Source organism: Kogia breviceps, chromosome 7, assembly GCF_026419965.1.
Source record: "Kogia breviceps isolate mKogBre1 chromosome 7, mKogBre1 haplotype 1, whole genome shotgun sequence".
NCBI lineage: Eukaryota > Metazoa > Chordata > Mammalia > Artiodactyla > Physeteridae > Kogia > Kogia breviceps.
In genome coordinates this window covers 8,237,575-8,486,319 of record NC_081316.1, presented here as the reverse complement: position 1 = coordinate 8,486,319, position 248,745 = coordinate 8,237,575, and the positions used below count along the sequence as shown (strand labels likewise).

Here is a 248,745-nt window from a genome sequence, read left to right as displayed (position 1 = left end):
TCTGTTTAAGTCTTTCCCCCTCCTTGGGCTGGGTTGGCCTTTGACAAGTGCATGGACAGATGCCTAAGCAGGGCCACTCTGGATAGGCTGGCCTCTTACTCTCTGGGTAGGTGACATGGGTTCTCTTTTTCCCCATGCCAGTGCCTTCTGGTGGTCTTTGGAGTAACCTGCACTTTTAAAGCTTCTCTGGCAGTCAGGAAGAAGAAGCCATGTCCCTCCATCCTGAAAGGCCCAATAACGTCTTGGCCCCATGGCCTGCCTTGGTTTGCTTTGTGGATGTTGCCTAGTCCTGTTGGGAGCTGAACTTTTCACTTGAATGGATGCTGGAAATCACTCTTTAGAGCTTCATTCCGTGACATTTGTAAAAAGGAGAAGTCCTATTTTAGGAAGAAATAAATGGAGAAGAGAGATGGCTCTGGAGGTACTGCAGAATAGTGAATGCGTCATAATAACTGGACCTGAGCAACTCAGCTTTTTCTTCCCAAACTCACCAGACCAGCACGTCCTAACGTGTTCACAGGAACATCAGTCCTGTAAGATGCTTAATAAACAACTGGGCTATATAATCAAATAAATTGGGAAAATACTTCCTCTTGGAGATTCTTATTGGGTCTTTGCAATTTAAAGGCTCTGAGAAGTCCTGCACTAAGGAAACAGTGTAACTTTGCTTAACAGCATTTCCTGGGTTTACTTGATTGCCAAACTGTCCTCTCACTTAAAATTTCTTTGATCTTTTCTCATTTTATTACCTAATGCCTACGAACAACACGCTTTGGGAAACGCTGCCAAGGTACTTACGAAAGGATATGATATTTTGCCTGTTGTATATTGTATGCCTACCTAATGTGCAAGACACTTTACGTGGATTATTTCTAACCACCAAAACAACTCTGCAAGTAGTATTATGCCTATTTCACAGATGAGAAAAGTGAGGCTGAGAGTGGATAAATAACCTTCCCAAGGCCGTTCAGCTAAATAATAACTTAACCAAGATTCTCACTTAGGCCGTTCTGACTCCAGACTCCACATTTCCTATTTTACCATGTGTCTTCCTATTTGGGATAGAGACTTACCTACATCTCTCTTTGCCAAAGAGTAGGTGAGTTGCTCTTCTTCAGAGACTCTTGTCTCAGAATTCATTCATTCTTTTTAAAGCCTTGCCTGATTTATCTCTTAGCCTAGCAGTACCCTATATCTCCTTCCTCCTGGCTCGTGGGAATTCCCATTAGAAAGCAGAACCTGAATCTAAGTAGCCATGGGCAGGAATCCCAGTTTTGCCATTTACTATTTATGTGACTTTAGGCAATTTACTTAACCCCTCTCTACCTCAATATTCTTACCTATAAAATTTTAAGTATGTACAAAACATCTGGCCCAGAATGCTTAGTAAATTGCAGCTGTTATTTTTACTGTTAATGATTAGTCTTAATGTTAGTCTTCACAGTGGAAAAAAAAAAACCCTCATCTTTAGGGGGGCTTCCCTGGTGGCACAGTGGATAAGAATCCACCTGCCATTGCAGGGGACATGGGTTCGAGCCCTGGTCCGGGAAGATCCCACATGCCGTGGAGCAACTAAGCCCGTGCTCCACAACTATTGAGCGTGCGCTCTAGAGCCCGCGAGCCACAACTACTGAAGCCCACGTGCCTAGAGCCTGTGCTCCGCAACAAGAGAAGCCACCGCAATGAGAAACCTGTGCACCGCAACAAAGACCCAATGCAGCCAAAAATAAATAAGTAAATCAATGAAAATTTTTTAAAAAAGAAAATTTTAGGGATCCCTGTTTTAAATCCCCGAACTATCCTCGTATGATAAGATACAGATATTTTTGTGTTGAAGATGAAAAAACAGAAATCTGTTAAGCCAGCGGCTTTTTCAGTGTATAGCTAGCAAATAGCAGAACTAGGACTTAGATTCCAAGTTCACAGAAATTTAAGACACTTCGATGTGTCAAATAGCTAAATGTACCTGAGAAGACAGAGAAATTCAGATTTAAAATTTGGGGAGCTATTTCCAATTGAAATCCAATCAGCAATGAGGATAAAATTTCTCTGAAATTTAAGTTTGGTAAAATGAAAAATGAGAAACTTTAATTTTAAAAGTTAGATCTAAAATTAGATCGGAAGCAGGGCCCACGTGTATTACCCACTACCATATCTTGTTTGTTTGTTTACTTTTTCTTGTTATTCACAATTACTCAGGCCAAATCATTTTCCCTTAAAACAACCTTTTTGTAGATTGACTTTGGTCCCCATAACAGATGAACATGAAATCTCCACGTTAATATTGTCATACTCTCAGCTGGTTTTGCTCTGTGACCTTTTTGGTTTTGCCTAGGCTGCTGAGGCGAGGATGCTCCAGGATGAATGGAGCCGTCTTTAGGCAAAGTTAGTCACAAAGCTCAGGTTCGAGCATTTCAGTGTAGAATGAGTCTGTTCCCATCAGCCCACTGACGTTTATCATAGGAAATGTAGTCTTCATGCAGATCGGAATTGGAATGAGTTTTTCTTCTCTGTTAGATGAACAGCGACAACACAATGTACTTGGAAAAACAAGTTTGTGCTTATGCTAATTGAGGAAGTAGTATTAAAGTGTTTGTGGCTCTGAGACTTATAACCCCTGTACCTTCGTGGAGTCAAAAGTCCCCAAGTGGCTATTGGAAAATGCTTCTTGTTTTTTAATTCTCACTCTCAATAAGTTAGGAGCACATATTGCTGTTTCTGGTGCCTACTTCTCTGTGTTATCTCCCTATCCACCAGTGAAATTCTTAGCCCAAAGTTGCTGACCCACTACTACCTCTAGTTTCATTCACCCACCCAGATGCTGGGATGGCAGAAGTAGTGTTATTTTAAATTAAAATTAAAATTTAATGAATTCCTCTGTCTTTCATTTAGAGCACTAATTTTCAGTAAACTCAGTCTTTTGCAATTTCGATCTCACCAGTTCTCTGCAGGCAAAGAGAGGAACGTGAGCGGTATGTTGTGTCCATTTTACAGACGGGAACAACAGAGGACTGTACCCCAAAGCTGGGAACAACCTCTCTCCCATCTCATCAACATCATAGTGTGGAAGAGGTTTGGCTTATTCATGCAACAGTGTAAAACACAAATGCTCAACCTCTGTTTAGCCCTGGGGGAGTAATAAAGCTTTCATCAATAGACATCTATAGACATAATGCTTTGAGTCCAAAGTTTTTGAGTTCTGCGAGCCTTAAAAACATTTATTATTTGAATAGTCTTCTTAGCATTGCCACCCATGGGGAAATACTATCCCATTTTAGAGATGAAGCTAAAAGGAAAGTACATTGGCTGGACGTAAAAGGAGAGAATAAAGTCTAGGCCTTCTGCTTTTCCACTCCCACCACTTTGGGGTATGGTTCTCTGTGTGTCTAGCTCGGATGCACACAGATGTTGAGTTTAACACTAATGGGTATCAGGTTCATCCAGAGATCATGACCTCAGTATATAAATTATTCAGCAATTAGGTTGATGTGACTATTTATAGGTCATAAATCAGTTATAAACTCAGAAATATGAGAACAGGTCCCTAAATAGGCAATTGTTACCTATAAAGGGCTTAATTTTAAATATGCAAGGTGGAAGCCAAGAAAATTACATATCTGATACCCTATGTGTTGGGCTTTGGGAGAAGTGGTTAGGATAGGTGCATTAACTATAATAAGGGATGAGGGGTAAGTCCTGCTATGACAAAATGGATTTCTATCTTGAGCAAGCTCCAAAGAGTTGGTAATGGCTGACGCACTGTGTTGAGAAGGATCCTGAGGCCAAGTTCAGACCTTTGGAAACCCACAGGCTACAGATTTGCCATCCCTGACTTGGGTATTTCATACTCTATCCATCAGTGACAGATGTTTCCTCAAAATGAGCGCACTGGGTCACATTTATTCACCAAAATTGTCCTGCTGAATCTTATACTCCGATGCATCTCCTACAACCAATCAAGGAAAAAGAAACCAAATTGCCTCCTTTCAAAGACCCTTAGAGAGATGATAAGCCATTTGCAAGATTGAGATAATGAAGAAGAAATAAGGACACTCTAAGGTCCAGCTGTGACAAATCAGGCTGCTGGCTGGACTTGGGGGTAACTCCTTGTTGCCGTCATTCAGAGGGGCAGATTTCTCTGCCATGTCTGGGTTCTGAGACTCAGACTGCCTCCTTTCTTGTCTTCTTCAGTAGTATATCTTTCTCTATTCAGGATCCAAGTCGATCCAAGTGCATCCTTCCATCGTATTTCAGTGTGAAGGAATGCCAGGCCAGATACATTGGAGGTCATTCCTAAACTCTAAGTTGCTCCAGTCTCCTAGCCGTGGATAAAGCCTTAAATGAGTCCCCTTCCTTCAGTGGACAGGGCTTTCAAGGATCTGACCCCTGGGATTGTGATTCCTGTGGCTGCTTCTTCTCTCGTTCCTCTCTATAGGCCCACATCAAACAAACAATCACTCCTAGACCTTACTCTGGTTTCTGAAAAATCAGGTCATGTCCTGTTTGGATGCCAGGCACACCCCTGTGGCTTTCTGTTCAGAACCGCACTATCTTTACAGCTCCTTTGGTTCAGCACCTTGCCTGCCAACTCCAGGTACTCTGCTTTGTCTCAGGCTTAATTCTGCAGACGTTCCCACAGGCCAACCCTCCCTGCTGGTCCTGGGGCTCAGTGATAGCACCCCTTAGCTATTTTGATCCAACTCCCCTTCTGTGCAAAATTTCCCTTTTTTTTCTAAGAGAATTCTTGAGATCTCTGTAACTTCTTTCCTATTGTCCCAAGGGGCATCATCCTAAAGAGATAATAATTTACATTTATTGACAGCTTATGTGTTGGAACTCATCCAAACCTTTACCGGTGTTATTTCATTTAATCCTAATAACAATTCTATTCTTATCCCCATTTAACAGATGAGAAGACTGAGGAACTTGAAGTTAATTGTCCAGAATCATATAGCAAGTGGTAAATGGTGATATGACTTTGGCCATCTGAGCCAACTGATCATTTTGCAAAACTGCCATGTGATAATTCAAAATCACATTTGGACAGCAATGGCAGTTGCTATCTCCTCTGGGAAATCTCCACTGCTTTCTTTCAAATTCATGATAACCTTTTTCTTTACACCCCTAATGATAAAACACATGTTTATGACAGAATTCTCAGACCTTTAAAAACACCCAATGGTTACATAGGTGTGTTCGTTTTGTGAAAATTCCTGATGTGATTTGTACGCTTTTCTGTATGAATGTTATACTTTAATTAAACAGTTTATATAAAAGATACCCTCAGACACCTCCCTGCACCCCCATTTTAGGACTGCAATGCAATTTGCCAGTGCTTTTGGGGAAGGTGAATTTTGCAGCAGCACATAGTCAGATTTCAATATTCAGGATGAACGTACATTGTGCTAGCTGGGCATGCTATACCTGACCCCATGTGTTTTATGTGATACAGAGGTTGTAGAAAACTTATTAGAACATTATTTCAATAAGGGGAGGAGAACCTTACGTCATTGCAACAAACTTGTGCCCTAGCTGATTTAACTTGGAAGATGAAAGGTTGCACACTACGATTTAATGCTGCTTTCACTTGTTTGGAATTTGGGTTGTAACATATTTATAACAGGGTTTCACTTGTATAGATGTATTAATTTGTTCTTCACATTTCCAGGTTTCAGTGTTCACAGAAGAGAAATAACAATAAAATGTATGTATTTGTGCAGTGTGATGCAGTTTACCAAAGACCAAAAATAATATTTATCCAGCACATGTAACTTATTTAACCTCTGTGACAACTCTATGAAGTCATATGATTATTTCTGTATTTTGCACACAAGGAAACTGTGGCTTACAATAGTGCATCAACTACCCAAGGTCAGCCCAGGACTGTATGATTTCAATGTTCCTAATTCCTCAAGAATAAGCCCTGCTACTTCTCATGAACAGCTTGGACCTTCACAACAACCCAGTGGATTAAGTATTATTGTTTTACCCATTTTGGACAAGGAAACAGGCCCAGAGAGATAAAGTGATTAGCTAGACATTTGCAGAGCCCAGACCCAAGCTCAGGTTTTCACACTCCAAATCTGAGAATGCCTTCCACTAGATAACGTCCTTGCTCAAGGCCCACAACACTATTTATTTATGTTGATAATAGATAAACTAAAGGCACAAATAACAAGATGATAAAGTTCTTTCCACATCCCCAGTCTTGGAGGATCTCCCTGTGATACTTTTAGCAGCTCAGCAGCTTTAGGGCAGACATTTCTACAGCTCTCATTGAAACCATTTTAGTTTTTACCGACAGATTCAGCCTAGGCCCCCTGATCCACCTCCGTTACTTTTTGGAAAAGGAATTGGGATCTGCAGAGTCACACATGTGCAAATACACACCTGCATCTATCCGGTGTTTAGTGGTTATCAACCCTGACCACCTGAAATCCCCATCCCTTCCCTTCCCATCCCCCACCTGGTGCAATTTTTTTTTTTTTTTTTTGCGGTATGCGGGCCTCTCACTGTTGTGGCCTCTCCCGTTGCGGAGCACAGGCTCCGGACGCGCAGGCCTAGCGGCCATGGCTCACGGGCTTAGTTGCTCCGCGGCACGTGGGATCTTCCCGGACCAGGGCACGAAGCCGTGTCTCCTGCATCAGCAGGCGGATTCTCAACCACTGCGCCACCAGGGAAGCCCACACCTGGTGCAATTTTACCCTCCTCCTCCCTGCCCCACACACACCTAAGGGACTTGTGGCAATGTCTGGAGATAGTTTTGGTTGTCACAACTGTGGGGGGAGGGTGCTACTGGCATCTAGTGGGTAGAGACCAGGGACACTGCTAAATATCCTACAAAGCCCCCACGACAAAAACTTATCTGGCCCCAAATGTCAATAGCGGGACCTTGAAGAGCCCTGGTCTAGTCAATGCTACTAAACACATACACCTGAAGTTGCTTAGGATTAAATTGACCTTGGTGATTATGACAAAGTAGGGAAATTGAAAAGTACTCTCGAGGGACTTCCCTGGTGGTCCGGTGGTTAAGAATCCGCCTTCCAATGCAGGTAGACGTGGGTTTGATCTCTGGTTGGTGAGCTAAGGTCCCACATGACGCGGGGCAGCTAAGCCCGCGAGCCGCAATTAGGGAGCCTGTGTGCCGCAACTACAGAGCCCACACGCTCTGGAGCTGCCGTGCAGCCACTGCTGGGCCCGCGCACCACAACGAGAGAGAGAAGCCCTCGCGCTGAAACGAGCAGCCCGAGTGCCACAAATAAGACCAAACGCAGCCCAAAATAAAATAAATAAATGAAAAAGAAAGTACTCTCGAGAGGGTTGACTGCTTATCCACCAGTATTTATTTAGTTACCAGTTATATCTGACCCATTTCCAATGATGATTTCAGCTTACCACAAAAGCACACACAAGACAGTTAAAGAGATTTTTAACATATCAGAAACCACTGAGACAGAGGGGAGAAAGAACATACATTCAACTTCTGCTAGTCACTGGGGATTTTCTGTCATAATTCTTTAAAAATCACACTGATATGTCTCCTCTCCTTATTTATTTTGTTGGTACAAGCCAGGTTTTCATTTATTCCAGCCCAATAAGAATTGGAAAAAAAAAACTCCAATAGTTACCTCCCTGCCTCAGTGAAGAGGCAGGACCCTCAGGTTTTCAGACAGTGTTCAAATCTTCTTTAGAGTGACCTTTTAAGAGACAATGGGGTTAGTTTTCAGTCTGGAGTAGAAAAAAGGACGGTGAAGGACAGGTGGCGGGTGGGGGGGGGACTGGATGGGAAAGCTGTTCCAGTAGTTGTTTGGGGGGCGGGGTCATTATGTTGTTTGAAATAGTGTCAAATTCCAGAATATCAGAGACAATCATATACAAATACAGGTACCAAAACCTTAATATCTAGGGTTTGGCATGTACTATGTTACTACAAAACTATAAAGTAAGAAAATGCAGAAGAAACTTCTTTATTCTCTAATACTACAATATATAATGCCTCTGTTATATTTCTCCTATATTTACAGTATCTCTGCATTAGACTGATAGTCCTTATAGGGAGATAGCCGTTTCGTTATTTTGAATGACATTTTTTACATTCTCTAATAGAATCCCTATATTAATTAAATATTTTCTGTCCAACAAGTTATTTAGATTCCTACCTCCTAACCTACACACACACACACACACACACACACACACACACACACACACACACACAGTAAACATAAAAAATAGAAACCATAAAAATACAAGAAGAAAATTGTAGGTATTTTTCTAATCTTGGACTTTGGATGACCTCTTGAAGCATGGAACACAAGGCAGGAATATATAGGAAAACACTGACAGAGTTGACTGCTTATAGAAAAATTAAAAACTATACTCCAATATTTAATAAAATTCAAAATTTGAGATTTACAACTTTGCTCAACAGGGTTTTGATGACTACTAAATGGTTTTTGGAGGGTAACTAGGTGGTAGGAGAACAAAGTCTAAGTCATTGTGCACCTGCTATTATTATTACATCATTCATGTCTGAAAGTTGAACAGTTTACTTCAAAGGAGATTCCGATGGTGAACTTTGAATTCTCAGCTTATTTCTGGGATCTTCACTAACTTATACTGTTATCTTTTTTCTTTAGCATTTATGCCAGTTAGCCTTTTCAAAAATCCTACAGAGCATTATATTTATTTTATGTATGAGAAACACCGGGGTTCACAAGGCCTAGATGTTTGTCTAAGGCCACACAGCTAGTGAGTGTCTAGTGAGTGCCCCATGTCAGGCACACTATGAGCTTGAGAAAGACCCACAGAAATATATCACAACCTTGAGTCGCCCCGAGACTCCTTGGACGCCATATGCCACATCTGCACTGACAAGGTATTGGGACTCCACGTGTTCACCTTCTCTAGTTACGTTAACTCAGAAAATGAATTTGAAGGCGCAGGAAAAGATATGTTATGTGGTTCCGTGTGCCAGACACTGTGCTAAGCACTTTCCGTGAATTTTTTCATTCAATTTTCTCAACAGCCCTACAAAGTAGGTATTAATAGCTGCATTTTACAAGATAGGAAAACTAAGGCTCTGAAAGGTTAGGTAATTTGCCTAAAGTGCCTTAGTTGAGAAGGAGTGGTACTTCTTGGGTGTGGAATCCACGGCTTCTTGGTTCCGTGGCTCTTCACCATCTTAGTGTGAGGAAGAGTATGTGAATGCAAATGTGGTCCAACAATGAATCACAAGCTAGAGAATTCTTTTTCATAGAGTTTGATAGTTATATGAGTATTAGACAATTATTTGGTTAAACTATTTTAATTAAGTGTAAATATCTAAAACATGAGTTTGCATGACACTGATTTCTGACTGCTATTCAAACATCTTAGTAACCAAGCACCTTCTCGTACAAGAAGTTCAGGGGCTTTCAGCGTCAAAAGCTGGGTTGATAAACTACAGCCCATGGGCCCAGTCCTGCCTACCCCTGGTTTTTTGAGGCCCATGAGCTAAGAATGTTTTAACATTTCTTTTAATGGGTGAAAAAAGAGGAATATTTTCTGACACATGAAAAGTACATAGAATTCAAATGTCAGGCCCCATAAATAAAGGCTTTATTAGAACACAGCCAGGCTCATTTGTTTATATATTTTCTATGGCTGCTTCTGTGTTACTACTGCATAGAGTTGAGAAGTTGTGAGACTGTATGGTCTGCAAAGTCTAGATATTTCCTGTCCAGGTTTCTACAGAAAAAAGTTTGCTGACTCCTGTTCTATAGCATTTACATATTCAGGCACAATTTGAGTTTCTGAATTTTTTCTATGAAATTTTGAAACATTTTAAAGTTTCTTTTCTTTCTCTCTTTTTTTTTTTCCCCCCCAGCAAGAACACTAAAGTAGTCTTGCTCTGAAGAGCAAGATGGGATGATTTGAAATGACACCATTAGATTATGGTCCAGTGCCTAGTGGGTCCTGCTTGGAAGGCCTCTGCCTTCACTCATCTTTTAGATACACTAGAGTTATCTCTAGATTGTAAAGCTGCGTCTTACTACCTGAGCAGTCCTTCCTTTATTCATACTGTGTTATGGGTTTAGTTTCACAACATTATGAGTTCATCCATCCAGGCTTCTTCTTCTTCTTTTTTTTCAACCAGGCTTCTTGAATCATTTACAGGGATTTTCATTTTCGATCTCAAACTCTTACACACTTTCTCTGCTGTGAATTTTTTTAAAATGTAAAGCTCAGGGTACTAAATGGCCTACACATATAAAATAAAGCCAGTACTTTTATTAATTTTTTAGCTTTAAGAAATCAGAATTTTAAAAAATTGCTTTCTCTTGAGAAACGAAACTTAATTTTGCAGGTCACAGAAGTAAGAAAATGCCTGCATGTCTAAGGATCTCAAAGCACCTCTGGTGGAAATACATAACAAGGTAAAGAACGTCTATTTATTTTTAAATACTGTTTATTTCTTGGAGGAATTAGTATTTAATGGAAAAGATGTGACTAGTAACAAATAGAGCCCAAGGCTATTTCTGGTTCTGTCATTGACTCACTTTGACTTTGAGCAGATCATCTCACCACTGTTGCTCTTTATCTGCAAAAACTGGACTTCATGTCTATGGGAGTTGCATGGCTAATCAATGCCTGGAAAATGCGTAGTGGCAGATGCTACAAAAGTGCTGAGCCTTAAAAACAAAACCACCCCCACCCCCCATTTGTATTCAGTTGAGGTTCGGGCTTATTGTTATTTAACATTCGGAGGCCAACAGTACGTTAAGTCCAGCGTGCTGCACAGAACAGATAATATCACTGTCCAGCAGGGATTTTTTTTTTTTTTTAAATCTAAGATTTTGGACTTTTTTTTCTTTATTGTGGTTGGGGGTTGTTTTAGAATCTAGTAGTATTTCCATACAAAAACATTCAGCTCTAAGTTGAAAACTATCGATTTGAAAATCTAAATAACCCCCCTGCAGGGGGGAAAATAAATAAATAAATAAAAAGCCCTCCCCGCCCCGCCAAGAAATCTCTCAAAACAAGAATTCTTCTGATGTTTTTTTCCTCCCTGCAGTTCTCCATGTTACAGTCCTTGGAGGTAGAATAGGCATAAAATACTTTCACTAATAAAATATGACAAACCGCCGGATTATACGTGGCTGATTCCCAGCGATTGCCCTGCTACACAAAGCAGAAAAGTAAATGCCATCATCCCCCTTAGAACAAAAGAACTTAGGAATAAAAAACATGGAGAGGGGGGAGAAAGCAGCAATAAATAAAGGTGAGCGAAGGATCCCGTCCCCCACCCCTCCCCGAAGCGAGTGTGGGACTAAGTACGGCTAATAAAGTGGTTCAAGGGTAGTTATTTGGAAAGGGGGCGGGGTGGCGAGGGGAGGGAGCGGGCGAGCGGCGGCCGGGGATTGCATGTTGCATTCGACTTGAGGTTGCATCTTTCTCCTGTTGCCTGGACCACGCTCTCCCATTGCAGTGCTTCCCCATCGCTTCTCTCCGTCCCTGCCCTCGCGGCTTTATTTCCCCCCTTCCAACTGCTGTTGCACTGGAGGGAGTTGGGGCCGCTCCGGAGCCCCTGTGCAGCTCCTGCTACGGGAGGGGGAGTTGGGCTCGGGCCGCTGAGTTGGGGGGGCCGCAGCGGGCTCCGGCCTCGCCTCGGCTGCAGCTACACGGGTGCCGAGCTGCAGCGCTGCACGGGCCCATCATTGCGGCGGCCCCGGAGTTTGGCCGCCGCCGCTCCTTGTTCAGCCCCATCACCGCCGCCGCCGCTGCACTGGAGTTTGGCTGCTGCTGCCCTACTTCACTCTAGTTTAGTTTCACTCACTTTACATCCGGGTTTTTTCCCTAGGCAATGGGGACCGCAGCACACCCCGTTCCTTAGGCAAAGTGAAATAAATTCGCCGCACCGACACGTCAAGTAGTCCGCCCGCCCGAGCGCCGCCGCGGGCCCCCACCGCCCCTCCCGCCGCCGCCCCGTCGCCCCTGGGGGGGACCGTGCGCCCCGGAAGCCATGGGAGGAGGTGCGGGGGCCCGGGCCGGCCGCCGTACAACTCCGCCCGGCGGCCCCCTCCCTCCCCGCCGTGCCCCTCTACCCCGGCGCCTCCTCTCCCCCCGCCCTCGTCCCCGCTTTCCCAGCCCCAGTCCCCCTCGCCCGGCTCTCGGGAGCGGCGGGGGCGCGCACGGCGGCGGCGGGCCGGCGGGGCCGCGCGGCGGGCTCCCGCGCGGGCGAGTGTGTCTGGGCCTGGGCGGAGGGATCCCCGGGCTGAGGCGGCGGAGGTGCTGCGGCCCGGGGCCGGGTGGTGAATGGGCTGGTGGTGCTCGCTGCTGCTGCTGAGAGGAGGAGGAGGAGGATGAAGAGTTGGGCTTGTTTGTCTCCCACAGTTTCTCTCCTGCTGCTCTGATTTTCCCCCCACATTCCGGCCCGGGGCCTGTGTGTCTCTCCTGGAGGAGGAGGAGGATCCAGTTCCTCCCCCCACCCCCTCCTCCCCACCCCCCCTTGCCTGGGGAAGAGGAGGAAAGAAACAGCCCAGAGAGAGAGGGAGAGAGAGAGAGAGTGAGTGAGAGAGAGAGGGGGAGAAGAGGAGAGGAGGAGGAGGAGGAGGAGGAGGGAGAAGGGAACAACCTACCATCTTAACACACTAATATCTAAAAAGTGCGAGAGGCCCAGAGCAGCAGCAGAAGCAGCAGCAGCAGCCCCAGCTTCTTCCCTCCCTCCCCATGAAGAAGAGTTCCCTCCTCCTCCTCCTCCTGCTTCTCCTGCTGAGTTCCTGCCTCCAGCTGCCAGGGGGGACAGCCAGCCAGCAGCAGGAGGGTGCAGTATCCCAGCTTTTCCATTCTCTCTTCTCCTCACTCTCCTCTCTTTTTTTTTTCTGGAGTAGCTCTATTTCCCCTCCCTCCCCCCTTCCCCTTCCCCCTCCCCCTTCCCTCCTTCTCTCTCTGTCTCTCTCTCTCTCTGTCTCTCTCTCTCTCTCTCTCTGTCTCTCTCTCTGTCTTGTCTCTGGTGTTTGTCTCTGGGAGGTACAGGGGCTGCTTGCTTGGAGTTTGTTTTGGGGGGGAGGGAGGGGGAGGGGAGGGGTGTGTGGGAGGGAGGAGGGAAAGGGGGGTGTTCTCGGCAGGACCCCCTCAGTCAACTTGAGATTTGAGCAGTAACTTCCCCTTCGGGGCGCCCCCCTGCGTGCCCTTCCTATTCCTCCCCCCATAAAAAAAAGACAATGGAAAAACCTCGTCTCCCCCTTCCTCCCCTCTGCCCTCCACCCCTCCCCAGGATAAATTGGAAGTAAGTTTATGAGCAGCCTCGGGAGCCTGGGCGCTGAGTGCTGGGCCGGAGCGGGTGACAGAGGCGGCGCACCGGGGGTGGCGGGGAGGGGGCGTCACATTGTCCCGGCGGGGGGCCGGGGAGGGGGCCGCCGGCGGGGGCGGGGGGCGCGGAGCCTCGTCCGCCCCCTTGGGCTCTCCCTCCGCCCAGAGGTGGTCGCCGGGGCTCTTTCACTACCCCCTCCCCCCAGGATGATGTCGGGGGGAAGTTTTTATTATGGTTATTTATTTAATTTTTTTTTTTTTTTTTGAAAACCATCTTGTTTGGTGACTGAGGGATCTGGTTTAAAAAAAAAAAAAGCTGCGGCTGCTGACGCTGCCGGGCCCGAGTGTGTGTGTGTGTGTGTGTGTGTGTGTATGTATGTATGTGTGTGTTGGTGCATTTGTCTTGGGTGGCCGGAGCAGCGTTGGGGAAATTCCGCTTATTCTTCTTCTTCTGCAACTTGTTATTCCGGAGAGTGTGCCAGCACCCCTCACCCCGGGGCCGGTCCTCCCGCACTCGCCCCCGCATCCCGCGGCCGCGGGGCGCCCCCGGGACCCTGCGCCGGCCGGGGCCGCCAGGCCGCTCCAAGAGGGGCCGCAGCAGCCCCTCCCCCGCCCGCGCCCCCGCCGGGGGGAGGGGCGCGCGGAGTGGGACTCTTTCCGTTTGGTCCAGCCCCGTCGTGCACGCAGTTCCCAACACTTCTCGTCATCCTCTCTTTGGTCTCTTTATTCTGCTGAGCGGTGCTGTTAGGATTTCTTTTTTTCCCCTGACCACGTTCGCGATGGTGGGTAGCAGCAAGGTGGCCCTGGCAGGGGAGGGGTTGATGTCGAGATTGGGCACCGGGGGAAGAATGTCTCCTTTCAACTTTGTGACTTGCACCCCCGGAGAAGGCCACACGCCGGTTGTGGGGTGCAGATGTGCTGAGAGTGATTTCTGAGTAGTTGAGTTGTTGAGATGAGGGGTACGGCTGCTAATGGTAGGCAGGTTTTGTTTTTATTGGTGAATCTGGTGTCATCATATTCCGGTCATATGTTGAAATAGTCTTTGTTTAGGTCTTGAAGTAGAGGATCTTACTTTTCACGTCCACATTGTGTTGTTTTTAAATGATGTCTCTGCAAGTATGGCTTTCTAGAATTTCAAATGTGAGTTAAGGTCCGGGCTATGCGGGCCTCAGCACTGGCCTTGACAGTGAACTTTGTGACTGTGTTTTGGATTTCAAAGATTTGCCCCATAACTGGGGTGCGAGCTGTGCATTTTTGTTAATAGTAGGTGTCAGGAATGTAGATGCATGAGGTGGGGACGTTAGAGAAGGAGGAACATTTATATATTAATAATTGATAGCTGAATATTACAAACAGATTAATTTGGGCTGATGAAATTTTTTTTTTTTTAAGCAGGTATGCACTCTAGGAAACCTTTTCATAGGCACATTTTTTAGGGGTTCTTTAGGGCACAGAGCCTGAATATCTCCTTTTAGAGAGGTTACTCACCAACATCTGTAGCTTCATTGAGGGCCTGATAAGGGGACTGAAACTGGGGCTATGACATCTAAGTGTACTTTTCAGTGTTTATGTTGTTTGTTTACATCTGGTGTTCACTCACGTTTGGGCAGTGGAAATAAATAGGTCAGATTTTCTTTCGGTTTTTGAAGACTAGCCCTCTCCCCCCCCCCCCCTTTTTTTAAGTTTCACAATTTACTTGGTTTCACAGCATTGTAGGAAACTGTTACTACATTTTTACTGGAAATACTATTATTCATTTTGATTTTGGTAAGTTCTTTTCTATTCTTTTTTTCTGTCTCTGTATATGGAATCTATATCATGGGCTCACAACTGGCTTATTAAGGGTCATTTAAAATGTCTGAAGAATGCATTTTAAAATCTCAGGACACATCTTTTGATGGCAAAGAGGAAATTTTTGTGTGCAGTTATGCTCATGTTTATGAAAAAAATTTCTGCACTTAAAAACTTTTGTAGATATACAACTATCCTTAAATGAAGAGCATAGTAATAGTGCAGAAAATTAGCAAAACACAAACTTCTGGCTAACATGTTAAAAATATTTCAGGTGTTTTTCTCTGTCATACTTTTGCTTGTCTCAACGTAATAGTATTTGCAATGACTGGCATTGCTTGGATGGTCTTAATAGTCTTTTGCTTGAGTGCTTCTGAAGGCTTTTTAACAGAGTTTTTAGCTAATTTTGCAAGCTTTATTTAAACATGTTGCACTTTCAATTCAGGTGGGTCTTTATGGAACTGGAAAAGTAATAAATTAAGACTCCTGCCTATGCCAGATTTTATTTTTAAGAGGTATAAGTGATGGATGGGGCCCTATTTCTTTTAGCTGTGAAGGGTCCATCCTTTTTCCCATTCAGTCATCTGGAAAGAGCTGCCTCAGAAATACTCTTCTTCTGCTTACATGAAGAACTCTAAATGCTATCCAGCAGGAGGTGCTGCAGCAAGATAAAGGAAATCTGTGAATTTTGAAGGTCTTGCTACTTATTACAGCTCTACTTAGCATCAACTAAGCAACAGGATAAACACCTTAAAGTTCCAGAAAGATTTTAAGTCCATTGAAAAGTTCCATTTGCCATTTGAAACAAATTTTTGACTGCTTTTTACCTGCTTATAATATTACACAAAGTAGATTGCTTATTGTGGATAGCTTACGGATGCTGCCCTGAGGTACAGAGTGCTGTTAGAATTATTTTAGTTTGAAGAGGGATTATTCTCATATTGGTGAGTGGGGTGTTGAACACATTTTTAAACATTATGTGCAATGGATGACTATAAACAAAAGTAGTTGGTATGACTTGGGACTTTAGGCTTTATGGTCATCCCTATAATGTTAATACAAGTGGGATACAGAGTACTTGAACTATTAGAAAGGGAGATATTGTATGGAAAAATTTTTAGACTGTGTTTTTTTCCTCCAATTTATGGACAGTGATCCTAATAGATAAATTCTTAGGCACTCAGCGTTATAAATACATATGGTTGATGTATTTGAGTTGGCCTCCAAAGACTGAGATTCTTGAGCTAGAAGTAAAGTTCTGTCTGTGGGTATGGGTCATTGCTGATATGTCCCTTAGTAACACTTAACAATAACTGCATAAAGATGAAAGTATTTTTGTAGCATTTATAGCACATGTCCTTTGAAAGTCTGTTAGTGTTAGGTGAATTGATTTATCACTGGAAATATCACGCTACTGTGGTGGCTTGTAAAGTTTTATGTCAAAGTTTAAAAACTTGGGAATGTGTAGAAAATTTGATGAATCTGCTTTGAATTTTGTTTGTTTTTTAGGAATAATACTGTACTTTTTTCTCAATAAGATCAAATGAGATAATACATGTGAAAGTTCTTTGTAAATTGTCAGAAACTGTGCAGATGTTAAGTTGTTGAGATAGGTGGCTAATTAATACATGGACAGAAGCTTCTGTCTTTAAAATACTAACTTTCTCCATATCATTTGGGAAATGAGTGCATTAAAAGTGCACCCAGAACACTTTATGAATTTTTTTTTTTAAATACTGCTGTGGTTACCAAAAAGCTCTTTGTTACAGTTTTGAAGCTTTGTTTAAAAAATGCTGCCTAGGCAGTTTCCCTTAATTCAAAAAAAAGATCATTTTTCCTTTTGTAGATCCTGTGAAATGTGTATCCCCTGTTAAAGTTTTTGTTCATTTCACCATTGATGTGATAATAGTTGATTTTAGTGATTATTTAAGTTCCCGGATTCTTCTGTAGACTCTTATTAACACACAGAGTAACAGATGTCACAGTTAATATTTTGATTGTTTTGACTGATCCTGCTAACTTTCTGAAAAATTCTTACTAACTAAACCTTTCAAACTTGTTTCAAAGTGAAAAAGACATATTTGTATGCATTAGTATTAGGTACGTGTGTGTATCATTTTTGTTTTTCTAATTTAGAGGGATGCGTGAGGAAATGACTACTCAAATTTAGAGGAGTGCACTGAAATATTTTTTGTGTAAGAATAACCCAGAAGTTTAAAACTCAGAACCTTGAGTTCTGGCCTTCTTAATAGACTCTGCTCACCTATTTGGACTAAGGTAAAATGACACATAGATAATTGGGAGTCCCTATGTTTATGAGCATATCAAAAGATAGAGTACCCTAAATTTTAAAATTGACTGCTCTTTATGAAATAACATCCATTAGAAATGAAATGTAGAAACTTGCTTCTGTGAAGGGTGAGAAAAACATTTAACTGTTTAGATAAAAATGAAACCTCTCAGGGTAATATTAACGTTTTCATCCTGCAGATAATGAATACTAAAGCTTTTTTTGAGGAAATACTGACATTAAGATTATATTAATGTGCTTTTAAATTTTGTATACTTAGTATTTTATTGCCAAAGTCTTTTGTATTTAATTAGTATTCAAAGGGAGAAAAGGAAGGGATTAAAGTTTTAGGTCTCTAACCTTTGACAGAATTCCTTTATATCTATATTCAGAGCTGATTTCTTGAAACATGTTTGAATTTTCGTATTAATTTGTCATGGGACATATTAATGATTTATGTTGAGTTCTCAGAACTTTTGTACATGGGCTTAGTAGGCCCTAAGTATTCTTTAGGAGCATAGCAGTGTGTTTTGATCACTTTAACTTTACCAGGTGTGTATTTTTGCTGCTTTGAGGTGTTTTGTTTTGTTTTGTTTTATTTTTAAAGAGGTAATACATTAACACTGCATTAAAAGTATTGTAGATAATTATTTCTGAAATAGCATATGTTTCCTTCTTTGTATATTTGTGTGTATATGTGGCCATACTGTTTTGTAGGCTTTCATATCATCTTATTTGTGTATTGAATTTCTGAACAGTTATCTTTGTGAGAATGCTGAAATAGACCTTTAAGAATAACTTTTATATTGCTTGTCTATCAATTGAGTCTTAAACTGGGATGGTGGTGAACTCTTCCCTTTTAGAGATAATATGTGAGTTTCAGTCATCCTTTGGGCTTTTCTAAGGCAACTTTCTTACACTGGACACTTGTTTGGCAGTTTGAATGCCTCTCCGCTTCTCTCCCTCCAATACACTGCAAACTGTACACCCCCCACCCCCTTGCTAAATAAAAAATAGTGAGCGGGTCTCGGCTGAAGGAAACTATTCTTTCTTATATTTTGGAATCATCTATGGAAATGTTTTTCTGCTTTTTAAAGTAGACAAAAAAGTGAACCGGTAATTTGGAAATAGGAAAGGGATGGGGCCTAACAGGTTGATGATCTAGGCTTTATTTTGACTCTGTTTGTGGGCCTAGGGGAGAAAAATAACTTAAACACAGAAGCCAGAAAGATGGGGTTTGTTTTATTGTTTTGGCTGCATTGAGAATACAAACTGTCAGTACTTGAGGAGAAGGAGCAGCAGAAAGGAATTGATTTTTTTCTGCTGCAGATCCAAGTATTGTTAACCATGTGCATCTCTAAAGCGGCATACTTACGTATTAAACAGTAGTTGATTCTTTTACTCAATTAACAGTCAGAACCCTAAACTCTTTTAAAAAATTTTAAATAAGTACCAAAAACTTCAGAGTTAATGACAATAATTTCCTGATAAAAGTGGGTGATAGTAACCATGGCAACTGCTATCTCTGGCCTTATGGACAGTATGTTGTATTGATGAAGCTTCAGATCCTATAGTAGCCTGTCACTTTTATGGTGAAATGTAGTAGCTTGTGTTGCAGGTGATTTTTAGATGGATTATGTTAAATTTGCGTGCCAGTTTATCTTTCCTTGTTAAGAATTTCTTGGACTGTATTCCACAGCATGTTTGTGAAGGTGCTGTTGCCTGAAAATAACCCACCACCTGTGTTAGGCCTCCTGATGCAGATTGCACTTAGTTCTTTCCCAGCCTACTCCTTCAGTCTTGCAGAAAATAGGGGTGTGTGTAGAAACTATATACATAAATTACAGCTCAAAGTTGTCTACTTGGGTTTGAACATGCTATTGATAGCTTAAAACATTTTTTTTTGTTTTTTTTTTTGGAAGACCTCAGTGGATGAGAGAAATGGAATCCCCCCCCCCCCCAGTGTTCTTTTCACACGTGTGTGTGAAATGAAGGGTGAGGAGTGGAGGGGGTAAATATTGAGTAAGGACTTGACAAAAGAGGAACTTAAGTATTATTCGTATTTTTGTTGTTGTGTGTGTGTGATGGTGGTATGTGTATAACTATAAGAATACATTTCCTAATGGGCAGTATTAAAGTACGGGAAATGTTTTCTTATGAGAATTTCCTTCAAGAAAAATTATTTATAAAAACATAACTTGAAAGACTGTTAAGAGAAAAGCTGGTAAAACAATTAAAACTTTTTTGGGGGGTGGGGAATAGAAAGCTTTGAAACTGATCAGACTTTAAAAAATTGTTTTAAAAATTGTATCTTTAAATATAATTTAAAAATAGTAACACATCTTTTTGCTTTTTAAGGATTTCTTTTATATGCTTATCCTGTATAAGGTTTTTCTAATGTGAAAATGTTGATCTAAATGTTAATTGATACTTTTTCCAGTATATGCTAAAGAATCTGTGCTAGGGCAGAGAACAACCAAATTTTATCTGGATTTGACTAGGCCCTGATAGGAAGATCTAGTCAGATTGTGCTAGATAGTTCAGTTTCTTGAAACTTGACTGTTATAAGGGGAAGTGGTTTACTTACTACAAGTCCCAAGATGCATTGCATTTTTGGCCTAACTCCAGAATAGAGCATTGCATGCTGGGACCTGTAGTTGATTTAAACAGCACAGGGAACCCTTCTCTCCTGTCTACTCCATTTTATACACAGCTTCCCAAGCCTCTAAGAACTTTCTGCTAAGTAAAGTTTGATTGTGAATATCATGGTTATTATGCTGCTGATATTCTAAAGTGAGTCTTCAGAAACACCCTAGTGTATTAGTTTACCTTAGATGAGTTTGCTGTTTTTTAAAATCAGTTACTGTAAGATTTTTACATGTAAAATAGCATACGTATGTGTATATAGTCAAAACTTGACTTCGCAATTGTAAATTTTTTTTCTCTGTGATGATATAGGTCCCTATAATTACAGCATTAACTGATTGCTAGTGTGGGCATTAGAATTAGACGACTATTATTGGGGGGCCGGATATGTGTGCTGTTCTCTTTTCTTTGAATGGGGACAATTATTCAGTAAAGTTGGACGGAAGGGGTTTTTTGGTGCCAGTATTTAAGCTCAGAGTTTTTTATTCTTCTGTAATGATTGTCAACATCTTGAATCTCAGTATTCTTAAAATGGAAGACAGAGTCCTGAAAATAAATGTGATTTTAGTGTAAATTTAATACTCAAAGGTATAGGCTGGAAGGTAGAGAAAAAGGGAAGGTTTCTTTAATAATTTGTTTATATTTTCATTTGTAAACTTAAATTTCTGTCCGTCTGAGGGTTCTAATACTTTCACTTTATTAACTACTGTCAGTGTTGCTGCAGGGATTAAATGTTAAAATCTGTGAAAGTGCTTAGCACAGTTCCTGGCCCATAATAAAGCCTCAGTAAATGTTTATAGAGTTAGCAATAGTAGTAGTAGTAGTGGTTATTGTTATTTTAAAAAATATTATGCTTTACAGTTTTTCCTCTCTTTTTACTTTATTACTTGATCAGAAACCCAGGCTGTTCTAACAAGGCCTTGAGATTTTTGGCCTATGGTAATGATGTGGCAATTCCCTAGAATTTTTTGCTGTACTTAAAATGTCTTTGCATCTCAGTTTCTCCCTCAGTGATAGATACCCGAAGTCAGACAACCAGCCAGTAGCAGAATTTTCACCAGGATTCAGCTCTGCCTATTCAGTACTCTTTGCCACTGTGCCATGGCCTTTGGTTGACTTTGGAACATTCAAAAGATAATGAAAATTTCTTTGTTAATAATGTTTGCACTGTTAGAACATCCAAACTAGTTGATTAATGAAAATAAGATGCTGCAAAAATGTTACTCGTGTCACAGTGTATGTAACCTTGGAAAAATTCTGTTGTGTTTAGAAGCATGAACCAGTCTGTCACCACAGTTCACAGTGTTACAGGATTGATGTATTGGAGGCCAGTGAACAGCCCCAGAAAGAAAATGTAGTTTCAGGTCTGTGGGTTGTACTTAAAATGTTAGGTTCAAAGAAATCATAAGTCTTTATATTATTTTTCTCGTTAAGGACACTAACTTCTTTTAGGCTCTTGAGATTGTTCAAGGATATTTTTATCTGCATGGCTTTTAGCTTTGCGAGATGGGAAAGGGACACCTGGGAATACTGAAAAATGTAAGCATAAGTTGTGGTTTGTGTGCCTTAGTTTGAGTGTATGTAGAATCAGGGAAGTGTCTTTCTTATCTGCTTTGCCAGTCTCTATTCTAGCGGAGTTCCTCAAATGTTATTGCTGAGGGCTGCTGTGTTTGTTTAAGAAAACTCTGCCTTTAGTAGTAATTATTTAAGTACTTGTTTATACAACAACGCATTCCACTATAACAATACTAACCTTTTTTTCCTCACAAATGTGAACTGAAACTTGTTAATGTTTGTATACTAGACATGAGCTAGATTCTTTAGCTGTGTCATAAATTTATGGTATCTGGTCTGATGTTCTTCCACATTATGAATGGTTTTATTTATTTTATGTTAACTCATCTTTTCAAGATGTAATATTAAAATGAAATTAATCAGTGGTTACAAAGTTGTTAAATTCAAAGGGCTGAATGTAAGGGAGAAAATGGTCTCTGGTATTAATTGGCCAGTACAGGAAGTTTGGATGAATTCTGTTCTACATTTTATAGTGTGCACACTTGTGTGATTCCTGAAATACTGTAGTTAGAAATAAGGAGAGGAAACAAGGAGAGTAAAAGTGGGCATCCATGTGTAATTATCTGTAGAGTTCTCTGACACACCTAAATTATTGAGCACAGTTTTCTGTCTTTTTTTAAATGAAATGTCTGAGACCAGTGTAAATGAAATGGTTATGATGGTGTCAGAGGACCTGGCTTTAAGACCAGTCCTGTCACTAGCTGTGCATTTGAGAAATTCATTCTAGCTGGGCTTTAGTTTTCCCAGTACTGTAGTAAAATGGGGATAATGGTAAAAGCCTGCTTTACTATGCTGCTAAAAGGATTAGATGAGGTGATACTCATGAATGTACTTTATAGACTAAAGAAGTATCAATACATATAAATTGAGTTTTTAATCACTAATAGATGGCTGGATTTTAAGATATTTGTCTATATTGTGTTAACAATGTTAATATTCTTAAAAATTTAAATATATGAGTTAGAATCATAATTGGTGATCTAGATCCCCCTACCCTCCCACCATGGCCAACAGACAAGTTCTTTTTTGTTTTTTTTTTTAAGTTTATTTATTTATTTTAAAAATTTTATTTATTGATTTATTTATTTTTGGCTGTGTTGGGTCTTCGTTTCTGTGCGAGGGCTTTCTCTAGTTGGGGTGAGCGGGGGCCACTCTTCATCGCAGTGCGTGGGCCTCTCACTGTGTGGCCTCTCTTGTGCAGCACAGGCTCCAGATGCGCAGGCTCAGTAGTTGTGGCACGTGGGCTCAGTACTTGTGGCTCACAGGCTCTAGAGCACAGGATCAGTAGTTGTGGCGCACGGGCTTAGTTGCTCTCCGACATGTGGGACCTTCCCCGACCAGGGCTCGAACCCGTGTCCTCTGCATTGGCAGGCAGATTCTCAACCACTGCGCCACCAGGGAAGCCCAACAGACAAGTTCTTAACATGTGTTTACAGTGTAGTTCTTGACAACATGCGCTGATGCCTTTGTGTGTATATATCATATATATAAAAATATCACAAATGTACTGGTGTGTTACAATAATGAAAAGTTTCAATTATGGGTTTTTATGTTGAAAAATATTTTTATGTGTTAATATACAAACATACACAAATATACATATTTGTTCTTAGAGAAATGGCATAGGTGTAAGACTTTAAATATTCGGCAAGTTGTGAACAGTTTTTGTATTTTAAAGTTATCTGTTATAATATTATTAATAATAATTAACATTTGCTGAGTGTTTATTATGTTTAGTACTAAGCCTTTTTACATAAAGGATATCATTTAATTTTAATCTTTACAGCAATATTCTGAGGATTTACTGTTATTATTCTACACCCATTTGACAGATGAGGAAATGAAGGCTTCCCTGGGATAACATAGGTAGTAAATCACACAATCTTACCTCAAGCCCAGGTTTGATTCCAGAGCCCCTCCTCTTACATGTCTATAATGCTGTACTAAACTGTGCAATTCCCATAGAAACCTAGCAAGTGAATTACTAAAGTTTTTCAATCTACTGAAATGGCCGCAGCTATGACATATCATTTTAAGACTGTTTCATCTGATTTTGGTTGGGTTAGGTTGAATGTTTTGGAAGTAGTAAGCACTGGAATGGATTGGAAATGAAGGCATTTGGGATAGTGTATGTCCTGTCCATCATTGTATGCCCATTGTCAAGCGCAGTGCCTACTGTGGAGTGGGGTCCAATACCTATTTCTTAAAGGTTGGAATTTGGGCACAGGAGCATGATAGGTTATTTTATACATTTTTTTAGTAGGTGCAGATAGATTACATTGGCTATTTCAATTAGTCCTTATTTAACTATCAACATTTTAGAGCGTTTGATGGTAAGTGTCCTTTCTTTTAATATTTAATGTTATTTTAATACTTTAAAAATATTAAAAGGCAGAGCATCGGAGTTATAAAAGTAATACTTGCAGTATAGATATGTGTAAAGTAGCAGACTAAAGTTATCCCATTCTCACCTACTTAAAATTTTTCCTGTGCATTTAACTATATATAATGTATATGAATTTTCAAAATAAGTAGAATTATACCATAATACTCTCTTGAAGTTTACTTTTTTCAGGTGGCTATTTAAAAAACTTGCTTGTTTTTGAACATAAGGCTCAGGTGGGAAATGGGAGTGAGGTTGGAAGGAGAGAAGTGGGTAAGATTTGTACATTAAGTTTATAAACCTAGTGCTCTAGACTGATTATTGCCTATGGGGCAAAAAGCATTTTAAGTTCTTTTTACTTGCACCTAATGCCTTAGAAATGGCCATTGTTATTTTAAAAATTTTAAAGTCTCAACTGATGTAAAATGACAACATTGTTTTCTGTGCTGCACAAGTAATTTAGAAAGTATCATTTCAGAATTAAATTCTGCTAGTTTATTCTGGTAGTTATTTATAAAGAGATCAGTTGTGGTTTCAGATAACTTTTTTTTTTGAACTGGTAGTTTCTCTTCCTGGTTGTTAGGAGGGATTCATTCAACATTTTTACAGTAAAGTAGAGTTTTAAAACCAAGAAAATGCTTGTGCTGTTTTAATTAATAGCGGCTCAAACCAGTACTGCTTAATGGGCATCCAGATATCCTGCCCAGGAATTAGTTCTTCATATGAGTAGTGTTGGTGGAACTCACCTTCATCCCTATCCCTATTTACTCAGCCACCTTCAAATGCTATACTGGTAACCCAGCATTTTTCTTCTTGCGGTACGCCGGCCTCTCACTGTCGCGGCTTCTCCCATTGCGGAGCACAGGCTCCGGACGCGCGGGCTCAGCGGCCATGGCTCACGGGCCCAGCCGCTCCGCGGCATGTGGGACCCTCCCGGACGGGGTGACGAACCCGCGCCCCTGTATCGGCAGGCGGACTCTCAACCACTGCGCCACCAGGGAAGCCCCAACCCGGCATTTTTTAAAGCAGTTAAAAAAAAGGAAAAAAAAAAAGTAAATTATTGGAAGTGCCGATAATTTATTGAGTGCCAATAATTCATTTTTCTGGTGTTACATATATTATAAAAAAAGCATACTCAAGACCTTATAATCTGCATTAAATATCTTTTGATTCTGGCTTTGAGAGTTTTGACTTGTTGATAAGGTTATTCATAATTCACCTTTGTAATTTTTAAATTAAAAATGTTTATTTCATAGGTAATAAGTTTTTCATTATAGAAGTTTAAAAAAAATTCTTTCTAATTTTAGGATGCGCTCCTATCTAAGGTGATTTATACTTCTTTAGACCCGTATTTAGTGAAGTGCTAAAGCGTGGCCTTAAAATTCTAAGAATTGGATCTGGTAGGGTGTAGCAGTTAACTAGTTTTAACAAGCCATGTTAAGGTTATTTCTTGTTGGTAGCATTCATGTGTGCTTTTCATTTTGTGTGGCTCAGACCATGCCCTAGACAGTATTTTATTATTTCTCATGATAATTTTATAAGTGTACAAATGGCTCAGTTCATGTCATGGACGGTAAAACTGAGGCAGAGACAAGAATTTGAGTAAGTTAATAGCAGAGCCTACTTTTCTGACCTTCTTATTCTGGTTTTGGTCTTCTTAACCTGTAGTATCCAAACTTTTAAATATTATGGACCCCAGTAAATGTATACTTAGATATAATTTACTGAACCTAGTATTTTGTGTATGTTATAAAACATACAGGAAATTAGAAATTTTTAAAAGGATGAGATTTAAAAATGTAATTTGTGTATCTTCCCACGGTCCTCTTCTTTCCCCCGGTGGGCACACCCAATTGGAGACCAGCAGTCGAGATACACTATTCTTCTGCAGAAGAGGTAGCCATGGGGACACCTGGAGGACCGTTGGTGCAAGGTGTGGGGCTTTTAAGTTGGAGTGATCTTTTACAGCTTTTTAATTTTAAAGAAACAGCCTTTCTTTCTGTGAAGGCTGAATGGTTGAGAGTAAAGGCCTTGAGAGAGGTTAGCTTAAAAGACAAAAATATAGGCCTTATTTGTTTTCTTCAGAGTTGTCCAAAGGGAAAAGGCTGGCCTACCCTGACAGCTCCTGCTCCCACTATGGAGATGGCAGTGGCTTTTTCTGTTGTTGTCAGGCAGTTTATAGAACGCAGGATAGCTTGGTAAGCGTCTTCTCTGTGCCTGATATGACGTAACATTGTGGAGTATGCAGCATGCATGTTAAATACAAGTGGTTGTATTTGGCTTGTTGCTGCAGCATTTTTGAGGCTGTCTTAAAAAGCAATTATCACTCGATAGAGTTGGATATGTGCAAATTATTGAAATCATCATTTCATGAAGACCAAACTTTGTAACTTGAATTATCCTGTTTAGTATTTGTTTACCCCCCACCCCCACCCCAGAGCAGAATTCTTTTTCTGAAAAGAACAGATGCTGTTAGCTTATCAGGACCTGATACTAAAAAGCCCACAAAAATCTTTGTGCTGCTTATTTTCTTTATTTAATCTATATGCAAAGCATATTGTAATTATTGCTGTTAGAGGGTTTTAAGGTGATGGTTCCTCCCCACCCTTTTTGTGCTCAGGGGAGATAGATCAGGAATGCCAAATTGACAACTTGGTATAAAGAAATAATGACCACTGAAATAAAACAGGAGTTCAAATAAAAAGCAAACCAGATACAAATGTAGAATGAAAATATCTTTTAGTAAAATGTTAGCATGCTGTACTTGGAACAGATGCCACATTAATTCAAAAAAGAGCCCAGAAAATGTGGCAACTTTACGATGTCAATGGAGGGAGCTGCAGTAGTTCCTGTTCTCATTGTGTCAGGTTCTTAGTACCTCCAGGTCCAGTCCTGTTTTTCTGTCTATTTATTTTCTGTACATATTACATGTTAATATACAGATAGTAAATCCATGCTTAATATTTTTGTTATTAGTTAAATACATTGTCATATTAATAGATATTAGTATAAAAGCCCAATAACTTGTAATCCAGCAGTAATGATTCTTGTTTTAAATATGCATATCAACATTTGTAGAATCTGAGGCAAAAATGGGCTTTTCTACGCACCCTTCAAGGCACATTTATGATAATAAGGTAGTCTAAGAATTGAGACTTTCAAAGAGGCTTACTGCTTTTTGAATGTAGAATTTGGACAAGTTACAAAATTATGAGAATTTTGCATTTTTTTCTCATTTAAATTTGTAGTTATCATTGGACATTTGTTACGATTTTTAAGTAGCTTAGATTCATTCATTCCTTTTACTGTGTTTTTTATGGTGTTTGGGAAAAAGAAGAAAGGGTGATGGAAGGGTACTATGCACACTTGGGTACTTCCAGAGTGACATTCATTTTATAGAAGATTGCCCAGGGACGTCTCTGAATTGCCTGTAACTTGCAGTGCATGGTTAGTGTGTCTGGGTGTGGAGGGAGATGGGCTGGGGGCTCTTAACCTGATTTACAGTGTGCCACTTCCTGAGCAGTGCAGTGATCTAATCACTAGGGGCATATCTTCTGTTCCTGTAAAGAAGTCTGGTGCGCATGCTTAGAAAAGCACTACTAGTTTTCTCTCAGTCAAAGCATGAAGGCTTACAATTTACTCATTTTGTGAAAAGATTAAAAGTTTTGTTTTCATGCCATTCGAGACAAGGGAAGTTTTTAGCATGGCAGTAGAGCACAGTGGTTAAGAGTATGGGCCAGTCTGCATAGGCTCAAATCCTGTCTTTGCTCTGCGCAATCTGGATTTGTATTATAGCTCTGTGACAGTGGCCAAATCACTTCACCTGCTGTGTCTCTGCTTCAGTTTCTTCATCTGTAAAGTATGAATATGTAATAGTACCCTTTTTTTGAGGTTGTTACAAGGAATAAATAAGTGCCTGACACGTAGTAAGCACTAAATAAATGGTAGCTATTGTTAGCTATTATTACTTAACCTTAATTCTAGATTCTTCTTCTCTTCTCAAGGCTTGAGACAAATGTTACATAGTGGGGAAAGAGCCTGAGCTTGGAGGTCTGACCTGTGGTTTGGAATCTTAGTGCAACCACTTAAAGTTGAGTGTGTGACCCTGGACTAATTATTTAAGCTCTTTTCAAAAAAGATTTCTCCTGTACATGCTGTATGACAAGCACTGTGCTGTTCACTTGGACTTCATTTTCTTTACTGATGACATAGGGATGCTAATACTAACCTCTTTGGGTTGATATGAAGATAAAATGGGGAAGTCTTAGGATACTTTATAAGCAATAGCTGCCATTATCATTGCTATTGTTACAGTCCCTCTAAAAGTTTATGGGAAAAGACTAAATATGGAACAACTTAGGTAGAGAGGAGAGTTTTCTTCCTGAAACATCATTAGAAAAGGTATGGATGGGAAAAGTGATTTAATGAGTTGTTTGTGAAAACTGCTGAGAGAAATATAGAATACATGGGAGGGTGTCAGTTATTACAGAGACTTTAAAAAGTATTTTCAGGGCACTTTATTAAAACTCTTAGTGATAAAAGATTTTTTTGCACCAAGATACTGGTGTTTACAGTAGGCCACTTAGCACCAAGGTGGTAGTAGATAAGGCATTATAACTCACAAGTTCAAAATACTAATCAGCTGGTCAGTCCATTGGGTCTGTGGCTCAGGACAAATTGCTTGTGTTTGTTTAACCCTTGAGAACATATGCTTGGTGTAAGAACTAATGGAAACAAATGTAGAACCCCAGAGATATAAAAGTGGCATACAAATGCTTTATAGTAATGATAGACACAGTTTATTTGCCTTCTGATTTTGAGCATTTTTTCCTTTGTGAAATTTCCTCTCATCTGGTGCCTAGTCTTTTCTTACAGTAATTGTTATTTTCTTTCTATATTTAATCATCATATGTTACCTATATTGAGCCTAGAAACTGGGCCTGAGAGCAAGCAGGTTGATTGTGAGAAAAGCCACACTTTAAGTCTCTGCCTTACAGTGATCTCAGAATTAAGATATTTTTGGTAAAGAATTTGAGTTTTTAATATATTTTGAGGTTTTCTAAATGTATTTTTGAGTTTTCAATGTATTCATTAGTATGTAGGTATCTGTAAGTGTATCTATAGGTATGTATGTATCTATCTGGTAAGTGAAACCAGTCATTGAGGGAAGGGGAATGATCATTAAGTATGAAATATAATTAATCTTATTCATTTACTGTCAATTTATTTTTTTTTATTTATATTTTTTTTATTTTTTATTTTTTGTGGTACGCGGGCCTCTCACTGTTGTGGCCTCTCCCGTAGCGGAGCACAGGCTCCGGACGCGCAGGCTCAGCGGCCATGGCTCACGGGCCCAGCCACTCCACGGCATGTGGGATCTTCCCGGATCAGGGCACGAATCCGTGTCCCCTGCATCAGCAAGCGGACTCTCAACCACTGCGCCACCAGGGAAGCCCCATTTACTGTCAGTTTAGATCTGAAACTTTTTTGGTCTTTGGTCTGTATAGTTTTTTTCCTGAGATTCAACAAGTGTGTTTGAATATAGTAGATGTTACCACTAGTGAGCATTTGAGTTAAAAATAGAATAATAGGTTCCATTAACCTTTTGTTCTCATTTACCCAGCTGCACCATTTGATAAAGGCCTAGTAGGTAGATAGAAGTATTTAGTATATTTTATTTTATTATTTTATTTTATATTTTTAAATAAATTTATTTATTTATTTTTGGCTGTTGGATTCGTTGCTGCGGGCTTTCTCTAGTTGCAGCGAGCAGGGGCTACTCTTCATTATGGTGCGTGAGCTTCTCATTGCAGTGGCTTCTCTTGTTGCAGAGCACGAGCTCTAAGTGCACAGGCTTCAGTAGTTGTGGTACACAGGCTTCAGTAGTTGTGGCGCATGGGCTTAGTTGCTCCACGGCATGTGGGATCTTCCCGGACCAGGGCTTGAACCCGTGTCCTCTGTATTGGCAGGCGGATTCTTAACCACTGTGCCACTAGGGAAGTCCTACTATATTTTATTTTGTCTGTGTTCCTCAAACATTGTTTCTGCTTTCTGAGCAGAAATTCCAACAAGTTTGTTTTGATAAAGTGCTGTACTTTAGCTCAACAGATATTTTTAAAAATAAAGCAATTTTAATTTTTCAATTAATTAAAAAATTATAATACTATGAGTAAGTAAAGCTTTGTAGTTTTAGAATTAGCATAGCATGTGTACTGTGCTTTCTTTATTTCATCTGGCATGCAGGGCCTATAAAAGTTGTTTCTCTTGGGTGAATGGAATTGTAAAAAGTTTAGAAGTGTATTTCATTTTAACAAATATAGGAGTTAGCAGTGGACCCTACAGCCTCTTTGGGGTTGATTTAAAGAATTACACAATTTTGAAAATCATTTTGTCCCTGCCTGATTTGTAAAAGGTGGGCTACTTATGACAGGGCTGAACTCCTGTTACACTTGTGCAGGAACCTGTCCAGTTCATGATGCGTTAGCTACTTTGTAGAGAGATGCTGCCGTCGACCCTCCATTGCTTTTCCTCTCCCCTCTTCTTTACAGTCTTTTATGTCTGTATTGTGCCTGTGCTGTTCCCTGTCTGCCGTTCACCACTCCCTCCAAAGCAACCACCTTCTTACTCTATTTCTCTTCAAAACAAAACGTCATAGTAATTATTAGTTTTTAAACAGAGAGAGAGCTGTTATCAATACATTAAGGCTTAACAGTTTGTGGACCTCTCCATTTTGGGCCCTCAGCCAGGATTGGATAATAGCTTAAAATCACTTCCAAAGTAACTTAGTATTTGTGAAACATTTCATGTCTGGACTAAGGGAGAGAATAGAAAAAGACCTTTTTACCTCGAAAGTTGCTGTATTTTCTGGTAGGGGGTGAGATGGGATCATAGAGGGGGAGGGGGAAGCCTTGTTACTTAACTAACATAAAGGAAATAGGAAGCATTAATTTGTTAGATTGCCCTTTTTAGTCCTATGGGCCTAATTGGAGAAAGAAAATGGAAATGTTGGTGTTGCTCATTCTGAAAGTATTTTGATTTATTAGTAGAGAAAGGGCTAGTAGAATTTCTTTCTTTAGTTTGTAAAATACAAAATATGGTTATGATACCTTGTTATTAGACATTGATTGCTTTCATTTCATTGTTGGTATTTGCACAATAGCAGACCTATTGTGCAAATAGCAACACATTTCAGATTTTTTTGTTGTGATTTTGAACTGTTAACTGAATTGTTTTGGTAAGAAAAGTAAAAATTGGAAATCAGTTGTAGTTACATGTAATGGCTATGTTGGTTTTAAATTTGGTGGCTTCTAAGATCTGTACCAGGCATTTAATCCATTATTCAGTTACACATAGAGAAAAACATTTGAGACAAGAGCTTTAACTTTATAGGATTTAAAAAAAATTCTTTTTATGGAAATTTAAAAACATACACAGAAGTAGAGTGAATAATATTAATAAACCCCATGTACCTGTAACCAAACTTCAACAATTATCAGTATTTTGCCAAACTTTATGGCATGTGAAACGTAACAAGGAAAGTAATTTTATGTTTTTAGAACACATATTACGAGTAGATATGTTGGTATACTCAAAGGAAAAGTATGTGTGCCAGAATGTTAACTCTTCATACACTGTAAATTTAATATTGGTAATCATCTTTTAGGATAATGTTGCTTTCATTTGTTTTTTGACTTATTGAAGATATCTGAGCCACCATCAACTTGATGGGGAACCATGTCTGCTGGAAAGATTTTAGTTTTCTTCTCTATCTTTAGAAACTCAAGATTATTAGTTTTGAATTTACTATTCTTATGAGTTGCATTTAATTTTATGTGCACTTGCCTTTCTGCAATGTTTGTGTGGACCACTGGTAATGATCATTTCTAGAGTATGTCAGGCAATATTTAAGTCAACTTAAAGTTGGAAATCACTAAACCCTGTTCTTTACTTTGTCCTGCATATTCTGTTTCTCTTTTACCCAAATGTATATATTGATTTACTAGGGAATACATATTATAACTTGTGAAAGTTTGTTGAGGAGGGAATTTTGACTGTCTGCTATGTCTGGACCTGGTAACAGTTTTTAGGATGTTAGAACTTAAGTTATTGTTTGTTTCTCTTTGGAGGAGTAGTAAGTTGTGCGTGTGTCTCCAGTTGTGGGTCCTGTTCATTAGTAGTTACTACAAGGTGATGGTAGCCTTATTTCTAAATTTCCTTGCTTTTATTAGTTTAAATTAGACCCGTAGGGGTAATTATTCCACGCTGATACATGAGGAAGCGTACATAGTCATTGGTGGTTGTGCATCTAAACCCCTGTACAGTGCATTGGAAAGATATCTTTTAACATTATGATGCTGTTTGGAATACTTGGTGAAAGGAGTGTACTTATTTAACAGGACTCTTAATAAGCTCCCTCTATACCAAAGATATCTTTTAAAAAATTATACTTACGAAGACTTTGTAGTATTCCCCAGTAGAGTTCATCTAGAGCAGCAAAACCTTTCTAAAATAAAACTTATTCCTTTAACCGGTATTCATTTAAGTGGGTTTCTCTGTACTTGGTTTCCATGGAAATAGCGAATAGCTAACGTTATTTATAAGGTAGAAGTAAAATAGGGTGCCTAATGGGACCCCATGCTGCTCTGATGAAGAGACTTAGGAAAAAAGTCCATGCTCATGGGATTTTTTTTTTTAAACAAGGTTAATGGAAGCCCTGATTTCAGTCTTCTGTAACAGAACATATTTTTGGTTTTAAAGGCTAGCATTAATATCAAGCAAACTTCTTTTCTGGTTTGTATTGCTTTCACTTTCAAGTTTTAGGACCAGTTACTTATCAGCATGATTGAGGCTTTATGCTTCAGACTCATGTTTCTCTGTGGTTTTTGTTTCAAAAGTTAAAATCCCCAGCATATTGTAGCTGTTTCAATTTCTCACTGACATTTCAAAGTACAGATAAAAAGCTAAATGTTCATTAATGATAGCAGTGATGGTAAAGAATCAGTATGTTGGACTACATAGGTTTTTTTTTTTTTTTTTAATGTGAATGTTATGGAACCCTTTAGTTTTCAGGCCTTAAGTCAGGGTTCTTTTTCATTAGTGTTGTAGAGCTAAACCTATGCAGTTAGAGAGAAAATATTCTAATTTTCTGTGGGAGATAGAAATGGAGAAAATCTTAATTTCTCTTTCTTTAAAAAGTGGATTGTTGCCAAAGCCTTTTAATTGAAATAAATGTTAGTTCTTTTAGTCTTTGAATGTGGATTTGGGATAAACCTTGGCTTTTTCCTCACTGCTGCGGTAAGGCCGACTCTTAGTTTTCTAGGCTTACAGCAAAGCCTTGTATTTCTTAAGCCCCTTCATGTGAAAGAATATCATTCCCTTTGTGTTTGTGATTGGTGTGTGTGTACGTGTGTGTGTGTCTCACTAATTTTTTTTATAGCCTGAAAGGCACCTGCTTATTTTTTAGCCTGGCGGGTACAGCAGTGCTATATATATATATATATTTTTTTTTTTTTTAAATAAATTTATTTATTTATTTATGGCTGCGTTGGGTCTTTGTTGCTACGCGCGGGCTTTCTCTAGTTTTTTTAAATTATCATATGGTTTTTTGTTTTGTTTTGTTTTGTTTTGCTTTTTCCATTACGCGGGCCTCTCACTGTTGTGGCCTCTTCTGTTGCGGGGCACAGGCTCTGGATGCGCAGGCTCAGCGGCCGTGGCTCACGGGCCCAGCCGCTCCGCGGCATGTGGGATCCTCCCGGACCGGGGCATGAACCCGCGTCCCCTGCATCGGCAGGCGGACTCTCAACCACTGCGCCACCAGGGAAGCCCCTATCATATGGTTTTTATTCTTCAGTTTGTTAATATGGTGTATCACATTGATTGATTTGCATATATCGAAGGATCCTTGCATCCCTGGGATAAATCCCACTTGATCATGGTGTATGATCCTTTTAATGTGTTGTTGGATTCTGTTTGCTGGTATTTTGTTGAGGATTTTTGCATGTATATTCATCAGTGATATTGGTCTGTAATTTTCTTTTTTTGTAGTATCTTTGTCTGGTTTTGGTATAAGGGTGATGGTGGCCTCATAGAATGAGTTTGGGAGCATTCCTTCCTCTGCAATTTTTTGGAGGAGTTTGAGAAGGATGGGTGTTAGCTCTTCTCTAAATGTTTGATAGAATTCACCTGTGAAGCCATCTGGTCCTGGACTTTTGTTTGTTGGAAGATTTTTAATCACAGTTTCAATTTCATTACTTGTGATTGGTCTGTTCATATTTTCTGTTTCTTCCTGGTTCAGTCTTGGAAGGTTATACCTTTCTAAGAATTTGTCCATTTCTTCCAGGTTGTCCATTTTATGGGCATAGAGTTGCTTGTAGTAGTCTTTTAGGATGTTTTGTATTTCTGCGGTGTCCATTGTAACTTCTCCTTTTTCATTTCTAATTTTATTGATTTGAGTCCTCTCCCTCTTTTTCTTGATGAGTCTGGCTAATGGTTTATCAATTTTGTTTATCTTCTCAAAGAACCAGCTTTTAGTCTTATTGATCTTTGTTATTGTTTTCTTTGTTTCTATTTCATTTATTTCTGCTCTGATCTTTATGATTTCTTTCCTTCTGCCAACTTTGGGTTTTGTTTGTTCTTCTTTCCTTAGCTCCTTTAGGTGTAAGGTTAGATTGTTTACTTGAGATTTTTCTTGTTTCTTGAGGTAGGCTTGTATAGCTATAAACTTCCCTCTTAGAACTGCTTTTGCTGCATCCCATAGGTTTTGGATCATCGTGTTTTCATTGTCATTTGTCTCTAGGTGTTTTTTGATTCCCTCTTTGATTTCTTCAGTGATCTCTTGGTTATTTAGTAACGTATTGTTTAGCCTCCATGTGTTTGGGTTTTTTATGATTTTTCCCTGTAATTCATTTCTAATCTCATAGTGTTGTGGTCAGAAAAGATGCTTGATATGATTTCAGTTTTCTTAAATTTACTGAGGCTTGATTTGTGACCCAAGATGTGATCTATCCTGGAGAATGTTCCATGCACACTTGAGAATAAAGTGTAATCTGCTGTTTTTGGATGGAATGTCCTATAAATATCAATTAAATCTGTCTGGTCTATTGTGTAATTTAAAGCTTGTGTTTCCTTATTAATATTCTGTCTAGATGATCTGTCCATTGGTGTAAGTGAGGTGTTAAAGTCCCCCACTATTATTGTGTTACTGTCGATTTCCTCTTTTATAGCTGTTAGCAGTTGCCTTATGTATTGAGGTGCTCCTGTGTTGGGTGCATATATATTTATAATTGTTATATCTTCTTCTTGGATTGATCCCTTGATCATTATGTAGTGTCCTTCCTTGTCTCTTGTAACATTCTTTATTTTAAAGTCTATTTTATCTGATATGAGTATAGCTACTCTAGCTTTCTTTTGATTTCCATTTGCATGGAATATCTTTTACCATCCCCTCACTTTCAGTCTGTTTGTGTCCCTAGGTCTGAAGTGGGTCTCTTGTAGACAGCATATAGATGGGTCTTGTTTTTGTATCCATTCAGCAAGCCTGTGTCTTTTGGTTGGAGCATTTAATCCATTCACATTTAAGGTAATTATCGATATGTATGTTCCTATGACCATTTTCTTAATTGTTTTGGGTTTGTTTTTGTAGATCCTTTTCTTCTCTTGTTTTTCCCACTTAGAGAAGTTCCTTTAGTATTTGTTGTAGAGCTGGTTTGGTGGTGCTGAATTCTCTTAGCTTTTTCTTGTCTGTAAAGCTTTTGATTTCTCCATCGAATCGGAATGAGATCTTTGCCAGGTAGAGTAATCTTGGTTGTAGGTTCTTCCCTTTCATCACTTTAACTATATCATGCCACTCCCTTCTGGCTTGTAGAGTTTCTGCTGAGAAATCAGCTGTTAACCTTATGGGAGTTCGCTTGTGTGTTGTTTTTCGTTTTTCCCTTGCTGCTTTCAATAATTTTTCTTTGTCTTTAACTTTTGCCATTTTGATTATTATGTGTCTTGGCGTGTTTCTCCTTGGGTTTATCCTGTATGGGACTCACTGCGCTTCCTGGACTTGGGTGGCCATTTCCTTTCCCTTGTTAGGGCAGTTTTTGACTATTATCTCTTCAAATATTTTCTCTGGTCCTTTCTCTCTCTCTTCTCCTTCTGGGACCCCTATAAGGTGAATGTTGCTGCATTTGATGTTGTCCCAGAGGTCTCTTAGGCTGTCTTCATTTCTTTTCATTCTTTTTTCTTTATTCCGTTCCACAGGAGTGAATTCCACCATTCTGTCTTCCAGCTCACTTGTCCATTCTTCTGCCTCAGTTATTGTGCTATTGATTCCTTCTAGTGTAGTTTTCTTTTCAGTTATTGTATTGTTCATCTCTGTTTGTTCTTTAATTCTTCTAGGTCTCTGTTAAACATTTCTTGCATCTTCTCTATCCTTGCCTCCATTGTTTTTCCGAGGTCCTGGATCATGTTCACTATCATTATTCTGAATTCTTTTTCTGGAAGGTTGCCTATCTCCACTTCATTTAGTTGTTTTTCCAGGGTTTTATCTTGTTCCTTAATCTGGTACATAGCCCTCTGCCTTTTCATCTTGTCTATCTTTCTGTGAATGTGGTTTTTGTTCCACAGGCTCCAGGACTGTAGCTCTTCTTGCTTCTGCTCTCTGCCCTCTGGTCAGTTGTGGCGAGCAGGGGCTACTCTTTGTTGTGGTGCGCGAGCTTCTCATTGCAGTGGCTCTTCTTTGTTGCGGGGTATAGACTCTAGGCACCTGGGCTTCAGTAGTTGTGGCTCGCGGGCTCAGTAGTTGTGGCTCGTGGGCTCTAAAATGCAGGCTCAGTAGTTGTGGTGCACGGGCTTAGTTGATCCACAGCATGTGGAATCTTCCTGGACCAGGGCTCAAGCCCATGTCCCCTGCATTGGCAGGTGGATTCTTAACCACTGCACCACCAGGGAAGTCCCAGCAGTGTTATATTGAGAAGTGAGACAGTATGGAACACAGTAAGGTGCTATAATTTTTATTTAGTTCATTTTGGTCATCCTTGGCAGCTTGTGATTGTTATCCATTTGTCTGGAAGTGCTTTGTGATTATTCCTGGCTATCAGTGCAGCAGGAGTTTTCTTCTATGTTTTAAAGGCAAGGATTGTAGTGTACTTAGGGCTCCATCAGGGGAGGAGTTTTTGTTTTGTTGTGGGCTGTGTGTGTGTGTGTGTGTGTGTGTGTGTGTGTTTCTTTGGACAAACTTCTGCTGCAGTTGGGTTTTCTGTGCTCTAGTTTAAAAATTTTTAGTTGTTTTAATCCTGTTGAATTTTTGTGTGAGATATTTTATCTCCAGCAGTTCACTATTTTTTTTCTGTGCATATTGGTGCTATTTTAAAAAATTTCCTTTATGTGGTAATTGTTCTTTTAGGTTAGCTTTTTCTCATATATTTTTAGAATTAGGTGTTTACCAATGACCTTCCTTAGTTACTTTTACTCGAATTATATTTGTGCTTTGGAGACATAGGAATTGGGGTCTATTATCCCATCTCTGAGAAAACAAGTCCCAGTAGTTGCAGTTAGTGCAACAGAAAGGGTTTTCACAGATGCACTGCTGGACGTTGATCCTCCTCCTCGGTGCCTGTGGTTTACACCCGGAACTCCCATTAGTGTTAATAGGAGGCACTTGCGTAAATCCCTATACACCAAGATAAATCCAAACTCTTTTGTAATGCTGTATAGATACCTCAGTTGTTTTTTTTGTTGATGGTAAGAGTTTTGGTCCTGAGGTCAACTGATTATTAAGATAAGAGTTTGAGTTGTCTTGGAATATGGGGTGATTTAACTAAGTCTGACCTGTAATTAAGAAGGTTATGTTATGATGATTAGACTCAGAAAACATTTGTACCTTTGTGAACTGTAGAAGCTTGTGAATACGAATTTTTGTACTTTATAACATGATGAAGCAAGATTTCTTCTTTCCATTTATTTTTCTTAATACTTATCCACTACAAAATAAATGATTTTACAAGTTTTTGTACATATTGTAAGAACTTAGTAAAAATTATTTTTTTTAATTTTTAAGCCTTTCCACAATTACTCTCTAGCATTTTAAGTCAGCTAATGCTGCTCACATTTTTCAAGCATATAATCTGCACTGTCTTAGAGCCTGGACATTGCAGTCCCTGGTGAAGGATTAGATAATCACTGTTTACTATGCTTATGTGAATTTTTGGATTTTTGTTACTTTATTTGTGTATAGTCTAATGGAAGGATTCCTAGATTGAGAGCAGTAAATCTGGGTTTTAGACTGGGCTTTGCCTCTTATAATCTTTATAGCTTGTGGCTAGACATCTAGACTTTTTGGACCACTGTTCTTGAAATAAGGTATGTATCTGGCACTCTGGGGTGTCCATTCTAGCTTTAGGCTATTTGAAGGCCCACTTTCCCAGGTACCAAAGGAAATAGAGGACTGTAAGGCAATGGTTCCTAATCCTGGCTATCCATCAGAATCTTCGGAGGGAAATTTAAATAAAATATAGATACCTGGGCTCCAAATCAGACATAAAGAATTCAGAATCTTTAAGGGTAGGGCATGTGAATCTATATATTTTTTGAAATTTTAGAGTTATCCTGATTCTGAGTTTGAGAACTACTGGTGCAAGACATTATTTCTGTTCTACTTGTGTGTGTGTGTCTAGTTAGGGAAATATGACAGGTAAGTAACAGTGTGAGACAGTATGTGGTTAAATTCTGAGATGAATGAGAGAGATGATAAACAGTTTGAGAATTCAAAGAAGGGAGAACTGGGAGTTGGGAAGGTCTCAATTAATCAGTGAGTCTTTATCTGGACCCTAATGACTGGGTGGGATTTGGATAGGCAGAGAAAAGGTAAAAAAGGGTATTCTTGGTATAAGAAAGAGCATCCCCCAAGTGAAAGTTTGGGGAGGGGAACAATTCTGATGAATGTTTTAGTCCTTTAATATTCTACTCTTGCAACTGCTATAGATTTCCTAAACATTTGAGGGAGTGAGCTGTGAAGATATTTGATGGGAGAGAGTGTTCCAGAAGAGCCCTGTGAAGGGAACTTGTTTGGAGTTTCAGAAGCACAAAACAGAGGCCAGCGGCTGGAGCAGGTTGAGCAGTGGGGAGAGGGAAGGAGATGAGGTCTGAGAGTAACAGAGGCCCAGGTCACTTAGAGCCTGCGGGCCATTGTAAAAGACTTCTGCTTTTTCTCCGAGTATCAGGGGGGAAGCCACTGGAGGATTTTGAGCAGAGGAGTAACTAGCTCTGTCTTGGATTTTAAAAAGGTCACCGTGGCTACTGAGAGAATAGACTTTGGGGGACTAAGATGGTAGTGGGGAGGCCAATTAGGAGGCTGTTGCAGTAACGCAGGCGAAAGGTGATGGTGACTTGGACCGAGGAAGTGGTAGTATATTTGAGACAAGCGGTCAAAGTCCATGTATTTTGAAGGCAGAGGCAAGATGGTCAGTTACCGGATTGGATGTAGGGTGTGGGAAAGAGAGGAGTCAATGATGACTTTAAGGGTTGGGCCTGAAGGGATAGAGTTGCCACTGGTTGAAATGGGGATGACTCTGGGGAGGGGACTGGGGGACAGGCGGTCAAGAGTTTAGTTTTGGGCTTGTTGAGCTGGAGGAGCCAGTCTGACAGGTGTTGGATGGGCAGTTTGATATATGAGTTTGGAAATCGGGAAGGGTCTGGGCTAGGTACAAATTTGGGAGTCACCAGTACAGATCCTTTTATAGCTATGAGGCTAGATGAGGTTACCTAATGGGAAGAGTTCCAAGAACCGAGCCTTGGGGCAGTGCAACATTTTGAGGTCTTGAGAGATGAGAAAGAACTAGCGAAGGAAACCCAGAAGAGTGGCTAGAGAGATTAGGAAAAAAATTGAGGGTGAGTGGTGTCCTGGGAGTCAAGAGAAGAAAGGATTTCAAGAAGGAAGAGTGGTCAACTGGGTGAAATAATACTGTTCGAACAGATTGGGTTTAGCAACAGGGAGGTCACGGGTGATCTTATCAAGATTGAAGGAGGCAAGAGCCCTAATGGAGTGGGTGCAGTAGAGAATGAGAGGAGAGGAGCTAGGGACCGTGACTTTGGTTAACTGTTTCAGGGAGTTTTGCTATAAATGGGAGTGTAGATATGGGACAATAACTAGAGAAGTATATGGAGTCATGGGAGGCTTTTTTTTTTAGACAAAGGAAACAAAATGATCCAGTAATGAGGGAAAAATTGATGCTTCTTGAGAGTGAGGGGAGAAGTGCTAGAGTGATGCCCATGAGAGGGTGAGGTTGAGAGGGATGGGGGGCAAGAGGGGTGATCATGATACTGAGGCCTAAAGGACTAAATCTCATTTAGCAGGATTCTGCTTTTTCTTCTGAGCATTTTTTGCATTTAAATTTATTTCAAACTTACTATATTCTGTTAGAATTAGGGAAGGCAGATAAAAAGCAGTCAAACTTACTGTATACAAAATTAGTGTATCAACTTGGTGTAGTAGAAGAGATCGGATCTTCTGCGTACGGTGACATTTTAAAGTGTCTTTGAATGACAATTATCTGTGCTATTCTAGTCCCTTATCAAAATTTATGATTGAGCACAGATTATAAACTTAATTGTTCAAAATCTGTAATGGGGTGGATTTTAGCCTAATTTAAAACATGATCTAGTGTTGAACTTTTTCTCTGCAAAATTTGTTTATTGTTTAATGTATAGTCTTCATACACAAAGGTTTTAGATGTTTTACAAAAGGTACTTACAAAGTAGTTATTAATCACCTTTGATTTATTGATGATATTTTAAATTTTACAACCACATCAGAAATCTGAATGATTCATTTCTTTATCAGCTCTAATTAAAGCAGCTACTTGTGAAGTTCTGGAGAGGAGGTGAACAATCTTCGGTTGCAAAAAATCACATGAAGTTATGTTAGCAAGACGGTATTCATCTCTAAAAGCAAAAATAATTTCATTTACTCCAATTTATGTGTTTTGAATGTATTTTTCAAGAACAAGTCTATATTTAAAAAATTTAAGCAAATAAGGCAAAAATTTTGAACTACCTTAGCTACAAGTGTGAAATGTGAGAAACAAATTAAGTGGACTTTGAATCAGCTTAACATGAGGAAATCAAACTTGTATTTCAGTCATATATTTTGCATATGGATAGTGTAAAAATTGCAAATTTATATGTAAATCTTTTTAGCTGCTAGCTCATTTTTATTAAATTACAGAAATACAATCTTTTCTTTTTTTTTAAAATCAGTATCCTAACGGTAGTCAATAATCAGTCTTTAGAAGGAACACTTTGGTAGTTCTGATGCACAGTGTTTAAGAATCACCAGTCTAAAAATAATTTACTCTTTTTTGGGTATCTGAACCTCTGCGAATCTTATTTAAGTTGTGGATCCTCTTCCCAGAATTCTCATACATTCAAAATTTAGCATATAGTATCATGGAGTTGGCAAACCCCTCTGAAGCCTATTCACGGGGATCCCTGAGGCATAAAGGATCTCAGGTTTTAAAACCTGCCCTAGATATCTTACTTATGTGATTTTTCTTTAAAACTTTATATGAAGATTTTCCCAAAAATATGTAGTCAGTATTTATTATAGTTTATTTCTTAGGAGGGTAACTGCTACAGCTGTTTAAGAGGAAGTGAGGTCTAGTGGAAAGGCTAGTTGAGTCAGAGGAATCTCAGGGTCTGTAGACTTCTCTCCAGCTTTACTACCAGCTAGCTGTGTAACCTTCCGGGAGGTCAGTTAACCTCTCAGGCTTTGATTTCCAATGTGATTTCTGCAGTCCCTGCAAGCAATTTTATGAGTAGTTTCATGATATCATGGTAAAACTCCTTGTAATTAGGGATTGACTCTGCTGTTTAGTTTTGGAGAAAATGCCCCAGAGATAAGGTGTATCCATTGTCCCTTTTTCCTGAATATGATTTTCAGAAGAGTTTATTTGACTATACTTTCTCAAATGCCATATGAGTAAAAGTTAAAATCCCAACCCCATCCTGATCATTTTGGGTTTCAACATATTTTATATATTCTGGGTATAAGCCATTGTTATTATATGTATTGCAGTTTTAATCTCCAGTTCTGTGGATTGCTTTTTCATTCTCGTAAGACTTTTTTGGTGGTTTTTTTTTGGGTGAACAGAAGTTCTTAATTTTAATTTGATCCAATTTATCTGTCTTTTCCTTTTCATTATATTTTAAAATGACAGTATTTTACTTCCTAATCAACTGTTTTTATCCAGAGTCATTCATTTAACAAATAATGCTGTGGGAGATCGATGCATAATTATCCACAGCATGAAAGAGCTAATAAGAAATGCCTAATAGGGAAAATAAGCCTGCAACAGAGAGTTAAGAGTCCACTCAGTGAATTCATGCATTTAACAAATATTTACTGAGCATTTACTTCATGTTTTTGTTTTTTTGTCTGTTTGTTTCGGCTGCACCCTGTGGCTTGTGGGATCTTAGTTCCCCGACCAGGGATCAGGGATCGAACCTGTGCTTCCTGCAGTGGAAGCATGGAGTCCTAACCATTAGACCACCAGGGAATTCCCAAGAACCCACTTTTTAATAACCACATCATTCTACAGATTTTTGCATCATTTTTCTTTTGGTTGGGAGTCATTCTAATCTTGGTGATTAAAATTGCCATTTATACGGACTTTAGAACTTTAAAAAGTGCTACTGCTAAAAGAAAGGCAGGATAAAATAGCAAATTGAATTTCTTTTGGAAATGAATGTTAACTGCATGAATCGGGGCCCTTTAAAATTATTTTACTGTATGTTTGGTATGACTGTACATGATTAAATAAAAATTTATAATTTGGATGACATGAAGATTTTTTGAAATATCCCTTAAGGAAATGAGAATTTACATTACACTATTGGAGTAACATAAGTCAACAAATGTACTGTGTTTAAAGCATAAGGATGATTCAGGTTTGGAACATGGTATGTGGCGTTTAAATAATTTAATACTAAAATACTAAGGGAAAAGTTTTAAGTTTTGCTTCCTAAATTTTTTTTTAACTAAAAAAAGTTTGGGGCAAGGAAGAGTTAGAAATAAATAAACAATATAACCTGACATGACTTTTCTGACCTTGTAATTAACTTAATGGAGTATAGTTAATCTTAAAAAAACAACAACACACAATTGATAAAAGCATCACTGAGCATTGGATTGAGATCCCAAAACCTTGATTTTCTTTCTGGCTCAATCGCTGATTAACTATGTGGCATAGGGAAAGTCACTTTTGTGTTATGTGGTTTACAGTTTCAGGTGGTGAGACTTTAAGATTGTGAATGAAAAGTTAAATTATGACTATACATGTAAAATGCTATGAATTTTAAGCCTTATATAAAACAAATCCATCTCAAGATTAATTGAAAAAAAGGCCGGGCTTCCCTGGTGGCACAGTGGTTGAGAGCCCGCCTGCTGATGGAGGGGACACAGGTTCGTGCCCCAGTCCGGGAAGATCCCACATGCAGCGGAGCGGCTGGGCCTGTGGGCCATGGCCGCTGAGCCTGCGCGTCCAGAGCCTGCGCTCCTCAACGGGAGAGGCCACAACAGTGGGAGGCCCGTGTACCGCAAAAAAAAAAAAAAAAAAAAAAAAAAAAGGTCTTTTAAGTAGAGCAAACTAAGGGCCAGTGATGTTAGCCTAATTTGTAACATAAAGCAGCAAACAGTGAAAGTTTATTTGTTGGGGATGAGGGTTGTATTTCTGTGTTATTTAGATGAGGTGCATTTCATTTCTGTGTCTCCTAGGAAAGGGAAACCATTAGCTACTTACTTTTCCTTGTCTTGAAAAAGCTGCGGAAAAGTGAAAAATCTGAAAAATTAGAGATCTAACTGCCCTTGAATTCTTTCCTTGCTGTAAAAACTACCTATCTCTTTTTTTTTCTTTTGGTTTTAAAGCTTTGGACATTTTTGTGTGTGTGGTTTTTTTTGTTGTTGCTGTTAAAATCAGCTTTTGATGACATGTCATAAATCTGTGTTTGTAGTCTAATTCCATTTTCCCCTTCTTCTGTTGTAGGGAGCAAGAGAGCTGAAGGAGAGCCAGTTTCCCCAAAATTGGTAAGTACTTTTTTCAGGCATACATAGTGTGCCTGATGCTAGTTGGATAATAATTCAAATGTTCAGTGAAATTTTCTTTTTTTTTTTTTTTTTTTTGCAAAAAAGCTCTCTCCCAGAAATGAGAACGAGGCTTTACTGTTTGTACTGAGTGAAAGTGAATTTTTGTCTAATTTCACATAGCCATATCTCAAATGCATTTGTGTTTCTAATAATACTGCTAGGCTTGCATGTTCCTGCATTCAGTAACCTCTTAAAATGTAACGGTCCCCTTTGTGAAAAATGTCCTTAATGCAGTGGTTAGCGCTAAAAATTAAAAAATCAGGAAATTCAAACGTTGAGGTTCCCATTGTGTTTTGTATTACTTAATGTGCGTTAAATTTGATGACCTTAGTATATGTGCAGAATGGCTAGGTTAATGTAACTATGGGAACCTTGACTTTGAAATTTGGGACTCTTAAGCATGTATATTATTAAATTTAATGTTGAGTTGGCTTCATGTCTGATATTGCATTTTCAGTGTGTGTTGTTTTGTATAATTCTTGAAGAGGAAAAAAAAAACCAGAGAAATGTAGCAGTGTGGGGCATAGAGGCAAACACATTTTTTTCCTAGTATCAACTTTATTGTCTACTTTAACAGCTTATAAATCATCACACTTAATCATTTCTTTGAACGTCTAATTCAGATTACACAGGGCAGTCCAGTGTCTAAAGACCAAACAAATATTAATCTTATTTGGAGAGCATGTATTATGATTAAAAAATTAAATTCAAACAAGACAACTGGAATAGGGTAGTCCCCTAATGCAAGGCTACTCTTTTTTTTGGTTTTAATTCTCTCTCATAGTAATTTATTTAGTGGGTGGAGTAGATATTTGGTTAAAGCTTCTTTTCATAATTATAGTCCTTGAGGTATCTCTTAACCTTTTGGGGATTGGGCTTTGAACATGAAAGGGAGGCATGTGAACCAGTTAATCTTACATTTTACTACCATTTTATTCTATTTGCCTTTCTCTCATGGAACCACTTAAAATAATCAAGACCCTATAGCCCTTTAGTCTGAGATGCAATGGAATCATAGATTCTTAAAGAAGAGATGTTAAGGGCCTTCTCTTTCAGCCTTCTACCAGGTGTGGCAATTTCTTCTCTTATGTCCCTGGCATATTGTTATTTGGTTACATACTGAACACTACATTTAAAAAAAAATGTAGCTCATATTTTCTGTAATGTATTCCGAGGAACTCTAGTTCCACAGAAATTAATAAATATTATTGGGGTGGGGCGGGGGTGGGGAAAATGTTCTGTGGTCAAATAATTTGGAAAATGCTGCTTTAAACAAAGTTAAACAGGTTTCTTTACTGCAGGACTTCTCAGAACCTTTAATATGCTAATGTGCATTGTGAATCTCCAAGAGGGGGATATGATATGCAGCATTCTTGAATACTTCTATTGACAGGGAGCCCACTACCTCATAAGGTAACCCATTCCTTTTTTGTACAGCTCTCTAATCCTTAGCTCTTCCTTACACTGACCTCTCTCACTCCTCTTAAGTACTTATTGGTTATACTAAAACCACCACACCCTCTTATGTTATCCTTTGTGGAGTCATTATATATATGATTCTGGCCAGGCTTGTCTGGATTATTTTTTATCATTAAATAGCATTCTGGTGAATGTGGCAACCATTTCTAAAATCTCGACCTCCTTGTCACTATGCTCCTATACTACTTTTCAGGCTCCTTCATTTTGAATTTCTGTGAGTTTTAAAATATACTTCATCTTTATTGTTGTTGGGTATGGTTGGGAAGATTTTAGTACACGTGCTTGATTTCTGTAAAGAAAGGTGAGAACTGGAAGAGCGTATGTGTGCCTACCAGGCCTGGGCCCAGGAAGCTGAGGTAGAACCTGTATGTTAGAGTGAACACTGGTGGTAAGGAGAGGGGCAGGACACTGCAGCAGACCTGTGTAGGAGAGGGTGCTGTGGGGAAACCCTGACTCGGCCAAAAATACCACACCCTTGTGTTGGAATGGTATGACCTGCATAGGTGTTCCTTTTCTTTAGTGAGGACCTGGCCCCGTTGCCCCCAAAAAAACCAGAGAAAAGAAAGATAACGTTTTTTATACTCAAAGACATCCATACATTCAGATACCATAAACCTAATTGTGTGTGTGTGTATGTGTGTATATAAATTTATTTTAGTGGTTAGGAAACATCAGTCTTACCAGCTGAGGTGACTTTTGTCAACACCTGTTATACCAGGATTTGAGCATAGTAACCTTGCCAGATTCAGAGGGTGACCTCTAAAGTCAAGCTCTTTGTGCAGCAGCCTTTTCTGTTGATCTGTGGAGTGTCCCCAGAGAGATATCACCGTGAAAATAAGAAAAACGTTACATTGTTTTTTAATGTCATTTTTATTGATTCAGATTAGTAATTGTTAGTTTTCAATAAGAGCTATTAAAATATTGTTTTTAGGGCTTCCCTGGTGGCGCAGTGGTTGAGAGTCCGCCTGCCGATGCAGGGGACATGGGTTCGTGCCCCAGTCCGGGAAGATCCCACATGCTGCGGAGCGGCTAGGCCTGTGAGCCATGGCTGCTGAGCCTGTGCATCCGGAGCCTGTGCTCCACAACGGGAGAGGCCACAACAGTGAGAGGCCCGCGTACCGCAAAAAAAAAAAAAAAAAAAGTTTTTATTTTTGGCATTTGTGATCATTTTTAGCACTAGTTAAAAGTTAAAGATATATTTTATCTCCTAGCACATTAGATACATATTAAGCAGTAAGTATTTAGTACAAACTGAAACCTGATGTTTTAGTATTAGTCATCTGTCAAGTAAGGATACATAGATCTGTTTAGGCTTTCTACTTTTTCATATGTAAAAAAATTAATTAAACCTACTCTCAACACAATTTTGAGAGTATAGATCAAAAGTGGGGTCTTTCACCAAGTAGATATATGGTATAGAGAACACTGAGCTGTTCATTTTTAAGGAATTCAGTCTGGGGGTACAATGTATTACAGACTTATTGTTAAAGAAACTTGGTTGGGGACTTCCCTGGTGGTCCAGTGGTAAAGAATCTGCCTTCCAGTGCAGGGGACGCGGGTTGGATCCCTGGTTGGGAAACTAAAGATCCCATATGCTGTGGGGCAGCTAAGCCCGTGCGCTGCAACTACTGAGCTCGCGTGCCTCAATGAGAGAGCCTGCATGCCGAAAACTACAGCACCCATGTGCTCTGGAGCCTGCGCACCACAACTAGAGAGAAGCCCACGTGCCGCAGTGAAAGATCCCACATGACTGAACAAAAATCCTGCATGCTGCAACTAAGACCGGACTCAGAGAAAGAGAGAGAGAGGGAGGGAGAGAGGGAGGGAGGGAAGGAGGGAGGAAGGAAGAATTTTAAAAAACAGAAACTTGGTTGGTGAGTTGTTTAGATTGGAAAAAGCTTTATATTAATTCAGGAACAGAGCAGTGATTTTTGGTAATAAATTCAGAGTTAGAGCATTACTACATTATTAGAATCATAATGAAAGACCTAGAGGTCACATATCTCCAAGCAGAACTGTAACCAGATAAAATAGTTAGAAGCCCCTTTCTTAGAGAATTTGAAAATAAGAAAGCCTACAGTCTTTCCAGCAATATGCTGTGTTGAGAAGTTGATATAAAAGTTTGTGTATGAATAAGAGTTAAGTATGTTACGAATAGCATAGAATTTTACAGTTAACAAAGGGCTTTTCATATAACTTCACCTAATTTAAACCTCATAGCACTTTCATGAAATAGGTGATACTGTTTCCATTTTCCTGATTTATAAGCAAAGAAACCTAAAGCTGAGAGTGGTTGCACAGTAAGTAAGTGGAATCAGGTTGTTTTTGGTTTTTTTTTGAGACAGTGAATGTTCTTTCTAGACATTACATCTGCCTTTTTTTTTAGTGGGATTTGATTATTTTGTTTGTTAGGTTTGTGGAGTTTTTATTTATGTTTTTGGGTTTTTGTTATTTGAAGCTGGGAGGTCATTAGGTTTCCCAGTCGTTTGACATGTACAGTTTTCAATATAATGAGTGCTGGTATTTTGTGTTAGGCACTTGTCTTCTCTGGTGATAGTATTTAGAGCTGATGGGTGGTGAAAGGCATTGTACCTCAATAAACTGTTTTAGGAGTCTGTTCATATTTATGTTGCAACAACTGATATTTATAACTTACTAGAATTGGTCGAAATATGTTAAATCATCCTTTTATAAATTTAGCAAATAATACCTTCTTTATAATGCTATAAACTGCCTCCAAATGGTCATCACATGGTGGCTGCATGAGTTTTCTAAGCCCCCCAAATATTTTTTAAAAGGATTCAACATGTGCTTGCCTTGTTTTTGTAGGCTATGAATATATATGTATACAACTTGTTCCTTTAGGCAGAAACCAGTCTCTTAAAATTGCTATTCAGAAAGAGACTTTTATGAAGAAGAAAGATAACAAATGAATCTTCTAATCCTTCATAAGTTTTTAAATAATAAGTCACTACCTTTTTTAACCCTTTAGTTTTATCTTGAAATAAAATGAGTAATTGGCATTTAGAGTCCTTGCCAAATAAAATTTTGTGCCTTTGTGTGTCTCTAATAAGTAGACAACAATCTGATGAAGGAAGTAAAAGCTGTCACCTCCTCAATAACTTGAGTTGCAGGCTTCGTATCCTGTGAGGCACTCTTTGACATTTAGAGACTCCCGGTTAAACCCTGGTTTTACTTATTCTTTTCCTGAACATTTTGCTTCATCAGTATAAAATTTTCTGATGTTTTATCTAGCAATTCTAAGTTAATTTTTTGTTATTTAAAAATAAGTACATATTTTCCATGGAAAAATTTAAAAATATTGATACTCTGAAAAGAAGAAAGTAAATAACCGAGTGCCACTGCTCAGAGATAACTAATCGCAAATATGAAAGTGCCACCTGACCTCAACTCTAGACAGCTCAGAGTATTACTGTTTTTACACATCTTTGTCAGTTTGATTGACAAAAATGTGTCTTCTTAAATTTACATTTCTGACTCTCTTGAAGATAGATGTTTTTCATGTTGGTCATTCTTATTTCTTCTTCTGTGAGTTGCTTTTTCATAATTAAAAAAATTAATTTGTAAGCACTCTGTAACTGTACGAATTATGTTAACCCTTTTTTGTGTATATTGTTAAGTTCTCCATGTTTTTAACCTGCTGTTTGTTTCCAGAGTTTATGAGTTGAGTTCAACTTTGATATTATATGTTGCTACCAGTAAAATAAAATGTACCTTTCTGTTGTTGAAAATACCCTTCAAGGTGATTCTTAATTTGACAAAAATTATAAAGAATCAATTTTGGACACATTTTCTGATAGCCTTAAAACTAATTTAAGTACTGTTTTCAGGAAGAACTCTAATGCATACATAAGTCAGGAATTTGAGTAGGGAGATGAATATTTAAAATTACAGTGACTGTATAGTTTTAACATTTGCTTTAGTGTATAGAATAAACTTACATGACAACAAAAGCCTTGGTCTAGGGCTTCACTGGTGGCGCAGTGGTTGAGAGCCCGCCTGCCGATTCAGTGGACGCGGGTTCGTGCCCCCGTCCGGGAAGATCCCACGTGCCGCGGAGCGGCTGGGCCCGTGAGCCGTGGCCGCTGAGCCTGCGCGTCAGGAGCCTGTGCTCCGCAACGGGAGAGGCCACAACAGTGAGAGGCCCGCGTACCGCAAAAAGGAAGAAAAAAAAAAAAAAGCCTTGGTCTAAATTAGTAACTTAATGATTCTGATACTTATGTAGTTCCAAAGATTTTTTAAAGTAATAAATAACTGAAAAGCCTGGGTTTGTTCATCAAAATCACACTTTCCAAATTATCTCCCCTAAACATACTACATCTGTGAAAATTTTTGGTTGACAATATCATTGTACAATAATAATGTGGAGGCTTTTCTAGCCTCCACAAATATAAGTTTGAAGGAATTTTACACTTTTGAAATTCATTATTTTTTTTAAAAAGGTTAGAGTATTTTGATATTACATAACATAGTATACAAGCCCTAGGGGAGAGATTGCCAATGATGTTTTAAGCCTAGTGAGATTAAGCAAATATAATGAAGATTAATATTCACGCGATTACAGCCTAAAGTTAATGATTTCACTATAACTCTGTTAAATCAGGTTTTAAAGAAGTTTTAAGAAAACTTAGGACTTTATCCATAGATAAATAATTTTTAGAAAGTATAAAGATTATTAGTCTCATTGAATTGGCATAAGGAGTAGCAGTTCTTCTAACTTCCTGATTGGTCCCTTCCTCAGTTTGTAAGAATGCTGAAAAGCTGCTCTAACTACAGGTTTTATAGGTACAAGGAAGAAAGGAGAAAGAAGTAAAGTTTAAATTTATTCAAGTAAACTTTTGCTTTAGGGAGAGTACCTAAAATCATGTCTAAGGCCACGTTCAAGAAAAAAGAAAAAAAATGAAAAGAGAAATAAGCCACTGAGTTAATTTAAATTGCAGTAGTGATGAGCAGAGCAGAATAGGAAGGTTCACATGCACAAATCTAGACTTTTGACATTGTCTTCACCTGCATTTATACGTGCAGCCAAAGAGATGCACCGGCAGGCTTGAAAAGAAGATGGTGTTCATTGTAAAGCTGGAAAAGTCTGTTCTGTTGCCAGACCCACCTCATTTGTTGTGCACGGTAGATTTATTTTTTAACATCCCTGTCATAACTTTGTGGAAAGCAGAGTTACATTGCAATGTGTTTGTGTTAAGTATTAATTTGTTAAATGTAAACCTTTAAATTATACCAGAATTGCCCGTTTTGAGTTTCTTTATTTTTTAAATAGAGTGAGAGTCCATCCAAATTGTGAGAGTACTCTGGCCTTCTTTAACCTCCGAGAGATCCTGAACTCTCCAGTTAACTCTCTGTGATGGTTAAAAATGTACGATCATGTTGTCATATGTCTCTTTCTAAGAACAGCACGTCCTGGATGGTTTTCATCTCCCCCTCTAGACTCCCAGCGCATCCAGGACAGAAGAGGTCTTGTTCAGCTCTGTACCCTCAGAAAGTAGTATCTAGTGTGGTGCTGAGCGCCTAGTAAGTGCTTAGCTGTTTGCATGACCGGATTAAACACATTTTTTTTTCCATTTCTTACTTACTTGAAGTGTCTTCTAGAGGAACGCTCAGAGAATAAAACCCAGAAAGTTTTGGTGCCAATTCAGAAAAAACTACTCATTTTGGAAAGAAATCTGTTTGGGGAAACTTTTTGCCCTGTGTTTAGTCGACGAAATATTTCGACTAATGTAATTTATTTTATCTAACGTATAATTTCCTTTATACCCAACATAATGATACAAAACATTTTATGATCTCTACAGCTGCAGTAAGAAGAGGAGTTTGTTATTTTAAACAGAGGCTGAAGAAACTATAGAATTAGCAGACATAAGAAAAAGTGGAGAAGGTAGAGGATGGAGTTGCAGACTCTACAGGAGGCTCTTAAAGTGGAAATTCAGGTTCACCAGGTATGTTTCATTCATGGCTTCTCCCACATCATGTTATTAGTAATGGCTAAATTAGTAAACAGGCTATCTCTGATTTTTAGTAGAGCTTTTAATCGTTTTTCAGTCACTTGTCCAAGAGTCATGTTATTTGCCTTTTATTACTACTCAACAAACTCATTGGTAATATTTTTGAGAACTTTAATAAAATATTCCTGACTTCTCTTCCAGACAAAAGAACTAAAAATATTCTTTTCCATATAGAGAAGGTGTTAAAAAAAACCTCTCTTTTTTTTCTGTGTTTTGGTTCATCTGAGGGATTTTGTTCGTGTGACTTCAACTTGCATATTTTATTTGTTTATTTTTCCAAATTTATTTTATTGAAGTATAGTTGATTTACAGTGTGTTAATTTCTGCTGTACATCAGAGTGATTCAGTTATGTATATATATATATATATATATATACATTCTTTTTCATATTCTCTTTTATTATGGTTTATCATAAGATATTGAATATAGTTCCCTGTGTTAACTTGCATATTTTAAATAACAAGACATATTTAAATTGACTACCATGTATACTGAAGTTTTTGCTCATATGTGAGTTTTGGACATCTCCTCTCAAGAAATTTTGAGATGGCAAAGTTAATATTCTGCTTTTAGTTCATCCTCACAAGATGTGAACAAGTCAAAATAAGACTTTTCTTGAAAGACTCATGATCTAAATTGAACTAAATTACTAAAAATTAGAGTTCTTAAATATAACTTTTGTTTCATATTTTTAATTCAAGCATACCAATTTTATAAAATTATAATTATGAAAAAAATTAATGTTTATTGTTTAAAAATCTAATTTAAATTTTAAAATTACATTTATTGACTCAAAAGGGATATAATATTCTTCCTAAAGCTATCACTCTCAATATTCACATTAATTATTTTCCTGTATAGTTAACTATTTTTTAAGCATAAAATTAATAGCTTTTATATTCATCCTTAATTATTATATAGCATTTTGTTTGTATGGTAATAAACATTTACGTTTATCAGTGTTGGTTGATAGTATTTTAACATATAAAGTATGTAAGATATTTCACTCCAGTTATATTTAGAATCCTTTCCTATTAAAAAAAGTTGAAGTGTTAATAGTAGGGACTTCCCGGGTGGTCCAGTGGCTAAGACTCCACGTTTCCACTGCAGGGGACACTGGTTTGATCCCTGGTCAGGGAACTAAGATCCCGCATGCTGCGTGGTGTGACCAAAAAAAAAAAAAAAAGTTTTAACAGTAAATCCAAGTGACATGCCTTGCTTGTAAATCTGATGCTATTCTGATTGGATACATCATAACCTACATGATCACTGATCATGACAAGTTCAGGGATGCCAGAAATGACATCAAAGTAAGCACTGGCTATTAGGCTGAGGCCAAAGTCAGATTGTACATTTGACTAAATATTGGGGCAAAAACCACCCATTCATCATTTCCACTTAGGGAAACTAGGGCTGAAAATGAGCATACTGTATAGAAGGTGTGTCTTGAAACTACCTGGTATTGCTGTGGTAGAAGTATACTTTTGTTCTCTATGGACCAAGATGATTTAAAAAGTAGTGATGTACACGGTGGTTGATACTGAACGAATGTTTACATAATAATGGCCTGTAATGGGCATCTCATCTTTTTTGGGAAATTGCCTTTTTGATTATTCTTATGCAGATTTTTTTTAACTTTTGGAGTATTTTTACTCTACATGGAACAGAGAAAAGTATAAAGCAGAGGTTAGCAGACTTTTTGCAAAGGGCCAGAGGGTGAAGTACTTTGTACTATGGGCATCATTTATGGTCTCTGTCACAACAACTGTGCTCGGCTGCGACACACACAGAGCAGCCACAGACAGCGTATAAACGGATGGGTGTGACCGTGTCCCAGTAACACTTTATTTACAAAGGCAGGGTGCCTGTGGGCTGTAGTTTGCCAGCCCTTGGCTTAAACTATATTCTCATGACAAATTGCTGCGTTCTTACAATAGAAAGTAACTTCACTTTGACAACACACAACGTCACCTTAAAGTCACGAGGAATCTGGATGGTCTAGTGAAGTTGTCCAGCTTGTTCTGTCCTGCCTCTAATGGTCTGAAATGCAGCTTTTGCTTGATTATAGGTAGAAAAGTTGGCTTATTTATTTCCTCCAGAGGTAGAGACTTACTTTGGTGATCAGTTTTTAAATTTCCGTGTCGTGGAGGAAAACCCTTTTCAGCTTTAGAAAGGAAACTTTAGTATAGTACTCCACTCTCTGGTGACAAAAGCAGAAAGGAAAATGAAGGACTTTTTTCATCGAAGAATTTGGCTAGCCTTTAGGCTGCATTAGTAAAACTGTATATGTATAAAACCTTATGTTTCTATTCCATTGAGTTCTTGGAATGTGTGTTATTACTATTTTGTAGATTAAGACCAGGATACAGAAGAGTTACCACTGTCATATGTGAAGTATCATATGTGAAGTAGAGTAACATATACCTTGTGTGTTTGGAGGTCACATGGCTGGCAATCTCAGCTATCCAGAACGTGTACCTCAGCACCGGAAGTAAGGTTTTCGGCAAAAGCTGGAATAAACGTTAGGAGTCACACCAGGTTATACATGTTACTCAAGGGGGATTTCTTAGGCTATGCGCTCATCTTAGAATTACTTCACTGAGTGGATCACAAAGCAGCTCAGAAGTAGCAAATTGGAATTGGGGTTCAGGGGCTCTTAGAGGGAGGCATAGTAATAGTAGCAAGATTTGCTAGCTGACTGCTTGGCATTAAGGAGTAGACTGAAAAACTCAAATGCAGGCACAAGAACTCTTTAGGACACGGAAGTTTGGGGCCTTTATCGTAAGGACCTTTTTGTATTGTTTGCAGAATAGTATATTGAGGTAATCATGCCTCTAAATGTCATTAAATGCTGCTTTTTTTCTATTTAATAAGGCATATAAGTATATAATATATTTTAGAAAGGTTTTATTTTACGACTGAAAACTGTTATTTATTTATTTATGACTTTCCTGGGTCTTCGTTGTGGCGTGTGGGTTCTTCCTCGTCGCATGCCGGCTTCTCTAGTTGTGGCGTGTGGGCTCCAGGGTGCGCGGGTTCAATAGTGCGGTGTGCAGGCTTAGTAGCCCCACAGCTTGTGGGATCTCAGTTCCCCGACCAGGGATCGAACCCATGTCCCCTGCATTGGAAGGCAGATTCTTAACCATTGGACTACCAGGGAAGTCCCTATGACTAAAAACTTTAAAAGTGTCTTGTCACCCAAATGGAGGGACAGATTTTTCAGTTATGTGAAAAACTCACTTGGAGAACAGCTTATTTCTATGGATACTTTTAGGACTCAGCCTTCTGTTATTCCTTTATGCTTCAGATTCTTCTGTCCCTGGTTATTGTTACCTTTGGGCAGCGATGCTTTTGGAAGTTGGGTTAGGTCAGTTGACATCCATTTTTCTTTGTTTTTCATTTTTTGGACTTACGTGTTCCCTAGTAAAGGTCTTTCTCATTCAGTATTCTGGTAGTACTCTCCTTCCCACAGGAACCCAGGTAGGTAGAATTTTGCATTACTCTTCCTTCACTTCCTTACTCTCAAATACTGAGCATCACTGCTCCACTGAGTACACCCCCCCTCCCCCCACAGAGAGGACAGTGGCAGAGTCACATCTGACACTAGGCTCCTTCTGTGTACCAAACCAACAGACTCACCAAATCTGTTCGCTATATACAAACAGGCCTGTTTTTGTATGGGAGCACCTTCTTTCCAGGACTTACTTGGGACTCTAGACAATGACAACCTTTTAAAGGGATGTTTGGCTTTTGGAGCATTCAGCTTATTTAAATTGTCTTTTAAAAGCTCCCCTCCCCCAGCCCATCTCCAGATTTGTTTAAAGGCAGGAAGCTCTTCATTTCAAATATAAAGCGATAGTTTGAATTTTTTTTATTATTAAGAGGAGTGTTTCATTAACTTTTTATATAGATCACAAAAGCTTTTGGTCTGTTCTGATTGTCGTATTGCTCATTTTTTTGTGTGGACTTAAAACTCTAGATTTTGGGGGCTGAGCCTGATTAGCCATAGTGAGTTTATATGTAAGACTGATGGCTCTGTTTCTCTTTTTATTATCAGAAACTGGTTGCTCAAATGAAGCAGGATCCACAGGTAAAATACTACTTTTATTCATTTAATTTTTAAATTAAAATAATTTAAAATAAAGTGACCATAAAATATTAAAATACAGACAATACTTAGGTTTAAGAAACTATCTCATCTGTAACAGCAGTTTTTTTTAGTACATTGGTCTTCATGTTATAAGAATGAAGAAAACTACAGTCATTCTAATATAGCTATTGTTTCATCTTTGTTACTGTTATTTTACTTTTATTTTATGTTAATTGCTTTGAACGTTTTGGGGAAAAAAAATTGAGAGTTAGTACTCTTCATATAGCTTAAATTTCATTTCCACAAGCCCACTTACTCAACATCAGTTTGCAAGGCTTTCTGTAATCTCAGAATTATTGAATATGGCCCAGAACCATTTTTATTTTCTCATAGTTTATAGTATAGAACATTTAAGTACTTAATCTCACTATGTTCAGAATAGAATTTTAGAATAATTTTTTTTTTTTTTTTTTTTTTTTTTTTTGTGGTACGCGGGCCTCTCACTGCTGTGGCCTCCCCCGTTGCGGAGCACAGGCTCCGGATGTGCAGGCTCAGCGGCCATGGCTCACGGGCCCAGCCGCTCCGCGGCACGTGGGATCTTCCCGGACCGGGGCACGAACCCGTGTCCCCTGCATCGGCAGGCGGACTCTCAGCCACTGCACCACCAGGGAAGCCCTAGAATAATTTTTTAAAAGCATTTTTTAAAATTTCATTTTTGAAAGAGCCCTTAGAGAGGGTTTTAAACAACCTTATATAGTAATTCATCAGGTGTTACCTTTTCTTTAAAGTCTCATAGGGGTTTTTGGCTCAGGCATTTTATTTTCTATCCCTGAAGAGAAATCTTCCTAAAAATTTATCTTGTCTTTAATTAGTATATTTATTGTTCAGGCAGTGTCTCTTTTGCAGCAATTAGACAGTGGGTCATAAATATGGAGAGTATTTATTCAGACATTCTCAGGATTTCTCCCTTGCATTTGTTTACTCATAATCTGTTCACAGAACACCTAGACCCATTGATGCTGGTGTGTGTGTGTGTGTGTGTGTATGTATATTTGTATATGTACACACACATTTTTTTTTTTAGCTTGTTAAACATACCATACATGCCTCATTGTAAAGTTTAGTAAAATAGCTTCTTGGATTAAAGAATGGTACTGAGGCAGAATGATTTTTGGAAGTGGGAAATAATATTCATTTCTACAAATTTAACCCCCAGTGGCTTAACTATTGTGTTTTTAACACAAACCATTGATTCTGAGAGCTGGCAGTGATTCCACTTAACTCCTGTTTGACAGTCCAACTTCTTTGAGAGACTTCTCCATTTTAATTTTTTTTATATATGTTATAATTTAAATTAGGTTTAGGGAAGCAAGAGTCAGTAGACCTTAGATGAGTAGATTCTTGTATATTTAATATGGTAACCTATGTTGTCAGCAGCTGAAATATTGTTAGAAAACTTCAGCATTTCTGGTACAGCTGGCAGTCATGTAACAGAGCAGTGTTAATGTGAAGAATCTGATGGGGCAGTCAGTTGCCGGACAGTGTTGTGGGTGATCTCGTTAGAGAGGTCTTCTATCACACGCTGTCACAAAAAAGACCGCGTGGAGTAAACGTGAAGGGGAGCACGTATGCCCCGACCCTGTCAGAAGACCAGGCAGGATGAATTGAAAGAATGGCCTGTGAAAGGACGAAGGAGAAGTCGTCTCTCATTGGGGTGTGGTATTCAATCTGTTACATTAAGCTTTTGAAAACTTTAATTTTGGATTTTTCTCTCATGTGAGTAAAAGACAAGCATCCTCGGTGTATCTCATTTAAAATAGTATTCTTTTCTGATTCCTAACATTTTAGAACTGAGAAGTTGCCCTGGTAGTCGGTATGTTAATTTGAATGATGTAGTGTTTAAGGCAGTTGCAGCACTGACAGCTTTTCAAATCTAGGCTAAAATAACAAATGTACTCTACTAAATAAGGGAGAGGGCAAGCAGAGAAAAACCTTTTTTTTACCGATAATGCCGTTAAGCATGCAGCGTGTTCATACTTACAACTGATTAGGGAGCTTTAGGTTTTCTGTCAACTGTTACTTCTTACGAAGAATAACTATTTTCGTAGAAAGGAGTAGTATTACAGTACAAAATGCTGAAATATAAAACTTCTTGCAACTGCAAAGGAGCTTACCCCTGTTCTAGTGTTAGCAGCCTACATTTAGGGTCTGTGCACTAGGTGGTGGTAATATGACTACAATGTAATGCATGACACATACGATTGGCTAAATGCTTAAGATTGCTTCATCATTTGTAATAGTTTGCATAAAGTCATCTCGCTACTCCTCTGTTAACAAATGAAATATCTTCCTCACAGATATTTTTTCTTTCCAATCAGAATGCTGATTTAAAGAAACAGCTTCATGAACTTCAAGCCAAAATCACAGCTTTGAGTGAGAAACAGGTAGGGGAAAAAGGAGGGGGGCATATTTTTAACATTGTGTTCTAAAGATATGTCTGCTCGAGGCTTCTAGGAGAACTGCTATTTTTCCTCATGTGTGAAAATAAGTGTGGGCAGCCAGACTCAGTTTTAATTTTGTTTGAGATCTGTTTATCTATTTTTATTTTTGGTTGAAATCAGTCTCTAGAGTATCCCATGGGTATATGTTACTGGCAAATATCTAAAAGCAGGGTGGCAGGCTGCTGTTAACTGTGTTAATTAAACTCTGTAGTTTACCCATAGAGGATAGGGGCAGAGAAAGTTAGTGGGAGTATGTGATAGAGAATCTTATAGTTGCTGGATGTGCCTTGTTACCTGTTTTAAAAGGCTTGAGATGACATTTAACTTAACGTGGAGTGGTTGTAAGTAGATTGCTCTAAGTGTAGATCTCACATTCTGATTATTGTCATTCCCTTATGTTAATCTTTGTTAGATATTGACCTACTACTATGTGAAAAAACTTTGGTGGAGCCTTTTTAGATATACTCTATATAGGACAAAAAAGGAACATCTTGCTTTTTTCCCCAGGGACATCTGGAAAGTGTTCTTTGGAATTTCTTGTATAATGACCTCCACTTCGCCAATTCAGGCAGCTCCTGCCACCAGGTGGAGTGTGACAATTGATAGAGCTATCAGTAAACATCTGTGGTAATCTGACAAAGCACTTGTTTTCTTGTTCCTTCCCTACCACTCTCCCTCTGGTTAAAAGGGGTGGTTTTGGAGTCGATGAATGTGTGAACCAAAATGATGAGGTGATTTGCAATTGATAGTTCATGTTAGTGATATCTTATTGAAGATTTTTAGCTATATAATTCTCAGTTATTGATTTTTGTGTTTTTTTAAACTTTTATTTAGTGAAATAATAGCAATGAGAGTAATTTATTCCTGGAGATTCCTGATGGTGTTTATATTATGTATTGTATTGTGTTTTCATTTAACTAAGGGGAGAAATAAATTTTGAGCACTATGTGGAATAGATACGAATCATTAGTGTTTCAGAATAGAATCTTTTTCTAAGCTTAGTGAAAAATTGCTTTTTTCTCCCCTCTCCTGTTCTGGTGTTTCTGCATTTCCCCCATCTTGTCTTCTTCAGAAATAAGAGGTATTTTAGATTATGGAATTGCCAAACTAAAATTGGGAGGAGGTAACATAATGGAGAACAATTTGTAAGGAAATATATAAACAGAGTTTGTTAGACGTATTTGGCTCTGAAAGTGATTCATTTCTCTAAAGTCAAAATGATGCGTGTTAGTGAAAATGTTCTAGCTTTAAAATTCTGTTAGCACTGAGCCTCCTTAAAATTTCAGGGTTAGTTTGACAAGATGCCAATGAATGAGTCACTTTTGCTGAAAAATTCACGTGTTCTAGCAGGGAAAGAAGGTGAGAACTGATTAGTGGAGTAGGGGATAGGGGATGTTGGCACAAAGTTAAGACAACCTAAGGCTACATTTGGGGAAACTGGGGCAATTGTAAAAAATGTACATTTATTTGAAGTTTTTATGAGAACTGATGTAAAGATTTGGTTTATTTCTGTAACTTTTTATTCTTTAATTTTCTTTCTGCTAGGGACCTCACTTAATAGAACATTGCAACCATTTATGTTTAGTAAGATGTTTCATCAAGTGGCAAGCTCTGTCATCTGAACTAAGTTTGGATTTTAGAACCTAGGATTTTAAAAAATAGGTGTAGCATCAGGAAAATCTTAGGTATACAAAGTAAAGAAAGCTAGTGTCAGAAACTAAAATGCAGTCTTGCAGTTTTTAAAGTATTTGCTTAACTGTTGAAACAACCTTTTTGATAGAACAGAATATGTATCATTTTTAGGTAGGATAGTACTTGAAGGAAGCACAGCTATAAAATTCACAAGCTGGTCCTTCCTCAGACGTATTTCCAACATGAAACACTGATATTTTGTTTAAAATAGTTTTATTTTAGAACAAACTGCTAATGCTGTATGCCCAGCTTTTTGTTTTTTCTTCTCAAAAGATCTACTTAGCCTCTGGCAAAACTTACTGATTTTCCTTCTACTTTAATAACTGAAATCTGAATTACTTACTTGCATGACTAATAATTTAATATTAAGTTTTAGGTTGTGAGAAAAAATTTAAATACAGAAAAGTTCAAAGAATGTCATATTCAGGAATTAACAGCTATTAACCCTTTGTCATGTTTGTTTCCGTTATTTTTCTATACGCATTTTTCTGTAATCATTTTTCCAAATCCACTTGAAAACTTAATTATAGAAATAATAAAAGCATATGTTCTCTTATTATGCTTTATTAAAAAATAAAACATTGCAGATAGTCACTGATTCTAACAGTAGGCACTTATTAGTTCTTATTTGTTATTGCTACCTCAGTCTTTGATACTTATTCTGTTTCTTCCTCAAGACTAATTACAAAATGGTGCACTCTATTTCGGAAAATATAGTCTTTATTAAGCATCCTTCATGGCTAAAACTCAGTGAATGTCAGTGAATTCTTGCTAGATAGTCCCAGTGCTTTACACCTGTAATTTGAGATTTCTGAACAGAAGCTCCCCATGGCAGTGTTTGAAGTCATCTTCTTGACCCACAGGGCTTTAATTTGGGCTTGACAGGTTTTTTTCCTAAACGTTAAAAAAAACAATATATATATATTTATTTATTTGGCTGCATCAGGTCCTAGTTGCGGCATGCAAGATCTTTAGTTGCAGCTAGTGGGATCTAGTTCCCTGACCAGGGCTCGAACCTGGGTCCCCTGCACTGGGAGCATGGAGTCTTAGCCACTGGACCAGCAGGGAAGTCCTTGTGGTTGACAGTTTTAACCCAGACTTGATTAGCTAAATAAATTATATGTTATATAGCCATTAAAAATCATGGTTTCAAAAATGTTTTAATGACATAGGAATGCACTTACGGTAAAATAAATGAAAAAGCACATGCAACTTTATATGCATTACATTCCCATTTTTGTGTGTGGTGTGTATATATGTATGTAGGCATATAAGTGTTTAAAAACAGCGTCAGTATAAAATGTTGTTGCCAAGTAATGATTTACAGGTAGTTTATTTTTTCTTTATATTCTTAAGTATATTTGCTACATTCTCCACAATAAATACGTTTCCTTTTTATAATCAGAAATAGAGAAGAAACAATTATTTAAAAAAATTTTTAACACCAAAGTCTTGTCTTTTCCAGGGAGGATTAGCATTTAAAAATCTAATGACATTCTCCTTATGGTTTATGAACCACTCTAATCAGAGAATGCAACTATTTTAAACACTAGTAGTACTGAAGTGTGGAAGCAACTATTAATTTCTTTAATAGCATTTGTTCTCATTCTGCACCCCTCCCCTCTCATTTTTGACATGTATATGTGGTCTTTTGCTTGTCACAATGGATATTCTAATATTGGAGCCAATGCACTTACTTGCTTTAGTGCTCTGCTTTCATTCTAATTCATTCATTGTAGAAGCAATCTTAACATCCCAGTTTGTTGCTTATTCCTACTGAGACTCAGGCTTAATCCATGGTAGTTTCATCTGTGATTTCCCCCGCCTTGAGGGGTTTGCCACCCCACCTCCCTTCACCTGGTGCTCTCCTGGCCACGCATCAGGTAGGGTGCAGCTTAAAAGTTACTTCCTCAGAGGACCTATTCCTGAAACCCCTTCCTCCTGTCAAAACCAACAGTTTATATTATAATCTCTCATTAAACCCTTCATCTTTCCTTCATAGCTGTGCCATTTAGGATTAGGTTCAGCTGTGGATGACTGAAAACCCAAAATGAAAATGACTTAAACAAGGTAGAATTTTATTTGTCTCGTGTGAAGGCTCTGTAGGTGTAATAAGGCTGGTGACAGTGGTTCCACAGTGCCAGGGAACCCAGGCTCCTCCTCTTCTATTGCTCTGCCGTTCTCAGCATGACGCTTCCACATCATAGTCCAAAATAGCTGCTCCATCTGGTAAGAAGGGGGAAAGCAAGCCCTTTATTTTTAAGGATGTTTACTGGAAGTTGCATGCCTCATTTCCAGTTAGATCCCATTGGTCAGAACTTGGTCACATGGCCCCAAGTAGGAGCAGGGAAGGCTGGGAAGTATAGTCCATTCCAGGTGGCCACGGGCTGATAAAATTCAGTGACTCTAGTACTGAGCAAGAAGGGGGAAATAAGTACTGGGGATAATTAGCAATTTCTACCACAATATTTTATCACAATTTGTAATTACATATATGTGATTATTATTTTTTAATATCTGTCTTCCTCACTAGACTGTTAGTTTCAAGAAGTCAGGGAACATACTTATTTACTTCTTTATTCCAAGTGTAGTATTTAGCATAAAATAATATTTAGCACAGAAAATCATTTGTACTTCTTAAAAGAATTATTTTATCTACCTGATCTTTTTCTCTGCTTGTAGATATTTTTTAAACAGTGCATCTTGCTCTTTATACTTTTTAAACTTAAATATTATGAACATTATCATACATTTTTGTGTGTTCTTTAAGAACATAATTCTTTTTTTTTCTTCAATTTTATTTAATTTAAGTAATTAATTTATTTTTGCTGCACTGGGTCTTAGTTGCAGCACACGGGATCTTCATTGAGGCATGTGGAATCTTTTAGTTGTGGCATGTGAACTGTTAGTTGTGGCATGCATGCGGGATCTAGTTCCCCGACCAGGGATCGCACCCACACCCCCTGCATTGGGAGTGTGGAGTCTTAACCCCCTGGATCACCAGGGGAGTCCCAAGAACATAATTTTTAATAGCTTTAAATATTTAATGGTCTTGCTAGATCATAAATTATTTAACTATTCACACTGTTGTTTGATGATGGAATGTTTTCAGTTTTTTGTTGTTTATAAATGTTGCTATGATAAATTCACCCCAAATATGTGAATCTGTTCTCTCTAGTTGCCCCAGGATACATTCTCAGGTGTGAGATTATTGGGTGTATTGGTCAGCTATTGTCATAACAGTTCTGCATAACAAACCAGTGTTTTATTGAGTTACAACACTAAGGGTTTATTTTCACACTGGGTCTAGATCCTCCTCATCTAGGCTGGGCTTGGCCAGGCACATCTGCTTCAGTTTGTGGGTTGGTTGGCCTGCCTCAGGCTGTAGCTTGGGTTAGATCTCCTCTAAATGTGTTTGTTCTGAGGCCTATCATGAAGGGGCAGCAGCTACCTGGGGCATAGTCCTGTCATGGTGTATCACCAGAGTGTAAGAAATGAGCCAAACTACCAGAAAATGTTTTAAGCCTCTGCTGGCATCAAGTCTCATTAGCCAAAACAAACCATGTGGCCAAGGCTTGCAAAATTACATGACAAAGGGTGTGGATGTATAATTTTATGACAGAGAATATGAAGAGTTGAAAGCAATAATCCATCTACCATTCTTGGGCTTCCCTGGTGGCGCAGTGGTTAGGAATCTGCCTGCTAATGCAGGGGACACGGGTTCGAGCCCTGGTCTGGGAGGATCCCACATGCTGCTGAGCAACTGGGCCCGTGAGCCACAACTACTGAGCCTGTGCGTCTGGAACCTGTGCTCTGCAACAAGAGAGGCCCGCGCACTGCGATGAAGAGTGGCTCCTGCTTGCCACAAATAGAGAAAGCCCTCGCACAGAAACGAAGACCCAACACAGCAAAAATAAATAAATTAATTAATAAACTCCTACCTGCAACATCTTCTTTAAAAAAAAAAAAATCCATCTACCATTCTTGGTCAAAGTGTATAAAAAACTTTTACAACATTAAAAAAAAAAAAACTTTTATTACTTATTTCTAAACAGTCTCCAGAAAAGGCTGTATCAGATTAACAGCATATATGAGAGTAACAGGTCTTCCCCAAGAGATACCTTGGCGGTGGGGACTGGCGGGGAAGCACTTTGCTGATTTGGAAGATGGATTAATATGTATCTGATGCTTACCTGAAGGTATATTTTTCATGCCATTTATCCATGGTACAAATATTCCATAGTATTCCATAGAATTACCTTTTGATTTTGAGTTTTGTTTTTCTTTCACCCTTTCCTTTATTTTTCTTAATCCTTTTGAGAGAGGTAGACCCCATCAGAGTCTTTGGTCTTTGCTCCTGGTTTGCTTTTCTGACTCTGTGTTTAAAAATCATAGTCTGTTCCTTACAGATTGCTCAGCCTAATACAAGATGAAATACTTTGCTGGGTTTAATAAATAGTTGCCGTTCATGGAACCATTCTCATTTAAAATTTGAACATATTTTAGTAAAATGGATTCTGAAGCCTTTGGGAGAGAAGTTTCTGTTCCTGCCATAACTAATTATGTTTCTGATACATAGAACAACATAATTTAAGCTAAGTAGGTGACTTGAACAGCGGACTGGGTGTGGGGCGGGGGGACACTGAGAGTTTGATTCTGTTCTTTACTCTGCCACAGACTTGTTGATAGATTTTGAGTTATAAAGTAATTTAATACATCTGTTTCCTTAGTTATGAAATGTTTGAATAATGCCTTTTAAGAGTTAATGAACATGTATCGAGTGCACTGAATATTTTTGGAGGTAAGTTCTATTTAAATGGAAATTGTTAGCTTTGGTCGTGGTGGTTAACTTCATCTCATATGTAATACCTTCGTCTTATAAGTAAAGTACTACTTTTTTAAGGAGCTTAGAACATTTCACATTTAACTCAGTCATGAGTACATCATTGTAATACATAAACTGGGACATGGACTATTTGTGACTTAGCCACGATTAGACAATTAATTGTGTCAGATTCACGACTAGAATCCAGATAGATCACTGTACTATTTGTTCAGTTTTATTTAGTAAATTATATTCTTAAATTACTCTGTGGACCTTTATCACATATTTTTTGAAATAGGACATTAGGCACATTAATTACATTGCCTTTAAGCTCCATTGCCTTGGAGTCATGTAAGTAAATTAGTTCTTGTAGTTTCACATTGGTAACCTGATACATGACTGTCTCCAGCCTCTGCTACCAGTTATCATAGAAAGTTACCCTCTCTCGTTCATAACCAAACTAGTGTGATTGACATGTCACGTTAGAAGGTAGAATTGTTATTTTCTTAGAGTTCCTTGAATTATAATGGGAGTCTGACCTCATCTTTTTCTAAAGTTCAGGATTCCTAGGATTTAATCTAGTTCATCCCTCCTGCACACTATTTATGGGAAAGCATCGGTCCAGATGTTGGTTGCGTTTACTGACTCTTGTGTGCATATGCTCCTTCTCCCGTGCATCAGATACAGGACATGTATTATGTCAGATTCCTCCTGGTGAAATCCTGTTGTCTCACAATAGACCGAGATGAGACGAATGAAGGGCTCAGAAATACAAGGCAGGAACATAAAGGTTCTGAAGACTGAAAGGTTGTATGCCTTTGATGTGACTGTGGTTCCCGGTGCTGCATTATCTCCCGGGTCTTTTTAACCTTTATTCTCAGAGTGCCGTTGTCTCTATGGCCGGTAGTTGTAATCTACTGGTCAAAGATTTGATTATCTCTTTAAGATAGAAAAGCTTGATGAAGGAACTCATATTTTAATAATACCGTGCCATGTTATTGTAGGACATTCCACCTGAATATGGTGGAGGAAATCAAGTTAAGTGGGTGACTTGTACCAAGTGCAGCAGTCTGCTAGCTGAGTAGGTGAGAGTAATCTTCTCAGGTCATCCTAAGCATTTATTTTAGGTGCTGGTAAGTGCAATGACTTAAAAAATTCGGTTTGAAAGTTTTAATCCTCATCGTCAGGTGTTGCATGTCTTGACACTGGGCTACTGGTATCTACTGTATTTATTTCCTCTTTACTCACTCTTAACTTAACAGAGAGCAGTTGCTTCAAGCTGTGAAAATCTAGTCAAAGCCCAAGTTTGTAGCCCTTTGTTTAGGGACTCTTCACTTTGACTCTTTGGAAAACGTTAATCTAATTCTTGGGTGGTAGGTGGTATACACAACAAATGCTTAACAGGGCCTTAGCCAGTATAATTCTGACTCTACCTTTCCACTGTGTCAGTAAATTAATTTGTGCTTTTAAATAATCAGTTCCTTCTAATTTATTCCCTTCTCCCTGGGATCTGTGTTCTGTTCAAATTTCTTTATCATTCTAAGATTCTGACTCATCTGTTTATTCCATATCCATTTGCTGAAAGTTTTCTGTGGTGAAAGGCATGGTCCTAGGCCCATGGGAGATGCTGAGAATGAAAACCTTACAGTGTTACTTCCCTGTAACTGGTCATCACCTAAAAGATGTGCAAGCTCATTAACCCTGACACCTTTGGCAACTCATCCTTGATCGCTTCTCTTGCATCCTTTCCTGCCATACATACCCCATAAGTTCCCTGATGTCACCTTTACTCACTGGACTCTCTAAAGACTTCATGCGCTTGTACATGCTGTTCTCTACAGCTGAAATTCTCTTTCCTCTTTGCCTGGTAAATTCCTGCTTATCCTTTAAAGACCCAGTTTAAGCAAAGGTCCTCTAAAGCTTCCCTTGTCTTTTGTCCACACTCCAGGCAGAGTTAGAGATCCATCTTCTGTGTACTCATGGTGTTTATGCCTACCTCTCTTATTTGTACTTAATGTGTTGTATTGTAATTATATGTTTGTAAGCTCCCTTGAGGACAAGGAGTGTGTCTTGATCATGTTTGTACCCCCAAAGCCTAGATGGTAGATATGTAGGCAAGCATTTTTGAATGTATTAATTCATTCTGCTTTCAAGAAGCTAGTAGTCTAGTAAGGTGGCCCAGTATGTTGAAAGTCCATACTAAGACATTTTACCATTAAAAGGAGATTTCCATTCAAATAGTTAAATTCCCCCTTTTTTTGGGGAAAAAATATTGTCAATATTGTTTCCTACTTAATGCTTTAAGAACATTGGATAACGTTATTACCTCTGTTCCAATTCAGAGCAGCTTTATCATAGTTCCAGGAAAGGAAAACTTTTATGAAGTGAAGTAGCGTAAACTAGTAAGTGAGCCTGGGTCGAGCAATCTGGAAATGTAATATATCTAGAAACAGTGTCCTCTGCATCGTTGTTGCATCACTTACCTCTTTCTGTAGTACCTCTTTAGGTTTCTTTTCCTGACCTTATAAAACATGCTTACATCCCTGGTATTCTTTTAAACAACAACAAAATTCCTTCCTTTGTTTCTTAATTTCTTTCTGCCATTGTCCTTTCTCTCTCTACCTTCCATCCCTTCATTATTAAGCTTATTAAATTATTAAATATTATTCAACTCAGGCTCTATTTGATATTACATTTGTTTTTTGTTTTTAGTCCTGTATCAGCCCCACTGCAATCAGTTTCCATCTTCATTCTACTCTGTTGAGCTCGCAGAAACTTCCAGTAACATAATTGCCAAATCTAAAGGAAGTTTTTCACACTTCATCTTACTTGAACTAACTAACTGTAGCATTTCATATTAATGACCACTTTCTTCTTCAGAGAACCAAGAACCTTCCTTTCCTGGTTCTCCTTTTACCTCTTTGAATGCGTCTACTCAGTTTCCTTCTCAGGCGTTGTTCCTCAGCCTACCCTTTAAAAACGAATATTCTGTAGGTATTTTATCCTTGTCTTCCTTTTCATCTTGCTCTATTTTTCCCCTGTAGGTGATATCCTTCCTTAAACCACCACTGAATGCCACTGACCTCCAAATCTTTATTCCTCTTCTCCTCTCTTACCTGAGGTCCAGACAGATGTGCATTTTCAGCTTCTGCCTACTGGGTGTCCCAGAGCTCTATATTCTCCAAACAGAATCCTATATCCATCCCTGTTCAAATTCTACTTCTCCTTCTTTCCCTTTGTGGTTAGTGATACCCCATTCATCCAGTGGCCAGGCATAAACCTGGAAATGATCATGGACTTCTTTCTCACTCTCCCTTGGTCTCTCATCCATAATTACAAAGTCCTGTTTATTCAGGCTCCTCAGCATTGCCCAGACTCTCCTACTCCCTTTCCATGGCATTGCCTTGCATCCAGTTACTATCTCTTATGATTCAACCTTTCCGCTATTTTCAGGATGATCTAAAGTAAAACCCTTGTATGTTGCTTTCCTGCTTGAGATCCTTCGGTCAGTAGCTCACCTTCCCTTGTACTGTAGGGAAAAGTCCAAACTCCTTATGATGGCTCAGAAAACGCCTCATTATCTTGTCCATGCCTGGCTCTTCACCGAACTCATATATACCTTTTCCTCCAGACTTCCACATACTTAATTTTCTTGGTTATGCTCCATTGTTTCTTTGACCTGGGATGTTCTTTCCCGTATTCTTTGCTTAGAGCAAACCTGGAGTTACCTTATACCCTTTGACCCAGTAAGCTAATTTTTAGGGCATTATGGTTCAGAAATAGCCACACAAAAATTGAAAACAACTACAAATAAATCAGGGTGCAATTAGCAAGTAATACATAAGAGCTGTATATGCATATTATGAGGTGCTTAACTGAATAGAAAGATGAATGGAAGGTGAAAAAAGCAAATTATAAAACAGATGTACAATATGATTCATTATTTAAAATACAAAATATTTAAAAACCATGTTTGTATATATGCATTCATGGTCATTTATACTTGTAAATACATGGGAAAACTCTAGACTACCTAGAATTATTTACGTGGACCTGTTAACAGTGATTACCTCTAAGAAGTGGGATTCAAAAGAGGTGACCGAGGGCTTCCCTGGTGGCGCAGTGGTTGAGAATCTGCCTGCCGATGCAGGAGACACGGGTTCGTGCCCTGGTCCGGGAAGATCCCACATGCCGCGGAGCGGCTGGGCCCGTGAGCCATGGCCGCCGGGCCTGCGCGTCCGGAGCCTGTGCTCCGCAACGGGAGGGGCCACAGCAGTGAGAGGCCCGCATACCGCAAAAAAAAAAAAAAAAAGAGGTGACCGAGGAAGCTGGCACTTTTAACTTTGTATATTCTTTTTAAATTTGTTTTTAAAATATTGAAGTATAGTATAAATACAAAAAACTACACATATATGTATATATTTATATATGTGTACATACGGCTCAAATATATTTTTACAAACTGAAACACCCAGGTAACTAGCACCCATATCAGTATGAGAACATTACCATCACCACAGAAACTGTTAGGTGCTTTCTTCAACTCACTGCTGCCCTCCACCAGAGAAACCACTATTGTGACTTCTAACAGCCTAGGTTAATTTTGCCTATATGAAATCAAATAGGGTGTACTATTTTCTGTCTGGCTTATTTTGTTCAACATAATGTTTATGAGGTTATATCTGTTTCTTTGGAACTGTTTTTTAAAACCTTTAAAAAATAATTATAGAGTCACAGGAAGTTGTCTTCTGAAATTTTAAATCACTAAAGAAGAGCAGTTTGTCATCTCCTGGATATACCCCCCCTAAAGTCTCTTGGCATGGTTAAATGTGTTCTCTTGTGAATTGATAGTTTGTTGCTCTGTTGCTTTGATCACATTTCACTAATAATTTTTTGTATGCTTATCTCCCTTCCAGATTGTGAGTCCCTCAGTACTGTGTCCCTTTGATCCTTAAAATCCAGTGTATACCTAGTGCTTCACACACAGTGATACTTAAACAACATTTGTCAAAGAAAAGCAGTCCATTCTAGTCGTGTGTTCTTGTCTGTGTGTATTGACTGGTCTTGCCTATTGAATTTCTCTGAACTGATTTCCTCATCTGTAATATGGGCATTATAACTGCATCATTTCCTATACTTTTAGCGGCAGGTAGCTGAGCATCCAACTGAAAGTGGCTAAAGTAGTAAGTGGACTGACTGAGTCACTTAGTAAGTTGCTGGAGTTTTCCAGTTCAGCATCTGAGCAACACCATCAGAACACATGTTCTGGTCATCTTTCTGCTCTCTCACCCTTAGTGAGTCAGCAGACTTTGCTTGTTGTCACAGGATTGCTGCTGCAGCTCCAGGCTTTACATCCTCCTGGTTCTTCTTACGTGTCTCTTCTTAAGAGCAAGGAAAAACTTAATTAGAAGTCATTCAACAGACGTTGCATCTCATCGACCACAGTTTTGTCACATGCCAATGTCTAAAGTAGTGACTGGCAGGAATAGTGGGTCTAAGACTGATTTATATCCTGGAGCTGAGGATTTGCCTGTCAAACATTTGGACACTAGATACACAAATGAAATTAGTTTTTGTTAGCAAGGCAACAGCAGAGGTGGAGAATAATGGATTTGATAAGGCAATCAACAAAGTCTCTCTCCATCTATAACAGTTTTCTCTACTAATGTAAGTTAAATATAATGTATATTTGAAAGATGTGTGAGGCCTTGGTGCTTGTTACTGGTTTTGTGGATTGTTTTAGAAAGGTTTCCCTTTGCCACCCTACCTAGCAACCTGCTTTAGGGCAAGGAATGCAAAAGTAATTTTTGCTGTTTGCTAAAGTAGTATGTTATTGTAAGGTTAAATCTAATACATTAAATAATGTAATTTATTTCAAATGTGAACTATAAATTATTTTAAAGTTTTTCGGTATTTAAAAATTAAAAAATTGGGGCTTCCCTGGTGGCGCAGTGGTTGAGAATCCGCCTGCCGATGCAGGAGACACGGGTTCGTGCCCCGGTCCGGGAAGATCCCACATGCCGCGGAGCAACTAAGCCCGTGAGCCATGGCCTCTAGGCCTGTGCGTCCGGAGCCTGTGCTCCGCAACGGGAGAGGCCACGACAGTGAGAGGCCCGCATACCGGAAAAAAAAAAAAAAAAAAAAAAAAAAATTAAAAAATTGTCTGTAAACTATCATTGTCGTCAGGTTATTAATATTAATAGTCCATGCCTTTGAAGCATAGCAGCCTGATATCCATTGGTTAACAATACCTTCATCCATAATACCTGCATTATTCAGGAAAGCCAGAGTTTATCAAACCCAATGGTATTCATGGATTTCAGGTTTTTAAAAGGTTGAACACTGTAAATGACAGGCCAAACCGCAGATTCCTTCATTTCGTTTTTTCTAAACAGAGAACCAGACAGAAAAAAGAAGTTTACTCTTGAGCTATTGTCTTCATATGGTAGCTGGTTAGATGAGAGGCTACCCTGCAAAATTATCTTTACAGAAGACAAGTTCCCCAAAGTTGATTTACTCTAAGTTCAGGAAACAAATGTTTGTGTGAATCAGCAGGGATTGGGTAAACTCTCTCATACTAGCTCTGTCTGAAAATGACAGAGTTACTATTAGTTTCTGTCAGTTAAGCACCAAATATTCCTTTGCTCTGAAAAATGAGGCCCTAGAAATCAAATGTTGTGTTTAATTTGTCACATTTTCTCCCACTCCCACTTTCATCACCTTTTCAAAAAACCTCTCTTGCTTTTGCCAAAATAAATTATATCATTTTGACCAAGAAGAACGCTAAAGGTAGAGAGAGATCAGTTTTGAAGTTACTTCTCCTATGAGCAGTGAATGATTATTGCTGATCTCGTTTTATCTAGGGCTTCTGTCATCTAATACAGTGATTGGAGAAGAAATTAACACCGCCTTTCCTATGGAGTCAAGAGGCACAGATAAACTCACCCTGAAATGTTGTATTTCCTGAAGGAAAAGAATTGAGTAAAATTGGGGAGTGTATTAATCGACAGAAATTGAAATTCGTTTTTCTGAGTGTGCCTCATTTATTACAGATTGTAGAAGTTGGTCGTGAATTTAAGACAGAGTTATGAAGATTTTGAGTTAACCCATCACTTTCTTTTAATTAAGAATGAGGTAGCAGTCTTTTTTTTTTTTTTTAACATATTATTCAGAAGTTCACCTCTTCCATTGAATGTTTATTTGATTTTTTTCATCTGGAGTGAAATTTCGAGACTATTACTCACACCAAAACCGCCAACTGAAGTCAAGGTAGACAAAAGTAACAGAAGTCATTTATAAACATCTGTCATATAAACTTCTGAAGACACATACTTTTTACTCTGATTTCTGTTTATCCCAGATGTGAGTTCATCAGATGTGACAGTGTTTGCAGGTTGTCAGAGGTACTGCCCCTGAGCCTCATCTGCTGTTAATAGCAGATAAAGTTATCTACAACTTTTAAAATTTCCAGTATCCCCTCTTCATGACTTGCTTTCCTCTTTTTACTTGATTAATTGTCTCCCTTAGGTATAAAACATTTTATAGCCATGACTTCTGAAGAGAAATTGATCAGTTCTTCAAAGATGGAAAGACCAGTATGATTCTGTATAGCAGGGATCAGCAAACTGTGGGCCAGATCTGTCCTGCTGCCTGATTACATGCACGTTGTCAGAATACAACCACAAATCTTTCGTTTGCACGTTGTCTCTGGCTGCTTTTAGGCTACAATGGCGATATTGAGAAGCTGCAACAAAGACCTGGCCATTTATAGAAAAAGTTTGCCAACGTGAGAGAAATTTAACCAGAGAGGCACTTGACTCAGAGATAGTAGGCACAGTATAACAGTATAGAGAGGAGTGAGTGCCACACTGGAAACAGTATACATAATGAATAATGAAAAAGCCCTCTTACATACATACATGCCAGCCCCACAGTTTTCAGTTCGTTTTTAAGCACCTCATTTTTTTAAAAGCCACTTTTATTTTGGATATTTTTTCTCCCTCCCTCCTGCTCCCTCTCCCTCTCTCTTATAATTTTTGAGGCATAATTAATATAAAATAAACTGTGCACATTTTTTAAAGAGTATAATTTTTGATGGGGTGAAACCATCACCATAATCAAGATAATGAGCATGTCCGTTACCTCTAAAGGTTTCCTGTGTCCCTCAGCAATCCCTCTCTTCCTCCCTTAACTTTCCCAGCCCTGTCCCCAGGCAAACATTGATCTGCTTTTTACCACTATAAATTAAGTTTATACATTTTATTTTATTTCAGTTTTTTTTAACATGCATCATTTTATTTTATTTTTATCTTTTGGCCGCACCGTGTGGCATGTCGAATCTTAGTTCCCCGACCAGGGATCGAACCCGTGCCCCCTGCAGATGAAGTGCAGAGTCTTAACCATTGGGCCTCCAGGGAAGTCCCAGGTTATACATTTTAGAATTTTAATAAATGTATTTATACAGTATCTACTCTTTGGGATTTCTTTTTCCAGTTTTTAGCTATTAGAAATAAAGCTACTATGAGCATTCATATACAGGTCTTTGTGTAGAGATAGCTTTCATGTCTCTTAGGTAAATACTTAGGTGTGGCTCCAGTGGTCTGGTATGTATATTTTTAACATTTTAAAGAAACTGCCAAAATGTTTGCAAAGTGGTTGTACCATTTTACATTCCCATCAGCAGTGTATGAGAATTCTAGTTGCTCTGCATCCTTGGCCTTTTTATTCTGAAATATGAACATAACAGCCAAGAATCCCAGCCATTTAAGGGAAGCCACTAACATGAAAGTCAAAACAGATCCAGAGAATTGGAAGGGACAATTCAAAATAACTATAACTTTAGATCCTCTGATCAGTAATAGAAGGTATTGCATCTTTGGAACAAGAACAGGATGCTAGGGATAAAGGAACAATTAGAGAAGGAAATGATTTTTTTTTTTAATTGAAGTATAGTTGATCTACAGTGTTGTGTTAGTTTCAGGTTTACCAGAAAGAATTCTTGATAATAAAAAATGAAAGGTTTAGAAGATGAAATTGGAGCAGTCTTTCAATAAATAGATGAAGAGACAAAGGGATGAATGGTGGAAGAGAGAAATTTTCAAGGATCAATCCAAAAGGTCTAATGTCTGACTAATAGAAATTCTAAGACAAGAGAACAGAAAATGGAGAAGAAAAAATCATCCAATAACGAATACAAGGAAATTTCTCAGAACTGGAGAGCATATATTCCAGATTAATAAGAGTTTACTAAGTGCCTAAAACTGAGTTAAAAAAGACCCAAACCCCCCATACCAAGGCACATCACTGTGAAACTTCTGAAAGACAGTATGAATAAAAGATCCTAAATGCTTTCTCAAAGGGGAAAAAAACCCACAACAAACAGTTGTGAACAAGGATTGGGAATCGGATGTCATCAGACTTCTCAGCAGCAATACAAGAAGCTAGAATTCAGTGTAATGATGCTTTTGAAAAGTTGTAGTTTCCCATGTAGAATTCTATACCCATCCCAACTCTTGATGATCAAGTTTGAGGGTAGAATAGAGACATTGTGGACACGCAAGATTACAAACCTACCTCCCATGCACCCTTTTGAGGAAGCTACTGAAGGATGTTCTCCATCAAAACAAGAAAATAAACCAATAAAGATGAAGACACGGATCTAGAAAACAGGGAATCCAAAACAAAAGAGAGATGAAGAAAATCTCCTATTTGAGGAAGGAAAAACCCAGATGACTGTCTACAGGAGGTTTGGAGAACAAACAGTTTAGGTTGAACAGGAGGATGGAGGACTCTAGGAAAGATGTAGCCAAGAAAAAAAGGGACTGATAGGTTATATGATGTGTTTTGAGCCATTGTTTGGAGATGTTTTATAGCTTCTTTAGAGAGTATGGGGAAGAATGAATGATAGTAGTATAGAAAACCAAGCAAATGACAAAGCAAGGCATTTTTAGTTTCAGGAATAACAAAATGTCCAAAAAATAAGTGTAACTGTAGTTATGCTTATTGTAGTTATATAAGTATAACTGTATTAATGGTGTCACCAATTAATGTTACTTACATGATTCTAACAATAATAAACCTTAAATATGGATTTAACTAAAAATGGTGGTATGACCGCAGTGGGAGTAGGGAGTGGGGAAGAGGGAACGTAGTAGTAGAACTGAATTTTTTCAGTTGTATCTGTGTGTAGTAGGAATTCAGTAGGTAATGATTAAAGTGAAAAATCAAGAAATCACAATGAATATATATATTTTTAAAGATTTTTTTTTGACGTGGACCATTTTTAAAGTCTTTATTGAATTTGTTACAATATTGCTTCTGTTTTATGTTTTGGTTTTCTGGCCGCAAGGCATGTGGGATCTTAGCTCCCTAACCAGGGATCGAACCCGCACCCCCTACATTGGAAGGTGAAGTCTCAACCATGGGACTGCCAGGGAAGTCCCCACAATGAATATATATTTTAAAATAAGACAGAAGAAGGAATCGCTAAGAGAGGTGAAAGTGGTTTCCTGAAAGGAGTAGGCCTAGAGAGTTGGGGAGGGTTGGTACAAGGGACTGCTGTTTTTATTATGTCTTGTAGTATTATTTTTTAAACCTGTATTACTTCAATTAAAAAACTAAATAGGAAAATGAAAGACTGGACTTACTAGATAAGGTGTTTATTAGCCTTTGTGGGATTACCCTGGACTCCTGAGGTAGGTCATCTGCTGACTAAGGCTTTGGCTTCCCACCCATTCCAGACAGTGTTAGGAACTCTGCTTGGGCCTCTTTAATTCTTCCTTTTCATTTTTATTAGTATAAGCCACAAGGTGACTCCAGAGTTTGGTTAAGGCATTCCTTCGGAGTCTACAGGAGAGACAAACTGGCCTTTTTAGTTGGTTGCTCTTCTCTTCTGGCTGGAGAATAGATTTAGGCTCTAATAATAATAAAACATATAGAAGCATAGTACTACTCATAAGTTTAGCCCCATAGGATATAATGTCCCTTTTGCCCTTAAAGTGATACCTTATGGTGCTATATTCAAGGCCCCCAAAATGTAAACTCCATGAGGGCCAGGCATTTTTACTTGTTTTGTTCATCGATTTACTGGCTCTCGGTATTTAATGTGCTGGATGAAATTCTACCTTGAATGTAATGAAAAGCTTTAACGATCAGTTCATTTGGCAGATATTTATTGAGCACCTCCTATATGCCAGGCACCCTTTTAGATGCTGAGAGTACAGTTGACCCTTGATCAACATGAACTCCATGGGTCCACTTACACGTGGATTTTTTTCAATAGTAAATATTTCAGTGCTGCATGATCTGTGGTTGGTTGAATCTGGATGCAGAACCATGGATACAGAGGAACCACATACACAGAGGTGACTTTTAGGTGGGTCAGCGTACCAACCCCTGCGTTGTTCAAGGGTCAACTGTATATCAGTCCTGTAAGTCACAGCTTTTCTTTTAGTCCTGTGTTAGAAGTTTGACACGCTTTTGGGCTTCCCTGGTGGAGCAGTGGTTGAGAGTCCGCCTGCCGACGCAGGGGACACGGGTTCATGCCCCGGTTCGGGAGGATCCCACATGCCGCGGAGCGGCTGGGCCCGTGAGCCATGGCCGCTGAGCCTGCGCTCAGCAACGGGAGAGGCCACAACGGTGAGAGGGCCGCGTACCGCAAAAAAAAAAAAAAAAAAGAAGAAGTTTGACACGCTTTCAACTGCCCTTCAGAGTCTTAATCAGTTTTCATTTTACTAATGTTAAAGCCTACTTAAGCCTAGTTATAAAAAGGAAACACCCATAATGTTTCCTCTGTTGGGGATATCTATTCAGTTTTTTCTAAGTGAGTGATAGAAAGTTGTGAGGTTATGCTGCTTGACATGTTAGAATCTTGACAGTTCATCCTTCCTCCTTCCGCCACCTCTGTGGTAGGGCAGTGGTAGAGTGCAGAGAGGTGTTCTGGCGATGGGTCTCTTGTTTCTGTTTTCTGCCAGTTTAAGTGAGATCCTTCACATTTAACAAGGCTTTCTCATAGGTGAGATGTTACAGTACTAGAGTTCTCCTCCAAGTTGGAAAATTATCTGACAGAAAACCCTTTGCAAAGTAGAAAAAGAGTTACGTTTTGAGTTTACATCAAAAACAGATTAGACTTTTTCCAGATAGTGCTTTGTACCTGTCAGTTAGGTTAACAGGTCAGTCGCCCAGTGACAAGCTTGAAAATGTGCTGTGCAAGCCTGGTGTTTTAGAGGAAAATTCCCCGAAGAATCATATTTTTATACTTTCCTGCTCCGAGTTGGCTTTCACCTGAAAATCTGTTGCATTTAAGCCAGGGTTAGTGGGTAGTGCCTTCTCATGAGACCCGATCTTGGTTTGGATGGGGCAGGCCTCCTTTAAGTGAACTAGGGCAAGCTCTAGAACAGCCCTGCTACTGCCTGTTTGCACTAGTGAGACTCCTTGCTGCTGCTGGATTTAGGATTTTAGTTGATTTCAGCTTGAGCCATATTGTGGATGACATTTTTAAAGAGACACCAAGTTCTCTCTTGTTCTCTGTTCAGAAAGTACAACACGGAGAACAAAAAGTGTAAGCTTTCTTATGCATTATACTGTATTATATATAATACTATATATAATTCAAGAAATTTCTTTCTCTTCTGCAGTTTCTAAAGCAGCATGGGTTGAGTGGGAGGATTAAGCCCAGTGCTCTTGGTATTCATTACATGTATTGAATTAACATCCCTGTGAGTCTAGGACGGTGCTATAGTTTCCTACTATTCTTGTGGTAATTGAGAAAACAGTCACAGAAATAAGTTTGTGTCCTGTGGTTCAAATGAGGAATCTTGGTTGAGAAAGGCTGTTCTAAAATGATAAGAAACCCTCTCCCATAAAACCCATAGACACCCAAAGATTACAGCTGTGTTGAGTATGCAGTGATACGGCAACTGCTTATGTAGTTTGAAGATGGGAAACAAAAAAGTCTCAAGCATTAACAGCCTGGTGGCCATGATCTAGTGAAAAGAACTACTCTGCTGTTTCCTTTAATCAAGTCCAATATGAACTTGGGGGAGATAAAACCCAGTTATGGTTTTCATGTAAATCAAAACAGATAAATAACAATAACTTTTATTTTTGTGTGCTCACTTTTTGGTCTTTCCCAGCACTTTATCTTGATTTTTTTTTTTTTTTTTACTATGTTTAAGCAAATAAAATCAGCTATCTTGATGAGATGTGGCACTTGATTAGTCTTTAAAATAGGTAAGTGAAAAGCCTGTCAGCTCAGCAAAAGGCAAAACTATTCCGTTTGTAAATAATGTAACTGTTTTATGGAACTGAGCCCTGGGGAGGAGGACAGCACATGGTTTGTTTACTAACACAAAGCACTAGGATTCTGTAGCTAATCTTAACATTTCCCTGTCTAAAGGCCTTTTAAACAGGAGCATCTATGAAATTTACATTGTGTTTTTGCAGCTAAATCCTGATTCCTTGATTAGGAGAGCCATTATTGGTGAAGTAAACACACAGGTTAAGAAACGTTTTGTGGACAATGAAAGTGACATGTTCATCTTGAACAAGTTCAGATTCCTAGAAATTGACAGATTAACAAGTTTCTCTGCTCTCCTTTTAAAAAACATGTTAACAAGGACCTGTTTTTTTTTTTAAAGTCCAGGTCCTTGTTTTAAGATCTTGACTGTGATACTAGCTGAGACCCAGGTTTACAGATGTGTAAAGTGAAAATTTACCTTTTGCCATTCTCATCACCTTCATATTTAACATAAAAATAACTTGTGTTACTTTGTCATAGATGCTGGCCCACAGAGCCCAAGCCAGTGAAAACGCAAAGTCTCTTTTGCTCTCAAAGTCTTCTGCCAGGTGACCCATGGAATAAAGTTGGAGTTACCAGCTTTGTTGGGAAAGGTTTAAATAAAAACGAAATTGCTGCTGCATTAAAAAAATTTTAAATAGTTCTCTTTTGTCGTAACACGATAAAATTCAAAATCTGAGGTCCTGTTACCTAGGAGTAGGAAGTGGGAATGCTCTAACTTTATTTTTAAAAAAGTTTCTATGGAAAACTTGTATATTTGAAAAGGTATCACATTAGCTATAAAGAAACAAGAATACGTAGAATTTCAAGACTTTCAGTAAAAGGTACATTGCAGAGCCTCCTGGTGGCAGCAGTTCTTTGTTACCAGTGTCCTCATTTGAGACACCTGCCGAATGGGAGCTGATTCTGAATTAGGAAGGCAGACCTACTCTGCTTGTCTGTATCCTTTTCAGGCTTTTTCTACAAAGACTTTAAGTAACATAATGTGCTGAGCATTTTTTCAATTGAAGTATAGTTGATTTAAAATGTTGTGTTAATTACTTCTGTACAGCAAAGTGATTCAGTTACACATATATATTAATACATTCTTTTCCATTATGGTTTATCATAGGATATTGAATATAGTTCTGTGTGCTATGTTGTTGTTTATCCATTCTATATACAAAAGCTTACGTCTGCTAACCCCAACCTCCCACTCCATCCCTCCCCAACCCCCTCCCCCTTGGTAATCACCAGTCCGTTCTTTATGTCTGTGATTCTTTTTCTTTTCTTCTTTTTTTAAAAAACATATTTATTTATTTATTTATTTGGCTGCACTGGGTCTTAGTTGCAGCGCACTGGATCTTTGTTGCTGGTGGGGGATCTTTAGTTGTAGCATTCGAACTCTTAGATGCGTCATGTGGGATCTAGTTCGCCAACCAGGGATTGAACCCAGGCCCCCTGCATTGGGGTGCGGAGTCTTAGCCACTGTACCACCAGGGAAGTCCCCTGTTTCTTTTTCATAGATAGTTTCATTTGTGTCATATTTTAGATTCCACATATAAATGATACCATATGGTATTTGTCTTTCTGACTTACTTCATTTAGTATAATAATCTCTAGTTACATCCATATTGCTGCCAATGGCATTATTTCATTCTTTTTTATAGCTGAGTAGTATTCCATTGTATATATGTACCACATCTTCTTTATCCATTCATTTGTTGATGGACGTTTAGGTTGTTTTCATGTCTTGGTTATTATGAGTAGTGCTGCTATGAACATAGGGGTGCATGTATCTTTTTGAATTATAGTTTTGTCCAGATGTATGCCCAGGAGTCAGATTGCTGGATCATATGGTAATTCTGTTTTTAGTTTTCTGAGGAACCTCCATACTGTTTTCCACAGTGTCTTGTGCTGAGCATTTTAAAAATCCAGATTTTAGGTTCATCTATTTTATTTTAAATGGATTCCCTAAATAGTTAACTTATAAGATGCCTTACCTATGAATTAGGGAAGCCGGACGTATTGTTGGGGTGTTTTGTATTCAAGATTCCATGACTCCTGCTTCCTGTACACCTGATGCTTCTCTGATGGTGCATTTTTCAGATCTGGTGATACTTTTTGTTGGGCCTCAGTTCAGATCATCTACTAATTGAAGGGATGAATTGAATGCTCTAGGGAATTGGAAGGGTCAGTGGGAGGAAACCTGTGGCTGGCATGTATATAACAGTAAAAGCTCAGAAAAGTTTCCACTGACTGACTGGCTTAACCGTCACTCTTTACTCCCTCTGTGCCTGTGACTGGTAGGTTGCTGTCTAGGGTACTCACACATGTCTCCCATCAGTTGTAGAATGATTATCAAGAGTGAGTTGTGTTTGTCCCCAACCTGTTGATGCTGTTTGTTCTCATTATTGTAATGATGTGATTCATCTATTACATAAGCCAGTGACTTATGAACACGAAGTTAAATGCTTTGGAAAGAGTTGATAAGGTGAGTTAGTAAAAAATTGCTGCCTAGTTACATGTGGGTAAGACAACTATAAAAGAATGAAGTAAATTATTAATGTCCAGAAGGATTCTACATTCTCATTGCTTTAAAATATCTTAAGTTCTCACTATAATTGTTTTTTTTAACATCTTTATTGGAGTATAATTGCTTTACAATGGTGTGTTAGTTTGTGCTTTTTAACAAAGTGTATTAGCTGTACATATACATATATCCCCGTATCTCCTCCCTCTTGCATCTCCCTCCCACCCTCCCTATCCCACACCTCTAGGTGGTCACAAAGCACCCAGCTGATCTCTCACTATAATTTGAAAGCCAAAAGTGGATATGGTGGAGGATGAATTATGGTTATGATTTATGAAAGAAAGACATTTTGACACTCTTGAATGCGTAGATCCATACAAACAAGAGGCCTGGTCCTGTGTTACAAGATTAGTAAATGAATGTTCATTTAAGTTAAAATGCTTAGGTAGGTATATCAAATTTTTATGATTTACTCATTTATATGACTTTTTTCCCTTACCTGAACAATTACTGGTCCTGATCATTATTGATTTAAGAGAGCTTCTACTGTATTTCTTCAACCTACTAAAAATGAGGCAGACTTTTCAGTTTTTAATTCATTCATTCACAAATATTTATGGAGAACCTGTTATGTGCCAGGCATTTTACTTGGCCTCAGCGCAAAACGAGGCTGGTAGGGTTTCTCTTCTTAAGGAGCTTATCTTCTAGTGGCATTTTAGTGAATGTATAGTGATTAGAAAAATAATGATTTTTCTCAACAGTTATAGAATAGTTTTTCTTTTATAGAATTTTATTTTATCAAAATAAAATCTAGTCTTTGTTTTGAAGGCCAAAGCCACGTCTACCTGCAAACTAGTGGTTCTCAACCCTAGCTTGAACCCTAGAATACATAGCCTGAGGAGCTTTTGAAATGCTGTGTCTAGGGCCCCATCTTAGACCAGTTGGGTTAGAATCTCTGGGAGTGGGGCCCAGACATACAAAGATGTGCAGAAGAGGCAAGTTGAGTTTAGTTACAAGTGTTTGATGTTGCCCAAACTAAATCTGATAACCCTATGCCAGTTTGATGTAGCATTTTTATTCCTGAATCCTCTGGGGACAAATCTATATGGTGTTGGTTTGTCAGAGTTAATGATTTGTTTGAATCTTCCTAGAGAAGAAACTATCATATTAATAATCTGACTTTTCAGCTTTTTCTTGGAGAGAAAAAATTTTTAAGAAAGACAATGAATTGGTTGGAATTCTTCTTTGACTTTTCTCTATAGTTAGAAGTGTGCAATTTTACCAAGGTATTTTAACCTTCAGAAACATTTTGGTGAGAAATCTTGAGAAAAGCATCATATCTTTTATTTGCTTCAAAATAATTAATGTTCAGCTTATATGAACACTTACATGAAACACTGGTTAAGGTTAGGAAATGCTGAGCCATGGGGATCCTTTTACTACATAGCATGTAGTTATAATTTTACGTATGATGAACAAAAACTGATGTCAAAGGTATTTAAAAAGTCTTGAAATAAAACCTCCTCTTGAGAATGATTTCGTTCATAATTAATCTTTAGGCCCAGAAACTTTGAAAGTTGAAAGTGCAGTGCGTTCATTATTTTTCTTCCTAGCTCTTGAAAATATAGTTTTGCTCTTCTTGCTTATTTTCCCACTTATATCACTCAAAAGAGGACTAGAAGTTAGTACTTTTACTTTTAGGTATTTATTTCACTAATAATCCTTTGACATTTATGTTTTGTAGGTCAGATACATTCTTACAGAAAGTTTCTTATTCTTTATGGTATCCATAAGGGATGTGATCTGGTGTTCTATGAAACCAAGGATTTATCAGGACATTACAAAAAAATCCAAAATAACACATTACATTTGATTGTGAACTCTGGATTGAAAATGTAATCTTAATAGTTCAGTTCTGCTCTTAGAATACTAATGCTTGGGGGGAAGGGATGGTCTGGCACATTAGTTGAAGCACTTAGGTTTTCATCTTGTTTAGGGGTAGCTTCACCTCCTAGCGCATTAACACACACACACACACACACACACACACACACACACCACACACACACACACACACACACACACCACACACACACCACACACACACACACACACACACACACACACACACACACACACACACACCCTTGAAGATGGAGCTGTTAGTTTTCCCTTTCTGTGATCCCTTTACTTTTCCATCCATCATGGTAAACTACTTAGGTAGCTTGATCAAAGATGTCTAGGATGGGCTTCCCTGGTGGCGCAGTGGTTGAGAGTCTGCCTGCTGATGCAGGGGATACGGGTTCGTGCCCCGGTCCGGGAAGATCCCACGTGCCCTGGAGCGGCTGGGCCCGTGAGCCGTGGCCACTGAGCCTGCGCGTCCGGAGCCTGTGCTCCGCAACGGGAGAGGCCACAAAAACAACAACAAAAAAAAACCTTTGTCTAGGAAGGTGGAAAAGTATTGTCAACTGAAGGTAAAAGGGAAAATACTTAAAAGAATTAGTATTAAAGGGAAAATACTTAAAGATTTACTAGGTGATTAACTGGTTTGATAAAGATTTCATAGGCCCCACCAGGGCAAATGATGAGAAAACTAATAGAAGCAGAATGTTACTAGCAGTAGCAGCTAGGAGCAATTTAGCGCTACAAATACCTTCTTTCTTCTATCCCTGCCTTCTGTTTTAGTTAAAATATCAATGCGTCCTATGTAGTGCTTAGTTTTCAGTTCTGTAAGGTAAACAAACATGTTCTTTCCCTCCTCCTTGGAGTTCAGAAAACTGATACGCAGTGAGATTGAGTGACTTGTCCAAGGTTATTTGACTGGTGTATTAACGAGGATTCTTCGTTTCAGGTGATAGAAACAACTCAAAGTTGTTGAAGCAAAAAAGAGAATTTATTGGCTTATACAACTAGTAAATTGAGAGATGTGGCTGGTTTCAGGCATGGCTATGTTTAGGGACTTAAACTACGTTTTAGAACACTTTTCTCCTTTCGGCTTCATTTGCAGACAGGCTGTCCCGTACTGGCAGTGGTTGCCTCTGGCAGCTCTTAGCTTACAACCTGCCATTTTATCAATCCCAATGAAAAGAGAAAGTTTTTTGTTCTTCTGGAAGTATCAGCACAAAACATGATTTTCAGGCGCATTCTTGAACCAGTCATCCTTCACCGTGGCCAGGACACTGGAGTCTTCCTTCTCCTTGACCAGGCCTAGGTCATGTGCCACCCCAAAAGCAAGATTGAAATCATCCTTGAAAAAATTAACGTACATTGAGAGTGGGGGAAGAGTAGTTCTCCAAAAAGGTACTGGGAAGACAAAAAAATAAGGTCCCCGGTAAGTTATTGAACTGATGTTATTTTCAATTTTCTACTACTAAAAATGTCAAGAGAAGTACAATCAGAAAAATAAATATAATTATCTAAAGATAGGACGTGAAATCTTGAAATTTGTAGATTGTTTAATATCAAAACCTGTTTTCCTTCTTCCTGGCAAGTTGAGTATTATCATCTCATAACATCATAGAATCTAGACACTATCAAATAATCTGATCTCATTTTGACTTATCAGAGGAACAAGCTTTGAAGGCTACTTAGTTTTGGAATTTTACTAATAGTTTGAAATACATATGGGGGAAAGGAGGCTTAACAGAAAAGCTGTTGGATTGTTTAAATTTTCCAACATTGTAAGAAGCTTCTGACTTCTGGACAGAAGGACTTTCCTCCCAGTTAACCCTGTCTTTTCCTGCCTGTCTTCCCAACCCCCCATCACCCTTCTTTTTGCTTGTCGGCTTAAGCTGATTCCTTTCTCCAGTCACTCCCCCCATGGGAGCAGGGGCATAATAATCACACTCTTCCTTTAAGGAAAGGACCGCAGGATGGAATTACATGTTGACATGCTTAAGAACTGTTGAGGAGAACTTACTTACCTTGTGTGCACAAGAAGCTTTGTGACTCTGAAGACCAAAATCAGAGTATCCTGTCCCAGATTTCCTTGGGCAACTTCAGCTTGGGTAGCTCGGAGGACTTAGAAGCAGCCGAGATGCTGGAGATGCAGGGGCTTCTGGAAACTCTTTTTGCCCACGATGGTTACGAGAATGGAGGTGGGAGGTAATGTTAAATGGTCAGGTTTTCATTCCTGCTGTCACCAGAATAAAAATGACCTAACTGTATTTTGGGGCCCCAGGCAGCACTGAAATGACATGCCGCCTGCTGGCCTAATCCACGTCATGTCTGGTACTAGGACAGCCAAAGCGATTTGCTCAATTTGCAGTTGACTATTTACTCTTTAAAGCAACACTGATTAGATCCTAGTATAAGAAATCACATACTCTATTTATCAGGAATTAAAACTTTAAAGGTGGAAAGTTATCCTTTTTGGAAGAAGTCGTTTAAATATGGTGTATTTTACGTCAGAGACTGACTATGCTTTTAGAAAGCTACTTTTTGCTGTTGTTCCCCAGGAAGGAGTACAATCTGCTGATGAAATTTGAGATAACAGAAGTGTTTCTCAGTAGCAGCTGAATGGAGCAGAGAACTAGGAGACTGCTATATTTATCGTTAGGTAAATTTTGCAGTTTACTAGGGAAAAAGTCTGTATAGCATGCAAGCAGATTAACTCATGTTAATCCAGCAGCTGCTTCTCTGGCAAGTGGGAGAGAGGGTATGCAGCTGTAGTCCTGCACACACTCAGGTGCTGGATATCCTTCCTTTGTCTCAAAAACTACGCCAGGAGCCATCTATGCTGATGAGTTCCTGGGTTTTTTCCATTTTAATTTTTAAAAAAATCGTAATTCCCAATTTTTCCTCTCAGCCATCAACATGAAGTGATTAAAACTTTTCCATTAAATGATAGTTTCAGGGGCTTGGACTCTGGTCTTGAACATTGTGTTTAATAGTTACGTACAGTACCGCAGTTGAGGAATGAGAGTTACGGAAGCACCTACTTCATTCCCCTCCCAGAGATCCTTATTTCAGTAAGTCACGTGCTGGCAGAATTCAGGTGTCTGCTTCCAGTTCTGCCCTCTTTTATTTCTTGTTGCTTTCTGTGATTCGGCAGCTCTGGAATTTGCTTCCCTGCATGGGCCTCTCAGAAGCCAGCTCTCCTGCTCTCCCCAACACGCTCACAGCCAGCAGAACAAGGAAATCACACTGATCAGCACACCCCGCAGCTGATCAAAGGAAGCCAGCCACTCTCCTTCAACAGGACCCAGCAGTATTAGGCACTACGCCTTCTCCTGCCGTGAGCAAGGCCACTGGAGCGCTGCTGGCAGCGTTAGTCTGTGTGTAAAAAGCTGCTCACGCTCCCTTTGCCTTCGCTTTGGCTTTGGCTTAGGCCTCGGCAAGGGGGGAGAAAAAGGAAAATGCCTGGACAGCCAGGATCTCCTTGGTAAAACTTGGTGTGAAGCGTTTCCCTCCTGTGGCAATCCCTAGTGGCCGTCCCTAACTCTGCTGGGGAAAGACTTGGTAATTTTCTTTTAATTGTAAAAGAGCAGAGCCCCACAGCAAATTGAACATGTGCTGACTACAGAGAATATGTGACAGTACGATCTTATGTTGGTTGAATTAATGACAGATCTGACAAATCTGCAAAATTAAAATAAGCAACAGTTTTTTTTTAGTGCTTAATCTCTTGATTCTGTTGCTTTTAACTGTTTTCTGAGTCGTCTTAACGTTATTTTGTAGGGAGCCTATGGGTCTCAATGTTAATTAGTTGGATACAGTCGGCAGTTTGCTACTCGTGGCTCTAATGGGTGTATAATTCCCTTTCTTGTAAGCAGCTGGCATTTCAGTACAGTTTGTAACGTGGAACATGGAAGGGACCCCCTGAGTAGGACAGTGGCTGCTCTTTGTCACTTGCAGCTGCGTTTGCAAGGGAGCATGCTGGCACCCGGCAAGGAGGGTGCTGTGACAGCTGGGAAGGGCAAGACCAGAAAATATGCTTCCCCTTCTCTCATCCTCTGTCTATCCCCTTCTCTCCCCCCACCCTCTTCTACCTGACCTTCCGTTTTTCTTTTCCCCTTTTAGAAGCCATCTGTTTCCCTCTACCAGTTCTGTTTGGCTTGCAGATGCCACTATATAGGAACACGCTGTATTGGAGCTAACGTATGCTTGACCTGTACTAAACGTATGTATTTGGGCCGGGCTCAGCCTCATGCACTGAAGGGAATGCTGAGGGCCTGGCATATAAAGTTTCATAAATTTTACACACCAGTTCTACTAAATAGAAAAGGACAACGTATCTCACTACCTGGATCTGAGAAATGATAGAAGACTTTTCAAAGCCTGGCCCTGCAAGTTCTGCATTACTTCCTGTTAGAGATGGGAACAACATTAGTCTGTGTATAAAAAAAGCTGCTTATATTCCTTGTCTTAACCTGGGCCTAGGCAAGGCCGGGGGGTGGGGGGGGGCGTGGGTTGGGGGGCAGAAGGAGGAAGATACACCAACAGCCATTATCTCTTCTTTCTAAAACTTGATGTGAAGCACTTTCATCCCTGTTGTCAGTCACACAAGTTATCATTCTACAGAGCTAGTTTAGCTATTCCCCTGAACAGGCACCCAGTTAATGGTCTCCCTTCAATTACCTTCTCCTTAGGCATTGCTGGTGGGAATGTGAAATGGTGCAGCCGCTTTAGAAAACAGTCTGGCAGTTCCTCAAAGTGTTAAACATAGAGTTACCGTGCGACTCAATAATTTTACCTCCTAGGTATGTACCCAAGAGACATGAAAACATATGTCCAAACAAAACTTGTACACAAAATGTTCATGGCAGCATTATTGATGATAGCCAAAAAGTGGAAACAACCCATCAACTGACAGATGGTTAAATAAAATGTGGTATACCCATACAATAGAATATTACTTGGCAATAAAAGCAATGAAGTACTGATATATGCTGCCACATGTGAATCTTGAAAACACGCTAAGTGAAAGAATCGAGTCACAAAAGACCATATACTTTATGATTGCATTTATATTAAATGTCTAGAATATGCAAATTTACATAGATAGAAAGTAGATTAATGGCTGCCCAAGGCAGAGGGGTGTGTGTGTGTGTGTGTGTGTGTGTGTGTGTGTGTGTGTGTGTGTGTGTGTGTGAGATGGGGGAATGGGGAGTGATGGCTAATGTGTTTGGAATTTCTTTTGGGGGTGATGAAATGTTCTAAAATTGATAGTGGTGATGGTTGTATAACTCTGTGAATATGCTGAAAGCCATTGAATTTGTACATTTACATGGGTGAATCGTATGGTATGTGAATTATGTCTCAATAAAGCTATTTTAAAAATTATCACTACATATTTCATTTGGTCTGAGGGCACTGAATTGAATTGTCTTTCCTAAAGTTGTAGAGGCTAGGAGAACCCATATTCCCAACAAGAATACCAGTCTAATAAAGGTAATAACTTATTTGCACAGTGTGTCCTTGTTTGCCCTTAGTTTTCACATGCTTTATCTAATTTGATCCCCACTGAACCCTAGTGTACAGATGAAAGTGACCCACATAGAGAAAAAGTGACTTCTCTAAGATTATACAACCAATAAATGATAGAGCAAGTATTTAATCTCAGGCTTTCTGTTTCCTAGTCAGTGCACTCTGGTCAGAACAATGTCAGAATTGCAAAGAAGGTAATGGTGTGACCCTTGATGTTTTCCAGATTCTTAATTATGCTTAACCCTTTCACCTCTTGAATATGACTAGAAAAGTCACTCACTTTCTCTGTCTTGCTTTCCTTATCTGGGAAATAGAGATAAGAATGTCTCCCATCTCAAAAGTCACTTAACTTCCTGTCTTGGTTTCTTTATCTAAAGGAGGGAGCTAGGAATGTATCCTGTCTCATGGGCATATAATAAAAACTAACTCATAAAAAACAATTATGAAACATCTTGCCAAGCTATGAAAATTCTTTATAACAAACTATCAGAGTCTTGTTTTTTCCTTTCCTTTATATTGTACAAACTCACAACCTCAGTGGGATGTACTAATAACCACTTATATCACTTTTCTCTAAGGAGCTCAAAGCATTTTACAGGCACTATCAAAGTAATCCTCTCTACATCCCCGTGAGTTACATAGGGAGCTGGTATCAGAGGACCTAGAGTACAGAGAAGTGAAGTAACTTGCCTAAAGCCTTTATTTCGGTCTGGGTCTATACAATATTTACTGCTCGTTTATTTGCCTGTGGTGATACTTATTTGGTCAATTACATTTATTCTCTATGAGGTTGTCACTTGTTAAACATGAAAACAATGCCTGAATAGCCCTCCTGAATCATTTTAGATCACCTTAAACTTTATTGAGGGTAAAGCTGTTTATTTTGACCTGACAGTGTCATTCTTTTTTTTTTTTTAGTTTATTTATAAATAAATTTATTATTTTATTTATTTATCTTAAAAATAAATTTATTTATCTTTAAATAAATTTATTTATTTATTTGGCTGTGTTGGGTCTTAGTTGCAGCACGTTGGATCTTGTTGCAGTGCATGGGCTTCTCTAGTGTGGCACACGGGCTCAGTAGTTGTGGCACACAGGCTGCCTAGTTGTGGCGCGTGGGCTGTCTAGTTGTGATGTGCAGGCTTAGTTGCCTCGTGGCATGTGGGATCTTAGTTCCCTGACCAGGGATCCAACCCGCATCCCCTGCATTGGAAGTCAGGTTCTTATCCACTGGACCATGATCTAGCCTAGAAAACAGTGCACAACTCCTGAATATATATTGGGGTTTTTTTTGTTTGTTTGTTTGTTTGTTTTTTTTTTTGTGGTACGCGGGCCTCTCACTGTTGTGGCCTCTCCCGTTGCGGAGCACAGGCTTCGGACGCGCAGGCTCAGCGGCCGTGGCTCACGGGCCCAGCCGCTCCGCGGCATGTGGGATCTTCCCGGACTGGGGCACGAACCCGTGTCCCCTGCATCGGCAGGCGGATTCTCAACCACTGCGCCACCAGGGAAGCCCCTGAATATATATTGTTGATTTGATCATTCTCTATGGGGTACGGTGCCAACTGTTTGCTCTGCTGTGTAGACAGGTGAAATCCTGGGTGAGTCTTCGGAAACTACTCTCATTTGTTCAGACACTCTTACCAGAGTGAAGGCAGACTTCTTTCCAAGTTGTTGAGTTTTATAGTATGTTTACATGTAGCAAGCTCATTTACCATCTGGGTTACAACCTAGATCTTCACCACCGCTATCATCATTTCATATTATTTTGATCTTATGGCTTAATGCCATTACCAACCCTTCTGACAGAGAATATATATGTGAGGAATGTGTAAGATGGTTAGAAAGGCCTGTATGAGATTGCCTTAGGGTAGCTTCTAATAACCCACCAGATAGCAGAGTGAAGCCTGGCCCATCTATTGGAAAATACTGCATTCTGGCTTTTCTCTTGCCTTGTGTTAAGAGAAGCTGTAGTTTCTTGCTGAGGCTGTCCTGGCAAGTTGTTTTGGTGGTTTGGGTGTTTTTTGGAGGAGTTTCTTTTTTGTCATATTTATCTCTCATCTTACTTGATGGAGGTGCACTTTTTCCCCCAGGAGTGGATTTTCCCTCATATTAGCCTTGTTGGTGTGCTGCCCCAGGGGAGACGGCCCCAGTGCTGTTGCCATGGTCCTGTGTACAGTTAATTAAACCTCCCGCTGTGGACTGGGCTTCTCCTGCCGCTGTTCACTGACGTGTGTGAACTGAGTGAAGCACGTGTACACAAGCTCAGGCGCGCACTCATGGAAACAGACCCTGAAAATAGCAAAATATGAAGTTGAGGCAAAGCCTTCAGCTTTTAAATAAGCTTGGTAATCTGGCTAGCTGAGTGCCAGAACTTCACAAAGCTGAGAATTGCATTTCCGAAGATAAGACAGGCCCTTTTTGTGTCTTTATCTTTTCTTCCCAAAATGTATTGAGTTTTAATATGGTGCTTTATCTCTCCGAGCAAGAAAGCAGAGCCGGTGGTGCACTCATGGGCCACTGGGTCTAACCCGAAGTGGAGTTTCTCCTCATTTCCCTGGTAACCACATGCCAAGTAGGTAAACCTTGTCCAGAGTCTTCTTCCTAAGACATGTGGCTGCCGTATCCTCATTGCAGCATAAAGGGAACTCACAGAAGGCGAGAGTAGGGCTTTCGAAAAATCTAGTAACCTACATGTTTTAGAGAACAGATAGTGATTTCCTCTGAAGTTAGGCCCCTGCCCTTTTTCGTTAACTAAATGTGCAGAGAGAGAATCTTGATTTCCAGCCTCTCTTCTTTGAAATATTTTGTAGTGCTTTGGATCCTTCTTGTGACTCTATTAGGACCTAAAATGCTTATATAAGAAAAAAATAAATTTTTTCTAATTCTCATCTTGCTTACTTGGGTAAAATATAGCAAGTAATCAGGCTGGGGTAGCAATGGAGTCTTGAAAACATATCAGTTGCTGAATCAGGCAGCCTCTCTGTTCTTTTTCCACCCATCCCAGCTCCACTCAGCAAATTTCAACTGTGTATTTTTATATGAAATCCATCAACCAGGAAGTGTTTTTTCAGCCCTCCTCTGTGTTAATATCTAGGATGTGTGCTAATGCTTATGATCTTTAATAGGGAGAAAGGAGTAAACACATACATAGCAGAACAGGGCACTGCATAATAGAGTTAGTATGTGGTATAGATAATGAGAAGTGAGAGGTTAGGAAACCCAGATAGGACCTGGATCCAGAAAGGCAGAAAGAATGGAGGCGTTCTAAGAGGAAGCATGTGAGCAGAGGCAGGGATATAGTAAGGAACGGGATATGTAAGAACAAACATAAGAACTTTACTGTATGCTAAAATTTTTTCATAAAATGTGTTGGGAAACAGTGAAAATTTTTTTTTTTTTTTTTTTTTTTTTTGCGGTATGCGGGCCTCTCACTGTTGTGGCCTCTCCCGTTGCGGAGCACAGGCTCCGGACGCGCAGGCTCAGCGGCCATGGCTCACGGGCCCAGCCGCTCCGCGGCACGTGGGATCTTCCCGGACCGGGGCACGAACCCGTGTCTCCTGCATCGGCAGGCGGATTCTCAACCACTGCGCCACCAGGGAAGCCCGGGAAACAGTGAAAATTAAGATTGAGTGGTTATGATAAGGCCTGGTATCAGAAGGCTTTAATTGACCATCCTGTCCTTAGCCTAGAACTAGACTTGCTCGGAGAACTTTGGTCGGTACCTGTCTTTTGAATGGAATGCTTTAGCATTTGAAGGGTGGAATGAGTTTGTATTTGGAGGAAGTAAGGTTTCATTGGCCTGTTTGCTTTGTTTGTTCGTTTGTTTTGCTGAAACAGCGTATTCACGGAACTACATCAATTCTCCATCTTGTAGAAGGAAGTTAAGAGAGCAGGGTTTTTCCCCTTAGAAGGAATTTTGTTTCATAATTGTGAAATCTTGGCCTGTTTGCTTATAAATGAGAATGTTTGCGAGTGAAAGAATGGGTTTAAAGTTTAAAAGAGTTTGGATAGCTGTTGCAGAAGCAAAATTGATTTATAACATTGCTTCCTGATCTAGGGTTGCCTGAAGGAATAAGAGAAATCTTACCTATGGTAAGTTGCACAGGGTGTCACATAGAAGTATTGTTTGTTTGAAAGATAAAATATGAGATCCAAATGGGGGAGGTGAGAGGGAGGATGGTAGTAGTTCAGGGGGCCCTGGCAGTGTAAAGATTGGGAATTTCTGTTGTAGATTATAATTTTAGATTTGAGTAGGAACGGATGACCCTATAATTTCCACTTGTATCTTTTACCTTAATATGAATTTTCAATATCTGTTATTCCACTTGTTTAAGCTACATTTTCATTTAATAATATATTCTCAATAAAGCCAGAAGGAGCCTATACTAATGTACGTAGGCTTTTGAATAGTAGTGTATTTTACAGTTTGTTTTCCTGTATCTTGTGTTGTGTTGATAGTTGCTATTATTAATCTCATTTAAACAGTAGTGCTTAGGTTGTAACTTGATTCTAGTCGACTTTATTATGATGAGTTTACCATCTTCTCAAATCTAGTACTCCTCTAAAGCATTGTTACTATATCATGAAGGTAAAAACAAATTTACAGCTGTTAACCACAAACCTAACCTTTCCTCAGTTTGCTTGATTTACTACAAATTAAATTATATTATGCCTGATATAAATCATTAAGATGTAATTTAAAGCAGTTGCTGTGATCCATCTTTTACTGTTTTCTGCTCTCACATCCAAATATGGAACTTCAAGTTTGAAATTCAGTGAAATGATTAGAAAACTGCCCTTCTGGAGTCCTAAGCGAGCACTCATTTCCATGTTGGTATATGACAGTGGGATCCTTTCAGCTCTGAGCCGGAGATGCACACATTGCATTCAGGATGGAATGTTTGCTCCTTGACTTGTCTGCTTGATTTAAATATTCATACTTCACCAGAAGGAAAAAGCTGCTGACCTCTAAAAGTGGGTCAGTTTTTTTTTTTTTTTGTAACGGCCCTTTTGGCACTTTGCATCGTGTTAATACCGCCTTAGAGCTGGGGAATAGTTTGGCAGAGCTCATCTTTATCACTTCAGGGGCCAAGGCTTCACTAGGCCAGTGTGAGGAGAGAGCATTGCAGATATTAATAGCCAGAAGACCGTGATACGGGCTTTATTTGCCTTTCTATTTGCTTTTCTAGATGTAGAATATAGTATGTTAGCCAGAAAGGATTAATTTGGGAAAAACCTTTATATGTAAATGAATGATAAAGGTGACGATGTAAGTGAACAGCAGTAGCCTGTGTCTTCAGATGCATGCTATTTCGGAATAAATCCCATAATTGCATAAACTTGTTTTATTTCTCTGTTTGAATATGATAACTTTTGAAAGAAGTGTTTCGAGAGAATGGGATCATTGTTAGGTTGTGAATCTTATTCCTACATTATTTATTTAAGCTTAATGATTATATAAAGTGTACTTTGTATTGATTAAGTTTCTAACATCTAAGGGACCCAAAAGGCATTTTAAACATGAATGTCATTTTTTTTATCCTCACAAAATTAAAAACTTAAATATCTCTTATGAAAAGGAGGAGGGGTAGGACAGTACGATGAGAAGGGGAGTGTTAGAATAATATGAGGTATTAGAGGGAGAGAGATCTTCTGGAGATCCTGATTACCATGTCTTAGTCATAGGACATAAGTGAGATTGAGAGAGTTCAAATTACTTTTCCAGGAGAAACGTTACACATTTCACCGGTCTCTTCCTTCAGTTCCCGAGGATTTACAAAAAAGTCTGGTTTCAGTCCAGTCTTATAATGTGTCCGTGGCCTGTCCTGTACCTGATCTTAGACCAACTTGAGTGGTGATGGATTCTTCCAGAATTGCACTGATCACACAAACTAATATGGCTTCTTCTAGGATCTTCTTGATCATTGTCAAATTCTAGCTCCCACTCTAAAATGCCCAAAGACGTGTCTAGTGTTCTAAAAGTTTGGTTCAAGAATCCCTAAAATTTTGAAATATGCTCTCTTGAGGAATATGGTCGGTCATGTGTCTCTCCCACAGACCCAAGATGTGTTTGCTTTTATTAAAATGATAAGCACTATATTTATTTGCCTGATGCCCTGGAAAATAGTGAGAATACTATTGAACTGGTAATTCTGAGGAGTTACTTATTTACCTTTCTTTAGACTGTGTGTTCCAAAAGATTGTTCTGTAAATCTAAAACCATATTACATATAGTAGGGGAAATTGCCATTTTTAATAGTTAAATAGACATACAGGATTTAAAAAATAAATTAGATGAATCCTGTTCTCAGGGATCTTCTGGGGAATATAATTACTATAATGCACGCAATCTTTCTGTAACAGAAATGCCTACTACTGAAGTGTTTTAAGGATGAAGTGTTGTGTTGTCTACTTTCAGATGGTTATTGGGGAAAAAAAGATACATGATGATTTGGAGAAGGGTGGGAGGATATATGGATATTGGTTCCTTGAAGGGGTCATTGTATTATTCCTTGAACTTTTCTGTATGTTTGAAATTTTACAAAATAAAAAGTCATAAAAATAAAAACAAGTAATGCTTCCTAATTTATTTTAAATCTGGGTCTTCATTTATCAGGTATGCTTACAAAACAACGTATTGGGCAGAACCCGTACCTTCAGAATCCTGACATGCACACTTTACGAAGTAGATCACATACCACCGCTGAAAAAAGCAGGTAATCTTGGCCTGCCTGCAATTGAAACCAAGGAGGAGAAACTTCTGACTTTCAGATTAACCCCTTGGTTAATGTACCCAAGATAAATTTGACCCAGATGACTAAAAAATCATCAAGTTTTTGAAGTGTTTAGTAGTGTGCAGCAAAAAAAGTCATTGCTCAAAAGAAATAGCCACACACAAATCAGTAGTCAGCATAGTACTTTCTCTGTGCATCCCAAATGTTTCTAAGATCTCATTTGTTAACGACTTGTCTTTTCCATTCTTTTTTTTTTTTTTTTAGTGACTTTTACTGTGTTTGAAAAGCATTTGTGTGTGTTATGAAAATTCAGTTTTTAAAAATATGACCAGTTTTGCTTCTGTGTTTCACAGTGTGTTTTGGGGGTCAATGGGGAAGGAGATGATGGAGAAAGGAAGGAGAATAGGAGGTTGGATTTTTGTATGTAGTTTAATGAAGAGAGAGAGAAATGAATGCATGTATCTAGTGCTCACTGTATTGTCTTCACCGTGAAAAATCAGCAAGGATGACCTATTTATTATATACAGGCATGTTTAAATCTGGTACACTGACAAAGGATGGGACCAACCTGTGAAGTCCTTACTCTGCTAGATCAAGAACCTTAATCCCGTGTGGTGTGTGAGTGGGTGTGGGTGTGTAGTATCCTCCTCTGAGCTCTGTCAGTGTAGTCCTAGGGGTGAATAGATTTACATTTTTTTAAACATCTTTAATGGAGTATAATTGCTTTACAGTGGTGTGTTAGTTTCTGCTGTATAACAAAGTGAATCAGCTATACGTATACATATATCCTCATATCGCCTCCCTCTTGCATCTCCCTCCCACCCTCCCTATCCCACCCCTCTAGGTGGTCACAAAGCACCGATCACATCTCCCTGTGCTATGCAGCTGCTTCCCACTAGCTATCTGTTTTACATTTGGTAGTGTATATATGTCAATGCTACTCTCTCACTTCATCCCAGCTTACCCTTCCCTCTCCCTGTATCCTCAACTCCGTTCTCTACGTCTGCGTCTTTATTCCCGTCCTCACCCTAGGTTGATCAGAACCATTTCTTTTTTTTAGATTCCATATATATGTGTTAGCATATGGTATTTGTTTTTCTCTTTCTGACTTTCTTCACTCTGTATGACAGACTCTGGGTCTATCCACCTCACTACAAATAATTCAATTTCGTTTCTTTTTATGGCTGAGTAATATTCCACTGTATATATGTGCCACATCTTCTTTATCCATTCATCTGTCAATGGACAGATGCCTCCATGTTAGATTTACATTTAACCAGAGAGGAAAGGGGGAGCTCTTCCTGGGTTTTTACTATTTAAATAATCAATACGTGAAAGAGAATCAGAGCTATAAGAAAAAATTGCAGTGGAATTTAAACTTGAACATCTATAGACTTCTCCACTCCTCCCCATAGTATGCAGTTTTGTCTAAGATGCTTCAGGATTGAATTGTGAGCAAGTGTTTACCAGCAGAACCTCTTAATGTAGTCCTTTAGCACGTACTCTTATTTTCCACACACTAGATCATATTAGTTGCTAAATGCTAATATACTACAATGAGTAATCCAGCTGTTTTACTCTGAAAATCACCTTAGTTTATACAAGCACTGTAGTGCCACAAGCCCTCTCTCTCCCCATGTTTTTAAAATTGCTGTCCACAAATTATATCTCCTACTTGTAATTATATTGCTAAATTATTTTGGAATGAAAGATTCCCTAAAAAACTTGATTATAGTTTGTGTAACATAGTGTTTTTCTTTGTTTATAACTACAAGTAGTATCATCACTGAGTAGTGTAGGTATTTTCTTCCACTACCAGCCAACGCTGCCTCCATCCTACCACCATTCACCACTGAGGTTGGACCACTAGGTTTAATGAAATTCTGTTTCCTATGTGACCTATTCTACCCACTAAAATACAAGAGTAGAGTGAAAAGTCACTTGGGATTACTGCCAGAGTTTGTTCAGGAGAAACCACATCTAGTAACCCTGTTACATCTGGCATAGTTCATACTCAGAGCCAGCACAAAATGACTTGGAAGGTTAACTTCTCCTACTGGAACATTTTCAGTTGCACGTGCTTTAGGCTTATAAAAGGTCTAATCTCTTTTCCCCAAAAATGCTGTTCATATCAAACAGTAGTAAACTTATTTGGGGGTTTTTTCATAGATGTGTTGCTTGCAAGTGTTGGGAAGATGCAGAAAAGGAAACAGATTGATAAGCGTTCAGTGTTTTTCATTCATGCAGATATTTTTAATCATAGGAAGGATTTTAAATTATTTTCTCTGACTTTAGTCAAGGACTCTAGAAAGCTGCAGATTGTGCAGTTTTGACTGAGGTGCTGATAAGTGTTCTGTAATTTTAGTTTGCTCTTTAGAATATTGCCCTTTGGTCTTTACTACTGAGAAGGGTGGAGTAAAATGCAGAATTGAATTCAGTCATTATAAGCTACAGCTGAGCCCATACCTGTCTTGATTTTTAAGATATTATTGACTGATACGAAGCATATGACTATTAGAGTACAGGTCTCTAGGTTTCCGTTAGAGCTCCCTGTGCTGACCATGACATGCTTCCTGAGAATGAATATTATAGTAAAAATTACGGTAAGCGGCTTCCTTTCACGATGGGCCCTGTACTTACATGTGTATTCTGAGACTTCCTCACGCATTCACGTTGCCTGGGACAAAGCCTTCTTCTGGACTTTCATGGCCACACATGTATTGATTAGCTAAACCTTTATTTGTACGTATAAGCAGACAAGAAAAAAAATTACTAGTTATATGAAGAGAATCAACAACTTGAAAGTGGAGAATGAAGCTGAGCAGTCAGACCAAATCCCTCACCCCACCTCTACTAATGCAGCTAATGTGAGAAAACAGGAGATGACTTTTTAAATTTTTCATTAGTATTCTCACCGAGGTTTGAGAGGATATTATTTCATCAGTAAAACAAAAACAGGCTATCCTTACTACCGTCAGTTATGTGGCCCCTGTAAGGTCTCGTGGCCTGTCCTCATTTCCTCCTCTCCTCCAGCCACATGGGGCTCCTTGCTATTCTTGAACCTTTTGGACTGTTCCCACCTTCAGGCTTTATAGTGACCATTCTCTGTGCCTGGGAAGCTCTTAAACAGACACACAGCTTTACCTCCTTCAAGAGACTAGAGTGTGATCTGGCAAATGGTAGGTGTTCAGTAAATAGTTTTTGAAAGATTGAAATAAATAGGAGTATTCAAAAGTAAATGTAATAGAGGGAGTGAATAACACAGTGGACTCTGCAAGAAGATGAATCAGTAAATCAAAAGAAAATTAAATTTTCCTGTAACAGCGAAGAGTCAAAGAGATGGGAAATGTGAGAGAGAACAATAAACATGGATACTAGATCTAAGTGATTTAATATCTATATAACAGGAGTTTCAAAAGAAAAACTGATCAAAGAGCTTACAGAAGAAAAAAATTTCTGAGCTGAAAAAAAGCCTCAGGTAAAGCTCAGCATCAGGTGAGATTATTTTGGGAAAAGAGGACTCATCCTATTACTAAAAACGTTAAGTACTTAAGGAGAAGAATCCCACTAACTTCTCAATAGTGAATAATGACAACCAAAAAAGTTACCTATAAAGGAATAAGAATCAGATGAACATTACATTTTTCATCCACATGAAGATACAGGATTGTGATGCTGGAACTTTAAATTTAGGATATGAGTCATTTAGGTGTGACGGTAAAAGACATTTTTGGACTCACAAAGTATACTTTTCACATAGCCTTTCTGGAAAACTTTTTGTCTGAAAAACTTTGGTTGGATGTACTTCAATCAAATTAGTCAGAATTAAAGAAAGAGTCAGTAAACAAAATGAGAAGTTGATTCTTTGAAGTTATCAACAAAATTAACAAACCATTACCTATACTGACCAAGGGGTAAAAAGAGAGTAGATTATCCTGGATGTTCTAGATAGTACAATAACATAGGAAAAAGGCATGAAAAATACTGTTGGAACAATAGATGTATATTGTCATTATTTGTGGATGATGTGATTGTCTACCTAGAGAAACCAGGAGTATCAATGAACATTACTACAGCTAATAACAAACAATAAGGTGGCCACATAACAGGATAAAATCAAAGCCAAGAACTTTCCTTTATATCAGGAGTATTCTGTGAGGAAATAATAATGGAAAAAATTATCTAGTTACAAAAGCAAGAAATCTTTTAAAAGGTAGAAATAAACTTAACAAGAAATGTGTAATACCTGTACCTTTACCTTTACTTGTGGATATAAAAGGATTTGAATAAATGAAGATCTATATCTTCTTTCTGGATGGAGTCAACATTTTAAAGAAGTTAATTCTTCTGAAATCTAAACATTTAATAGTATTCAATTCAAAATTCCAGTGAATATTTTGAGGGATTTGACAGATTGATTCTAAAGTTCACCTAAATGTAACCAAGGAAACTTTGGAAAAGAGTGATGGGGGATGTTGCAGTTCTGGCCCAGACCTGTAATCCAGCTGCTGCTGAACAGCTTCACTTAAATGTCCCACAGGTTCCTCCAACTCAGGATTTCCCAAACTGAACTCATTATCTTCTCTCCAGCTTGTTTCCCCTGATGTTCCTTATTGCTTTAAATATTACCACTGTCGGGCTTCCCTGGTGGCGCAGCGGTTGAGAGTCCGCCTGCCGATGCAGGGGTCGCGGGTTCGTGCCCCGGTCCGGGAAGATCCCACGTGCCGCGGAGCGGCTGGGCCCGTGAGCCGTGGCCGCTGAGCCTGCGCGTCCGGAGCCTGTGCTCCGCGACGGGAGAGGCCACAACAGTGAGAGGCCCACGTACCGCAAAAAACAAAACAAAAAAACAAATATTACCACTGTCTACTGTAATATTAAAGCCAGAAACCTGAAAGGCATCCTTGATTGTTCCCTTTTACTCATCTCCAAAATTCAGTCATTAGGTCCTGCCAGTCTTCCTCTTAAATAGCTCTTAAGTCTATCTTCTTTCCATAATCGCTGCTGTAGTCCACGCCATTATCATCTTTTGCCTGGCTTATTGAAAGAGGCTCTTTGTGGATCTCCTTGCTTCCAGTCTTCCTCCCTTCCAATTACTGTAACTAGAGTGAGTCTTCAAAAACACAGATCTGAATCCTTGCTTAAAACCCCTCAACGTCTTCTCTTTGCTCTTAGGACCAAATCCAGAATCCCCAAATGACTTAAAAACCTGTATGATCCTCACCTACCTTTCCCACCCTCTCTTCATTCTACTCTTTCTCTCATTCCAAACACCAGCCATTTGGGGGCTTCTCTCACTAACTAAATGGACCCTGTTCCTTCTGTGCCTTTGAACTTAACCATTCTTCCTTCTGAGGTACCGTTCTTCCCACCTTTGCAAACTCATATCCATCCTCAGGTCTCAGTATAAAAACCACTTCCTCCTGGAAGCCTTCCCTGACCTCTACATCAGGTTAGGTCCAACTGTTGAATATTCACCTAGTGCATCCTTATTCCCTTTAATCTAGCACTCATTTTATTTATTGTAAGTCTTTATTTTATTGTAAGTCTGTCTTTATCTTTTCTTGGATCTAGGTTTTAAACTCCATGAGAGTTAGGACATCATCTTTTTATTCAAGGGGATATTCTCTGTGCCTTGCACAATGTAATGTGTTCAATAAATGTGTGTAGTGAAATAATTAACTGCCAGAATCAAAATCAGACTAGAAAGCTCTAATAGGTGAAATAGTATTATGCTGGCAGGAACAAACAGGTCAGCAGAACAAAACAAACTCAAAAACAAAACTTTAATATAAGTTGGAATTTAATGTATTATAGAAGTAGGGAAAGATGGATTATTTAATAAATGATATTGGAACAATTGGCTATCCACTTAAGGAAAAATATCAAGTGAGATTCATACACTAGTTAGGACTGTTTTGGTTGCATATTGCAAACACAACTCAAACTAGCTTAAACCAAAAAGAATTTATCCTTTCAATGATACCTTAAAGTCGAGGGAAAAGCTGAACAACTAAGCTTCAGGAATTCAAGAAGCAGCAAACCTCTTAGCCCTCATGGACTCGATAGCTAAGTTTTCTTTCTCTTACATCGTATATTCTCAGCTTTATTTTCTCCTATGGTAGACTTAACTGTGTGGCAGGGAATGTAGCCTCCAGCAGTTTCCAGGCTCAAAACTTTGTCACCTTGTGAAGAAAAGTACTCTCTAGTCTTATCTCCATGTTGAACATCCCTGAGGAAGTACTTTGATTTGTGCGGCTTAGGTCACATGCTTGCCCACAATCCCCATCTAAGGCTTAGAGCAATTTCTATGTCCAGGGAGACAGGGTAATGTGAGCTCCTACACTGAGTGTGTGTTGGTTTCTGTGGGGGCGTGTGTGTGTGTAATGGTGTGCATTGGAAGGAGGGTGATGGCAAGAAGAAAGCTTCCTCAAAAAAAGGAAGTACGGAGCACAGCCACAGCCACTCAGGGACTTGTGATGAGCTGACGGTCACTCTAGTTTTTGTCTGCTCTTACCTCTATTTCACATCATACTCAAAAAATACATTTAAAATGGATTAGAGAGCTTCTCCGGTGGCGCAGTGCTTAAGAATCTGCCTGCCAATGCAGGGAGCATGGGTTCGAGCCCTGGTCTGGGAAGATCCCACTTGCCGCGGAGCAACTAAGCCCGCATGCCACAACTACTGAGCCTGCGCTCTAGAGCCCGTGAGCCACAGCTGCTGCGCCTGCGTGCCACAACTGCTGAAGCCCACAGGCCTAGAGCCCGTGCTCCACAACAAGAGAAGCTACCACAATGAGAAGCCCACACACCACAACAAAGAGTAGCCTCCACTCACCGCAACTAGAGAAAAGCCCACGTGTAGCAATGAAGACCCAACGCGGCCAAAAAAATAAAAATAAATAAAATAAGAAAAATAAAGTGGATTAGAGGTAAAATATAAGAGTATAAAAATACTAGAAGAAAACAGTTTTGTTGGTTTTAAAAAAAAATATCAGAGTGTGGAAGACTTCCTTAGCATGATAAGAAGACCAGAAATCATACAGGGAAAGACTAACATAATGGGAAAAAAGAAGAAAAACCTTCTTTAAGGCAAAGGCAGTAAAAACAAAACTGCAAGAACAGCAATAAAAAACTCAAGAAAAATATTTTCAGCACATGTCTTACAAGGGGTTATTAGTCTTATATTTAAAGAGTTCTTATGAATCGTTAAGAAAAGAATGAGCATCCCAAGGGAAAATTAGGCAAAGGACATTAATAGGCAGTTCACAAAAGAAGGAAACATGTTAGTATACATAGAGAGAAGGAAACCTCAATGGACAAATATATGAAAGTTGATCAACCTTATTAGTAGTTAGAGAAATGAGATTTAAAATCACAATGAGATACCACTTTGCTTCTGCCAGATTGGCAAAAATTAAAATATCCAACAGCAAAAACTGTTGCCAAAGATAGAGCAGCAAGAAACCGTGTACATTGCTGGATAAAATGTAAACTGGTTCAGCCACTTTGGAAAACAATTTTGTGTTTTCTACCAAATTTGAAGACGTGTATATGTTGTGACCCACCAGTTGTACTCCTAGGTATGTACTCTAGAGCAGCACTGTCTAATAGAAATAGAGCAGAAGCCACATATGTAATTTAAAGTTTTCTAGTAGCCCCATTACAAAAAAGTAAACAGATGATTAATTGTAATTATAACATAATGATTAATTGTATATTTTATTAAATTTTATTAACTATAAACTTCATTTAGATATAAATATATTTAAAATATTATCATTTCAACATATAATCAGTATTAAAAATTACCAATATTTCCTTTGAAATCTGGTGTTTGTATTTTGCATTTACAACATAACTTAAAGTAGCCACATTTCAAGTGCTCAATAGCCCTGTGTGGCTAGTGGATGCTGTATTGGACATTGCAGCTCTAGAGACCGTCTTATACTAGAATATTCATAGCAACCTTTTAAATAATAACAGAAAATTGAGCCAATCTAGATGTCCTTTGACAGGATAGATGAATTATGGTAAATTTCCACAGTGGAATACTATCTATACTTTTTAAAAAATGAATGAACTACAGGCATATGTATCAACATGGAGAATTTCACAATATTGGGCAAAAAAGAAATACAAGTCACAGAAAAAATATCAAAACTGATAAAACATTGTGGGTGGATAGTTACATAAGTGGTAAAGTTATAAAGGAAAAAGAATAATTAAAAAAATTTCAGAATAGTAGCTACCTCTTGGGCAGAAGGAGAAGGATGCAGCTGGAGAGGGGCTCACAGGGATGCAAAAATATTGATAATAGCCTGTTTATTAGAGATATGTATGTATGTATATACACATACATACACATTCATACATACATATGCACACACACATACACTCATACGCTTGTATAAATTGTTCGCTGTATTAAAATCACTAGCGGCCAGTAAATATGAAGTGCTACTCATTTTCACTAATCAAAGAGTTACAAATTAGAACAATAATGAAATATTTTTTGCTTATCAAACTGGTAAAAATATTTTAAAGGTGTCAAGTCCATGTACTTGTACGGGATAGACAAACAGGCAGTTCACATACTGTTGATGAGAATACACAGCCTCTCTGGAGAGCAGTTTTGGAACAGGAATCCAAGTATTAAATTGGACTACCCTTTAACCTAGCAACCTAACTTCTAAGAATTTATGCTCAGGAAAGATTCAGGTAAATGAATAAAGATACATTTACAAGGATGTTCATTAATGCTTTTTTTTAATATAACAGTGGAGAATGGAAAACAACATTCACTGTAGTGGATTGGTTAAATGAAGTATGATGTATTCATAAGTGCAGTTGTTAAGAAAAAGAAGTAGGTGATACATGTATTGACATGAAACACGTCCGTGACATATTGTTAAATAAAGTAAGGGCAGAACAATGTATGATATGCAATCCCAATATTGTTATATAAAACTAGAAAAACATCAGAAAATAAATCAAATAACAGTGCTTATCTCTGAGGCAGACAGATGATTACTTGATATTTTAGTATTTTGAAACATTTTAAATGAAATTGTATTATGTTTATAAACAGGAAAATGTAAGGATATTCCCCCTTTTTTCCTTAGGAGATGGGCATCATTTCATGTCGCAGGATCCTAAGGACACTGGATGTTGCTCTAGGGCTTATCTAAGTCAAACTCTGGTCTTTCCTTTTGAGAAATTTATAGATTAGGACAGTTTTCTTTTTAAAGCAGCACTTAAGATTTCGGCTTTGACTGTGATCTAAGCTATCAGCTTATAGAGCTGTTTTCATTCTGGTTAGGAAAAGGAGGCAGGGGGCTGGGACAGAGACATGCATTGGGGGAAATTGGGTAATTGTGTGACGCAGTCCAATCCAGAACCTTGGACTCATAATAGTGCTGCTAACTTTAATTAAGCATTTATGTCTCACCCCATTTCCACAGTCTCTGGGTAAGTGTCACTCCTGAAAACTTAAGAATAATTCCGGCTTTTGAGTATAGTGTTAAAAAAGTCTCTGAAAGAAATAAGATTATTTCATCTTTTGCCAGGCACTGTTAGGCATTACAGACAAAACAGGAGGAAGAGTCCTGGCCAAACCCTTTTGATTTGACCTGCCTCAGAGTGCTTGTTAATCTAAAGAGAAATGAATCTACTGACTAAACAATTTAAAATATATACTGCCTTGTTATGCATGTTTATTACAAACTTTATAGGAAATGAATTTGTGCAGTCTGCATAAACAGTTAGGTTGAATCCTGCCAGGTGTCCACCTCATTGTGTCCTGTGGACTGTCTTTGGGTTCCTGTTTCTAGGCTTCAGCTCCGTTACCTTCCCTTCCTCCTCTCTCTCCGCAGATGGTTTCAGGGACCACAAGGGCTCCATCCCACTCTAATAGTCTACGATTCTTTGCTGTTGGTTTTTTTTTGGCCAAGGAAGTGACATAATCAATCTGAGTTATGCTTTCTTGAAATTAATCTGACGGCATTGTATCGAAAGGGAGAAATGGGGTGCAGACATAGAGTTAGAATCATATTATTGCAGTTTAGGGATAAGGAAATTATTTCTGACACAGGTAAGGGGCAAGAAGTACGAGGAAGAGAGATTTGGAATGAATAGGACTGCGGAGGTGAACAAGAATCAACAGGATTAGGAATTGGTTGAAACTGGGCCATAAGGCAGAGGAAGGAAGAATGAGAGATGATTCTGAGACTTTGAGCTGGGGAAGCTAAAAATGTATGGCACGAGGGCACTTCTTTACTAAGTACGCTCTTGTACAAGAATTTCTCGTAGAACTCCGCTCACTAATACAGTCTCTAGCTCCTTCTGGTTCTGCATTATTTGCTATTTAAAACATTTATTTACTTGTGAGCAAATATGGATAGATGCTACTGTTCTGAAATCAGCATTTTTTTCTAGTCCCAGCCCACTCCAAAATAGTGGAAATTGGTTGCATAAACACACACACACTCACAAAATGTGGTTTAGAAGAAATGATGTTAAAGTTCTGAAAATTGCAAATTTAAAAATGTAAGTGAAAATAGTTGAATGAAAGCATAAAATATTATTTGAACACAAATTTTATTATGTTTATGATGGAGGTTGTTTCTTTGAAAGCTCTAAGAAGTATGTATTTTAGGGTTAAAAGATCTTTTTTAAAATTAATTTTTATTGGAGTATAGTTGGTTTACAATATTGTGGGGTTAAAAGGTCTTTTGAGTTTTGTGTTCAAGGTTGTTATATAAAGTTAAATTTTAGTAACAGTCAGAGAGTGGTAGACTAATGAAAAGCAGCTTACTTATACATTTTGGGCTGAAAAAAAATACTTTCCCATTGTCTGTTTTCAGATTATTTTTCAGATTTTAGTTCCCCACTGATTCAAAGAAGAATCTGATGATCATAATGTTAGACAAATGTTAAAAACCTGGGCAAATAATATGATTAGAATAAAAGATTGTTCGGTGTCCTCTTATAGTGAAGGAAGCATTCTTGACTGGAGCAGGAGAGCGTATAGAAAGAAAAAAATAATTTTTGTTTGTTTGATACTCATTTAAGGAAATCAGAGAATAGAAACCAAAACTGTAGCTTGGTCATATTCTCTGGATAGTTCTTTTCAGAGGCTGGGAGTCTAAACCTACAGTAACTTTTAATGTATTAGCAAGATGTTCTCCAGATAGAGTCAGCAGTTTGCTCTATTGTTTCATGTTGATTCTTTGCCCAAAGGCTGTTATGATTAACAACCTACTGTATCAGTCCTATATGTCAGGGCTTTCTTCTTGCAGTAGGTAGTATTACATTCCAGTTTTGAGAATAAATTTCAGTGAGAAGGATAATTATCGAATCAAGTTATAAAACACCATTCAAAGGATAAGTCTTTTAAAACACTTTTATAAATGGAGTATTTTAACCGTCTCCCCCTCCCAACTTAGAAGTTCACATTTTTATTTTCTTCTATGCCTTTGTTATTTTTACTGTGTAACTGCAGGATAGGTAAGGTGGAGTAAAGTTGAACTACTTTTAACTAAAAGCATTCCAGTGACGATTTATTGTTTTTATTTCAGGTGTACTATTGGAAATGACGTGGAATTTATTGCTAGGTTTTTAGGTTATATTTAAGGAAATATAGTTTAACAATGAAGACAGTGAAGAATTTTTTGAACCCTAAGCTCAAACCTTGAGTAGGAAAAAAAAAGTCTGTTTTCCGAACAGTTACTTAGTTGGGGCTCTAGAATAGAGAATATATTGTTTTGGGAATCTATTATATGAAGAAAATTTCAGCCTAAGTAGTTCATGAAACTTTGTGAAACTCAGTAAGTATCAAGTAGAATTAATTAGTGAAAAGTATCTCAGGACATTAAGTGCAAAAAATTTGCCAAAGATTATGGGACAAGAAGTTATCATTGACTTCCTGAATTAATTATTTGATAGCCCCAAAAGTTTAGTTCGTCATGGCAGATATGTTTTGTTTTGGAAGGGGGAAGTTCAGATTAATAAACCATGATCACATCAATGTTGGACTTCTGCTCAATTTGGAGATCCAATAGGATTCATCCTTTGTTCACGTGTCCTTCAGGGATGTATTAATACACACTTAAAGCAAGTGAAAAATTAAAAATGGCTTTAAAAGACAAGCTTTTAAAGTGTAAAGAAGTATTTTTAACATATAGACTTTAACGTGAGCATTGCAACTGAATCAGGAAGCCTTAAAGTATGAGGAGGGGAAAACATTTTTTCCTCAAAATATAGTAGCTACTATAATTACTATTTTAATTATGAAAATAATATATTTTATTGTAAAACCTTCAATTAATTCAGCAAAGCAAAATTTGCTTGTAAGCTTAGTACTCAACTGTTAATATTTTGATGTGCAGTATTTTTTTATTTTTCTAGTTCAGGATGACAACTGTATGTGCATGTACTTGAAAACTAAAATAATTTTGTATCCTGACACCAAACAAATGCTGGGAAGTTGAAGTTTTCAGGATAATTCAGAATACAAGTGTAGTTTTTTGGGTAAGACAACTTTTCCAAATCCTTTTTTGTTGTATTCCCCCGAAGTCCACCCTTCAAAAAAATTTGTCCCCAGAGATTCCCAGCTCAAGCATTTAGAGAATTAACTACCAGTCTATTAATTCCAACTGTAGTAAATGTTACCCTGCTTGTGTTATTAGGCTGAAGTGAATTCCTTGCTGGCAAAGAAAGAAAATGGTAGTTTAGGCTCTTTTCCCTTGGCACAATATAGGGTCCATCATGGATAGGGGGTGACATTTCTGTGACAGCCAAGTAGGAATTCTTAACGTACTGCCCATAAACAAGAAAGTAAAATAATGGCCACTTTGCCTATTAAGTATCCTCCCAAAGGAATGATATGCTGAAAACAGGATAAAGAGGAGATAGGAATAATTGCTTAGAAGGTGTCCCCCGAATACTGATTTCTGAGAAGGAAGCTTTTCCGTATGGGAACAAAAGGTGTCTCTCAAAAGCTTTGACTTAGTCCTCATGTGATGGAAGGTGAATTGGGAATGTCTTTAGAACTTGGGTATAAAGATCTTGAGTAGCACATTTAGTTGATTCGTTTGCTTTGTTCTCGAAAGAGTTGTATGCATTAAAGACTTCATCAAATTGCATTGTATTTCGTGTGTTTTCTGTGCAGGCGTCTGCATTCAGGTGTAGGGAGTACTGTTGTAGAAGTCCAGAGAGGCCAGGTGCTCAGTTGCCTTTATAATAAAGGCAATTTCTTGGTTGACTGCGATTGAGTGCAGAATTATAATACAGAGGGCCTAATTTATAACAGAAAATGCAGGAGTCCAAACCTGTTAAACCCCTTATACATGTATAAATAAGGTAAACAGTGGCAGATTAGCATGGAATATTGTTTGATGTGAATAATCTTAAAAGCAAATTTCCTTGGCCTGTGCGTGTTGTACCTGTTAACATAGAGAAAACTTGTAGAAATCCGTGCTTCATCTTTGAAATATAATAAAATCAGGGAGAAAAAACAGAGCGATGTGAGACAGCTGCTGCTTGGATTGGCGGCCTATTTATAATCTAGGAGGCTCGTCGCTAGATTGCTGTGCTGTGTGCCGTGCTCTCACACATCAGATAGAAATGATGATTTGCGTGCGTATGTGCGTGTGTTCCTTCTCTCAGACTTTTAATTTTTTGGAAAAGGATTCCTTTTCCTGCATGGAAATGGAGCGTGCTAGCAAAAGCAGATTTTCTGAGCTCTAAACACTCAACAGTCTCTCCACAGGACCTCTGGGCATTTTTCAGTGCTGGGGGAAAGACCTTTGGTGGGCCAGGCATTTAAAGATGTAAGGCCTTCTCGGCATTCTTTGTGAGGCTGCCTTTGCCGAGTGAGTGAGTCATGTGGGACAGAATGTCGCATTTCAGTACCTTTTGGCTATCTGTGCACGTTAGACAATAACGATTGCCAAGCCAACGTGTCTCAGGTTTTTTAATTATGGATTTAAATGCCCACAGGAGCTCTGCTCATATGTTAATTCCACTGTTTGACTTTAAAGGATTTTTTTTTTTTTTTTGCATTTTCTAATTCAGATTATAAAAGGCAGTCAGCCATTCAGTATGGAGACAGTTTACCTCATAAACTTGTTTGAGTGGCAAGTAGGGTATAGTAGAGGTAGCTAAACCTTTTCCATCTTTTTATTCTGAGAAGAGGGAAAAAAACCCCTCCTCAGTACCCTTCCCTAGGTTTATTTTAAGGGTCCAAAAAAAAAGATATATTAATAAAAATAACCATGACACCTGTTTTTGCAAAGGATTGTAAAGCATTGGAACGGCATCCTCGAGTCCATGTCTTGTCAGCTTTCACGCACCTTGGGCACGCTATGTACGTCATAGACTGTCTGCAACTAAATTTTCCACTGAGGACAGTTTTCCTCGAGGCAAACTTTACTACAAAAACACTTCTTGTGCCAGTGAGCTTGGGTGTTTTCAGAACATTCTAACGGAATTTTAATTTTAAAACTCGATCAAACCGTAATTATAGAGATATATCTAACCCCCAAAAGACCATTTAAAAGCCTGACAATTTATGAGCCAAAAATAACAGAGTTTTGGATATTCTGGTATTTTGATTTATCCTTGGCCTAGGTCTCTCACATAATCATGAATAATCAGAAAGCTGACTTCCTTTGTTGCCCTATCAGAGAAATAGAGAAAATAGGATATATTTAAATAAGGTACAAGGCATGATCTGGGATTTTCTTTTGCTTAAAGGACATTACTGGGACATTGGCAAACTTTATTTGAATAAGGTCTGCAGAAAATATCAATAGTATTGTATCAATGTTGATTTTCTGATTTTTTTTCCATAACATTTTATTATGAAAAAATTCAAACATACAATAAAAGTTGAAAGAATTTTATAATGAACACCAAAATATGCCCATTACCTATACTTGCTTCATCACATCTGTTCGTGCATCCATCTTATTTACCTATCTATCTGTTTGTTTATTAGCAAAATAGGAAAGGCATGTAATGAATGCCTGCAACTTACTCTCACATGGTTCAGGGGAAAAAACGTGTATATGTGTGTCTAAGAGAGAAAGAGAGAGAAGAGAGTAAAACAGATGTGTCAGAGTTAACATTTGGGGAATCTGGATGAAAGGTACAGGGGAACTCTCTGTGCCATCTTTTTTTTTTTAACATCTTTATTGGAGTATAATTGCTTTACAATGGTATGCTAGTTTCTGCTTTATAACAAAGCGAATCAGCTATACATATACATATATCCCCATATCTACTTCTTCTTGTGTCTCCCTCCCACCCTCCCTATCCCACCCCTCTAGATGGTCACAAAGCACCAAGCTGATCTCCCTGTGCTATGTGGCTGCTTCCCACTAGTTATCTGTTTTACCTTTGGTAGTGTATATATGTCCATGACACTCTCTCACTTCGTCCCAGCTTACCCTTCTCCCTCCCCGTGTCCTAAAGTCCATTCTCTACATCTGTGTATTAATTCCTGTCCTGACCGTAGGTTGATCAGAACCATTTTTTTTTTTTAGATTCCATATATATGTGTTAGCATATGGTATTTGTTTTTCTCTTTCTGACTTCACTGTGTATGACAGACTCTAGGTCCATCCACCTCACTACAAATAACTCAATTTCGTTTCCTTTTATGGCTGAGTAATATTCCATTGTATATATGCGCCACATCTTCTTTATCCATTCGTCTGTCGATGGACACTTAGGTTGCTTCCATGTCCTGGCTATTGTAAATAGAGCTGCAGTGAACATTGTGGTACATGACTCTTTTTGAATTATGGTTTTCTCAGGGTATATGCGTAGTAGTGGGATTGCTGGGTCTTATGGTAGTTCTATTTTTAGTTTTTTAAGGAACCTCCATACTGTTCTTCATAGTGGCTGTATCAATTTACATTCCCACCAACAGTGCAAGAGGGTTCCCTTTCCTCCACACCCTCTCCAGCATTTATTGTTTGTAGATCTTTTGATGATGGCCATTCTCACTGGTGTGAGGTGATACCTCATTGTAGTTTTCATTTGCATTTCTCTAGTGATTAGTGATGTTGAGCATCCTTTCATGTGTTTGTTGGCAATCTGTATGTCTTCTTTGGAGAAATGTCTGTTTAGGTCTTCTGCCCATTTTTGGATTGGGTTGTTTGTGTTTTTGATATTGAGCTGCATGAGCTGCTTATAAAGTTTGAAGATTAATCCTTTGTCAGTTGCTTCATTTGCAAATATTTTCTCCCATTCTGAGGGTTTTCTTTTTGTCTTGTTTATGGTTTCCTTTGCTGTGTAAAAGCTTTTAAGTTTCATTAGGTGCCATTTGTTTATTTTTGTTTTTATTTCCATTTCTCTAGGAGGTGGGTCAAAAAGGATCTTGCTGTGATTTATGTCATAGAGTGTTCTGCCTATGTTTTCCTCTAAGAGTTTGATAGTTTCTGGCCTTACATTTAGGTCTTTAATCCATTTTTAGTTTATTTTTGTGTGTGGTGTTAGGGAGTGTTCTAATTTCATTCTTTTACATGTAGCTGTCCAGTTTTCCCAGCACCATTTATTGAAGAGACTGTCTTTTCTCCACTGTATATTTTTGCCTCCTTTATCAAAGAGAAGGTGACCATATGTGCGTGGGTTTATCTCTGGGCTTTCTATCCTGTTCCATTGATCTACATTTCTGTTTTGGTGCCAGTACCAACCATACTGTCTTGATTACTGTAGCTTTGTAGTATAGTCTGAAGTCTGGGAGCCTGATTCCTCCAGCTCCATTTTTCGTTCTCAAGATTGCTTTGGCTATTCGGGGTCTTCTGTGTTTCCATACAAATTGTGAAATTTTTTGTTTTAGTTCTGTGAAAAATGCCATTGGTAGTTTGATAGGGATTGCATCGAATCTGTAGGTTGCTTTGGGTAGTATAGTCATTTTCACAATTTGATCTTCCAATCCAAGCACATGGTATATCTTTCCATCTGTTTGGATCATCTTTAATTTCTTTAATCGGTGTCTTACAGTTTTCTGCATAGAGGTCTTTTGTCTCCTTAGGTAGGTTTATTCCTAGGTATTTTGTTCTTTTTGTCGCAGTGGTAAATAGGAGTGTTTCCTTAATTTCTCTTTCAGATTTTTCATCATTAGTGTATAGGAATGCCAGAGATTTCTGTGCATTAATTTTGTATCCTGCTACTTTACTAAATTCATTGATTAGCTCTAGTAGTTTTCTGGTAGCATCTTTAGGATTCTCTTTGTATAGTACCATGTCATCTGCAAACAGTGACATCTCTGTGCCATCTTAAAACTTATTTGTAAGACAGAAATAATGTCAAAATGAAAAATTTAAAAGAAAAAATAAATTGAAATTGTAAGAAAAATATAATTAATCAAATCGGAATGTTTTCAGGATATCAGAGAATCACTCCTTAGATAAAATGATTTTTTTTTTAGCCCAGAACTACAAATGATTAGGGTTTTATTATTGTCTTACTAGGAGAATGGCATCTCTGCTTACTTAATCTGTTATCATGGAAGGTCTAGACTTAATGCTTAAACAGGAAGGAAGGGGATAGCTACTTCATCAGCAATAATTTTACTTTTATCTAAAAACCAACTGAAATGTTTACCTGCCTGTTGGTCATGTCCAAGTGGAGGGGACACAAGTTTGGGTGAACAAGAAACTTAGTGGTGTTAAGACATGAAAGGACTCCTTCCTTTTAAAAATCTATGGCATAATATTGTACTCTATTGGGAGATGGAGAAAAGATTTTAAAAATAAAACTTTAGGACTTCCCCGGTGGCGCAGTGGTTAAGAATCCACCTGCCAATACAGGGGATACGGGTTCGAGCCCTGGTCTGGGAAGATCCCACAACCCCTGGAGCAACTAAGCCCTTGCACCACAACTGCTGAGTCTGTGCTCTAGAGCCCGCAAGCCACAACTACTGAAGCCTGTGTGCCTGGAGCCTGTGCTCCGCAACAAGAGAAGCCATGGCAATGAGAAGCCTGCTCACCACAGCTAGAGAAAGCCCGTGTGCAGCAATGAAGACCCAGTGCAACCAAATATAAAATAAATTAATAAATTTATTAAAATAAAAATAAATAAATAAATAAAACTTTATACGTGTGTCTGAGAGAAAACCCACCTCAGTGTTATCTCTTTCAGAGAAAACTCCTTGTGTAGTGTATACTTATTTTCATAAAGTATGTAGAACACCACTACACAGCTGATGAATAGTATCTAATAATGACAAGATTCAGAATCAAGAATGGAACAGCATTGCCTAAGGCTCATCTTGAAGAGCTTTCTGTAAGGAATCATTTATTGGAAGGGGTGTTCAGTGATAAGGGATGATGGCTTCATAGACTAATCTAGAGATCGGGAGTCATTATGGTAGAGAAAAGGGAGATGAGAGAATCATCAGAACAGCAGGTTCAGTCTTAGAGAAATCTGTAAGTCTTACACAAGTAAATTATAGATGAAAAAATAGAAGAGAATCTGAACTAGATGCTTACATCAAAGTGAAACTTAGTATTAAGTGAAAAGCAATGACAAGTGTTTTTTAATGAAAGAAAAGTGATACTGCTTACTAACAAATGGAAAGCAAAGGAAGGCACTTTTATGGAAGAAAGAGGACTACTAACAAAAAGAAAGCGAAGGAGAGAAGGAGGGAAAGAGGGAGGAAAGGAAGAAAAGTATTGATAGTCTAGACAAGTCAGTGGGAGAATTGGGAAAATCAGAGAAAATAATAATTTGATGGAAGGTAGATTTATGCCTGGGTCAAGGGCTAAACGAGAAGTAGGAGAAAGAAAGCAGATCAGCATCCCAATTGGCCCAAATATATAAAATCATAAAGTTGGGAGACATTCCCCCGGTACCACCTTGTCCTTTCCTTGCTTTGTAATTCAGTTGCACCTAAACCAGTGTTTCCCAAACTGTGTTCCTTGGAACATTAAAGCTCCAACATATTAACAAGCATTCTGTTATTAGAAAATTTTAAGAAATGCTTCATACTCTCTCCCTTTTAGAGATTCTTAACGTATGTTAGCAATTAAAGACTCTGAAATTCTACAGTAAAGAAATTAACTGTATTTAACTTGGATTTTGGCAAACGTATCAACCTCTTTCCGGGAACACACCTTGTATCTCAGGGGTAGCACTAGTCCTCATTCTGGGAATGGGTTTTGGCACTTCCCAAATGTTTGTCTAGTTTCTGACATGTTGCTTAAATCCCTTCTGCTTAGGTCTTCATACTCTGCAGAGCAGCATTGTGTAGGATAGACTGTTCAGAGTGGGAGGGACCTGAGTAATTGTCCATCCCTCACTCTGCCATCTCCTGTCTTGTCTTACAGAAGGCTGGGAAGCCAATGCTTGAACTTGCACTAGGTCATTTCCTAAGTCACTTGTTCCTTTTCCAGACTAAATAGTACAAATTCCTTTAACTTTTCTCTGTTTACTTTCTAATCTTTTTTCTTATTATTTTTTTTATTTCTCCAGATTTTCCATATATCATTCAAGCTGTGAGACCTCAGCCTAGATATACAGTAATAAACACTAATAGAACGTGGTTTTATTCTATAATAGAAACATTACAGAATCATATATGCATATTATGAACTTCTAGTTCTTTTATGTCATTCTCCTTTGTTTCATTACAGCGTTTGTGTCTCTTTAAGGAAGACATTGTTGACATACAATTATCTCTGTTTCACTAGAACACCTCACACGCATACACAGATCCATTTCCACCTAGTGTGTTGACTGCATTTTCTATTCTTGTGGTGCTTTTTCTCCTTCCAAAGTGAATTATTCTGCCCCTCGTCAGGAATTCCTGGAATGTGAGCTCAAAGAAGATAATTTTGACTTTTGACGATTTTCTGTGACACTTCCTGTGATGCTCAGCCCGGCATGATACCGTTCACAGATTCATGATACTAACAGAGGTGGTGATATATACTTACTAATAGTTAAAAATTTGGTGAAAGTACTTTAAAAAATCTATCTAATGGTCCCTTCCATGTATTTGAAATGCTTAGATGTGTGATTATCTTTTTCAGTTATAACTGTCATGTATTTATTAGCACATCAGCATTCAAAACACGATACTTTAGAACGTGGAGTCAGTTACACTTGGTGCAGTTCCCAAGAGATAACTTAAGATGTAGGGAGCTAGGAATCATGTTCATGTTTGAGAAATTTTATAACTTGTGGAGGTAAATAGGACCAAAGAGGATAGTGTTTTATACTCTAGAGCATCAGATGGTGTTAGACACAAGAGGGGGAGAAAAAGTGAAAGTGGGAGTCAGCTGTGCCAAGGGACTGCTTTGAAAGACACAGCAATAGTACACGTGCCTGGAGAGGACTCTCCCCTCGTGCACATGGACGAGGCGCTCCCTGCGGCCGCTGCGTGAAGGCCAGGCGAGCAGAGTCAGAGCCTGCGCTCCCGCTCCTTGTGGCAGTTCTAATGAAACATTGGTTTGCTGCAGGATATCAGCAGCCACTTCAGGGAATTCTGGTGTCGTCCCCAAACATGTCACAGGATCTTACTCTACAGATGCAATATGTGTGAATGAAATGCTGTGTCTGAGAATGTCAACAGGGAACAAAAGAAGACATTGGGAAGTGACACCACTGATGCCAGAAAATAGGGACCAGATCCAAGGAAAGGTAATCACATTTCCAGTCAGAGTGTTTTTGAATGGCAGAATTGCCTGTTTACTGGTAGTAAATAACCAGGATGAATAAAATGGAGTAGGAGAAGACTTGCTTTCACTGGAGTAGCTTTGCTCATCAGAGTTGGCCTAAGATCCCATCATTTGGGTCAAGCAGTCTCTTCAAAATGATAGCCCCAAAAGGAGAGTTAAAATGTATATCACAATAGTGATATGCCCTTAAAGGAAGAGGATTTGAGATGCTATGACGTGATGGTTAAGATTATTAGGAACGCTGAAAGTCAGGCACACTGGTTTTCCTGCTTTATATGGTTATGTGGTCCTTTGCTACCAGGAAATGTAACTCATATTTCAGTGTTGTGCCGGCATCTCTAGAGCAGAGCTGCTATTTAGCTCTCAAGCTGAAGTACGAAAAACAAAAACAAAGGAGCCCGTCAAATCCAAACAGACCCATGAGACTCTATTTCATTGGTAAGATTGGAATGTAGTCTTACTGCCTAAGTTAATACAAAAGTAAAGCATTTAGGTCTTGAAAAAAATTGTTTCAAGTGGGTAGAGTGCAGTTTATAGCATCAATAAGAACATGATACTCCATAATACCAACTCCAGAACTTAGGAGTATGGCAGAGTGTCTTTAAATTCCTCTGATGCCTTTCAGCAGACTCTGCCTGGAATCGGTCATATCCAAGTGCAGTGTGGGCCTGGTTCATTCCTACTTAGTTTCTAAAGAGCCATCTTATTTTTTGGCATGGCATGTTTATTTATCAATAAAAGTTAGCTTCTAGGTTAATCTAGGCCTCAAGTGAAAACAGTTAAGATTGATTTGATGTTATGCTTAATTTTGATATGACTTTATTTGAAACTCAGATCCTACACTCATCAAAAAGTACCTTTATTGCCAGGTTTAAAAGCTGACAGTCTTTTCTGCCATCTCCTAGAAAATATTTAGAAGCAGGTCTTCCTTTGCCTCTTCAGAGAAGGTAAAGCAAAAACCAGTAACTTAGAAATTAGCATCCACAAAAGTTCAAAAATGGAGTATGTGAGTTTCAAAGGCTCCAAATTTGAAAATATTTGCAAACGAATCAACGGACAGAGGATTAATCTCCAAAATATATAAACAGCTCATGCAGCTCAATATTAAAGAAACAAACAACCCAATCCAAAAATGGGCAGAAGACCTAAATAGACATTTCTCCAAAGAAGACATACAGATGGCCAAGAAGCACATGAAAAGCTGCTCAGGATCACTAATTATTAGAGAAATGCAAATCAAAACTACAGTGCGGTATCACCTCACACCAGTTAGAGTGGGCATCATCAGAAAATCTACAAACAACAAATGCTGGAGAGGGTGTGGAGAAAAGGGAACCCTCTTGCACTGTTGTTGGGAATGTAAATTGATACAGCCACTATGGAGGACAGTATGGAGGTTCTTTAAAAAACTAAAAATAGAATCACCATATGATCCAGCAATTCCACTCCTGGGCATATACCCTGAGAAGATGATAATTCAAAAAGACACATGCACCCCAATGTTCATTGCAGCAGTATTTACAATAGGCAGGTCATGGAAGCAACCTAAATGCCCATTGACAGATGAATGGATAAAGAAGATGTGGTACATATATACAATGGACTATTACTCAGCCATAAAAAGGAATGAAATTGGGTCATTTGTTGAGACGTGGATGGACCTAGAGACTGTCGTACAGAGTGAAGTAAGTCAGAAAGAGAAAAACAAATATCGTATATTAACGCATGTATGTGGAACCTAGAAAAATGGTACAGATGAACCGGTTTGCAGGGCAGAAGTTGAGACACAGATGTAGAGAACAAACGTATGGACACCAAGGGGGGAAAGCTGCGGCGGGGGGTGGTGGTGGGGGATCGTGGTTTGCTGAATTGGGTGATTGGGATTGACATGTATACACTGATGTGTATAAAATTGATGACTAGTAAGAACCTGCTGTATAAAAAAGTAAAATAAAAATTTTTTTAAAAGGCTCCAAATTTAAAAACAAACAAACAAAAAGAAGTAGACTAAACTTCCGGATTGGGAAAGTCTTATTTTATTCTCCCTTTCTTTTTCTTGCCTTATTTCTGACCAAATGAGTTTGTCTTTAAACACAGTTTTAGCTTCTCACATGATTTGTGTGTTCTGCTGCTTACAGTGATGATACATTGATTTTGCCGTAAAAAGTCTTGCACTGGGTTGCATTACTCTGAGATGTTATTTTAGAGATTGGTGATGCACATCTGTGAGCGTGTGTGACATGGTGTGCAGTAAGCAGTGCCATTAAGCAAGTTATTGCCGTCTGCTCCTACCTGCAGTCATTCTCAGTACAGCATCATCATTGTTTCTACAAGCATCAATTGCTGTCTCAGTTTCTGTTGTTTCTTTTTTAATTCGGTGAAATTAATCTTTTCCCTATTAGTCCACATATTTATAATTAATAATTTTCAGGGACAAAACCACTTGCATTTTGATCTGTGTATCTTTATTAATTTTGTAGAAATTAGAAATAAAATATTATAGTGAGTAAGGATAATGATCTCTTTCCCAGTTTGGTTTTGGTTTTTTTTTTAAAGTGCAAATCCTGAAGTGTTACTTAAAAATCTGGAGCTCTTCATTGTCAAGAGTTTCAGCTTACCAAACAAGCTGCATGGTGCACTACCACTGCAGATAGAGTGAGTGTCTGCAGTCCACACCCACGGGGCAGGAAGAGAGTATATCCGAGTACTGTCTGCAAGCAGTGGTCTGCAGTCTCGTTAGCTTTCAGTATACTCTGACATCTCCTACATCTTTACTTATTCTTACTGCTAATAAAAATCTCATTTTTCTCTGTACTAGTGCTATAAGATAGCAAATGTGTCATTTAAAAATGAACAGGTATACATCTTTTGGATTTAAAAGTCTAGTTAATTTTTTCTCTGTAGAGATGTATACTTTCTTTGTATACGTGTTTGCTTAAATTTATTTTTGCTGCTTTTTGTAAGCATCATGATATTTCACCTCTAAAGACTTCAGCGTTTATCTCTAACATAACCATAGTATAAGTATCACACTCAGGGAATTTAAGATTGATACAATACTTTTCTCTAATAGAGTACTTCTCAGACTATCTGTGGTAAAGGATCTGTTTTTAAACTTCCAGTCCATCACCAGCATTTTTGTAATATACAATAAAACGGATTACTAGAAAAATGAAATTAAAAAACCCAGCATATATACAAAGCACAAACCCAATTGCTTTATTATTAAACAGACATAAAATTACTGTCACATTTCTCTAAACATTTCTAAATGTTCATTCTCAACTTTTATACTTATCTTACCACTTATCAGTAATAGTTTACAGATCGGCCTGGGCCCATGGACTGTACTTTTCAGTAGCACTAATCTCAAGATCACATTTTTCCCCAGTAGGTGACCACTGTGTTCCTTAGTATTTTTAGTCCAGGATCCAATCAAGGCTGGATCACACATTGCATTTGGTTGCCATTTCTCTTTGATCTTTAATCCACAGCAGTTTCACGGCCTTTTGGTGGGGGGAGGGGGCAAGGGGTAGAGGTTCATTAGTGGAAATTTTTGAAGAGTCCAAGCCAGTTGCAGTGCTGAATGTCCTGCCGTTTTGATTTATCTGATTTGGTTCCTCATGACTAAATAAATCTACATTAAACATTTTCGGTTTAAGAATACTACTTAGAGTACTTCACGCCTTCATCACAGGAGGCACAACGTGACCGTTTCACGTGTTATCAGTGACACTAAGTTCGATTATTGGTTGAGGTAGTTTCTGTTTAGTTAGTTTTTTAAGTGCTGTAGGTCTGCATTCTAGATGATAGAATCATATAATTATTCTATTCAGTTTAGCAAACATCTATGAGGACTTCCCATTTCCAGGCAATGGACTACGAAAATGCATAGGACCTCGTCTCCTTGTTCTCAGGACACTGGCAGCAGAGGAGACAAATGTATAACCTATGAATTGAAGTATAAAGTACATTATGGTACATGCCATTATAGAGTTATAAACGGGGTGTTCTGCAAACATAAAGAAGAGAGATGTTAATCCTGAGTAGGGGATTAGGGAAAGGTTTGTGTAAAAAACAGTGTTTGTTCTAGGTCTTCAGGAATGAGTGAGGTTTAGACAGGTAGGAGAGGCGTTGGGCGGGAGGGAGGAGCTGATTTAAGCAAAGGTACAGAGGCAAGAAGAAGCATTTCAAGTTCTGGAAATAGCGGATAATTCAGAGTGGCTGAAGGAATGGATATAATGGGAGATGAGGTGCAATTGTTAACAGGCTTCAATGCCTCACCTAGGAGTTTAGGCTTTATTCCGTAGTTACTAGGGAGAAGACGTGGGAAATTTTAAGCAGAGAAATGACATGGTGAGATCCCTTTTCGAGAAAGTATTCTATTAGCAAAGGGATGTATCTGCTCTAGATGGGAGAGGTACCAGTTGGGAAGATGTTACAAATTGTCCTAGTAAGAGGCCTGAATCACAGCGGTGGGATAGAAGTACAAGACAGTGCAAGGACTAATTAGACCTAAGAGTGAGGGAGTGAACGTGCATAGGATTCCCAACTTGAGCTATTGGGTGTTACTAAGGTAGGAAACTGCAAGGGGGGAAGACAGTGGAGCATTTGGTCTTGGCCAAATTTCCAGTGTTGGTGAGGCGTTAAGGGAGACATGTGTATCATACAATTAGAAATGTGAGTGTGTGGGGTTCAAGAGAGGCCAGGACTAGAGAGAGATTTATTGACCCTCTACTGTGTTCCAGGCACTGTTAGGTTAGTAGTACCTGATACTGTTACCGCATTTAATATTCACAGCAGCCTTGTGAGATAGATACTGTTATCCCCATTTAAGAGGTGAGTAAACAGACTGAAGTTAATTAACTTGCCTGACGCCATACAGCTAGTCACAAGGGCCCAAATTCTATCCAGAGTATGTGGACTTCCATTGTCCCATGAAGGAGATAACTGCAGCATTGAAATTGAATGTAGGTGCCCAGGGAATGAGTGTAGAGAGGGATAGGAAGAGGGCCTAGCATAGGAACTTAAAAAACATATGAATATAAGAGGATCTAAACTTAAAGGAACTTTCAGGACTATGCGAAAGAGAAATAAGGAAATAATGACAAGTAATAGTGACAGGTGAGCAGAGGATCCCAGGAGGAGCCTGGTCAGCAGTGCACTAGCGCAAAGAAGTCAAGGAAGACAAAGATTTGAATAGCTTTTGGGGGAAATTGATAGATGATCACCTAAGGATGACCATAAGGTGAAGGTAAAGATGGCATGAACGTCAGGCAGAGCCTGTGGCCTGGTTAAAGGATTCTTTCCGGTAGTAATGAGCAGCTCAGGCATAAGGATTGTTAAGGTCAAAAGGAAGAGGGGGTCTAGTGCAAGGCAGAGCATCGTGGAAGTAGTTTAGTCTGGGTTCCAAGATGCATAGGAAGTACTGAAGCCACGACTGACTCATAGTCTGCAAGTCTAGACAGAGCGAAGGAAAGGACCTGTGGTGTGCAGCTTGCTTCTAATTCTTATGCACAAAGTTTTAAAATTAATGTTTCACTAAAGAAGCTTTTGGTTTTTTGTTTTTGGTGTGTTGCGTATATGGTTTTTAAATTAAAATAAGGCAAAAATTCTTAGTAATTCCTGTATTTTCAATCAGTAAATAAAAACTGCTCTACAACTCCGCTGCACCAAGCTCATGGGCATCCATATTTTTTGCTTTGGGGAAACTTTATTAGCTAAAGACATTGCCTGAAATAACATCACTGTTCAGCAGAAGTCAGAGAAGAAACAGGATCTCAGTCAAAACTCTTTCAGGAATTTAGAAATGAAAAGCAATGCTTAGTACCAAGTGGGAGACGTCATGAAATAAATCCTACACTTCAAGAGCCAGAAGATATCTTAGGAATTGCAGTCTTCTTATTTCAACAGTTGATTCGTTGAACACTTCTTAAACACCCTACTACTGGCGAGCTAATAAGTGAAGCTGCCAGTTGAAACAGTTTATCCTTGCCTTCAAGGAGCTCACGGTCTAGTGGGAAGATCAAAGAGCCCAGTAACTCCATTAAGAAATTTAGTGAAGGTGCTCAAATATATGTTGAACAAATGAAAAAACCCATATTTTAATTGATGTCCTCAGGGCACATAGTTTTAAAATAAAGAGACTGATTATATAATCTAATACAACTATCAAATGCTTTCCTAAAAAATTAATATTTCAAAACAACAACAGCAGAGTTTAGTGAGAAAGGGGAATGGTAACTATGATTCAGTGGATGCCCTTTTCTTCTGGGCACTCTTCTCATCACACGTTTCATTTTCACCTGTCAGGAAAGGAGAGGAGAGAGAATGGCAGCCTTGGGAAGAGAGAGAGTGTGTTTGTTTTTTACGTAGAGGAGACGTGAGCGTGCTTGTTGATACTTGGAGGGGAAGAAGCCAGTGAAGAGGGAGATACTGTTCACTGTCTGCTTACTTCTGTTGCTCCAGTGCACCTAGCAACTCAGTCTTAAAAATCAAGTAATCATCATTACCCCTAGTCCGCTGGGTTGGAAAGGGGGGGGTGTTAGGGGAGGGAGAGCAGTAAACTTAAAAAAAATAAAGGAGAAAGAGAGGTACACACATACATTTTGACTTCTTGTTCTCTAACTTCTGTGGGCCAGGGCTTTACACAGCGGCTTAGGAAACCTGCTGTTTCTTCCAGAGCCACGACTGCTTTTATTTTTGCTTTAGGATTGTTGTTGACTTGCAGTATTATGAGTTACCAAAAGATGAGACACCAGAAAACATACTCCCAATTTAATTTCATTTGGAGTTATCCACACCACTATTCCCATCAGTGTTGTAAAGCAGAAAGGAATTTCGGCATTAGAATCAGAAAACAAAGATTTGGGCCCTGGTTCTGCCATGTAACTGTGTAATTTTGGACAGATCACTAAATCTCCTTGAGCTTCACGTTATTCTTCTTTAAAATAAGTATCTTCACAGGATTGTTGTGAGGTGCAAATAACATAATGTAATTTTAAAAACTCTTTGTCAACCATAATGTCACTTATAGTTACAGGATTCTGGCATTTTAAAAATAGTCATCTATTTGGACTGGTGCTATACCTGGTCTAAGTGACTTAATCATTGAATTATTAAACCCCCATTATTAATTTTCCTTACAGGTGCTCAAGAGATTGCTTTGTGGGTATAAATCAGAGAGCTTTAGTTTTTATCTTTAAAAGATTATCCTTATTCCTGCAACTAACTCTCAAACTAGGCATATTTTTCACCATTATTAAAGTTATTTATTGTTAAGTGATGTTCCTCAGACATCCCTAAATTTTTTTTTTTTTTTTTTTTTTTTGCGGTACGCGGGCCTCTCACTGTTGTGGCCTCTCCCGTTGCGGAGCACAGGCTCCGGACGCGCAGGCCCAGCGGCCACGGCTCACGGGCATAGTTGCTCCGCGGCACGTGGGATCCTCCCGGACCAGGGCACGAACCCGTGTCTCCTGCATCGGCAGGCGGATTCTCAACCACTGCGCCACCAGGGAAGCCCTCCCTAAATTTTTTGATTCTAGACTAGAAACAGGAATAATCCATTATCAGAAGCCTAACAAATTAGTATATTCATTTAATGAAAACACTGACGTCTGGAATGACTCATTGTGAAGTTGAACTCCCTTCCCCGGAATGTAAAGTGACTGAGGGTCCATCTCTGCTTTCAGGGTAGCACTGAGCGCCTTGGGTAATTGTATAGCCCAGAAAAATGCACGGTTAGGGAAGGGTCACACTAAGTGAAATGCCCTTATCCTTAGGGATCATACATTCTGGATCAAAAGACAAAAGCACATAAAACATGGAACAAGCATAATCCACACTGTATGGTGGAGAAGCACCTGGGCTCTGGAACCAGACCGCCTGAGTTAGAATCTTGCTGTGGCTGTGCCACTGACCACTTTGGAACCTTGGAAAGTTACTTAACTTTTTTTCTGTGCTTCAGTTTCTCCATCTGTAAAAGGGGATACTAACAATACCTATATCATAGGATTGATTTGAAGACTAAATTACATAATACGCTTAGACTTGCCTGCCGTCTAGTAAGTACTGTATGTGTTTTCAGCTGCTATTATTACACGTTTAGATGTTAAATTACGTATGATTCAGTCCCTTGGTATAATAGGGTTTCACAGATCATTCTAGGCAGGTAGAGTCAAGGAAAGTTTTATAGAGGAGGTGGTACTTATCAGAACCTTCAAGGGTAGATGGACAGAGGCAGAGGAGAGAAGGAAAGGTAAGTTAGGCCCAGGGAATATCATGAAGCTTAAGAATAGGACCAAATTTGTTAAGTTCACTGAGCAGGAAAGAGACCGATCTTATCAAAGGATCTGGATAAGATGGAGGGTGAATATTGTTCAGATCAGCGGTGGGATGAGAGGGGATAGGGTAGACAAGACTGTTAGGCTGAAAATAGCATTTTGCAGCTTGTCTTCACATTTATTATATGTTCACATTTATTTATGTCACTTAAGTCCAACAAAACTATTATTCAGATATATTTATGTGACATAAACATACATTTTGTTATTATTACTGTTTTTGTTATTTTGTTATTTTGTTATTACTGTTATTGTTACTGTTTTGTTATTATTACTGTTATTTTCATTTTCATTTTATAAATAAGTATACTTGAACTCAGAGAGGTGTAACTTGTCCGGCAGCATCAGGTTTTCACAGCAAACCCAGCCCCATTCCTCTTTATCTTGCTGTTTCTCTTCCTTTGCTAGATGTGCGGGTAGATTTGATAGTCAACTCAGCCAGTCAGGTAGGCTCTTTTCCCATGTTCTACCTTTGACCCCTGGAGTGGTTTTCAGGCCATTGGCACTTCCCTAGTGAAGCAAATTGGGTCAAGATGAAATGTATGCCACCCGTTTCCTGACTCTTTCAGGAAATGAAGAGAGGAGTTTTGATTAAATTTAGCCATTCTTTTCAGCCCTGAGGCCATGTATGGTTCATAGCGCCCAGGATATGCTTTATAGTATGGAACTCTGCTCTGTACTTTCTTTAATAAGGACACACACACACACGAAAATTTCGATACCCTTAAAGATTCTACAGAACTTGCTAAATTTAATTGAATTATCAACTGGACATTATGATATATTATTAGTCTAATATTTGACATGGTGGAGTGTAGGAGTGTGTGTGTGTATAAACAAATACACAGTGTAGGAGAAGATGCTGAAATGTTAAAGTTAACATTCCCACTTAGAAAATGGAATAGTTTGCAGGTTACTTACCTGAATGTCACTCTGTGTTGTTTCCCACCTACCAGTGAGTAGAAAAACAATGAACACACTTTACTTAAAGTTCCTTGGGAGTATGGTAATCGCAAGAAGTGCCAAGAGAAGTAGAAGCAAATATGCTATTAGGAATGTAAATAACTTGAGTAACGTTGATTGCTGTGATAGATACTGTACCTTATGGGAGAGTCTAACATTATCCTAAGACCTGCAAATGATAAAAATCCTTTTTATGGACATTAAAATACGGATATTTGTATTGTTGGGCTGTATGAAGGGTGCACATCTTTTTCTCAACAATTTTTCGTTCAAATTATGTCAATGAATCAAAATCATAATGGATTTAATATTCACGCTGGCACTTTATTTTTAATGTGAACAAAATTAACAGTGAAACTAGGATAAAAGTTAGTTGTAAGGATCTTCTGTAAAGTGCCACTGATTCGTGGATTCAGAGCTGAGCCTGGGCTCCTTCAAAGGCTAGGACTCTTCTTCCTCTCTTAGAACCTCCTCATCTCTTGGCATGTTTCTGGGCATATAGTAAGCTGGTGTTGATAGCTGGGATATTCACATCATGGTTAGAGGGAAGAAGGATCACTTTTTTGATTCATCACTCTGGATGTAAGTGTTTTTGTAACGGACTTGTCTGTAGAACTATATTGCAAGATAGCTTTAAAGATGAAAACTTTGTGACATGCCTGGTATATGCTAGGCATCTAATAAATAAATGATAGTTGTTATTGTTGTTATTTAAAATTTTTTATTGACCAAATGTTTTGATTTCGACTTCGCTTTTCTTCTGATCTTTGAAAATACATATTGTTAGTAAGTGTTGGTTTATATTTCGTGCCTTTGAAGGAAAGAATAGAAATATTATTCCCTTCTAAGAAAAGATTGCTGATCTTAAAATATTTTTGTGCCTTTTTTATTGTAGGCAACTTTACCACATTCTTAAAATAGGCATTCAAGATAGTTCACTTATTAATACAAGTGTATACTTTGAGACAAGACATTTGACCAATTGAATAATAGATTGTAGTAACCTGGAGTAAACCAGATTCAGCTGAAATCTCACTGATCCCACTAGATGGCGTTAATTCATTAAGTGATATCTTTATCCTCTGACTTAAGCAGAGGGCCTCCTATGTAGTTGAACTGATTTGAGTATCTTTACAGGGTGAGTGTGGCAGTGTACACTTGGACTCTGCTGTTTATATAGAGTGATTTGTGGAGGCTATTTGGAAATAGTAGGAAGATCAGAAGGCAGATTTATTCAAACTAAAAAACTGTAATAAACTACAGTATTTTGTTAGGTGCTAATTAATTCTAGCTTTGACTTAACCTTTGCCCTGATTGTCTATCCAACTGAAAGATTCAGAACTTACTGTTCCCTCATAGTTTATCGCCCTATTATCCTAATCTTGTTTGGGCTCTGGAAACATTGGAAAACAATTGAAAATGGGAAGCAGATACTTCTTAAAGCTTATAGTTTATAACAGATTTAATGTTAAATAATTTGGTTCTTATTTGTAAGGACTAGATCAACAATGATTCATTTGTGGGTTATTCTGGTTCTTCAGTCATAAATGTAAAATAAAACAAACATCCCAATTCTTTAATTCTCTCTTACGTGAATTTGAATTACTTATTATCTACAGAGACCATTTTATATTACAGATTAGTCAATTTCAAAGTTTAAAAATTGTGCTTTTCCACAGTCGTTTGTAGGCCCCAAATAAATAAAGCTTTTTTTTCCATATATGTTTTATTTTCTTCTGTTTTCTTTTTTTGTGTGTGTGGTATGCGGGCCTCTCACTGTTGTGGCCTCTCCCGTTGTGGAGCACAGGCTCCGGACGTGCAGGCCCAGCGGCCATGGCTCACGGGCCCAGCCGCTCCGCGGCATGTGGGGTCCTCCCGGACCGGGGCACGAACCCACGTCCCCTGCATCGACAGGCGGACTCTCAACCACTTGCCACCAGGGAAGCCCATTTCTTCTGTTTTTAAGAGTTCTGACGTGAAATTTTTTTAAAGAAATGATGATGAATACATTTCATGTGCAAAAAAGTCGTTCCACATTTCATTAGAAGTGATTTTTTTTCTTTATAATCAGATTCATATAGCCAGAATAAAATTGTTTCAGAATTGATGGGATGATCCGTCTCGAGCCATAGAGGCTTAATTGCGCTACAAATATTATACTTTTATTCGTCGCTCATGGGGAGTAAGTGGTTGGTGCTGATGGTTCCCTTAATGTTTATGTAACTATTCCAACATAAGGTAGTTCACATTTCTTAGTAAAAAGATTGCTGATAGTTTTATCCACTGGTTATAATAAAAAAGTTGAGACCAATCAGGGCTTTTGCCAATAGAGTCAGAATAATGTGCTTTTAAAAAAATTTTATTGAAGTATAGTTGATTTACAATGCTGTGTTAATTTCTGCTGTATAGCAAAGTGATTCAGTTATACATACATATATTCTTTCCCATTATGGTTTATCACAAGATATTGAATATAGTTCCCTGTGCTCTACAGTAGGACCTTGTTGTTTATCCATCCTATATATAATAGTCTGCATCTGCTAATCCCAAACTCCCAGTCCTTCCCTCCCCCACCCTCCCTCCCTGTTGGCAACCACAGGTCTGGTTCTCTATATCTGAGTCTCCTTCTATTTCGTAGATATGTTCATTTGTGTCATATTTAAGATTCCACATATAAGTAATATCATATGGTATTTGTCTTTCTCTTTCTGACTTACTTCACTTAGTGTGATAATCTTGAGGCCCATCCATGTTGCTGCAGATGACATTATTTCATTCTTTTTTATGGCTGAGTAATATTCCATTGTTTATATATAGCACATCTTTTTAAAATTTTTATTTTATATTGGAGTATAGTTGATTAACAGTGTTGTGTTAGTTTCAGGTGTACATCAAAGTGATTTAGTTATACATATACATATACATATATCCATTCTTTTTCAGATTCTTTTCCCATATAGGTTATTACAGAGTATTGAGTATAGTTCCCTGTGCTGTATAGTAGGTCCTTGCTGATTATCTTTTTATATATAATAGTGTTTATATGTTAATCCCAACCTCCTAATTTATTGCCCCCCCCCCACCATTCCCCTTTGGTAACCATAAGTTTGCTTTCTGAGTCTGTTTCTGTTTTATAAATAAGTTCATTTTTTAGATTCCACATATAAGTGATATCATATGATATTTATCTTTCTCTGTCTGACTTCACTTAGTATGATAATCTCTAGGTCCATCCATGTTGCTGCAAATGGCATTATTTCATTCTTTTTTATGGCTGAGTAATATTCCATTGTATATATGTGCCACATCTTCTTTATCCATTCATCTGTTGATGGACATTTAGGTTGCTTCCATGTCCTGGCTATTGTAAATAGTGCTGCAGTGAACATTGGGGTGCATGTATCTTTTCAAAGTATGGTTTTCTCCAGATATATGCCCAGGAGTGGGATTGCTGGATCATACGGTAGCTCTATTTTTAGTTTTTTTAAGGAGCCTCCATACTGTTCTCCATAGTGGCTGTACCAATAATACGTTCCAACCAACAGTGTAGGAGGGTTCCCTTTTCTCCACACCCTTTCCAGTATTTATTGTTTGTAGACTTTTTGATGATGGCCATTCTGACTGGTGTGAGGTGATACCTCATTGTAGTTTCGATTTGCATTTCTCTAATAATTAGTGAAGTTGAGCATCTTTTCATGTGCTTTTTGGCCATCTGTATGTCTTCTTTGGAGAAATGTCTATTTAGATCTTCTGCCTATTTTTTGATTGAGTTGTTTTTTTTTTTTATATTGAACTACATGAGCTGTTTGTATATTTTGGAGATTAATTCCTTGTTGGTTGCATCATTTGCAAATATTTTCTCCAATTCTGTGGGTTGTCTTTCCGTTTTGTTTATGGTTTCCTTTGCTGTGCAAAAGTTTTTAAGTTTGATTAGGTCCCATTTGGTTTTTTTTTTGTTTCATTTTGTTTTTATTTTCATTACTCTAGGTGGTGGATCCAAAAAGATATTGCTGCAATTTATGTCAAAGAGTGTTCTGCATATGTTTTCCTCTAAGAGTTTTATAGTATCCGGTCTTACATTTAGGTCTTTAATCCATTTTGAGTTGGTTTTTGTGTATGGTGTTAGAGAATGTTCTAATTTCATTCTTTTACATGTAATAGCTGTCCAGTTTTCCCAGCACCATTTATTGAAGAGACTTCATTTTCTCCACTGTGTATTCCTGCCTCCTTTGTTGTAGATTAATTGACAGTGGGTACCTGGGTTTACTTCTGGGCTTTCTTTCCTATTCCATTGATGTATATGTCTGTTTTTGTGCCAGTACCATACTGTTTTGATTAATGTAGCTTTATAGTATAGTCTGAAGTCAGGGGGCCTGATTCTTCCAGCTCTGTTTTTCTTTCTCAAGATTGCTTTGGCTATTTGGGGTCTTTTGTGTTTCCATACAGAATTTAAGATGTTTTTGTTCTAGATCTATAAAAAATGCCATTGGTAATTTGATAAGGACTGCATTGAATCTGTAGATTACCATGGGTTATATATACCACATCTTCTTTATCCATTTGTCTGTCAGTGGACAAAATAACATGTTTTATAAATCAGAACAGGAAGATCTGAGTACGTGGTGCCCATTAATCAAATTAGTATCTCAAATGAGGGTTTTACTTTTTCTTACAATCTTAGGAAGCTTTAACCAAAAAACAGCAACTGCCGAAAGTAATTCAGTGTATGCAAGGCATAACTATATTGTGACTGATTTTTTTTTTTTGGTGACTTTTGAAAATTAGTTCATTTCTTTCTAATCACACCTTATGCACATGTTTGTATTTACAGGTGTCATACAGGCATGTATTAAAATTTAACTGCATAATCTCATTTTCTATACCCAGAGAAGATTCTGATGACAGAGAAATACTGTTGTAGAGGGGAAGAGTAAATAGTGTCGCCTGACAGTTGGAGCTTATCTACATGGTGTGTTTTTTCTTTGGGAGTAGACAGAAGAAGAGGAATAAAATTTGAGTGTATGCCGGTATATGAGTATAGTGAATGAGAGGGAAAGATCATCTTTTCAGGAGGCATTAACTCTGTTTTGCAAACAGATCTTTGGGTGATAAGTCCTTTGTCTTGAGGAGACAGTTTAGTGGTATGCTATCCAGTGCTGGCAGGATATAGCAGTCATTCACAGTAAAACTTAATTACTATAAAAAAATAAATGCTGTGCAAACCAATATGAAGGAAAATGAGTTTCTGTTGGATAAGAGGTCAAATGAGCACAGTTCTTTAAAACTGTTACGTTGAAGAAAAGGATACAGGATGTTCTGTTAGCCACTGATCAAATATTTTAGTTCATGAAGTATCCTCACTTACAAGTTTTAAGTAGCTTTTTTTTTTTTTGAGTAGCTTTTAATACAATCGTAGAACAAGGACTTCCTTCTCTTCTCTGCCCCCACCCCCATGTCTCTTCTTTCTTCTTTTTTTTTTCATTGAAGTATAATTGACATATAGCAGTATTTCAGGTGTATGACATAATGATTTGGTATTTGTGTAGTTTTTTTAATTGAAGTGTAATTGGCATATAACATATTGGTTTTTTATTTCTTATGTATTAAAAGTGAAATCCTTTTCCTTTGGTCAAAAGTATGAGTTTGTTTGCTGTATCCAAGCCATCTCAGATTGATTCACTGTGTTGTACAGCAGCACCATCCATAATGTCAGACCATTTCTGAGAACATTGACTGTTGTTAAGAGCTCTTTTTCATTGAGTTATTTGGTTTTTATGAAGATGAATATCTGATTAAATTTCTTACTAGTATGCATAATTTGGTGATTTTTAAAATTTAAGGAAAATAAAGTTTTAAAATTTTTAAGTAAAATGGGACTAGAAAAAGAGAGGAGAGGACTTTAAGCATTGGTGTATCTTTTTAATTTTCTGCTTCGTGACTCCATTAAAAAAAAAACCCTAACTCTGTAATTTTGAAGTAGAGATTCTGAAATTACCACTTTTCTAAAAATATCACTTACAGCTGAAACTTAATATATCTAAGCATTTTAGTTCTGGGGATGATACATATTTTCATAAAGATGTGTTTCCAAATGGAAATAGCACTGAGGCTTCTGAAATAGGGAACCTTTCCAAAATAGGCTTGTGGTTGCCTGGGTGAAGAATATTAGGTTGCAACAGTTAAAAAGGAAATCCTGGTATAGGAAGCAATTGATGAAGGGCAAGTATCCACAGAATCTAAGGCACTTGTACGGGCCTGTGTGTGCAAGGCCTTGACAGTACCTTTCAAAGTAAATATCATATTCTCCATAGTGTCCCGAGCCAAGCGTATATTTCCATCTTTGCTTCTGTTGTACATAATATATCATTCTTATTTTTAATCTTCTGTAAGTACTAGTCATCATCCTAGTGAGAATTACAGCCTTTTCTCACTGCCCTTTGTGAAAATGTCATCATAATAATGGGCAGCAGGCCGCTTTATGGTGTTTTAAAAATCAAGTTCATCAGCGTTTGTAGACTGTCAGTTTATTATTTAGTGTCGTTATCAGTGCTAGGAATACTGAGTGTTCTATAACTCTAATTTTATTTTTAAAAGTATTTTTCTCTTTTTTCTTTGAGTGGGGTGGGGGATATATAGGTATTGTCCTAATTTTATCACAGAGACTACTAATATTAAAGAGAGGCTGAGTGATGACCGGAGTCATATAGATGGGGTGAAAGAAAAACCAACATCCTGGTTGGTAAAGTTTCTTTAGCCTTCAACCCAAGCACTTCCCTGGTACAGTACAGTAGGTACAATGTTTTCAGGGCTATTTTTGTTTAAACGGAACTCTTCGTATACAGATTTTCTTTCAAAACAAGAAACATCTGAGTTTTTAAAAGGTTTTTACCAAGAAACTTGTTCCAGTCCTCTTTCTATAACCTTATCTTATCTCAGAATCTCTCAAGATAATTTTAAATGGGTTTATGCCTTTTGGGGGAGAAGAAAAAGGCACGAAACAAACTTACCTGGTATTGCAAGTCCCAAAGAGTTAGAACTATAGTATTCAAGCTTTAGTAGAATTTTTGCAGCAGATACATATTTATTAAACTAATGCACTTTCTTTTTAAAATTAATTAATTAATTAATTAATTAGGCTGTGCTGGGTCTTCTTCCTTGTGGTGCGCTGGCTCTCTAGTCGCTGTGTGCAGGCTCTCTAGTTGCGGCACGCGGGCTTAGTTATGGTATGTGGGATCTTAGTTCCCCAACCAGGGATGGAACCTGGGCCCCCTGCATTGGGAGCGTGGAGTTTGGACCACGAGGGAAGTCCATCAACTAATGCATTTTATTTGAATTCACTTTATATGGCCTGTAAAAATGTACCATCAGTGTATTTATTGTTGAAAATATTAAGTGTTTTTTTTGTTTGTTTGTTTGGGGGACTTCCATTATTACAAGCATGTGATTTTGGCTTTGGGGAAGAAAGGACCTGAATAAGGATGTGAACTAGCTCTTGAAGGTTGTTCGGGGTGAAGGTGGGGCTGTAAACTCCCTGAAATGTGTGCAGTATGTGTGTGTATATATTCTTGCACTTATGGCATTTTGGGAGGCCAGGTCCATAGTTCTTCATTATGATGTTAAAGGCGTTAAAGATGTAACCCCATTGGTAAGATCATGATCTAGGGCTTCCCTGGTGGCGCAGTGGTTGAGAATCCGCCTGCCGATGCAGGGGACACGGGTTTGTGCCCCGGTCCGGGAAGATCCCACATGCCGCGGAGCGGCTGGGCCCGTGAGCCATGGCCGCCGAGCCTGTGCGTCTGGAACCTGTGCTCTGCAACTGGAGAGTCCACAACAGTGAGAGGCCCGCATACCAAAAAAAAAAAAAAAAACAAGATCATGTTCTAAATCAGATCACTTACTAGGAATGAATATGAAGCATTTCATTTTTCCCCTCAAATGAAGAGGGCTACATATGAATACCTTTTTTTCAGAATAGTGCTTTTAAAAGCTAGAAGTGTGCTGGGGAATCATAATTTATAAATGGAAAGGGATTTAGTAATTACTCTTGTATTCTATTGGAAAGTTAATAAATTTCACAAGTTATAGTAAGTACAAGTTACAAATTAGTTCCTTTCTGAAACATTAGCCATTCCACATTTATTTTGAGGACTAAGTACCCTACTTACGAAAGCCAAATATAGAAACAGATCTTAAGGATGAAGCAAAGGAAAAAGTTGCTCAAAGGAGCTCAACTTACCATTAAAGCCCAGCCAGTGTGCCAGATTGTAATGATTTAAATCACTAATGAAATTCATGTTGTTTTAGAGGAATTTTTTAAAACATTAAGGGAGGTAGTAATTTTCCAGTAGTCAAATTTAATGAAAACATTTACTCATGTAAATTGGAGCTTTATTTTTATATATTAGTTTTGCCGTTTTGTTTTTACTAAAAATAGCCACTCTTTTTCTTATATTTCCTCATGAAATCTTTCAGAACCACTTCTAGAAATGGCATCATTTTGCCATAAGTATTTTGTTTTCTCCTCCATCTAGTTTTTATGAAGTAGTGCTAACTCTGCCTTAATTTGATTTGGCATCCCTGCAATTGAACATTTGTAAGTATCTTGTATTATGGCCCATCTGGGTTGTCATAGAAACCAAAGACCTCCATCCTCTTCCCTCTAGTTAAAAATGGAATGCAAACAGGGCTTCAAAGTGACGTTTTTCTAGTACGAGTGACAGCCCTGTGAAGTGCAGACAGAAAGGTTTCTTATTGGTTTTATTCTCCCATGGCCTATCTTACCAGTTAACTCTGATGCATGCAGTTTTTAAAATGTAAGCATCAGGGGGAAAAAAAGAATGCAGCTAATCCCCTTCCTGCTCTTTTCTTGCACAAAAATGCAGTGTTAGCTAGCAATGTTTTTGTTTTCTTCCCTGTGTTATTAGCTGTTCTGTTGAAGCTGTGGGACACGTGGTGGAAGTGCTGATTAGTTACTACAACTGTGGCTTTCATTATTAGTCTCATTTATTTTTCAGGTCAGGTGAACGTGGTTTTATCTCATTAGAACCTATGGGCCCATTGGTTAAGTACATGCCAGTAATTCATTGGAAAAGAAGTTTGTTGATATGGAAGTTCTAATGGCCATATCATTAGCCATTCTAAAACATTGTAGAGCCCTGATTCTAAAACGTAATTCTAAAACAGTGCCCCATTTCCACCACCCTGGTAGTCACAGAATACTTGACTTGACTTTGGTGGTTTTTCAACTTCCACGTTCCCTTCAGCTTCCCTAACAGAACTATACGTGACTTCTATGATGTTTCCGCTTTTAAAGCAGCTAATAAGTTCCAGTGTGCTATTTCTGTTGTATTAGCAAAATGTCTAGGTTTGATGGTTAAGATTTATTGAACTATTGATGTGGCATTACTCAAAGTTTAGAGTGTTAAATTCTTGGTTTTTTTTTTTTTTTTTTTTTTTTTTTGTGGTACGCGGGCCTCTCACTGTCGTGGCCTCTCCCGTTGCGGAGCACAGGCTCCGGACGCGCAGCCTCAGCGGCCATGGCTCACGGGCCCAGCCGCTCTGCGGCATGTGGGATCTTCCCGGACCGGGGCACGAACCCGTGACCCCTGCATCAGCAGGCGGATTCTCAACCACTGCACCACCAGGGAAGCCCTAAATTCTTGTTTTAACATAGGTTTTGCATTTAGAAAATAACACACATAGTGACCTCTATGAAACAAACAATGAAAATCTGACCTCTAAGTTTATATCCTAATAGAAATGTTCCAGAAGAGTTGGATTAAAAGATCATTAGACAATTGTAGTTGGTGAGTTTTTGGTCAGTTTTAAGTCTACTGTTTTTCAAAAGGAAGACATTAAAGTCTTTAACATCTACAATTTGACTGTTAGCTAGTTCTGGTAATGGTGTACTTTCTTTTAATAATCTATAAGGAATGCTATAGTTCTTTTACATATACATCTTCTGTTTCCTGAAATAGCTATATAAACTTTTTAAAGAATTGAACTTTTTAATATTATACCTCAAAATCTAATACATACTCTGTAGATACATTCAATAAATAATGTCTTCAAACCTTATACAACCTATTATGGCCCTGATATCCTTCTAAATCTAAGATGAGAGAATGATTAGCAAAGTGCATGCAAAACAGCAAGCAAATTGATAGTTGTGGGTGATTCAAAGGATGTTCTGAGAACCTTTTCTAATGCTGCTTTAAATTTGTGTGCTAATCACACAAATGGAAACCCATCTCTGGATAAGTTGCCAGTCTTTAAAACAAAGAAGACCAGAATGGTTTGTATTTGTAGTTCAAACTCTTGTCCTCTGGGATTCAGTAATCTTTTTAGCCTGTCCACAGTAGTACATGTATATTTCTGGGTAGCAGGCTGATTGCTGCCGATGGTACTAAAATGTTTTGATAGGAGCAAAGCTGTGTTGCCGTCTTCCTCAGGAGCTCAGTGTTCAGAGATGACCTGTTTGCACATGGGCCTGTGGTGTATCATTTTTTGGTCCAAGAGCAGTAGAGTAAGGCCTGACTCTAGTTGATTGAAGTGGTAGTTTTAGGTTCCGACAAGAGGAGTGATTGCTGGTGAGGGAGGCTGAAATTGCAGAATGAGTTTGCTGCATGAGGCAGGTCTGCCCAGCGGCAGGTTGATTTGCACCGTGAGACGAGCAGCGCACATAAACAGATGGCCCAACAATGAGTCAGAGCCACAGATCCGGAGCAGGTAGACTGGCGTTTGCCTGATTCTTGACATGGTTATAGAGAATGGAATTTTAACATCTACCACTCTTAAAACTGAAAAATAAGTACTTAGGAAGTGAAAAATATGCATCATTAGGCAGAAGAGAAATCTGTCACTGGATCTGGACATTGAAACCCAACATTTCCAGGAACTGGGTCCTGTAGGCATGGGCTGGCTTTATCTTTTGGCGTTTGGTCATTCAGCATTATTACACTGAGTGCTTCAGCATGTAATATGCAACAAGAAAATCTTAAAATTATGTCTTTGATACTGGGTTTTAAAGAATTTTGAACTATTTAGTTGCAAGACAAATCTGATATTTGGGTTAAGCAGAGAATTTTTAAAAAAGGATACCACGGTGTTAAGTGTCATACAAACATAAAGTAACGTGAGTTTGTAATGGTATCAAGCAAAAGAAAAATATTAGTGGAAAAATCCTTCAGTTTCGTATGTAAAGCGTTAAAAAAAAAAAAGGAGTGTAGTGGAATTCCCAGATCCAGTCATCCATCTTCAAAATGTAAATGCAAACAGTCATTTCTCTGCCAGATACTTTCAGAAGTACTAAGTATCTCATTAATTTTCAAAAACAAGGTTTTGCTGTAGTTTATATCTCTAGAAAAATGTTTTAAATGTAACATTTGAGGAAGAAAATGCTGTACCACTGAATTCTTGCACTTAAATTTTCTGATTGTCAGATTACACTTACCATAGACCAGCACTCTCAGTGTATACATTTGCCAAAGAAAGCGAGTTAGTAGTGAGTAGCCTTGTCAAGGTACCTGTCGACCTTCCTTAGGTCGCTGTGGTTAGGGATGTATCCAAAAACACAAACTGCAATGGTGGAAACCTTATTCTGAGATGCTGTGAGGGCTGTGGATGCCATTGGTTAGAGCAGAGGTATAAATTTGGCTGCTTTTTGTTTCCCCAGTAATTGGGAACCTATTCAAGACTAATTGTGCCAGCACGTATTTCCCAAACTGGCTTGCATTTTATCTGCTCAAGCATGTACCACCTGGTCGTTGCTCAGGGTCGGAGCACTAGTCTACGGATGGAAAGAAGCGTTCAGGGCACTGCATTAAAAACTGCAGGAGAATGCATTATTAATGGGATAGGTCTCTTTTTCTCTCTCTCTCTCTCAAAAAAGGGAAAAGGGAAATCAGTTTTATGTGCACTGTCGAGGAGGATAAGGATAGACTTAGTGCTAGTTCTTAACCAATTTTTTAAATGAGTTACTGAGAGATACCTAAGGAGAAATATTTGAGTAAATTACCTTCACAACATGCAGCTTGTAGACACCAAGGTGATCTAATTGCAATACAGATCACCCAGTGATTGCGTCACCCTGTAAGCTTTAGTATATTGAGTACATTTCTTATAGGATGCCACATTCTCAAAGGTTAGAAAGATAGTAATAAATTTGGGGTTTTAATATTGTAAAGATTATCAGAAGATTTTGAATCACTTTTGGTTTGAATAAGCTCCCATCATCTGTTTGCTGGTTTCAAGACTTGACGGTTTTGGTTTGTTTTTGTCTACACATGTATAATTGAGCTGAATATGTGTGCCAATAAGTAGAGGAGCTGCAGAGCTGCATTCAGCTTCTGCTTAAGTCTGCAGTATTAAAGTGCTCCTTTTGTTGCATGTGCTGGTCTTGCAGACTCTGTAGAGCCTTATCAAATGCAGCCAGTTGGTGCTGCTGGTATGAAGGCACAGGGGAGCTCTCATGTGGAAGGTTAATGGAGTGTAATTATAAAGAAGAATGAACTGCTCAACTACTCTATCTCACTCTACCTGCACCAAGAGTGACAAGTGCTCTGATCGTTTATAAACCCTGGAGCAGAGGTTTAACCATCTAAAATTATGACAGTATAACTGTCACACAAACAAACACCCTGTGAAGTGTAGGTATGCACCCCCGTGTAGGAGTGATTCCTTCCTATTACAAGGAGTCTCAGGAAGGGCGCACCTTCAACCATCAAGAAAAACTCCTTGTCAAACATTGTGCTTTTGTGTCACTTCTTCTCTTCCACTCAATTTGTTCCATTTTCTTTTGCTAAAGATGCTTTCCCCCTTCTGATCAGTGGCAAGGCTGACAGCCTGCACACGAGGAGGTCCATTCCGCTGTGTGCATCAGACGACAAATACCCTTGCTTGCTCCGAGCAGGTCTGTCGTGCTCGCCCTTACAGCCACCCTTAAATCAACTGGGTTCTTTTAAAGGGGATGGAAACAACCGTCTCTTCTCATTCTCAGCATCTAAGCAGAGTAGGCTGTGGAAAGCCCAAATACCGTCTGATGGGTTTTTCTCCCGGGATGTCCATATTGCAGAGATTATTATTACACACGTCTCGGTGGGCTCGAGATGGAGTTAGATCCTTAGTTCCTTTGGATGAAAATATCACAGGAAATATTTAGAAAGGAAAATGACAGCTCGGAGGTACAAGGACAGAGGAGGACCAAGGAGACATTCAGAGGGTGTGATGAGTGGCCAGATCTGTGTACTGGGACGTCACGTTGCCAGTGAGGACCGCGAATTCATCCCGCTACTGGGACGTCTGAAGGGTAAGTGGAGCTGGATTATGGAGCCGGGTTGATTGAGTGCTTTTGCCAGCTCAGCACAGAGTTGAAATAATGATGCCACAACAACAAAACCCCTGACATCTTTTTCTTACAAAGTCTAAAATATAACCATTCCTGGCGAGGCTGTGCAGCCTACTGAGATAAGTAAATTCAGCATCACATACATTAGGCCTGTGGAGACTAAGCAGAAGTGATGGCTGTGTCACTTGCACAGCAGTCTTATTGACTGAGCCCTGGTCTTGCGTGGCGGTGAGGGAGGGGCAGCCAGGATTCCTAGCAGCGGCTCTGAAAGCAGGGAGGCTGATTTTAAAACCTCTCGGTGTGGTTTATAATGTTATTTCCCCAGCCCCTCTGCATATGGGTTTTGCTCATCTGTGCTCTATTTTAAAAGCAAAATAGCTGTGTAGTTTTTATGGCAGTAGGATAAATCTGTTAGTGAATAAAAATTTTAAATCCAGCTTTATATTAGTGGCTGGTACGTAAAGTTTGCTGTGATTTACTCCCTTAAATACTGGAACCCGCTATTTTACCAGTCTAAATGTTGCCAGCATCCATTACATTTATTAAATTGAAGTCGTTGTTCCGGAATTGAACTTTTTGGCTTGAGGTAGAAGGTCAGCAACAGAATCTTAAAATTGTCCATCAAACTCCGTAGATGAGGAAGCGTATCATTCTTGTTGTGTTGGCTCCAGCGTGTATCCCTCCTCAGCTGCCAGAGAGAATATCTTGGACGATAGAAATACAGTCTCTCTGGCATTTTGGAGCAAGTTATCCAGCACTGCCCAGCCCTTCTGGTGCTCAGAGCTTATAGGAAACTTGCCTTAGGATGGTCACTCTTGGTATAAGTTGCCCCAGACCCATCTCTCGAGCCCTCCATGCTTCATCTCCGGCGGTCCCAATTCCCACCTTGGACGCATCCTCAGGCTCCTCTCCTGCTTGGCCCCTTCAGTTTGTTGCACGGGTTATTCTTCTTCCTTGGCTTTTGACAGCCTGTCTCTGTTTCCTGACAGTTAACTATATCTAGAGACGGCTGTCCGACAAAGGACGTCTCTCCCCTGGCCGAGCTCCCCACACCAGTGTACTCTACATTTAGTCAGTCCACTTGGATATCATCCAACCTCCTGTTGGCCCCAGAAGCATTGGCTCAGACAAATGAGCTCCAGCTCTTTGTTCAGGGAACAGAGCTTCATTCAGGCTAGTTTTCCAGCTTCTCGCACTGGGAGCTTTGGTGAGGAGTGCCGGGTGCAAGCCCTCTGCACGTAGCAGGAACCCTATGAGCAAGTGAAACTAGACTGAGCACAAAAGAAAGACTAGTTTTCCAGAGGAGGGGGTTCCAGATTCCAGTGGCCTTTTCATACTCTTAGGTAATTGCATAACTTTTGGTTAGTGTTCAGTCACCTCAGTTTCCCTGTCTGAATCAAAGACAGTTGCCTTAACCCACCCCATGTAGTTGTGAGAATCTTATTTGATAAGAGGGTGTGAACATTTACAACTATAAAGTGCTATATAAACATATGATTGTCTAAGCTAAGAAAATCACACTGTTAGGGAAATGTTTGTGAAAATGGTATCATCATTTTTCATTTAGGGTTCACTCAAAGTAAGATTCTTGAAAAATTATTAATGAATACGTATGTTTATATCATAAGTTCCTTTTCCTTAATCATGTAAACTAAGTGATTTTGAAAAATCCCCAGTACTCAGAAACAAGAACCAGTTAAGTGTAGGAGTTGTTTCTAGTGTTCTGGTTGGATTCCAAGTCTGATGATTATGTTTTGCTTACTGTAATTCGCTGCACAGCTTCAACAAGGTAGTTTTCATTTTTCTGACCTCTACAGTGGGGCTGTTTAAACAGCTGCTTTCTTCAGCCCTAGGGACAGCTACGGTTGGGTGGTAGAGAAACTGATTCCAGCTCATTCTTACTTTGGTGTTACAGGATGGGAGGAGGTTAAATTGTTTGTAAGGTACTTTAAGCTATTTGGATAAAATTGGCACAATTATGGAACATACTACTAAATTTTTTATTCTTTTATATTTGGTATATTGTTGTCTCTCATAGCTTAAGATATTTTATCTTACCATATTTTTCTTAAGACCCATTTATCACTTGCTTTTATGTCTGTGCTTCTTCCCACGAAAGTCACATCCCAGCTGTTTAACAGTGCTAAGATTTTGCTTAACAGGAAAGCCATTTGAATTTTCTGGTTATCTGAAATTCTTCTTTGACTCACCTTTTATTGTTGAAAAAATTCCTAAGTGGTGACTGATTCCTCTCCTAGGAGCTACAGTTCAGTGAATGTAGCTACTGCCCAGAGGTTGAAAGCTGGTAACGCTTGGGCTTAATCTAAGTTACAAAGCGAGTTTAACAATGTTAAAAGCAACTCTTATATTAGTGCCTTTAGACAGGTCATTCCCTCTCCGGTTGACTTTAGTTCCATCACTCTGCATTGTCTCATAGCCGGCCTGCTTCATTCACATGCATTACCTGCTTGACCCCTGTTCATGTGAATTTTTAATCCCTGAATGAAACTATTCTTTAACGATTTCGCTTCTGTGTAGTGTGTCAAGATCATCATTGTGAGCGTTAGTTTTCTGTGTACTGTGCTTATAGAGGTGGAAAGTAAAGATCAAGAGATTGTATTCTTGTTATTTAGAGATTCACAGAATTTTAACAGAAGAGAATATTGAAGACTGAGTGGAGAAACTGAGACCAAGATCAGGTAAATAACTTACTCAAGGTCACAAAGCTAGTGTAGTGACAGATATGTGACCAGAACCCAGATTTCTTGACCATTTATATTATTTTTTGCGGCACTGTACTGCCTCTCTACTTATTTTTCCTAAAAGCAGAGAATGGGGTGGAGGGGGGGTATTTTTTTAAAGGTTTTTTACTAGGTGCTTTTGTGGCTTGCCATATTATACAGTATATAGATGTGAGAGCTTCAAGTCCTTACCAGCAAGTAAAATAATGGGGGGAGGGGAGAGATAAGAAATTAGATACCAGGAACTAGAACTTCTAAGTCTGACTCTGCCCATGACTTGAGACCTAGGTCAAGTCACTTAGATGCTCAGAGCCTTAGTGTCTTACCTGGCAGGTAATATCCATTTGATATTATCGCTGCTGTTTTTATTGTAATCATTGTAGAACTCAGCAGCTGCCGCATTCGACTGTATCTAAAAATCGAGACTACTGTGGTATATTCAGACAATGGAATATTATTACAGGGGTAAAAAGAATGAGCTATCAAGCCATGAAAAGACATGGAAGAACAAATATGTATTTCTAAGTGAAAGAAGCCAATTTGAAAAGGCTACTATATGATGCCAACATATGACATTCTGGAAAAGGCAGAATTATAGAGACAGTTAAACGATCTGTGGATGCCAGAGGTTGGGCGAGGGAGAGATGAATACACAGAGCACAGAGGATTTTTAGGGCAATGGAACTATTCCATATGATACTGCAATGGTGGATACATGTCATTGTACATTTGTCAAAATCCATAGAATGTACAACGTTAAGAGTGAACCCTAAACCCTCCTATACTGTTAGTAGAAATGTAAATTGGTGCAGCCACTATTGAGAACAGTATGGAGGTTCCTTAAGAAACTAAAAATAGACCTACCATATGATCCAGCAATCCCAGTCCTGGGCATATATCCAGAGAAAACTCTAATTTGAAAAGATAATGCACCCCATTGTGTTCATAGCAGGACTATTTACAATAACCCAAAAGATATGGAAGCAGCCTAAATGTCCATTGACAGATGAATGGATAAAAAAGATGTGGTGTACATATATATATATATATATATATATATATATATATATATATATATATAAAATGGAATATTACTTGGCCATAAAAAAGAATGAAATAATATGATTTGCAGCAGCGTGGATGGACCTAGAGATTATATGCTAAGTGAAGTAAGTCAGACAGAGACAAATATCATATGGTATCACTGATATGTGGAATCTAAAAAAAAAAGATACAAATGAATTTATTTACAAAACAGAAACAGACTCACAGGCATAGAAAACAAACTTATGGTTATCAAAGGGGAAAGGGGGGATTAATTAGGGGCTTGGGATTAGCAGATTCAAATACTATATATAAATTAGATGACAACAAGGTCCTACTGTAGAGCACAGGGAACTATATTCAATATCTTGTAATAACCTATAATGGAAAAGGATATGAAAAAGAATATGTATATATGTATATCCGAATCACTTTGCTGTACACTAGAGACTAGCACAACATTGTAAATAAACTCTCCTTCAGTTTTTAAAAGAAGAGTGAACTCTAGTGTAAACTATGGATTTGGGGTGATAATGATGTGCCAACATAGGTTCATCAGTTTTAGCAAATGTTCCGTTCTGCTGGACTGCTGATAGGGAGACTGTGGGTGGTGGAGCAGGGGCTAAGCGGGAATTCTCTGTACTTTCCACTCAGTTTTTTTTTTTTTTATTAGCTGTTTTAATAGGTGTACAGTGATTATATCATCATTGTCTTTTTTAAATGAATTGATTGATTGATTGATTTTTGGCTGCATTGGGTCTTCATTGCTGGGCAGGGGCTTTCTCTAGTTGCGGCGAGCAGGGGCTACTCTGCTGCAGTGCATGAGCTTCTCATTGCGGTGGCTTCTCTTGTTGTGGAGCACGGGCTCTAGGCGCACGGGCTTCCGTAGTTGTGGCTCGTGGGCTCAGTAGTTGTGGCTCATGGGCTCAGTAGTTGTGGCGCATGGGCTTAGTCGCTCTGTGGCATGTGGGATCTTCCCGGACTAGGGCTCGAACCTGTGCCCCCCGCATTGGCAGGAGGATTCTTAACCACTGCGTCACCAAGGGGAGTCTCTTTCCACTCGTTTTACTGTGAACTTAAACTTGCTTTAAAAAATTAAGTCTATCACAGATACAGAGAACAAACTAGGGGTTACCAGTGGGAAGAGGGAAGGGGGGAGGGGCAATATAGGGGTGGGAATTAAGAGGTACAGACCATTAGGTATAAAATAAGCTACAAGAATATATTGTACAACATGGGGAATATAGCAAATATTTTATAATAACTTTAAATGGAATATAACCTTTACAAATTGTGAATCACTATGCTGTACACTTATATATATTGTATATCAACTGTACTTCAGTGAAAAAATAAATTAAAAAATAAAAATGAAAAGCAGGCTACAATTTTAAAAATAGTCTATTTTAAAAAAAAAGGGGACGTATCTTATGTTCAGTACAATGTCCTCTTCTCTTTTGGCGCTGCACCTCAGTAATTTGGTTGGATGTGGAAACTGGCGAACAGTATAATAAAGAGTGAACTACACCTTCAGTACTAAAAAATATGCTAAAAGAAGATAAAAATAACAAATCATTTTTACTGTGGCCATTCCGTCTTTTCTGAAAGTTAGAGTATGTGCTCGCGTGTGTACGTGTGTGTGTGTGTAAAGACTTGAAATATTTGTGTAGAGATTTGTGAATTGGATTTAGTAATTTTCATAACCTATGAAAAATGTTTTTCTTCACAACTTGAATTTAATAAAAATTTAAAATTTTTAACAAAATGCTTTGTTCATGCTTTTTTTCCTATATCACTGAATCTCTCTCTCTTTAATAAAATTTCTAGTACTGACAGTTTAAAACAAAAAAGTCAAACCTGCTGTGAAATTCTGAAAGATGAGTTCAGGTATTTTTCTGTTTCTGATGCAGAAAACTCAGACTAAATACAAAGTAGTGCAAATCATCCTCTGTCACGTGTCTTGGAAGGTCCAATACCTTGAAGTTGACGATCCCTCATCTTGGCAACCTACGTAGGTGATAGAATTGCTTCCTCTGTTGTTTTATTTGGGGTCTTGTCAGAAAGTAAATATGTAACACTGTTCATTTTTTTTCTTTAAGCGATTGTAACAAGTACTTGGTGATAAACTACTGAAATGCTGAATACTTTTTGTGAAATTAAGAGATATTCATTCAGTAGCTTTGGAACCTTTTAATCTACGTGTTTATCCTATTATGGCAGATGATAAAAAACATGTTTTTAAGCATCAAGAGTATTTTTCAGGTTGTACTTTTGTTAAAATACTTATTCAGAATATCAGTGTTTAGTGATTTATAAGACCTCCTTTTGTTTAAACGTAAGGTAAACATTACATTTTATCAAAAAATATTTTATACCTGATATATCCTGCCTGACACAGTATATTGTTCTAATACTCTTGTCTATCTTTTTTCTCTATTTTAAGCAAAAGCTGCAGAACTGAGGATTGTTAAAATATATCCTTGCCTTTGGAAATGATTGATCCATGACTTAGTACATGTATTCTGCGTAGCATTTGGTTAGATAATCTATTATATTTACCTCTCCCAGAATCTGATTTTGTCTTGTGTTTCTGTGAAAAGAGGGCTTTCTACATTATCTCCAGTGTACCCAGGGCTTGGAGTAAGCAAAACAATCTGTTGTATCTGAGCAGTATTTTGTAAAATAATACAGGTTTTTGGTTTTCTTCCTCCTTTTTCCTCCCCCCATTTTAGGATCATTATTGTGCTTAAACTGTATTTTCATATCCAGCTTGTCAGGGACAGCTACTGTGCAGCCGTTTCCAATCATATTTCTTTTGTGAGGAAAACCATAGCAGCTTCAGGGCAGAGCAGTGAGAGAATTTCTGCAGTGTCTGGGACAGCTCTGACATTAACAAGGCAATGCTGCTTTTTAAGTTGTGGGGTAGAGCCATGGAATGATGAATGACAAGCTGGTGGTATGTGCAGGCTTGTAACAGATAGTTACAGGGGGCCATGCATTTTACTGAACTGGAGTTTAATTTACAAATTAATAGCCTTTGTGTCCTATCTCACTGTGGTACAAACACAGTGGTTCAGACACTTTTTTATATTAGCAAGCAGCTAAATTGAGCAGATTATAAATGGTTCTTGTTTTTTTCTGTTGTTCTCATTACTGTATCTAGGGTCTTTGCTGGGTCAGGCTACATTTAAATTGGGCATCTGTTTTATGCATTCAGAATATGGCCCTGAACCACTAATGGAGGTATAAGAAATCCGGGCCATACCTAGATTTCTACACAGGAAAATATTCCCTGATGACCTTGATTTCTGAGATTAAAAGGCAACAGGTAGCATTCTTTCTTAATTGTACTTTTTTTGGTGATTCTCGTTTAAAAGAAAAACGAGGTTTGAACAAACATAAAATGTTTCACGAGGTTTTAAAAATAAAATGATTGAAAGATAATTGAGGGGCTTCCCTGGTGGCGCAGTGGTTGAGAATCTGCCTGCCAACGCAGGGGACACGGGTTCGAGCCCTGGTCCGGGAAGATCCCACATGCCGCGGAGCAACTAGGCCCGTGAGCCGCAACTACTGAGCCTGCACGTCTGGAGCTTGTGCTCCGCAACAAGAGAGGCCACGACAGTGAGAGGCCCACGCACTGCGATGAAGAGTGGACCCCGCTCGCCACAACTAGAGAAAGCCCACGCACAGAAACGAAGACCCAATACAGCCAAAAATAAATTTTTTTAAAAAATTGGAAAAAAAAGAAAGATAATTGACATTGAAAATTCACATTTAATTAACTGCTGCTCTTAGCTGAAAATTCACACTAGAGAAATTGTATTTTTCATGTGTTATCATCTCTGATTTTCACATTGCCCTCAACAATTTCCTAAGCACTCCCCACCATTAATTCATTTGATCTTCAACATTTTTCTGAAGTAAGCAGGACAGTATAGCTTAGTACTTCAAAGAAACATAGAGAACTTAAATGCAAGAAAGCTGGGTTCTGATTTTGGCTTCGTTCATCTTTTATTGTAGAGAAATATATTACAACTGCCATTCCCAGCATGCAGTGCTCTTTTTTAGTCTGGCTCTGTGTTGGTACTGTTTTGTCCTAGCATCTGGGTATGTGACATATTGAAGCACTGTAGTTCTCCAGGGACCCATCTCTCTTGAGTAAACAGCTACACTTTTTCTTGTTTGATGCAAATTAAAGACAGTCCCCAGATTCTTAGGAGGGTTCCTAGATTTAGATGAAGTTTGACTGTAGCGGTCTTAGCAGTCCTTTATAGTCGTGCATAAGGAGTTTGGGGGAAGGTGGGGTAGAGTTTACCTATCAGAGTGTGAATGAGCTAAATAAGAAAAAAGTGAACTGCATTTCAATCGGGCTGTCAAATAAAGGGTCTAATCCCCAATGGAAATGGGATATAAATCCCATTGATATGAATAAAAGGTCTAATCTCCTGTGGAGATGGGATGTAAAACCTACTGATGTACATATCAGCGTGTGTGTGTGTGTGTGTGTGTGTGTGTGTGTGTGTATTTCGAAGGAAGAGTAAACCCCAAAGAATATTTTTTTAATTAAAGAAGCCAAAGTCTAATCAGTATAATGACTTACGCATTCTCCACCATCTGTTAAGCATCCATGTAGAGAATTTTGAACTTTACTGAAAAAAAACCCTGATAATTCCAACTGCTGCTGTTCCTTAATTCATCTAAATTGTACTGTTCAAATTCCATGACACCTTGTGAAGAACTATAAAATATCTATGTTAGCAACTCTCTATGACCAAACAAATCCTCTTTAGTAGACAACATACACAGTTCACTGTATAAGAAGAGGTTGTAGATACTGCTCTGTCAAACAGGTAGTGTTTTTCAAGAATATATTCCTTTTAAAAAAGGCTTATAAGGTTACAAGCTATTTGTCTAATTCTAACCCTGAAACTGAATATTGGAGAGTTTTGGGGAAAACCTTCTAGTGCCTTACAAAATGAATGAAACAATTATTTTTATCTAGGTATGCATGTATATGTGTGTGTGTGTGCACACACACACACACACACACACACACACACACTTTTTTTTTTTTTTTTTGGCCGTGCCACGCAGCTTGCGAGATCTTAGTTCCCTGACCCAGGGATTGAACCCGGGCCCTGGCAATAAAAGCCCTGAGTCTTAGCCACTGGACTGCCAGGAAATTCCCCTAAGTATGTTTTTATAGATGCTGCCACCAATATTTTTCCTCCTACTCCCCTGTCAGAATTCTATCCTGTGTCTCTCCCCGAAACATTCCCTCTAATAACTTCAGTACATATCCTCTCATTGAATTTCAGTAATATATTACATCAAGAAGGAGCTTATTTTGAGTTTATTGCTTCTTGTTCCTGTGACTTTGTTCATAAAATGGTGGAATCTTCACTTAATTTTCTATTTCCTTTAAACAGCACATACCTTTTACTCTGGATTGTAATTTTGTCATTAATGTTATGCCAGTAACATACCCTATTCTTTAGAGGATAATTATGAGGCAGCATTCTGAAGACTCATGTTATCTCTTTCCTGCATCTTCAGTGTTGTTGAATATTGGTGTTACTTATCAATACAGTTGGACAGTAGAAAGGTATTTTTCTCCTCTTTTCTCTTTGGGTAAATTCTGATTTTATTAACAAATGTAAATTTCTCCATGTTAGTTTTTTTTTTTTTTTTTTTTTTATAACATCTTTATTTGAGTATAACTGTTTTACAATAGTGGGTTAGTTTCTCCTTTACAACAAAGTGAATCAGTTATACATATACATATGTTCCCATAACTCTTCCCTCTTTTGTCACCCTCCCTCCCACCCTCCCCTCTCCATGTTAGTTTTTATGCACACACAAAATGTAGTGTCCCTGGTTGCATTTGGGCAATTGGTGAGTCTGAAGACCTGGAAAGACTTTTCATTGCATTTTAGGTATGAAGATGGGTAGGGTTTGTTCTTGACTTTCTGGATTTGTGACAAGTTACAAGTCTACCAGTTTCTGGTATGAGGGGGAGGGTTATTTTCCGATTGCGTGGTTGATCATAGAGGAAACAAGGATGAATTTTTAAGGCAGTACTGTGTAGGAAGGTGTCTGGGTGGATGTGGCCCTCTCGTAATTGATTCAAGAGCAGATAATGCTGAGTGGAGCCGAAGCAAGCTGAGTGTGTGCAGAAACGGAGCCTTGAAGCACCAGCGTCCAGTTGTAGAGGACAGGGCTTGTGCCTGCATTTGCTTTTGAGAGAAGTTTTCTAAAATTTGTGTGAGGATTGGATGGAAATAAATTGGTGGCTCGGCTGGAGGGGTAGGGGCTGTTCTTCCACCACCCCATCTCCCTTCTGTATTGACCAAGGCCATGACACTTGGAGTGACTGACTTCCATAGCAGAAAAGCGAACCCGATTTTCTGTTGAATCGGACTGATAAACTTCCGTGTTTTCCTTTGGAATCTGTCTTGCTGTCGTGTGAACACGTTGATAGTATCGCTGAATGTCACAATATTGATCACGGTGACTACCTGTCTCAGAAACTGTGACTTCAAGTGTCAGAGGCTCTGTGAACCCTTCTGCCTGAACAAGCCCTGATGAAACCTAGCGATGCGAATGTCAAGGGTATTGGAGGCTTGGAAGCACATTCTGGGTTTATGGAGCAGTTCTTGACAGATGAATTGAGGGGGGCGGTACTTGCCATTCTGGATGCCTGGCACATTGGCCTGTTGTTTATAGAAAATATATTGAGAGAAGGTAATAAATTGTTAACTTTTCTCTCTCTCTTCTGCCTTGATTCTTTCCAGCTTTTCCTTTTTCATTTCTTTTGTTCCCCACCCCCCCCTTTTAATTTTAATTTTATTTTTTAAACAACTTTATTGGAGTGTTATTGCTTTACAACCCCCCCCCTTTTTTTAGCTCTCATTAACTTGTTAGTGAGTGATGAATGGCCAGTTTGTGAGACTTAGCCTTTTCTGAAAGCTTCAGGATAACGTTCCAAGATAGTTAGCTGTGTTTAAAGGTCTCCTTTATATGTGAACAACGTTGAAAATATCCAGTTGTTTAGGCCAGTATAACTTTCATCAGTGACAGCAGAAGTCATGATTTCTTTGTTTAAGACAAAGAAATGGTAGAAGAATATAGTCTCACTTCCTGTGGAGATGAGAGCCTTCTTAAGAACTTTACTTGATATACTACAAGCTAAAATTTATGAAATTTTATAGCTGTGTTCTCTCACCGCCACCCAGAACTGGTACTGACCCAGATCGGGGTCCTGCTGGAGTTAATGTGGCTGTTGTATTTGCCAGAGCTGCAAGACTGAACTAGAACAAGACTGGATTGTGGAACCTAGAAAAGCCAGCTACTGCACAGGGCAACTCTCCTTTATTAGTCGGCCCTTAAAAGAACATGCAGGGTCTCTGTACACCTAAGGAGCGCCTCCACTGCAGAGCTCACCCAACTTTAGATCATTGGTTTTCAAAATGCGGTGAATAGTTTATTTGACAGAAGGCATCAGTGCTCCCCCTGACCCTTGATTTAAAAAAAAAAATTTCATAGACATGCACAGCTGTATTCTGGGTATTCTTCTAGTCTTCTGGTGAACACAGCAAGGACTGCCAGGGCAATGCATTTCTGAGCAGCTCTCCGAAATACCGCCAGCGCCTTCTTTCAGAGAAAGTATTACCCACCTCATATGATGTGACCCGTGTCCAATCTGCACAGCTCTCTCTCTCTTTTTCCTCTTCGCAAGGACTAATGACCCCCTCTCCCCTCCTCACTTTGTTTCAGGCCCTGGGGGAGGCACAGTTGTGAATGCATCCTGACTCACGGACTCCCGTGTTCCTGATTCTGGTTCTGATTGGCTGTCACCTTGCTCTAGCCATATGGCGTCAGAGTACTCTAGCCTGCGTCCCTTTCTTGTTCTTTTCCCCTACTGTTCCCTTCTGTTGTACAAAACACTGGGAGTGGGTTCCAAGCTTTGTCTCTTGCTTCTAGTTTAACCCGGTCAGGCAGTAAGTAGGAGAGCACACTGCATTTCCTAAAAATGGCTATAGAGGAGAAAAACACCCTCTCCTTTTGTGCCTGGTATAGTAATTATTTAGTTTCCTGTGCTGTTTTTGTTCAGAGTTTATTTTTTGGCAGGTGTCACATTTGTGTTTGCATTATTTCCTCCTGGTTTCTCTCCTCCCCCTGACTTGAGCTGGGGGGTTTTGTTTCTGTTTTGGTAAAGGGACTGAGAATGATGCTGTACCTTAGCTAGTTTGTTAATGTGTTTGATTCATGCTGATTAATATGTTGGGGAGGGGGACTGAAAGCAACTCTAAATAATTACTTAACTGTTAAATGTCTTATCGTTCTGGCAGTCACCAAGCAATGACGTCTACATGTGATACTCAGAGAACTATCCATGTCACCACTCCTGTTACTTCCTCTTCTCTTAAACTATATCTATTCAATCACTCTGAGTTTTACACTTGAGAAATAGAATTTTGAAGACTTGAAAGTTATTTTTATAAGAATTTTTTTATTAATTTGCATTTTTAGTATTCTGCAGATGGTTTCTGGAAAGACTTTGGACTCCACATCTTTTCTTTTTAATATTTAACTGCTCAAAGAGGTGGTGCTAGCAGAGTACAAAATAGAGCAGACCCCTCTGCCTGCCAAATTGGCCTTTATGTGATATTTTCATTGCCTAAAAAGAATCAGTAATAAAAATATTAAAATTTTTCTCAAGAATGTATTTTGTATTGACTTAAAGTTATTAAAAATCCATTTTTTAAATGTTTTAATGTTCAAATATGTCAAGGAAGTAACCTGCAGGTTTGGATTCTTTAGAGAGTGTGTGTAGTGAAGTTGGTTAAAATCATAGGCAGGAATGTGAAATCTACCCGGCCCTTATGGTTTCACTTAACCCCTTCTTTAAAGATCTTCATTTACTTCTTCCCTATTTAAATCTATATGAGAAGACAGTAATCTATTTTTGTCAGAAATAACCAACCTCAGCTGGTGAACTCACTTGAAAGTATAGGCGAGGAGTGCTGCTTATACTTTCTTCCGGCCATTAGGGCAGGAGAGTCAGAACCCAGGTCTGACCCCAAATGGTTATTATATTTTCTCTGAGCCATTTGCTGGTCTTTGGTTCCATCACTTCACACATCATGTGAAGAGAATGAGGACATTTACTTAGCCACCATAATTCTAGATGCAGAGTTTAGTTGTGAACAAAATAAATCCGTACCTGCATGGAGCTTACCTTTTGTTGAAATGTATTATTATAGTAATGAAGGTTTCCAACTGCACCATTTTCTTGGATTTCAACAAGGACAGAAAATTCAAAAAAACCTTAATTTAAAAGTTTCATCCCGTATAGCTAAAACACTACTCTGCCTAAGCAAATGTATGTGTTTTCATAGATCCTGTCCCAGCAAAGCAGTGCTCATGAGTTACATGTTTCAGTTATTTACAATGTCTGCTGTGTATATTTCATAGTGCTGGGATCAAGGTTTCTTTGTTTAAAAGTCTGTTTAATGTTTGAAACTGCCATTAGATACGTGATGTTTGTTTGATTAACAAAAGTTACTGTAGTATAACTGGTACGTATGTTATATCAGATGCAAAATAAATAACTAAATGACCAACAGTGTATACCACTCATAGTTCTGAGTACTTTACGTGAGGCAGTTTGGTACTCGTAAGAATCCTAAGGATATTATTAATCACCTCATCTTTACAGAACAGGAAATTGAGGCACAGATAGGTTAAGTGGCTTGACCAACATCATATAGCTGGTAAGTCGCAAAACTGAAATTTGAATTGAGGCAGTATATTTCCAAAGTTGTGTCTTCGCTGCCACGTTGGGCTGCCCTTCCAGCCCGACACACTAAATAATAATAGTCAAGGGGTCTCAGCTCTGCTATGTGACCTCCATTAGCTTTTCTTCTCAACTGTGCCTCCATTTCCCTTTATAGGTTGATATCAAACGTAACTTATGCCATGGGTTTCTCCTCAGTTGTCTAATCTGTAAATTTCAGATGTAACAAGATCTAGAATAAGCTAGTTACAGAAAAGATGTCAGAGGCATATAATTGCTGCCTATTTCTATACAGCTGAGATAGAACAATATTCTGATCGATTTTATTCTTTCTTGTCCTCCTTTGTAGAAAAGAGTAGTTGAACAGCTTCGGAAGAACCTGATAGTAAAGCAAGAACAACCAGACAAGTTCCAAATACAGCCATTGCCACAATCTGAAAACAAACTACAAACAGCACAGCAGCAACCACTACAGCAGCTACAGCAGCAACAGCAGTACCACCACCACGCCCAGTCGGCTGCGTCCTCTCCCAGCCTGACTGCTTCACAGGTACACGTGTGGATGGAGCGCCTCGGGCTTCGTGCTGTAGGCTGATTGGCTAATGGGTCACGGAGAACTAGGTCCTGTTTCAGACTTTGTTAACAACCTCAACCAGCACTAAACAAAGGTTATTTTGGTTACTTTTTTATACTGTACTGGGATGATAATCACTTGAAATTCATTGCCTGAAGGAAAATGACATTTTACCAAGGAGTAAAAAGTTAAACTGATTTCCCATCTGTCCAGAGAAGGAGAAAAGGTAATCAGTGACAACGAAAAATCACTTCTCTGTATTAGAACAGAATCAAAGTCTTCTTTTGAACTTCTGGAAGTATTTATTTGCACTTGTTCTAAAAGTCTGTGTGACTTGACTCTCAGGAATTGTTTTTCTGGAATTCTTAGCAATTTTAGGTGTGGAGATATTCCAGGATCAATACCCATGGAACCAGGTAGAAAGAGGCATTTAGAAGGTGGTATATTTCATAGAAATGAAATACTCATTTCCAAGTCCATTTCGTCTCATATGAGAATATGTATCCGTTCTCATATACTAAAGGAAATCTGAAATGGAAGCTACAGGTCAAAAATAGTACTAAGGAGTGGGAAGCCTAATAATATGCTAATTGGTGTAGCTGTGCAAATGATTTTACTGAAAAGGGCATTTACACTACCATGTAATGTAAGGATATTGAGGCAGTCAAGACACACAAAAAGGACATATTTGGGAATGTTTCTATTAAGAAAAGTATTCGAGCTTGATCTCCACGTACTTCGATGTAGTGTGGGCATACCTTTTAAAATGGGACACTTGAGCAGTGGTTCTTGATCTTTGGAGGTCCCAGACTCTTTTAAGACTCTGTTGAAAGCCATGGATTCCCTCCCTGGAAAAATACACACTCACACCTAATACAGTCATTTTTGCACATGGTTGCAAAGACTTTGGGATCTTCTGAAACCTGATCATGAACACCTCTCACCCACCAACACCATCTTCACTGTATCTATATGTAGAGAAAAAGATTTTAGTTTACTTGGTTAGTCACCACTTATGGACATTGGGCTGGTTCATATACAATATTTTGCAGATGAAAAATACATTACTTACAAAAATACTGAAGATTCCTAAAGATAGTTAACGGTTAATCGAGGTTACCATATACTGGCATTCTCCTAAGCACTTTGCATGTATAACATACACAGTCCTCACCCCATCCCTACTAAGGACAGTATTATTATTACCTCTGTATTTTAGAAAAGAAAACTAAGGCACAGAAAGGTTAAGTAATTACCTAAAATCATATATATGTATTATATGGTGGAGCCAAGATTTGAACCCAGATGTTCTGGTTAAAAATTCTGCCCATTTGCTACTGTAGACTGACATACAATACCAAAAAAAGAAATGCCAACATTATATAAAATGCCAAAGAAGGAAAATGAAGAATCCCTGTTGTAAATCAGGTAGCTAGAGTGGCCTGCATCATTTTTACCCTAATCTCTAAGGCTATTTGGAAATTAGGCATTCAAACTGACTTGAAAACCCCCCCTGACCAGCATTTATATTTCTTCTAAAAGATTGCCTATCAGTTTACTTTTTTTGGAGTTTTAAACAGAGTTGGATTGGTGGTTCTCTTCTCAAAGTACAATTTGATCAGAAAGTGTTTACATGGAAGGAGTGTGGTAGAATTCATTGTTTCCTGGTAGTAGGAATTTCCTCTCCTAACCCGTGGAAACTTTCTGTTCAAGTACCGTTCCATATCACAGAAATCAGAGAAAATAATTATATAATTTACAATAGCTATTTCCTTCCCTGTTAATCTGAGTTCTGTGCTGCTTTGGGATGGTAATAGTAAGGGGCCTAGGGCTATCCCCAAAACAGTGTTATGTGGCATCCCTCCATCTGGTAGCCCACCTGATACATTTAATTGATTTAGCTAAGCTTGTTTTATATTATTTTGTTTAATGTTAACAGCCATAAGATCTCTAGGTTATTGGGTTTTGTTTTTATAGTAAACTGTCAATCATTATTTATCATGTGCTCCTTATATGAGAGCTTCTGGTATGCAAAGAGGTAGTAATGGTCCCTGCCTAGAATCTGGTAAACAATGATAATTATTTTCATTCATTATGTAAATATTTATTGAGTCTCTACTATATGCAAGCTCTCTGCTAGGCAATGTCTTGTAAATAAGACAGAATTTCTGTCTTCAAGAACTTAACAAATTTAGAGGAGAGGAAGATGTAAACAGCTAACAAAGAAGAATAAAATGAGAGCACCTGTGAAAATACCAGAGGACACTAATATTGACTAGAGGGATCAGAGAGTGCTTCATAAAGGAGGAGGCTTCTGATCAGGGCCTTGACAGATGAGTGAGGGTTCAGTGACGGAGCAGAGGGTGAAGAACATCAAGGTGTAGAGAACAATGTGAATAGAAGTATGGACTCAAAAAAGTGAATGTGTGTCTTGGAAATAGCAAGTAGGCTGATGTGGCCGGAGCATGGATTCCAGGAAATGGTGGAGTGGGATATAAAACCAGAAGGTAGGAAGAGGCTAGCTTGTGCAGGCCCTCCAATATGTGGCAGAACTTTGGGGGGTTTTGGCAGTCACAGGGCGTCATTAAAGATTCATGAGGTCAAGGACAAATGGGAAGTTTAATATACGGCATGTACTAAATTTCTAAGTCCAGAAAGGATTAACTATTAATTTAGCAATCTGCATGGGCAGGGAGGAAGTGCTAGGATGAGAAAGTGTTTTATTCTAAGTCAGGTGATTAGCATGTACCAAGTCATGGGGGAGTGAGAGGATCAGTTCCCTTTACTTAGCTAACTCCAGCTTATGTTTGTGTGTATATTTTGAAATTTTTCCAAACTACAGAAAAAAAATGAAAGAATAGTTGAACACAGTCGTACCCTTCAACTTAAATTCACAACTCTGTCATTTTAAATGAGTACAAATGTAAAGAAGCATGCGGTTAATAAAACCAAACAGAAAATAAACCCTCATAGACAGAAGGGGTGGGGTTCTATTAATAGTTGTCCGAGTGTACAACAGTTACCTTCCATTCAAAATTAAACAAATAGGGCTTCCCTGGTGGTGCAGTGGTAAAGAATCCGCCTGCCAATGCAGGGGACACGGGTTCGTGCCCCGGTCCGGGAAGATCCCACATGCCGCGGAGCAACTAAGCCTGTGAGCCACAGCTACTGAGCCCGTGCTCTAGAGTCCTCAAGCCACAACTACTGAGTCCCCACTACTGAAGCCCACGCGCCTAGAGCCCGTGCTCCGCAACAAGAGAAGCCACCGCAGTGAGAAGCCCGCTCGCTGCAACAAAGAGCAGCCCCCGCTCGCTGCAACTAAAGAAAGCCTGCGCGCAGCAACGAAGACCCAACGCAGCCAAAAATAAATAAATAAAATAAATAAAATTTTTTAAAAATTAAACAAATAGTCTTAAATAGATGTGGAAGTTAGAGCCCATAGTAATAATACCTCTAAGTTCTGATTTGTACATTGGAGTTTATCTTTTTAAAATCAATACCTCATGCTTTGCAGGTAAAAAAAAACAATAACTTAGCAAAAAAATAAAAGGATTTTGCTGTTAGTGCTTCTTGCCATGTATTTTCTGCATTAACTTCTAGTTCATGCAGTTTGGGTTTTGTTCATAAAGAACCCCTTCATGAACCTTGGAGAAACTGCTATCATCTTTTGAAGGTGATCATACTTGGATAGTATCAACCAGCCAAGGACTAATCACAGCTTCCATAAAAATAATTTTTTTGTGTTTCTGGGCACCTTTCCTCACTGTCTTCTCTTCCTCCTGCCAGAACAATTCAGAGGTTTTCATTAGGTTTGGATATCAAAATTCTAGATTCTCTCTGTCATCTAAACTCAGAACTCCAGGAGTTTGATTTACGTTCCCTAGTACTTACAGTAGAATAAGCACCAGACCAGGAGTAAAGATCTAAGCAGTACCTGTGTAAATTCCTGGTGTCAGTAAATGGTTTGCAAATAAATATATTCTTCAAAAGCTTTTCATCAGTGCATATAGTACTAGGTCTTGTGCCTCTATATACAAAGAGAGTTATGTAGATGCTAGAATACATGGAGTGAAATTAGCTACAACCCCATATTTATAAAGTAGAATAAAAATGCTAACCTAACATGTGAACAGACTTGTTAGAATTCAGTGCTTTTTAGTTTGCAGGTAATGCTAAGTATATAAATCAGGTGAGTTTGAGGTTTTACTCACTTTTTAAGAAAAATTATTCAAAAGATTGTTAATGACTTACCTGAATCAAGGATGTTTTAAACAAAAGTATATTGACCCTCTTTTAAAGTAGTACCAACATGCATGACTGTTTTTAAAATCCATGTCAGTGAGTTCAGCTGATTAGAGCTTTTCTTCCATAACCTGTGTTGGCACCAGGATTGAATGCTATCTGGTGTGACTTGCTCACCACTTCAAAAGTTCTTTGTATTTAAATGTTTTAAACTGATGGAGAGAGCTAATATCACACTGGGTTAAAAATACATTAAAAATAGCAGGTAGTATAAAGTCAGTCGCGCTGCTACACTCCTGTAACATTTCTGATGATAAATAGCACTTAGCTTTTGTTTGGTTTTCGTCACTGATGGGCGGGATGACCTGCTACTTCCCCAGATAAATAATTATCAGTGTTCCCCTTTTACTCCCGTTTCACACTCGAGAGGACAACGGCAAGGAGAATGAGCCACTCTATATTGTTGACTTAGAGAAGAGGAGCGTATTTGGGTGATTTTAGTTGCAGGCGTCCATAAGGATTGTTCATTAGGCTGTGATGGGATAGACAAGGCCAGATGATTACATTGTTTTGGTTAAAAGAAAAAAAAGCTGTTAAAATATTAGATAATGCATGCATGTATGTGTTTAAGGCAGAAAAATTCCTCCGAACCAAACAATATACAAGGACTTGCATAGACACTGAAATAGAAATTCACAAAGGAATTTGTTCAGATCTGTTTCAGGGAGAGTGGGGTCCTTTTCCCTGGTGGAGGGCAGTGCTGTCCGATAGAACTTTCGGTAGTGTTGGAAAGCTCCACTGTCCAGTTCGGTAGCCACTAGCCATGTGTGGCTGTAAGCATGTGAAATGTGGCTAGTGTGACTGAGGAACTGATGTTTTAATTTTTATTTTGTTTTCATTAAATTTGAATACCTGCACGAGGCTATTAGCTACCAAACTGAACAGTGCAAGTGTAGAGTAAGAAGAAAAAGGTGAAATAATATCAAAATCAGAACCAACAAGTTAGACCACGTATAGTTTCACGTTTCTGAAACATCTCTATCTTGAGCGACTCGTAGCCTTCGCTAGGGGCGTATGCCGTGAAATGAGGTTGTTTATATTTTCTTGTTTTGTAGCTGTGGCTCCTTTAATTACTCTAATAGAAAGTCTAGAAAAATACAGCTTCAAAGCTGCAGTAGCGCTTGTGGAGCATCGGCGAAGTCCTCTCACCTCCGTTCAGACTCTGATCTATAAGACTTTCTGAAACGCAGTTGTTTGTTTCCACCGTGTCGCCTTTTTCTGGATCTTTCCTCACTTCTGCAGTAGTCCTCCAGAGCAAAGATTGTAGGTTGTGATTCATATCCCTTTGGTATCAAGAGCTGGTATTTACTATACTAGTTGGTGAATAGGTTTCCTTATCTGGAGTTTGGGATTTACTGCCTTTGAGGCAACAGTTGTACTAATTCTTATGTGAGTCGCCCTTCCTCTTCTCCAGGGTGACACTCAAAAGAATTAAAAGACACTGTTGTTTTATCCCAGCCTTTGTGTCGCAGGAGGCAGACAGATATCGAGAATTATATGATAGCTTTCTTCATATTGATGAGGTTGTAGCAATTAATGATAGAGATGGTGTGTACCTCATTGATTTGCAACTTCTACAAAATTTAAATCAATTGAGAGCAAGCAAAGAATTAGAAAAATCAGAAGAAATAGGTATACTCATATTCTGTATCTGTAAACCCACCCCCTTCCTTGTGGAGAGCCCTGTGCCCATTTTAGCCTGCAGTTATTACTATGAACTTAAAGCTAAATTTGAGAACTCGGCAAACCAGAGACTGCCTTTTCGTGTAGCAACAACTGCGCTTTATGTACACAAAAGAAATGTTAAACTTGGCTGATTATGAGAATTATTGCTTTGTTTTCTTCTGGAGGCTGGCATTTTGTTTAGTGGGATGACACTTCAGCGTCCTAATGTCTGTTTTCCGTGTCTCCTAGAAGACTGTAACTACAGCTTCTATGATTACCACAAAGACACTACCTCTCGTCTTGAAAGCAGCAACTGCGACAATGCCTGCCTCTGTTGTGGGCCAGAGACCTACCATTGCTATGGTGACCGCCATCAACAGTCAGAAGGCTGTGCTCAGCACTGATGTGCAGAACACACCAGTCAACCTCCAGACGTCTAGTAAGGTCACTGGGCCTGGGGCAGAGGCTGTCCAAATTGTGGCAAAAAACACAGTCACTCTGGTAAGCCAGCAGCTGCTACCCGTGTGTGCCCACATGCGAGGGTTCAGGATATGCATTTGTAGAGTATATCCATTTTATGCTCCTGCTGGATTTTTCAGTCTCCATCCCTCTTGTACCATACCAGATTCCCCTTCGGGGCTGACAAGGGAATATGGCATTCCTGCTGCCTATTTAAATAACTATAGAGGTGTTCTTACACCAAGGATCAAAACTCTTTGAGGTATTATCTGAGGCCAAAGTATGACTTGACTTAAGGGGGGAAAGTGTCCTTCACAGAGGCATTTACACTGTTTCATGTATCTCTCCCTCTATCCTAACCACACTGCTTCCTGTGAAACTAGAGTGCTTAAACTCCCTGGTGCTATGTTAACAATTTGGGGGAAATGCCGGGAATTTTTTTAGTTCACTCTTCCTTCAAATTGCACTCAGGAAGTACTGGAGTTAGTTGGGAACTTTAAAATTTTTCAAGAAACTCACAAGTAACAGTGTCCATGTCCAAGGTCCATCAGAAAAAAGATCCCTAGAAGGAAGAAGTACTTGAATAAAAATTGTTCTTGAGATTTCTAGGGTAAAACTGTTTTCAGAATATACCCAAACTGTAGTTTAAATGTTCGTTCTTAAAATGGAAGCTAAGAGGTCTTGGTGGCTTTCAAATAATGACCAATGGTGGGTGAAACTAGCGGGCATTAAAGTGAAGCTTTACTCCTTACCCAGGAATCTTTAGGGAAGTAACCACATCACTCAGCCGGACGCTGAGAGTTAGAACATTCTCTATAGGAATAAAGCCGTTCACTGTTATGTGAAGCTGTTATATTAGGAAAAGGCCCATTTGTCCAGGCAGCAAGTTTGATTTTACTTTGGATCCAGTGTTGACTTTTAAAATACATAAGTGCAAGGGTTCCTGAATGTCAAAGGGAACTGTGTGACTGCTGAGCTTGCTGTGTTCCACATCAGATGTGTAAGGAAACAGAAATGTGGTTGGTTTCCTTTATGGGGTAAAGCATGCAAGTAGGAGAGCAAAAAAGTTTCTTAAGGCAGTGTTAATTCAGATGATTCATTCTACACTGAAAGCTTATAGAAAATGTTGTCTGATTGAGAGAATAGTGATGCTGAAAATACTTTAAGAATACCGTCTTTGATATTGAATAATTATTTTCCTCTCTGATTTATTTTTCTCATTTTCTAGCAGGTTCAGGCAACACCTCCTCAGCCCATCAAAGTACCACAGTTTATCCCCCCTCCTAGACTCACTCCACGTCCAAACTTTCTTCCACAGGTGAGTAAATCAGTTGACAAGCCCAGTGATGGGTTAGGTGGGACAAAAATCCTTGCGGGCCCTTTCTAAGCAGCCTGTAATGCACTTGTCAATTCAGCTGTATTCAGATCCCACTTAGCTAAGGATTCTAGCTGCTGATCTCTATACCATGAAGAAGCTTTTTCTTTTTTCTTTTTTGGCTGCACTGCACAGCATGTGGGTCTTAGTTCCCTGACTAGGGATCGAACCCGTGCCCGCTGCAGTGGAAGCTCCGAGTCTTAACCACTGGACCACCAGGGAAGTCCCACAGAAGAAGCTTTTTTTTTTTTTTTTTTAATTGGAGTATAGTTGCTTTGCAGTATTGTGTTAGTTTCTGCTGTACAGCAAGGTGAATCAGCTATATACATATATCCCCTCCTTTTTGAATTTCCTTCCCATTTAGGTCACCACAGAGCATTGAGTAGAGTTCCCTATGCTATACAGTAGGTTCTAATTAGTTACCTGTTTTATATATAGTAGTGTGTATATGTCCATTTCAATCTCCCAGTTCATCCCACCCCCTACCCTTTCCCCCCCTTGGTTCTCTACATCTGTGTGAGAAGAAGCTTGTTTTATCATCAGGGTTTCTTAACAGTGATGAAAGGCTGTAGCAGAGGGATGTAAGGAAAGGGAAATTTTCCTAAATTTAAAATAATTAAGATAGCGCCATTTTAAACCTTATAACGTTGACTTACTGGAAGAATTTAGCCAGAATTGCCTGCTGGTGGGGAAGGAACGCACTTACCCCTTCTTCCCCGCAACCTCCGCCGCCACCCGCTGTATGCAGGGAGAGTAGGGAGGGAGGCAATCGTGACACTAACTGGGAGGAAGCGTTTGGTTCCACTCTGGAAAGTGATGCCGTAGAGCATCTTTCTTAAACACAAAGTCTAGATGGTAAAGATTCAGACTAGGAAGCTACGCAGGGAACTTCCTGCCTAGACCCGAGCAACTCTGCGCATATTCTCGTGAGAGTATTCTTCCAGCAGTTGGCTGAACTCACCATTCTTATGGCAGCATGTTAACGATTGTCCCAGTCTGGACCTTGCGAGGAGTTGACTTGCCTGGTAGAAAGATTGGGTGTTCCTGTCTGAAGCCTCAGCCTTCAGGCCAAGAGAGAAGGGAGAGGATGTGTGTGGTCAGTGGCCATAAGTGATTTCTGAATTGCCTCTGGGGAGGGGATGGGCAATGCTAACATAAGATTATTTCAATCATGTATCAGATAAATTCTTAATGAATACCTTAGGTATCAAGAGAGCACTAAGAACTATGGATATGACGTTTTCAAGATAGTTCTCGGCCTCATAGAGCTTCAGACACATGTACAGGCAATTAGTGTGTCCATGATGGGAAGTGTAGGGTAGTCTGAGAATACATGGGAGGGACAGCCAACTCATTCTTAAAATATTACAGAAAGTTTCCTTGAAGAGTTGACATTCCACCTTAGACCTAAAATCCTAGTAAAGTTAGCTTGAGAAGGTTTTGGGGGAAGAAGGAAAATGTCCCAGGCAGAGAGAAGAGCCTATGTGCAAGTCCGCAATGCAGAGAGACATGTCGGCTAAGGAACCAAAGGAAGTGTGGTGTGGCTGAGCGCAGTGGGCCTTGTGGCCGACTCAGGCTGGAGTGAGGTGAGGCTGGAGAAGCCCGTAGGCCAAAGCCTCTGGGACCTTGTAGGCTGTATAAGAATTAGGGCCTTATCTAGGAGCAGTGGGGACCCGTTAAATTACTTTCAAACAGGTACTTGACATGGTCAGACTTTTGTTTTAGAAAATTCCCTCTTACCACTGTGTGGAGAATGGATTGGAGATCGCCAAGAACGTGGCAGGAAAAACAGGACATTGTCAGCAGTAACAATAGCTAATACTTAGAGAATCTTGCTATGTGCCGCTTACTGCACCAGGCACTGTACATGGGTTACCTGTTTTAATCCTCACAACAACTCTGTGAAAGTGGGTATTCAGGTAAGAATCTAAGAATAAGAATCTAAGGCTTAGTCTATGTTTTTCAAGCGATGGGGCATGACCCATTAGTAGGCTGTGAAATCAATTTAGTGGATTGTAACCAGAGTTTTTAAGTAAAATGAACAAAACAGTAGGAAATGTTAGCGTATGTAGCACATAAGTATTGTTTCATGAAGTTTTTATGTTCTAGAGGTATAGGTAAATATCTATGTACGCGTACTGGTTACAGCGTGAAACACATTTCCTGTTGTGTGTCCGCAGCACACACTACAGGGTTGTCTTAGATGCAGCTAAGTATTCAGACTCACAAGACTGTCAAAGGCCACACTTGGCACCGGTCTACTTGGAATGATATAGGACAGAAACCAGAGCTTGCCAGCAAGACAGCTTCTTCAGCAGGAGTCCCTATAGCAGTCCATGTAATAGTCTCTACGGCTGTCCAGGGACTGCTCAGGTACAGGGAAATGAGATCTTTATCAGGTCAGCGGGAGAGCCACCCTAGCACTGAAACCTGGCGCCTTACAGGAGCCTAATGTAGCTTATAACAATTCCATAGGCATGGCTTCCAAGGTCCCCGCAGTGGACACGCACGGTGGCAAAAGTCACCCCATTTCCGGAAGCCCAAAGCAGGGTGTCTCACTGTCTTTTTTTTAAAAAAACAACTTAAAAACGTTTATTTTTAATAACGTATTTCCATCTCTGCTTTTTGCAAGTAATGGAAATGTTAGATTTGATTTAGCAGCAAGAGGTCATTTGTACCATAAGCAGTGTTGCCTGCTAACATAGTTGAGATTCTTCCCTTATCGGGTTTCCTGGGGTGTACAGCTAGAGAGTTAAGTGAAGGTGAAATTCTTACGCATAAGGAGAAAGGATTTTGCCCACAGGTCACAGTTTAGAAAGTTTGAAAAATACTGTTAGAGAGATTTAGGTGTGTTATCTTAGGTTACACAGCTAGCTAGTAAGTGGTAGAACCAGAATTTGAACCCAGGCAAGGCTGATCCCATGTTTTTAATCACAGTTTTCTGCCACTGTTTCAGTAAAACAAACACAGCTAGAGTAGTGGTAGTGAGGATAGAAAGTAGACACATCTGAGAAGGATTTAGGAAGTAGAGGTAGAGTAGGAAGCATTAGGAATGATACTGAAGTTTTTTTTAGTAAGAAAGGGGCATTTACTGAGGTAATGATTATAGGAAGAAGAAAAGATTGGAAGAAAAAGTTGGTGAGTTTTGGACATGCTGATTTTGAACTTGTGAAATTTCCAAGTAGAGATGAATAACAGGGAGTTGAATAAATGACTCTGAGCTTAAGGAGCTGTCTGGTCCTGAGATACGAGTGTGGAAGTCTTTCGTGTATAGATAGTAATTGAAGCTGTAGGATGCAGTGAGAGTTCCCAGGAGGAGTGAGGACATTGGGAAGAAAAGGGGTACCAGGACAAAACCCTGAGAAATATTTATATTTGGGGTTGGGCAGAGGTAGAGGAAGCCACAAAGGAGACTTAGAGAAGGAGCGGCCAAGAACAGGGAGTTAGAGGGCCAGAGATGGGAGTGAACTGAGCTGTGGATATGAAGAAATTTAGAACGTGAATTAAGGACATTGGCAGCATTATTACCATACTGGGCACACGTTCTGGGTGGGACCAGTCTCTGGATGAGGCATTTGACCTCAGCCTGAAGAGGCGGCATGGTATAGGAGAGGGAGCTACAGTTTGGAATCAGAAAAACGACATTCTAGGGTAACATTTGGATCCTCTTAGGAGCTGATGCATCTTTGTACTATTATATATGCTGAGATCTATAGAATTGATAATACTAAAATGTATATTAATATTTGTACTGGATACCATTTCACTCACATCTATAGTGTAGAGGATCTGCCAGTGTCTACGATTTATAGGACTTGAGAAGTTTAAGTCATACAATAATTGTTCTTTCTTTCTCCATAGGTTCGACCTAAGCCTGTGGCCCAGAATAACATTCCTATTGCCCCAGCACCTCCTCCCATGCTTGCAGCTCCTCAACTTATCCAGAGGCCTGTCATGCTGACCAAGTTCACTCCCACGACCCTCCCTACCTCCCAGAATTCCATCCACCCCGTCCGTGTCGTCAATGGGCAGACTGCAACCATAGCCAAAACGTTCCCCATGGCCCAGCTCACCAGCATTGTGATAGCTACTCCAGGCGCCAGACTCGCTGGACCTCCAACTGTACAGCTTAGCAAGCCAAGCCTTGAGAAACAGGTACAGGCAGAGTCTATGCACCTGCTTTGGGCAGTAGCTTGGCCACTGAGGCCGGTCAGTCTGTAAGGGGTCTTTATCTTCTCAGCGGCTCTTTATGTTAGCACCACTGTCTGTTACTTATCATGTGATAATTCATCCACAATGCAAAAGGGCTGTTCTTACTGAAGAAAGTTGGGTTGCTTTACCCACCATCCCCTTACAGATGAATTTTGATTCCTGTGTGAATGAGCTCCCCCTGCTGGTTCCGAAGCAGAAATTCACAGACGGGTTCTGCTGCCCTCAGTCAGGAAGCAGATAAGGTAGCAGACAGAAAATGCTATATTCCTTTTGGCCCAGTAAGAATCCAGATGAGGATGTCACTGTGAAAGTTAGGAAGAATAAACAAAACAAAGAAAAGGATTTCATTTCAAAGATTTTCCCTGTTATTACAGACAATGAAGACCCAATGAAAAAATTAAGATTTCTAAAATTCATTCTTCTAACTCTAGAGGATGCAGACATTTGAGCTCAGATGTTGAAGCCTTTCATTTATATTTCTAAAATCAGATTTCCTCCTAAAAACACAAGTCTATAGAAATACAGGTAACCTCCAAAAACACTTAAGGGCTCTATGACAGAAAGATTTCCAAAACCAAGAAAAAGGATTTATAGGCAGTCACCATATTCTATTTAAAGAAAGACCAGTGACAGGAAAGAATTTTGGAAGGAAAAGCTCTTTCAAGAAAGTTGATTTAAAAAGTCATTGCCCTATTTCTTATTGCTCAGGCTTGAGTTCTTATTCATCTGAAAATAGTCTCTGGTGATCCTGAATCTTCTGCTTCTGGATGGCTGACCATGATTCAGAGAGGCTGGCCAGATGGTGGGGAATAAGAAGGCTTCCTGCTGCCTTGGCCGCCTTGAACACGGGAGCCTTACGCCTGGAATACCAGCTTTCTGTCCAGGCAGCTCATAAATGCAGCCGATCTGGCCCTAAGAACCTGGGTACCAAAATCTTGTATCAAGAAATACCAGCAAGAACACATCTCTGTTCCTGGGGAGGCTACTCAAACCCCCCAAATGCTTTGAGGAACATTTAGAGATAAATTACTTACATGTATTTTATATCAGGAGTTTTCAAATTTATTATCAGCAGAACTTCAATATTAAGATAAGGAAAGTAAGATGCCCAAGCTTAGGAGTTTGGGTGGGGGCATGTTTGTAGACCAGCTGCCATCATGTCCCGTGCTGGCTCTCAGAGGACCTCTGAGGAGCATTAGAGTTGTAAAGAATGTGGTTTCAAAACATTATGTTATTTATCTATTTATTTATTTAAATTTCTTTATTTAGTTAGTTAGTTTTGGTTGCGTTGGGTCTTTGTTGCGGCTCGTGGGCTTTTTGTAGTTGCAGCGAGCAGAAGCTACTCTTTGCTGTGGTGCACAGGCTTCTCATTGCAGTGGCTTCTCTTGTTGAGGAGCACGGGCTCTAGGCGCGCAGGCTTCAGCAGTTGTGGCACGTGGGCTCAGTAGCTGTGGCTGGCGGGCTCTAGAGCGCAGGCTCAGTAGTTGTGGTGCACGGGCTTAGTTGCTCCGCAGCATGTGGGACCTTCGCAGACCAGGGCTCGAACCCGTGTCCCCTGCATTGGCAGGCGGATTCTTAACCACTGTGCCACCAGGGAAGTCCCTCGAAACATTATTTTAAATTATTAAATATTATTTCTCTTTGACCTCTTTTTTGATAAAGATATTTTTAGGAGACAAGAATCTTCAGTTTCATTTCATTTTTACATTTCTTATTTTTTCTCATTACAAAGATGATACCTGTTCACTGTAAAAGGAAAGCTCAAACATTACAGAAATATATATTGTAGAAATGTATCCCCTCATAATCATTGAAGAGAGTAAATTTCTCCCATAATTTTACCCTCCAAAGTTGCTATTAGCAGTTTAGATTATATTCCTCCACATATTTTCTTGATAAAGGAAAAGGCAAAATCAAACGATATATTACTTAGTCACTTGCTTTTTTTTCTTATTAGATCTTGAATATCTTCATATCCCAGCCTTATATATTGATAGAGCATTTCATTTTAATTATAAAAATATCATAAAAAGGTACCCATGAATTCTTAAAAATTAAAAAAAATATATTTTCTAGCAGTGAATTCCATGGTCTTTCTTCTTGTTGATCTAATAGAGGAATGTAGTCATTGCTTGTTTAGTTTAGCAGGCCACCTGGCACAGCGTCTTACAGGTTATCAAGCTCGGTCAGCAAGGATTCTCTCTAGACTCCATTCTCAGAATTCTCCTACTTCAGATCTTTCTACTATCCTTCTTTTTTTTTTTTTCCATGTTTCATGTCCAGTATCTCATTCATAGCTGTTAAGAGATCCCATAGATGAGCATTACGTAGCCACGGAAGTACCACTTACAGTCTACTCGTAGAGGTATCAAAACCTGTGTCCAGCATTCTCTCTGTGGCCAGGCTAGATGGGTTCCTTTCTGCTTGCTACTCGTTTGTTTAGGGTGATAACAGTCACTTAATAAAAAATGTTGATTCTGTGCCGGCTGCCATGCGGCGTGTGCTAACACACGGGTTGGGAGGTCAAAGCCTGTACCCTCACAGAGCTTGGTCTGGGGCAGGCACTGTGGCTCTGCCTCCAGGGGAGGAAGCACGGCAGGTCGTGTAGTTTCACGTAGGCATAGGAAAGGGAGAGGCAGCGTCAGCTGTAACAACAGCGGTCTCACTTCTCCCCCCCCTCATCAGGCGTCCCCAACTCCCTTCTCCACCCTAGATTGGAGAACCTGTCTTATCCCTTGTCAGAAGCCACATTACATTGTGGCTGTGAGAAACTGAGTGGTAGTGTTTAAAGAGCTCTGAGGCTAGAAATATACTTAGGCAGAAAGGCAGATAAAGCCGGACAGACTCATATCATGGCCCCCACGCTGCCTCCTGTTATGTCTTTGTCCTCTCCAGCGCTCTGTGAAATGGGGCTAAACACCTGTGGATGGCGGAATGACGTAAAGAGCTTAAAGTCGGTTAGGCTGTGTCTGATGTATTTAGTTCTCAGGGATTATGTTCATTCTTATCCACGTCACCCCACCCCATTCCCTGCAACAAAGACATCTATGTATGTCCCAAAGGCTAGACTACTGAGAAAAATCCTATAGGTCCTATGGGGAAATTTGTCAGATTGCTACCCATTCCCCTACTTCCATCTATATTTTGTATGGGAACCTACACAGTGTCCTCTAAAAAAGAGGACTTCCAAGTTGAGAGTATTATCCAATGTATTAGCCTCAAATCCCAGTCTTCCCTTTAAGGAAACTTGAGGTGGTAACTCTTTGCCCTCAATCCAGATTTTTTTTAACCTTGATTGATGAAACTATTTGTACATTTGAAAAATTTTCAAGCGCCTAACTTTCGTTATTCATGCAGCCCAGCCTTAAAAGGTGAATTTGTAATTCAGGGATATAAATGGCTAATTTAGTTCTATCCAGAGTTTATGGTTTTTATCTTTCTAAAACCAGAAAAAAACAGGATTTGCAAATTTGTACAGGTGCAAAGTAGGAAATATATCAATAAACGAGTAAAACAGACTGGGAGTAAACAAGTAGATTTTTTTTCACTTTCAATGGGAACATGAGTACAAGAGATATCTCACTCTTAATTTCTTTGAAATAGTAAGACAAGTATGACAAAATCGACAGTTTGGCCTTGGTGTCAAGAAGATAATAGAAAGTAGAAGAGACTGTGGTAAAGTGCAAAGTAACATACTCCATCTCAAGGAGGCAGCAACTTTTTGACAATAGCCAGTTTTTATCATATGAAAACTTTTTCAAGAAAAGCCAGAAATCCAGATATTTTGAGAGATTTCAAGATATACTTTTGAGATTAAAAACAAATAAAAATAAAATGAATTAAAAAAAAATTAAAAAAAAAATATATATCAGTAACTGTTTAAACACCATGTAGGCAAAAAAATAACACCTGCCGGACAGCTTCACCTCTGGATAGTGGTTTATAATCTCTGATAGAGACCATACTTTTAGCTTAATCTTTTTTGTTTGTTTGTTTCCCAACCTAATTGTCTTTTTAATTGAGGTGAAATTCTCATCACATCAAATTCACCATGTTAAAGTGAACAACTCAGTGGCATTTAGTACTTTCACAATGTTGTGCAACTACCAACTCTGTCTAGTTCCAAAACATTTTTATTACCCCAGAATGAAACTCAGTACTCAGTAAGTAGTTACTCCTCATTTGCTCCTCCCCTGCCTCTAGCAATCACCAATCTGCTTTCTGTCTCTATAAATTTACCTATTCTGGGTATTTCATATAGATGGACTCATACAGTATGTGACCTTTTGTATCTGGTTTCTTTACTTAGCATAATGTTTTAAGATTTATCCATATTGTAACATGTATTAGTACTCCATTCCTTTTTAATAGTCAAATAGTATTCCATTTGTATGTGTATACCACTATTTGTTTATCCATTCATCCATTGATAGATTTGGATTATTTTCACCTTTTGGCTATTGGGAATAATGTTGCTGTGAATATTAATGCACTAGTATTTGTTTGAGCACTTATTTCCCATTCTTTGGAATTGCTGGATCATATGGTAATTCTATGTTTAACTTTTTGAGGAACTGCCAGACTGTTTTCCACAGCAACTGAATCAGTTTACATTCCCACCAGCAAGGTATGAGTGTTCCATTTTCTGCACCTCCTTACCAACACTTATTATTTTCCTTTTTTTTTTTTTGTGGTACGCGGGCCTCTCACTGTTGTGGCTTCTCCCGTTGTGGAGCACAGGGTCCGGACACGCAGGCTCAGTGGCCATGGCTCACGGGCCTAGTGGCTCCGCGGCATGTGGGATCTTTCTGGACCGGGACACGAACCCGTGGCCCATGCATCGGCAGGTGGACTCTCAACCACTGCGCCACCAGGGAAGCCCTATTTTCCTTTTTTAAAAAATTATAGGGCTTCCCTGGTGGCGCAGTGGTTGAGAATCCGCCTGCCAATGCAGGGGACACGGGTTCGTGCCCCGGTCCGGGAAGATCCCACATATAACAAAAAAAAAAAAAAAAAAAAAAAATTACAGCCATCCTAGTGGGTGTGAAATGATATCACATTGTGATTCTGATTTGCATTTCCCTAATAATTAACATTGTTGAGCATCTTTTCACGTGCTCGTTGGCCATATGTAAATGTTCTTTGGAGAAATCTCTGAGTTCTTTGCCAGTTTTTAAACTGGGTTGTTCATGTTTTTGTTGTTGAGTTGTAAGAGTTCTTTATATAATCTGGATACTGGATCCTTATCAGATATGTAACTTGAAAACATTTTCTCTCAGTATATAGGTTGTCTTTTCACTTTCTAATGTCCTTTGATGCACAAAAGTTTTAAAATTTTTTCTTTTGTTGCTTCTGCTTTTGGTGTCATAGCTAAGAATCCATTGTCACATCTAAGGTCATGAAGATGTATCCCTAATTTTTCTTCTAAGAGTTGTATGGTTTTAGCTCTTATATTTAGGTCAGTAATCCATTTTGACTTAATGACTGTATATAGGGTGAAACAAGGGTCCAACTTTATTCTTTTTCAGGTGGATATATCCAGTTCTCCCAGCACTATTTGTTGAAGAAACTATTCTGTCCCCATTTGAGTGATCATTGCATCATTATTGAAAATCTATTGGCTGTGGACGTATGGGTTTATTTCTGGACTCTCGATCCTGTTATGTTGGTCTATATGTCTGTCCTTATGCCAGTACCAACCACACTGTCTTAATTGCTATCGTTTTGTAGTAAGTTTTGACACTAGAAAGTGTGAGTCCTCCAACTTTTTTTCTTTTTCAATATTGTTTTGGCTGTTCAGGGACCCTTGCAGCTCTACGTGAACTTGAGAATTGTCTTTTCCAGTCTTTCTGCGAAAAAAGGGGTGGGGTAGGGGGCTGTCGGAATTTTGATAGGAATTGTATTGACTCTCTAGATTGCTTTGCATAGTATTGCCGTCTGAACAATATTCTGTCTTCCAGTCCTTGAACATGATGTCTTTCCATTTACTTAGGTTTTCTTTATTTCTTCAGCAGTGTTTTATACTTTTCAGTGTACAAGTCTTTCACCTCCTTGGTTAAATTTACTCCTAGGTTTTCTTTTTGTTTTTTTAAATAAATTTATTTTTTTAAATTTGTTTATTTTTGGCTGCGTTGAGTCTTCGTTGCTGCGTGCAGGCTTCTCTAGTTGTGGCGAGTGGGGGCTACTCTTCGTGGCGGTGCGCGGGCTTCTCATTGCGGTGGCTTCTCTTGTTGCAGAGCACAGGCTCTAGCACGCGGGCTTCAGTAGTTGCGGCACACGGGCTTAGTTGCTCTGTGGCATGTGGGATCTTCCTGGACCAGGACTTGAACCCATGTCTCCTGCATTGGCAGGTGGATTCTTAACCACTGCACCACCAGGGAAGTCCCTATTCCTAGGTATTTTATTCTTTTGGATGATATTGTAAATTGAGTTGTTTTCTTAATTTCCTATGAGGATTGTTCATTGCTATTATGAATTACCATGTATTAGAAATGCAGCTGGCTTTTGTGTTGATCTTGTACCTCACAATTTTCCTGAATTCATTTATTAGCTATAGTAGTTGTTGTGTGGATTCTTTAGGATTTTATGTATATGTAAGATCATGTCCTCTGCAAAAAGAGATAGTTTTATGTGTTCCTTTCCAATTTGGATGCCTTATAGTTCTTTTTCTTGCCTTATTGCCCTGGCTAGAATTTCCACTACAATGTTGAATAGCAGTGATGAAAGTGGGCATATGTCTCTTGTTCCTGATCTCAGAGGGAAAGCTTTCAGTATTTCACCATTGAGTATGATGCTAGCTGTAGTTTCCACATAAATGTCCTTTATAAAGTTGAGGAAGTTCCCTTCTGTTCCTAGTTTTCTGAGTGTTCGTATCATGAATGGGTGTTGGATTTTCACAAATGCTTTTTCTGCATTAACTGAGAAGATCATATCGTTTTTCTCTGCCTTTATTTATTAACGTGGTATATTACATTGATTTTTAAAAAAATATCTTCCATTCCTAGGATAAGTTCCACATTGTCATTGTGTATCATCCTTTTAACATGCTGTTGGATTCAGTTTGCTAGCATTTTATTGAGGATTTTTGCATCTATATTCATAACAGATATTGGTCTGTAATTTTCTATTATTGTGGTGTCTTTGTTTGGCTTAGGTATCAGGATAATGCTGGCCTCATAGAATGAGTTAGAAAGTGTTTTCTGCTCTTCTATTTTTTGGAAAAGTTTGAGAAGGATTGGTGTTAATTCTTTAACTGTTTGGTAGAATTCACCAGAGAAGCTGTCTGGTCCTGGACTTTTCTTTTATGAGAGGATTTTGATTACTGTTTCAGTCTCTTTAGTTGTTATAGGTCTGTTGACATTTCTATTTCTTCTTGAGTCAGTTTGGTAATTTGTATGTTTATAAGAATTTACCCATTTCATCTATGTTATCTGATATTTTTTTAATTGAAGTGTAGTTGACTTACAGTATTGTGTTAATTACTGCTGTACAGCAAAGTGCTTCAGTTATATATATATACATTCCTTTTAATACTCTTTTCCATGACGGTTTATCATAGGATATTGAATATAGTTCTCTGTGCTCTACAGTAGGACCTGCTGTTTATCCATTCTATATATAAAAGCTTATATCTGCTAACCCCAGCCTCTCACTCCATCCCTTCCCCAGTCCTGTCCCCCTTGGCAACCTGTTGGTGTACAGTTGTTCAGTGTATTCTCTGATAATCCTTTTTATTTCTATAAGATTGGTAGTAATGTCCCCACTTTTATATCTGATTTTCTTTATTTGTGTCTTCGCTCTTTTTTTCTTATTCTGTCTAATTAAAGGTTTGTCAATTTTGTTGATCTTTTCAAAGAATCAACTTTTGGTTTCATTAATTCTGTTGTTTTTCTATTCTCCAATTCATTTATCTCCACTCTTATTTTTATTATTTCCTGCCTTCTGCTAGCTCTGTGTTTAGTTCTTCTTTTCTAGTTCCTTAAGCTGTAAATTTAGGTTATAAGCATTTCGATTTGAATGCTTTCTTATTTTTTATGTACAGACTGTTACAACTTTAAATTTACCTGTGACCAGTGCTTTCACTGCATCTCATCAGTTCTGGTATGTTTATTTTCATTTTCACTCTTCAGGGAGATAGAAAATTTCCCTAGTGATTTCTTCTTTGTTCCACTGGTTGTTTAAAAGTATGTTTTTTAGGGACTTCCCTGGTGGTCCAGTGGCTAAGACTCCATGCTCCCAGTGCAGGGGGCCCAGGTTCGATCCTTGGTTGGGGAACTAGATCCCACATGCTGCAACTAAAGGTTCACATGCTGCAGCTAAAGGTCCCAAATGCCGCAACTAAAGAAAAAAGGATCCCGCATGCCACAACAAAGATCCTGCATGCCACAACTAAGACCCGGCACAGCCAAGTAAAAGTATGTTGTTTAATTTCTACATACTTAAAATTTTTCTGGTATTCCTTTATATTGACTTCTAGCTTCTTTCTGTTGTCATCAGAAAAAATCCTTCATATTACTTCAGTCTTTTAAAATTTATTAGGATTTGTTTTGTGGCCTAAAATATGGTCTATCCTGAAGAATGTTTCATGTGTACTTGAGAAGAATGTGTATTCTGTTGTTGTTGAGTAGGCTGTTCTTTATGTCTCTTAGGTCTAGTTGGTTTATAGTGTTGTTTAAGTCCTCTGTTTCCTTGTTGATCTTCTTTCTACGTGTCCTTTCCAGTATTTAAAGTGAGGTATTAAGGTCTTTAATTATTATTATAGAACTGTTTATTTCTCCCCTCAATTCTGTCAGTATATGCATCATATATTTTGAGACTCTGTTGTTTGGTGCATATATATTTGAAATTGTCATATCTTTTTGATAAATTGACTCTTTTATCAATATATAATGACCTTTTTTGTCTCCTGTAACGGTTTTTGACTTACAGTGAATTTTGTCTGATATTAGCATAGCCATCTCTATACTCTTTTGGTTACTATTTGTGTGCAGTATCTTTTTCCATCCTTTGATGGATACCTTTCTGTGTCTTTGGCTCTAAAATGTATCTCTTGTAGATAACATATTGTTGGATCTTGGGTTTTTTTTTTAAAAAAAAACATTTATTTATTTATTTATTTTTCTCTGTGTTGGATCTTCGTTGCTGTGTCTGGGCTTTTCTCTTGTGGTGAGGGGGGGCTACTCTTCAGTGCGGTGCACAGGCTTCTCATTGCGGTGTCTTCTCTTGTTGCGGAGCATGGGCTCTGGGCACGCGGGCTTCAGTAGTTGAGGCTCGCAGGCTCTAGAGCGCAGGCTCAGTAGTTGTGGCACACAGGCTTAGTTGCTCCGCGGCTTGTGGGATCTTCCTGGGCCAAGGCTCGAACCCGTGTCTCCTGCATTGGCAGGCGGATTCTTAACCAATGCGCCACCAGGGACGTCCCAGATCTTGTTTCCTTAATCCATTCTGCCACTCTCTGTTGTTTAATTGGTGAGTTTAATCCAGTTACATTTAAAGTGATTTTACTGTTAGGCAAGGATTTATGCCATTTTGCTCTTTGTTTTCTACATGTCTTATGTCTTTTTCGGACCCCAGTTCCTCCAATACTGCCATCTTTTGTGTGTGTGTGTTTTGTTTTGTTTTTTACACTAGTGTATGTACTTTTTTGATGCTCTCCTCATTTCCTTTTCTGTATATTTTAGTTATTTTCCTAATCGTTACCATGGGGACCATAGGTAACATTCATAAATTTTTAACAGTGTAATTTATTTGATCCCAGCTTAGCTTTAGTAGTATACAAAATCTCTGCTCCTATGCAGCTCTGGCCTACCCCCTTTTATGTTGTTACGGTCTCACATTATATCTTTATATATTGTGTGACCACTAATACATATTTGTAATCTTTTCATGCATTTCTCTTTTAAATCATATTGGAAGCAAAAAGAAAAGTTACAAATCAAAGATACAGTAATACTGGATTTTATGTTAACCTATGTAGTTACCTTTATTGGAGTTTTTTTTTTTTCTTTTTTGGCTTCAAGTTACTGTCTAGGGTCTTTTTATTTAACCTGAAAAACTCTTAAGGGAGTTCTTTTAGGACAGGTCTACTTGCAGTGAACTCCCTTTGCTTTTTGCAGGAAATGGAGTTCTTGGTTAATAGTCTTTTTTCTGTCAGAACTTTAATTGTGTATTTATTTATTTTGGCTGTGCCACACGGCATGCAGGATCTTAGTTCCCTGATCAGGGATGGAACCTGTGCCCCCTGCAGTGGAAGTGTGGAATCTTAACCACTGGACCATCAGGGAAGCCCCCTCAGCACTTTAAATGTGTCATCCCACTGCCTTCTGGTCTCTGGTTCTGATGAGAAATTGACTGTTAATCTTATTGAGGACCCTTACATGTGATGCATCATTTTGCTTTTGCTGCTTTCAAGATTCTCTCTTTGGCTTTTGACAGTGTGATTATAATGTGTTTCAGTATGAGTCTCTTTGAGTTTATCCTACTTGGAGGTCACTGAGCTTCTTGGATGTTTACAAGCTTACCTTGGAGATAATTGTGGATTCAGTTCCACACCACCACAATAAAGCAGATAAAGGTAGTCACATGAATTTTCTGGTTTCTCAGTGCATATAAAAGTTATGTTTACACTATTCTGTAGTCTACTGAGTGTGCAATAGCATTATGTCAAAAAAACAATGTATATACCTTAATTTAAAAAACTTTATTGCTAAAATATGCTCACCATCATCTGAGCCTTTATCACATTATAATCTTTTTTCAGTGAGATCACTGATCACAGATCACCATAACAAGTATGATAATAATGCAAACGTTTGAAATATTGTGAGAATTACCAAAACTTGACACAGAGACAGGGTTGCCACATACCTTCAATTTGTAAAAAATGCAGTATTCTGCAAAGTGCAATAAAGTGAAGTGCAATAAATAAAATGAGGTATGCCTGTAGATTCATATATTTCATCAAATTTGGGAAGTTTACAGCTTTTATTTCTTCAAATATTTCTGTTTCTTTCCGTCTCTCCTTTCCCCCTGGGAGTCTATCATGCATATGTTGGTATGCTTGACAATGTCTCACAGGCTTCTTAGGCTCTGTACTTTTTCTACATTCTTTTTTTCTGTCTGCTCCTTAGACTGGAAATTTCAGTTATCCTATCTTCAGGTTCACGGATTCTTTCTTTTGCCTGAACCCCTTTAGTGAATTTATCATTTCAGCTATTATATTTTTCAGCTCCAGATTTCTATTTGGTTCTTTTAAATAATTTCTATGTCTTTATTAACATTTTCTTTTTGGTGAGACATTGTTCTTCTGGATTTTTTTTAGTTCTTTGTCCCTGGTTTCCTTTAGCTCTTTGAGCGTATTTAAGGCAGTTGACTGCTACCCCACTTCTCCTCCTACCCCAGGGTTTACTGTTGATTGTTGAGAGCTGCAGTTGTTTGTTTAGTGCCTTTTCCAAACTATTTTTGCAGATACTATTTCTTGTCATGTGTTGTTATTGAAATTTCTGTTCTATTAAATTTACTTAAACAACGGGAGCCAAAAAGAAGAAAAAGGTAATAATAAGTAAACTAAAACAAAAACAAAAAACCCTTTCTTGGTCTTTGCAGATTGGCTTTGAGCAGGGGGCATTCCTTCAGTGGTAAGCCAGGCCACCTGTAACTGTGTCTTAGACTTCACCTCTTTCTTGGACAGAGCTCAAAGATCAGCCAGAGGTACAAGCTTAGGGTTCTCTCAGTTCTTTTCTGAGTATGCATCTAGCCCTGGGAATGCTCAGTGCACTTGGGGTTCCCCAGTACATGTGATAGCCCCTTAAAGCCCTTACTCCTCCAAGGATCTTCCTCTCAGCCTCCTTCTTCTAGACCTTTGGGTCTGTCTGTTGCATACTCCACCCACCATCCTTTGCACCAGGTAACTACAGGTAACATGTCTTTAGATGCTTTCATCAGATGGCACCTGGAAAGCCACTGCAGCCTTGGGTGGGCAAACAAGGGTCAGCCTGCACCAGTCCTTAGGGGATTACCAGACAGGTTAGAATACACAGCCACAAGTTGAAAACAAGGTTCAGCAAACCACACCAGGAACACAGATTACCATCTCCACAGCCTCTGTTGAACTAAGGGATGGATTTGTTGGTAGGTAAGGAAAAATGCTTTCTTAATAAAATGTAGCAGCCTCTTTCTTCAGTAAGTGCCCCCCGTGATTATTCTTAGTTTTTTATTAGATTCCAGAGTTTTAAAAAGTTAATTCTGTCAGTTTCTGCCAGCTTAATGTTTGCTTTAGTGAAAGGACTGATTCTAAATCTCCCTGTCCTGCCATATCTGTGATGTCAAACCCCAATGTTTTTTGTTTGTTTTAAGCAGCTTAAAACAACAAAAATTTATTATCCCACACAGTTTTTGAGGTCAGGAATCAGGTTGCATCTTAGCTCAGTGGTCCTGGCTCAAGGTCCCTCACAAATTTGCGTTCAAACTAGTTGGTCAGGACTGCAGTCATCTCAAGGCTCAACTGGGGCTGGATAATTCACTTCCAAACTCAGTCACATGGTTGTCAGCAGTCCTCACTGCTCCCTGGCTGTTGGCAGGAGGTTCAGTTCCTCACCTCATGGGCCCCTCCATAGTGCTGTTCACAGCATGGCAGCTGGCTTCCCCTGGAGCGAAGGTCCATGAGAGAAAAACACCTCCCCATTGTTTCAATTGCTTTATCTTTTTTTTTTTTTTTTAAGGAGTTCTGCTTTATTTTTAATACATTTTTTGTTTTTTAAAATTTATTTTATTTTTGGCTGTGTTGGGTCTTCGTTGCTGCATGCAGGCTTTCTCTAGTTGTGGCGAGCGGGGGCTACTCTTTGTTGCGGTGCACGGGCTTCTCATTGCGGTGGCTTCTCTTGTTGTGGAGCATGGGCTCTAGAAACGCGGGCTTCAGAAGTTGTGGCACGCGGACTCCATAGTTGTGGCTCGCGGGCTCTAGAGCACAGGTTCAGTAGTTGTGGCGGACAGGCTTAGTTGCTCCACGGCATGTGGGATCTTCCCGGACCAGGGCTCGAACCTGTGTCCCCTGCCTTGGCAGGTGGATTCTTAACCAATGCTCCAGCAGTGATTGCTTTATCTTTATTTTCTTGGATGCTTTTGGTATTCTTTATCCAACCTTGAGATAATTGTACTCTTCTTGCATGAGGGAAAATTTGAACCCTGGATAATTCCTTAGTGAAGAGGAATTGGTTTGATCTTCCCTGGAGGCATTACCACTACCTGCTTATTCAGCCCTAGAGATGGAAGTAAGAGACCCCCAGGGACATCACACAGCCTTGGAATGGAGCGGCAAACCCTTATAGTTGACCTTCTCTTTTCCTCCCCCTTCAGACTCCTGTTCTTACAATTCACGGAGCTATGAAATAAGCTTCCTGGATACCCAGGACCTTAAAAATGTCACTATAAACTACTTTCCCATTGTGTTCCTTTGTAGGTGTGTTTGGTGGTTTGTTTTATGGGGGAAATGTGTCCTTTTTGGTTAATAAAAGAAAGCGTGAGTGGGAGAGAGAGGAAGCAAGTGGTTCTTCTGGCAGGTCATACTCCCCACTCGGAAGATAAACGTCTCTTTACAGCATACCTGCTCTACGGTGAGGCCCTGTGCTGGGCACAAAGGGGTGCAAAAGTGTGTAGAACAATCCTGCTCTCAAGTAGCTTATATAGTCTAGAGGTGGAAATATCGTAGGACCCTGATGAGAAAAAAAAAAACAAGGTAGCATTTATGCCCCAGAACAGTGGTTGCCACAGTATTGATAAGACAGATACTTAACACTTTCCTAGAGTAATAATATGAGAAGCAGAAGGAAAATATGGACGTGGCCAAGAAATAAAGTGAAAAATCTTTGTGATTATGTTAGTTTTTCAGATCTAGTAAAATATTTCACAACATAATGATTTCTGAGAACTTTTGATATCCTGTTTGTAGAACCAGTCTTTCATTTGGCTCCTACTCATCAATAATCAGACAGTTTCACTCTCATTTATTTAATTACTTGTTGCCATACAAAAGACCATTTGCATCTGCATTGTGTTTTTTTTTAATAGATCTTTATTGGAGTATAATTGCTTCACAATACTATGTTAGTTTCTGTTGTACAACAAAGTGAGTCAGCCATATGCATACATGTGTCCCCATATCCCCTCCCTCTTGAGCCTCCCTCCCACCCTCCCTGTCCCACCCCTCTAGGTCAACGCAAAGCACCGAGCCGATCTCCCTGTGCTATGCTGCTGCTTCCCACCAGCCAACTGTTTTACATTTGGTAGTGTATATATGTCGATGCTACTCCCACTTCGCCCCAGCTTCACCCTCCCACCTCATGTCATCAGGTCCATTCTCTATGTCTGCCTCTTTATTTCTGCCTTGCAACTAGGTTCATCAGTACCTTTTTTTTTTTTTTAGATTCCATATATATGTGTTAAATATGGTATTTGTTTTTCTCTTTCTACTTACTTCACTCTGTATGACAGACTCTCAGACTCTAGGTCCATCCACGTCACTACAGATAACTCAATTTTGTTTCTTTTTGTGGCTGAGTAATATTCCATTGTATATATGTGCCACATCTTCTTTATCTGTTCATCTGTTGATGGACATTTAGGTTGCTTCCATGTCCTGGCTATTGTAAATTAGTGCTGCAGTGAACATTGTGGTGCATGTTTCTTTTTGAATTATGGTTTTCTCAGGGTATATGCCCAGTAGTGGGATTGCTGGGTCATATGGTAGTTCTATTTTTAGCTTTTAAGGAACTTCCATACTGTTTTCTATAGTGGTTGTATCAATTTTCATTCCCACCAACAGTGTAGGAGGGTTCCCTTTTCACCACACCGTTTCCAGCATTTATTGTTTGTAGACTTTTTGATAATGGCCATTCTGACAGCATGAAGTGATACCTCATTGTAGTTTTGATTTGCATTTCTCTAATAATTAGTGATGTTGAGCATCTTTTCATGTGCCTCTTCGCCATCTGTATGTCTTCCTCGGTGAAATGTCTGTTTAGGTCTTCTGCCCGTTTTTGAAGTGGATTGTTTGCTTTTTTAATATTGAGCTCCATGAGCTGTTTGTATATTTTGGAGATTAATCCTTTGTTATTCCATTTGAAAATATTTTCTCCCATTCTGAGGGTTGTCTTTTTGTCTTGTTTATGGTTTCCTTTGCTGTGCAAAAGCTTTTAAGTCCCATTTGTTTACTTCTGTTACTCTAGGAGGTGGGTCAAAAAAGATCTTACTGTGGTTTATGTCAAAGAGTGTTCTTCCTATGTTTTCCTCTAAAAGTTTTATAGTGTCTGGTCTTACATTTAGGTCTTTAATCCATTTGGACTTTATTTTTGTGTTTGGTGTTAGGTAGTGTTCTAATTTCATTCTTTCACATGTAGCTGTCCAGTTTTCCCAGCACCACTTATTGAAGAGGCTGTCTTTTCTCCACTGTATGTTCTTGCCTCCTTTGTCGTAAATTAGGTGCCCATATGTGCATGGGTTTATCTCTGGGTATTCTATCCTGTATCATTGATCTATATTTCTGTTTTTGTGCCAGTACCATACTGTCTTGATTACTGTAGCTTTGTGGTATAGTTTGAAGTCGGGGCGCCTGATTCCTCCAACTCCACTTTTCTTTTTCAAGATTGCTTTGGCTATTTGGGGTCTTTTGTGTTTCCATATGAATTGTAAGATTTCTTGTTTTAATTCTGTGAAGAATGCCTTTGGTAGTTTGATAGGGATTGCATTGAATCTGTAGATTGCTTTGGGTAGTATAGTCATTTTCACAACATTGATTCTTCCAATCCAAGAACATGGTATATTTCTCCACGTGTTTATGTCATCTTTGATTTCTTTCATCAGTGTTTTATAGTTCTGCAAATACAAGTCTTTCTCCTCCTTAGGCAGGTTTATTCCTAGGTATTTTATTCTTTTTGTTAAATGGGAGTGGTAAATGGCAGTGGTAAATGGGAGTGTTTTCTTAATTTCTCTTTCACATTTTTCATTGGTGTATAGGAATGCCAGAGATTTCTGTGCATTAATTTTGTATCCTGAAACCTTACCAAATTCATTGATTAGTTCTAGTAGTTTTCTGGTGGCATCTTTAGGATTCTCTACGTATAGTATCATGTATCTGCAAACAGTGACAGTTTTACTTCTTCTTTTCTAATTTGTATTCCTTTATTTCTTTTTCTTCTCTGATTGCTGTGGCTAGAACTTACAAAACTATGTTGAATAAGAGTGATGAGAGTGATCAGACATCCTTGTCTTGTTCCTGATCTTAGTGGAAATGCTCTCACTTTTTCACCATTGAGTCTGATGCTTGCTGTGGGTTTGTCATATATGGCCTTTATTATGTTGAGGTAGCTTCCCTCTATGCCCATTTTCTGGAGAGTTTTTATCGTAAATGGGTATTGAATTTTGTCAAAAGCTTTTTCTGCATCTGTTGAGATGATCATATGGTTTTTATTCCTTAATTTGTTAATGTGGTGTATCACATTGATTGATTTGCATATATTGAAGAATCCTTGCATCCCTGGGATAAATCCCACTTGATCATGGTGTATGATCCTTCTAATGATTGCTAATATTGTATTCAGAATTTTTGCATCTATGTTCATCAGTGATACTGGTCTGTAATTTTCTTTTTTTGTGATATCTTTTTCTGGTTTTGGTATCAGGGTGATGGTGGCTTCATAGGATGAATTTGGGAGTATTTCTCCCTCTGCAGTTTTTTGGAAGAGTTTGAGAAGGATCAGTGTTAGCTCATCTCTTAATGTTTCATAGAATTCACCTGTGAAGCCATCTGGTCCTGGATTTTGTTTGTTGGAAGATTTTTAATTATGGTTTCAATTTCATTACTTGTGATTGATTTGTTTATATTTTCTAATTCTTCCTGGTTCAGTCTTGGAAAATTGTACCTTTCCAAGAATTTGTCCATTTCTCCATGGTTGTCCATTTTATTGGCATATAGTTGTTTGTAGTAGTCTCTTATAATCCTTTTCTGCATGGTTTTTAATTTTGAAAATGTAAATTAGATTTATGTTTATAGTTTTATATCCACCGTTCTAATATCATTTCAGTATTTACAGAGGGTTTCATAAAATGAATTAGCCATTGGGTCAAGATAAGAATAGTAATGCAAACCCAGTCTACTAGTTTGCAGGCTGCCATTTGTGTCTGAAGATGGTAATGCTACTGGTGTTTCTTTTTTTTGAATGGATGCATCTGGAAGATGAGGTTGGCTGTAATCAGGATGGCAGCCTTTTACAAGATGGCCTTTCCTTGGCAATTGCATCTCTCCTCTAATGGATGGTATAGGCAGGTTTTAAATATCCCAAGTAAGGATAGTTCTGCAACCTCTCTTAGATTGTGATTGGAATTGTTCTGAAATAGAAAAGTGTATATGTAAGATTTTGGGGGACATCATTCAGATCCTAAGCATGCTATGAACTAGAGCTTGACCCATATGTAACAAGAATGGACTTACTTCTGGGAAACTACCCCTGCATCCTAAAGTACATTGAAATAGACTATTGTATTTATAGATTAATAGCTTTTCTAGTTATGAAGTTTAATCATTTCAACTGGGGCCTTCCATTTTACTTTTTCCCCCTTCTAAAGTGAAGTCCATATTATCTCCTTTATTAATATGTTTCCAATTTGAGTATGTTTTTTTCTTTCTTGTTGGCAACAGTCAAACTATGTTTGCTTTTATTCTTTTAATAAAGAAGTGAATTCTGAAGTTTCATTTAATTTTCTTGCTCTAGACAATTAAGTCCCACACAGAAACAGATGAGAAACAAACGGAGAGCCACACCGTCACTCCACCTACTGCACCCAAACCAAAACGGGAGGAGAACCCTCAGGTAGGCCCAGCCCTCCAAGGCATGGCTCAGTCTATGTGATGTGACTTATTCACATGCATCATGAGGGACACTTGCTCTCTGAATCACTTGATATCCTTGTCTTGTGCTTTCTCACTATTCAGTAATGTTATTGCCAAATCAGGTTGGCCTGGGACAGATTAAGAGTGTGGTCTTGATTCATGAGCTGGCAAACAGGCCTTTCATACGTATGTCACACATTAGACTTGTGTGATTCATGACCATTGCCCCAGGTATCCCACTGCATTCCTAATGATCATTATGTTTTCTTTGTCTCAGCCAACATTTATAAGATGTCCAGTTCATTCAGTTAAGGTCTATCTGTGTTATTGATTACAGTTGTTACCTGTGCATTTTTGTTATTACTATTGTACTGCATTAGATCCCCAAATCCCAGATGAATCAGTAGCTCAAAAGTAGTTCATTGAAGCATAAAAGTAGGGATGAAAATACTAGCATCTGTACTACAACTTAGGATAGAATTATAAACTTAAATAGCAAACAAAACTGTGGTACAAATATAGAATGTGAATTTGTATGTCCTTAGGCAAGAGATGTTTTTAGTTTGATACTTTTGTACAAGCAGCTATAAAAGAAAAATGTGGACAGGTAATATGATGATGAATATATGATAGTTGGATTTTATTAGACCAGCAATCCATTTCCTTCTATCCTCAGTGCATTCTTTGTAATGAAACCATGTCAAATAGTGGCATAAAGCCATCAAAGCTTCATGTCATTTTTTTGAAGCAGTGATTTATTAAGCCAGTTCAGGTTTTTCTAAAGGAAGTACAAATTATAATACTTTCTGATATGAAATGAATTAAATTTTAATTTGTCTTTAAAGAAGAGACCAAAACTTGAACCTAAAAGAAGTACTAGTCATGCATATTGCTGAGAAACTTATAAAATAATCTGCAAAATTCATGACAAGTATTAGGCTTGGAGTGGGAAAAACAGAGCAGGCTATTAGCAAAATTTCCTTATCAAAAGAAACTAAAAGAGGGCTTCCCTGGTGGCGCAATGGTTAAGAATCCGCCTGCCAATGCAGGGCACACGGGTTCAAGCCCTGGTCCGGGGAGATCCCACATGCTGTGGAGCAACTAAGCCTGTGTGCCACAGCTACTGAGCCTGTGCTCTAGAGCCTGCGAGCCACAACTGCTGAGCCCACGTGCCACAACTACTGAAGCCCATGCACCTAGAGCCCGTGCTCCTCAACAAGAGAAGCCACTGCAATGAGAATCCCGTGCACTGCAGTAAAGAGTAGCCCCTGCTCGCCGCACCTACAGAAAGCCCGCTCACAGCAGCAAAGACCCAATGCAGCCAAAAATAAATAAATAAATTTATTTTAAAAAACCAAGAAACTAAAGGGTATCTTATGTCAGTGGCACAGTGTGGGCAAGCAAGTAGCATCATGTGGAATAAGACGTATTTCTCATTGGACACAATCACTGCCGTAAAGGGAATAAATTATTTATTGGCATGTGTGTGATACATAGATAAGGCAAAAGTTCTTGACAGCTTTTTATTCTATTTATCACTGAAACTCTGTTCTACAGAAGAGATTTTTTTCCATTTAATAATTCTTTTATGAGCTTGATCTAGACTGGCAAAGATGAGTTGGGTGTGAGTGGCCAAGAAGGATGCTGTTACTTGATTAAAAGAAGGTGCTTCTAAACGTCAGTTCACACACTGCTTTATTGACAGAGAGCAGTTGGTAGACAGCCTTCTAATCTTAAGTTTTGAAGGCATAGTGAAAATTAGGAAGGTAGTTAATTGGCAACCACAAAATTATGCAATGTAGAAAGTAGGCAGCACGTCCAAGACTGCTTTTTGTTACTGAAGTAGTCTGGCTGTCAGGAGGATAGGTGCCCACCCTAGTTTCTGAAAAAGAAATAAAATTAAAACATTTCTTCAGGACTCTGCGGATACCAGTAAAGGACATTTCTGTGTTCTCAAGTGGCTTGTTCAAGGTTATCTTTATAAAACACTCAGTACCTCGAATAGCTTGAACCTATCACTTCAGGCCAGAATATCATGATATTTAAAGTTGAGGGTAAAATGTCAGGATTTTCAAAGACCAAATTGTGGTATAACTAATTCTGCAGGATTATGTCTCCTAACAACTAATGATGTTCCTTATTCATCACTGAGAGAAATGGATGATACATTATTTGGCATATTTAGCAGCTGCATGCAGTGGTACAGCAGAAAATAAAGGCATGCTTTCCAGACCACATGCAACCAAAGAGCAAAATAGTAATCAGTCTGTTGCTCTCTCCATTTTTAAGCATCTAACGTTCCAGCTTTGGAGTACAGTGTTCTGATCAGTCTAGCTTCTGATGGAGCCCTGAGAGTGGTGGTCAGAGAGAAAGCACTCTATAATTTGTAGGTCCATGGTTGATTGAAAAATCATAGTATTAAGCAGAACCACCTGCTGTCATTCCTAAAACTCATTTAGCTTTGAGTTATTGTCCAATCAGTGGTAGTAAAAATATAAGAACCCCTGACCTGGTATGGCAAATGAAGTACTTAGAATTTGGAGCTTGTTGTATGGGAGGCTGTTTGTACCCTCTGTGTGTTTCTTCAGTTTGAAGTCCTCTTCCCTCTTTGAGAATTTTTCTGGAAAAAACTTAGGTCATTCAAGATACTGATTTCTGCCATTGAGAAAGTGGAAGATAGAGGCCCCAGTCCTTCTCTTTTGATCCCTGTAAGATCAGAAAGCTTCCAGAGTGGCTCCATAGCTGCTAAGAGTGGAGGGTGCCCACTCCTTGTTCACCTGAACCCAGCTTCCTTTCAGCCACCAGCCATTGAGCTGGCTTTCCCTAGGAGTCTAACTAGGAACATGCAGCTGACTTTGTGAGAACCCACACTGAAGTATATTCTTCTTTTGTTTCTCTGGCACAGAAACTTGCCTTCATGGTGTCTCTAGGGTTGGTAACACATGACCATCTAGAAGGTAAGAGAAGATATTCATGGCGCTACCTTGCTTCTGGCCCAGAGCTTTGTTCTTGAAAATGGTGTTTGATTTATTGTTAGAATTGAAAATTGGAACACAAACAGAGTATGATTCAACCAGTATGGACTCTTTTTTTGGAGTAAACTTACATTCCTTCTATCTAATGTTCAGCCCCTCTCCTTCCTATCATTATTTATCCACACTACTGTCCTGGGGAAACTCCCTAGTGGCCTGGATTAAGGTGACTTCTGTTCACTTAGAGAAACTTTTTTTTTTTCCTGGCAGCATAAAGTAGCAAATGCCTCTCTGACAAGTCTTTGTCTGTATTTTTCAGTCACTCTAGATTATTGGAATCTTAAGAATAGTTGCAAAGCTGTTCCTGTTCTAGTGATTTAATTCAAGAATGGTGAACTATGATTACTCAATCTAGGTCTGTGGATAAAGTTCATCCACACCTATATTACAGTGATCTAAAAATAAATCAGGACACTTTTACAAGTGTTGTCTACTGTTAAGCTCTCAATCACAAGAGAGCCACACTGTAGGAGGGCATGGCCTTGCTTTTCAAGAGGGGAGAGTGGATGGTCCTACATATTTGCTCCCAGCAGCATGCTTCCCTTTGCTGAGGCTGCAGTGAAACCAAGAGACTTACTCTCATTTCTGACTTGTCATGGGAAAACCAATACGTGAACAATGAAGTTAAGTTTGGGGGGTTCTCCATACCTTTCTTCTAATCCAGACCTTTTGCTTTCCCAAGAAATCCAAAGCAAGCGGCAAGAACGAAAAAGAAGAACAACAGCAAATCCAGTGTACAGTGGCGCGGTCTTTGAGCCTGAGGTATTCCTGGCCAGCACTTGGCCATTCCCTCACGTTTTCAGTTTTATTTACGACTTGTTCAGCACCTCCCATCTGAAAAACCTGCTTAAGAGCAGTACCCTGATTGCACTTGGCCAGCTTTGTAAAATGATGGATTTTTCTCTGGCTGATAATAACATTATTTCATTTTTATTATTCACTATTTTCCCCTTAGTTTTTTCCTGAAGTTTAAGTAGTTACAAACCTACATTAAAAATTTAACTCATCCTGTCATCTGAACACAACTTTCTTCTGAAGCAGAGACATACCTCTCTGGAATATTCTTTCAGAGCCAAGTACATATGATAAAGCCAGTTATCCCTGAGACCTTTGGGTGACTAGCACTAACTAGTTGGCCTGTTGACGGGCATGCTGTGCTTGGTCTTTGGCTTGTACCGGTGTTAGTAGTAACCATGCTATTCAACCAGTCACCTTTCTTTCTTCAATCCCGAAAGCGCAAGAAGAGTGCAGTCACGTACCTGAACAGTACAATGCATCCTGGGACCCGGAAGAGAGGTGAGTACCTTTTTTGTATCTCTCCCTTGCTGTTGCTTTTGCTTTCTGTGTTGTGTTTCTTTCCCCTCCCTCCTCCCGTTGTCCTAGAGCCTAACTCCTGTATCCCTTGAATATAGTTTTGTTGTTGTTCTCTGAGAATGGGGGGAAAAGAGAGTGAGATTTCTTATTAGAGTTCTGTATACTGAATGAAAAGCTCCCCTTCCTGGGATTCTGGCAAAGCTGGCTGAGGGGAATGGCTTATTGCAGGGTTTCTGCCCCAGGCCCCTGAGGCTGTTGATGAATGAACAGAACACCCTGTAAAAGGGAGCATTTTAGCATCATTGAGCACAACAGAGCCCTGGTGTTGCCAAGGTGTTCTTAGTAGTGTCTAAGTTGTCCTGATGCCAGTGAGGACAGAGCACGACTCTTAAGCTTCTGTGAGCTGCAGACTTTCCAGGAAGGAGAGAGGTAGCCACACTGAGAATTTTGAATCTATGAGAAGAGAGCACCTGCAACTAAAGAAGAAAACATCACTGTCAAAACACGCTTCCCAAAGCAGAAATTCCTAAAGAGCTCCATCCCCCAATTTCAGACCTTCCAGGGTGGGCATTCCACCTCACTCTCAGGGCAGCAGCTGTCTTCACCGTGCAGGTCTAAATAGGTCTTAATAGCTCAGAGTTTGAGCTTATAAACAAGGCTCTGAAATGGTTCTTTGATGTCAGTAATACATCCCAAGGTCCTTTTCTCCACATGATAATGTGTCCTTGAATTACAGTTCCAGGCTAGAAAGGTTGCAGAGTGAGTGGGGTAGCATGCTAATTTTTGTGTATGCACAGCAATCTCAGAGCCACTGGAAGCTTAGGAGGCCATCCCGACCCTTTGTCTGCCTTACGCAGGGCTACGGCTATACCTGCCGGTGGTGCAGTGGTTACCGTCTCTTCCTCTCAGAGAGATAGCACACCCACGCTAGTGTCTCATCAGCCCTTCCTTCAAGAAGCCAAAACATATGTAGATGGGAATCCCTAAGTCATTGTTTCATATTGATTCCTGGGCCACAGTAACCAGTGTCATGGGTTAGTTTTTGTTGTTTTATTTTGTTTTGGGTTGTTTCAGTGATCTCTGACACAGTTCTCAGAAAGGAGCCCCCAGCCAGAAGCCACAGTTAATTGGCCTGCTAGTGGGCAGTATCTGCTGAGAGGATAAGGGTTAAATGAGCCAGAAAGACCTTGGCATCTCTTGCCAAGGTCAGGGGATGAAAGCCTGCATTCACAATGCCTAGGACGTGCCTTCTGTGGGTAAACAAAGAGCATTTATCTTCCACTTTCCCTTCTAGCAGCACTAAATACCCTAGAAAAGACAAACCAGTACGATCTGTCTTTGTACTGCACACAGTGCCGGTTTAACACAGATAGGTAATGTTTGTGTAACATCTGACAGAATCATGACTCTTGTGCATAATTCGAATATAAATTATAACTGTTGGCAAAGTCATGATCCCACATACCATCCACCAGTGCTCGTAGGCAGTTGTGTACCTCTCCAGCTCTTTTTTGCCTATGGTGTGCTGGGCATACACTTTTGATCACTTACAGCTTAGAAGCTATGACCTTTGGCCCTTAGAAGACAAGGACCCTGACTCAGATATATCATAAGGCAAGAGAGGTTGACCTGGACTTCCCACACCCATTAGGGCCCATTTGTAGATTCTCTGTAGCCATGAGGTTTGATTCAAAATGCTTCTGCTCAAATCAGCTCTCTCTGGTAGCTGTTGCTGACGACAGGGCTTTTCCTGAGACTTTGGAACACCCCAGTTCTAAGACATGTAGTTCACTGGAATGTTTGTGATGGAAAGCAGGGAGATGATTTTTGATCAACTGGGAAGGGTGTCTGAGTCCAGACTTACTTAAATTAACTGTTAAGCCCAGAAGGTCTTTTTAGCTCTTAGGTTCCAGCTACTTCCAGAACATATGTCTTCCTAGCTCTGCCAGAAGGGGTAAGATTAGTTAACTTGAATTTTGCCTCCTCCCTTTGCCTTTCTCTACCCTCACAAGCAATGAAGTAACCAAAATGTGGGCAGGAGAGAAGAGGAAAAGCAGAGATCCTCAGCAAATCTGTTTGTGGGAACTGAGAATCATTAATATTATTATAAGAATAACGATTGCAGAAAAAACTTAGGAAACAATATGTAAAAGATATGGAAAAAGAAAATAAATTCTTAACCCTGTCCTTGGCTCCTGTTGGGCTTTGATATCTTGTTCTCCCGTTAGAAATCTCAGATTGTAATAGTTGAGGAATGTCTCCGTAATCTGCCCAAGGCGAAGACCTTTAACATAACCCAGTATCTCCTGTCATTCTCTGAGGCTCTCTTATCCTCCCTTCGACACTCATGCATTTGTTTCGAATGACATTTAAATCTTTGCTTCTTTTCCTCTCTTTGGGACTGTTGTATTAACCTTCTCTCTGCTACCTCACTTCCTTTTCCATGCTAGCCAATGAGGAACACTGGCCAAAGGTATGTAAGATCATTTTTCCCCCTTTCTTTCCCTCCCCCCTTTTTCCCTTTTGTTCCCTTCTCTCGGTCTGTAGGTCGTCCTCCAAAATACAATGCAGTGCTGGGGTTTGGAGCCCTAACCCCAACATCCCCCCCATCCAGTCATCCTGACTCCCCTGAAAATGAAAAGACAGAGACCACATTCACTTTCCCTGCACCTGTTCAGCCTGTGTCCCTGCCCAGCCCCACCTCCACAGACGTAAGTAACTTGGGAAAAGCTCACTCTCTTTCTCAGAGCTTAAATCGGGGAAGCCGTTATCATATGTTGTCTCCTTACCAGTTGCATCTCCTTGACTAACCCTGGAACAGCAGTCATCCCTGCAGGACACTGTGTGCCACGTAAGGCAGCTTTCTGCTGGGGTCGCAGGTCCTGCGGTGTCCTTGAGAATCATATCAAATACCACACTAGGAGGCTCAGTCAGGCTTTTCAGAGTCTGGAATTTATCTGCGGTGAAGGAGTTCTCAGGAAGGGGGATGGGGTGGGGAAGTCAGGTCGTATCGTTGAGAGGTATGCAGGTGTCTGTCGTCAGTTTTGGGGGGTGGGGATAATGAACAAAGGTGTACATTCCCCTAGCAGTCCCGTGTTTCCCGCTTCAAGTAAAATTCAAGACAACTTTTCCGAAAAGCAACTTTATTCATCAGAACTGGTCAGAAACAGGCTCCTGAAAAAAGCGTCAGATACTTAGTAGCCCTTCCCCCAGAGGCTGCAGGAGTGCAAACTAGTGCCCTCTTTTTAAATGAGCGCTTACAAAGCGGTGAATTCACTCAACAAATACTGAGCACTGCTCTGCTGAGCATGCACTGTTCTTGAGACGGGGGACAGAACCCGCTCCCTGCCCTCAGGGAGCTTGTATTGCACGGCCAGAGGCAGGTTATAAGCAAATGAACAGTTAAATGTCAGGGCATGAGAAGTGCTGTGAAAAAAAACTTGACACAGAATCGGGGGCATAAGGAGTTATGGCAGGAGGCTGCTGTTTTATGAAGAGGGGTAAGAGACAGCCTCTCTGGTGGGAATGGAGTATGTTGGAGTATCTGGGGCGGAAGAGCGTTTCACACAGAGGGAACAGCAGTGCAGAAGCCCAGCTCGTTGGAGGAAATGTATATGGCGTAGAGAAGAAGGGCTTAGTGGGCAGGCAGGAGCAGTGGGAGAGAAGACCTCAGAGGGCAGGGCCCGTCTTGCAGGGCCTTGTAGCTTTTACTCTGAGTGAGATGGGAGATGCTCGGGTTTTAAGTAGAGGAGTGACGTTACTTTTCACTTTTTATTTTGAAAATTTCCAAACTTACAGAAAAGTTGCAACAACAGCACAAGGAAGGAATATCTACCCTCCTCCTAGATTCACGCGATTGTTACAATTTCGCCGCATATGCTACTTCCCACCACCACACACTTGTTTTGCTGATCTAGTTAAGAAGTTGAAGACATGAATCTTCACCCAAAATACTTCGGTGTATATCTCCTAAAAACAAAGATACTCTCTGACGTCGCCACAATACAGTTATCAAATTGAGGAAATTTAATATGACAAAACATTATTTTTATAGTATACAGCCCATCTTCAGATTTTTCCAATTATCTCAATAAATGCCTTAGTGACACTTTGTTTTTTCTGCTCCAGGATCCAATCCAAGATCACTCTTGACATTAATTTTTATGGTGTTTTTGTCTTTAGTCTCCTTACTCCTGGAACAGTTTCTCAGCCTGTCTTTTGTCCTTCATGACACTGACATTTTTTAAAAGATAGGCCAGTTGCTGTATAGAGTGTTCCTCCATTTGGATGATCTGATGGTTTCCTCAGGAATAGATTCAGGGTATGCATTTTTGTAGGAGCACTAAATACCTGACGATGCGCTGAGAATCAGTGCATCACAAGAGGCACGTGTTGTCCCTCTGTCCCATTGTTGGTGATATTAGCTTTCATCTCTTAAGACAGACTCCATCACGTATCTCTACTCGTAAAAATGCCTGTTTCCTTAGGTGAAGATAGTGTTGAGTCTATAAAAAAGCAAACTTAGTGGTTTTAGCATCCTTTGAAGGTTCTTGCCTGCATTTATTATTTATTTTTTTTAACATCTTTATTGGAGTATAATCGCTTTACAATGGTGTGTTAGTTTCTGCTGTATAACAAAGTGAATCAGCTGTACTTATACATATATCCCCATATCCCCTCCCTCTTGCGTCTCCCTCCCACCCTCCCTATCCCATGCCTCTACGTGGTCACAAAGCACCGAGCTGATCTCCCTAGAGATGCAGCTGCTTTCCACTAGCTATTTATTTTACACTTGGTAGCGTATATATGTCCATGACACTCACTTCTCCCAGCTTACCCTTCCCCCACCCCGTATCCTCAAGTCCATTCTCTATGTCTGCACCTTTATTCCTGTCCTGCCCCTAGGTTCTTCAGAACCTTTTTTTTTTTTTTTTTTTTTACATTCCATATATATGTGTTAGCACACGGTATTTGTTTTTCTCTTTCTGACTTACTTCACTCTGTATGAAAGACTCTAGGTCCATCCACCTCACTACAAATAACTCAATTTTGTTTCTTTTTTTTTTTTTAAAGGAATTCCTTTATTTTTATTATTTATTTATTTATTTTTGGCTGTGTTGGGTCTTCGTTTCTGTGCGAGGGCTTTCTCTAGTTGTGGCGAGCGGGGGCCACTCTTCATCGCGGTGCGTGGGCCTCTCACTATCGCGGCCTCTCTTGTTGCAGAGCACAGGCTCCAGAAGCGCAGGCTCAGTAGTTGTAGCTCACGGGCATGGGCTTAGTTGCTCTGCGGCATGTGGGATCTTCTCAGACCAGGGCTCAAACCCATGTCCCCTGCATTGGTGGGCAATTTTCAACCACTGCGCCACCAGGGAAGCCCTCAGTTTTGTTTCTTTTTATGGCTAAGTAATATTCCATTGTATATTTGTGCCACATCTTCTTTATCCATTCATCTGTTGGTCGACACTTAGGTTGCTTCCGTGTCCTTGCTATTGTAAATAGTGCTGCAGTGAACATTGTGGTACATGACTCTTTTTGAATTACGGTTTTCTCAGGGTATGTATGCCCAGTAGTGGGATTGCTGGGTCATATGGTAGCTCTATACTTAGTTTTTTAAGGAACCTCCATACTGTTCTCCATAGTGGCTGTATCAATTTACATTCCCACCAACAGTGCAAGAGGGTTCCCTTTTCACCAAACCCTCTCCAGCATTTATTGTTTGTAGACTTTTTGATGATGGCCATTCTGACTGGTGTGAGGTGATACCTCATTGTAGTTTTCATTTGCATTCCTCTGATGATTAGTGATGTTGAGCATCCTTTCATGTGTTTGTTGGCAATCTGTATATCTTCTTTGGAGAAATGTCTGTTTAGGTCTTCTGCCCATTTTTGGATTGGGTTGTTTGTTTTTTTTGATATTGAGCTGCATGAGCTGCTTGTATATTGTGGAGATTAATCCTTTGTCAGTTGCTTCATTTGCAAATATTTTCTCCCATTCTGAGGGTTGTCTTTTCATTTGGTTTATGGTTTCCTTTGCTATACAAAAGCTTTGAAGTTTCATTAGGTCCCATTTGTGGTTTTTTTGTTTTTATTTCCTAGGAGGTGGAAATAAAGGTGGGTGGGTCAAAAAGGATCTTTCTCTAGGAGGTGGGTCAAAAAGGATCTCGCTGTGATTTATGTCATAGAGTGTTCTGCCTATGGTTTCCTCTAAGAGTTTGCTAGTGTCTGGCCTTACATTTAGGTCTTTAATCCATTTTTAGTTTATTTTTGTGTATGATGTTAGGGAGTGTTCTAATTTCATTCTTTTACATGTAGCTGTCCAGTTTTCCCAGCACCATTTATTGAAGAGGCTCTTTTTTCTCCATTGTATATTCTTGCCTCCTTTATCAAAGAGAAGGTGACCATATGTGCGTGGGTTTATCTCTGGGCTTTCTATCCTGTTCCATTGATCTACATTTCTGTTTTGGTGCCAGTACCAACCATACTGTCTTGATTACTGTAGCTTTGTAGTATAGTCTGAAGTCTGGGAGCCTGATTCCTCCAGCTCCGTTTTTCTTTCTCAAGATTGCTTTGGCTATTCGGGGTCTTTTGTGTTTCCATACAAATTGTGAAATTTTTTGTTCTAATTCTGTGAAAAATGCCATTGGTAGTTTGATAGGGATTGCATTGAATCTGTAGGTTGCTTTGGGTAGTATAGTCATTTCCACAATGTCGATTCTTCCAGTCCAAGAACATGGTATATCTCTCCATCTGTTTGTATCATCTTTAAGTTCTTTCATCAGTGTCTCATAGTTTTCTGCATAGAGGTCTTTTGTCTCCTTAGGTAGGTTTATTCTTAGATATTTTATTCTTCTTGTTGCAATGGTAAATGGGAGTGTTTCCTTAACTTCTCTTTCAGATTTTTCATCATTAGTGTATAGGAATGCCAGAGATTTCTGTGCATTAATTTTGTATCCTGCTACTTTACCAAATTCATTGATTAGCTCTAGTAGTTTTCTGGTAGCATCTTTAGGATTTTCTGTGCATAGTATCATGTCATCTGCAAACAGTGATAGTTTTACTTCTTTTCCAATTTGTATTCCTTTTATTTCTTTTTCTTCTCTGATTGCTGTGGCTAAAACTTCCAAAACTGTGTTGAATAATAGTGGTGAGAGTGGGCAACCTTGTCTTGTTCCTGAGCTTAATGGAAATGGTTTCAGCTTTTCACCACTGAGCATGATGTTGGCTGTGGGTTTGTCATATATGGCCTTTATTATGTTGACATAAGTTCCCTCTGTGCCTACTTTCTGGAGGGTTTTTATCATACATGGCTGTTGAATTTTGTCGAAAGCTTTTTCTGCATCTATTGAGATGGTCATATGGTTTTTATCCTTCAGTTTGTTAATATGGTTTATCACATTGATTGATTTGCGTATCTTGAAGAATCCTTTCATCCCTGGGGTAAACCCCACTTGATCATGGTGTGTGATCTTCTTAATGTGCTGTTGGATTCTGTTTGCTAGTATTTTGTTGAGGATTTTTGCATCTATGTTCATCACTGATACTGGCCTGTAGTTTTCTTTGTTTGTGACATCATTGTCTGGTTTTGGTATCGGGGTGATGGTGGCCTCATAGAATGCGTTTGGGAGTGTTCCTTCCTCTGCTATATTTTGGAAGAGTTTGCGAAGGATAGGTGTTAGCTCCTCTCTAAATGTTTGATAGAATTCACCCATGAAGCCATCTGGTCCTGGGCTTTTGTCTGTTGGAAGATTTTTAATCCCAGTTTCAATTTCTGGGCTGGTGATTGGTCTGTTTGTATTTTCTATTTCTTCCTGGTTCAGTCTCAGAAGGTTGTACTTTTCTAAGAATCTGTCCGTTTCTTCCAGGTTGTCCCATTTTATTGGCCTAGAGTTGCTTGTAGCAATCTCTCATGTTCCTTTGTATTTCTGCAGTGTCAGTTGTGCCTTTTCCTTTTTCATTTCTAATTCTGTTGATTTGAGTCTTCTCCCTTTTTTTCTTGATGAGTCTGGCTAATGGTTTATCAATTTTGTTTATGTTCTCAAATAACCAGCTTTTACTTTTATTGATCTTTGCTATTGTTTTCTTCATTTCTTTTTCATTTATTTCTGATCTGATCTTTATGATTTCTTTCCTTCTGCTAAGTTTGGGGGTTTTTGGTGCTTCTTTCTCTTAATTGCTTTACGTGTAAGGTTAGATTGTTTATTTGAGATGTTTCTTGAGGTAGGATTGTATTGCTATAAGCTTCCCTCTTAGAACTGCTTTTGCTGCATCGCATAGGTTTTGGGTTGTCGTGTTTTCATTGTCATTTGTTTCTAGGTATTTTTTGATTTCCTCTTTGATTTCTTCAGTGATCTCTTGGTTATTTAGTAGTGTATTGTTTAGCCTCCATGTGTTTGTGTTTTTTACAGTTTTTTTCCCTGTAATTGATATCTAGTCTCATAGCATTGTGCTCAGAAAAGATACGTGATACGATTTCAGTTTTCTTAAATTTACCAAGGCTTGACTTGTGACCCAAGGTATGATCTATCCTGTGCATTTATTATTTTTAAGGCATTTGCAAAATTGGCTTAGATTTTAGAGTGATCACTGTGTCTGACAACAAAGAAGAGACCGTGGGGAGGATAGGATGGGAGCAGGGAGACCAGTTAGTAGGCTGTTGCAGTCATCCTGGGAAGAGCTCATGATGGCTTGGCCCGATTGAATGGCAAAGTAGAGATGGAGAAAACTGATTGGGCCTGCCTATATTTTGAAGAGCCAGCAGGATTAGATAAGGGAATGTGAGAAAAAGAGAATAGCCAAAGGTTTTGGCCTAAACAACTGAAAGGATGAAGCTGCCATTTACTGGAAGATGAGCAGGTTTGAGGAGGGAAACCAAGAGTTTCATTTTGTACACATCCCAGTTCTTTTGTGAATTACAGAACTTGTCTTCAGGATCGTCTTCAGGTAAAAATCCCTTGAACTTGAAGCTTCTTAGTACTTAATAATTAGCTCTACCCCTCTGCAAAGAGCAAAAGAATACTGTATGCACATCCTGAGTTACAGTTCCAGAAACAACAAAGGAAGTGTCATCTTTGGAGGACCAGGGTCATAGAAGAGTTCTCAGGCAGGTTTCCTTCCTTGGACAATAGCTAGTGGCTACAGACCCAGTCTTGCTCTCAAGGTTCAGCATTGGCTTTTGGCATTAGTGATTGACACAGGTTTTCTACCTGTCCTGTTAATGGGCGCCAGGAGCCCCTGTCAGAAACTCTGTTTGCACCAAAGGCCATCTCCGTTCTCCTCAGTTGAAGCATTGCCAAGGTGTTGCCCGCTCATGGCTTCTTGGTAGGGATCCTTTGCAAGGTGATGCACAGTGGGGAACAGATGACCGTGGGTCTGCAAGTGAGAATCTTTCCTAAAGAATGTTGTTTTCCTTTTCTATGACTTTTGGCTGAGGAGGTTTACGATTTTCTTCGAGAGACTGAACTCAAAGGATCCACTCAGATCAAATCACAAACTAAATGCTTTTGCCAGGTTTCATCTTAAAATGGAAACTTTGTTCTTCTCAGGAATCAAAAGGTGTAAAAGAAAGCTTTTCTAAAACCATTAAATATGTTGAGAACTTTCTTGGTTAAGCCTAGTGGAATGGATTTTCTTTAAAGATAATTGACTTATACTTTTACAGTGTCCCAACAGTGGCAGTGATTAGAAGCAACACACAGGGCTCTGTGTTTGCTGCCGGGTAGCATAAGCCCCAGCAATGTTAATTAAACAATCACAGTTGAGAGGCAGGCATTTCCTGGGGATCAATAATAATCTAGAAGGAGTTGGTAATATAAGACCCAGCCGGTCACTAATCTTTAGGATGTATCTTGTTGCCACTATCTTCATTTTTATGAGAAGGGAAGATATGTTGACAGTTATAAAATTTGTTTAGCAGATGATGAAGCTGCAATCGATACAGCCAGGGTGTTTCCAAAAAACATACACCCTTAGCTCCTAGCAAAAGATTGTGGGTCAGCCATCATTCAACTTACTATTTGGTTTATGGTAGTAATTTGGTCAGTCGCCAAAGCCTAACCCTTTGGACCTGGTGCAGCAACTCTGTGGGACTTCCTCTGCTCTCTTTAAGCAAAGAACCAATTCTGCGTGGATGAAATACATATGTTGGCATTTTATATTCATTTGTATGGGCAGTAGTTCTCAATCTGTGGTCTGGGTATGATACTGAGAATCTTTCAGGGGGTCAAAATATATTTTTATGTATTTTAAAATATAGTATCAATCAAAATATAAAACCAAAAATATTTTCATGATAATACCAAAATATTCTTTGCCATTTTCATTCTCATTCTCTCAAAAGTAGGGCAGTGGAGTTTTCCAGGTGCTACATGATAAGCGGCGATAGCAGTCTGAGGGCAAACTGAAGGTGCACTTGTGTGTTCTTGGATTTTGACATTCTGCACTACATGATTTTTGTAACTTCCTGTGATTCTGTTATTTATTTCAAAATAAAAAAGTTTTAAGACTTCTAGTACAATAAATAGCAATAGATACAACTCACATAAGCAAAAGCACTTTGAGGTCATTAGTAATTTTAAGAGTTACTAAAGGGTCCTAACACTGAAAAGATTATGAACTGCTGCTACAGGATATGTAAATAGGATAGAAGTTTTCCTTCCTTTAGGAACTTGAAAGAAGTTAACCTTTATTTTATGTACTCTCCACCTTCCACTTCCTGATGTTCTCCTTACTCTGGAGCAAAGGAAAGTGAGCAGAACTCTTTACCCAACAAATAAGATAGGTGTTTGGAATAAGGTATCCAGTTTGTCTCATTTACTTCATCAGTGATAATTTTACCTGTGGTTCGTGTGAAAGAGTTTCTGAAGCCAGAAAATGATTATAAACTTATTAAAGGTGCAGACTTAACAACATGGGGCGAAGGTTCAAGAAAGACTAGGTCTCTAGAGGAGAGCCACCCTCAGGCTGATTTTAAGAAGAAAGTCACAGTTAATCCAGGGATGAAACCTTACAGCTTTTGGTGCCTTGAAGTTACACTGTTAGGCTGCATTCTGATGTAGTAGTTTTACACGTGTACTAAGTATCTTTTTTTTTTTTTGACTGAGGTAACATTGTCTTACTAAAAAAGATAAACATCCATCCACACTTGGATGTAACTGACAACTTCCTGCAGCCAGTTTTCTAGGCCACCAGCTTCCTTAGATATGTAGATACTGCCACATAGTTCCTTTCCTTTCCTTTGGCTAGAGATAGTAGGTCTGGGAAGATATGTTCCTTTCAGCAATCATGGTTGAAGGGTTATATCATAGAAAGGAAGAACTGGACATTGCTTTGTGTATCATTGCTTCTTGTACAAAATTTCTGTATTAGGTCTTCTGTCAGAATAGCCTAGAATTCTAAAACAACACATTGGAAGTGAAAAGGTGGGGGTCTGCTCCAAGCTGAGGTGCTGCCCTGTTCGTTAACCTGTGGCCTGACCCTTCAGTCTTCGCTTCCCTGGTGTCCTCATCAGCAGCGTTAGTCCTGTTTAGAGAACAGGCCAGGGATTGACTTACTGAAAAACACCTCTTTAATACCTCATTTTTAAAAAAACGTGTTTTGTCCAAATTTTAAACAGGTCTGTGATGGTGCCTTTTGTTGAGAGGGCTCCCACAGACTCACCTGAGTACCAGAACCATCGCTGATGGAGGCGGGGGAGGCTAGCAGAGTGCACTTAGGCTGCTCTTCTTTATCTATCTGGTGAAGCATTTTACAGGGAGGAATAAAGCCTCCCGGAATAGAACGGTCCATTGAACAGCAAATGCCAAATACTGGTTTTAAGAGAACACTGTCAGCTGTTTGGCTTTTTAAATTCTTCACGTTAGAAAACTCATAGGAGTTTACTTTGCTCCTGACTTAATACTTTCCCATTTGAACTTTGACTACAGTTTTTCTCCCAGAACAAGCAAAGAGTTTAGCGAAAACCTCCATTTCTTGTCTGTCTTCTTTCCCAATGATGATGGGAAATGATGATGAATGGATTTCAGTGTCTTTAAACTTTATGATTTGTGAGTTGGACTGTACCAAAACTTAAATGCTGAGTTATCTCCTGTAAAGCTAATTTGGGCCTAGGTGACCCACAGTTACATTTGCTTGTAAACTCTACTTTAAGGTTAAGAATACTGGCCCCACCTGGGGAACCTCAACTCTATAGGGCAGGCTTGCACCATTGGTAATTCCTGCTTTTCTTGAACACTCTTGCAATGAGTTGGAGGGGCACATCTGACCGTCCTGAAACATTTATATGTGTCCAGAATGTGCCCGTGAACACTCCAATTTTACCTTTTTGTCCTTTCTCTTACCTCTCCTCTCAATTTCATAGGGCGATATCCATGAGGATTTTTGCAGTGTTTGCAGAAAAAGCGGCCAGTTGCTGATGTGCGACACATGCTCCCGTGTGTATCATCTGGACTGCTTGGACCCTCCTCTGAAAACGATTCCCAAGGGCATGTGGATCTGTCCCAGATGTCAGGACCAGGTACTGTGGGTGGGTCAGAAAGGACGAGGGACGGAGGAGGAGGAGAAGGACCTCCTTTCCCCTCTAAGCGGAGGGAATGGCCGAGTCTCTTTCCTTTCCAGTAGTTCTCTGAGCCACATCTGCCCTGTTCACAGCACAGCACTCGCCCCCACAGCATCCCTCCTCTCAGAGGTTCTCTGTTCATGCAGCAGTGACTCATGTACAGGTGGAAAGACCCTAACTGCTTCCCTCTGTTTGAACTGACTTGTCTTTTCATTACCTTTACACTTAAAAGTCCATAAGACTGTCTGCCTCATTCTCTAAAAATGGTCCAAACTCAGCATATGGTTGAAACTCTGGAAATAAAATCCTTAAAGGAAAGTGCCCAATGGATCATTTAATTCAAATAAGAGCAGTTTTACTTTTAACCTGTGTCATCATCAGGATCAGAGAACTAACTATAAAAGTACTGTCTTAATATTTCATGGATTTGAAAGAAGAAAAGAGAAAGCCTCTTCCCTCCCTTTTCTGTTTAGTTTCTGATTTTTTATTTAAACTATCCATGTATCTTTATGTCTTTATGTTTTGTCTTTTTTTTTTTTTTTTGCGGTACACGGGCCTCTCACTGTCGCGGCCTCTCCCGTTGTGGAGCACAGGCTCCGGACGCGCAGGCTCAGCGGCCATGGCTCACGGGCCCAGCCGCTCCGCAGCATGTGGGATCCTCCCAGACCGGGGCACGAACCCGTGTCTCCTGCATCGGCAGGCGGACTCTCAACCACTGCGCCACCAGGGAAGCCCTATGTTTTTATTATAAGCTGTCTTGAGACCTTTTTGGAAGTAGGCAAAAGTATAAATATTAAGTAAATAAGCCCAGTAAGCTCAGCAAGCTTTGGGGTCCTGCTCAGTTCTTTGGAATCCTGATTTGAGGGAATTCTGGTTTTCCCCTTTAAATCTTGGTCCTCATCCTTACTGTCTCCACGATGTAGTAGAGACAGTTCTTTCTGTTCTCTTCCTGATGCTGCTTTGTGACCCTCTGATAATTTTGTACTCGGGGTCTAGATTATACTTCAGTACTTGGAACTGATATTTGATTTCCTTGGTCAGGCTGTCTTTGAGGCACATATAAGCTAAAATTGCGACAGGCAGCCCATGTCAGGTCAAGGACGAAGCTGCCAGAGTGGCTGCTGCCGTTATGCAGACTTGCAGCTTGTGTGCTGGTGTTTCTGACCGTTGGGAGTAGTTGGGGGTCGTGTAGCAGGCATGAAAAGATGGAAATGCCTAGCCAGCTCCCAGCCTCTTTCCAAGCCAGGGCTCAGGTGGCTTGTCTCTTCTTGCCATTGACCCTCATTCCTTCAGGCTGATAACTGGGACTTTGTAGTCCAGAAACTATAGACCAGGGTTTTGCAACACTGCCACCATAAATCCTTCCTGGATTTTGTCTGCCAATAGCTACAGACACTGTTGCTTGTTACTACACAGTGGATGTGTGTTTGTATATCTTTCTCAAGGGTAAAATTCTAAAAATCTTTTCAGATGCTGAAGAAGGAAGAAGCAATTCCATGGCCTGGAACTTTAGCAATTGTTCATTCCTATATTGCCTATAAAGCAGGTAAAGAATTATCCATATTGCCTTTTGTATAAGCCTCCCTTTGTTTGAAAAACAAAAAAAAGTACTAGGAGACAGTATTCGTTTTGTTTTCAAGAGGAACTGCAAAGTTAAAAATGAAAAGCTTTTATTGAACGAAATAAGTTTGTTGTAGCACTTTCTTTGGCGGGGAGAAATGAGAAGTGATATTTATGTAAAGCCAGGCCCAAGCCACCGACAGTTTTCTTAGCGTCCCTTTACATATAAAAGGGAAAGTCTAAGTGGGCAGGTTCTGTGCACTGGCTGTGGGTCTTGGGGAGCTTTGAGGAAGATTATCTTCTTTGGCAAGCCTTCTGAACTTAGCGGCCTTTTCAAAGAATTTATTGTCAAAAACAAGTTCCTTTTTCTTTTTTCCCAGCAAAAGAAGAAGAAAAACAGAAATTACTTAAATGGAGTTCAGATTTAAAACAAGAACGAGAACAACTAGAGCAGAAGGTGAAACAGCTCAGCAATTCTATAAGTGTAAGTAAGCCTCATGCTTTCGGTGATAGGTACAGAGGTACAGAACTTTCTGTGTACATAACAGTACGTGTGGCTCTCAAGCGCTGATTCCTTCCTTCAGCTTATTACCACTGTTAACTTGGGTGGTTGCAGTTTGCTTCCACTTCGAGTTTGGCCCTCAGGTACAGGTGGCCATTTGGTATATGGTGCCTTAGCCAAGCTCTGGAACATCCTCTTGGCTTTGACCTGAGAGAAGATTTTCAGTCTTCTGGCTGAAGAGATCGAGTAGCAACTACAGCAGCATAGCCAGCACCCCTGTGCGCTCCTGAGTGTGTCTGGGAGGAGAGTGGAGCCGCCTGGCACAGACCAGGCCCCCGCGTGTAATTCTTCCCATTCGACCTAGCTAGTGGGTCCATCTGCACGGCTCTTTCCTCCCGCCCCCTCTTCCACGCCTTGCTGATTGCCTCTCCAGGTTTATCTGACTAGCCTGAGGAAGAGTGCTTTCTAGAGACAAGCTCTGGAAGTAAACACTACCCCTGGCTGACCAGGTAGAAAAGAGGTTTGTGTTTGCAGCAGGGATTCAGAGGCTCCTCCTGACAGGAGCAGGCTTTCTTTTGCATTGAGTAGGTCCCCTTCTTGGAGTGAGGTGGCCTCAGCCCTCATGGACGCCAGGTGGTGCCCTGGACTTGGTGGCAGTCACGCTGTCTCTCCTCATCATACTGCCCGTGGCTGGCAGGTTTCACATCGCTTTTCTTGCCTAGAACAGAAGCCAGCAGGTGCGGGAGGCCAAGTACAAAAGGGCAAAAGACTACAAGTCCCTGACCAAGCAGAAGGCCTTCTGTTGGCTGCAGTCTTTGGTTCTCCTAAATATCACTAAATATCCCACCCCAGGCCCTGCCTCTAAAATCTTGCAGACCCAGTGATCCTCAGCAGGCCCTCAAACTGAACTCAGATGCCACTGGCTTGTGTCTGCCCCGTAAGGCTCAGCCCAGTCCTGAGCGTAGCAGCGCCATTAGCAAGGTAGACGCATACCCAGACCTGCCCAAACCAGCCTCGGCCCAGCTGTGAGAGCTTTTCCTTAATGCCTTTTGTTTCGTAGTGTTATAGTGGTAGTTCATGTTTGGTTTTAAGTCCTAGTGTCAAGTAGTGGGCTTTTAAGCCACTCACTTGCCCTCTCTCTCTTGCCTCTTGGGCCTCGTCCTTCCCTTGGGTAGCAGCAGCCACTCCAGTGTGGAGCAGAACGAGGTCTAGGGGCCGCACACTAGTCCACAGGGATTCTTTTATCTGGAGAGGGCTGCCAGGCCTGTCAGAAAAGCCGGAGGCTCAGTGCCACTGCCCTTCTCATTGGCTGCAGAAATGCATGGAAATGAAGAACACCATCCTGACCCGGCAGAAGGAGATGCACAGCTCCCTGGAGAAGGTGAAACAGCTGATCCGCCTCATCCACGGCATCGACCTCTCCAAACCCGTAGACTCTGAGGCCACCCTGGGGGCCGTGTCCAACGGCCCGGACTGCCCTCCCCCTGCCGGCGCCAGCACCTCCACGCCGGCGCCCTCCCCGCCCCCCTCCTCCTCCTCCTCCCAGAGCTGCACAGCGAACTGTAACCCCGGGGAAGAGACTAAATAACAGAGCCCTGCTCGGAGAAGCCACGGGATCCCAGCGGCAAGGAGGGCAAGACACTGAAGACTCTAGACAAGCAAAGCCGGATTTCTTCTGGAAAGTACAGAATTCTTTTGGTTCTTTGGTTCCAGAGAGAGAGAGAAGATGCTTGTGCCGGGTGGCACCAGAGTTTGCCAATTGATCCTTCTTATTCTGTGTGTACATGCAAAGACTGGACCACGCCACATGAAACCGTGCCAGCTGGAGGCTCTGGGCCAGCACCACGCCGAGTGGATAATACACTTGCTCTCCCTGTTACACGCCAGTGTGTGCCTGCGGCAGCCCCCACCACCACCGTGGGCTCGCTTTTGTTTTGTTGGGTGGGGAGAGGGGACGGGCCGCGGGGGTGGGGGGAACAGGTTCCAGACCCTTATTTGCTGAGCTGTTTGTTTAGGTAGAGAAGACAAGTCCAAAGAGTGCGTGGGCTTTCCTGTTTCTAAACTTTCACTACTATAAAACCAAAAAGAGGAAATCGAGATTTAACCAACCCCAGTGCCCAGAGGAAGGGATGGGGAGGGAATGGGAGGGAGCCAGGGTGGGGAAAAGTATATCAGATACGCAGTATTTCATATGGTCTGGGGCGGGCACCGTGCACGGAGAGACGGACACCGGGAACAGCCACCAGGGTCTTCTCCGGAGCACTGCGCTCCCCCACCCCTCCCCAAGCTCCCTCCCTGCTTTGGCAAATCGGCACCGTCCCTGTGGTTACCTTCCCTCTCCAAGAACAAGCAGACCCAGGCCTCAGGTGGCCCTTGCCCCGGGGCAGGGAAGAAGGGTGTGTGTGTGTGTGTGTCGAGCAAGGAAAAAAGGTGGATCAGTGATTTTACTTGAAAACAAGCTCCATCCCTTTTCTATATTTATAAGAAGAGAAGGTCCTGAGCGAAGCAGCACGCGACCCAGGTGTGTGTGAATTGAATGGAGACGTTGCTTTTCTCTTTTTTAAAAAATTTTTGTTTCTGTTCTTTCTTCTTTAAAAAAAAGTTTTATTTTGTTGTTTATTTTACTTTTTTGGTAACAAAAACTAAAATAAGGAATAGAGAAGCTGTTTTTCAGGCTGACAGTCCAATTAAGGGTAGTCGAGACCTTGCATGGTAGAATAGGAATCATAGTGTCAGTGAGGTCCAGTGAGTCTGTTTGAGTCCTTGTGTCATCGTTCGGGGCACTGTTTTTTTATGCAAGGGCAAAAATCTTTGTATCTGGGGGAAAACAACAACAACTTTTTTTTTTAATTAAAAAGGAAAATAAAAGAGATTGAGGTCTTCCTAGTGTTACTTAAATTAAGATCAAGGTAAGAAACATTGTAAAAAAAAAATTACAAAAGTGCTATTTGTTTCCTAAAAACAGTGATTTCTATTAAAAAGGTGTCAGAACTGGAGAAAATGCTGTGTAGTTATAATTTTTTAGCACAGAACCTGCTGAACATGATGACATTTTGCTGTGTTTGTGTCTCAGGACTGGTGGGCTCGTCTCCATGATTGCTGTCCTCCGGACGGCTGCAGCCCTTGACGAGTAGGGGCAGAGCTCTCCCACCATTCTCCCCTGCTCAGAAAAGACTGTCCTCTCTTCCTGGTGCAGGGATCTGGGCTCCTGTTTCAGAAGCCCACATGGAGTGTGGATGGTGTCAGGGTCCTCCCTGTTGTCTCCTCGGGTTTTGCTAGAGCAGAAGGCTGGTGCCTAAATAAGATCCCTTCCTTTGGTGCTGCTCTTGGTCTTTCAGCCACCAGCATTTTGAGTGCCTGGGGGACAGCTTTGAAGGAAATGGCCACTGAAGCTCATTGGTGCCCACGCACCCCGGCTTTGGTGGAAGGGTGCAGGCAGGGGGCAGGCTGCATCAGCCCTTGGTGCTTAGAAAGAACAGGGGAGTGAGATGTCTTGAGGGGACATGGTGTCTCTGAGACAGAGAGCCCAGGGTGGCCTTTGTGTCTTCATGTCTTGGAAGAGAGGTCTGGGTCTCCAGCTGCTTTCTCTACCTGCCGGCTCCAGTCACCTTTGCCCACCCACAAGCTTCCTGGGTGACCTTTGGCTAGAATGCGGTGCTTGCCTTGGCTTGGCCTGTCTTCTTGAGAAAAGCGGGGTTCTCAAAGGCTCAGACCATTTCTATCACCTTGCCTTGTGGGCAATAAATTTTGTCAAGTGTGCGCTCCGGCTGGAGACCTTTTGCCCATTGCGTGCATTTGGCCACAGGAGGGAGGCGGGGGCTCTGCACCCCCAGGCACTCCCAGAGCATCTCTCCCAAGCCCGCCCCCTAAGGGCCAGAGTCTAGGAGGGGCGGAAAAGGGCCCAGTAGTTTCTCCCTCACCTAGTTAGGCCCAGAGAGACAGAGATGGATCCTGAAAGCAACTGCAACAGAGAAATACTCCTTAGGTAAAACGTGTCTCATCTCTACCAGCCATTTCCGTTCATCTTCCTGGGATGTTAGAAGAGGGGATTAAGAGGGGCTGCACAGGCCTCAGAGTCAGGACCTGGCTGCAAGGTTGCCTGAGGGGGAAAGAAAGGAGCTCCCTTTCCTCATGCAAAAACCCAGGTGCTATGTCTAGTCAGGGAGCTTTGGGAGGTGCCTGGACTAGTTGGAGGCATAGTTGGCAGAGGTTCAGAGCCCAGAGGCGGGCTGTGCGCCCTGTCTTGGAGCCCTCCCATCTGACTTGTCTGGGCCCAGAGGCTGGAGGTTGCCACATAATACCTGTCCTCTTGAAAGCAGTGGGAATTGACCAGGCGTTTGCCAGCTGCTGTGAGCACGCACACTCTGACCTCGCCTAGGGTTGGGGTATGGCTTCTTCCTCAAGTTCAGACATAAGCTGTTGTGCAAGTCAGCTAGTGTGGCGTAAACAGTGCAACCCTGCCCCCGAGCCTGCATTCTGGACTCAAAATTCCCAAGCACCCCTTACTGCAAAGAAAGGGCCCTAGTCAGACCCAGTCTCCTCCTCCTTCACTGGCCCGCCAAGAGAAGACCCGCTCCGTTCCTGCAGACCCGCGGGGTCCCTGTGACCGCCTGAGACACGCGTTCACGCCCGCCCCACCGGAGCTGCCTCCCCGCCCCCCCACCCCTTCTGCTGCTTTTCCCCGCGCCCCGGTGCAGCTGCTGACAGACCCACCTGAGAGCAGCTGGCCTGCAGTCACTTCAGAGGCCAGCGAGCGGCTCGTGTGGCTCTAGGAAGGAGCTGCCCCCCAGGCCCTGGGTCAGGACGCCCCCTGTCAGTCCTGTGGCTCAGGCGACGCGCCCTGGAAACAGGGAGGTCACGTTGCCGTCATCATCCCTGCTCACGTTCTTGCCCGTGTGGCCTGCGGGTCCTTTCTCTTTCACGGAGCCCGCTGGCTCTCGTCTCACCGCTCCCGAGCTCATCCACAGTTCTGCTTCCTTCCTTCCTTATCAGGCCCTTTTGGCGCAAGCCTGCTGGTCGTGCCTGGCAGGGAGACCGAGCTCGGGGCAGCCCCTCGTGGGCCTCACCCGTGTGGGGCCTGTAACGTGGCCGTGGCAGCCTCCGGCTGGCGCCATGTGAGTGCCCGGTTTCCAGACAGGCCCGCCTCGGTCCCCGCCGCCGCTTGGCTCAGGCTCGACAGGTGGTGTGAACGGGCGCCGGTGCTCGCCCCACACCTCTCCTGTGAGGGGGATGGCGTATCCTGCTCACCTCCGTCTCCGCGGGTACAGCCGCCTCTCCGGCCGCCTCTGCACTCTCTCGGGGCCAGCGGGGCCTCCTCGCGCTCTCAGGCCAGCCCGCGACTCACGCGGCGCGCTCAAAACTGGCCTCCTCCCTTCCCTCCCTTTTAGGGTTTGGTCTTTCTTCTTTATCCAAAGGGCTTAATTCAGGAGACTTTTACCCCAAGGGGCCAAAGGGTCTTCGGTAGCAGGATGGATGGTGGCCCAGGTACCTTCTGCAGGCCCCGTGTCCTCCAGATTCCACGGCTTCTGTGGGATGGAGGCAACCTTGCTCTGTCTGAAAGACCGGGGACCTCAGCCCCGCCCCTCAGCTGGGCACCCTTGGCAGGAAACAGGAGACCCGCTCTCACCCTGACTTCAAGGCGTCTTCAGTATGGGCTCCTTTCCGGGAAGTGAGGGGGCGGCCTCTGAGAAGACTCCTCCTGGCCTTCCCACCAGAGCAAAGGGGAAGGAAGCTGACCCCGGCGGAGCTCTTGAGAACAGCCCTTGTGGAGGAAGAGCAGGGCTCTCCAACTCCCTTCACTCCCCACTCCCAAAGGCGCTTCTTCCCTGAGGACTCCACTGTCCCCTCAGCAGCCTCTGGCCCCTGCTCCTCTCTCCGGTGTCACTGGGTCCTCAGCCCAGGGTGAGCTGCAGTCAGGCAGGACAGGACGGGCGGCCGGAGGTCAGCAGGCTCTGAGCAGAAAAGAGCCAGCCAGCTCCCACCCTGTCTCTTGTCCGTGCCCTTTGTGATTTCAGTCTTGGTAGAACTTGTATTTGGAGTTTTGTGCTTCAAAGTTTTTGTTTTTGTTCGTTTGATTTTTGTTTTGAGGGGGTGGGGGGGGACACAGAGCAGCTGATCAATTTGTATTTATTTATTTTAACATTTTACTAAATAAAGCCAAATAAAGTCTCTCAGACTCATGGTGTTGGGCTTGGGGCAGGGGAGGACGGGCAGGACACACTCCGGTCCCGGCAGCCTCCGCGCCAGACTCAGCACCTCCCCGAGGCTCACTTCCTCATGCCCCAAACCAGGAGGAACGTGAAAAGGAACTGTTAAAACTTTACTTGTGAAAAAAGGATGTCACAGGTGAGGGCGCAGGAACCAGCCCCAAACCAGCTGGAGCAGAGGAGCGCCGCCGGACCCCAGCCATAGGAGAGCGGGGGGAAGGGAGGCGCCTCCCAGCCCTCCCCACGGAGACCATAAATAATTTAAATAGCAGGGAGGGTGGGGCGGCGGCAGGTCGCTGCTCCCGGTTGTCGGCAGGTTGCAGGGAGTGCGGGGCGGGGCAGGTGCGAGGTCAGGTGGGGCCTCGGGGCTGCCGCAGGGCAGTGAGGTATTTGAGGGCAGCAGCCCCGTAGCGGCGGGACAGATCCTGGTGGAACTCGTCCTTGAGGGCCTGGAGGCAGTCGCGATAGGTGGGGCTGGAGCGGAAGCTGGAGATGTCCAGGCTCGGGGCGTGCGGCAGGTGGATGGCGAAGGCCTCGGGCAGCACCAGCAGCTCGTATTCCTGGGGGGTGGGGCGCGCGCGGACAGTCGCTGCCTGGGCTGGGGGGCGGGGAGATGACAGCCCGGGGGGAACGCGCGGAGCAGATCTATTCGATAGCCGCTAAGAGCCATAGTCAGGGCCAAAGGCGGCCGGCTGTAGTCCTGCAGAGGGGTGGAATGCCTGATGGTGTTGCGTAACGGTGCGGGTGCAGGGTGCCCCAGTGCGGGACAGTGAGCTCCCTGAGCCTGGAGGTATTCAAATCGAGGCTGGAGACAATGAGGTGACCCTTACCTGTGCATCCAGCTCCACGACGTGGGCCACCTTGTTCCAGCCGAAGCCCACAAAGCGGGGGTCGTAGCTGGGGCAGTCACGTGGCACCACCACATAGGGCTCGTAGTCGGCTGCCCACTGCACGTGGTATGGGGCCTGGGCCTCTCGCCAGCGGGCGTAGTCTGTGGGCGCGTGACCCCGGGGCCACTCGTGGTACCTGTGGGGCAGGATAGGGCGGGGAGCCAGGCCGAGGCTAGGAGCTCGTGGCTGGAGGAGGTCGGTGTGGGGAACCCCGGGCCAGGGCAGTGACCCCTCCTACCTGAAGGTGTGGAGAGACCCAGCGTCCAGCAAGGCCAGCAGCTCGGCCTTGGAACGGGGGAAGCTGAAGCGGTAGTGCAGGGTCTCAAACGCGGGCACCACCAGAGCTGCCTTCCGCCCGCTGCCCAGCTCCAGCTGCTTGATGGAGGCCCTGAGGATGGAGCACTCGTGAACAGGAGAGAACTAGGAAGGCTCTGCCTCTGGCGCTGGGCCCAGTGGTTCTCTTACTTTTATTAGAGGTAGGACCCGACTTCAGGGGCCAGCTCAGCCCGGAGCCTACTAGGCCACGGGGAGCTGCTGTGGGAGCAGGTCCCAGCCAGTCACTCTCCTAGGCAGCCCGGAGAAACGACATGGCCCCCACCCAGATGCAGCCCCCATTTTACAGAGGACACTGCAGCCCAGAGGGGAGCAGGCGCACACTCGCCACGGTCCTGCGGGGGCCCCCCCGGCCCATCCACGCGCACGCACGTGCTGCTCCTCTCCCTCCTCTGGCTCACCTGAGGTAGCCGTAGAGGGAGTAGGCGGGCAGGAAGTCGATGTCACTGAGGAAGACGTAGGGCGTGAGGGCCTGGGCCAAGGCCACGTTGCGAAGCTGGTTGATGGGGTAGAGGGGACCTTCACGGTACACCACGTGGTAGGCCACATCCTGCCGGGCGGAGAGCACCACCGAGGTCTCCACGAAACGCAGAAACTGCTGGGCCTCTGCGTCTGTCAGGTACAAGGCCAGGCTCATGGGGCCCGGCCAGTGCCTGCACAGGGCTTCCAGCATCTGCAGCCTGGGGTGAGGGGAGCGGTCAGCCCAGGGAGGGCTGGGATACCTCCCGCCTTAGCTGCCACAGACGCCCCCTCGAGTGACTTGCTGAGCACCTTCCAGGCGCTTTTTGACGTGCTCTCATTTAACCTTCACAACTACCCCACAAGGTGGGTACTCTCTCATTTGACAGATGAGAAAACTGAGGGCCAGAGATATTAAGCCTTGCCCGTGGTCCCACAGCTACGGAGGGGCAGTTCCAGACATCTGAATGATTCCCAAAGCCCAAGCTCCTTCCACCATCTCCGGTGTCTCCAACTCCTGGAACTCCTCAAGCATCAGGCAGTAAGAGCTCTTCCTTCCACCAGGTGGAACCCTCCTCTCGAGACCCCCAGTCCCAGACCACACCGTGCTCCCTGGGGCTGCCCTCGGCACCCTCACCGGTCCATGGAGAGCTGGGCCACCAGGGTGACATCGTGGGGCTGGGGGGGCGGTGGCTTGTGGGGCAGGAAGGTGACGTGCACACGGTGCACAGTGAGCTGCTGCCGCCGGAACTCAAAGCATGCGTCCTCCTCGTCCAGTTGCACCAGGGCCCGCTGCAACTGAGGGCATGGGGGGAGAGGAGGACCGGCTGGGCGGGGCAGGCGGACAAGCCCCAGGCAAGGCCGGGTGCCACCAGAGCAGAGGGGTTAGAGCCTCCCCGAGGGAAGGGAAGGCGGCTCCCTCCCACCTGCTCGGCCCCAGGAGGGGGCGGGCGGGGGCACCCAAAGAGCTCTCTCCGCAGCAGGTTCCCATCGTACTCCAGGAAGGTCAGGTAGAGGTTGCGGAAGGATTCCACGTGCTTGTTCTTCACACGAAGCTTCTTTGGTGAGTTCCAGTGGATCACCTGGGACCGGGGAGGGCATCGGTGGGGGGATGGGAGCCGGGCGCAGGAATCCCCATCCTGGGCCCGTCACCACCACTCGGTCCTCCTACCCCGTTCACCTTGAGGTCAGACGCCTCTGAGTAGCAGCGCTCAGCCAGTGTGTGGTCTGACAGTTGCACGTTCCAGACGCAGGGCAGGGGCTGCACCAGCCACGGGTGCTCCTTGATTATGGCGTTGAAGATGTCCTGGGCAGAGACGGCCATCACGTCTCGGCCCAGAGCCAGCCCCACCCCCAGAAAGAGCTCCCCCAGACCTGGTCAGCCAGTGAGGTGGCAGGCAGGGTGAGGAGCTCCCGCGTGGCTGTCAGCTTCCACATCTGCTCCCAGCCAGCCTGCCGGAGCCGGTCCAGCCGCAGGAGGATCACGCCTGCTCGTGGGGAGAGGTTGTCACGCCCACCTGGGATGACCGGCTTCGGGGGCCGGGGCTCAAGGAAGTGTCTTTTGAATTTATTTTGTGACGTGTTGGTATTTACTCACTGTTCACAGACGTGAGCGTGTACTAGCTCTATCAACAACTAACTAATCCTCTTGGGGGTGAAGGGGAGGCAAAGCACAGCTTACAGAGCATCTCCACAACCATCTTCTCAAATTTGGTGATCCCAGGGCTGGTAAAGTCACCCCCATTTAATGGATGAGAAAACTGAGGCTCAGAGGAACCAAGTGATTTGGCCACAGTCATTCAGCATTGTACAGACAAGGTTGGCACTGTGATTTCTGGCTCTTCTCCCAGTGTTCTTTCTACAGAACCGTTCTTCCTGGGGGGGGTCTTCCAAGCATTCTGTGCCCTAGCCAGCCCCTGGGGCCCAAGCACCAGTGGCTGCCCCTCCTGCCTCCCCTGCCCCCCCCCCGACTGTCCCCACCTGTGTTAAATCCCCGGCCCAAGGCAGGCCAGGGCCTGTGGTTCCTCCAAAGGTTGCCGAGGTACCAGTCGCTCTGGTTCTCCACGAGACCAATCACTTGTTTGTCTGGGAGGGGAGGGCACGAGGGAGCTGCCTGAGGCTGCCACTGGACCCGGGCTCAGGGCTAGGCCACAGGGAGGCCTGCGTGGGCCAGGGAAAGGGGCTGACTGGGGTGGGGTCCCGGGCCTCTCACCAGAAAAGTGAGCAAAGAGTGCCCAGAGCTCTGCAATGTTGGAGGCAAAGGTGACGTCTGTGTCCAGGACAATGACACGGGCCAGGTCAGGGGGCAGGGCGCTGGGCAGCACTAGCTTCATGAGCCCATAGAGGCCAGAGTAGTGCTTGTTGGGTATCCAGGAGACCTGGGGCTGTGGGCGGAAGGACAGGGCGTGAGCCTGCAAGAGAAGGGCCTACGAGTGCCCAAACATGCTCAGGTAACCCAGGAGGAAGAAGGGATGGGCCCCAGGAGGGTGAGGGATTTGAGCTTCAGTAGATGTGATGGGACTGGAGGTCCCAGGTAGCTCTAACCTGTTCTCCCCGTGATCCCCACAACCCCGGGAGGGAGGAGGGGGCTGGGGCTGGCTGGGGAGGGGTGCAGAGGGGCCAGGGCTCCTGCCTTGAGCTCGTCAGCGTTGTAGAAGCTGATCCGGACAGCAGGCACCATCCACGTGTGAAAGAGCGTCTCCAGGATGTTCCTGGCCACGGCGTCAGTCACCAAGTGAAGGTGCAGTGGATTTTTCCTTCGGGAAGGACAAGGGAGGAAAGCTGAAGGCCCCAGAAGGAACTACACGGGAGAAGCCCTACCCTTCGAGGGCCTCAGAAGTAGCAGCACCAACTTCTGCCAAGAGCTCTTCTGTACCCGGCTCTGGATATTCTTACAACCACCTTCGAGGGAGGAGAGGGACATTGCTGGCTGTACCTGTAGAAGAGCATGGACTTCACCAGGGTGATGACGTCTCTGCTGGAGTTATGGCCCGCACACACGATAGCCACCTGCAAGAGCTAGGGAGGGGGACACCAGGTCGGCGGCAGCCTCCTCCTCCCCTCGACGGTAAGGACCCATGGTTGGGCTCACCTGGCCCAGGGCGGTGTAGCCCCAGCCGGCATCAGCGCTAGGCAGGAGTGCCGAGGGGGACCCCGCAGAGTGGGAGTACGCCCCCTCCTTTCACAACTGGGGAAGCCGGGCCAGGGGAAGGGGAGGTGCGAACTCCAGGCGCCCCCAGCTGGCCGCTCAGTGCCAGAGCCCACACCAGGTGTTGGGATTCCCACAGGTGTCCAGGTCCCTGGGCTGGGGGCGCGGCGCCCCTGAGACTCCCGCCGCCAGGGGCCCTGCGCACCTACCTACCTCGCACTTGGGCGGCGGCGGCGGCGGCCGCGGCGGGATGCAATCCGAGCCGTTGTGGCCCCCGGGGCCCGCCGGCCGGTCTCCGTCGAAGGCAGCAGTCCCCCGCGGCCCTGGCCGCTCGTCTGGAGGTACACGTGGCGTTAGCGACCTGGGTAAGGATCCCGGGTCACCCCCGCCCCCACTCGCCTCCCGCTCGCTGCGCTCACAGTCCAGGTCCCCACGGAACAGGAAGAAACCGATCAGAAGCAGCAGCAACAGCAGTGCTGCGGCCCCCAGCGCCCGGGGGCGCCCTCGGGGCAGCATGGCTGTGGGCTGGGGGTGCTCACGGCGGGGCGCGGCCCCGGGCTGTGGGCTCCATCGCGGGCCCTGTGGACCAGGGAGGGAGAGAGGAGAGTCAGCCTTGGGCGGTGGGGCCCGACGGCCACCCGATCTTCTCTCCCGCGCCGAGTCGCCACCTCACCTGCTCCAGCGGCTTGGGGATCCCGACCTTACTCTCTCAGAAGACGGCTGGGGTGCAGGCAAAGGGGAGATGAAGGAGCAGGCCAGCCCGGTCGGAGCGGGAGCCAGCCCCGCCCCCAACCTGGGTTCAGGTTTCATCTCCGCTTGGCTGAATCCGAAGGGGCGGGGAGACCCCTCCCGGGGTCGGGGGGGGGCAGATGGCGGGGAGAGGGAGGCCCCGCCCCGCCCCTGCCCGGGCTTACGAGGACCCCTACAGCGGGGGACGAAACCCGGGAACCCTCAGAATGGCTGGAGGGCTTGGGGGCAGCCACCCAGGAAGGACCGGTCCCAACTACCTGCTCTGAGCCCATCCCCCTCTTCCCTGCCCCATCTCCTCCCTCGAACCTTCCCTTGCGGGAGGGGCCATATCCCCAGACCCGGGATCAAAGGGGTAGCCCGAGTTAAGAGGGAGGGGGCGGGCTGGAAGGCCGGGCCTCACGGGTCCGGACACCTGCTCAGGGGGCGGGAGGCGGGGCCGGCCGAGACTCGCCCAGGAGAGCCGTGGAGCTCTTGGAGTCCCCGCTTTCCTCCCCGTCTGCGCCACCCCCACTCAGTCCAGGTGTCCTGGCAGCGTAAAGCGGCCTTGTGAAGGTCGCCTCCTGCCCAGGAGTTGGCGAGGGGCCTCACTGACTCAGGCGGCCTGGGCTTCCTAGGCAGGGCCGGGGATCCCTAACCCTTCAGGAGACCGTCGTGAATGTGCCTGGCGCCCGGCCTGGATCTCTTCCTTTCCCCGCACCCCGACCTTCCCCCCTGGAGGGGTTAGGGGACGCTCTGGGCTGCGAACAAACAACCACGGTTGACTGAGCGTGTATGCTTCCGTGCCAGGACCTATGCTGAGGTTCTACAGCCTCATTGCAATTAACCCTCACATCGGTCTTGTGACACAGGCATGATTCTCCCCGCAGAGCTGAAGGGACCTGTTAGAACACCCTCTGGCCCCTCCTGCACTCTATCCTGAAGACAGAGCTTCACTGCTGCTCCTCCATAAGGGTCTTCTGCCCTAGAAACTGCCCTAGAATCCTGCCTGGATTCTGTCAGATTCTCACAAGGCAGGCCTCTCCTTCCACATGCCTTGGTTTATATTGTTTTCCTAGCACTCCTTACAAGTTGACCTTATTGACTTGTTTATAGCCTATGTCTCCCCTAGAAGGTAGCTGCTCCCTGGACTGGGACCCCAGCACCCAACCAGGGCCTGTAAGTATGTGCTGAACATGGACGGGACTCACTGGACCTCACTGTGACCTGGAAAGGGGTTCAGGCTGTGTCCTTCAGCCCAGCTTCCAGCTATAAAAAGTGAGGGTCTGAGAGGCCCCAGCCCCAAAAGAAGTTGTGGCAGAGCAGCCCAGCCTGAGACCCCCCTCCCCCCAAGTCTCCTGCTCTGAGGCCAGGATGCCTTTCTCTGGGAAATGGGGAGTCTGCAAGGAAGGTCTGGCTTTGGGCCTTTGGAGGCCAGGGGCAGTGGTAACCATGGAGACTGATGTGGCTCCTCAAACATCTGGGAACTGAGAGGACATGAGGGGATGTAGGGTCCACCCATGCGTCTGGAGCTTTGAGCCTCCAGTCCCCTAATCCTCATCTCTAGCCTGGAGATGGGGTGGGTGTGGGTGAATGAATCCCTCCCCAAACCCCTCAACAGAGACTGGGGGGGGGCGGTTAGATGTAAGAGAGCAGATAGGGTACAGCGGAGGGCCTGACCAGGGAGTTTGTGGAGGGAGCTGGGTCTGCGCAGTGACGGTAGTCATTCACAGTGCTGGCCCCACCCCTTGCTCAACCTTACCACTCAGGGGACATTGAGGTGCCGAGATGCCTGCTGGGCCTCTGAGAAATTCTTCTGGGGTGTGGAGGGGGAAAGGGAGATAGGCATATGGGCTTATGCAATGGTGCTGGTCTTCTAGGCCTGAGACCCAGCTCTGCCCGGGACTTCGCTGTGTGACCTTAGACTAGTCAGGCCCCCTCTCTGAGCCTCAGTGTCCACATCTGAGCTAGACCTGTTGGACTGGTCTAGCTCTCTTCCCCTGTGGTTCAGGGCAGAGTGAAGGAGGCAGGATCAGGTCCAACCTGCCCAAAGGCCCTTCAAAGCCCAGCCAGGTGACCAAATCCAGGCAGGGGCCCAGTAGAGCGGGGTTGCCCTGGGAACCTCCTGCACACACGGCCACTCTTTGTCTCTGAGACCTAATCAGGCACAGGATCTGAAGAGGAAATTTCAGGCAGCCCTGCTGCTGCCAGCCTGGCTGAGCTCATGATCCCTTCCTTCCCAGTCCTGAGGGAGGGAAGAGAAACAGGCTCCAGCCCACGTGTCCCTTATATTCTGTCCAAGGGTGTGTGTGTTTGGGGGTGGGGGTGCTGCTCCCCTGTCTTCCATGCCTCTCTCCTCCCCAGAAGCACAGAAGCACCAGCCCTGGGAGTGCCGAAGAAACCGCACCGTTCCCTTCCTCATTCTCTCCGCAGCCGCAGATGGAGGGACTAGAGGAGTACCGCTGATGAGGTTTGGGGAACAAGTTCATTAAGATGATGCGATGTAGGGAGGTGCTAACTTGACTCATGACCGAGTGGCCTCAACGGTCACTGCTCTCGCTGAGCCGTGGACAGTAGGAGACAGGGCCCTATCACAGGAGACCCTCACTGTGGTCTGTTTGGCCAGTGCCATGCTGTGTGTGACCTGAGACAAGTCCTTTTCCCTCCTTGGCCCTCTTATTCCCCATCTGTGAAAAGTAGCTCACACCAACCTAGCCAGGTTGCTAGGAGGAGTCAAGTGTGAGTGAACCTGGCACCCAGGAAGTGGTGAAAAGTGGTGTAGATGATGCCCATGGCCGCCACCTCTGTTCTCCAGGACCTTTGCCTCTCCTTAGGCGCCGAGTTTTCATTCCTTGGCATGGGTGGCGAGGACAGTTACGAGTCGATTCCCCACCTGATATAGAAGAAAACTAATCTCGGGAAGAGGCTTGGAGGAGGGAATGCAAGGATGACCTGTGGTTTCTTGGTGGGTGTGTTAAAATGCCTAGATTCTGTGGTCAGACTAGACCGGGATGCCAGTCTTGACTGGGCGTTCTTAAGCGGATCCTTTCCTCTTGTGGAGATAGTATCTGGTGGAGCGGATTAGGTAAAACAATGTAGTACAGTACTATTCTCAGAGTACCTTAAACCTGCGGTCCCTGTCCCCAACGGCGCAGGCCCGCGGCCCCAGCCATGCCCCGCCCCTTTGCCCACAGCCAATCGGCGGCTGCCTCTCCAGAGCATCCGTTCCCTCTACCTCTGGGCGCTCCTCTCCCGCCGCCGCCCCTTTCGGGGAGGCTGTCCCGTTTTGGAAGAGATTCCCTGGAGAAGCCCCCATTTCTTGGGGAGCAACTGAGAGCACCCGAGGTGCCGAAAAGCACCCGAGGTGCACCCGAGGGCCGAAAAGCGCTTTGAGGTTGATCCCGAGTTCGAGGATCAAGTCTGCCCTCTAACCATTTTACAGATAGGGAAACCTGAGCCCCAAGGAAGGGAAAGTCCTGATTAAGGTCACCCTGAGCCGTGAGCAGAAGCCCGGGCCAGGGTTTTCTCTGTGAAGATGGGTCTGCGGGTGCGCGATTTTGGAGGGGGGGGGCATAGCCCATGTGGGTGCTGGGGCACTAACGGTGGTGGCTAGGGGATCGTGAGTGCGTGGGAGGCTGGACTCCTCGCTGCCTCAGTTTCCCCAGCACTACCTCTGGTGGGGGTCGGGAGACAAAGGCAATTTGCCAAACGCGCGCCTGCACACAGTCCGACTGTCTTTAGGCTGTCCCCGCACCTCCCCAAGTCTGACGGAGGCTCCTTTCTGCGCGCTACCTCGCAGCTCTTGGAAATCCAGTCCTCCCGTTCGAGCCTGTCGGCGTTCTATTGGAAAGACTTGAGGCTTTTGGTCTCCACTCTAGAATGAACTGTTCAGACTGCCGCGGGAGCGTTCCTGGAGCTATAACTGCGCAGGCGCAAGGGCAGCCAACCCGGAAGGCGGAAGAGCCGGTTCGGACAGTTGGGGTCGGAGGCGCAGAGTGTGTTAACCAATGACCTGGAGGAGTAGGGAGGGCGAGATTAGGCCCGGAGTTGCCTAACGCTACCTTGGTGGGGGGTGATTTACGAAATGGGGTGAAGAGTGGTTCAATGGCCCTCCCAAGTCACCATTTTTCTGGCCCGCGGAAGTTAAGCAACGCAGAGGCGGGCCTAAGACCGGAAGCAGGAAGGAGTGCGCAGGAAGCAGGGCGCCGTAGCCAGTCACGCTGTAGGTCCGTGGGTCTGTCGGTCCCGAGGGCAGAATGGAGAAGCTGCGGCTCCTGGGCCTCCTCTACCAGGAGTACGTGACTCGTCACCCAGCCGCCACGGCCCAGCTGGAGACGGCAGTGCGGGGCCTCAGTTACCTGCTGGCAGGTACCACTCTGACCATTGACCTATCCCTTCGGGACTCTGACCTCTGACCCCACTGGCCCCCTTCCCTGCGGAGTCAGGGTAGTGATCGCTCTGTTTGAGAAGTTCCTTCCAGGTTCCCGTAGGGCGTAGGGCGTAGGGCGGGAACGTCCAGGGACCCGAAGCCGCGGGGTGAGGCAAACTCTCACCGACGCCTCCTTTTGTGCTTTCTCCCCAGGTCGTTTCGCCGATTCGCACGAGCTGTCAGAGCTGGGTGAGCCGGGCTTTGGGGCGAGTGGGGGGCGGTAGGGTCCGGGAGGGCTTCCCAGAGAGGTGACCACCCCGTTTCAGGTTTCCCGTTAGCTCATCCTGTTCTGTGACTGAATCAGACAAGGGTGCAGCGTCCACTACCCTAGGTCCTCCATGTATGTCCCCATAGTTGAGAGACGTGTCTGGGGACCTTGACTGGTCAGGAGGCTGAGCGAAGCACCTTTTCTGCTTTTGCCCAATTAATCCTCTCTACAGTCATGTGAGGTGGGAACTGCTGTGGTCCTCATTGTCCAATTAAGGGAACTGAAGTTTAAATGAGGTTAAGGAACAGCCACTGAAGGTCCCAGAACCAGGATTCAAACCCAGATCTCCCAGATTCCAGACTCCCCAGACTGTAACTGCCTCAGTGGTGTTTACCCAGTGAGTTCAGGAGGTACAGGTCCTGAAAGGGTGAGCTGGCTTTTGAAAGGTAGAGATGGAACAAACTTTCAGGGACAGGCTGCAGAGAGAGAGCAAAGGCCAGGAGGTGAGACTGCACGTCTGTGTCTGTTTGGAGCATGACAGGCACTTCTGGGCAGCTGGGCGCTCGCTATCCAGCAGGGCAGTAGCTGGTTGTCATAGAGATCAAACTATCCTTTCTTGTTCCAGCCGCCCACCCGAGAGATCATTTTGGGGAGTGTGGAGTTGTGAGGAAGTGGGTGGGGAGACATGTTGGTTTCCACAGAGTGTGGGGGGGGCTGAGCTCAGCAGGTGACAGGTGATCCCTGCCGCGCTAGGGAGAAGGTGAGGGGGTGGAGGCTACGGAGCCCGCCTCTCAAGGCCACACTCTACCTCGCAGTGTACTCTGCCTCTAACCTGCTCGTGCTGCTCAATGACGGGATCCTACGGAAGGAGCTTCGAAGAAAGCTACCTGTGGTAAGAATTGTGCCAGGAGCTGAGGGCGGGAAGCGTGGGGGCTCGGGAACAAACTGGTCACCAGCAGCCCCTCGGGGTAGCACACGTTATGATCTCATAGAGTCACGAGATGAGGCTGCATCCACCTGAGCCTCAAGCCGTCACATTAGGTGAAGTGTCCAGGTGTTAGGGTGCCCTCGTCAGGTGAAGAGACTGGGTTTCAGAGGCTAGAATAGCCTCTCCCAGCGGGGGAACTCAGGCTTACACGCTTTGTCTTGGAAGGAGGAAAATGCACGTCTCCTGTCAGAGGCGTCCCCTGGGGGGGGGGGGGTTGCTGAAACTAGGGGGAGCCCCCTGACCTGTTGACCTGGGGTTCTTGCAGTCCCTGTCCCAGCAAAAGCTGCTGACATGGCTGAGCGTGCTGGAGTGTGTGGAGGTGTTCATGGAGATGGGGGCCGCCAAGGTGTGGGGCGAAGTGGGGCGTTGGCTTGTCGTCGCCCTCATCCAGCTGGCCAAGTATGTTGGGAACGTGGGGGGCCAGCCCTGGGTGGGGTACCTGAGGCCAGCTGTACAGGTGGTGTTCAGCAGGGCAACCCTGACCCCCTGCTGGCTAGCCGCCTCCCCCCGCCAGCCTCGCCGTACTCCCAACCCAGGGCTGTACTGCGGATGTTCCTGCTGATCTGGTTCAAGGCTGGCCTCCAGACCTCACCCCCCATCGTTCCGCTGGACAGGGAGACCCAAGCGCAGTCCCAGGGTAAGCTGCTTCCCTGCTGTGGAGTGAAACGGGGCATGGCACTGATCTGTAGATTTAGGGCTGACCAACATGAATATGGCGTTGTCATCTGTGGAGCACATCTGTCCCCGTCACCTCGTTTTGTTTTCGGCACCCTGCGTTTTAGAGAAGAAAAAGAATGACGAAGTCAGAGGCAGGATTAGATCTTAAACTCAGGACTTCTGACTTCAGAATCCTCATTCTTTTTTGTGGGCTGCAAGAAGAGGGCACAGAGCCTCAGTGGGAGGCAGGGGTCTTGCCCGTCTTGTCTCTGGGCCTCGTTCTGTATCAAGAGCGCAGCCTCAAGAGGCAGGGTACCTGGCAGGTCTGTCCCTTCAAGGCTTTGGGCCCATCAGCTGTTGGCCTCTCGGCCTTACTCTCCTGACCTTGGGTGGGCACAGTTCTTTGTTTCTCTTCCCTTCTCTTCATGGTCATGTTGAAAGCAAAGCACTGAGAAGATACAGCCCCTCGTTTTTTTTTGTTTTCTGTGTGGCCATGCAGCGCGGCACGCGGAGTCCTAGTTCCCTGGCCAGGGATTGGACCCCCACCCCTGGCCGTGGACGCGCGGGGTCCTGACCACCGCACCGCCAGGGGAGGCCCGATGTGGCCACTTTGGTGCTGTGGTCCCCAGAGACCAAGGGTCTTCCCTGCCTTGTTCCAGAGCCTGGGCAGCCTTGGTTCTTGGCTGGCTCACCTGCCACAGGCGATTACTGGCCTTTCCTCGGGCTGGGGAGCTGCAGAATGCTCCCCACTGCGGACGGGTCCCAGCCACAGCGTCTGCTGTGGTGTCCTTGACTTAGCTTCTGCTGTAGTACAAGCGTATGCATTTTCCCCTTGACCCACAGGCGTTCACGGCACGCACATTCTTTGCAGGCTGTGTTGGAAACACGTTCCTCTGACAGTAAGACGTTTTCTCTATTCCTTCTAGATGGTGACCACAGCCCTGGCAGCCGGGAGCAGGCGTACGTGGGGAAGCGGTCAAACCGAGTGGTGCGGACTCTGCAGAGCAGTAAGTGTGGGATGTGGCCGGATGGGGCACCTCGGTGCTGAGGTCAGCATGGGCCTGAGGGCCTGGCTTTCATCACTGCCCGCCCTCCCCCTGCCCCGCCCCGGCTTGGGCCTGGCTGCTCATCTGCTGCCCTTGTGTTCTAGCTCCGTCCCTGCACTCAAGGCACTGGGGAGCCCCCCAGCAGCGGGAGGGACGGCAGCAGCAGCAGCACGAGGAGCTGAGCATCACCCCCACCCCGCTGGGGCTGCAGGAGACCATCGCAGAGTCCTTGTATATTGCCCGGCCCCTGCTGCACTGTATCTTTGGCCTGGGGTGGGGTCGGCACAGACGGGATGGGCAGGGCGGGCCACGTGCTGGAGACATCCTTGACGCCTTGGCCGTCAGTGCTCAGCCTGGGCCTATGGGGTCAGCGGTCGTGGACACCCTGGCTCCTGTCTGGAGTCGTGGATGTGACCAGGTGAGCCTGGGCCTGCCCGGGAGCTCCATTCCCTCCGCCGGGCTCTGTGCTGCAGTCCTGGCCTCACCTGGGCAGGCACGGGTCCCTGTTCCTCCTGTTGCTGGTCCTAACCTTGTCCCCTCCCCCCAGCCTGAGCCTCCTGAGCGAGAGGAAGGGCCTGACCCGGAGGGAGCGGCTGGAGCTGCGGCGCCGGACCATCTTGCTGCTCTACTACCTGCTGCGCTCCCCGTTCTACGACCGCTTCTCCGAGTAAGGATCCGGCCCCTAGAACGGCAGGGCCCACCCTCGGTGAAGCAGAGGGGAGGGGAGTGGGTCACAGTGCACCGCGCCTGTTCACGCCTCCCTTCCCCCCGCCTTCCCTGATCTGGGTTCACTGAGCACCCGCTATGTGCTGTTCCGGGCGCGGTCACTCCCTGATTTCTTGGGACCATCCGCCCCTGGGTGGAGCTTAAGCTGTTGTTGGTGGGCAGCTTGCTAAGGGCAGGGCCCCTGGGGTCAAGGTCGTGAACTTTCTATCAGTACATCCTCGGCTCATTTGCCTGTCGTTCCTTCAGATAGTTGGAATTATCCCCACTTCTCACAGGAGACTCTTGAGGTTCAAAGAGGTTAGGAAACTGAAACAGAGCCACTAGCCAGTGGCAGAGCCGGATTCCACGTCCGTGTTCTCTCCCGGCCCGTCCCTGCCTTGCCCAGCCCTCACTCCATGCGCTGTGAGGGTCCAGAGCTCCCAGCCACAGCCAGACAGAGAGGCCTGCTGGGGCCGAGTCTCCCAGAGACCTCTCCTGAGGGCAGACCGAGATTTGACAGGGGGTCCCTGTACAGCGACTGGGGCTGGGAGACAGACTGCAGGCTCCCAGGACCCCGTCTGTCCGGGTCATAGCAAGTACGCTGCCTAAAGTCTGGAGTGTTCGGTTGCAGTTGTACTCAACGTTCTGTCCATACAACGTCTGTTTATTTTCTGAGACAGTAGAAGGTAATCTTAGGTCACGTATAATAACGATCTGAGTGAAAGTAACTGCCTGGCAGTTCCTATTTTCAGGTAAGTTTAAAAGCTCAAAAGGTACTAAAGCCAAATCCTATTCCATACTCTAGAGGCAACATTCTGGAGACTTATTTGGATCATATGACCTCCCCACTACAGATTGCTTGCACTCTACAGAGGAAACATTATAGCCCCAGTATCTCATTAACCTGAGGGGTTGGGAGACAGTCGTGGCAGAGGTGGCTTCCCAGGCTGCAGACCTCCAGTTTGGCTCGGTCTCCTGCTGACCTTACGAGTCCAGCACCCTTAGGGCAGTGGCCCGGACTGAAAGGGTGGTCCAGAAACCCGTCAGAGAAACTTCTTGTTTCCCCAGAGGACAGGGAGCAGGGTGCTGAGGGGCCTCTGGGGTGTAGGCTGGGAAGAGAGCATCTTCCCCTTTTTTTATTGTCACACCATATAGTGTCTAGAGCCTGGCTGCTTTCCAGTTGTGGGCTGAGGTGTGAGCTTGCCAGGCGTGTCGCTGGGGGACGGCAGGACCAGAGGTCTCGTCCTTTTGTCCTGGAGGATGTCCTTGATCCACAGAGTGACTTTCTGTCTTCGGAGATGCACTGCCTTTAGTCAGGTAGTCGGTGGAGGCTTCTTAGCACCTGCATTTGCAGGGACCCGCCGACCCAACCTGCTCCTTTCTTGCAGGGCCAAGATCCTCTTCTTGCTCCAGCTGCTGGCAGACCATGTCCCAGGCATTGGCCTGGTCACAAGTAAGCATGGGGCGGGGGTGTGATGATTATTGAGTGTGTCGGCTCTCACGTGTGGCCCGTCACCCTGTTTTCTCTTTGTCTCCTTGTAATATGATTCTTGGCACAGTTGGGAGAGGGAGCCCGGGAGGTCAGGTTGGGTGGGTGACAGCTTCTCGAGTGCTATGAGACTGGCTTCTGTGCGTGGAGACTGTGTGGCGGGAATGAAGCCTGCTGGAGAAGCCTGTTTGGAGATCCCACCGCAGAGGGGCACTGGGCTGGGGCCGTCAGCGTGTACGGCCGGACAGCCGTGGTTGCTCTGGGCCTGAAACTCCTCGTCTGTAAACGAGCACAGAGATCGCTGCCAACGCTGGGGGAGGAGGTGGGAGAGTCGGGGGCTCCTGCCATGTGGATGGGAGCAGCTGTGTTTGGGCAGCAGTGGCTCAGAAGGGCCCCGGGTAGAGCAGAGCCAGGTTGGAGTCTGGCCGTCAGCCCTGAATTTGTTCCTCTCTGTCATTGCAGGGCCACTCATGGATTACTTGCCTACCTGGCAGAAAATTTATTTCTACAGTTGGGGCTGACAGACATTCCGCAGTTGGGGTGTGGGGAAGGGCAGGGGGTGCCTCAACCCTTCAGTCCCCTGGTCCCCTCTGCCCTAATAAAACTGACTCTGTCAGTGTCCAAGCCTGTGACCTCTCAGTGCCCACCGCCCAGGGCGCCTGGCGCTCCCACCCTGGCCGGGCTCTGCGCACAGCCCTGGTCGCCACTAGAGCTCCCCTGATACCCTTTTGACTTTGCATCCTCCAGTGATGGAGACACAAGTCTGCACCTTGTCACTGGGCTGAGAAGCCACCGCTAGGACTGGGACCCGGGCTCCTGCAGCCACAGAAAGCTGGCGTTTCACCTCACCGAGCATGGGAACCTGCCTGCCACCGCAGCTGCGGGAGTGAATACTGTTTCTCACCGGTCCCTGTCGACGACAAACACGGCTGAACCTAGACAGTGGATGACAGCTGCCCCCGTGTCTTCCGGCCGGAGCCTCTGTCTGCGCCTCCCGCCGCCGGGGCCTGTTGCCTGCCAGCCGCGCCGTGGTGGAGCCCGGTGATGGTGGGCCCGGCTCGGTGCAGAGCAGCACCTCAAGTCCTGGACCCCTGCCTGAGAGCAAAAGGCTGTTCTGCTGTGGGAAAGGAGCGCCACGCACCAGCCACAATCGGGGCCGACGCTGGGGCGGTGGTAAGGTTGGCAGGGATGGGAGCCCGAGAGGCTCCGGGGAAAGCCGGGTGCGGGTTCACACGGTATGAGCTGGGGTCTCCCCCATGTTCTCCCCGGTGGCCGGGCCTGCGTGGAGCCATGCACGCTGCTGGGGACGGGAGAGGCGTTTGGATGGTGCAGCTGCTCTTTCTGCCTGGTCTTCCCCCTTCCCCAGCCTTTGCCGCCTTTGTGCTGTGAGCAGACCACACGCTCCTGCTCGAGTTTCTAGCCAGACGGGCAGCCACTTCGTTTCTAAGAGGGCTCCATCTGCACTGTGTTGGCTCTGCCTCAGCTCCTCCCAGACGCCCCGGGAGGGGCCGGCCCTTCCCCGACTGCTTTCCCCAGGTGCCTCTTGAGAAGCTCCACTCAGGTCCTGGGCCCGGGGATGAAGGTGGTACTGAGCCTTCAGGTGGTCACTGCTCGAGATCCATGACCTTGGGTGGCCTAGCAGGCGTTGCTGGGCATTTGCCATGCGGTGGGCTCTGTGCCTTGTGATGTGCGTTCAGAAATGGGTCAGGCCCAGCTCCTTGCCCTCACTCTTGACAGTAGAGGAGACGGATGTGTGGACGCTTCAGTGCCCTGGGCCGTTGCAGTAGGTGGAAGCGCGCCGGGAAAGTGGTCAGGTTGGAGCCGTGCAAGTGGGGCTGCTTGCCCGCCGGGGCCAGGCGGAGGGTACGCCGGTCAGGCAGCCCTCCATTTAAGCAGGCTTTTTTTTTTTTTTTTTTTTGCGGTACGCGGGCCTCTCACTGTTGTGGCCTCTCCCGTTGCGGAGCACAGGCTCCGGACGCACAGGCCTAGCGGCCATGGCTCACGGGCTTAGTTGCTCCGCGGCATGTGGGATCTTCCCGGACCAGGGCACGAACCCGTGTCTCCTGCATCGGCAGGCGGATTCTCAACCACTGCGCCACCAGGGAAGCCCTAAGCAGGCTTTTAAAGTGGTAAAACTTCATCTGTTGGTCACTGGGCAGACTGGGAGCGGAGGCTGCGTGTGCAAAAACAGCACGCCTAGTGTCGCAGTGGGGTGAAGCCCCTGCTGGAGCGGAGGGGAGTCGGCAGGAGCCGAGGGGATGAGGTTGGAGAGGGAGGTCAGGGCCAAATCCACTGGGCCGTCGAATACCAGGCAAGAGACTCGGACCTGCCTCTAGGAGGTGGCGGGGAGGGGACCTGTTTCAAAGCTCATCTCGGCGCTGGTGGTGCAGGGTGGCCCGTGCGTGAGTAGGGGTGGAAAATGGAGCGGGACGCTGTGGCTGAATGAAGACACTGGCAGGAGGGAGAGAGGGGGTTTGGTGTAACCTAGCCAGGCCTGGGGGGGACTGGTTGTGGATAGAGAGGAAGAGGCTGGCGTCTCGGAGGCAAGGAAATGGGTTTGGAGTTAGGCAGAGCCAGAGCGTCTGGAACTTGTGGTTCCTGGCCGGGTCAGGGGGCTGGGGGGAACCTTGGTGGGGACAGGATGCTGAGCAGGCTGGTGGGAGCCAGCCGTGTCCAGGACACAGGAAGGGAGGTGGTCAGTGGGAAGTCAGCGTGCGGCTTCGGAGGTGAGCCAGGTCCACACCGCGCGAACGGGCGCCGGCCAGGAACCAGAGGGCCGCACGGCCTCGCTGCGGGCCTGTGAAGAGCCTCGGTCTCCAGCCTCCCGTCACGCTGCATTTATTCATCCAACAAGTGTTTACCGAGCAGCCCGCGGCTGTCAAGTGCTGGGTTTCCTGTAGTCCCTGCCCTCGGGAAGCTGATGCTCGAGGGGACCAGGTCCCCGGCTCTGCCACCTAACCTGAAATCCCCGTCAGCCTCGGGGGCCAGGCTGTTCTAAGCTGCGGGGAGCGGCGCGGGGAGGCCCTGGGACAGGCTCTGCTCAGTGGCCGGCCCTGGGCCCTTCAGCCGGCAGGGCCTTCCCGGGATTAGAGGTACGGGCGGGCGAGGTGGGGCGGTGGTGGGAGCGGGAGGGGGGGACGAGGCTGAGTGGCGGTGGTGGGGACTCTGGGTGGTGAGGGTTCGGTGACTGTGACCGCTGCTCAGGGCCTCCTGTGTGCCAGCCCGTAGGCACACACGTGTGTACCTTGCCTCCCAGGTGAGGAAGCCGAGGCCCACAGAGGTGATGTGTCCGCCTAGCAAGCGGCGAGGTCAGGGCCCGAACTGAGACCTGTGCCCGTAACCAGTGATGGCAGGAACGCGGTGTGGTGTGGCCGCTGCTGGTCCACAGCCTCAGTAAGATCAAGCAGCCGACCTCAGCGTGGAGGTTTCCAGCCTAGCCCCGGCGCTGGTGCTGGAACGCCCGGAACGGGCGCCCTTTGTGAGGTGGCCCTGGGAGTTGGCAGCGGGTTCCGTCCTGCCGGGGGAGGGGCGGGCGGTAGCCTGGAGCAGGGACCCAAGTCGAAGATGGTGCTCGCCGTGCCGGGGGCTCCGTACCCCAGGGCTGCGCCGAACCGCCTCATCCTCAACCTCATCCTGCTGGCTGCGCTCCTCCGCCCCCAGCTGCTAAGGTAACCCCTGGGGACACGGGGCCAGGGCTCCACAGGGCCAGGGGCCTGGAAGGTGGGGACTCGGCAGTGCAGCCCCTCCCTGGCATACGGGCCCACCCTGGCCCGTTTCCCCCTCTGCTGGGAGGCGGTGGTTCGCCTTTGGGGCCAGGGCTGAGCACCCCACATCTCCCGCAGGCCTCAGCCATCTGTTCTGGAGGAATTTTCAGCCCCCCTGGAACTCTCGGAGCCACTTTCTGGCCCGGTGGACGGTAATATCTCCTCCTTCCCCTACCCCTTCCCCTCCTCTGCCCCCAGCCCTCCCTGGTGGGGGAGAGATGCCCTAGGAGAGGGCACCCAGGTCCAGCCTGAGGGCCTCTTGTCCCAAAGGGCGTCTGCCTGGAGACGTCTTCAGTGGACGCAAAACAGGTTCTCCCTCCCACTCACACCCTCTTCTCTCTCCTTAGACTACGGGGTGCGACCCAAGCACCCGGGGCCGCGAGGGCCTCGACCCCTTCTCTCCCGGGCCCAGCAGCGCAAGCGGGATGGGCCGGACGTGGCCGAGTATTCCTACGATGCACACCTGTGACGGGAGCCCCTCATAAAGCTATTCTGTGCAGCGACGGCTTGGGCTTTCCTGGGATGGAAACGAACTGGGCGAGGGAGGGGGTCCAAGTAGACAAGCAGATGAGGCCCACCGTGGTCCCGACAGGAAATGGCACTTTAATAGTCGTGGCCAGCGTAACAGGACAGAGCTGGGGCTGCCGCCAAGCAGCCAAGGGGCCTGGCAGGCCGGGGCCGGGGCGGAGCCCCGCTGCGGCGCTCTCCCTCCGTGAGGCTGCACCCCTGCCAGGGGCCGACATGCCGGTGGGGCTGGTGGTAGGAGCCATCCAGAGGCCACACGGGTGACGGGGCTGGGGACAGGGACTGCACCCCTGCCTGCTGCCGTTTCCTCGCTGCAGCGTCCTCGGGAGGTGGCTGGGCTCAGCCTGAGCTCAGGGCCCTTCGGTTGGGCTTGGGAGTCGGGGGCCTGGGTGGGCTGGGCACTCGCAGGTGGCGCGAGCTTTGTGGAGGCCCGGAGGCCCTGGCAGGGAAAGGGAGGGAGGCCCAAGGTGGGACAGAACCCTCCGCTCCGAGGATGGGCGCCCTTCCTGGCCAGAGGCTTAGTACCACCCCCCAGCCCCACTCCCTCCCAATCCCCGGGCAGCCCGCTCCGTCCTCCAGAGATGAATCTGATCCCATATATTACGGTAAACTGCATTTGCCTCTCCCCATGACCCCCGCCCTCCCCCACCCTCAGCCGACAGCCCCCCACTTCCCCATCCGCTGGTAGTGGCAGGTGCCCCTCCTCAAGCAGTGCCACGTCCTGTCAGCAGCCGGCCGTCCTGGCGCCGGCCCCGGGGCCCAGGGGGTGCAGAGGGCGAGGCAGCGCTGCTACTCCAGGTAGATGTCTTCTGTGGGGCAGGTGTACTCCACGAACTGCTTGTAGAACTGCTGGAACGCTCTCCTGGGAGGCCGGCAGACACACCAGACTGACTGGGGAGGCACAGGGTCTCGACCCGGGGTTTTCACACTGGCGCCTCGGGGTACCCGGGTGGGGCCGCGCCTCCCCCAGCCAGAACCGCTCGGCTCCGTTCTCTGCACACAGTGTTTCCTGAGTGAGATTTCAACTGAAGAAAGGGCCCAGCAACTAAAGTCTGGACCTCAAGACCAGCCAGCCCTCCCTCCAGGCCGCTGTGACCCAGGGACGCCGTGCAGGGCGCCGGGGGGGACCGAGGGACGCTGCCGCCCGAGACCGGGGCCGGCTACGGGGCTGGGCGCTCGGCGGAACACACACACGTACCCCACGGATTCTGCCAGGGCTTTGGTGGAGTCTTCAGACACAAAGACGTGGCAGGCAAACCGGTGGTCGGCAGGGTGCTTGGTGATGAACCCAAAATACCTGTGGGAGGACGGCAGTCTGTCTGGGCGGGACGGGGGCTCAGAACCCTCAGGCGCACGCGCGGACCCACACCCTGAACCGCCACCCGCGCCTTGACCTCTTCCCCGTCGTGTTCTTACTTGTTGTTCTTTGGATGGTATCCGCAGAAGGAGATGTTTTTTAACTGGAAAAAGTGGCTACATTTATTCCCCTACAGGAGGGAGGAGAGAAGAGGGTGGTCAGCAGCCTGCAGGGGCACAGGATGGAGGTCTGGCGGGAGAGCGGGGCCAGGCCGGGGCATCACCTTGGCCTCCTGGGAGTCGTCAGCCTTGACGCCTATCTTCACGCCCCGCACGCTGATCTCTAGGACGCAGCTGGAGGGCGGGTTAAAGTGCACGGTGAGCCGGCGGGTGGTGGCAATCTGTGGGTGAGGGATGGGAACATCAGGTGCTGGGTGGCCCTCTCCCCAGGAGAGGATGGGGACGGGGACCGGGCCGGGCCGGGCCGGGGGTGGGCACCCTCCCCAGCGGAGCAGGTACCTTTTGCATAGCGGCACAAAGGACGTCATTGCCCTTGTGATAGGGAACCTGGACTGAGCCCAGGAACTTCACCCGGAACTGGTCCACCCAGTCGCTGTTTTTGGTCAGGGCTGGAAAGCAAGCGTGGAGTGAGGAGGGGCAGATCCAGCAGAGGACGCGCCGCCCAGGGCGGCCCCAACTTGGCGGGGCCTCACTCTTCTCGATTGTGAAACGGACCCGAAGTCACCGCTGCTCGGCCCCCTCCCTGGCTGGTTGGGATCCGAAGCACAGGTCCGCCCGGCAGCAAGTGGGGGCAGGGCAGGCGGGGGGCCCAGTGGCGGCAGGTGGGGGGCGGGAACGCTACCTGCCATATGTTCAGGCTCCTTGGTGACCTCGATGGCGTAGTAGGCGGGAAAGACGCCCCGGGCACCCGTGCGCATGTTGTAGGCCTCGTACCAGTAGTCCTCGGCCTGCAGTTCCACCAGCAGGGGGTCATCCACTTCCAGCTCAAGTTCGTCTTCATGTCGAGGCACAAACCTGCCCCCAGCAAGGGCCTGTGAGGGATCCACCCACCACCCAGGCCCCTCCAGCCAGCCATCTACCCCCCCCTCTGCTCTGGGGTCGGGGGCTTGCGTTGGCATCGCTGGTTCAATAAACATTTGCACAGCATCCCATGTGCCTGTCACTCCTGGGGCGGGGGGTAGACCAAGGTCAATCAGACGTGCGTCTGCCACGGAGGAACTCGCAGCCAGGGGAGCGAGTGAGCAGGGCCACTGATGAACTGTGAGAGGTCACAGGGAGCGGGTGCTCCCATGTGGGGGAGAGCGAGGGGTAGTGGGTTTTGTGTGCGGTCCGGTGTCTCTGTGGGGCGCCCCCTGGGCCCCCGGCCCGGCCGGACGAGGTGCTCAGTCCCGGGCTCTGGGCAGCACGACACATTGCTCCGAAACCATCCACTCTGTCCCCGGACTCTGAGTCCCCAGAGGGCGGACACTGTCCGCCTGGGGCTGAGTGCTGGGGTTGGGGTGAGGCCAGGCGTGGCGGCAGAGGCGGGGTGGGTTAGGCCCCAGCCCAGCCCTGGGGCTCTCACCTGAATATGGCCCGGTGGGTCTGTTCCTGCTCCTCCCCGTTGATGACGCAGGAGAAGAGCCCGAAGGACTCTGCACCTGTAGATGAGGGGCACGGGCTAGGAGAGGGTGGTCCCAGCTCTGGTGGAGGCTTGCGGGGCAGGTAGAGCGCTCGGCCGTAACGCCTTGAACCAGATGGACCCGAGGCCACCCCCCGGGGACACCCTCGGCCCGGTCCCCACGCAGCTCCCCGCTGCCGACTTACTGGAGGAGCGAGAGCGGCCGCTCATGAAGACGTTCAGGAACTTCTTGGAGAAGTGCACGTCGGGTTCATCGGGCGTGGAGTCCTCAGAGAGGCAGGCGGGCGGCCGAGGCCGGGGGGCCTCCTCGTACTCCTCCCCAATGGCCGACTCGTAGGGGGAGGAGGCAGAGGCGCAGTTGTCGTAGACGGTGGCCGAGTCGCTCTCGTCGCTGTAGTCGCCGAAGCACGGCCGCAGGCTCACCAGCTCCAGCTGCGCGTGCTCATCCACCACCAGCGTATACTTGACCGAGTCGTAGGACAGGGCGCTGGTGTCCGAGCTCAGCGAGGCCCGGGGAGGCGGCGGCGGCTCGCCCAGGCTCCCCCGCCATCCTCCAGCTGGGGGCTCGGCCCGCTCCGGGGACGACAGGCAGTCGAAGCCCTCGTCCTCCTCGCTGATGGAGGGGTGTGGCCGCCCTGCAGTTGCCGGGTAAGCGGCAGGGTCTGGGTCGGAGCTGACCGACATCCGGCTCTCGGCTGGCGGCAGGAAGGCGGAGTTGGGCTCTGCGGGGTCTGGGGGCCTCTGCACCGGTGTCAGGTAGATCTCCTCGGTGGCCTCCAGCCGCACGTCCGCCTGGTAGTGGATGCGGTCTCGATGCGAATGGCCCCGGCCAGCTGGTGGGGCAGCAGGGGGGCCACCGGGAGGTGCCATCTGGGTGGCAGCGCTTCGGCGGCAAGGGCTGTCGGTGGAGGTGCCTCGATCCTTGGTGGGGGCGGGGCTGCTTGGGGGCGGCAGCTCATCGCTCAGGCAGATGTGCTCATGTGGAGGTGTCTGCTCCCCTGGAGAGCAGGCAGGGCAGTGCTGAAGGCAAGTGCCTCGCCCCTGACTCCGAGGCTACCTGCTCCCTCCACTCAGCATGTGGACACAGACACCAAGATGGAGCCTCCGGGGCAGTAGGCCTACGGCAGGCTCTGGGGCCAGTCCTCTGACTCCAGCCACAGCCAACAGCGGCTGGGCCTGCTCAGGCCTGTGGGACAGGCAGTTCACCTCTACCCAGCAGGCTGGAGACTGCTGGTTTGCTCTCTGCAGTGGGGACTGAGGGCACGTGGAGGTCCAGGTAAGGGAAAGGGTCGCGGCTTACCTGTCTTCAGCGGTGAGGATGATCTCGACACCCGATCCTGCCAACTGTGCTTCTTGCCCAGGGAATTATTATTCAGCGTGTCCTGTGCAGGGAACAAAAGGCCCTTGTGACAGCAGCGCTCAACAGTGCCCGGCACAGGGAGGCCCTGGCCCTGCCCCCATCAGGCCACCCCTAGGCCACTGGCTGCTCCCCCCACCCCCTAACACTTGTCAAGGGCCTCGCCCCCAACCCTCTGGAGCAGGCAGAAGGGGTGGCAAGTCACAGCCCTCCCAGCCAGGGCTATTGGTGCGAGACAGACCACCCCCTTGGCTCAGGGAAGCCGGCCAACCCTCAGGGAGATGCTCTCATCAGCCTCTGTAACAAAGGTGGTGATGGCCAACGTGAACGGTGGTGAGTGGGGGCGGGGGGGAAGCAAGAGCCATCCAGGGACAGAGCCAGACCCCCAGTCTCAGACATGGAGGGTTTACAAGGAAGATGCCCACTTCCAGCCCAACTCCCCTGGAGCTCAGGAAGCTATGGCCTAGGGAAGGGGCAGGGACGTCCTAGGAGAGCCAGGAGGAAGGCTCTCCCCAGCAGCTCCCGTGGCTGGGGGGACTGGGATGAATCATACAAACGACGAATCCAGAACATGGTTTCCCCACCCCACCCCCCACCCCCCACCCCCCAAGAGCACGTGACAGAGGAGTGACAGATGTAGTTGTCAGAGGCCTCCTTCCTGGATCTCAGGGCCACCCACCCCCACATTCTCAGCCCCCTGGGACCCCTCTCCACGATGCCTACATACAAGGCTCCCTGCACAAAACTCAGCCCCCTCCCCCGAGGACACCCTCACAGGCTCTCGCATGCATGAGTCTGGCTGCCAAAACCCACCCGAGAGGATCCTGGGAAAGGGACCGATCCTTTCCCTGCAGCCCCTGCACCCTCCACCAGCAGCCCCAGCTCCCTGAGCCGCTCTTCTGTACCTGGGAAAGGGACCAATCCTTTCCCTGCAGCCCCTGCACCCTCCACCAGCAGCCCCAGCTCCCTGAGCCGCTCTTCTGTACCGCTCCCGACTGGGCCTGAAGACAGTGCGCCGCGGCCCGCTCTCCCCCACCCTATTCAACCCTCCTGGGCATCCAGCCACCCAGTCCAGGGGCCCTAGGCCCCCAACTCAGCCAACCAGCTCCACCTCCCATTTCTCTTCCCTGCCTTCTGGGAATCCCCAGCGGCCCACATTTCAAACTGGCTGCTGGTCCCCATCCCCAGCTCTTCACAATTTCCCATGACTTTCCCCCGACCCGACCGCTTCACATGCCTTTTTCTTCAGGCCCCGCTTCCGCCCCACCTCCACCGGGCACCCCATACCCTTGCAACCCCTCAAAGCCCTGTTCTCTTACTTCCCTACTTCTCTCTTCACCCGCATCCTTGCACTGCCCCTCTCAGCCCGTTCATTCCTTCCGCCTCTCCTCTCAAGGCTCCAAACCCAGCCAGCCCCGCTCCGCCCCTCTCACTTAGGACACACTCTACTTGCCCTCAGCGACCACCTCCCCAGGGACCTCCCCCTTGGGAAGCTACGGAAGGTGTCAGCAGGCCCGAGACTTCTCCCTCCTCCGGCCTGGCAAGTGACTCTCCCGCAGCCCTTCCTGCTCCCTGGCCCGTCCGGGCCTGGACCCGGAGACGCCCAGCGCCGGAAGACCTCCCGGGGCCCTGCCCCGGGGCACCGCCCCCTAAGCCCCGCCCCCAAGCCGCTGGCTCCCCACCTGAGACCGCGGCACCTGCGGGAAGAGGTTGAGCGTGGTGGGCCGCTTGGGCCGGTACGTGTCCCCGCCGCCCGGGCCCGGGCCCTGACCCTGGCCGCGGGGCGCCGTCTCCTGGTGGGGCTCCGCCTCAGGCGGGTCCGCTCCCGGCCGCCGCGCCGCACGCTCCTCCTCGTCCTCCTCTTCGTCGTCCTCAGCGCCGGGAGTGTCCCCCGCCGCGTCGATCAGGTCCATCTGCAGCATCTCAGCCTGCAGCCGGCTCCCCCCCCCGCCGCCGCCGCCGCTGCCGCCGCCCCCAGACAGCAGCCCGGCGCGTGGGGGCTGCTCGGCGCGGACAGAGGGGCGTCAGGGGGCGAGGAAGGGGCGGGGCCAAGGCCGCCGCGCACCGCCCCCCGCGCGGGCGAGTCCATTCCGCGGCCGCAGAGAGGGGGACAGAGGGAACGGAGCAGGAGCCCCGCGAGAAGACCATGCCCTCCCGCGCCTTCGAGAACGCGCGAGGCCGCCTCCTCCCCACGTCAGGCGGCGCCTTTTGCAGTCCACACTTCTCCCCTCCTCACGGTCCCCCCTTCCCGACTCTTTGCACCCTCCCGTTCCCTTGGCAACGGCCAGTGACCTCACCCGGGTAGTAAGCCGAGCCCAGAGTGAGGTCACCGCTGTTGCCATGGGGACGCAGGGTCGCTGAAGAGTTCGGGCCTCGCAATGGATGGGGACGGGGTTTTGAAGGGGGCGGGGAGGAAAACTGAGGAAACAGTCTCAGCCAGGAGGGCCTCAGTGCGGACAGGAGGACATGAGCGCGACTGGAAGAGGGATGCTGAGGGGGAGGAGCAAGTGGCGGGCACCTGGACGAGGCAGTGGCATCCCCACCTTCCTCGGTCCTCCGGCTGAGGCCCCTTCCAACCTGAGGTTTTCTCTCAGGCCAGCCTAACTTTGAGAGCCCCGTTCAGAGCCCCGTTCTAGTTCCAGCTCTACCATCAACTCCCTGGCACCTTGGACAGATCCTCTGACTCTCCAATTCCCCCACCAGTTAACTGTCTCCCCGTTTCCCAGAGAGGTGAGGACTCACTGGCAAGAGTACTTGATGGCCCCCTGGAGCTTGTCTAAGGCCCCACAGGGTACGCCCCGAGCTAGTACTGCCTCAGGGTCCTGCTCGTTGCAAGGACCACCCTCTCCAAGGCTCTTCTTGTGCAAGTGGGAGTCCGAAACAGGGGTATGCCCTTCGAGAAGCTATATTAGCCCAGAATCAGTGGCCTCTGCCTCCAGCCCTTCCTGGCCTGGCCAGAGGGTGGCGCTTTGGAGTACAGGGTACTGGAGGGTTAGCCCAACCCCTGGTTTCCTCTTGCCTGGCAGAATTTACACAATCTCTGGGGGCAAAAGGAGGTCAACATAGAGGCACCCCATCCCAGCTCACACGGCAGCTCTCCTTTGCTAACCATTCTCCCAACACCATGTCTACTTCGGCTACCCATCCTCCCGGGGGCTGAGAGAAGCTCTGGGCTCTGCAACCTAGCTCCGCACTTGCCTTCCGTCTCCTGGCTAGCGGCCCCTTCTTGCTGGGGGTGGTGGGGGGGGGGAGGGAGGCCCAAGAGGGAGGGGATATAGGTATACATATAGCCCGTTTACTTCAGTGCACAGCAGAAACTAACACAACATTGTAAAGCAATCATACGCCAATTAAAAAAAGAAAAAAGACATAGGGGATCCTTATCTGACCCAGTCTCTCCAGATGCTGGGGACCTCCTGGCAGGATTCAGAACTTTGGGAGCCGAGAGAGCCATCTGTCCTATGACAAAGCCATGGGGCCCAAAGCAGCAGCAATGCTGGATTAACCTTCTAGAGGGACCTTTAGGACGGTGGGCCAGAGAGGGTCTTCGAGGCTGTGTGGTGTGTTTGGTGCAATGGTAGCCAAGGCAATGCCCGGGCTCTTTTTTCCTGCCCCAAAGCACTGCAGATTCCACCAGACTCCACCCTGCTCTGCCTCAGGCCCTCTGCCAAGGAAGCTTTGGAAAGAATTTAGGGTCGTCCCGAGGCTTCCCTCAATTCTGGCCCTAACTGCTGCTGTCCTAGGCCTCAAGACTTCCCGCTCTCTCCCTTCTTGAGGGCAGTTGAAGGAGCTATCTCCTGCCTTAGCCCCTGGCAAAATAAATAAATAAATAATAAAGTAAGAATCTGAGCGCTCGAGACGTGCCAAGCATTGTACCGGACGTTTCCTGCATGTTATTTCATTTAATGAGGGTGCCGCACAGACCCTGAAAGCCCCTCTAGGTATGGGGACACCTTCAGTCCCGTCCCTACCCATCCTGCCACCCCACTCAGGGGCTCCCGAGAGCCCACCCTTACCCGTAAGGACAGGGTGTCTTTGCACTGCAGGCTGATGCCGCACTCATCGGTGATCTCGGAGAGGTCTTCATCCTCAAACTCCTCCAGGCTGATGTCATGGGTGAGCCTGGTGGGGACAAGAAGCCGAAGTTACCACTCAGGGGATGGCTGCCAGTGGGCCGAGGGCCCCTGCTGCCTCCCTAGTACCTCTTGCAAGGGGCAGCCCCTCGAAGGCAGATCGCAACCCCCAGAGGATGGAACCTGGGGTCCACGTGTGCCAGCGCAAGGGGTACTGAACAGGCAGGGAAAGAGTTTTGGGCTCATGTCAACAGGCAGGCCTCCTAGGGTGGCAGTGGAAGGGGAGGCTCCAGGTTACCCCACCGCTTCCCAGCTGGGAGTTGTCCACCCTGCTGCCAATCAGGAGGCCATGCCTAGAAGGCCCAGCTGGTCAGAGCCTTGGCTCTGCCAGAGAAATGGCTCCCAGGGTCAAGGCAGGTGCCAAGGCCAGTTCACCCATGGAAGAGGCAGAGAGTTGAGAAGAGACTCCAAGGGATGCCTGGCGGGGGGGGGGGCTCCCTGTGCACGGCAGGGACAAAACCCAAGGTGCTGGCAGAGGCCCCACGCCAGCCTCTGAGGAGTGCTCCATGTCCCCAGCCCAGGATGTCCCATGCCTCCTACGTAAGCCCTGGAAGCAAGTGCAGGGGAGTCTGGTGTCAGTCTAGTTTCAGCCTCTTCTAGCAGGGACCATGCCCCTGTTCTGTGTTCTTGGTCTCATCAATTCGAACACAAAATCCTCTTGCCTGGCATGTGGGCCCTGAACGGAGCCTGCCCAGCTGGGGGTAGGGACAGCCGGAGGTGCCCCGAACGCAGGAAGCAGATCAAAGCACTTCGGCGAGGGAACGCTAACTGGCTGTGTTAGAACCCTCTCCCCCCAGGCCAACCCTGGGCCCCAACCCCAGACTGCAGGACCGTGCCAGCCCCTGAGGTGCCCGCTGCTCCCCTCACCTGCTCAGCCCCAGCCCCGGGGACCCTGCCCCGCTTTGGTGTGGGTGGGACGTTGGGAGAATTCTGCTAATGAAGTTGGGGAGAATTCGGAGTCTTTTCTTCAGTAAGACCAAGAGACGGAGGCATACAGAATGGAGACCCACTAGTCCAAGGTCACCCGGGAGAGGTGGTGGGCTCAGCCCCAGGGGGATCCTAGGAGGCCACACCCTCTGCCTCTCTCCTCAACCAGACCAAACGGAGACCCGGAGCTCAACGGAGCTGCCCCGGTACTTCCCCTCCCCCACACCGGCCCCCACACCCCTACCAGCGCTCCCATTGGTCCTCCAACCAGCTGTCATTGTCTGGGCTGGAATCCATCTTCAGCACCAGCTGCATGGAGAGCCCAGCCCGGCTGGGGGGCTGCGGGGCCCCAGGGCCGCCCTCTCATGCCCAGAAGGGTGGAGGTGCCAGGGCTCGGGGCAGGGCTGGGGCCTCGGGCCTCCACCGCCTGGGCCTGCCTTTCGGAGTCCAGCCCGCTGCAGAAGGCTGGGAGCTCATTAAAAATAGATGCGCTGGGAGAAGAGGCGGCGCGGCCGCCGACCCGGCCCGGTCCCAGCCAGCCCTCAGCTGCACGCAGCTTCCTCCCCTGGCCCTTCGCGCGGCCGCTGCCGTCAGCCTCCCCCCGCCGCCCTCCCCCCGCGGGATCAGGTTACTGCAATCGATGCCGCGGCTCCACCTGCCCTTCCGATGCCCCTGTCGGGGGCTGGGGTGGCCCCCCTCCCTGGCCCAGGCTGGTAAGCAGATGGCAGAAATCTGGGATGTTTCCCCCCAAAAGCCAGCCCCTGATCTGCTTTAAAGGGCCAGCACCACAATCAGGGCTCCTGGTAGCAAGATGCAGGGGCTTCCAAAACCCTCCACAAATGGACGCCCCATCTGCACAGCTATTCGCTCACCCCCATACGTCATCAGGGAGGTTTCTGTGGGCCCAGGCAGCCTTCACGCCGTGCTGCCTGGGGTGGGTCTGGGCTGCCTCTACTGCCCACCTGGGGGCTGCCTCCCCAGGGCTCCGTCCTTCAGTACCCATCCAGGAAGTGCCTATGGGCACCGGAGGCACCACAGCCAGGGCTAAGGCCAGATCGCATGTGGGTATCTCACAGCAGGGCAGGAAGGGCAGCTTGCGAGCTAAGGAGCCTCCTGGCACTGCGGAAGCTGGAAGGTCCCCGAAGAAACAGGAAGGGGGGGTGGCGGGGAGGGAGCTGGATGGACACTGTGCTCTTTAAGGCCTCTCCTGACCTGGAGCCCCGAGGGTGGTAGCTTCCCAGGGCTGGGGGAGGGCTTGGTGTGGAAGTAGGGGTAGGGTGGGGAGGACAGACCGGCCCAGAAACCAGAGCAGCCCTGCTCAGTCTGGCACAGGGCGGCATCTCTGGCTGCCTGGACAGCCACGGAGAAGGCACTCCTGGGACTCGGTCAGCCCCAGGTGGCTGCGGGACCACTGGGCGTCTGACCCGGAGGTGCCCTCAGACTCCCCCTGCTCTGCTGGTGACCTCTGCACACATCTGCATCTCCTTACCCTCCCTGTCCAGCCTGGTCTAGCTCCTGCCTCTGCAGTCCCACACCTCCGCACCGGCCTGCCGGCCTCAGTTTCCCCATGCCAGCGCCGTCCCACCCCACCCGCCACTATCAGGAGGAGCTGTCCGAAATGCCACCCTTTCGCCCCCCGCTCAAAGCCCTCCAAGATCCCCTGCGAGTGGCCGACTCCTCGGCCTGGCATTCGAGATCTGCAGCTCCGCGTGGGACTGTCTGCCTCTTGCAACCGCCCTCCCAGTGTCTAACCCAGCGCTTGGATGGAGCACACGGCGGGCTCTCAACCTGTGCTCGTTGGTAGGAGGCTCGGTTAAGCCTGCTCCTCCAGGAAGCCCTCCTGGCCCCGTGTCCGGGCAGCACTCGCTGGTCCCGTCACCCCCCTTGCGTGTGATTGGCGGCACCCTCTGCGCGGAGGCGAGGCGGTGTTGGGGAGCAGACAGGACAAGGCCTGCATCAGACGCCCGCCCTCCCCGCCCAGGAGGCTCCAAAGGCAGATGGAGCTCACACCCTGCCCCCAGCCTGCACCCAGCCGGTGGTGAATACAGGTCCCATCCCTCCCAGTGAGGTCTGGAGGGCAGAGCTGCTGAGGTCATCTTGCACACACCAGGCACCCAGTGTGTGTCTGCTGGATGTCCATCAAGGACAACCTCAGCCCCCACTGGCTCCTCTCAAAGCAAAGTGTTCAGGGCAGACCTGCAGGGTCTGGCTCGGACCTGGGCTGGGCCTTCTCAGCTCATCTCTACACACCTGATCTCAGCATCACCCGATATTCCCACTTCCTGGGACAGCAGGTCTGGGGGCAGGCAGGGACAGCTGTATCAGCCTCTACAGATGAGGAATGAGGTTCACTGAGGGCAGTGGGGGAAAGAGCACTGGGCTGGGGCTCAAAAGCCTGCGCTTGGGACTTCCCTGGTGGTCCGGCGGTTAGGACTCTCCGAGCTTCCACTGCAGCGGGCATGGGTTCGATCCCTGGTTGGGGAACTAAGATCCCACATGCAAGCGCGGCACAGCCGAAAAAAAATAAAAAGCAGCCTGCACTTGATCCCTGGCTCTGGTGGGGTGGGTGAAGGGAGCTCCTGAATCTTATTTTTTCCTCATAAGCCAGGCAAGATGGTAGAATGGCCGCCATATCAGGCTCAGAGGCAGGAGGCCTGAGATCAAATCCTGATTCCTTCGCTTATGAGAAGCAGCCACTCCGTCTCCTGAGCAGCTGCTGTGCCCTGGCCACCAATCTCCTTTATGCTCTGCATCTCCTTCATCGTCACTCCAGCCTTGGAAGAGGGTTCTTATTCTGTCCATTTGACAGCTGAGGAGCACTAAGGCTCAGACTTAAGATGCCACAGGTCTGCAGTTTCCCCGTATGCAAAATGAGCCCTCCCCGTATCTGGGTGCTGGTAAATTTAACTGAGTGGAGTGTTTGTGAACTGCAAGGTGCTGTCAGGAGGTCACAACCAAGGATCAAGGGGCTTCACTGATTAGGGAGTCCCTTTGCAAGTCGTACTCCCCCCACCTCCCATCCCCCAGCCCCGGCCCCAGCCCTAGTCCTGCCCTTTCCTCCTGCTTTTCCAGACACCAGGTGTTCTGGGTCTCTCAGCCGAAGCCCTGGGATACCCTTCATGGAGGGAAAGCTAAACAGACCCTTGGTCCCTCCAAGCTCAAGGAGGGCAACTATGGGGAGGAAGGAAAAGATGGAAGGGAAGAGGGAGGAGGGGAAGGAAGGGAGGGAGGGAGGGAGGGAGGGAGGGAGGGAAGGAGGAAGAGGTTCCCTCCTGAACCCACTGATCCACCTTCCCCATGGAGACCTGAGCCCTGAGCGCCACGAGGCCACCTCTAGATGTGGAGGCCCCAGCCCTTTGGAGGCAGCCATTGCTGACCAATCAGACCCGCTCGCCCGTTCCGGTGAGATGGTTCCAGAGGTCGCATCCACAGTAGCATTTGGTGACTCAATGTCATGGGTTTGGTCTCTGGAGACCTCCCTGATCTTTGGCGTCTATCTTTCTATTCCAGGCCCCCTCTTCCGCACTGACCCCCATCGCCTCCCACTGCGGTGCCCCAGTCCCTTCCTCTGGCCGAGCTGGCCCCTCACTGCATCCTGAACATGCCATCCTCAGCTCCCCTCCCCCGAGCCGAGCTCCCCTAAATGAACAGACAAGCCTCTGGTGTTCCGATATTCACGTCATGGCCTTTTCCCTTGCCACGGGCTGTCACATCTCCCTGTTCACCGCGATCCACCCACAGCAGCTCTTTCTAATCTGCTGTTTCAACCCAGTAGTAGGTGGAGTTAGAAATGCATGCGAAGTGAGGGTTAAGTGGTAAAGAGCTGAGGCTTTAGCTGAGCAAGGCCAATCGGAGCCAGGCATCTGGTTGCCCAGAGGCCGTTCTTGTCTTCCTGTTCCTGGCTCTCCTCCTGGGTGAGGTAAGGATGCCAGCTGAGTGACCTTGGGTCCTGACCATGGTGTCCCACGGGCCCCTCTCATGACAGGGGGCATCTGTGGTTCAAGGGTCCAGCCTGTCTCTCAGCCGCCTTCTGAGCGCTGAGCAAAGCTGCCCAGCGGGGTCTCCGACAGGCCGTTCTCCGAGGGGGCCACCAAAACCGACATTTGAAATGCAAATCTGGTCTTGTCACCCCTCCCCAGCTCAGAATCCTAACAGCTTCCCCCAACCCTTACGGAAAGGGGCCAAAATTCTCACCTGTGCTCCCTCCCTTCCCCTCTGGCCTAGATCATTGCCTCACCCCCCCCCCCAGGCTCCCTTAACAAAGCCTCCTCTCACCTCCCTGATCAGGCCAAAGAGACCTGCTATGGGCCGGGTCCCTCTTGCTGGTGTCCTGGGTCACTGTAATTTTACCTTTGGGCTCTGCAACCAGTGGTGGGCTCCCCTTAGAGGCAGTCCATCCCTGAGGGTGGGATCGTGTCTCTCTTGACCGACAACGTGTGGTGCCTGATAGGCAGGTACTTAATGAACGTCGTTGAATGAATGAACCACTGGTGTCCCCAGGTCTTTCTAGATTTCGCCCTTGGAAATCTTTATGTCAGGTCCCCTTTCAACTCAGCTTCGTGTGTCCCCACCCCTCACCTGCATCAGAGCCTGGGTGGGATGTGGAGGCCTCGGGGAAGGGGGCGCTGGCTGCAATGGGGGCGAGCCGGGCCCAGCGTCACCCTCAGAGCCCTCTCTGCACCCCACCCCCAGCTCTGGGTGGACCTTGCGGTCAGGCCGGCTTTGCTCCTCTGGTCTGGAATTCCCTTCTCAACTGTGTCCACACTGAGGTCATCTTCACCGAAAACTGAAACCAACCCAAGAAACAGGTCTCAGGAGAAAACCCTTACTTGGGGTTACCATGCGTCCCACCTGTTTAAACACCGTGGTGTTGCTACGGAGCCAGAACCCTGGGATCTGGTGACTCGACTCTCAGGAAACTATCCTGAGAAAATAATCCCCTCCGGGGAAAGACCTTTATACACAAGGATGTGTGTCCTGGTAATGGCAACAGCAGACGGAGTATAACTCTCCTTTGGGATGAACGTTATAAAGTCTGGGTACTGGGGCTTCCCCGGTGGCGCAGTGGTTAAGAACCCGCCTGCTAATGCAGGGGACGCGGGTTCGAGCCCTGGTTGGGGAACTAAGATCCCATGTGCCGCGGGGCAGCTAAGCCCGTGCGCCGCAACTACTGAGCCCGCGTGTCACAACTAAGACCCGACGCAGCCAAAGAAATAAATAAAGTCTGTGTGTTAATGTAGAAAATGGCAACTAATGCAATGAGCAGCAGACGGAACGTGTCACCTTAAGGCTCCACATGGTGATTCACACGCAGGAAACACTGACCAAACACTGACCAAACACAAAATCCCACTGGGGTGGGATCTGGGGGGTCTTCTCTCCTAGTCCTCGCTGGGTCACACCTCCCACCGGCCGCCTCCCTGGCCTGGCTCTGGACCCTCACGGAGCTGGGTTTCCTGAGGGCATGAGACCCAAGGCCCTGTACCCTCCCTGTAGGCACTAAATAAATGCCTATTAGAGGCAGTGCTGCTTGACCCAGGCCCTGGGTGTTCCAAGAGAGCATCTGGTGCCTGATGAGGCGAGGCCCACGGTCGACGCTCCTAGAGATTTCCTGCACGAATCCAAGAGCAGGGTCAGGAGCCGGGGATGGCACCCAGGGTGGGCAAGAGCCCCTGGAGGGGGGACGGGGCCAGGGAGCCAAGCTGGGGGATCCACCGGGGCCCCAGGGATCCAGAGACCAAACTTAAGGCTCTGACATCCAAGAAGTGGGGTTGAAATCCCGTCCTGGCCACAGCCAGCAGTGTGAGGCGAGTCCACGTTCTGTCCCTGCGCTGGAGGTTCATCGCAGCTGGCCGGGGCACTGCCCAGGGCCTGGGGCTGGGGCGAAGCGGCCCCGGCAGCTGCAGCTCTTCATCCCCCCCACCCCCGGCCCCAAAACGTGGCTGGCCCCCGGCCTCACCCTTCTCTCTGTCCCTCTGGGTGTGACGCTCTCCCTGAGGCTTCAGGCCATCGAGCACTCTCTAAGTGTAGACTCCCAGGGTCTTTGGCTCCAGCCCCAGACCCCAAACCAACTGCCTGCTTGAACCCTCCAACTGGCTCCCCCAGTGATCACCAAGCTCAGATTCAGCCTCCGAGCGACTTCACCACCCCGCCCACCACACCTCTCATCTCCTGCAAGGCACCCCCTCCCTCGGGACCTAGCGTCATCCTGGACTCCTGTCTCTCCTCCCCCCTCACACCAGGTTCCTCAAAAGTGGGTTAATCTACCCTCTGAATCTCCCTTACATCCTCCCCTGTTCCTCCTCCTCACCCACAGGATGGCCAGTCTCCCAGCCTCCCTAACCACTCTCTACCTGGCAGCTGAGATACCATCTTTTTTAAAAATTAATTTATTTTTGGCTGCACTGGTTCTTTGTTGCTGCGCGTGGGCTTTCTCTAGTTGCGGTGAGCGGGGGCTACTCTTCGTTGCGGTGCATGGGCTTCTCATTGTGGTGGCCTCTCCTTGCGGAGCACGGGCTCTAGACACGTGTGCTTCAGTAGTTGTGGCACACGGGCTCAGTATTTATGGCTCGCGGGCTCTACAGCGCAGGCTCAGTAGCTGTGGCTCACGGGCCTAGTTGCTCGGCGGCACGTGGGATCTTCCCGGACCAGGGCTCAAACCCGTGTCCCCTGCATTGTCAGGTGGATTCTTGACCACTGCGCCACCAGGGAAGCCCCCGAGATACCATCTGGCGCCGTCATTCCCTGGCCTTCCTTTGCGTTCCTGCACGCCCTCTCTCCGCACCTGTGCCAGACCGGGCGTCACACACCCTGCTGGCTCGCTCCTCCCTCTTCTCTTCCCTCTTCACCCTTCCTCCTCTTGGGTGACGCTCACTCACCCACCAGGCCTGGGCTGAGCTGACCCTTCCCTGACCCAGGGCTCCTCCAGGTCCCTGACCCGAGCCACAGCACACCTACCGCCCGTCTGGTAAGGCCTTGTCTGTCTGTCTGACTACACTGACCACATGTCTGCACGATGGGCCAGGCCCCCGTCATGGGCTCTGGAGTGTCTCAGCGAGCCTGGCAAAGTGCAAGCACTTGTAGGTTTTTCTGGGGGCCGTGCTGCATGGCTTATGGGATTTTAGTTCCCTGACCAGGGATTGAACCCAGGCCCTCGACAGTGAGAACACGGAGTCCTGACCACTGGACGGCCAGGGGATTCCCACAAGTACTTGTTGAATGAACGAAGGAACAGCTGAGTGTATAGCACCTTGTGAAGCGATGAGTAGGGAGGGCCCTTGTCTCTCACCACCCAGGCAGTGTAGAGGCAAGAACCCCACTGCCACGCAAGGAGTCCTGAGGCCCCGGTGCTGCCCCAGCTCTGCTGCAACTTGCTGTGTGTTCTCGGGAAGCCGCTCACCCTCTCTGTCTCCTTCTAAGTAAAAGGGGAGGAGGATGGGCTGGGCAAGCTGATCTCCAAGGTCCTTCTCATCCGCGCTCCCCTTCCACACGCGCGGGGCGGCCGCTCACTTTACCCCCCACGAGCCTCCCACGTGGGCTGCCCCACTGCCCCCTCCTACGTCCCACCACCCAGCTCAAGGCATCCGTTGCTAAGTTTCTAAATTCTCTCACAGAATTTCCTGAAAATGAACATGTGTCACTTTCATGTTCAATTTTCTTTTATTATTTTGTAAGTTACAGAAGTAACCTATGCTTGCGGTAAAAATAAGAAGTCAAAGAGTAAAGAAGTATGTGAAGTAAGTGAAAATCCCTCCCCTGACACCAGAGCCAAAGGTAACTACTAGTAACTGCTTGGAGCATTTCTATAATCAGGAAAAAAAAAGGAAAAGGACATATTTATTTAAACCAACTATCAACGAACAAATGCTCACCACCCTCCCAAATCCACACCACGCGTCCCCCTCCACAAACTCTCCTCCGTTGTTTTTACTCCAGGTCCTCTCTTTCCAGGGTGGCTCTGAACTCAGACTGCGTTCAAACCCCAGCTCTGCCACTTATCTAACCTCTTCATGCCTCGGTTTCTTCATCTGCAAAGTGGGGATAACAATAACACTCTGTTTACGTGGTTCTGGGCGGGACCAGATGCTCTTGCACAGAAAGTGCTTAGATTGGCAGCTGGGCAAAGTGAGGGCCTCCCAAGGCGGCGGGGGCGTTTGCAGCGTGATTCTCTGACAGTGTGCATTGTTCTCCTCGGAACTCTCCAGTTTTATCTTGAATTAAATAAGAAACCACTAAGGCATTGACTGGGCACCTACTCTGGGCTGGGAATAGGGCAAACCGAAGTTTAGGTATGACTCCCTTTGCCTTCCGGAAGCCGACAGTGGGGCTGGGGGCGCACGCGCGCGCACGCACGCGCACGCACACACGCACGCGCACGCACACACGCACAATAATAACAACAATAAGAATAGCCCTACGTGAGCACAGCTCTTCACAGCCCTTGAAACACTCAGCGTGTGTTGTCTCATCCAAGTCTTAGGGCCGCCCTGAGCAGGGGCCAAAGTCGGCGTCGTGGAGGAGAAACCGAGGCTCAGGCCATCCAGCACCCACTCCTGGCGCGCGGCTAAGAGGACCGAGCCAGGAGTGAAGCCCAGGTCAGGACCACAGGAGAGCAGTCCCCACCGGGGGTTACACCAGCCACCAGCCGGTCCGCGAACTGTGAGAGGCGGACGCGGAGCCGGCGGGGCTGGCCCCGAGGGGCAGGAGACACTGCCCTTATTATTCCCACACGCGGCCAGGCCCGGTGCCCCGGGGGGCGGGCCCACGCCTCAGCCTTGGCGTAATGCCACTCTCGCCCACCGGGCCCAAGGCCGGACACACTCACTGGCTGGCCCGCCTCGCCAGCTCCTCTCCCTAAGGTGTCCATGGTAACCTGCCTGCCAGGGGTGGGGCGGAACGGAAAGCACTGTCACCTGGGGATGGGGTAGCCGGTAGGGGAGGCCAAGCTGTCTTCTGGGCCAGGGGCAGGGCCTGGAGGTAGAGTGGAATGAACATGCAGACCCCGGTTCCAGTGCAGCCTCAGGCTCTGACTCCCTTGGGGTCCTCGGGCAAGCCACCCTGCCTTGCTGAACCTCAGTCTCCTCATCTACAAAATGGGCGGGCCCATACCCATGCCCGGGGTGGTTGTGAGGGTGACCTGAGCCAGCACAGGCAACACGCTTTGAGCCATAATGAGCTATCTAAACGCCCGCTGGTGCGGAGGGCTGACACTTGTTGAGCGCCGACTTGATGCACATTAAGGAATCAATATTAATTAGCTCACCTAACAGATGGGATTCAGAAAAGACAAGAAGCTGCCCAGGTCACACAGTTAGAAAGTGGTGGAGCTAGGATTTGAAGCCAGGCCTGTCTAAGCTCGATGCTCTCCCACTACAGAGGGGTCTCCTGGAAGGGAGGCAGCATTTGCTTCGAGGCGGTGTGTTTCATGTCAGTGGGGCCAGTCTCAGACCTCAGCTCCGTTACTCTGAGGCACTAACGCCAAAGCCCCCGGCCCTGGAGCCTTCAGGCTCGGCCTCCTCCATCTCGTCACCTCCCTCTGGTCTCTTCCAGCTCAGCTCAGGGCCTTGGGGGAGGTTTCCAGTCCTGATGATGCCATTAGAGATTCCCAGGGGTCCCTGCCCACCTGAGGGCCGGGGAGCCAGCAACCCCTTGGTCTGAAGAGGGGCTGGCGCCAGAGCCCAGCTGGGGCCTGGCTGGGGTGGGGGCCCCAGGAGAAGGGAAGGCGCCAGCCCATCAGCTGGAGAAACAATGGGGAATGCCTAGTCCTCTTTCTCGGAGGCTCTGGAGCAGTGACACCCTCCTCTTCCTCCTCTCCAACCGGCCGGGTTAGGAGGGAGGGACGTTCACCCCTTCTCCCACAACACCTCTGCCATCCTCTGAACTCCACCTCCCAAATGCTTAACACCAGATGGGGGCAGGGAGAGAGGTGAAGGAGGAGCTCAGATCAGGGTCCTGGGTAGCTACCGCAGCAGGAACCATCCCACCAATACCCCTGGCTACTCCAAACCAGACTCCCTCTCCCCCACAGCCGGGCCTGGGATCTCGGGGTGGGGGCCGGGCCTTCTGCACCTGCACACACCTGACCAGGTCAGGGCTTGCCCCAGTCCACGGAGGGTCCTGGCCACGCCAGGCCTGGGAGTTGGGCCCCTCTGGCCAGGCAGGACTGGGGGAGGGGCCTACGACTCCCTCCTTCCTGCACCAAGGCTGTCGGTCGCCCCAAGAAACTGGGACCCGCGGGGCACCCCGGCCTGCTCCCATCTCTAGTCAGAAGCCTTCTGACTGGGCACAGGCAAAGCCCCCGATGGCCTGCCTCCTCCGGGATCTCCACGCACACGCCAGGCCTCGCCGCAGCCCAACGTCGGGGAGAAGGCTGCCTCCGCACCCACTCCTCCGATTCCAGCTCACGATCTCCTCGCCCAGGACACGGAATGGCGGAGGCCGCCGCACCACGGATATGCAGCGGCCATCAGTCTGGACCTGAGGCTGAGGGGGGGCTCTGGGGGCTCTGTCTCGGGAAGAAACCCCATCCCCACGCCGCCCTCTCGTTCCGGGGTCTGGGGTGTGTGAGCTGGGGGCGCGGGGGTGGGGGAGCCCGGGCAGGTCAATCTTGGCCGAAGGGCGGGGCGCGGCGGCCGGAGTTTCTCACCTGAAATTGGGCGGCGACGCGATGTGCAGCCCCAGGAACGGGGAGGCGGCAGGCGGGGACGCGGCCCCCCCGCCCAGGCCGCCGCTCTCTCGCTCCGCCATTCTCCCGCACAGCCCTGGCCATCCGGGCGGAGCGCGGCGCGGAGGCGGCGGCGGCGGCGGCGGCGGCGGCGGCGGAGGGGAAGGAGGCGGGGGCGCGGCGAGAGGCCGCCGCCGCGGGTAAAGGGCTGAGGAGGGAGCAGCGGGCGCACCTGCGCAGGGCAGGGCGCAGTTCCAGACCGCGCCGCGCTCTCGGACTGGCGCGAGCACCACCGTGCGCGCCCCCGGGTTCCGTGCCGGGGTCTCGTGCGCCCCGCCCCCTGCCCCGCGAGCTCCGCCCCCCCCGCGCTCTCTCTCCAAGGTGCTGAAGTCGCCGCCCCGCGGTCCCCGGGTTTGGCCCAGCCCCGCCCTAAATCCCACACCGACTCCTCAGCCCAGTTCCTCCTCCCTCAAAGCCCTCCGTGCCCATGCGGGCGCTGCTCCTCGGGGTGGGCCTAGCGCCTGGGTATCGAATAACTAATGGTGGGTCCCTGGTCCCTAGGACCCTAGTTGACCCCCTCGCTGCAGGCGAGGAGGGCAGTCAGGAAATGAGGGTCATGGAGGAAGGCAGAGAAAGGCGAGTGGGTGTTGGGAGTTGGCTCCTAGAGCAGACAGATTTGGAGTCAGGTGGTGTGAAGTCACAGCCTGGCTCTCCAAGTGAATTAGGTGGTGTGGCCTTGCATTAGTGACAAGGGTCCTAAGGTTTGATTATTTTTCTCATCTGTGAAATGCGGACAATAATGGTCCATCTCACGGTTGTGAGGATGAAACGTAATACAAATGTGTTGTCACTGGAGGCTGGGAACGCCCCACCTCCAGCTGGGAACCAGGGCTAACCCCACCCTGTCCCCTTACCTTGAGGGGACCCTCTGTCCCAAGAACTCTCCCCAGAGGGTCTCCTCACTGAAGATTGACTCAAGCCCCCCTTCAGCCCCAAACACCTCTAATGGTGAATCGGACCCTTCTTTTTGGCTTCTCTCAGCTTCTCCTCCCTGTGTCAGGACTTCCTTGCTTCCGCCCTCTCCTCATTTAGCAGCTCAGGTGCATTTCCTGCACGAGCACCCCCTCTGTGCACACTCAGATGCCCCCCAGCCAGCTTCTCACATTCTCAGACTCGAGGCCTGTCCTCCTGCCCCCACAGTTGACTTCCTGGGATTCTTCCGGTGGTTTTCCTGTTCCCCCAGCACCTCTGCCCCTGCTAGGTTTGGGCCGTGGTTCCTCCTGGTCTTCTCTCCCCTAAGAGGACTAAGCCTGTGAGCTCTTTCATGGAGCGTGGACTTCTGGATGCTCAGGCTGCTGGCCATGGCGAGGCCCCCAGCTTTGGTGGGTCATAGAGCCTCTGGCCAATCCTCACTGGCTTGTCTGGCCAGCTGAGAGAACCACAGAGGTCCTGTCCTTCTGAAGAAGGGGCAGAGCAAACTGCTTCGCAGCCGTGGAATCCCACTTGCAAATCTAGACTGCCCACTCACTGGTTGTGCCACCCAGTGGCACAACCCTTCGATTAGCATCCGGAAAGGAGCGGCAGGCACCTGCCCCACAGGAAGCAACCCCCGAGCTCCAGCCCTGAGAACATTTCAATACTTAGAGCCGAAGGTCTTGGCTGCCTCTCTTCTCCCTGCCCCTGGGCCCAGAGGGGACACTTTACCTTTCCTGTCTTGGCTCAGGCCCCTTACACTACACCCAAACGGTAACCACCTGCTGCTATGGTGCTGACTTTTCCTCCCAGGGAAGCAATTTTGCCATAGTGGCTAATAATTGTTCCTTAGAGTGTGTGCTTCTCTGCTAGGGAGCCTCCTCAGGTCACGAGTGTGTGTGTGTGTGTGTGTGTGTGTGTGTGTGTGTGTGTGTGTGTGTGTGTAGGAAAACTCCATCTTCCAGAATCTTTTGTTCCAAACCAAAGCCACATTAGAGAGAAGCCAGGAGAAGGGAGAGAGGGAAGGCCGGGCCCAGGTGTCAATGGGAAGGGGGCCATCAGGAGCTTCAAAGCAGAGCTGAGAATGAGACGTGTCCCAGGGTCAAGTTCCTCCTTTTCCCCTTTCTCACTTTGTGCAAG

The 248,745-nt window shown here is 43.2% G+C and overlaps 5 protein-coding genes across 28 annotated transcripts; 3 read left to right on the top strand and 2 right to left on the bottom strand.

The window, feature by feature from the left end:
- The first annotated feature begins 12,267 nt into the window (after positions 1-12,267).
- On the top strand, positions 12,268-203,912 carry PHF21A (PHD finger protein 21A). Of its 19 annotated transcripts, none has more exons than XM_059068414.2 (19): positions 12,319-12,805; positions 44,000-44,040; positions 45,402-45,513; positions 51,405-51,548; positions 55,673-55,705; positions 58,084-58,149; positions 151,967-152,167; positions 158,408-158,659; positions 159,846-159,935; positions 163,854-164,147; positions 181,964-182,062; positions 184,988-185,039; positions 185,797-185,876; positions 186,350-186,410; positions 188,976-189,139; positions 198,783-198,938; positions 200,451-200,526; positions 200,921-201,024; positions 202,358-203,912. In XM_059068414.2, the coding sequence occupies exons 4-19, from the start codon at positions 51,495-51,497 to the stop codon at positions 202,628-202,630; spliced, it is 2,055 nt and encodes a 684-aa protein (XP_058924397.1). In that variant the 5' UTR covers positions 12,319-12,805; positions 44,000-44,040; positions 45,402-45,513; positions 51,405-51,494; the 3' UTR covers positions 202,631-203,912. The 19 variants fall into 19 exon arrangements, with proteins under 19 accessions (XP_058924402.1, XP_066893289.1, XP_058924403.1 ...); XM_067037180.1 differs by having other exon boundaries at positions 12,604-12,805; positions 158,411-158,659; XM_067037182.1 differs by lacking the exon at positions 12,319-12,805 and adding an exon at positions 13,948-14,075 and having other exon boundaries at positions 158,411-158,659.
- Positions 203,913-207,598: 3,686 nt separating this feature from the next.
- LARGE2 (LARGE xylosyl- and glucuronyltransferase 2) lies at positions 207,599-212,594 on the bottom strand. Its single transcript, XM_059068409.1, has 13 exons — positions 212,292-212,594; positions 211,866-211,948; positions 211,563-211,686; positions 211,143-211,314; positions 210,911-211,015; positions 210,305-210,417; positions 210,111-210,236; positions 209,857-210,012; positions 209,568-209,728; positions 208,873-209,151; positions 208,377-208,526; positions 208,079-208,274; positions 207,599-207,808 (listed from the first exon to the last, which is right to left on the bottom strand). Exons 1-13 carry the CDS (start codon positions 212,592-212,594, stop codon positions 207,599-207,601), a joined length of 2,178 nt encoding a protein of 725 aa, XP_058924392.1.
- A 4,106-nt stretch (positions 212,595-216,700) lies between these two features.
- Positions 216,701-223,518, top strand: PEX16 (peroxisomal biogenesis factor 16). 4 transcript variants are annotated; one of them, XM_059068445.2, is made up of 11 exons: positions 216,715-217,172; positions 217,387-217,422; positions 218,257-218,333; positions 218,695-218,828; positions 218,927-219,066; positions 220,013-220,093; positions 220,237-220,389; positions 220,478-220,550; positions 220,680-220,799; positions 222,226-222,290; positions 222,789-222,950. In XM_059068445.2, the coding sequence occupies exons 1-11, from the start codon at positions 217,061-217,063 to the stop codon at positions 222,845-222,847; spliced, it is 1,050 nt and encodes a 349-aa protein (XP_058924428.1). In that variant the 5' UTR covers positions 216,715-217,060; the 3' UTR covers positions 222,848-222,950. The 4 variants fall into 4 exon arrangements, with proteins under 4 accessions (XP_066893182.1, XP_066893183.1, XP_058924428.1 ...); XM_059068446.2 differs by having other exon boundaries at positions 216,718-217,172; positions 218,966-219,066; XM_067037081.1 differs by having other exon boundaries at positions 216,701-217,172; positions 220,237-220,550; positions 222,789-223,518.
- Positions 223,425-229,078, top strand: FREY1 (Frey regulator of sperm-oocyte fusion 1). 3 transcript variants are annotated; one of them, XM_067037085.1, is made up of 5 exons: positions 223,657-224,222; positions 224,444-225,418; positions 225,583-225,994; positions 226,169-226,242; positions 226,438-229,078. In XM_067037085.1, the coding sequence occupies exons 3-5, from the start codon at positions 225,891-225,893 to the stop codon at positions 226,557-226,559; spliced, it is 300 nt and encodes a 99-aa protein (XP_066893186.1). In that variant the 5' UTR covers positions 223,657-224,222; positions 224,444-225,418; positions 225,583-225,890; the 3' UTR covers positions 226,560-229,078. The 3 variants fall into 3 exon arrangements, with proteins under 3 accessions (XP_066893187.1, XP_066893186.1, XP_066893185.1); XM_067037086.1 differs by lacking the exons at positions 223,657-224,222; positions 224,444-225,418 and adding an exon at positions 223,425-223,499; XM_067037084.1 differs by lacking the exons at positions 223,657-224,222; positions 224,444-225,418 and adding an exon at positions 225,435-225,444 and having other exon boundaries at positions 226,169-229,078.
- On the bottom strand, positions 226,674-246,764 carry MAPK8IP1 (mitogen-activated protein kinase 8 interacting protein 1). Its single transcript, XM_059068407.2, has 12 exons — positions 246,616-246,764; positions 234,927-235,032; positions 232,593-232,910; positions 230,854-230,935; positions 229,739-230,551; positions 229,497-229,572; positions 228,774-228,946; positions 228,431-228,540; positions 228,196-228,312; positions 228,032-228,102; positions 227,814-227,912; positions 226,674-227,477 (listed from the first exon to the last, which is right to left on the bottom strand). Exons 1-12 carry the CDS (start codon positions 246,714-246,716, stop codon positions 227,405-227,407), a joined length of 2,139 nt encoding a protein of 712 aa, XP_058924390.1. The 5' UTR covers positions 246,717-246,764; the 3' UTR covers positions 226,674-227,404.
- Between the last annotated feature and the right edge of the window lie 1,981 nt (positions 246,765-248,745).

What these genes read in the sequence shown, in the direction of transcription:
- PHF21A (XM_067037175.1), top strand. Translation starts at nt 51,495, where the DNA reads ATGGAGTTGCAGACTCTACAGGAGGCTCTTAAAGTGGAAATTCAGGTT. An exon ending in GTCCAAACTTTCTTCCACAG is followed by an intron (nt 159,936 to 163,853) that starts GTGAGTAAATCA and finishes CTTTCTCCATAG; the next exon opens with GTTCGACCTAAGCCTGTGGC. An exon ending in AGCCAAGCCTTGAGAAACAG is followed by an intron (nt 164,148 to 181,963) that starts GTACAGGCAGAG and finishes TTCTTGCTCTAG; the next exon opens with ACAATTAAGTCCCACACAGA.
- LARGE2 (XM_059068409.1), bottom strand. Translation starts at nt 212,594, where the DNA reads ATGCTGCCCCGAGGGCGCCCCCGGGCGCTGGGGGCCGCAGCACTGCTG. An exon ending in CCACCTCACTGGCTGACCAG is followed by an intron (nt 210,237 to 210,304) that starts GTCTGGGGGAGC and finishes GTCTCTGCCCAG; the next exon opens with GACATCTTCAACGCCATAAT. An exon ending in GCCCAGCTCTCCATGGACCG is followed by an intron (nt 209,152 to 209,567) that starts GTGAGGGTGCCG and finishes CCCTCACCCCAG; the next exon opens with GCTGCAGATGCTGGAAGCCC.
- PEX16 (XM_067037081.1), top strand. Translation starts at nt 217,061, where the DNA reads ATGGAGAAGCTGCGGCTCCTGGGCCTCCTCTACCAGGAGTACGTGACT. An exon ending in TTCGAAGAAAGCTACCTGTG is followed by an intron (nt 218,334 to 218,694) that starts GTAAGAATTGTG and finishes GGGTTCTTGCAG; the next exon opens with TCCCTGTCCCAGCAAAAGCT. An exon ending in GACCCAAGCGCAGTCCCAGG is followed by an intron (nt 219,067 to 220,012) that starts GTAAGCTGCTTC and finishes TATTCCTTCTAG; the next exon opens with ATGGTGACCACAGCCCTGGC.
- FREY1 (XM_067037084.1), top strand. Translation starts at nt 225,891, where the DNA reads ATGGTGCTCGCCGTGCCGGGGGCTCCGTACCCCAGGGCTGCGCCGAAC. An exon ending in CTCCGCCCCCAGCTGCTAAG is followed by an intron (nt 225,995 to 226,168) that starts GTAACCCCTGGG and finishes CATCTCCCGCAG; the next exon opens with GCCTCAGCCATCTGTTCTGG.
- MAPK8IP1 (XM_059068407.2), bottom strand. Translation starts at nt 246,716, where the DNA reads ATGGCGGAGCGAGAGAGCGGCGGCCTGGGCGGGGGGGCCGCGTCCCCG. An exon ending in GCGTCGCCGCCCAATTTCAG is followed by an intron (nt 235,033 to 246,615) that starts GTGAGAAACTCC and finishes TGTCCCCACCAG; the next exon opens with GCTCACCCATGACATCAGCC. An exon ending in ACGACTCCCAGGAGGCCAAG is followed by an intron (nt 228,103 to 228,195) that starts GTGATGCCCCGG and finishes TCCCTCCTGTAG; the next exon opens with GGGAATAAATGTAGCCACTT.